This window comes from Schistocerca cancellata, chromosome 3 (genome assembly GCF_023864275.1).
Source record: "Schistocerca cancellata isolate TAMUIC-IGC-003103 chromosome 3, iqSchCanc2.1, whole genome shotgun sequence".
Lineage (NCBI taxonomy): Eukaryota > Metazoa > Arthropoda > Insecta > Orthoptera > Acrididae > Schistocerca > Schistocerca cancellata.
The window spans coordinates 587,482,614-587,770,971 of NC_064628.1; positions in this window are offsets into that span (position 1 = coordinate 587,482,614).

A 288,358-nucleotide genomic window follows, 5' to 3' on the forward strand; every position below is an offset into this window, starting at 1 on the left:
AGCATTTCCACCCGGAATTTGCGAGTGTAAGTCGGACCTTCCTTGATCCGCCTTGGTGGGACGTGTCGTCGAATTTCCTCTTACCTGTGCGCGGTGCAACTCTCGTAAATGTCGTCCCGTGCAGATTCTTCACTGGCGCATTGGATGTCTATGTCGGTGGAAGGTAATTATCTGAAATTGCTGGCCGGCCAGAGTGACCGAGCGGTTCTAGGCGCTACAGTCTGGAACCGCTCGACCGCTACGGTCGCAGGTTCGAATCCTGCCTCGGGCATGGATGTGTGTGATGTCCTTAGGTTAGTTAGGTTTAAGTAGTTCTAAGTTCTAGGGGACTGATGACCACAGCAGTTAAGTCTCATAGTGCTCAGAGCCATTTTAACCATTTTTGTGAAATTGCTGTCGATCAACTTTGGGGTATCTATTTACTCGAAATTAACATTCAGAATGCCGTAATATCACTTTTATTCCTATAACATCAATAATGAAACACTCATGTCACAAACTACTCGTAACCGAGAGCATGGCTACCATCGAACAAGACAGGAAGAGCTCGTAACGCCGACTGCCGACTTTGGCGCGCAGTCCGTATCTCTTACTAGTTTGGTCACAGTTCGTGCATTTCCGATCAAGTTCGTACTTACTAAGATATGCATTTGTTAATGAACGGGTGTGAATTTTAACGAGGCAAAATTATGATAAATAGTTTTAAACATCCAGAGGCTCCTCCTAGTTTCATGTTGACGTAAATCACTTTAATTATCAAATATAAATAAACAAAATCGTTGACTTTGGCGCCAAGATGGCGGTACTTCCCGTCATGTATATTTCCCAGGCTGACGCTTGTTGCTACGGTCCAGCGCCGAGCTACACCCCACTACGCGCGACATATGGTCGCTTCGTCACCTAGCCAGCCAGCGAGGGAAATGCTCTCCGACTCATGGCCGGCTACGGACTACAGCACTTCCTAACTATCGTGAATAATCAATAAGAGACAATAATTTATTAAAACTGGTAAAAATGTCTTCCTCACGTAAGAGGCACCTTACACAATGCACATGAGGAAGGAGTACAGTGTCACAATAACATTGACTGGTGGCTGTTCAGTGTTCGAAGATTTGGAGGTCAGTACGCCCCAGTGGCCGTTGCAAAAAAAACCTCAAGGAGGGGGCGCTAAATAATCTTGAGCTACCTTTACTTTTACCGTAATAAAAAATAATCAAGTCACATGCAATGTTTAAGGAAGTTTTATTTAAACTGATTATACACATATACAAGACAATGCCATCTTACGATATAAAAAAGTTACATTTGTGGTTCTCTTCCTTAAATGATGAATTCTATGCGCCTATTCGTCCTGGAAAATTTGTTAATTACATCGCCAATAGGACAATCATTGTCAGGGTGAGTGTTCAACAGAGCTAAGCCATTAAGTCGATCCTCCTTCATTGTCGACCTCAGCCATGTCTTTGTACGCCGCAATGTTGAAAAACCTCTTTCTACTGTAGCAATAGATGCAGGTAGACAAGCAAATATTTTGAACAGCGTGTGCAATGTAGGATAGTCAAATCTAGAACAAACAGACAACGCTTGCATAACAGAATCACGATCATTAAGGGCGTTTATGCTCGTTTTCTTGTGTTGAAGAATCTCACACATCAAAATACAATGACGTGGACGCTCGTGGTACCGTAGGGAAGTACAACTACTCAATAACTCCCTACATCTATATCTACATGGTTACTCTGCAGTTCACACTTAAGTGCCTGGCAGAGGGTTCGTCGAACCATTTTCATACTACTTCTCTACCATTCCACTCTCGAATGGCGCGTGGATAAAAGGAACAGCTAAATCTTTCCAGTCGAGCTCTGATTTCTCTTATTTTATTATGATGATCATTTCTCCCTTCGTATGTGGGTGTCAAAAAAATATTTTCGCGTTCGGAAGAGAAAGTTGGTGATTGAAATTTCGTAAATAGATCTCGCCGCGAAGAAAACCGCCTTTGTTTCAGTGACTGCCATTTTGACTGCCACCCCAACTAGCGTATCATATCAGTGACACTCTCACACCTATTGCGCGATAACACGAAAAGGTCTGCCCTTCTTTGCACTTTCGATGTCTTCCGTCAATCCTACCTGGTAAGGATCCCACACCGCGCAGCAATATTCCAGCGGAGGACGGAAAGTGTAATGTAGGCTGTCTCTTTAGTCGGTTTGTCGCATCTTCCAAGTGCTCTGCCAACAAAGCGCCTTCCCCACAATATCATCTATGTGGTCTTTCCAATTTAAGTTGCTCGTAATTGTAATTCCTAGGTATTTAGTCGAACTGACAGCCCTTAGATTTGTGCGATTTATCGTATACCCAAAATTTATCGGATTTCTTTTAGTACCCATGTGGATGACCTAGCATTTTTCTTTGTTTAGTGCCAATTGCCACTTTTCGCACCATACAGAAATTCTCTCTAGAACATTTTGTAATTGGAATTGATCGTCTGATGATTTGACTAGACGGTAAATTACAACATTAGATTATCACCTACATCATTTATGTAAATCAGGAACAGCAGAAGGCCTATGACACTACCTTGCGGAACGTCAGATATCACTTCTGTTCTAAGCGATGATTTACCGTCTATCACTACGAACTGTGACCTCTCTGAAAGGAAATCACGAATCCAGTCACACAACTGAGACGATACTCGATACGCACGCAATTTCATTAATAGTCGCTTGTGAGGAACGGTATCAAAAGCCTTCTGGAAATCGAGTCAGTTGAATCGCCTGACGAAAGAAAAGAACGAATAGCATGCGGACTGACTGGCGGGAGCGACGCGGGTGGCAATGTGGGTACGCACATGCAACATTACACCTCCCAACACTGCAGCACCTGGACCACCAAAACAATCAAGTTCGATAATGCAACAGCTGGGAACACGTAATGCACCAAGCAAGTTCCCAACCGTACTACAAGGGTTGCCCAGAAAGTGATGCACTACATTTTTTCTTCAATAAATCTTTATTGAACATAATGAAAATTGCAGACACGAAAGAATGGTGTTTTACCTAAACACCCTACTTTCCCAAGCAATGTCCACCCCGTTCTATGGCTTTCCTCCAGCGCGAAACAAGGGTGTGTATGCCCTGTCGGTACCAATCCTTGTCCTGGTGGCGGAGTGAATCACCTCCTCATCGTCCTCAAAATGTCTTAATGGAGACTAAGAACATCAGCTCGCTGCAGCATATCAGGTGTGACAGCCGTGGAAGGTCTCCCCGACTGCTGCGATTTGCGAAACTCCGCGGAACCGCCTTCTGATGACCTCACCCGCCGTGACCAGCGTCGAACCATAGTTCTGTCGACAGAGATGCTCCATAGACTTTGCACAAGCTTTTGTGTGTATTCCCCGCAGTTTCTTTCTCTGCAGTGACAAATTCAATGACGGCACGTTTCTTGTAACGCACATTATCTACAGACACTATTTTGAAACTGTCCTGCAGCTACGCTATCTGTCGGAAGTGACGGAAACTTGGTGCGCTAACTCAGGAGACTTCAAGCAATACGAGGTGCATTCAAGTTCTAAGGCCTCCAACTCTTTTTTCTCTGGACTGGAAAGAGATAGAAACATGCGCATTGTTTTAAAATGAGGCCGCGTTCATTGTCAATACGTCCCAGAGATGGCAGCACCGTACGGCAGATGGAATTTTACCGCCAGCGGCGAGAATGAGAACTGTTTTAAATACTTAAAATGGCGACAGTTTCCTTACTTGAACAGCGTGCAATCATTCGTTTTCTGAATTTGCGTGGTGTGAAACCAATTGAAATTCATCAACAATTGAAGGAGACATGTGGTGATGGAGTTATGGATGTGTCGAAAGTGCGTTCGTGGGTGTGACAGTTTAATGAAGGCAGAACATCGTGTGACAACAAACCGAAACAACCTCAGGCTCGCACAAGCCGGTCTGACGACATGATCGAGAAAGTGGAGAGAATTGTTTTGGGGGATCGCCGAATGACTGTTGAACAGATCGCCTCCAGAGTTGGCATTTCTGTGGGTTCTGTGCACACAATCCTGCATGACGACCTGAAAATGCGAAAACTGTCACCCAGGTGGGTGCCACGAATGCTGACGGACGACCACATGGCTGCCCGTGTGGCATGTTCCCAAGCAATGTTGACGCGCAACGACAGCATGAATATGACTTTCTTTTCGTCGGTTGTGACAATGGATGAGACGTGGATGCCATTTTTCAATCCAGAAACAAAGCGCCAGTCAGCCCAATGGAAGCACACAGATTCACCGCCACCAAAAAAATTTCGGGTAACCGCCAGTGCTGAAAAAATGATGGTGTCCATGTTCTAGGACAGCGAGGGCGTAATCCTTACCCATTGCGTTCCAAAGGGCACTACGGTAACAGGTGCATCCTACGAAAATGTTTTGAAGAACAAATTCCTTCCCGCACTGCAACAAAAACGTCCGGGAAGGGCTGTTTCACCAAGACAACGCACCCGCACATCGAGCTAACGTTACGCAACAGTTTCTTCGTGACAACAACTTTGAAGTGATTCCTCATGCTCCCTACTCACCTGATCTGGCTCCTAGTGACTTTTGGCTTTTTCCAACAATGAATGACACTCTCCGTGGCCACACATTCACCAGCCGTGCTGCTGTTGCCTCAGCGATTTTCCAGTGGTCAAAACAGACTCCTAAAGAAGCCTTCGCCGCTGCCATGGAATCATGGCGTCAGCGTTGTGAAAAATGTGTACGTCTGCAGGGCGATTACGTCGAGAAGTAACGCCAGTTTCATCGATTTCGAGTGAGTAGTTAATTAGAAAAAAATCGGAGGCCTTAGAACTTGAATGCACCTCGTACAAACGCAACCTTCCGCATTCGTAGCATTGTTTTCGGCTGAAAAAAAAATGCGGTGCATTACTTTCTGGGCAACCCTCTTGTATTATAGCAGTCCTCTCCATGTATAGCCCAAATTTCATCGACAATTCCATCCTGAAGTTCTGCACTCTAGTGTATTTTATTTCTTTGTGAACCACTCTTAAGCAAAATGAAAATAATGTATTAGGATGCTCGTGACAGCTGTTAGAGCAAGCTGAATTATAGACATGTATCTGCAATGATAAGTAGCTTCCACTCAAGATAGTGTAATTCTCAGTTAAAGTATTCAAGCTATCATACTGAGAATGGAACGACAGCGTTAAATCTGTTATAAGGAAGGCGGAAAGAAGACTTGGTTTCTGCGAAAGTGTGGTGCCTCTGTGGAGCAAATAAACAAGCTTTTGCTGCCGATTCTGTGCTCCAGCATTTGGAGTCCCCGCCAAGTAGGCATGGCAGTAGGCGCTGAACGAAGGGACGTACTGCTAGGATCGTAACGGGTCAGTGTTTTCAAATTTAAGAGAACTAGTATGCGAGAAGTAGTGTGCGACAATTAAGAGAACTTGTGTTTGAAGACGTCGACCATTTCACTGCCAGTGAAGGAATCATGAGAATAAGAGCGATTTAAAAAATTTATATATAACGCGCAAATAAATACGTCGTCAAATATACCATGATCTGATATGGGATTTCTACACTTAGGAGGATAAAGAGATGTTCTGAATAAAATCAGCATTCATACAAATATTTTTTTGTACAACATATATTTATTAATGAATTTACAAGTTATTGTACATAATAATATTACCACAAAAAATTAACATTTGGATGTGTAACACAGAAATATTTTCTGATGCTGTATATGGGATTTCTTCCATTATATGAATGATAGCACAACACTTAGGCCGTTTTTTTATTTTCATCTCGAACATATTCCTGGGATGCTCTGAATATTTCAGCCTTAACCGACCAATGCTGCTGACTCGGCAGCGCAGACAGTAGCACCGACAACTGCGTACCCATCACTGGACTCGAGGTTGTTTTTCTTGTCCCTCAATCAATGGACTGTTCTGGGACAAAATAAGGCTAAAATACTAAATTTAAGTAATTGGCGTGATTCACTATGCTGAGAGGACATGCTGAAAGTGAATATTAAACATATAAAAAATTATGAAACCAGTGTCACGGGAAACTCGAAAAAAATTGTCACTGTATTATTGTTATAAACACAATTATTTATTAGATATTAGGGTATTACAGCATGTTCTAAACAGTCTAGTCCAAAACTGATAAAAATTGAAACATGTGACACTGTGAGAGCAAGCTGTCTTCAAGCAGATGCTACCACCTACTGGGAACATGCAGAAACAAAAAAAAAAAAAACACACGGAAAACACGTGTAGTAAAGTATATGATGCACTCAGGTGCAACTTGTTTAGTCTGTTCCCTGAACTAGAAAAAAAAAGTAAATAAATAAACAACCTTGCTTGTACGAGAGGGTGCTGAAAAGTAGTGCCTTCGATTTTTGTGAGAAAATTCTTACAGCTTTTGAAATTAAAAGAAACTTTATTATTCATTTTACATCCTTATTCTTTATGTCTGCATATTTGCAGCCTCTGTTGCGAGAGAACTCCGAGTTGTGGGGTGTAACACGGCGGTACGTAATGCAACTACGCTTGCATTTGAAAAACAGTACACTTTAATTAAATTTTAAATTTGAAGAGTTCATCTACACATGGAGCACCATCTCCTTCAGCTTGACAATGACAGACCATTAACGCGCGCTGCAACAGTCCGACGTCTTGGGTTCACTGTCATCAATCATTCTCAATACAATCCCGATTAGGCTCCGGCGGGTTTTCTTGTTTCCAAAACTGAAAGAACGCCTTTGAGGACTTCACTTGGATTGTGACGAAGTGGTGCAAGCAGTGATGGTTGGTGCAAGCAGTGATGGTGACGTGGATCCGTCAACAAAGTCAAACATTCTAAAGTGACGGTATCAAGAACCTGGTCTCTCGTTGTGAGAAATATATGCGTCGCCAGGATGGCCAAGTTGAGAAATAAATACGAAGACATAAAGAATAACGATGTAGAATGTTAATAACTTTTGTTTTATTTAAAAATATTTAAGAGTTTTCTCATAAATTCGAAGGTTATTACTTTTCAGCACGTCTTCGTAGCATATAAGCTACAAAAGGACGGAGGAAGTTACGGTAAAATTTTAAAAAGATGCTACGTAAGAACTGAGGAAGTTGTACACTACTGGCCTTTAAAATTGCTACACCACGATGAAGTCGTGCTACAAACGCGAAATTTAACTGACAGGAAGAAGATGCAAATGATTAGCTTTTCAGAGCATTCACACAAGGTTGGCGCCGGTGGCGACACCTACAACGTGCTGACATGAGGAAAGTTTCCAACCGATTTCTCATACACAAACAGCAGTTGACCGGCGTTGCCTGATGAAACGTTGTTGTGATGCCTCGTTTAAGGAGGAGAAATGCGCACCATCACGTTTCCGACTTTGATAAAGGTCGGATTGTAGCCTATCGCGATTGCGGTTTATCGTATCGCGACATTGCTGCTCGTGTTGGTCGAGATCCAATGACTGTTAGCAGAATATGGAATCGGCGGGTTCAGGAGGGTAATACGGAATGCCGTGCTGGATCCCAACGGCCTCGTATCACTAGCAGTCGAGATAACAGGTATCTTATCCGCATTGCTGTAACGGATCGTACAGCCACGTCTCGATCCCTGAGTCAACAGATGGGGACGTTTGCAAGACTACAACCATCTGCACGAAGAGTTCGATGACGTTTGCAGCAGCATGGACTATCAGCTCGGAGACGATGGTTGCGGTTACCCTCGACGCTGCATCACAGACAGGAGCGCCTGCTATGGTGTACCAACGACGTACCTGGGTGCACGGATGGCAAAACGTCATTTTTTGGGATGAATCCAGGTTCTGTTTACAGCATCATGATGGTCGCATCCGTGTTTGGCGACATCGCGGTGAACGCACATTGGAAGCGTGTATTCGTCATCGCCATACTGGCGTATCACCCGGCGTGATGGTATGGGGTGCCATTGGTTACGCGTATCGGTCACATCTTGTTCGCATTGACGTCACTTTGAACAGTGGACGTTACATTTCAGATGTGTTACTACTCGTGACTCTACCCTTCACTCGATCCCTGCGAAACCCTACATTTCAGCAGGATAATGCTCGACCGCATGTTGCAGGTCCTGAACGGGCCTTTCTGGATACAGAAAATGTTCGACTGCTGCCCTGGCCAGCACATTCTCCAGATCTCTCACCAATGAAAACTTCCGGTCAATGGTGGCCGAGCAACTGGCTCGTCACAATACGCCAGTCACTACTCTTGATGAACTGTGGTATCGTATTGTAGCTGCATGGGCAGCTGTACCTGTACACGCCATCCAAGCTCTGTTTGACTCGATGCCCAGGCGTATCAAGGCCCTTATTACGGCCAGAGGTGGTTGTTCTGGGTACTGATTTCTCAGGAACTATGCACCCAAATTGCGTGGAAATGTAATCACATCTCAGTTCTAGCACAACATATTTGTCGAATGAATACCCGTTTATCAACTGCATTTCTTCTTGGTATAGCTTTTTTAATGGCCAGTAGTGTATTAACATTTAGGGTACAACATCATAAAAGTAAGCTGGAAGACACATGTTAACACTAACCCTTTTGTCGACTCGTCCTTCTATCTTTTCCCTCTACAGCAACATTAGTTTGGACCAGTTGCTATATGCTTCTTCGTATCCAGACCGCTGGATGAATTCATCTTCAATGTACGTCTTACACTTGTCCATCGTATAGCTGGCACTTTCTATTATGTAAGCTGTTGAGTGCCGTATGATCGACCTCGCCGCTGCGTTCTTTGTTTATAAATGTCTCAGTTTTTCACGTGGAATAAATTAACATTTATTACGTCACATGATGTTTCATCCAACTTTGACGTCCCTTGCCCATGCAGCTGTCATTTTCAGAGGTGTGACTACAGTTTACATGTATTGTCATGATTCAGCCATCCACAATCACCGTTGCGACGTATTGCGGGCAAGATGGCAGCAGTAACTTCAGATGGCCATTCTGGTTGAGTTAGCTTGTCTTCTCTAATTATTTACCCGCTACATGAACTCGTACACTGGCTAGGCCGTTGTTCATTTCCTTGTTCTGTCCTTCGTAAATAATATACAGTATAAATCTATATACGGTATCTTGACACATAGTGTTAGTACTGGCACAGTGCCAGTCATAACCTTAATCATTATGCGACAGTGGTGTTTAATTGAAAATTTTATAGTACGTGAATATGCGAGGTGCCATGGCTAGCAGTGTATTTAACACTAAATTCTTCTCGAATCTTCATATGGAAATGATGCTCTAAGCCACCCCTTTTCTAACTCCTACTTTTGCTGTTGCACATGGATTAAGAAGAAACGCGAACTGACTGTAATCGACCCTGCAAGTGGCAAGAAAAGAGTTTGGCACCTGCAATAATTTAATTTGATAGACATTAATTAAATAAAGGAAAGTTTCAGTAACGTAGTGAGAAATGAAAGGGTTGCTCTACCGATTAACAGAATGAAAGTTCTGCCCAAAATAACAATTTGATTTATTATGACTTAACTCAAAATCATCAACAAAACACATGAAACATTTACAATACATCAAAATGGTTCAAATTGGATACTCAAATAAATACTGTGAAGGTGAAGTTGTCCATAAACTAGATTGTGACATTTATGACGAAGTGGTATGTGGAGCCAATCCCTTGCAACTCAAATCTTAAGAGAAACACACAACCAACCCAACATTAATTGCTGCTACAGTAGTGAGAACTCAGACAATGAACACCCAAGACAGAACAAAGTTAGAAAAAGACGAACAGGCGCGCGTCTGCTGAGCTCTGATTATCACAGTGCAAATTCCCTAATCTGCCAGTGCTGCGGACATACATTACCAAGCTGTCTTCTTAACTGCAAGGACACTATCTGGCGTACTGGAAGCGATGGCTGGTTGCTTCGACGTCCCATCATGGTGATGATATTGTCGCGAGTATAGCCCGAAACAAATTGTCCCGGTCTGTTTGTTCCAGACTAAAGACTTCCTATCAATACAAATGCGCCTCTGAGGGAGACGAAGAAGGCTCGCCACACAATCACTGACGGTACAGTGATTGATTTTAACAAGCGAAGTCACACAGTAACTCCAATACAGTCAACTTTAGCCAAAACTGCCCAAGACAGACAACATAGGCCGCTTGTCCGCAGAACGCTCAATTGCCAACTGTACTCAGAAAGTTACGTTGAAGTCGAAACTTCAGCAACTTCGTTAAACAGTTACAATCAAATAAAAGTATATTAGACAGCCAACGGAAGGCAGGCTGTCCAGAGCAGCGAGAGCTCAGTCTTGTAACCTACTCCGACCGAAAGGCGAGAGCCGACTCCCACAAGAGCCCCCGTAAAAACCGAACACAGAACATTCCCGCCCCCACGACAGTGGCCATGGTTAAACGTTTCAATCAGAAACTCGAAAACCGGAGGAAAATTCCACTCTATTGCCGAAGCACTACCATTCCACCAATGGAGATTCTTGGCGCCAATTTCTGCGCCGATTTTGCTACGTCACGAAGCTATGCCCTGAGTAAGCCAATCACAGTTACGATTTTGCAGAAAATGGGGGAACTGCCTGGGAACACAAGTCATTCCCACGCCTCGCTGGTAGCCCGCCAGAAAGTGTTTTCGCTAAGTTTCTGCGAAGTAACGGAATCTCTAGCCCAGCCGCTTCTTCAGGCCCCTGCGGGCGTGTCTTTTGACAATGTCGGCGTCTGGAAAGCATTCACTCGACTCCCTCACACCCGTCAGCTTAACCCTTTCAAGATCAGCAGAGCCCGCCTGTCACCGGACCACCCGGGTGACGAGAGACGCTGCGTGGGAAGTCCGCGTGTGAAGGAATAACGACTTTTCACTGCATGCAATTAGAGAGGAAGATCGAATTACTCAGACTAAGATAGAAATATGAGAGGGGGCTTCTGCCACCTCTCAAATATTCGTAGGACAGGTGGTTCAGTGAGTGAGTGTTATCTGTAAGGAGAATGGGCAGTGGACGTGCAGCGCTAAATGTCAGTTCTGTAGGTATGTCAGGAATGAATCTTTGGCTCTGCGGAGGAGTGTGTGCTGCTATGAAGTTCCGTAGAAAATTAATCCCATGTGCTGGACCGGGAAATGAACATCAGAACTAGCCTTTTATAGTCAGTGCACTCATCGTCAATGCTATCCGACAGCTTGACTACTGCCGTTACCTCGCCTTCTGCTTACCAGCAAGTACTTTTCAAGAAAGAGTAATAGGAAGTTCCACTACTGTCAGGTCTCCAACACACGGAAAAGAGTCGTTGAGTTCTTACATAATACATTAATCGAAGAGTTGTACCCAAAGTCAGGTTTCATCAAATCAAAGCAGATACTTGTGGAGTTCAACTGGCGGGCGAATTTGCAGGGTACAACATCTTTGCGACCCAGAACTGGGAGTGTTGTTCGCAGCAACAAATTCAGTAGGAGGGATTGATACTTGCCATTTGCGGGCAAGTGCTGTGCCGACTGAGCTACCCAACCACGACTCGCCCTCAGAATTTTACTTCCACCATTACATCTCTTGCCTTACAAACATTACAGAAATTCCCCTGACACCTTGTGGGACTAGCACTCCTGGAAGAAACGGTATTGCAGGGACATGGCTTAGTCTTGAATGGTTAGAAGTAGAGCTGTGGGGACGACCCGTGATAGGATAGCCGAGTCGGTAGTGCAGCAGCCTGCTAAAGGCAAAGTTCCCAAGTTCGAGAACCAGTCCAGCAAACAATTTTTGTACGCCGGGAAGTTTCAAATCAGCACACACTCAGCTGCAGAGTGAAAATAAATTCTGAAACTTACAGTAACCTTTATGAAGAACAGTTACGGAATCTCGTTGTATGACTTTAAAGTGGTCAAATTTTCGATCAGAAGAAATGAAGACCAATCTAATAATCAGCATGATTCGTGATAAGGAAACAGTCATAATGAAAAAGTGGTAACTTCGTTTATGGTCCCTCTAAAAATATCTGATCCTCTCATATCAATATACTTATTTCTTTTTTTATCGTAAATACACGGAAATTTAATTGAGGAGTTGAAATGGAAAACATTCGAAATGCCAGATCTCACAAAGACCGATCTTGTCATTTAGATTTTTACTCTTCATTTACAGGAACTGTTTTTGTAGGGTAGCCGATGTGATGAAATAGCACACTAGTTGCGCAAAAAATTGTTTTTAACGCAACTGGTATGCCGTTTCTTCACATTGGATATCTTGTTACTCCATTCACACCGTCAGCCCACATTACAATCGGACTTCTTCTTTGTGCCATCTATACTTACTTTGAAACGTCCTCTTGACGAATTATGAATGACTGTGCTGGTTAACTTTTACTTTATTTGATTTTCAAACAGCTGAGCAAAACTCAACGCTCTCAAACAGTTTTCTCTTTACTTACTCTGATCATGATTTAACTGACACACAATATTTTTAGCGCAACTCAATCTGACTTTCAATAATCCCTACAAAAGAATGGCCCTGACTAACAATAACCTATACCTTTCATAAATCACTTACCTCACAAAAATCTTCGTTTCTCAAACCACTGCAATACAGCGAGCGCCAATACTGCCAACTTAATAAAAGATTCTAACTACTGAAGGCACTAATTACTGATAGGCATAGTTAGCAAATGAAAGATTTTGATAGAGAACAAACAATGTATTTACCTTAATAATGTTGAAAAGTCATCATATATATCTATCAATTCATGACAACCATCTTTAAAAATTTCCATTTTCTGGCGGACACACGTCCAGATCTTCCGTTTATAGCAACCACTCTCTTTCTCCACAACCAGCACTGCTGGCGGCTCACCTGCAACTGCCCAACGTTACGTGCTGTTCACATCGAACTGCCCAACACTACAGTAGCGAATATTCCAACATTGAGTTCAACCAGCCACAGACTGCACACAGCGCAGTCTGATTTTCATAGAGAGCGCTACGTGGCGTTACCAACATAAAAACCTAAACAGCCTACTTAAAACTTCACATAATCAAAGAGAAACAATGAACGTGATGAAAGCTCAAAAAGAAGTAAGTCCCCTTCGCACAGTGAAATTAAAATTATGTTCAACTACAATTTCAAAAGAATAACTTCAAACATCTATCGAAAACTGCGAATAAAAATATCGACGCCTTACATTGCCGTTTCGATATAGATATATCGGTGACAAAAGTATCGCCGATATATTTTTGGGAAAAAAACGATGTATAGAAATATTGTTACATCGACATTTTATCAACAGCCCTAATTCAGACACATCATTGAAGATGTGCCCAGCAAGGTTCAAGCCGTCGGAAAGGGGAATGGTCGAGACACCCAATATTAATGTCCACTGTTAAGTGTCTGGATACTTTGGTCAGATAGTGGATATGAAAAGTGGTTGGTTCTCGTATTTCTTCTAGTAATACCAAGTTGTTGCAGCCTGGAAGTACGAATCTATTATCTCTATGTTCTTCTAATTAAGCCTACGAAACTGGTGACATCGTATAGTTGGGTTATAAGACGACAGAAGCGATGAGGAAGCTCGCTGGTTCGCAGCTCGTGGTCGTGCGGTAGCGTTCTCGCTTCCCGCGCCCGGGTTCCTGGGTTCGATTCCCGGCGGGGTCAGGGATTTTCTCTGCCTCGTGATGACTGGGTGTTGTGTTATGTCCTTAGGTTAGTTAGGTTTAAGTAGTTCTAAGTTCTAGGGGACTGATGACTATAGATGTTAAGTCCCATAGTGCTCAGAGCCATTTGAACCATTTTTTTTTTTTAAGCTCGCTGGGGGACCGCACGGCTACTCCGCGGCGTCGGCTGACCTGGCCGCCGTTTGGATCTCTGGCCCTCTGGCTGTGGGGAGTCGGTCCGAGGAAGCCGGGCGTCTTCTCGCAGCCGGCTGGCAGCGGCGCTATGCAAATCCCGGAAGGGCGCGCGCCCTTTGTCTCGGCCCTTTCCGCCTGACCCCGAAAAACCTGTCACAAAGAGAGAGGTGGCGCGCTGCCTCATTACGCATGCGCGCGTGCATTATGCCCGGCTCCCCGTCACGGCGCGCCCTTATTATGCGTAATATTTTTAATGTGGAGATTTGCATAGCATTGTCTCTGGCCAGGTAGACGGCGCATTGTCGCGCAGGGCCATGCAGATGAGGCGCAGTAATTCTAGCCTGCGACTGCCACTGGCCGGAGACACAGGGGTGGCGGCGGCAGCGTACAGGCGTGTAGGGGAGGCCCAGTTAAAAGCACGCGGCACGCATCGTCACGCACGCTCTCCGCAGTGTCGCCACGGAGCCGCTTGTGGGTAGCCTGTTTCTACTTACTGACGAAACTCGGAGAAAGACAGGACGATTCATCCTTTTCACAAGATCGTATCTCCAACAGGAATGAAGGTAGAAACTTGGGATTTACTATTAACTTACGCTTGAATTACAAAATTTTTCTTTTCAGGAAAACTATGCGACTTCACGACGGTATACATGGTGGTCAGGACCATCTCGAAAAGCTTGTAAGGGCGTTCCAGGATAGGTTGTGCTGAGAAATAATTGTTAAGAATAAAGGTGTGGTACGTTGCGCCGTTTCTGAGTTAATTCGCGTTGAAGTTTATCAATCATGCCGTTGCGCCCGCAAATTTCAGTGGCCCGCCAGAGACTGTGTCGCCAAATGTATTTTCGTTTGGTTTCATAAAACCGAACAAGAGAGCGATAAAAAAAAAACTTGGACAGTAGTAGCGATCGAACCCAAGCCAGACGCTGAGCCGTCTGATGCGCTATCACCTATCCTTCGAGAACAACTGACATTAATTGTATCTGGCGGGCCGCTTGAATTTGTGTGTACAGCAGCCTGGTTGCGTAAGTTCAATGCTAATAACTCGGAAACGGCGTAACGTACGGAATTTTCTTCTAACAAATATTTCTCACGTAAACTTAGGCTTCCGCGGCCATTGTCACAGTCAAGCAATACACCCTGAGGGAGGCGCCTTGCAACAGTCGCCGAAACGTCAGAATTTTATAGTTGACAATGCGGCCCCAAACCCAGAAGAATTTTATTGACTGAAATATTTCTCACCCTTAAAGCTTTTCAGGCTGTTACGGACCACCCTGTATATTTTACATGCATTCATATACAAAAAGGTTCAGCTACCTAGGAAGCACTGTATCAGTGTCTATTGTAGAATTTTGGAAGACGTTTTATGCTCGCATATTATGACATTTCTCGAGACTGTAAATCTTCTCTGTAGTTTTCAACGTGAGTTATCAAAAGGACCCAGAAACGCAGAATGTAGTAGTTATAGGTACCTAGGTATATGCCATGTACGTCTACTTCCGGAAGGTGCTCGATACAATTCTGCTCTGCCGCCTAATGAACAAAGAACGAGCGTATGGAATATTATACCTAGTGTGTGAATGGACTGAAGAGTCCTTCACAGGACAGCATATCATTCTCAACGTAGAGAATGGAGTGATCGCATGGCATTTATTGGCCGGGATATCCCCTTCGGGGTTCGGCCGCCGTATTGCAAGTCTCTTTAGTTGAAGCCACTTCGGCGACTTGCGTGTCAATGGTGATGATGAAGGAAACACAACACACAGTTCCCTGCCGGGAATCGAACCCGGGCCCCCTTACGTGGTAGACGGTAACGCAATCGCTGCGCTACGGAGTCGGACTCTCAACGTAGAGAGGTCTTCAGACGTGAAGTAACTCCGGGAGTGCCCCAGGCTAGGGTTATACGACCATTACTTTCACGAGGCATTTTCGCGGATAATGCTGTCCCTTACAGAGAATCACAACGCTAGAAAATTACAGCGAAATGCTGAAAAGAGCTGCAGAGGATCGACGCTTGGTGCTGGGACGATTCACCCTCAACATAAATAAATGTAACCGTATTGCGAATACATACTTCTACATAGAAAGAACCTTTGTTACATGATTAAGCGATTGCAGAACAATCACTGGGAGCAGTTACTTAGTTACATTATCTACGAATATGTTTATGGAGTGACTGAAAGCGTAACGACAAAATAAAACTATTGCACTTAAGGCGGATGCATGTCTGAGACGGAAGAATCGTGAGGATATGTACTTTAAAAACAAAAGAAGTAGCTTACAAAACACTCGTTCGAACAGTGGTTGAATACTGCTCGTCAGTGTGGAATCTGTACCAGATAGGATTGATATAGGGGATAGAGTAGATCCAAAGAAGATAAGCACGTTTCGTTACAGAAAGAGTCACGGAAATGCTCAACCAACTCCAGAGGCAGATGCTGCGAGAGAGGCGTTCTGCATCATGTTGTAGTTTACTATTAAAATTCCGAGAGCAAACGTTCCCAGAAGAGTCAACTAATATATTCCTTTCTCCGACATATATCTCACTTAAAGAGATCATGTAAAATACAGAGATTCGACACCACACGGAAGCTTGCCAACGATAGGTGTTGCCGCGAACCTCCCGCAACTGGAATAGTAAAAATGGAAAGTTGAAAATGGCTCTGAACACTATGCGTCTGAACTTCTGAGATCATCAGTCGCCTAGAACTTAGAACTAATTGAACCTAACTAACCTAAGGACATCACACACATCCATGCCCGAGGCAGGAATCAAACCTGCGACCGTAGCGGTCGCTCGGTTCCAGACTGTAGCGCCTAGAACCGCACGGCCACTCAGGCCGGCTGGAAAGTTGAAGTGGTATACAAAGTAGACATTCTGCTGCTTGGCTCTGAGTACTATGGGACTTAACTTCGGAGGTCATCAGTCCCCTAGAACCTAGAACTACTTAAACCTAACTAACCTAAGGACATCACACACATCCACGCTCGGGGCAGGATTCGAACCTGCGACCGTAGCGGTCGCGCGGTTCCAGACTGAAGCGCCTAGAACCGCTCGGCCACTCGGTCCGGCTGCTGCTTGCAGTACGCTGCGTCAGACATACAGCTTGCAACGCACAAGGAACACACAGCACGTGGTCAGAGGACCTGTCATTCGTCAGCACCATCTACTGTAGAAACGATGCATTTCCGGACACGTGTTCATATGTTCATAGGATCTTTCTTCCTCCATTTCCAGTCAAGAATCCGTCCCTGGTGTTCGTCGTTTTATTAATGTTCAGCTTGTGTATATGTGTAGTATCTGTTCTGTCAGACTCGTTCGACAGCACATACACCATTTTGTGACACAGCGGCCGTATATACTCGCACAGGTACGATTTTAAGAGAAAAGAAATTCAACGGTGAAAAGTGAAAATTTGTGCGGGACTGGGACTCGAACCCTGACATACCGTTTTACTTGATCGGTAGCCTTAACCGCCTCGCCCATCCGGAGACATTTCCCGTCCGACAAAAATTCTCAACTTGTTACGCGCTAACAGCGTCCACTGTCCACTAACTCCGTTGCTCGTAGCTTTTAGCTGAGTCCCGCAAGAGTCCAGAGTTACCGTGAGCCGTCTGTGCTCATATGTGTGTGTGTGGTGTCTGGAAGGTAGGAAATTCGGGTTCCAGTCCCGGTCGGCTACAAATTTTCACTCTCTCTCTCTCTCTCCACCTCGTCTTTCCCTTCCGTTTGTCTATGTCTTCCTTCCCCTTCTCTAGGTCCACTTCCTCCCCACCCCTCTCTTTCCATCCTCTTTCTCTCTCTCTCTCTCTCTCTCTGTGCGGCTGATCCCGGCGGAGGTTCGAGTCCTCCCTCGGGCATGGGTGTGTGTGTTTGTCCTTAGGATAATTTAGGTTAAGTAGTGTGTAAGCTTAGGGACTGATGACCTTAGCAGTTAAGTCCCATAAGATTTCACATACATTTGAACATTGTTCTCTCTCTCACACACTTTGAGCCTTGTTTATTGTTACTGCCAACGGAACTTTGACGGGTAATTGAAATTGCTTAAAATGAATGTGTTGGCTTCAAATGGCTCTGAGCACTATGCGACTTAACTTCTGAGGTCATCAGTCGCTTAGAACTAATTAAACCTAACTAACCTAAGGACATCACACACACCCATGCCCGAGGCAGGATTCGAACCTGCGACCGTAGCGGTCGCTCGGCCCCAAACTGTAGCGCCTAGAACCGCACAGCCACTCGGGCCGGCAAAATGAATGTGTAAATCTGTAATTATCGTTGGTATACAGGGTACGAGAAAGATCTCTGCACCAGTTGGATCTGTCAGGACAGTAGCTTCAGTGACAGTATTTCGCATAGTTATAACCTGTGAATGGGTAGGATTACAGAGTTAGGAATAAATAGAACTTTCCTGTTACAACCGACGGCGATGAAGAAAACAAAACAGCATATTGTTGTGTAAACAATTTTTATGTAAAATTATATGTAAACAAAAACGATATAACGGTTTAAATGCCCTGCTATCTTACTTAAAAGTGACTGCGAGAAAGAAAACTAAATGACACATTTCACAGCTCAGCATACCGCTTTTTCCAGTTGGTTTTAACAGAAAACGTGTGCATTGTTGTTTAAAGAAGTATAGCCAATGTCTGTCTGAATGTTTTGTGAAAATTTTGAAGTAAATCGGTGAAGGAGTTTTCGAGGTCTGTGGTAAAGTCTTTATATAGGGTGATTCAGCTGCCCATACCTATGGTTTTCATGCAACCTACAACACCTTCAAATATAATAAGCAAGATTTCCATATAACCTCCCCCCACCACACGCAAACTATTAGTCCTACAGAAAAATGAACATTACACTTTCATAGGAAATTTTGTATAGTTAAATTTTGTACTGGGATAAGTTTTCGGTAAGTGACGTTGTTTTCGAATTATTCAAGAGAAACGTACAGAAGTGACCCTCAAACTCGTGTTCTTGAATAACTCAAAAACAATGGCCTCCAGCGAAAGCATATCGCGGTACAAAATTAAGTTACATTAAATTTCCTACAGTAAGTCCTGTTTTTTTTTCTGTAGAACTAATAGTTTATGAGCAGAGAAGGAGAGAATGTGAAAGTCTCGTGCGTAGTTTTTGATGTTGCGGGACGCATAAAATCGATAGAAACGAGCAGCTGTATTACCGTGCATAGAGTGCAGATGTGAATATTTCTGTGTTTGATTTTCATATTTCTAATTTTTTAAACACTACAGGTGACAGCAAAATTTTATTTGTTGTTCTTTTATTACGAGTCTGTGAGGCAAGTTATGAAATGTCTTCCCTCGTAGAATTTACTGTACGTAAGGCTGAATAAGGAGAATGTAGTGTATGGAAGACAGGAGGGTAGTCACTGCTGGGTTCTTGTGACTCATTAAGTTGACAGGTAAATGACCTAGTGATAAATGGCTGTGCTCAGCTTTGTGGAGAAGGTCTTCTGGTTTGATACGGCCTGCCACAAATTCCTCTCTTGTGACAACCTCTTCATTTCAGAATAGTAACAACTGAAATGAAGGTGGTCTGATGAACCCTCTGCGAGGCACTGATTTATGGATTGCGGGGCAGGTATGTAAATGTAGATACATGCTACGTCCTCAGTTATTTGTTGAATGTATTCCAGCCTCTGTCTTCCCCTATAGTATTTACGCTCTTCAGTTCCTTTAAGTACCATGAAAGTCATTCCCTGGTGTCTTAACAGATGACCTGTCATCCTGTTCCTTGATCCTCTTAGTATTTTCAGCATGTTACTTTCTTCGTCTGTGGAGAACCACTTCATTCCTTATATTATCGATTCATCTAATTTGCAACGTTATTCTGTAGCACCGCATCTCAAATGCTTCGATTCTCTTTTGTTCTGGTTTTTCCACTGTCCTCCACTCACTGACATAAATGTTGTGCTCCAAACGTCAGTTCTCAGAAGTTTCCTCTGAAATGATAACTAAAGAGAACTTCACAGGCCAAAATCGGTAAAAAGGCATTTTATTCGATGCCCTATTTCGACAGAGCTATGCTGTCGTCATCGGATCTTATATTTAAAAAATTTACATCATGTTGTCCATCAGTGTTACAAGTTGCTTCGTACTGCATATGCACTTCCCACTACCATAAAGTTCACTATAGATTGGCATGTCAAATGTGAAACTATTCCGTACAAACATAAACATACCTATAGTGCGCCGATTTTTGTAATCATCACATTCTACAGTTTACTTACCTTCAGTCCATTTCCAAATATCTTGGAACACTGTTTCAAATCTGCTGGAAAACAGCACATTAAACACATATATCAAAATTGAAAAAAAAGACTTCAATGAAATTAGCAAAGCTTACAAAAGGTTCACATTAATAGTGAAGTATTTAGAATTATATGCAGAGGCATCAGTCTGTGGCTTTCTAAGCCGCCTTCTTCAGTCTGACAGTGGAGCCGGCCCGGATGGCCGAGCGGTTCTAGTTGCTACTGTCTGGAACCGCGCGACCGCTACGGTCGCAGGTTCGAATCCTGCCTCGGGCATGGGTGTGTGTGATGTCCTTAGGTTAGTTAGGTTTAAGAAGTTCTAAGTTCTAGGGGACTCATTACCTCAGAAGTTAAGTCCCATAGTGCTCAGAGCCATTTGAACCATTTTTTCTTACAGTGGAAAAATTAGTAAACATTAAAGACAAAATTTGAGAATTTGAAAACTGAAAAACACGGTATTGATAGAATGGAAACACATTAAAGAATCTCCACTTAGTTTATGCATTCAGCGGCACGTCTTTTCCCTGAAAACTTTACACACAGGGAGATACCAGAAGGCTGGTACCAGGAAGGCCGCACACACGCGAGCCTTTCATCGCCTGTGAGCTGCCATTTCGCCTTTCTCGCAGGCCGCTTGGTAAGGGGTGTGCTGCGTAATAGCGCCGATGAGGCAGCACGCTGTTCGGCGGACCAGCTGATCGATGCCATCCGCTGCGGCGCGCTACAAGGCGTCCACTGATAGCACGAAGCTTCCCTTTCCACTCCTCTCTTTCAGGGCTGCCCGAACCTCCGAACGCTGTCATAGGCAATCGCTGCGCCCTGCCCGGTTGCCTCCGCTACCACGGGTGAATGCTGCGCCCTCTCGTCCTCAGCTCGCCTCGTGTAATGGAAGCAATAAGCAAGGCGCGCCGTCATCTCCTCCTAGCAAAAATGGTTCAAATGGCTCTCAGCACTATGGGACTTAACATATATGGTCATCAGTCCCCTAGAACTTAGAACTACTTAAACCTAACTAACCTAAGGACATCACACAACACCTCAGGTTAGTTAGGTTTAAGTAGTTCTAAGTTCTAGGGGACTGATGACCTCAGAAGTCAAGTCCCATAATGCTTAGAGCCATTTGAACCATTTGAACCAGAAATTAAAGACCACCTTTGACGACTGCAATTCTATAGTGATGAAGCGGCAAAATCAGAAGTGACTTTGTGGTTCTGTCAACAAAGTCAAACATTCTACAGTGAAGTTGTCAACAAACTGGTCTGTCATTGGGAGAAATGCGTTCGTCACCAGGGTGGTTATGTTGAGAAATAAATACGTAGACATGACGAATAAAGATGTAGGATGTTAATAATGTTTATTTTATTTAAAAAGCTTTAAGAGAATTCACACAAAAATTCGGGGGCATTACATTTCAGCGCACCTCCCATAGAGCTAATAAGTGTTGCAAGTGCTGAACATACACCTTTCTTACCACTACATCACTATGCTTTATTGCAACAGTCTAAATAAGTTGCTGCGTACAATAATATGTCCTATCGTGTATACACATACTACACTTCTTTTCTGTATTCAGTGACAAAGTTAAAATAAATGCACAGCATCATCTTTAAAAAGGCTTATACAACCCTAAATACAATAGTACTATACCTTCGTGACAGTCTAACGTAGTTGGAGTCTAATTCTGATACTCAACACATAATTGTCTCCTCAATTGTTACATGTTTTTCTTTATCAGAGAATCTCATATAACCCTCAGCTTGTACAGGTCAGGTCTGATCCCTTCCTGATGTATCAAGTGTCTTGAGAACGGTATCTCTCACTGCCCAACTTCAAATCATTAAGTGTATAGACTGAAGCGGAGAGTGAAAATATGTACCCAGACCGGGAATCGAACCCAGGTCTCCTGCTTCCTAGGCAGGTGCGTTAATCGCTAAGCCACCGGTTTTTTTTTATCTCATTTTGTTATATATTGTTCGTTGAATTTGTCCGTGGCCGACGTCCGGTGACACCCGTTCAGGTTGTTCGTTGATCTGTTCACTCAGTTTTTTTTTATTACAGAAGGTAGCGAACCCTCTGAACGAACACGCTGAGCTACCGTCCCTGCGTTGGCACAACACTTCACACAACCGCACGGATTACCCTGGCACACCTCCCCCCTCGATCCAAATTCTCGCTGCCGTCCCAACCTGCTTCAAATTCCCCCTTACACACGAACAGAACTGCCGAGGCTGTCCATGTTCTGGAATAGCACCTCAGCAACGAACGTAAATGGAGGATCCAGCCTGAAACACTGGTGCAGGTACTTATACAAGTGAAATGAAACGGTTTCAGAGACTTTATTGATCTCATACAGATATGATTTTTATGTCTCATATGTGTATGAGACCAGTAAAGTCTCCGAAATTGTGTCACTTCAAATATTTGAAATTATGTATTGTAGCTGAGAGTGCACACTTTTCAACTTCCCCGCATCTCACTAGCTATCGAAATATCGACCACATATACCTTAATGCCACTGAGATGTTCAGTTACTTTCTATGGATTTTATGCATCTCGCAACATCTTGAAAAACCACGCGCGAGATTTTCACATTCTCTCTCGTCGGATGACTTTGAAGTGTGACGTCCTGATCTCTAAATTGTTTTCGAACGACACCTACCCCTTTAAACGTGTAAACCACTGAAAATCACGTTCACGACTTAAATTACTATCATCAAAAGCATTTTTCATGGACTCAGATGTGTAGCCGTTTTACCTAATAAAACGTGAAGTCTAATTACTGCTCGTTGCTCCATTGTTATTTGTGATGTGACACCGTCGACATGCTACGATCACACGTTCACTACGTAACACTGCCTGCTCACTACTGACTGGCTGAATGCATACGTGCTGCTTACAGTTGTTAATTCAAGCTGGCCGTCCTCTATGTCCGAGCGGTTCTAGGCGCTTCAGTCCTTAACCGCGCTGCTGCAACGGTCGCAGGTTCGAATCCTGCCTCGGCATGGATGTGTGTGATGTCCTTATGTTAGTTAGGTTTAAGTAGTTCTAAGTCTAGGGGACTGATGACCTCAGATGTTAAGTCCCATAGTGCTTAGAGCCATTTGAATTCAAGCTGCTACCGTAGTTACAGCGCTGACGTCGCTTATAGTCCAGGAGTAAAATCAGTCTCGAAAATTTCTGACGTACAGGTGTACATAGCTATTGGTGTCACATAATATGCTTTCGTTATCAAAAGAATGTGAGTAGATGTATTTTCTTACCAGGGTTTAAACCAGCCCACTTGGAGCTCCAAGCTGAGAATTTCTAGACAGAGTTATCATAATTATAAGGGACAGTCTAATGGAAACGAGACAGATGGGAAAAAGTAAGTAAAGTGCTTAGTATTTCAAAAGTAATAGTCATATTTGTTACTACATATACTGCAGTAGACTGTAATGTAGACTGGCAATGGCAGGAAAGCGTTTCTGAAGAAGAGAAATTTGTTAACATCGAGTATAGATTTAAGTGTCAGGACGTCATTTCTGAAAGTATTTGTATGGAGTGTAGCCATGTATGGAAGTGAAACATGGACGGTAAATAGTTTGGACAAGAAGAGAATAGAAGCTTTTGAAATGTGGTGCTACAGAAGAATGCTGAAGATTAGATGGGTAGATCACATAACTAATGAGGAAGTATTGAATAGGATTGGGGAGAAGAGAAGTTTGTGGCACAACTTGACCAGAAGAAGGGATCGGTTGGTAGGACATGTTCTGAGGCATCAAGGGATCACCAATTTAGTATTGGAGGGCAGCGTGGAGGGTAAAAATCATAGGGGGAGACCAAGAGATGAATACACTAAGCAGATTCAGAAGGATGTAGGTTGCAGTAGGTACTGGGAGATGAAGAAGCTTGCACAGGATAGAGTAGCATGGAGAGCTGCATCAAACCAGTCTCAGGACTGAAGACCACAACAACAACAACATACTGCAGTATGACACAAGACGATAACGCCCTCATAGAAAAATGTTTGTGGTTGCCTACGGAACCTCGATTATACCCAGGCGTGGACCTCTTCGTCCGAAGGAAATCAACGGCCAAGAATGTCTTCCTTGAGGGCTACAAAAATATGGAAATTGGATGGCGAGAGCTGGGGAATGTATGGAGGATGTATAGGGCTTCCCAGCTAAACTCCACAGTGAAATCTAAATAACAGGCACGCCATCTCCAGGAATGTCATGATCAATTTTTCTTTGACTGCAAGAGCCCGCTGCTCATTGACTTTCTCGAACATGACACCACAATTAACGCACAGCGGTACGTAGACACTTTGCAAAAGTTGGAGCGCGCCATCGGGTCCCAACAGGAATGTTGACAGACAGCACATTCTGATGCATGATAATGCCCGCTCACATGCTGCCAAAGTTGTTTCGACTGCGCTGCGGAAGTTTCGCTGGGAATCCTTTACACAGCCTCCATACGGTCCCGATCCCTCCCGTTGCGAATTTCAAATTTTTGGAGCCCTGAAGAAAGACATTTGTCCTGGTCGTCGATTTGCTTCGAGCGAAGAGGCGAACGCCTGGATACTGTCATGGTAGCTTAGGAAACCGCAAACATTTTTCCATGAAAGCATTGTGATAAATGTGTTAACAGTTACGGCGATTACTTTTAAAATAATAAACAGTTTACTTACCTTTTTCCCTCTCTCTCGTTTTCGTTTGAATTCCACTTATGGTAGCGAAAACAGCCCACACCTACGAGGGTCACTCCAAAAGAAATGCACAGTATTTTTTGTAAAAATACAGTCTTCATTCTGCATGTGTGAAAGTTTTACAGTGTGTAAATACATTCTTCCCGCTTGTTTTCAAACTTAGCTCAACCTGTTCCCGTGAGTGGCGCCGTCACAGCATGTCTTCAAGATGGCTGCTACACTTGACGTTCGCCATAAGCAACGGTCTGTCATAGAATTCCTGTACTGTGAAAACGAGACAGTGAGAAACATCCCCAAAAGGTTGAAGAAGGCGTATGGAGATGCTGCTGTCGATCGCAGTACAGTTAGTCAGTGGACAAGCAGGTTACGTAATGAAAGCGGGCACGGCAATATTGAGGATTGTCCTCGGAGCGGCAGCCCTCGTACTGCACACACGCCAGACAATGCGCAGAGAGTTAACGAATTGGTGATTGCTGACAGACGCATCACAGTGAACGAATTGTCACGCTACGTTGGGATAGGGGAAGGAAGTGTTTGAGAATACTGGAAGTGTTGGCGTTAAGAAAGGTTTGTGCCAGGTGGGTTCCCAGTGGATCACAAAGAAACAAGAAAAACGGTAGGCAGCGAACTTTTGGAACATTACGAGAATGGTGGAGATGAATTTCCTGGAAGAATTGTGACAGGTGATGAAACATGGCTCCATCATTTTTCACCAGAGACGAAGAGGCAATCAATGGAGTGGCATCATGAAAATAAACCCAAGAAAAAAAATTCTAAACCACACCTTCTGCTGGAAAAGTTATGGCTACGGTGTTTTTCAATTCCGAAGGACTCTTGCTTGTGGACATCATGCCAAGTGGAACCACCATAAATGCTGATGCATATGTGACGACACTGAAGAAACTTCAAGCTCGACTGAGTCGTGTTCGACCACATCGGCAAAAGCAGGATGTTTTGCTGTTGCACGACAATGCACGGCCACATGTCAGTCAAAAAATCATGGAAGCAATCACAAAACTCGGATGGACAACACTGAAACACACGCCTTACAGTCCTGACCTGGCTCCATGTGACTATCATCTCTTTGGGAAACTGAAAGACTCTCTTCGTGAAACAAGGTTTGACGATGATGACTCCCTTGTGCACGCTGCCAAACAGTGGCTCCAACTGGTTGGTCCAGAATTTTACTGTGCGGGTATACAGGCGCTGGTTCCAAGGTGGCGTAAGGCAGTTGAGAGGGATGGAAATTATGTGGAGAAATGAAAATATTGTTCCTAAAGGATGTATCTACACACTGTAAAACTTTCAAACATATAGAATAAAAGACAGATTTAAAAAAAAAATAGTGTGCATTTGTCTTGGAGTGACCCTCGTAATAGATTTTTAAAAGTCTTCCTTGCCAAGAGCCCAAGGAACGCGAAGCAGTGTATGAAGGAGGGTGGGAAGACGTGGGGAAAGGGGAGGGGGGTGCTGGTGCTCCAAATATTATATCGCTTGTGTTGGAAAATTGTGGAGGGGAGGGGTGGCACTAAACGAATGTGTCGGTTGTGTAGAAAGAATGTTCACGTACAGACCCTGACTATCGTCGTAATCATGAAAACACTTGTTGTTTCTGTTTTAAGGACACATAATTTCAGCTCACGTTTAACTGCTAGTAAATGCTTGTGCTGTTTCATTTACATTAAAAAAAAAGTTATAGAGGGGAACATCCCACGCAATGAAAGTAAAATTCTTTGACCACTATGGCTTAATCTGGCTTTAGGTACGTTTCCCACGACGAGGTAATCAGTAATGGCGAAAAATGGGGATCTTTTTTATCTCGTTATTGATAGCTGCCATAATTTTCCACCCTCTACGTACGTGGCTGTGACAGCGACCCGGGCGAGAGCTGGTGGAGACGGCAGCTGATGGGCCCAGCGCCTGCGCTAACTGGCAGCAGGCGCTCTCAAAAGGAGTCCATCAACCCCACAAAGGGCGTTCCATCTCGCCGGCGGGGCCCCCGGCTCAGCCCAGGGCAGCAGTGTGAGGACGATGGACAGCCCTGCCGGCGCCGACACGTCTACCAACACTTCCGTAGCGCACAGCACCGCTCTTCTCATTATCGACTTCCCCTGTCATTTGAAACGTATCAAGTATTGCGCGCCAGTATTCATGTGGTGTATTCATGGAGCGCAGTGCCTATGTATCAGGCTGTAACAACTTTACTGGTACCCCCCTTTTTTACTTTTCTGTGCTTTTCTTTTTTCAGTTGCCCAAGTGGGCAGGCAGACACGTATATTTCAACACCAGGAATGATAGGAAATAAGCAAACTTACATGTATATGGTGTAACGGCTCTAAGTCTAGATATTTATAAATGTGGTATCTTGATATGTACATATATCAGTGTGTTAGTTGTTTTTTTCTTTACGTCGATCAGTCTTCGTATAAACACGTAGCAACCTTTACGATTTGATGTTTTCTGCATCGTCGTAACTGCACCACCACGCCTATCAGCATAGGGTAATCGTAATTCGTTCACATGTCCACATTTCAGCACCTGACTTGCTCCCCAAGAGAAAATAAGTATTAATGGCTTGCTGTAGCCACACATACTTGGAGGTTCTAACCAATTTGAAAATATACGACTTGCAGTAGCTATAATTATTTGTCTGCAGTGCCGTTATTACTAATGTAATGTTGTTCAATATACCATACTCAGTCACCAATAGGTATATCTGCACTTATACCCATCACACCCTGTATAATACACCGAAGTGCCAAAGAAACTGGTATGGCATGCGTATTCAAATACGCATATATGTAAACAGTCAAAATACGGCGCTGCGGTCGGCAACGACGATATAACACAAGTGTCTGGTTCAGTTGTTAGATCGGTTACCGCTGCTGCAATGGCAGGTTATCAAGATTTAAGTGAGTTTGAACGTGGTATTATAGTTGGCACACGAGTGACGGGACACAGCATCTCAGAGGTAGCGACGATGTGGGGATTTTTCCGTACGATCATTTCGACCATTTCACGAGTGTGCCGTGAATATTAGGAATCCGGTAAAACTTCAAATTTCCGATATGGCTGCGGCCGGAAAAAGATCCTGCAATGACGGGATCAACGACGACTGAAGAGAATCGTTCAACGTGACAGATGTGAACCCTTTCGCATTTTTCTGCAGATTTCAATGCTGGGACATCGACAAGTGTCAGCGCGCGAGCCATTCAGCGAAACATCATCGATATGGGCTGTCGGAACTGGAGGCCCACTCGTGTACCCTTGTTGTATCGAGCAGATAGACGTGTACGGGTATGGAGACAACATTATGAATCCATGGATCCCGCATGGCAGCAGGGGACTGTTCAGGATGATGGAGGCTCTGTAAAGGTTTGGGGAGAGTGCGGTTGGAGTGATACGGGGCCCCTGATACGGCTCTGACAGGTGACCCGTACATAGGCATCCTGTCTGATCACCCGCATTCCGACGCACTTGGGCAATTCGAGCAGGACAATGCGACACCCTACATGTCCAGAATTGCTACACAGTGGCTCCAGGAACACTCTTCTGTATTTAAAAACTTCCGCTCGACACCAAACTCCCGAGACATGAACATTATTTGAGCATAGCTGGGATGCCTTGCAACGTGCTGTTCAGAAGAGATCTCAGCCCCCTCGTACTCCTACGGATTTATGGACTGGCCTGCAGGTTTCATGGTATCAACTCCCTCCAGCACTACTTCAGACATTAGTCGAGTCCATGCCACGTCGTGTTGTGGCACTTCTGCGTGCTCGCGGGGAACATACACGATATTAGGCAGGTGGCTCTTCGGTGTACATTGCGAATTGCTCATTATCAAATATGAAGTTGATTTGAAGGTACACATAGCGTGAAATTTAGGATGAAAGATACAGGAACGTCATGCCATGATGATTCAGCTGTATACCAGAGTTCATCAGCTGGTTAAGTGATTGCCTATGAGTCTCCCAATGATCAAATGTTTTCATTGGATGGGAGAACTGGTGAACACTCTGGGAAGAGCAACAGTCTAAGACCCTCTTTACCGAGGTGCCTCACAAAGTCAATGGCAAAATTACCTCTTGCCTTCACTTGCTGAAATATAACGTCATGAACACTTCAAATACAGGGCACAAACACTGGCCTTAAAAAGTCATAAATGTAACGCTGCTGACTAAATTTTCAGCTATGGGTAGCACAAGTTATCGTCTCGTGCACCCAATGGCACCCCATATCTCACGCCAGCTTCTGGGTTCTTATGACGATGACAGATGTAGTATGGCAACGTTCGTTCCCCTTGGAGCCTCCAAACACAAATACATCCACTATGAGGCTGTTCTCAGTACTGGGACTTTCAGATGACTTTTTGCCACTCCTGTGTCACGTGTTGTCGTTGAGCGCACCACTGTCGTGCGAACCTCTCAGTGCTGGTGCGTCAAGGGAAGCTGCAACAATGGTCTCTTTGCATACAGGTGAAAAGTAGTGGTCCAGGCGACGTTGCGCTGTCTTGCTACGAACAGGTTCATTATTTTTCTGACTCAAGCTTCGTAATGTGATCGTCTGGCTGTACGATTCTACACAGGTGAGCGAGGACTACTTCCTCTCTGGCGTCAGTAGTGTGGGCCCATTGAGATCCTGAATGGAGTTGAGTTTGTCCCTCTGAAGCCATCGATTCCATGTTCGCATGACAGTCATGGAATTCTGACCAACGCGAGAAGGAATATCACTGAATGAGCAATTCGTAATTTTCATAGACCAGGGCATTGGTACATGTTTCCGTTTCTTACACGAGCCATACCAAGATCTTCTCATAAACAAACATAATTCAAAGGCGACTGCCGGCCGGGGTGGCCGAGCGGTTCTAGGCGCTACAGTCTGGAACGGCGCGACCGCTACGGTCGTAGGTTCGAATCCCACTTCGGGCATGGATGTGTGTGATGTCCTTATGTTAGTTAGGTTTAAGTAGTTCTAAGTTCTAGGGGACTGATGACCTCAGAAGTTAAGTCCCATAGTGCTCAGAGCCATTTGAACCATCAAAGGTGACTTCTAAATCAGAAACGACATTTGTATACCTCCTTTGCATACAGGATCTAGATGAATGAGAGTTTAAGGAGACCAAAGTGCGAAGGAGATCACCATCATTATCACGCTCTTCTTCACTCCCCGCTCTCCGCGGTCCCCCTCCCCACAAAAAAAAAAAAAAAAAAAAAAAACGTTGTGTGCCTACATATAGAGTAAATTCTGTGTAGAAATGTGAGAAGGTCTTCTAAGTGTTTGCGAATCGTGTATCTGAGGCGGAACATGGAATCCAGCCCGGTATTCACCTATTGTGTCATAGGAAACCACTAAGAACCACATCCAGCCTGTCCAACACACTGATTCTTCGTCCATTCGATACGCGGGTGCTGTACCTTCCTGTTCTGCAACCGATCGCGTTAACACACATAACTTGACCCGGCGGGTTGTAGATGGTGTTACTCCTACCTGATTTGTACCGTTCCTATGAAAACCTACAAATATACATATGTTTGCTTGTAGTATACTTCATACAAGCTTGATACTTACTGTATGCCATGTTCATGGTGTTTTAATTTTAATGAACCTCATTCCTCTTCAGTTTGTTCCCAGGGAACGAGGAATGAGGCAATGCGAGTTTATATCGATCCCATCAGATCGACTTTCGCAGGCAATACTCACATCGACATATCTTCGCAGCAAGATTCCCGGTTCGACTCCCGGTCCGGCACACGGTTTTAACCTGCCACCAACTGAATAGTGCCTTGACTGAGACGTGGATGCCAAACAGTTGATATTAAATTGATGCTAAACAATTGATATTAGATTTCGAACCGGAGTCCACATTTCAGTCAAGAATATCATACCTATAGTTCACTATATTGGCCCAATGAGATTGATTTCCACTGGACTTCAAGGGATCGTTACGAATCATCTTCATCTGCATCATAAACCACAAGCCACCTAACGGAGTGTGGCCGAGGTTACTTCTGCTGTCTGTAGCTGATGTCCCATACTGTGTTCCGCTCGCAATTGGCGCGTGGGAAGAATGATTTTGATGAGCCTCTGTATTGGCTGTAATTTCTCAAATTTTATCTTCGTAGTCGTTACAAGAGATGTATGTGGGACGAAGTAGTATGTTTTCCGAGTCTTCCCGAAAAGTGCTGTCTTGGCATTTCAATATCAAACCTCTCCGTGTTGCACAACGCGTCTCCAGTAACGCCTGCCGAATGGAGTTTGTTAATTACCTCAGTAACGAGACGCGCCTCACTTCATAGGGGCTTCTCTATCTTTTCTACCACTCTAACCTGATGAGGATGCCCTATCGACAAATAATACTCAAGAAACGGTGGATCAAGTGCATTATAAGCCTCTTTCTTCGTGGATGAGTTGCTTTTCCTTCCAATTCTTCTTATGAATCTCTGTCTGGCACCTGCTTTTCCTTCTGTTTCTTTTACGTGCTCATTCCACTTAAAGTCGCTCTGCATAATTACTCATGATATTTTACGGTCGATACTGTTTCCAGCAGTTTCTCCACAACAGTGTAGCTGTATAGAAGGGCTTTCTTTTCCAGTGTATGCATGATATGTTACATTTATTTTCGTTCAAAGTCAACTGCCAGAGCATTTACTACTCATCAGTCTTCTGTATGTCTTTCTGCAAATTGATCCACATCAAAAATGGCTCTGAGCACTATGGAACTTAACATCTATGGTCATCAGTCCCCTAGAACTTAGAACTACTTAAACCTAACTAACCTAAGGACATCACACACATCCATGCCCGAGGCAGGATTCGAACCTGCGACCGTAGCAGTCGTGCGGCTCCGGACTGAGCGCCTAGAACCGCTAGACCACCGCGGCCGGCCCTGATCCGCATCATAGTCGATAAGCTGTGTATTTGTCCCTAAACGGCAGTGTGGGACGGATTCAGATGCTTTCCTGAAGTCTAGGAACACGGTGTCAACCTGAATGCCGTTGTCTACAGCTCTAAGGATCTCGCGGAGGAACAGAGAGAGATGAGTTACGCAAAATCTCTGTTTCCGGAATCCATTTTGATTTTTACTGAGGAGATTTTCTGTCTCCAAGTAATTCGTATTTCTTGAGAATAAAACACAATTCTGCAACAAATTGACGTTGGCAATATAGGTCTATAATTGCATTCATCTGTTCCGCGGTCCTTGAAAAGGGGAATGGTCTGTGCTTCTTTCCAGTCGCTAGGAACCCATCGTTGGTCCAGCGATCTACGGTAAACTGCTGCTAGACCAGAGGGTGATGGCGCCATCAAATGGTAATGTGTATACACTAGACGAATAACGAACATTATGTTATGTCAGTGACACCAGTAGCGAAATGGGAAATACGGTTTGTGAGGGAACCGTCCGCCTTACAAAAAGTCGCACTATACTGTCAGTATTATGTAACTAGCTAAGGTAGTACAGTTTATTAACGGCAAAATCAAAATTTATACTGGATGTGTTTGACAACGGTCGTATGATAAATTATTCACTCAGGCGGGAACTGAGAATCCAGGAAAACTGCCTTACAAATGTTTCAAAGGGTCAACATCCATTTTCTCGAGAAAATGTATTCGTACAAACGTATCAAAAAGTATTTAGATTATAACACGTAGTACTTGCCTATTTCACCGACTGCGCCTTATTTCATTTCAAACTGATAATCACCGTCGAAAAAATTGTATTTTTCTATCTGAATAGAATGGATAATTTCATTAAAAAAATTCTCGTCTATTTATACGCAGTACAGGATTTTCCTTTGTTTCACTTTCAGATGTTTGATCGTTTTTGTGAGAGATCATAGGTAGGAAAATTATCAAGTTCACAGCCTCCGCAATGTGTCAGAAAAATGGCAAATAATAAAACAAAACAAATGAGTGACTACAAGGGCGTGCTGAAAGATGATGCGTCTACATTTTTTCTGTGAAAACTGTTAATGCTTTTGAAGTAAAACTAAGATCTTGATTGTTCGTGTCTACATATTTGCTGCCCTCTATAGCTAGAGGGCTCCGAACAGTGGGGTGTAACTTGGCGGAGTGTATAGTAACTACGTCGGAGCGTGAAGAATAGCGTGCTGTAAACGAATTTCGAAGTCGAAGAGTTCCTTCTCCAGCATGACAATGCCAGACCATACACGAGCGCTGAGACATCTGCAACAATGCGTCATCTTGGATTCACTGTCACTGATTATCCTTCATACAGTTCTGACTTGGCTCCATCCGATTTTCATCTGTTTTCGAAACTTAAAGGACATATTCGAGCACTTCATTTCGATAGTGATGAAACGGTGCAACCAGAGGGAAGGTTGTGGTTTCGACAACAAAGTCAAACATTCTATAGTGACGGTATCGACAAACTGGTCTCTCGTTGGAAGAAATATATTCATCGCCAGGGAGACTATGTTGAGAAATAAATTTGCAGACATGAAGAATAAAGATATAGAATATTAATAACGTTCGTTTTACTAAAAACGTCTTAACAGTTTTCACATTAAAAATTCGGAAACATTACTTTTCAGCATTCCCTCGTATAACGCGAGTGAGCGCAGCGAGAATAGGTGAACGTTCTGTGTTAACGGACGACGTCAACGTTCCCTGGCAGCGTCAAATCACCGTCGCTGGCGTTACGTCCGCTTCGTTCTGTTGACGGCCTGTGCAAATGCCGCAGTTGGAAATGCATTGTGGGCTCTTTGGAAGTTTCCGTTCCGTTCGGTGATGTCTGGTCTGAATCGACGTTTAGAGAGATGGCGAAGCAGTCGTCAATCCGAACCTCGTGCTTATTTGCACAGAATCGCTGAATTTAGTTTGGAGTCCTATTGTTATCTTTTTTCAAGGTTCCGCTAACCGTGAAATTTTTATATTTCCTACAATGAGTAACCTATACCGTACATTCATTCACTTACAGGAAATATAACATATCATGGATAAGACGCCTGACAGTATATCTTGAAGTATATTGGTTCCGTGAATAGCAGTGCTGAGGTTAACCGGTTAACGTTTTGGACCAGTATTGCATTGCTGAGATGGCTATCTGATGTCTGACAGGTATCTGCGACTGTCACGAGCGCGTGCAGAATGCAGTGTCGTATTTGTGTTGCCGATGACGTCACGAGAGACAGAAGGGAAACGGCGAAAACCGGTACTGACAAGCAGCATACCTGTACCTCTCTCCAGCAGTACCAAGGAAGCCGTCAACGGCTAACCGTCCGACAAACGAGTCTCACCGTCTTTACTACACATTGTGTAGAGTTTCAGAACTTTACCCAGGACACTCACACGACGGCTAGTGACCCGGAACTGTACACCTATAGTGACGGATCATCACCGCAGTGAGTCTACTATTGGCTACTTATTGTTGTAGACCCCTTCTTTGCCTCTCGACGTCTACATCCACATACCGTGAAGCGCATATGAGAGGTTACCGCGTATTAGGGTTTCTACCCGCTCCATTCGCATACTGAGTGCTCAAATATATCTGTGTGTGCTGTAATCAGCCTTAACCTTTCGTAGCAGTCCTACAGGGACAATACGTTGGAGGCCGTTGTATATTCCTAGATCCCTCATTTAATAACGGTTGTTGAAAGCTTGTAAGCAAGATTTCAAGGGATAGGTGACGTCTATCTTCATCCGACCGCTAATTCAGCCTACTCAGCGTTTCCGCGACACTCACCCGAGGATCAAACAATCCAGCGCCCACTCGAGCTGCTCTTCTTAGTGTACGTGCAATGTCGCCTGTTACTCGTACTTAGTATGGCTCCGTCACACTTGGGCAGTATTCTGGAATGTTTCGCGTGATAGCTCCGTAAGGAAACTCCTTTGTAGACTGCTTAGTGTTTTCCCAGTATCCTACCAATGAACTGAGTCTGTGACCTTTTTCTTCCCTACGAATGAACCTGTATCGTCATTCTGTTTCATGTCCACCACTATCTGTTACACCAAAGTAACAGGTACGTTGGCTGGCTCTTGTGGCGACTTATTGGTATTGCAGGCTTAGGCAGAATTATGTTACTACCTTTTTGCTTTTTGTGAACCACACCAGCGTATTAAAAAAAAACTGAGGATGAATGACCAGGTGGGGATTCCAACCGCCACCGTCCCAAAAATGAGTCCATTGTGTTACACACCGCGCTGCTAATATCTGCGATATCAGTGTTCGAACCAATAAGAACGGCTCATACTGTAACTGGAAAACGCGGATAAAAAGCAATAAGCTTGGCTTTAGCAATTTTTAAAACATATTTCTTAACATAATTATTACATACATTAATTTTTCTAAAATTTATTTTAAACATTGAGGTTATTATCGATAGTATTTTTTCGCTATAGATATTTTTGATCTGCCATGTTTTGTAGTAACTATTCTTTGATTTTTTTCTACTCTAAGAGCAGTCGTATTTGCAGAACACATAGAGTTCCGCCTTTTTAGACAAGGCTCAAAATCATTATTATGTTACTGTCCTTTGTTTCACAGAACGCGCAAAAGAAGAATAAGAATTTTGTTGTTTGCAGTACTTGTTGGAATCCGATCTAAAAATTTTTTACTTCATCGCGCTGTTTTGTATTTTTAAAATTTCCCTGTTAAGAAAGGCAAAACACAGTCATTTTTACTCTTTGTGGGCATAGAGAGTGACAAGCCTTCCTTTTCTACTTGGTATCATAATAAACAGAACATTTAAAGCGAGATGATATATGTGTTCGTTGTCTACAGAAAATAATAAATATATAAAGTGAATATAGTGTGGTCTACAGTCTGGTGCAGGGTTTCGAAGCATTTTGGGAGTCTACGTGTACATTTGCAATATTTGAAGTGAAGTTTAAAAGCTATCACTGCGTCTCTCAACAATTTTTCAGCCTGCGTTGCACAGTTTACTACCCTGTAAGTCGAGGATTGTAAAAATATTTGCGACTTTTGCCAGTCGAGCACGAATGTGTTAGTCGACAACGATCAAAATATTCAACAACGATTAAATGGGGATGCCCATTTCTCTAGGACACGATCCATACTTAAGTGAAATGCTTTTATTTGTCAATAAAAAAATCGTCATAGACTTCAAATGCAAATTTTTGCACGGAATTTCCACATACAGAGATTTAGAGGTCTGTTAAAAAATTCAAGGACTTTGTTCAAAGAATTTTTTTACGCTTCCTTTTTACGTATTGCGCATGGTCTCCTCCGAAATACCCTCCTCCACGACTGATAGACGGCAAACAAAGCCGTTTCCGCTTCCGAAAGCAGTCTTACTATGCCTCGTGCTGGATCGCGCGAACCGCCGGCAGCGAATTTTCTTTTATCTCATCTATTGTTTTCGTCCTTTCAACGGGGTTTTCAACTTTGGAAATAAAAAAAAAATGTTCGCTGGGGCCAGGTCTGGAGAATACGGAGGATATTTTTGTGCACCAACAGGGATGAATGTGCGGGTGCGTTATCGTGTTGCAAGAGCCATGAATTGTCTCGCCACATTTCAGATGGTTTCCTTCTCACATTTTCTCACAGCCGTCGCATCACGTTCTGATAGTACCATCGATGAACAATTGCTGATAAACTAATCCTCCACCATTGTCAAAGAAAACTATCAGCATGGCTTTGACATTTGACCTGACCTGACGAGCTTTTTTTTCCCGAACCATTGTGAAGATTGAAGCATCATACGAGAACGCTACCGCATGATCATAATCCAGCTAAAATGTTACATTCTTCTGCGCTTTCTCGGAAAGTCAGTATTCGATTGGCGTGCACGATTTCGTTGACATTAATGACAAGAGCGTCGTCCGTAGACGTCAAAGGGCGTCATGAACGATTTTCATCTTCTGCTTACGTCCGGCCACTTTTAAACCGTGTGAACCATTCGTAACACCGATTGCGGCTTATGTACTCATCACCGCAGGCTCCCTGCATCATTTGGTGTGTCTCTGTAAAGGTTTTCTTGAGTTACCACAAAATTTAATGCAGACATGTTACTCCTCTAACTCTGCCATCTCGAAATTCGCGAACTGTGCGACACAACGTACTACTCGATACAGCACTGAACAGTAACTAAAAGACATACAAAAAATTAAACTTCTGGCAGTTACACATTAAACACAGGCGAGCGCAGAGATGCCAACTCCATCTCGCTAAAACCAAAGCGACAAAAATATGGTTACAAGTTAGTCACTGAAGCTATCCACCATTGTATGGCCGTGCGCGTTTCACCCATACTTCTTAAGTGCGCTCATAATGGTAAAATTTGTTGTAGTATTTGTTATCGAAGCTTCACAATTAATGAATGATGTTTTATTCTCAGCAGTGAATAAAAAAATTCAATATCGAAAGCAGGTATCATGGTCTTCGGGCACGATGTCTCGCACATTTAAATCCATTGCGTACTTCCCCTTCTCCTTCCCCCTTCAGCCCACTCCCCCATCCATGACGTCTAACAGTTTTCTCGGCCACAGGAGAGGGCCATCAACTTTCCCTCATTTCTAATACTGCAATTCATACCATTCAGGAAAATCTTTTCGTGTGCGTCGGTCATGACGTAAATTTATTTCAAATACAAATAAATCCAACATTAACCACTCCCACTCGAGTAAATTACAGCGCTAAGCATCATCTCGCCCGTAGCCCCCATTGCATCGGTGGATCAGTGACCGATGGCATGTGGTTCATGAGGATTTCTCGCTTGTTTGATTCATGATATATGTAGAGGTTAGCAGCCGATTTGAGAATTCCGTATTTGCGCACAATTTTTGACCACTGCGGGCTGTCATCGTACATGACTAGCTTCATGCATCTGCGAATATACGTATGCAATCTTTTAAAGATGAATGACCATGTAAAACTACTCGAAGGTAAAGCAGAGGCCTGACATATTCGTTGGTAGAATGCTCAGGAACTGTAAACCACCCACAAAGCCGTTGTTCGAGAAATACTTCATTATTACTCTTCAATCTGCGTTCCGTACCAGATACGATTGATAGTGGGAATATAGAAGGTCCAAAGAAGAGCAGCACGTTTCGTTACAGGTGCAGTCCGTAAACAGGAAAGCGCTATGGTGATGATCATCCAACTCCAGTGGCAGAATTTACAAGAGAGGCGTTCTGCGTCACGGTGTTGTCTACTGTCCAAATTCCGAGAGCGTACGTTACTAGAAGAGTCGAGCAGTAAATTGTTTCTTCCCGTCTGTAACTCGTGAAAGGACCGACTGTAAGATTAGAGCGACTGGAGCTCACATGGATATTAACCGACAATCGTTCATCCAGTAGACCTTTAGCGACTGTATCAACAAAAATGGGGGGAGGGGGACGACGACATAGGTACACAAAAGGTGCTCTCTGCCACTCACAGCAAGGCGGCGTGTCAGATACCGATGTAGGTCCTTAGCAAGAAGGTTGGGTCAATGGTGTTGATGTTGTAATATATAATCGTTCAGTCGATTGGATACTCGTGGACGTACCACTGAATCGATCATTTCTTCATGTGCGGTATTACAGCCGTCATATTGTTAAAATGACTGTCGTGGTGCCACGTCGGCTGATGCTTGCTTTCTTACATTGCGTGAGATTAATCAAGCAGTTAATGCCATATCATCGTCTCACAATAGCGGTCGGATACATGCACCAAACCAGATACTTCCCGTACCGTTAAATGATTTGATCAACTTATACTACAGAGCTTTTTTTTATTAAATATGGACTTATAGTCCGGGGTGATAAGTTACAATACAGCATCACCGGTCTATTGCGGTCTAACTGTGTTGGTGAGCCAGTAGTTATCCACTGTGCAGTGACTGCGTCACTGCAATTCACTTTGGAGGTGTGGCGGTAGGACTTGTAGTCCCGTACCACCCTCTGACGGTGATAGTACTACATGAATCAGGCAGAATTTATTGCCTAACATTCATAGATCACTATATATATGCTCATTTTCAGTTTATGACTGCGAGAGAGAGAGAGAGAGAGAGAGAGAGAGAGAGAGAGAGAGAGAGAAAGAGAGAGCATATACAGTGTCTATTAGCTAGATACTTACTGTACCGTCAATTGATGTAAACAACCTTTACTACAGACCTCTTCATAGATAGTATATGTGCTCATTTCCAGTTTATAACTGTGAGAGAGAGCATATACAGTGTCTACTGCCGAATGAATATGGCGATAGAGTGAACGATGTCCATTTCTACAGGGTGAGTCAGAAGAAAAGGTACGTCTTTGAGGGGTGATAGCGATTCTTATTAGAAAACTTATCGACATATGTACTATTCCGAATGGTTTCCTAGATAGAAAACACTTGATATCGCTTTTTTACGTCTTTCTTGAATAATTCGAAAATCACACGCTCCAGCGAAAACGTGTCGCAGTACAAAATAGAACTACATCAAATTTCCTACGAAAGAGGCCCAGTCAATATTTTCTGTACGACTAACAGTACGCGCGAAGAGAACGCGAGAGCCGGCCGAAGTGGCCGATCGGTTCTAGGCGCTGCAGTCTGGAACCGCGCGACCGCTACGGTCGCAGGTTTGAATCCTGCCCCGGGCCTGGATGTGTGTGATGTCCTTAGGTTAGTTAGGTTTAACTAATTCCAACTTCTAGGGGACTGATGATCTCAGATGTTAAGTCCCATAGTGCTCAGGGACATTTGAACCATTTTGAGAACGCGAGAATGTTGCAAATCTCGCGCGTCGCGCATACACTTTTAGGCTAGTTTAATGTAGTTTTCCGACTTGACGGACCACAAGTGTTCTATATCAAACAGTTCATCTTGACTTCGTCTACACTAATGTGGTTGGTTGTAAACAATGACAATGTTTGAATAGTACAGGAAGTAAACAGCGATTCACATTAAGTGTTTTCTGTCTCGGAAACCATTCGGAATAGAGCATCGGTGCATATGAAGCTTTCGTTTAGAACAAAACATATACCTTTCCTCCGGACTCACCCTGTATATTGCCCAATAATGCAAAACGTAATGAAGTAAACAACTGCTTATTAAGCAACAGCCGAATTGGAACCATGACAATGTCCTGTATACCAAGAACTGTTTAATTACTAGGCTGACCCCAGTGATACCGTATGTAGCTTTTAAATTAGATGGCTACCGCTTGACTTTGGGAGACATCATCCGTGACATTCGTTCCCAATAAAGTGACAGTGCGACATCCAGCCAGAGAACAAGCGTCAGCTCCAAACACATATTTATCAGGTGCGGAGCACAGAAAGCGGGATTAGTGGCAGATACAAACAAGCTGACTTTGAAAAGAAACGAGGTAGAATGTTGCAAAAGGAGGATCTGTTGGGATAAATGATTGTACTCGCGGACGGAGCAGCATAATATGGGCTTAGCGTAAATGTGCAGTTATGGCACAGCCGTGCACGTTTGTGAAAAATGGCGGTTAGTTATTAGTCTGAGGTGATCCTCGAGGACCTTCCCCAGTGTGTAGGAACGGCGGCCGGCGTACATTTCGCAGCCGAGCAGAAGCCGGCGCCGGCAGCTGTGGCGGTACGTGTATGCAGATGAGGGGCGCCGCTGCCTCACGAGGGGCTTTTTGTCTTACCCGGGTCTCGGGCTACCGTTAGGCGGGCCGCGGGACCGCACGTGAGCACTGCTCCGTGGGAAGAGGCCTCCCTCGCTACGTCACGCCAAGCAGCTAGACACCTGCGCTTAGTTGCGCTGCGACGCCGCCTTGTGCACTGTGCTTCGCTTTTAACCCTCGGAATACCAAGGAGGAGGGGTGGGGGGTACTTTATGGCTCCCACCTTCTGAAAAACTTGTAAATTAGTCAGTTACTTAATATTATAAAAGTTATATATATATATAATCCAATTATATATATATATATATATATATATATATTTGCGTTAAATTGCGTTAAATTGCGTTAAAACGCGACGACTACTTACGGTAAGCTCCAGAATGATTTTGGAGAGGAGGGTATGTCAAGAGCTCAATGGTGCTCAAAGGGATCACCCAGACCAAAAAAAGCTCGCATGTCAAAGTCAAAAGTGGAATGCATGCTTGTGTGCTTCTTTGATTCCAAGGGAATTGTTCATAAAGAGTGGGTGCCTCCTGGACAAACAGTTAACCAATATTAATACAAAGAAATTTTCGAAAGACTTCGTGAAAGAGTTCTTCGTGCCCATGCCACCATTGCTGATAATTGGATTCTGCATCACGATAATGCGCCGTCCCATACTACTCTGTCAGTACACCTTATTCACCAGATATCGCTCTGTGCGACTTTTTTCTGTTTCCAAGAGTCAAAAAGGCGGTCAAGGGACACCATTCTCAAACAACACAAGATGTCCAAAAAGCTGTGACGAGAGTCTTGGAGGATATTAAAGATGATTTCCAGAAATGTTACCATCAATAGCAGAAGCGCTGGAAAAAGTGTGTGCAATCAGAAGGGAAATACTCTGAAGGAGACAACACTATACTCGAATAAAACGGTGAGCAACATTTTTTTTATCACATCAGTCTCATTACTTTATTGTCCCACCTTGTATACATCCACACACACACAAAAAAAAGTGTTGCATCACGTCGGTTCCTAGAGTTCCGGAACCTGTACAGAAAATTGGAATAGAGATCTACATAAACATTATTTCCGCCCTTTTTATTGCTCATGAAAACCCCACATTGCATGTTGCACCACCATACAGTGAGACCTTCAGAGGTGGTGGTCCAGATTGCTGTACACACCGGTACCTGTAATACCCAGTAGCACGTCTTCTTGCATTAATGCTTGCCTGTATTCGTCTTGGCATACTGTCCACAAGTTCATCAAGGCACTGTTAGTCCACATTGTCCCACTCCTCAACGGCGATTCGGCGTAGATGCCTCAAAGTGGTTGGTGGGTCACGTCTTCCATAAACAGCCCTTTTCAATCTATCCCAGGCATGTTCAATAGGATTCATGTCCGGAGGACATGCTGGCCACTCTAGTCGAGCGATGTCGTTATCCTGAAGGAAGTCATTCACAAGATGTGCACGTAGGGGGCGCGAATTGTCGTCCATGAAGACAAATGCCTCGCCAATATGCTGCCGATATGGTTGCACCAACAGTCGCAGGATGGCATTCACGTATTGCACAGCCGTTACGGCGCCTTCCTTGACCACCAGCGGCGTTCGTCGGTCCCACATAATGCCACCCCAAAACAACAGGGAACCTCCACCTGCTCATGCATGGTTGTTTACATCTTTGGGCGGGTTTAGTGATATCTCTCAACAGTCAAAGGGACTGTGTCTGTGATACAATATCCACAGGCAACGTCTGTCTGCAGGAGTTCTGGGAACTAGGGTGATGCAAAACTCTTTTGATGTGTGTATATATACCAGATTACAAGTATGTTTTAAATTTTTTATGTTAAACTTAACCCAAGCATTCGCTGGACAGTGTGTCTAAGGCGTTCAGCCTGACCGGGTTGCCTCCAAACACGTCTCCGGCAATTGTCTGGTTGAAGGCATATGCGACACTCATCTGTGAAGAGAACGTGATGCCAGTCCTGAGCGGTCCATTCGGCATGTCGTTGGGCCCATCTGTACCGCGCTGCATGGTGTCGTGGTTGGAAAGATGGACCTCGCCATGGACGTCGGGTGCGAAGTTGCGCATCATGCAGCCTATTGCTCACAGTTTGAGTCGTAACACGACATCCTGTGGCTGCACGAAAAGCATTATTCAACATGGTGGAGTTGCTGCCAAGGTTCCTCCAAGCCATAATCCGTAGGTAGCGGTCATCCACTGCTGTAGTAGCCCTTGGGCAGCCTGAGCGAGGCATGTCATCGACAGTTCCTGTCTCTCTGTATCTCCTCCATGTCCGAACAACATCGCTTCGGTTCACTTCGAGACGCCTGGACACTTCCCTTGAGAGCCCTTCCTGGAACAATGCAACAGTGTGGACGCGATCGAACCACGATATTGACCATCTAGGCATGGTTGGATTAGAGACAACACGAGCCGTGTACCTCCTTCCTGGTGGAATGACTGGAACTGATCGGCTGCCGGACTCCCTCCGTCTAATGGATTCTGCTCATGCATGGTTGTTTACATCTTTGGGCGGGTTTAGTGATATCTCTCAACAGTCAAAGGGACTGTGTCTGTGATACAATATCCACAGGCAACGTCTGTCTGCAGGAGTTCTGGGAACTAGGGTGATGCAAAACTTTCTTGATGTGTGTATATATACCAGATTACAAGTATGTTTTAAATTTTTTATGTTAAACTTAACCCAAAATTTCAAGTCTCAGTAGCAGACGTCACTTCCCCACTTCACACACCCTTCTCTCCAAAGTGCACCACGAAAGCTCGATAATATTGAGATCTGGTGGCCGTAATGGCCCTCGTGCTAAAAAACCAGTCCTGGAGGATGTGAGCTGTGTGGACAGGGGCTCTGTCGTCTTGGAACTCAGCTTCATCACTAGGGAACAAACATGGTTCCATGGCCTTGACCTGATCAGCCAAATTGTCACATAATCCTTGGAAGTAATGAGACTTTGCAGAGTAAACATGGGGCCCTTGGAATACCACGATACGACTGCCCAAATCATCACCCAACACCCGTCATGTTTCACTCTTGCAACGTTAACTCTGTCAGAAGCTGGACACTGTGTGAAATAAGAGTCATCCGATCAAATTTCTTCCATTGCTCTACAGTCCAGTTCTTATGCTCTCGCCTCCAAGTTACCCTGTCACTGGGCCGGCCGCGGTGGTCTAGCGGTTCTGGCGCTGCAGTCCGGAACCGCGGGACTGCTACGATCGCAGGTTCGAATCCTGCCGGGTGTGTGTGATGTCCTTAGGTTAGTTAGGTTTAAGTAGTTCTAAGTTCTAGGGGACTTATGACCTAAGATGTTGAGTCCCATAGTGCTCAGAGCCATTTGAACCATTTACCCTGTCACTGGAATGTTCACGACTAATGAGTGGTTCTGGAATTCCATCTTACTGCAATTCCTTGCTAACGGAGCCCACTTCGTGTTGTTTAGGTACCGACAGGTTCGCGTATGCGACATTCAGTTCTGCCACTGTCGTCCACTAAATTTTCGTCACAATCATCTTCAATGACCGTCTCTCGCGACCACCCAACATGCACTTTCATCAAGTTTGTGACCTGGCGTTTGTTCCACTTTCCGTGTATACGGCATAAATCTTCTATATGGTGCCTCTTGAAACACCAGACACTTCGCCTCCGTGGGTTAAGGAAGCTCACACCATACGAGCACCAACGAACTGCCCAAGTTGCAAACCACTTTCCTACAACACAACGCAATCACAACTACGCAGAACTCTGTTCGGAACACGACTGATACTCGAAACTTATTCAGGACATTTGCACAGGTGCTGATCGTGGATTAAATACAACAGCGCCAATTGCAGGGTTGGCTAGCGTCCTCATTTACGCTCAAGCACGTATTTCTCGCAGTGCGGAAGAGATCTGTAGGTCATCTGCGGGTTTGGTTGTTTTGTGAGCTCAGGAATGTTCGTGGTAGACTCGACGAACACTAGACGCAAACTTCGCCGCAATGTGGAGAATTTCGGCGAATTGGCGCTTATGGAGTTGAGGAAGCCAAACTCACTAACTAATGACTTTACTTTGGTGGGGGGCCTCAGTCATATAAAACTTTTTGAAAGATATACCCGCTATTTTACTGTACAATAGGTTTTATTATACGTTGTAGATTTCAGCCTTCGGTCATTTTTAAGAGTTACAAGTATCATTAGACTTGAGTAGAACACAAGCCATCGTCAATATCTGTATCTTCGGTAACATACACCAATTCTGTCAAAAGTAATAGGCTAATTTACTGGCGATTAGCATGACTAATTCACTTTGTGTTGTTGTTGTGGTCTTCAGTCTGAAGACGGATTTGCTACTGCTCCCCACGATACTTATCCTGTGCACGCCTCTTCGTCTCCGAGTAGCTACTGCAACCGACATCCGTCTGATCTGCTTACTGCATTCATCTCTTGCTCTCCCTCTACGATTTTTACCGCCCACGTCTCCCTACAGTACTAAATTGGTGATCCCTTGGTATCTCAGAATGTGTCCTACTAACCCATCCCTTCTTTTGGTCAGGTTGTACCACAAATTTCTCTTCTCCCCAATTCTATTCAGTATCTCCTCATTAGTTACGTGATCTACCCATCTAATCTTCAGCATTCTTGTGTAACACCACATTTCAAAAGCTTCTATTCTCATCTTGTCGAAACTGTTTACAGTCCATGTTTCACTTCCATACTTGGCTACACTTCATAAAATACTTTCAGAAAGGACTTCCTAAAATTTAAATGTATACGCAACGTTAACAAATTTCTCTTCTTCTGAAACACGTTTCTTGCCATTGCCAGTCAGCGTTTTATATCCTCTCTACTTCGACCATCATCAGTTATTTTGCTTCTCAAATAGTAAATCTCATTTACTACTTTAAGTGTCTCATTTCCTAATCTAATTCCCTCAGCATACCATGATTTAATCTCACTACATACTATTTTGCTTTTGTTGATGTTCATCTTATGTCCCACTCCGTTCAACTGCTCTTCCAAGTCCATTGCTGTCTCTGCCGAAATTGCATGTCATCGGCAAATGTCAAAGTTTTTATTTCTTCTCACTGGACTTTAATTCCTACTCCAAATTTTTCTTTTATTTCCTTTACCGTTTGCTCAATATACAGATTGTATAACATCGGGGATAGGCTACAACCCTGCCTCACTCCCTTCTCGACCACTGCTTCCCTTTCGTGCCCCTCGATTCTTATAACTGCCCTCTGGTTTCTGTACAAATTGTAAATAGCCTTAGCTTCCCTGTATTGTACCCCTTCCACCTTTAGAATTTGAAAGAGATTATTCTAGCGACACTGTCAAAAACTTTCTCAGCGTCTACAAATGCTATAAACGTAGGCTTGCCTTTCCTTAACCTATCTTCAGTGAGAAGTCGTGGGGTCAGTATTGCCTACATTTCTCGGGAATCCAAACTGATTTTCCCGGAAGTCGTCTTCTACGAGTTTTTCCATTCTTCTGCAAATGATTCGTTTTCGTATGATGCAGCTGTGACTTATTAATTTGATTGTTCGGTAATTTTCAAACCTGTCAGCGTCTGCTTTCCCTGGACTCGGATTATTATATTCTTCTTGAATTCACTTGATATGGTTGTGGAATAAAACACACTACTCGCCTTTAAAATTGTTACACCACGAAGATGACGTGATGCAGACGCGAAATTTAAACGACAGGAAGAAGATGCTGTGATATGCAAATGATTAGCTTTTCAGAGCATTCACACACGGTTGACGCCCAACCGATTTCTCATACACAAACAGCAATTGACTGGCGTTGCCTGGTGAAACGTAGTTGTGATGCCTCTTGTAAGGAGGAGAAATGTGTACCACCACGTTTCCGTCTTTGATAAAAGTCGGATTGTAGCCTATCGCGATTGCGGTTTATCGTATTGCGACATTGCTGCTCGCGTTGGTCGAGATCTAATGACTGTTAGCAGAATATGCAATCGCTGGGTTCAGGAGGGTAATAAAGAACGCCGTCCAGGATCCCAACGGCCTCGTATCAATAGCAGTCGAGATAACAGGCATCTTATCCGAATGGCTGTAACGGATCGTGCAACCACGTCTCGATCCCTGAGTCAACAGATACGGACGTTTGCAAGACAACAACCATCTGCACGAACAGTTCGACGACGTTTGTAGGAGCATGGGCTATGAGCTCGGAGACCATGGCTGCGGCTACGCTTGATGCTGCATCACAGACAGGAGCGGCTGCCATGGTGTACTGAACTACGAACCTGGGTGCACGAATGGCAAAACCGTCATTTTTCGGATGAATCCAGGTTCTGTTTACAGCATCATGATGGTCACATCGACGTTTGGTGACATCGCGGTGAACGCACATTGGAAGCGATTATTCGTCATCGTCATACTGGCGTATCACTCGGCTTGATGGTACGGGGTGCCATTGGTTACACGTCTCGGTGACCACTTGTTCGCACTGACGGCACTTTGAACAGTGGACGTTAGATTCCAGATGTGTTACGACCCGTGGCTCTACCCTTCATTCGATCCCTGCGAAACCCTAGATTTCAGCAGGATAATGCACGACCGCATGTTGCAGGTCCTGTACGGGTCTTTCTGGACACAGAAAATGATCGACTGCTGCCCTGGCCAGCATATTCTCCAGATCTCTTACCAATCGAAAACGTCTGGTCAATGGTGGCCGAGCAACTAGCTCGTCACAATACGCCAGTCACTACTGCTGCATTGGCAGCTGTACCTGTATACGCCATCCAAGCTCTGTTTGACCCAATGCCCAGGCGTATCAAGGCCGTTATTACGGTCAGTGCTGGTTGTTCTGGGTACTTATTTCTCAGGATGTATGCACCCATATTGCGTGAAAATGTAATCACATGTCAGTTCTAGTAAAATATATTTTTGTCCAATGAATACCCGTTTATCATCTGCATTTCTTCTTGTTGTAGCAATTTTAGTGGCCAGTAGTGGTAGATAACCAAATCACCGGTTTAAACTACACTGCTTCTAAGCAGTCACAGTGAAATAAATTCTCCAGAAATTGTTTCGATCATTCTTGTCCCACCCTGTAAGCTGACAGAGAATAAATGAAGAGAAGAATATGGAAAAAAATGACAGTATGGTGGCATATTTCTAGATGGATCCTTACGGCGTTTTTTTGAGCAGGTGCATGGTTCCGAGGTAGTGTAGCGCAGACGAAGAGCAAAGTGTGGGAAAGAAGTGAAGCCAGCAGGCAGCGGCTGTCGGACCGGCAGGGTACGCCGGCGCCCCACCCCACCTGGTCCCGGCGCCGCTGCCGCCGCCGAAATGTATGCCGTCCGTTGGCAGCTCGCAAATAACGAATGCAGCGGCGCCGCTTCTAATTGTATGCAAAGAGCGTCCGTGACGGACACGATTTGGAGGGGCCTCTTCAATATTTTCAGCCCCGACGCGCTGCCTACAAAGGGCCGCGTATTTATATTATTATAGACAAGGGCCGGGACTGGGGGGGTCGTGCCGGGGTGTGCGCGGCGCGGCTCCTCCTCCTTGGGCCCGTATGCAGATGCAGATGCGGAGGAACATGGCGGCGGCCGGCCGCGGTTCGCGCCCCGCGCCAGTCGACGGCTGCGTGCCGCCTGCCGCCGAGTCTCGAGTCTGCCTCCGGCTGTCCTACAGTGTCGAGTGCATCGGCGAGTCTCCGTTGCCACTTCTACTGTGTCAAGTGCCATCGGTCCAGTGACACACTCCGGAGCAGGAGAGCACCGCGTTCCGTGAGGCAATGCGGGACTGATCGGGGATCCGGTGGATACGCTCGCGTAACCTGATCACAGTGGCAGGCTGCAGTGCGACGCCTGTCATCAGACATACGATAGTCTAGTGTACAAGGTGAGTCACCGGAGCTGTTAACCTCGCACGTACGGTATACCACAACTAACAGTGACAACTGGCATGAGTGCAAGTTACTATTCATCTGCATCTGCCAAAGGTTGCGTTTCATTGGCAGGACACTTAGAAGATGCAACAAGTCCACTAAAGAGACAGCTTACACTACACTCGTTCGTCCTCTGTTAGAATAATGCTGCGAGGTGTAGGATCCTTACCAGGAGGGATTGACGGAGGACATCGAAAGGGTGCAAAAAAGGGCAGCTCGTTTTGTATTATCACGTAATAGGGGAGAGAGTGTGGCAGATGTGATACGCGAGTTGGGATGGAAGTCATTAAAGCAAAGACGTTTTTCGTCGCGGCGAGATCTATTTACGAAATTTCAGTCACCAACTTTCTCTTCCGAATGCGAAAATATTTTGTTGGGCCCAACCTACAAAGGTAGGAATGATCATCAAAATAAAATAAGAGAAATCAGAGCTCGAACAGAAAGGTTTAGGTGTTCGTTTCTCCCGCGCGCTGTTCGGGAGTGGAATGGTAGAGAGATAGTATGATTGTGGTTCGATGAACCCTCTGCCAAGCACTTAAATTTCAATTGCAGAGTAATCATGTAGATGTAGATCTACTCCGCATATCACACTTAAATGCCTGGTAGAGGGTTCATCGAATCACCCTCACATTATTATTCCACGAACACCTATATCTTTCCGTGCGAAGCCGGCCAGTGTGGCCGAGTGGTTCTAGGCGTTACAGTCTGGAACCGCGCGGCCGCTACGGTCGCAGGTTCTAATCCTGCCTCAGGCATGAATGTGTGTGATGTCCTTAGGTTAGTTAGGTTCAACTAGTTCTACGTTCTGGGGGACTGATGACCTCAGAAGTTAAGTCCCATAGTGCTCAGAGGCATTTCCATGCGAGCTCCGATTTCCATTATTTTATTATGGTAATCTTTTCTCCCTATGTAGGTCGGCGTCAACTAAATACTTTCGCATTCGGACGAAAAAGTTGGAGATTAAAATTTTGTGAGTACATCCCGCCACAAGAAGAAACGCCTTTGTTTTAATGATGTCCACCCGAAATCCTATATCATGTCCCTTACACTTCCTCGCCTATTTCTCGATAATACAAAACGTGCTACCATACCTTGAAATTTCTCGATGTAGTCCGTTAATCGTATCTGGCAAGGATTTGCGTTTTATTGGCAGGATATTTAGAAAATTTGACAGACCTACTAAGGAGACTGCCTATACTACGCTTGTCCGTCCTCTTTTAGAATAATGCTGCGCGGTGTGGGGTCCTTACCAGATAGGACTGACGGAGTTAATAGAAAAAGTTCAAAGAAAGGCAGCACGTTTTGTATTATCGCGAAATATGGGAGGGACTGTCACAGAAATGATACGGGATATCATTAAAAGAAAGGCGTTTTTCGTTGCGACGGAATCTTCTCACGAAATTCCAATCACCAACTTTCTCCTCCGAATGAGAAAATATTTTGTTGACACCGACCTACATAGGGAGGAACGATTACCAAGATAAATAAGGGAAACCAGAGCTCCTACGGAAAGATATAGTTGTTCATTCTTTCCGCGCTCTATACGAGATTGGAATAATAGTGAATTGTGAAGGTGGTTCGATGAACCCTCTGCCAGGCACTTAAATGTGATTTGCAGAGTATCCATGTAGATGTAGATCTCACAAGGAGCAGCAGTCGCCAAAAGAGGACGGGCAGTCTCTTTATTAGATCTGTTGCATCTTCTAAGTATTCTGCCAGTAAAACTCAGTCTTTGGTTCGTCTTGCCCATAACATTTTATATGTTCTCTTTGCAATTTAAGTCATTCATAATTGTAATTCCCAGGTATTTAGTTGAATTTACAGTCTTTAGATTTGATTGACCCACAGTGTAACCGAAGTTTAACGGATTCCTTGTAGCACTCATGTCGATGACCTTACACTTTTTGTTATTTAGCATCAACTGGCAATTTTCGCATCATTCAGATATCATATATAAATCGTTTGCAAGTGGAGCTGATAGGAAATAAATTTCCTGACGTAGTCTGCGATCGTGTGGATTTTTTTGTGAATAAAACAGTCTAGATCGCTTAGTACATTTCTTTGCTTATAGCGTCGTTTTGGATACTGCCACCAACACGTCGAAACTGGAAACCTGTCAGACAACATTCAGCGTCAGTTGCAGTAAAAGCGTCCACTTAGCCACCTGACACTGAACGTTGTTTTACGAGTTTTAGGTACTTATCTCATTGCGGCAGTAGCCGAAACGTCATTATAAATAAAGAAATACCTTAAACAACCTGAACAGCTATTTTCGCACAAAAAGGATGAAATAATGTGTTAATAGAAGCAAATTAGCAGTTCGTGAGATAATTTCTAACATGCGATTACGAGCCCGGACTGACTTTAGCATGAAGTATTGTCCTAGTTAGTTCAAATATTTGTTTTGGAAACAGATGTCCATATTTACGTCGTTTTAATTTTATTTACTTATCTTTCGTTATTTGTGACTAATTTTGGGGTCGCACCCTCATTTGGGAGCAATGATTGCTCCCGTCATCGCTCAAGCTGCCAGCCAAGAATCCATCATCGTCACTAAGCATAACAAAACCGATGATTATTTGAAGTATAGGGCTGCGACCTCGAAACTAGTTGCAAGAACGAAAGGTACACAAATAAAATAAAAGCAGAGAGGCTATGGAAAGCTTTATCAGCTAGTGCTCTGCCAGAAAAATTGTCTGAGCAAAATAACAGGTAAGATAATGTAAAATGGAGTACGAATGTTTAAAATAATTATCATTTATTCCTTAGTCTCATGCACATTTTCAGCAACATGATATGTTTCGATCACTCTAGGTTATCCTCTGATCCATGTAGCTCTGTCAGCAACCCGTCTTCCCTATTCAGAATCTCATAACAGAGTACTATACGAGTCGGTTTACTGACGAAACTACACATATCTGAAAATGATCCACAGTGTAATCAGAACATGTAATCTAATCAAAAATGTGCAGCTTAGACTGAAGAATAAATGATAATAATTTAAAATATCATTATAGTTGCTGGTTCCCTGGAGGCGAATACGTCTGCTATAGTAGTACTTTTCGGTTAAATTTCCACCTAATTGGGATAAAATTCCACTCATGCGGTGAATGTATCTTGGGGCACCGGTACGTCTTGCTGTTAATGAGGACAACATCCAACGCGCCGATATAGCCCAAGATGGAAAGGTGGAGCAGGCCTTCTACCTTGCCCTCCACAGTCACCTGACCTCAGTTCTCTGGATTTTTCTGTCTGGGGTGCACAGCTCTCCCGTTGGTAACTTTGAAGAGATGGAGCAGAGAATCGTTCAGTACTGTCAAGGTTTACGAGATGATCCAACGGTGTTTGAAAGAATTCGTAACTCGTTTTAAAAATGAGTGCGGTGTTGGATACAAATGTGAGGATGACACGTAGAACATGTCCTGTAACAGGCGCTAAAGAACGGATAATTGTAACATGCAACGTTCTGTAGTAGTATTGTATCTGTTGCTAAGGAAGTCCGTGGGTGACATTTCTGAGCAGTTACAGGGGAAGTTACTTCCTTAATCGCTTAACTTGTTGTATCGATTTCGATACATAGTGGCCATTTTCAGAGCTGATTAAAACGTACGAATCCTTATATTAAGCTAATGTAAATAAGCCGAAGTGTCATCGTCAGGTGATGCAAACAGAATGGTCTAGTTTACATAATACTATTAGTTCTGCTGGACGATGCCTAGCTTATTTCTTTTATATCTGTTGCCAGTGCCAGTTGGACTAATTTACACTGCGATAATTCGTATGTTCTAATGACACCTGAAGATGGCCGCTATGAACTGAAATGTATCGAATACTTGTGTGATCATCGAATGGCATTAAAGAAACAAATTCTGTGCTTCCTTGGTCGCAGTCTTTATTTGCGACGGTGTGGCACTTGTTAAAAAGAGATTCGGGAAGTAATCTAAAAGTTTCCATTTTAAATACATTAATGTTTCATACTGAGGTCCGTGGTGGTTCGTAACCACATATTCGTAGCTACCTCGTAAACAGGTCGTTTGCAGAGTCATCACTTCTGTTATCCTTATCAGCTTTCGGTCTTAACCATGATGCACCCGTATTTCCGGAGTAGCTGAAGTCATCGAAACAAGGTATTCGACAACTACGCAAAAGGATGGGTGACTTGTGGCGTGGTCAACGTTTGTAAGATTTTAGCCATCTCGGTAGAGAAGCAACTAAAATTTTTTTCGTTGCTATTATGCATGTTTTTGCAAAAATAGGTGGGACCTGTGGTGAATCTGATGGCCTAAACCGCTAGCGCTGCCGGCCGCGGTGGTCTAGCGGGACTGCTACGGTCGCAGGTTCGAATCCTGCCTCGGGCATGGATGTGTGCGATGTCCTTAGGTTAGTTAGGTTTAAGTAGTTCTAAGTTCTAGGGGACTGATGACCTAAGATGTTGAGTCCCATAGTGCTCAGAGCCATTTGAACCATTTTTTGAACCGCTAGCGCTGTGTCATTGGGTCCTGCTTTGCCACGTAAACTTCGGTTAACGGAGCGCAGACTGTGGTGTTTCCGCAGCCTTAGCCTTTACATTCACCACATTTTCCACTCTGTTATACCAGATTTTCACTCCATATCAGAACGAGCGACACATTACCGTACTCCCTTTGCCATGAATCCAGGTTTGATGGAAAAATAAGTCTCCATCGCCGCTTTCTTATTAAGCTACGAGGTCTGTCTACATTTTGGTAGATAACATAAATGTTGCACGTACGAATCAAGCAATGAAATGCAAAATGTGCGTACAATAATATTTACGAAACCATGTTTCGGTGTATTCACGGCTGAAGAAATATAAGAAGACGTTTATAGTTTAGGTAGTTCACCCAGAGCGTAGAGTTGTAGGAACTTAGGTCCAGCAGCGTTAGCACCGCGCTACTTTATTAATGTCTAGTTTGTGCAATCTGGCGGTATCAGAGAATAATTAATGGAGTCCATCTATAGAAAGTTGTACCTTAGCTTTTAAGCTATTATGCATGCCTCGGGCATGGATGTGCGTGATGTCCTTAGGTTAGTTAGGTTTAAGTAGTTCAAATTTCTAGGGGACTGATGACCTCAGAAGTTAAGTCCCACAGTGCTCAGACCAATTTGAACCATTTTTTTTTCATTAACCATGGAAGCCGGCTTACATAAGCTAGGGTATACGTTGCGTCTCCATCGTCACCAGTGGCAACTAACTTAATTTGGTTTCCTATAAAAGTGATTTATGCTACTGATTTCCTCCGTAATTTATGACTCGATCGTTACTTAGTCTTTCAACGTTACTGGTTCCCGTCACCTCATTTACGGTCACCAAAGATGCACGTAACAGCGGACAGGACTGTTACTTTACTCTGACATCCCAGCGCTTGTATTTGTTTGGTTTTTCTTTACTAATGGGCTCTCTACATCGTAACCGGCAGAAGCCAGGAGTCTTCGGACAAATAATGTCTGCGTGATTCGTGTTTTGACAACATTCGTGGATAAGCAGTGTAGTGGCGAAGAACCAGCTTTAGGGCAATTGTGCACATTGTTCTGTGTCTTTCTTTAGAGCTGTATTTAAGAATCGTAAGGGAAAAGCCGTTTCACCTTACAACAAATATTTAAGTGTTCAGTAACCAGCCGGCCGGAGTGGCCGAGCGGTTCTAGGCGCTACAGTCTGGAACCGCGTGACCGCTACGGTCGCAGGTCGCAGGTCCTGCCTCGAGCATGGATGTGCGTGATGTCCTTAGGTTGGTTACGTTTAAGTAGTGCTAAGTTCTAGGGGACTGATGACCTCAGAAGCTAAGTCCCATAGTGCTCAGAGTCATTTGAACCATTTTTTTTTCATTAACCATGGAAGCCGGCGTACATCGATTGTTGCTCCGAGGAAGAACTAAACGCTGTTTCCAACACAGCACGAAGCAAATGCTGCTTATTTACTTCCCTTTCCTCAGCCTCACATGGAGCAAAGGTAATTCCTTCTGTTTTCTGTTTCCCTCTGTGGTAGGACTAACGGAATACTGACCTAATTGTAGGATATTGTCTCCCCCCTCCACCCCCCCCCCCCTCCCACTGTCTCTCGACCATGTTCGTCGCATCTCGTGTAGCTGTGATGTTATGGTTTCTGTAGTTTCATCTTTACTCTAAGTGTATAACTTAACATTGTTGACGCAGCCATCTCTGCATGTGGCTGTCTTTTAATTCTATCGTTTCATTCGATATGAAACAAGTAGCTTTGACAAGAGGCAGCCGGCATTATATTTTGTCCATCTTACACTTAGCAGTTTTATCGTCCCGCACTGTTTTTTCAAACTCTCAAACTCTTTATTTGGTGCAGAAAGGCCCTCCTGTCGGAATTCATACTTTTTTGGAGTAGAGAACAGTGGGTGCCACTGTTAAGCAACGTATGAAGTGACATTGTGAGCGTAGATTAACTGAAAATACTCCGTAACATATATCTTGTGTTGTTCCATATTGTAAACTTTTGTTGCAAGAGATTATAATAACTATTTGTGATTTTCTGTTGCTTTAGAATTTAACTTTTGGTATTTTCTTATACCACGATGTTCCCGTGTCCATACTGCTTCGGAAACGCGCTTTTCATTGTTGCTGGTCCGGAATGTGTGTCCTTATCTCATTCTGTCATGAGTTTGTTGCATGCATTGTTGATACTTATGGCCTAATATTCGCTTCCTTTTATTAAGCAGTTGAATTATTTTCGTTATCTTCAACTTGCGTGCTTTATTTTACCGTATTCACCCGTTTGGCGTACACATACTGTTTAAAACCATGCAATTTTAGTGATGATGCTTACTTATTCGACCAACAATTTACATTCCATAATAAGGAGAAAAATTTGTGCTAACGCCCCGTGGTCGTAAGCGGTACAACCTCATAGATACGTTAAAGTCCGAGTCAAGGAGTGGGCAGCTACGAAATGGGTTGCTTATTTTTACGTAATTTTCTGGGCCTAACGACTCGTCATCGTAAGCAGTACAATCTGATAGATACGTTACAGTACGAGTCAAGAAGTAGGCAATTACGAAATGGATTGCTTACTTTTACGCAATTTTCTGCACGAGATGTCAGCATCGAATTACAAGTTGTGACTATATCCTTATACCCCAGGTTTTTATACTGTCGCACTGATGGCCGGTTAGAACTCATGTGTGGTTAATATATCCCCTTAGATACCATTGTCGTTCTGCAATGATGAAGAGAAGCTCGCGCCTGCATGTTCCTTTCTGTGAACTTAAAATCATCTGGTCTCCATTTGTATCTTGTACCCTTGTTTGCAAAGTCGCTTTCGTGCGGAACCATTACGGCCAACGATAACGCCGCGCTCGGCAAGAACTTGGTATTATACGAGACCAGTTCTCTTCCCTCCTAGTAATACTTACAAAACAGTTACATCTATCTCTTTGGTCGTGTCTGTTTTCTGTCCCGAAAATTGATGGAATTAAGGAGGCACTGATTACTTAGTTTCCCTCTCCCATTCCAGTTACCGCGTTCAACTCCAAAACGATTGTCGTCTTTAACGGCGGCCAGAGCAGAAGAAAAAAGAAAAGAAAAAGGTACGAAACCGATTAGGAAATCCAATTCGGTAGCACTCGTTCGCCGGAAATTGCGTTAAGAAGTTGCAAATTACGTGTAAGAAGTTTTAATTTCGTATTTTGTGCTGGTGCAGTGGCGAGAAGCTACCGGAGTTGTAACTTGCCTGTGGGAGGAGAGAGGAACGTCTATTTCAGATGCGTAATTCTCGCGCCCGGTTCAGCTGACGTCAGTGCGTGATCAGCGGCCGCTGTTTTGCGTTGCTATGGCGACCGGCGCGTTCTTCCGGAAAAAGTAAATTCACCCTCTCTCTCCATTGAAGCAGAGGAAAGACAGGTGAAATCAGCGCGGTTCGTCGCACCGTACACATCAACACACGATTTTATTTCATTATTAGTTTATGGGATCCTTTTGAGCCCACAGAAGCACAATTTGTCGTAATTACACTAACAGTTACATTTATGAGTTTCATCATTGGATGAACTGCACGTAACAGAAGAATTCTGCCTGCAGATTCCTCTCTGAAGTCTTTTTACTGTCAGGCGAGTATTAAATCGGAACCATGTGGTTGGCCTGTGTGTCAGTTATTACAAGACTGAAGAGTCTGGATCGATCCCTGCTAAACCCCAGGAAATTTTTCTGGCCCTTAACGTTCCATCATTGAAAACGAAACCATTTCATAACAGATGATTGCTACAGTAAGCGCGTTTGTTCATTGTACCGAACATTAATGCAGAATTAACATATAGATACTTCTGTCATGCTGCTTTTCTACATGACGTGACAGCAGCTCCAGTAACGTTCTTTGAAGTATATTAGTATAGATAGTATAGACTAGATACATTGTGTCCACAGCAGCAGTGTTATCGGCTAGCCTTCTGATGACATGCGTGTACCCCCCCCCCCCCCCCAAAAAAAATAATTCATCTATCATTATCATCGTCATCTACCCCCCCCCCCCCCCTCCCTCCGACCACAAAACACATTTCTTCCTCCAACTTCTATTTCTTCCACTTTAATAATCACATATCATCTTTGCTTTTCCATTATCTACTCCTTTTAGATGATGTACACTGGCTTACTGCTATTGATACTCTATAGTTTCTCTTTCAGTAGAAATGCAGCTGCGTGTGTATATTTGTGCCTGCTTGTGTGTATTGCGTGCGCGTGTACGTTTGGCGAGGATGTGGATGCAAATTTCGAAACAAACGTACCTTATTTACCGACGATAACAATTATAAACTGTAAACCGTTCGTCGTTAATGTGTAAGGAGTTGGGCAGAGATTTTTGTGAGGTTATGAGTTATATAAATGCATTAATAGATACTTAAAGTACAAATTTATGAACAGGAAAAACGGGAAAGGTTTAGGATTTTTTTGTCACTTGTGGTTTCGACGATGGCACTGTATTCTGAACACATCAATAGCCTCGAAACTATTCGTAAATTGTCGATCTAAAAATGTCTCGAGTAGCAGACCCTCTTTCTTGTTCCCAATTTCTGTCATACTTACGTAGCATAAAACACGCAGTCAAGCCATTAAACTATGAGAACAGTTTCACACTATAGATATGTCTGTAGCAGACGTATTTAAACAGAATCTTCGTAATGAAGATACAATCGATACGTAAACACCGCACAATCTGTAACTACCAGACAAATCTGCAGCACTAGCAGATGAATAATCGTTTTCTAGGTTTCTGTAATGAGACGTGTTCTTTATTTGAAGTATTTAATAGTGCATTTGTAACTTCCCAAAGATATGAGCCCCAGATTTCCACATTAAGATTAGAGCGGATCATGCATATTATTTTTCAAGTCAATGCCCCTTTTTCTCAACACATACTAACGTGCAGGGATGAATGAAGTATCTATGGAATGGTTTTTTTAACCGGCTTCTGTCATTGAGCTAAATTTACTATCTGTGGAAAATTTAAACGTAAAAGAGACTCTGAACTGTCAGAGGCGAAAGGGCATCATGAACGCCCAGCTTGATTTTTCTAAAAGACTATATTTTTCGAAACGACAAACACATCTGTCGCTGTCCTTTCGAATCACAATTCAAGGGGACAGCTACTGCTACAGCCAAGCGTGTTTACTCTAACTGAACATGTTTGTCGAGTTAAAGTAATAGGCAAATGTAAATGTTGTGTGACTAGGGCCTCCCGTCGGATAGATCGTTCGCCAGGTGCAAGTCTTTCGATTTGACGCCATTTCGGCGACTTGCGCGTCGATGGGGATGAAATGATGATGATTAGGACAACACAACACCCAGTCCGTGAGCGGAGAAATTCTCTGAGCGAGCCAGGAATCGAACCCGGGCCCGTAGGATTGACACCCTGTCGCACTGACCACTCAGCTACTGGGGGCGGACCAGTTATAGGTTATGTGACCCTACTGACAGTCGTACAAGAAGGGACAAACATTCCGAATGCAAAATACATTTTTGGACACATGAAACTGTATATACCTGGATGTATCATAAATTCTTGATTATCATTTCACGTCGTTTTGTTCATTGGACAATTGCAAATTTGTGGTAAGGGCTAATGGGACTAAACTGCTGAAGTCATCGGTTCGTAAGCCTACACACTACTTAATCTAACTTAAACTAACTTACGCTAAAGACAACACAAACACCCATGCCCGAGGGAGGACTCGAATCTCCGACGGGAGACCCTGTAAGTAGGCTGTTTATATTTTCTTATTGGCAACGTTACATAGCGCTCTGTATGAAAATCACTAGCTGTGCTGTCTGTGGCTAGTTTGCATTGTTGTCTGCCATTGTAGTGTTGGGCAGCGCCAGCTGAATGTGAACAGCGCGTAACGTTGCGCAGTTGGAGGTGAGCCGCCAGCAGTGGTGGATGTGAGGAGAGAGATGGCGGAAGTTTTGAAATTGAACTGCTATATATATTATGATTATTAAGGTAAATACAGTGTTTTTTCTCTATTAATATCTTTCATTTGCCAACTATCCCTATCAGTAGTTAGTGCCTTCTGTAGTTTGAATATTTTATTTAGCTGGCAGTAGTGGCGCTCGCTGTATTGCAGTAGTTCCAGTAACGGAGATTTTTGTGAGGTAAGTGATATGTGAAAGGTATAGTTTAATGTTAGTCAGGGCCATTCTTTTGTAGGGATTTTTGAAAGTCAGATTGCGTTGCGCTACATAATATTGTATGTCAGGTTAAGCACAGTCGTGTACAATTGTTCTAAGGGGACGTTTCAACCCGCACGGACCGTCATAAGGTGCCTCAGATCGCGTGGTTACCCCGCGCGGCGTTCTGTTCACTTTTAAAGACGTTTTCTCTTCGTTCCCACAACTACACTCATCCCAACGATTACACTTATTCCAAACACTATCATTATTTGAAGCTATGAAAGCGCAGAAGTTTAGCATGGGTCGCCTGGTCTCTTATAATAGAAAGTTGCCAGTCCTGAAGCGAACAGTTTCTTTGAAAATGAAGAACGTTATATTTCAGCCGCCAAGAGTTAATGATAAATAATTCTTTCTTCACACTCTGTTTCGAACTTCAGGTGTCTTACAGCTGGTAACAGATTATGAGCCAATATTAAACCTGTGACGTCACATAACATAAAAGCCATCCAGCGTTAAGTGTTTATCACCGTCCACCCTTTCACGTGGAGGCACTGCTGATACCTGTTACAGACTGGTTTGATGCAGCTCGCCTGAGAGAGTCTCCCCGTCTCTGTGTTGACCACATCCATTCGGCCCTGCATACTGCAGGCAAGCCTTGGTCTCCCTTTGCAGTCTGCACCCCTCCCTCTACTTCCCTCCATTATCAAACTGACGACGCGTTGATGCCTCAGGATGCGTCCTACCAACTTTTCCTGCTTTTTGCTCAAGTTGTGCCATAAATTTATTTTTTCACCAATTCCATTTAACACCTGTGCATTAGCTAGCACCACATTTCAAAAGTTTCTATCCTCTTCTTGTCTGAACTACTCTTCCTCCACGTTTAACTTCTGTACAAGGTTGCACTGCAGACTTAGTACCTTGCAATAACCCGCCTACTCGTACTAAACCTGGAGTAACGTCTTAGTTTAGCCAGTGGTTCCTTTGATGGTGGTATAGGGGGCGTACAGTATAATTGGACATGCTTTCCCATCCGAATTTTGCAATAATTAAGCTAGTCCGTCCTTGAACTCATTTACTGACCGCCGCTTAAGAATTCTTCCTACCTGTTACGTGGAGATGCTCTCGTAGTTTTAGGACCATTTACAGAGTTGTAGCACCGCCGTCGGATTCTGAAAGACAATACTACTGTCTATGTTTTCTGAAATGACGTGGGAAGAAGATTTTTTTGTGCAAATAATTTTTATACAGGATGCCATTAGTGTACGTTTATTTGAGATACACCCTAAAGTGAACTAGTTCAAACTGTTTATAAACTAACTATTAACGGTGCAAGAGCGTGATCTACCACGTTACTAAAGCGAGAGGCATCCTATCAAAGACTGCCGAGTATGGTGCACAGTCTGTGACTTGAGCGTACAATCGGTACAGTTCATATAAAATAGTAAGTCTTCGGTTATGCCAAAGTTATTCATTTATTTATCATTATTATCGTTTCATGGCTTTGTAATATTACTAAAAGATAGTATTTATAACCCATAGACTCCTCCTAATGTCTGAGTGGCAGAAGGAAACTTTTGTCAGCAAATATTTGTTAATAACGGTCACTTGATTAAAGCCAGAATATATTTACTTTCCTACGTAGTCTTTGGTGACGTCACGAGCGATTTCTACATCGGCACCTCATTCCACTGGCTCTGAAAACGCGAGATGGCCAACCGCCTCTGCTAGCCAGCGCGGGAACCTGCCGCTCGCTCCTTGCTCCCTATGTAATGCAGCGCTAGTACAGTCACTTCACTTAAGTGAGATAGCAAAACTAGACATAAAGTAAAATGCGATCTCATCTCCGAATAAGGGGTATCTTAGAACCTTCAGAAACGGCTTCCTAAAATTTAAAATCGTTAGACGTTTACAAATTTCTCATTTTCAGAAATGCTCTTCTAGCTGTTGCTATTCTGTATTTTACATCATCTCCACTTTGACCAACAACACTTACTTTGCTGCCCAAATAATGAAACCCATCTACAAATTTCTAGTTTCTGATTTCGTAATCTAATCACCATCATCAGACTGAATTCGTTGGAAACAGATGCAGCAGCTCGATTTTTATTTTCAAACACCATCGCTGGCTTCACCCACCAATTCCATTGTCAGTTGAGTATAAGCCTAGCGCCATGCGGGTATACAGAGTGTATCTGCATACTTGCAAGACGCTAGGCTCGTAAACATTTGAAAATGGCCTTGGTGGCTGAAGCTGGCCGTGGCGTCTGATAACAAAAATGCATATAACAATTTTTGATGCCATAGCGGAGCGACAGCGATTGTGTGTAACAGTATAACAGAAACAGTCAGTCGAGATCGAAACAATTAAGTATTTATTAATTCCGGTAACCGGTTTCAGTCCAAGCGCCCATTTTCCAGTACAGAAACTCCTTGGTGATGCATCGAACCGGTTCACAGAGCTGCTGTACATGCCGAAAAGTTAGTCGAATGGTACTTTTTGGTACGCACAGCTGATCTGTGAACCGACTACATAAGTCGTCAAGAAACTTGTGTCCAAGTAGTAGCTTTTTGGTATGCACAGCAGATCCGTGAACTGGTTTCACACATCATCAAGGAGCTTGTGTTCTTCAAATAGTCGCTTGGACTTCGTACTTTTTGGTACGCACAATAGATCCATGAACTAGATCCGCACGTCATTAAGGAGCTTGCGTTCTTTAAATAGTCGATAAGACTTGATACTTTTTGACACGCAGAGCGGATTCATGAACTGGGTCCACGCTTCATCGGGGGGCTTGTGTTCTTTAGATAGTCGCTTAGGCTTGGTACTTTTTGGTGTGCACAGCAGTTTTGTGAACCAGCTCCACACATCATCAAGCAGGTTCTGGTTTGACGTCGACGCTTAGATTGAAACTGGTTATCGAAATTACACTACTGGCCATTGAAATTGCTACACCAAGAAGATATGCAGGTGATAAACGGGTGTTCGTTGGACAAATATAGTATACTAGAACTGACATGTGATTACATTTTCACGCAATTTGGGTACATAGATCCTGAGAAATCAGTACCCAGAACAACCACCTCTGACCGTAATAACGGCCTTGATAAGCCTAGGCATTGAGTCAAACAGAGCTTGGATGGCGTGTACAGGTACAGCTGCCAATGCAGCTTCAACACGATATCACAGTTTATCAAGAGTAGTGACTGGCGTATTGTGACGAGCCAGTTGCTCGACCACCATTGACCAGACGTTTTCAATTGGTGAGAGATCTGGAGAATGTGGTGGCCAGGGCAGCAATCGAACATTTTGTGTATCCAGAAAGGCCCGTACAGGACCTGCAACATCCGGTCTTGCATTATCCTGCTGAAATGTAGGGTTTCGCAGGGATGGAATGAAAGGTAGAGCCACGGGTCGCAACACGTCTGAAATGTATCGTCCACTGTTCGTCGTCGAACTGTTCGTGCAGATGGTTGTTGTCTTGCAAACGTCCCCATCTGTTGACTCAGGGATCGAGACGTGGCTGCACGATCCGTTACGGCCATGCGGATAAGATGCCTGTCATCTCGACTGCTAGTGATACGAGGCCGTTAGGATCCAGCACGGCGTTCCGTATTACCCTACTGAACCCACCGATTCCATATTCTGCTAACAGTTATTGGATCTAGACCAACGCGAGCAGCAATGCCGCGATACAATAAACCGCAATCGCGATAGGCTACAATCCGACCTTCATCAAAGTCGGAATCGTGATGGTACACATTTATCCTCCTTACACGAAGCATCACAACAACGTTTCACCAGGCAACGCCGGTCAACTGCTGTTTGTGTATGAGAAATCGGTTGGGAACTTTCCTCATGCCAGCACGTTGTAGGTGTCGCCACCGGCGTCAACCTTGTGTGTATTCTCTGAGAAGCTGAAACATCCTGGCAGATCAAAACTGTATGCCGGACCGAGAGTCGAACTCGGGACCTTTGCCTTTCGCGGGCAAGTGCGGGCAAGTGCTCTACGAACTGAGCTACCCAAACACGACTCACGTCCCGTGGCTTAGCCACAACCTAGGGGATGTATACAGAATGAGATTTTCACTCTGCAGCGGAGTGTGCGCTGATATGAAGGTTCGCAGGAGAGCTTCTGTAAAGTTTGGAAGGCAGGAGGGGAGGTACTGGCGGAAGTAAAGCTGTGAGGACGAGGCGTGAGTCGTGCTTGGGTAGCTCAGCTGGTAGATCATTTGTCCGCGAAAGGTAAAGGTTGGTTCAAATGGCTCTGAGCACTATGGGACTCAACATCTTAGGTCATCAGTCCCCTAGAACTTAGAACTACTTAAACCTAACTAACCTAAGGACATAACACACACACCCATGCCCGAGGCAGGATTCGAACCTGCGACCGTAGCAGTCCCGCGGTTCCAGACTGCAGCGCCAGAACCGTACGGCCACCGCGGCCGGCTAGGTAAAGGTCCCGAGTTCGAATCTCGGTCCGGCACACAGTTTTAATCTGCCAGGAAGTTTCATATCAGCGCACACTCCGCTGCAGAGTGAAAATCGCATTCTGGCTCTGAGAAGCTAATCATTTGCATATCATAGCATGTTCTTCCTGTCGGTCTGTAGCACGTCATGTTCGTGGTGTAGCAATTTTAATGGCCAGTAGTGTAATAAATAAATAACTGATGAGATCTGGACTTCTCTTAAAAAAAAAATTGAATCTGGTGCCGTTATTTGTTTCCATATAACTAGTACTGTCACGGTCCCTGAATCATCATGTCCAACATGCTTGATAAAAAATTGATATAAGTCTGATGTATTCCATTACCCCTCTTTTACTTCAGTTGATTTTTAGCTTGGCTTAAGAAACGGAATAAAAGGAAACTGCAACATTATCCTGTAAGGAGGTATCGGAGTCCTTTGTGCTGAAGCACTCTGAAAATATCTCGTAACACCATCGACAATTTTCTCGATTCGCACTAGGCATCGTTAAACAAGACTCTGCTAGAGGATTCGGTATGAGTCCTATCGAATGTGTCGATCCTAGTCAGCTTTTCTGGGGAGTGGAGTTCCAGTTAACTGTTTTCGAACAGCCACGCGGGATTAGCCGAGCGGTCTAAGGCGCTGCAGTCATGGACAGTGCGGCTGGTGCCGGCGGAGGTTCGAGTCCTCCCTCGGGCATGGGTGTGTGTGAATGTCCTTAGGATTATTTAGGTTAAGTAGTGTGTAAGCTTAGGGGCTGATGACCTTAGCAGTTGAGTCCCATAAGATTTCACACACATTGTTTTGTTTTCGAACGTAAGAGCAGTGCGTGGCGCAGCGCGACTTGTTTAGGCCGAGCAGTGGAGCAGCGTGGAGAGCGCCCTCGCCTCCCTGCTCGCTGCCTGTGCAGACGTCTCAGGAGACGCGCGGCTGGCAGGTGTGTATCGAGCGAATCCGCCGCGAGCCGGTGTGATTGATTCCGGCGCTACACAGAAAGCGAGGGGCGGCATTGTTCGCGACGCGGCCGCCGCCGCCGCCCCCGCCTCCAGCTTCCATCCGCCCCCGTCGCCTCCCATATTGATTCCGGGAGCCGCGACGCGGCGCCCGCCCGCCATCAATCGCGAAATGCGCTCCTCGGCCAATGGCGGCTGCGAGGCCAGGCGAGTCGACTCGGCGGCTGCAGACTTCTGCGAGCGGCCGCCGTCCACAGCTGGGGCCGCCGCCGCCGCCGCCACCGCCGCGATGTCGGACGCCGCTGCCACTGCAACACACACACAGACGGCGGGCTCTCAGCTCTCGGCTTCTAAGTGTCTTCTGTGGGACGTACCGGACGAGCAACGAAACACAACTGGAATGTGGACATGGAGGCTTGCACAAAATAATCTCACCCGACAGAATAGTATGGTTCAAATGGCTCTAAGTACTATGGGACTTAACATCTGAGGTCATCAGTCCCCTAGAACTTAGAACTACTTAAACCTAACTAACCTAAGGACATCACACACAGGCGCAGTGGTTAGCACACTGAACCCGCATTCGGGAGGAAGTCGGTTCAATCCCGCGTCCGGCCATCCTGATTTAGGTTTTCCGTGATTTCCCTAAATCGCTCCAGGCAAATGCCGGGATGGTTCCTTTGAAAGGGTACGGCCGACTTCCTTCCCCGTCCTTTCCTACTCCGATGTGACCGATGACCTCGCTGTTTGGTCTCTTCCCCCAAACAACCCAACCCAAGCCATCACACACATCCATGCCCGAGGCAGGATTCGAACCTGCGACCGTAGCGGTCGCGCGGTTCCGGACTGAAGCGCCTAGGACCACTCGGCCAAACCACCCGGCGACAGAGTAGTAGTGAATCTCTAAAATCCTCCTGCTTTTTTCAGAGCTGTAGTTGCTGTAGAACTGGTACCAGGTGCTCATGTGATCGTCCACCACTGGCGCAATTCGTGGCAGTGAAATGGTGTGCAGATATCTATGTAATGCCACTAAATGTTACGAGTGGCGGACACGCCAGTGTCAGAGGAGGCGTAGGGAGTATTTTGCTGTCGGAAGAGAAGCATAACAGCCGACTGGGTCGGTCAAGAGAGCCCAGTGACATTGAATACAACTGGATATCACTTGAGTAACAAATCCGACAGGGACATTTCAACTCTTCTAAAAGTGCCCAAATGTTGGTGATGTGACCGTGATGTGGAAACATGAAGGAACAACAGCAGATAAACGAAGACTTGGCGGGACCTCATGAGCTGGACAGAGACCGTCGAGCATTACGAAGGGTACTTATAAAAAAAATCGCATGAAATCAATAGAAGGTATCACTCGTGACCTCCAGCAGTTGACTGGTACAATCAGTGTGTGTAGAGAGTTAAAAGGAACGAGGTAGTATAGTCAAGCAGTTTCTCGTGAGCCACACGTTTCTGTGGTCAATGCTAAGCGCTTGAGCTGGTGTGATGAGCGACCGTAAACGAGTGATGAATCACAATGTATCCTGTGACGTCCGCAGCTCGTGGTCGTGCGGTAGCGTTCTCGCTTCCCACGCCCGGGTTCCCGGGTTCGATTCCCGGCGGGGTCAGGGATTTTCTCTGCCTTGTGATGACTGGGTGTTGTGTGCTGTCCTTCGGTTAGTTAGGTTTAACTAGTTCTAAGTTCTAGGGGACTGATGACCATAGATGTTAAGTCCCATAGTGCTCAGAGCCATTTGAACCATTTTTATCCTATAACAACCCGTTGGAAGGATTTTGTGGATTCCTAAAGAACATTATCTGCCATTATGTGCTATGCCAGCAGTGAAGTACGGTGTAAGCGTCTTTATGTATGGATGAGTTTTACGTGATTACGGTGCGGTCCCCCTGCAGCGCTTATGAAAGCGGTAAACGCGGAGCGGCGGGACAGCACATTGTACTGCGAACAGTAGACGAACAGACCTGAGACGGTGATTCTTTGTATCAGCACGACAGTAAGGTAGCATCTGTGAGGCGATGGTTTCTGCGTAATAACATCCCCAAAATGGACCGAGCTGCCCGGAAGGCCTATTTGAAGCCATTGGAACACATTTAAAATGAGTTATAATGTCAACTTCGTTTCAGATCCCATCGTCCAACACCACTACCTTCCCTGATTTCGCCTCGTGAGAAAGAATGGACTGCAATTGATTCACATACATTCAGATGCCTCGTTGAAAGTGTGCCCAGCAGAGTTTAGGCATCGTAAAGGTGAACGCTGGACACGCCCCATATTAATGTCCACTAATAACGGTCCGATCAGATAGCGCATGGCCGGCCGTTGTGGCCGAGCGGTTCTAGGCGCTTCAGGATGGAACTGCGCTGCAGCTACGGTCGCAGGTTCGAATCCTGCCTCGGGCAAGGATGTATGTGCTGTCCTTAGGATAGTTAGGTTTAAATAGTTCTAAGTCTAGGGGACTGATGACCTCAGATGTTAAGTCCAATAGTGCTCAGAGCTATGTGAACCATTTTTGAGATAGTGCATGTGCTAGTGGGTTGTATGGATTCAGCACAGTAGGAAGGCTCGATGTGAAAATGTGACAGAACGGCGGATAACAGCTGTCGTGTCTGGACGAACTGCTTGGCTGATTCAGTGGTGTATCAACACGGACTGTCCAGCGCTTCTATAAGAAATCGTCTACCACTCGCTGCAATATAACAGCAGTGGTCGTAAAAATACCCTAAGTAGTATCACGCCTTTTCGTCATAATTGCTTTGAAACTGGACAAAAATTACTGTTGGCAACGAATGCAGCTCCATCTCAAGCCGTTTCCGAGAGAAAATTGCGGGAGCAGCTGCTTGCAGTGAACATTTGGGGTCAGGTACCTCACAAAAGGCCATTGCTCGCACCGACACATGAAGGTGCACGTCTGCCATGTGCTAAATTACACGGAAACTAGAGAGTAGATGAAAGTCTGAGTATAGCGTAATACGCCGCAGTTTTGTCTCGATTACAAATTCTGCAAGGCGTCGATCGCATCGGCGGCGCAATCACGTTCATCACACACAGTGGCTGGGGGGGGGGGGGGGGGGGTTGTACACCGGGCTGAAATGTGCCTGCGATGTTTCGAGGGTATATTTCATTCCATGGCTTGGGTTCTCAGTTTCACGTTACCGTGCACGTGAAACAGCATGTTCATTTCAATATTCTCGGTGACCATGTGTTGTCTTTACATCTACATCTTAATGATGAATCTGTTGCGGAGACTCCCATCTTCCCAGATGACAGCAGGAGTCCTCACTGGGTTACACGGATACGTTCAGATGGTTCAAATGGCTCTGAGCACTATGGGACTTAACATCCGAGGTCATCAGTCCCCTAGAACTTAGAACTACTCAAACCTAACTAACCTAAGGACATCACACACATCCATGCCCGAGGCAGGATTCGAACCTGTGACCGTAGCGGTCTCGCGGTTCCAAACTGACGCGCCTAGAACCGCACGGCCACAGCGGCCGGCAGTATGCTCTGAAAATGCTACTTGTAACACAATAACAAATGATAAATCGCCGTTTGTACACATTCGGGATATTCCCAATACAGTGCACATTAATGACTGTGTATCTAAATTAACAATAAAATGTTCATTTGTATGTCCGCTAAGAAATGTTTAAAATGCTGCGGACAGAGAATCGAATGTCTGCGCAGTTCTATAAGTACCATCCAGATAGAACATGACAACAGTGTATAACAACCAGGTTTGGGTATTACAGCCACACCTATAGACCATTATTAAGTTCAGAAACGGTGGTGATATCTCTGGTACAATTGTTTTCAGGCCTCTGTTGTTTTAATGAAAGCCCTGATATGACTGTTTTTAGTCCTCTGTTGTTTTGATGAACGCCTTGGTATAAACGTCTTATTTCATGAATTGTTCTATGACTTACCTGTGACGTACTGTAACTTATCCTATTCACGTCTGGGAGCGTATTCAGCTGACACTACGTCTGTGATCGTGCTTGTGTTTTGGCGTACCGTCATGTACTTGATGACAACGGATTTGTTTTACACACACGGTATTGTACAGCTCCCGCCAATCTCAAAAACTTCATGATAACTAAATGGCGACATCGACCGTATATTAGGATTTATTTTTATTTTTGGAATTTATTTCGCTGGACCGGTACCGGACCTCATTTCCATCTTCAGTTGCACACTGCAAGAGGCTAGTCAGAATGTTAGACTATATGTACGAGTAGTTACATAGCAAGTTTACATCATCTTGATACGACATATGTCTTTTCCTTAATATATTCATAGAACTCTGTCCTTACGTTAACTAATTTATTTTAAGGTTATTATTATATGTGTTTGTCTCTACATAAGAAAGTTTAGAAACATATATTTTTGGTGTAGTACAAATTACTTTTAACCCTTCAGTCATTTTAACTACTCTCGTCTCATCATATTTCAATAGGGGCTCTAAAGAACTCAGCCTCGAGAACACGAACAATCCTACCATCATCATCATCATCGTCATCATCATCCACAACAAAAACAACAACAACAACAGAATATCAGCCTCTTCCATCTACGTGGGTAAATATTGGTATCTTGTTCTCGGTTCCCTCCCAGATAAGCATCATAGAGCTGTTACCTGGAATTCAAACTGAACAGTCAGCCAATCGCATTTACGCCCCAGAAAGACAGAGACAAGAGTATGACGTAATGTAACTTACAAGTGGAGCACGGTGACGCACTAAACACCTAGCGGCTCTTAAATCGTACAGTGGGTTTACAAACATTCATAGTGTAATGAGTGTGAATCAGTACCACCTAAAAAAATGTCTCATCTTTCGATTAAAATGATTTAGTTTTCGTAAAGAAATATTTTTATGTCCTCTTGCCAACAGTTTGTTTCTTTTGGTATTGTACCCTTACATTTGAATCCCTTTTAGAGCATTATTTATCTTAGAATTCCTATGATAACACTGCGCTCTACTCCCGTTCCACAAAAACTGTAAAGTTTTGCTGAGTTAGTATTCTCTTATGGTCACAGCACTATCGTGTTTTCTGCCACGGATCCGGTAGTTCACTCTCGGTACCCTCCATATAATGTCCCTTTTAGATTTGTGCAAAACAGTCCAACTCAGTTTTAACATCCTGGTATTACGTTCCATTAACTTCATACTTCTTCCGGAGAAAGTAAATGCACTCTCTCACTCCACTGCAGCAGAGGAAACATAGGTGAAATCAGCGATTCGTCCTATCGTACATATCAAAAAACGATTTTATTTCATTATTAGTTTATGGAAGCCTTTTGAGCCCACAGAAGCACAATTTGTCGGAATTACACTAGTAGTTACAATTATGAGTTTCATCATTGGATGAACTGCACATAACATAAGAATATTAAAGCTTGCAGATTCCTCTCTAAAGTCTTGATACTGTCAGGCGAATATTAAATCGTAACCATGTGGTAGGTATGTGCGTCAATTATTACAAAACTGAAGAGTCTGGATCGATCTCTCGTAAACCCCAGGAAATTTTTGTGTCCCTTAAAGCTCTCTCGTTGAAAAACAAACCATTTCACAACAGATGATTGCTACAGTAAACGCGTTCGTTCATTGTATCGAACATTAATGCAGAATTAACATATAGATACTTCTGGCATGCTGCTATTCTACATGACGTGACAGCGGAAGTAGTGGTAGCTCCAGTAACGTTTTTTGAAGTATATTAGTATAGATATTATAGACTAGATACATTGTGTCCACAGCAGCAGTGTTATCGGCTAGCCTTCTGATGACATGCGTGTACCAAAAAAAAAAAAAAAAAAATTCATCTATCATTATCATCGTCATCAACCCCCCACCCCCTCCACCCACACCACACATTTCTTCCTCCAACTTCTATTTCTTCCACTTTAATAATCGCCTATCATCTTTGCTCTTCCATTATCTACTCCTTTTAGATGATGTACAGTGGCTTACTGCTATTGATACTCTATAGTTTCTCTTCCAGTAGAAATGCAGTTGCGTGTGTACATTCGTGCCTGTTTGTGTTTCATGCGTGCGCGTGTACGTCTGGCGAGGATGTGGATGCAAATTTAGAAACAAATGTTCCTTATTTACCGACGATAACAATTATAAACTGTAAAACGTTCGTCATTAATGTGTAATGAGTTGGGCAGAGATTTTTGTGAGGTTATGAGTTACATAAATGCATTAATTGGTACTTAAAGTACTAATTTATGAACAGGAAAAACGGGTAAGGTTTAGGATTTTTTTGTCACTTGTGGTTTCGACGATGTCATTGTATTCTGAAAACATCACTAGCCTCGCAACTATTCGTAAATTGTCGATCTAAAAATTTCTGCATTAGCAGTCCCTCTTTCTTGTTCCCAGTTTCTGTTATACTCACGTAACATAAACCACGCAGTCAGGCCATTAATCTATGAGGACAGTTTCACACTATAGATATGTCTGTGGCAGACATATTTAAACAGAATCTTCATAATGAAGGTACAATCGATACGTAAACACCGCACGTTCTGTAACTACCAGAAAAATCTGCAGTACTAGCAGATGAATAATCGTTTTCTAGGTTTTTGTAATTAGACGTGTTCTTTATTTGAAGTATTTAATAGTGCATTTATAACTTCCAATGATATGAGCCCCAGATTTCCACATTAAAATTATAGCGGATCGAGCATATTATTTTTCAAGTCAATACCACTTTTTCTCAAAAATGGCGCTGAGCACTATGGGACTTAACTTCTGAGGTCATCAGTCACCTAGAACTTAGAACTACTTAAACCTAACTAACCTAAGGACATCATACACATCCATGCCCGAGGCAGGATTCGAACCTGCGGCCGTAGCGGTCCTGCGGTTCCAGACTGTAGCGCCTAGAACCGCACGGCCACCCCGGTCGGCGTGACTGATGACCTCAGATGTTAAGTCCCATAGTGCTCAGAGCCATCTGAACCATTTTGCACCTCGGCAACTGCCTGATGTGATCTATATGTATGGCGTGTATGACTGCTATGCGGAACTGGGAGGCACGGGTTTGATTTTCCGCACTACCACGGTCCTATTTTGGTGGGAGGACTGGAGAGGGCTGCACTTAGCCTCGTGATGACGACTGAGGAGCTACTTGAGCGATTAGTGGCGGCTTCAAGGTCTGACAGGCTGGAAACGGCCGGGAGAGCTGTATGCTGACCCCGTGCCACTCCCTGCCGCATCCTAATGACGTCACTGGCAGGTATGACACGGCGGCCGGTTGTTAATGAATGGCAGGACCCGTCGACGGAGATTTAGTTTTATGTTTGAATGTTCTAATGGTGATTTGAATGTTTGTCCTCTGTAATCTGAAGCCAGTGTCTTAACCACTGTGATGGAGCACAGACAGATGAACCACAAAATGTGCCAAGTGGTCTCACAAGTCAAAGATACTACACCATTTCCTTTTAAAGGGCTTATCTGCTTATGAGTAACTCCAGTAGAATCCTCCAACCTTTTTTTAAATTGTAAACCCCATGTAATATTCCTGACTGTTTCGTCACACAATACGAGAAATGGAGGTCTAAAGCTCACCCGCCAGGGTAACAGAGAGCGCTAATGTGCTGCTTCCTGGACTCGGGTAGGCGCGCCGGCCCCAGATCGAAACCGTCCGGCCAGCCTGGATGTGGTTTTTAAGCGGTTTTCCTCATCCCGCTAGGTGAACACCGCGCTGGTCCCCACGATCCGCCTCAGTTACACGACTCGCAGACAGCTGCACACGTTCGCACTATTCCATGAATTACACTCGACGCAGACAGCTGGGGTACACTAATTCCGCCCGGAGGGGGTACGGGATGGCGGCAGGAAAGGCATCTGGCCACCCCTTAAAAATTAACCTCGCCAAATCCGTTCTAACCATGCCGACCCTGCGTAACCGCGGGACAAGGCACTAGCAAAAGAAGAAGAGAGGAGGTCTAAAGCTCCCATAGAATTTTTGTCTTTTCTTTCCCACACAGGGAAGAGTGACTAACCACTGACAGTTCGTTGCGCTACAACCAGCTTAACTTCCGCAAAGGTAGACTTGTGATCTATAGGGCTATGTTATGGAAAAAGCTCCTTTGCAATGCAAACTGTGTTCTACAGTACCTATCGAGAAATTATTTCGTAAGCAGTAAACGCACCACATCTAAAATTTTCCTTCCATTATGACCGATTATGCAGGGTGGTCTGAAACATGGCTGAGAAGACCGTAAGGGTGATGAAGGAGAGGTTGTGCTGGGAAATAATTGTTAAGAAAAAAATTCAATATTTTGCGCTGATTCCGTGTTAATTTGCATAGAAGTTGGCCAGTGAGGCCGTTGTACTCTCAGATTCAAGCGGCTGTTGAACTTGTTCTCGTTGCGTAGATGACAGCGCGCGGAACTTCTCATCCCTTGCCTCAGGTTCGAAACATATTACCGTTGCACGTCCAATTTTTGTATCGCTGTCATGTTCAGTTTTAGGAAACCAAACTAAGAACACGACTGGCGACACCGTCTCTGGCGAGCAGCTTGAATTTGCGCGCAACGGCCTGATTAGCTAACTTCAGTGTTATGAACTCGGAAACGACCGTATGTATCGAATTTCTTCTTAACAATTGTTTCTCAGCACAACCTACCCTGCAACTCCTATACAAGTTTTCCAGTCTGTTTCTGATCACACTGTGTAGCTATGTTATTCAAAGTTCAAATGGCTCTGAGAACTATGGGACTTAACATCTTAGGTCAACAGTCTCCTAGAACTTAGAACTACTTAAACCTAACTAACCTAAGGACATCACACACATCCATGCCCGATGTAGGATTCGAACCTGCGACCGTAGCAGCCGCGCGGTTCCGGACTCAAGCGCCTAGAACCGCTCGGCCACCACGGCCGGCAGCTATGTTATTACTGTAATGTTAACATAAAGAATCCTGTTGCAGCTTAGGAATATCTGTAGATTCCGCGCTGAAGATAATCTTGTTTTAATAGTTTATTATGTCGGTTTCCGTGAGAGTCCGCCGGTTGAGATTCTGCGGAATTTCTGTTTCACTCTCTTACCAGAGAGCTGTGGTAATTCGGACTGCCCTTCTTCATACAGGGTGTTCGTTTTAACTCGGAACAACCAAATATCTCGAAAAATACGCACCTCACGAAAAAATGTTTCAGATGAAAAATTAATATTTTTAAGGGGGACACCTGTCTGGGCTGCCCACCCACTAATTAGGCCCATCACATTGGTTCAGAATGTTCAAATGTGTGTGCATTCCTAAGGGACTAAAATGCGGAGGTCATCAGTCCCTAGACTTACACACAACTTACACTAACTTATGCTAAGAACAACACACACACCCATGCCCGAGGGTGGACGCAAACCTCCGGCGGGAGGGGCCACGCAATACGTGACATGGCGCCTCTAACCGCACGGCCACTGAGCGCGGCATCACATTGGTAAATGGGTTCTTTTAAACAGTTGGTATTATTGTTTCAAATTTAATTTAGTTTTGCAAACTTGATTGTATAGTAAAACTCTTACGTTTAAACATTTACAAGTCCGACAAGTCAACTACATGTAAAGTAACGTAGTTTTCTGTTCCCTTCGGGGTGGGTTTTGGCGAGTGCCTCCATCACCAGGATGCTTGATTTCCGTGTCCTCTCTCGAATCTGATGTCGGTGTGTTCTTCCGTTCAACCGCCGTGGCTCTCGCGCCGATTAAAGCGGCATCTACCACGAATGGATAAGCCCTAGGTCTTTTTTTTGCTTAGAATTCGAGCCTGCTCTGAATAAGGGGAGGTTCCAATCTGAAAAACATGGTGAGGCCGTTGTACTCTCAGATTCAAGCGGCTGTTGAACTTGTTCTCGTTGCGTAGATGACAGCGCACGGAACGTCTCATCCTTTGCCTCAGGTTCGAAACATATTACCGTTGCATGTCCAATTTTTGTATCGCTCTCATGTTCAGTTTTAGGAAACCAAACTAAGAACACGTCTGGCGACACCGTCTCTGGGGCGGCGAGGGGGGGTGGGGGTACGGGGGGGGAAAATGGCTCTGAGCACTATTGGACTCAACTGCTGTGGTCATAAGTCCCCTAGAACTTAGAACTACTTAAACCTAACTAACCTAAGGACAGCACACAACACCCAGCCATCACGAGGCAGAGAAAATCCCTGACCCCGCCGGGAATCGAACCCGGGAACCCGGGCGTGGGAAGCGAGAACGCTACCGCACGACCACGAGATGCGGGCCGGGGGGGGGGGGGAGACTCTTTTAAGAGGTGACCAGTTTTAGCACAGACAGATGTTCCCTTTAGAAATACTAATTTTCATCTCGGTCATTTTTTTCATATGATCCGAATTTTTTGAGATATTTAGTTGTTTCAAATTAAAACAAACATCCTATATAGACTAAATGACTCTTCATTTTAATTCGGCTTCCGGAACCACACACTTGATCTGTATTTCAGTATATGCTCTAAAAATGTGCTATAAGCACAGATGTAAATGAAATGCTGTCTTTCAATACACTACTAATGAATCTAAGCCTGTCATCTGCATTAACTAAAGTCGGTTCCATATAGTCTTTCCACTTTATATACTCACGCATTGTTACTATGACGCCTTTATACGTCATCCTTTTATCCATTTATGACTCAGTAATCTCATTCCGTTAGTATCATCACCAGTCCGAAGGTTGGTTTGCCGCACCTCTCCACATAACCTATGTCAAGCCTCTTCATCTCCGCCATAACTACTTCATCCTATTTCCACTTGAACTTACTTACTGTAGTCATTCTTTGGTCTTCGTCTGCAAATTTAATCCTGAACACATCCCTCCATTACCATATGACGACTCCTTAATGCCTCAAGGCGTGTCCTTTAAAGCGATTCCTTGCTTTAGACGTGCCATAAATTTCTTTTTTTCTGCCTAGTTCAACTGAGTACTTCCTCTTTAACTATCCGATGTACGCACCTAATCTACAGTATCATTATGCAGCACCACTTTTCAAAATATATATTAGTTTTGTCCGCCGCTCGTGGTCTCGCGGTAGCGTTCTAACTTCCCGAGCACGGGGTGCCGGGTTCCATTCCCGGCGGGGTCAGGGATTTTCATCTGCCCCGAAATGACTGAGTGTTGTTGTGTCGTCTTCATCATCATTCATCCCCATTACGATCGCAGGAAGGCAACGGCAAACCACCTCCACTAGGACCTTGCCTAGTACGGCGGTGCGGGTCTCCCGCATCGTTCCCCTACGCTCTGTCAAGAAGCATGGGACTTCATTTCCATATTCTTCTTGTCTGTATTCCTTGCCGTCTACGTTTCATTTCCGTACAAGGGTACACTCCAGACAAATACCTTAAGAAAAGACTTCGCTTAGCATTAAAATTTTTATTCGATGTTAACATATTTCCAACTTTCAGAAACTCTTTTTTTGGTATTGCCAGTTTGGCTTTTATACCCTCTCTATATCGGGCATATCATTTATTTCGCTGCCCGAATAGCAGAAATCGTCAACTCATTTCGTATACTAATTCCCTCGTCATCGACGATAAACCATTACCCGTGTTTTTCTTTTCTGATATACATCTTCTAACTTTTTTTCAAGACACAATCCACATTCAAGTATTCTTGAAAGTCCTCTGTCATCTCTGACAGGACTACAGTGTCATCGACAAACGCCAGAGTTTTAATTTTTCTCCCTGAACTTTAATTCCCATACCGATGTTTTTCTTGGTTTCCTTGAGTGTGTGGTCACTGTGCCGATTGAATAATGTGAGGGATAGGTTACTACCCTTCCTAACTCTCTTTTCAGCTATTGCTCCTCTTTAATGCCCTTCGAATTTTCTAACTGCAGTCTGATCTCCATGCAACTCATAGTTAACTTTTCGCCCTGCATTTCATCATTAATACCTTCATAAGTTCCAAGAGAGTGTATTCTTAATGTGTAAAAACAGATATAAGCCCTACATGTGTATGTGTATACAATGAGGAGACAAAAGTCATGGGATTGTTATATACACATATACAATTGGCGGTAGGTCGTATACACAAGGTGCATTGGCGGAGCTGGCTTTTTTACTCAGGTGACTCTTGCAAAAAGGTTTCCGAAGTGATTACGGCCACACGGCGGAAATTGACAGACTCTGAACGCGGAATGGTAGTTGGAGCTAGACGCACTCCGTTTCGGAAATCGGTAGGGAATTCAATAGTCCGAAATCCATAGTATCAAGAGTGTGCCGAGAGTACCAAATCTCGGACATTACCAATCGTCACCGATAACGCAGTGGCCGACGGCCTTCACTTAACGACCGAAAGCAGCGACGTTCACGTAGAGTTGTTATTGCTAACAGACAAACAACACTGCGAGAAATAGCCGCAGAAATCAATGTGGGACGTACGACTAACGTATCCGTTAGGACAGTGGGGGAGAAATTTGGTGTTAACGGGCTACGGCAGCAGACGACCGACGCGAATGACTTTGCCAACAACACGACATCGCCTTCAATGTCTCTCCTGGGCTTGTTGGACTCTAGACGACTGCAAAACCGCGGGCTTGTCAGGTAAGTTCCGATTTCACTTGGTAAGAGCTGATAGTGCGGTTAGAGTGTGACGCAGGCCCCACGAAGCCATGGACCCAAGTTGTCAACAAGGCACTGTGCAAGCTGCTGGCGGCTCCATGAGCTGTTGTGGGTTGTGTTTACATGGAATAGACTGGGTACTTTGGCGCAACTGAACCGATCATTGATTGGAAATGGTTATGTTCTGACACCTGAAGACAATTTTCAGCCATTCATGGGCTTCATTCCCAGACAACGATGGTATTTTTATGTGTGACAATGCGCTATGTCACCGGGCCACATTTGTTAGCGATTAGTTTAAAGAAAATTATGGACGAATGATTTGGCTACCCGCATAAAAAAAACACACTCCGTCCGAACAGGCCATGAAGGACCAACGGTGCCGACCGGCCGCCGTGACATCCTCAGCCCACAGGCGTCATTGGGTGCGGATGTGGAGGGGCATGAGGCCAACACACCGCCCTCCCGGCCGTATGTCAGTTTACGAGACCGGAGCCGCTACTTCTCAATCAAGTAGCTCCTCAGTTTGCCTCACAACGGCTGAGTGCACCCCGCTGCCAACAGCGCTCGGCAGACCGGATGGTCACCCATCCAAGTGCTAGCCCAGCCCAACAGGGCTTAACTTCGGTGATGCGACGGGAACCGGTGTTACTACTGCGGCAAGGCCGTTGGCTTGGCTACCCACATATCCCCATATGAATCCCATCGAGCATTTATGGGACACAATCGAGAGGTCAGTTTGTGCCCAAAATCCTGCACTGACAAGACTTCCGCAACTGTGTGCCGAGAGTACCAAATTTCGGACATTACCACTCGTCACCGATAACGCAGTGGCCGACGGCCTTCACTTAACGACCGAAAGCAGCGACGTTCACGTAGAGTTGTTATTGCTGGTGGTATTTCTGCATGGGACCACTAACGACTTGTTGAGTCCATGCTGCGAAGTGTTGCTGCATACGCCGAGAAAAAGGAGGCATTAAGAAGTATCCCATGACTTTTGTTGCTCCAGCGTATTCCAGCACAGATATGTTAAGCCTTCAAAACTTTCAACCAACGTTGATAAAGTCATAACTTTGTAGCAGCAGACAGTTACAGTGGGCGTAAGATACCCCAATTTGTGTGGATGGTGGTGGAGAGGTGTTGACATGCAAAGCTTAAATGTGGAACACGTGTTGCCATTATGAACGAAGATTGTCTTATGCAATGTACGTCTGGGAGACATGAGTAACCAGACAACGCCGGCCGGGGTGGCCGAGCGGTTCTAGACGCTACAGTCTGGAACCGCGCAACCGCTACGGTCGCAGGTTCGAATCCTGCCACGGGCATGGATGTGTGTGTGATGTCCTTAGGTTAGTTAGGTTTAAGTAGTTCTGATGACCTCAGAAATTAAGTCCCATAATGCTCAGAGCCATTTTTTTTTCAACCAGACAACGTTGGGTAAATAGGTAGTGGTGAAATAAAGGCCAGTACAGCTTTGTGTTTCTTGCAGAACACGACTTGTCAACTCTGCTCACTCTAGAGGCAGTTGGGAATTCTCGGACGCCTTAGTGACAGTAGCTGGAACGCGGCGCGCTTCTGAGAGAAGGCCGCAGCCTCCGTGAAGGCGAGGGAGCCGGGAGAGGAAGAAGTGTAGCGACTTTTGTGCTGGCAGGTGCCGCAGCCTTCGCCGTATTGATCGGCGCACCCGGGCCGCCTCGCCTGGCACAAAGAGCGCTCGGCCGGGCAGCCTCAAGGATGGAGCCGCCGCCGCCGCCGCCGCCGCCGCCGCCGCGTCTCATTCTTCTCCCCTCCCTCCTCCCCCCCTCTCGTGTGTACGACACGTGCGGCGCGACGCCGGCGGGCAGCTTTAGTTTCCCTAAGGCAACAGCTGTCTCACCTGTCACCACAAGGAGTAAGGATTCGTTCTCAAGTTACGAAAGACAGCTACAGTTAATACGTATGAGAGACATTAAACATCTTATTCTCAGAAGCTTTCGAATGACGTAAAAAAGTACACCTCTGAAAAAAAAGATCGCTACACCAAAAAAATAAATAATTTAGAGTAATGAAATTTCAGGAATTGGGGAACTCGGGGCGGAACGGGATACTTGATGTTTAACAATGTGTATAAAATAAGGGAACACAAGGAAACACTTCTTAAAGTTATAAAAAAACACCTTGTAGTGTAACCTAATGTACCTTATTTTAAAATCTCTTAAAACAAAACATTTTGCACTTTTTACAATTTTTCAAAGAAATTCTTGCATAATTCCCGTTCCGCCCCACCCACGGGGCAGAATGGGATAAGGCTATTTTTTGTTAAATTATTGCATAAACGTTGAATTTGAATTGCGAATATCGTATTAAATTATGACAAAATGTTGTATAAAAGGCATTTCAGACTAAGGAATGTGTAATTTAAACAATTAAAAAGTCATTCTTCAAAATAAGAAAATATTTTAATGTCATTCTGAAAAATGTACAATGCTTCATAACTGCCAAACCACTAACTACTAGTCCTTTCGACGATAGTCGCAAATCAGTATTTCCTCTTCATCTCCACTGTCTATGCCAGCACATGAATTGTGTGCCCGCTTGAAACACCTCTGGCATGCGACCCAGTCTTCATTAGAAAAGGAGTATAAGTCCCCACAGTAGAGACACTCAGCACCCTCTCTGTCTGATTCTCTCTTCTCCATCATCTTCTTCCTTTCCTTTTTCTTAAGGTCTTTGATGTCCTTTGTTTTGGTTTTCTTTGGGTATACAGTTTGATATTTTTACCTTAAGCTGCATTGCACCTGACGTCTCTGTCCTGACATTTTTCATATTTGTGCACCCTCCTCCTTTCTGTAGGCCTACTTTACGTGCGACAGCATTCTGCAGTTCCTTTTTATAACGAGAATCTGTTAATACGACGATTTTTCCTTTTCGTCTTGTAGTCCGTCGAGTATTTTGACAGATTACTGGGATTGGAATGACAGCCTCGAGCGATATTTGGAAAGCTCAGTTGTTCGGCGAACATAGCTGGTTGGGAGAGTTAAGGTGTGAAACTGCTACTTTGTTGAATCCCATTGCTCGAGCACCAGAAGTATTTTCTGGCTTGCTAATAGACAGTGTAGGTTGCCTCGTAATAAATCCTTTAACCCAGTCGAGTCCAGCTACACAAGTTTGTTTGTCAAATCTGTGTGGTAAGCCGTTTCTTTCGGCTAGTTGATAGGCTAGGGATCTGAGATCTTTCACTGTTAGACCAAAAAGTCTGCATTCCATTGACTCGAGATATGTTACCAGCTCATGTTCTTGTTCTGCAGTGAACACCTTTTTAATTTCCCATCTGATTGGTCAATTATGTAGTCAGGATTATTCGTAGCTTTACGCACTTATCTTTCCAATGTTGATTTCGGTACGTTGAACTGCTTAGATGATTTTAAAAATCTCATGTGGTAACATGAACTGGCTGAAACTGCCATTTCCATCGCTTTTACGTCCCACTGCTGTCTATCAGTCTTTTTCATGTACGTTAGCTCCATCTGGAACAGCAAGGGGGAAAGAAAAAAGAATACAGTTTGCTTTCTATTTGCATCAAAATATGACGGGGCAGAACCGGACACTATCCCATTCTGCCCCGTCCCGTTCCGCCCCAAGAGCACTTTTGAGGTTAACAACTTTTATGGAGTGTAATAACTGACGTATTTAAACGCATTCAATAATTGAAGTATAACAAATGCCATGCACGTTAAGGGAATGTGTCATTTTCGGGTATACAATTAACAATTAACAGCTTACCTGGCGTTGAAATTCACCAAACGTTAGAACAACGCGAGCAGTAACGTGATGGACAACAATTCACTTAGATCTCGCACTTCAAACTAAATAAAAATGGCTGCCCTAACTTCTCGTCCATTCGGAGAAATAGTTACATGCCTATACAACAGGTTGCAGCACTGTGTAGTCTAGAAAATAGCAATTTCCCATTGTGCCCCGCTATTCCGTTCTGCCCCGAATTCCCCTACATTTGTCTGGGTGACGTATTTAAGGGGAGGTTTACTATCTTTTGATTCTAAACATCGATTTTTTTAAATTGCATTTTTGGACCCATAAAAGTGATTAGAAACTACCTCTGAAACGGTTTTCCCGAATACGGAACGGAAATGTTTGTTATTCGCGGTTGAACAAAAAAAATGCACCTCCCGGAAATCGGCCTTTTTCACGCACCAGTTTTTTTCTTTCGGAGGACGAGTTATTGTACCGGTGCTTGGGAGAAAACACTCAAAATTCAAATGAAAGTTTGAAAGCGTGTGTTTGGAAGTTTCCCCCAAGCATTTGCATTCTGGTGGAGATTGCGACTTTCCTGGCAGTGAGCAGCTTCAACGAAGGGTATTCAGCAATTCTGAAGACCATGACAACGATGGACCTGACCCTGGGACTCTATTCGACGCAGTTCGCCAAGCATTCAGACGACCACCGGATTCAAGCAGCCGAAAACCGCTTGTCACCTGCCGTACGAGCGGCTCTGGAGCAGCACAGGATGGCCCAGATCGATCAGAACGCCCTCTATCAGGAAGAGGAAGGAGTAGTTTATGGACCCGGAATAGCAAGGAACGTACGTTGCATAATATTGCATTTATATGTAGTCAAAACTTCAAACGCGTTTTTCTCGAAATAGCGTTTTTTTATCGCGCGGTATGGCATGATTCTTTGTTTCCGACGAAGCTAACTAAATTGCCTAGGAGTTGTACAACTTTTATTCTGATAATCAACTATATATATTTCTACTTGGTCGACGAAGTCGAAAAATCGATGAAAAAACCCTTTTTTTTTTCAAATGGCCGCCTTTTGTTCCCTATGGTCCAAATAACTTAAGCGAGGTACAACTCCTAAAGAATCTTATATACTTCGCTAACGTCGACTCAATTTTGATTTCAGACGAGCCGGCTGACCTGTGATATACCGCGCGTGGAGGTCTACACCGAAATTTTGTTTCGTTCCGACGGCACTTCCACCTTTGCTCTTCGACATTTCCGGTCGAAAAAACATCAGTTTGTAGAGGAAATATCAATAAACATTGTGACCAAATTTGACAATGGTATCTATAATAAATCCCGAGAAAAAATTTCAGAACATGCTTCTTTTGGGCCAAAGATAGTAAACCTCTCCTTAAGTGATGAACATTGCAAGGACAAAGGTTAATGTAAGTGCGAGGTAAGCCATCCCAAATATGAAATGCTGGTACGTACTGTAACTAACCTGTGTAATCGCCAGAATATTGAATGCGTGCATGCAAACGTGCATGTATTGTGTTATACAGGTGTCCGGATGTCAGTTTGTGGGACAGAGTTTCATGTATGTTGCACTTGGACGGTCAATACAGGGGACGGTTAATGATGTTGGTGGATGACGCTGAAGTTGTGGCCAATATGTGCTCGTCTGGACACAAGTCTGGTGTTCTAGCAGGCCAAAGTAACATGTGGACTCTCTGTAGAGCATGTTGGGTTACAACAGCGGTATGTGGGCGAGCGTTATCGTCTTGGAAAACACCTCCCCCCCCCCTTCCCCCGGGAATGCTGTTTTCGAATGGCAGCACAACAGGTCGAATCACCAGACTGACGCACAGATTAGCATTGAGGGTGTGTGGCGTAACCGGGAGAGTGCTTCGCAGAACACAGCTCCAGGTGTAGGTACAGTGTGTCTAGCATGCGGACAGGCTGAGCTCTCGCTTGATCCCGCGGAAGTTGTAAATGATGGCGACTTGCGTCAATGGAATGAACGCTACAGGGTGTCTCGCTCGGAGCTGCCCTTGAAGTAATCGATTTGTAACAGGTCGTTGTGTTACTGTGGGCCGGACGGAGTGGCCGAGCGGTTCTAGGCCCTACAGTCTGGAACCGCGTGACCGCTAAGGTCGCAGGTTCGAATCCTGCCCAGGGCCTGGATGTGTGTGATGTCCTTAGGTTAGTTAGGTTTAAGTAGTTCTAAGTTCTAGGGGACTGATGACCTCCGATGTTAAGTCCCATAGTGCTCAGAGCCATTTTTTTTGCAGGCAATCGTGTACAGTGGCTACGTTACTGCCAGGTCTTTGTTCAATATCGCAGAAGGAACACCCACCGTAGCCCTATTACACAACCTCGTTCAAACTCAATGAGGTGTTGACAATGGCGTCTTTTTCGCGTCAAACGGATTCTTGACTGACTCCAGATCACCACGTCCAGTCTCAAAGATAAGTAACGTTCATGACCGTTACAGCGTGTATTTAAAGCAAATCTGTTTTGCATCCCCACAGTGGCGTTACTAGCACTACTCTTATGCGAGTCGTGCGAAATCTGAACAGGCATCGGCTTTCAAATGTAGAAACGCAGAAACCAACTTATGTTTATGTGGCATAACTCCTTGGAGCCGGCAGAAGTGGAGGAGCGGTTCTACGCGCTTCAGTCTGGAACCGTGTGACCGCTACGGTCGCACGTTCGAATCCTGCCTGGGGCATGGATGTGTGTGATATCCTTAGGTTAGTTAGGTTTAATTAGTTCTAAGTTCTAGGGGACTGATGACCTCAGACGTTAAGTTGAAGTGGAATGATCATATAAAATTAATTGTTGGTAAGTCGGGTACCAGGTTGAGATTCATTGGGAGAGTCCTTAGAAAATATAGTCCATCAACAAAGGAGGTGGCTTACAAAACACTCGTTCGACCTATACTTGAGTATTGCTCATCAGTGTGGGATCCGTACCAGATCGGGTTGACGGAGGAGATAGAGAAGATCCAAAGAAGAGCGGCGCGTTGCGTCACAGGGTTATTTGGTAACCGTGATAGCGTTACGGAGATGTTTAACAAACTCAAGTGGCAGACTCTGCAAGAGAGGCGCTCTGCATCGCGGTGTAGCTTGCTGTCCAGGTTTCGAGAGGGTGCGTCTCTGGATGAGGTATCGAATATATTGGTTCCCCCTACTTATACCTCCCGAGGAGATCACGAATGTAAAATTAGAGAGATTAGAGCGCGCACGGAGGCTTTCAGACAGTCGTTCTTCCCGCGAACCATACGCGACTGGAACAGGAAAGGGAGGTAATGACAGTGGCACGTAAAGTGCCCTCCGCCACACACCGTTGGGTGGCTTGCGGAGTATAATTGTAGATGTAGATGTAAGTCCTATAGTGCTCTCAGAGCCACCTGATTTTTCCTTCTTCGTGTCGCAATTTTTTTTCCGTCAGTGTATATCGTTCAGGAGTATTCGGGTAAAACATGCATCAAGGTCCGGTATACTAAATCTATTATGATACAGGCGGTATTTCTGGTTTTATTGCACGGCTTCAGATCTTCGTTTTCGATGTAGGCAACAATTAAAATCATGCGCCATCTATTGGCTTTTTTATGCGTTACAGTGACAGGCCACCCCTCAGAAGGAATTGAGTGCCTGTGTTCCTGTGTTTTACAGTGAGATACACAGATAGCAGTTGTCATTTGTGGGCTAGGTATTCAGTCAGTCACATGCAAAACGACATCTTAATGGAGAGCAATATGCAAGTGCTATCTTTTTCATCCAAAAGGGACTGACTTACAGCCGTGTTGCGGCAGATGCCAATATCTCTCTCTGTCTCATCCACAGGTTACGGACACGCTAGTGGGAGACAGGTCAGTAAACAATCCTCGTTGGACAAGGACGCTAACGCGTTAAAAACCCACGGAAGACTGATGTCTGTCCATCTAAGCGCCGCGGCGTCGCGTGGATATCTTCAGAGCAGTGAAAGACGATCGCAGAAGGGCCCGTGGAGCCGCTGTGTCCGATCAGACTGTAATGAACAGGTTACAAGAAACTACCTTACGACCCAGAACGTCTTGTTCGAATACCCCGCTTGTCATCTTGCAGCTCATCTTCAGTTCTGCCGTTCCCATGTCAGCTAGCACCTTTGTCAGTGGCGGAACGTGTCACTCATGGACGAGTCCAGATATCCTCTGACGTAAGATGATGGCAGTGTTCGCGAGCGGAGACCCGTGTGAGCGATACCTGCCAAATATTGTCCAGGAAATCTGCAGATTCGGCCAAGGTTCTGCGATGTTGCGGGGAGGCTTCAATGTTGGCAGCCATACGGATCTTGTCGCTGTCAGTGATAGCCTTATCGCCAGGCAGACATGGAGTAGATATTGTTGGATAATGTGATGCCTGCTGCATACGGTGGTGGCCTTGAATTGCTTCTAATGCCAAGTCCCATGTAGCGGGAATCGACAGGGATGTCTTGCGAAGCCTGAACGTTGAGGAGATGGAATGGCCGGCGGTGAGTCCCGACCTAAACCCCATCGTGCATATCTCTGACATGCTTCACAGATGTGTTCAGTGTCGCACTGTTCCACCATAGACACTCTAAGAACCTCGTAGGCTCTCAATGAATAAAGGAAACGGATACCACAATGGGTGACCGCCATAGACTTATACGGAGTGTGCCACAACAGGTATCAGGCAATAATAAACGCTCACGGAGAGCATACGCGTTATTAAACCTCTCAAAGTCCAGTGAGAAACACCCATGATGACGGCATGAATGACTGTTTCCACTTTGTTTTCGACAGATGTCAGGCATTTTAGATCTTTACACGTAAACGATCGAGGATATAATCAAGTTTTGTTGTGTACTGGTTGGCGCACGAAATGTGTTACGAATTGTTTCTTTCACAATTTACGACGCACATTAGATATCCCGCTGGGACCTCTACAGCAGTACCAGCAGAGCTTGGAAAAACAAATGAGTTACGAAATGATGTGTAATTCACGATACTGCCGCTAGGAGACTAGTAAGCAGTAATGGCTGACAATGGAAGACTGACGACACAGCAACGATCGGAAATTGTGTTACTTTTTCATGAAACGAAAAGCCTTTTTGTGACTTAGAGGCGTTTTCAACAACAGTTTAACACACGATGGGTCCCTTGCAAGAAGACCATCCACAGGTTGTACGATAAATTTGTACAGGAAGGAACAGTACTGGAAGCGAAGCGACCTCAGCGTAAGCCTGTTTGTTCGCCGGAGAATACTGAAGCGGTACGAGTTGCTGTACAGAGAGGTCCCGGGAAATCGTGTACAAAGGCAGCAGTGAAACTGGGAATATCCAGACGCTCCGTTCAACGCATTCTTAAAAGTGACCTCCATATGAACCCATACAAGATGACCTGTGCACAGAAGTTCGCCGAAGAACACAAGCAGCAGAGACTACTGTTTGCTCAGTGGGCGGAGGATAGGGAAGAAACTCTCAACAACGTTTGGTTTTCAGGCGAGGCGCATTTTCATTTAGACGGTGTGGTTAACAAACAAAATGTACGCTATTGGGCCACTGAAAACCCACAAGTGCTTCATGAACGACAACATTATGATCCGAGGATTACAGCGTGGGCAGCAATTTCCAGTCACGGACTTATTGGACCCTTTTTCTTTGAAGGTGAACAGGGAGCGTTATTTGAGCATGCTTCGCAATGCCTTCATTCCACAGCTTCTTGCTACTGCCTTGCCCTTCAACACGCAGTGGTTCACGCAAGATGGAGCAAGGCCACATACTGCATTATGTTGGAGTTTTTACACGAGTAATTCGACATGCGGATCATTTCACTCAGGTTTCCAGGTCGCTTCAATGACGGACAAAATTGTCCCCCCAATAGTCCAGACCTCAATCCATGGGACTTTTTTCTTTGGGGGGTACCTAAAGGAAGAAATTGTCCCGAAACATCCACGTGATTTAATGGAGCTCAGAAGACTTATTCCTCAAGCTTGCAGTGAAATTACGGAATACATGTGCCGTAGGATAATGACTAACTTCAGTGTTCATTTGAAGGAAGTTAGGAAGCGAAATGGTGGACATATTGAGCATGTGCTGAGTTAGAATAAATCTCCATGGACGGCTCTTCATTGTAGTATATGTTCCTTTCAGGTTGTATTGACAATAAAGTTTATATTCAAAAACAAAATGGTAACACATTTCGTGCGCCACCCTGTATTTAATTTGTGAAAGATAGAGGTATAATTTGGTAACACCAGTTCTCAATCACTACTCAGTGGGGTATGACAGACGCCCAAAACCACTTTCCTCTAATACTTTTGAGCAATGTCTTTTTGCATCAACGTCGACTGGCGAGAGATTATTTCACGGGGAAGCACTTTTGGTAGAGACAAGTTCTTCGCTGACGTTTCCTGGCGTCGCTAGTCGACTTTTTATTGAATTCACCGGTCCTGTGACGAACATATTTAACCGAACTAGCAGGGTCTTCTAACGAGGTGTACTGCATACTACCAATCCCAGTAAATTGATAGTGTGATTTTCAATTAGAAAATCTTAGGAATGAGTGTGTCTAACGATGAACGACATTTTAGAAGCGAATCGTCAACTTTAATTTTGCTCGACTTACCTACTTTTACGGACGCCTCCGTAGGTGAATGGAAAGCGTGGTTGGCTGTCATGTCGAGGACCCGGATTCAATTCCCGGTAATGCCAGTGAGTTTTCCTTGATGAGGGACTGGTACGGGATGCACTCTGCCCCACGAGGCCAACTGAGGAGCTACTCGACCGGTCAGTAGCGATTCCAAGATCAAGAAACCCGACAACGACCGCGAGAGCGCTGTGCTGGCCACACGTCCTCCATTCCCATCCAAATGACGCCGTTGGAGAGGACGACATGGCGGGCGTATACGCCTGATTGGCCCGTCTGGGACCAAAATGCGGAACTTTACCTTCTTTTATCTTCTTTCACGCGGAGCAGATGACAGGATTATAGGCAACACACATAACACACACACGACGCGGAGTGCCTACGTCCTGACGCCTCTCAGGGTTCAAAATGGTTCAAATGGCTCTGAGCACTATGGGACTCAACATCTGAGGTCATCAGTCCCCTAGAACTTAGAACTACTTAAACCTAACTAACCTAAGGACATCACACACATCCATGCCCGAGGCAGGATTCGAACCTGCGACCGTAGCGGTCTCGCGGTTCCAAACTGACGCGCCTAGAACCGCTTGGTCACACCGGCCGGCGACGCCTCTCAGGGCACAGCTATATTAAATGATCATGAAGTCCCGTACTCCATAACGGACCGTAGGTGACGATGCGGGAGACCCGCACAGCTGTACTAGGCAAGGTCCTAATGGAAGTGGTTTGCCATTGCCTTCCTCCGACCGTAATGGGGACGAACGATGACGATGAAGACAACACAACAATACCCAGTCATCTCGAGGCAGGTGAAAATCCCTGACCCCGCCGGGAATCGAACCCGGGACCCCGGGCTCGAGAAGCAAGAACGCGACCGCGAGACCACGAGCTGCGGACGCTATATTAAAAAGACGCCTTGAATTGCGGGGTAGAATCATAGAACATTTTGTCTCTAACAGAAGTCCTTGTCCACATATTTTAGACGAATAGGGCATCCCGCCTAAACCTGACGTCTGCAGAAACTATTTTTATTGCCGTGTGACAAGAAAATAGGCCAGACCAAGACCCTTGGGTTCCAAAAGTCTTACCCGCTTACGCACTCTGCTCTGCGCAGAGAGTGGAGTAAACTTCCTTCCGGCAAGCCATTCAAACGGCTGCAACGACAGCCAAAAAATCCCCACACCCGATATACTTCTACTCCATAATCTCTTGCCAGATTTACGAAATATTTTCAACATTTCGCGGCCCTGTCAGCAACTGTATAAATATTAAGAAAGAGTTATTTGACGGAATTTGTCTCATACAGAGCCACTATTCTGGCACAGAAGATATCTTTATACGTGTTACGAAAATGCCAGTGACTGTTGTATAAGGGGCAGTTAAATGAAAAACAGACAGATGGAAAAATAGTAGCCGGCCGTTGTGGGCGAGCGGTTCTAGGTGCTTTAGTCTGGAACCGCCCGACTGCTACGGTCGCAGGTTCGAATCCTGCCTCGGGCATGGATGTGTGTGATGTCATTATGTTAGTTAGTAAGTGGTTCTAAGTTCTAGGCGACTGATGACCTCAAATGTTAAGTTCCATGGTGCTCAGAGCCATTTCAATCATTTTGAAAAATATTAAGTCAACTATTTATTATTTCAAAAGTACTCGCCATAGCTGTTAATGCATTTATCCTACTGTGAGACAGGACGGTTCAATGCCTTTACGGGAAAATGCTGCGGTTGTTACGGAACTATGATTCCAACCAGGTGTGCACTTCTTCGACCGAAGCAAATCGACAGCCACAGATGTCTCTCTTTATCGCTCAAAAAATTTGGAAATCGTTACTACATGGAGGATGTGTAATGGCTTTCCTGTGAAACTTCTGCAGCGTAGCCGAAACAACTTAGGCAACATGCGGGCTGCCATTTTTGTTGATGGACTGTTTACTCTGCAGAAGTTTCGCTGGGAAGCCATTACACATCCTCCATACAGTCAAAATCTCTCCCTACGCTCCTTCAGTATTTCGAAAAGAGACATTCGCGACCGCCTGTTTGCTTCGGACGACGATGTACACGGCTGGGTGCAATCAGAGTTTCGTAGGCAACCGCCAACATTATTTAAAAAATGTTCAAATGTGTGTGAAATCTTCTGGGACTTAACTGCTAAGGTCATCAGTCCCTAAGCTTACACACAACTTAACCTAAATTATCCTAAGGACAAACACACACACCCATGCCCGAGGGAGGACTCGAACCTCCGCCGGGACCTGCCGCCCAGTCCATGACTGCAGCGCCTAAGACCGCTCGGCTAATCCCGCGCGGCCAACATTATTTCATGAAGGCATTAACCGATAGATGTACCAACACGAAAGGTGAATACTTATTGAAATAATGGACAGTTTACTTACAATTTTACCATGTCTGGTCTTCATTTGATTGCCCCTTATTCATTCTAAGACAAAAACAATCTTTAAAATTTCTGAAAAAACTGGATAAAAAGTGTCGTGTGACTAGGGCCTCTCGTCGGGTAGACGTCTTTCGATTTGACGCCACGTCGGCGACTTGCGCGCCGATGGGTATGAAATGATGATGATTAGGACAACAGAACACCCAGTCCCTGAGCGGAGAAAATCTGCGATCCAGCCGGGAATCGAAACCGGGCCCTTAGGATTGACATTCTGTCGCGCTTACCACTCAGCTACCGGGGGCGGACGAAGAATTGGATGATATATTTCAGAAAAAGGGTTTCACAAGTCAATAAGTCGCTGGTACACCTCTGGGCCTTATGCAAGCATTTATTCGGCTTGACATTGGTTGACAGATTTGTTGGATATTCTCCGGAGGGGTATCATCCCAAATTCTGTCCAATTGGTGAATTAGAGCGTGAAAATCTCCAAATAGTTGAAGAGCCCTGCCCGTAATGTCCAAACGTTCTCAGTTTGGGAGAGGTCTGGCGACCTTGGTGGCCAAGGTAAGGTTTGGAAAGCCCAAAGACAAGCAACAGAAACTCTCATCATATGTGGGTCGGTACGATCTTGCTGAAATGTAAGCCCAGTATGGCATGCCATGAAGGGCAACGGAACGGGGCTTAGAATATCGTTGGCGTACCGCTGTACTGTGAGGGTGGCGCGGATGAGTGGTAATGGCATCTCAGACCGTCGCTCCTGTTTGACGGGTCGTATGGCGGGCAACAGTCAGGTTGGTTTCCCACCGCTGTCTGTGGCGTCTCCAGACACGCCTTTGCTGGTTATCGGGGCTCAGTTCGAACTGGGCCTCATCACTGAAGACAGTTGTGCTCCAGTCAATGAGATTCCGGACCGAACGTGCGCGACACCAAGGAAAACGGGCTTCTTGGTGTACAGAGCTCAGCCCCGTTTCTGTGGGCCGCCTCTTAATGGTGCCTGTGGTGACTGAAGCACCAGTTGCATGTCGGATTAATGATGACGAATTGATGAGGAATCCAGGGCTATGTGTGACTCTCTGACGATTGGTCGTTCCTCGTTTCTCTAGGTCGACCACTTCCTTACTGACGAAGTGTTCCATGTGATTCACCCATCCCTGTCAGCACCGCACCTACTCAAATGTTGAGCGATTGTCGATTACTCCAACCAGCTTCTTTTTGCCCAATCACACTCATTCTTTCAAATGTTGAGATGTACGTATATTGTTCACGTGCCTGTCTACGAGACACAGTTACTGTCCAGTTGAGTACACGGAATGAAATTCGCAAAGATTTTATGCCTCGGTATCAACACGTCCCCTGCTTACTGCAATTGCCTCTTGTGCGGTGAATCCGCGCTGCTGCGTCACACACTGATTCAAAGTTTACAATTTTGAATTTTCCGGCGATACCTGTACGAATATCAGTTTGTGACCAGTTTTTCTTTCTTAGAGTGTATCTTTTAGAATATCTCACTCACGTGATGTTCGGTAGCAGACAGATAGGCCTTTGGAAACAACATTTATTTGAATCATTTTCTCGTCACAGCCATAGCTCTTCCATACGTTGTAGCCTTAAGCTATAAGCATTCAAGACGCTCCTGAACGTCTTCCTATGTTATCTCACTGGAAGCGTGCAAGGGATAAGTTCCTGCAGTGGTGCTATTCATGTGTGTCCTCGGTGGCCCAGATGGACAGAGCGTCTGCCATGTAAGCAAGAGATCCCGGGTTCGAGTCCTGGTCGGGGCACACATTTTCAGCTGTCCCCATCGAGGTATATCAACAACACCTGTCGGCAGCTGAGGGTTCCAATTGATAATCATTTATGTCATCTGTATATCCACCTTAATTAGGTTATCCACCTGATCTTTTATTATCTCTTAGAATCAAACAAAGGACTCCCTCGGTTCAGCTGCCGTCCACCTGTCATCCCGAGGAACCTCCCTGTGCACCCGAAGTCGCTAGAGCGCTCGAATGCGGTGGCGCTCGTCTCGACGGCACACCAGATCGAATGCTTGTGGTCGATAGAGTCTACTCTGCCAGTGTTTGACCGGAAAGGTGAAGGGCGATGACGCAAAGTTCCTGATCGCCAGTCTTTGCGCCAATGTACTAGATTAAATTCCAAACATCTTCGTAATGTCTCATGAAATGAGGGCGTGTGACACTTTGATAGTGATCCGACCGCCGGTTGGGGACATTAAGCTCTTCGGCCCCAAATGTGCATTTCGAGAGCAGTATACTATGTGCCGGCACCTGCTTTAATCCTCTCCCTTGCCTCATCATCATTCTCATAAAAGCTAAAAACTAAACTCCGTCCTAACAGGCCATGAAGGCCCAACGGTTCAGACCGGCCGCCTACAGGCGTCAATGGATGCGGATATGGAGGGGCATTTGGGCAGCACACCGCCATCCGGGGCATTTGGGCAGCACACCGCCATCCCGGCCATATGTCAGTTTCCGAGACCGGAGCCGCTACTTCTCAATCAAGTAGCTCCTCAGTTTGCCTCACAAGGGCTGAGAGCACCCCGCTTGCCAATAGCGCTCGGCAGACCGGATGGTCATCCATCCAAGTGCTAGCCCAGCCGGACAGCACTTAACTTCGGTAATCTGACGGGAACCGGTGTTACCACTGCGGAAAGGCCATTGGCCATCATTCTCATACAACACAAAAAAATTACAGGCAACGATTACACTCAACCACACTCCGATAATACACATACGACACAACTCTCTCATATCTACAAAGAAATAGGCCAGTGTGGGCGGGGGAAGAACACGCTTTCCGCCCAGCTACTGAACCCACCACGTCGAGTTTCCTTGTCAACAACGCCACACGATTTTGACATTTATACCATTTCGTTATCGTTACAGTAATATTTACGTATTCCATTTCATTTTGTTCTCTGCTTGTTGTGATCTTCTCATTACTTCTTTACTTTTTTCTTTGTTTCTGTATTTTTTTCACCTTGCAAGATTATGGCCTTTTGGCTCTCTCTTACAAGTAACCACAAATACTTACTGAGCCACGAGAAATGCATTATAGGGACAACAGAAAAAATAACAACAAAAACTAATAATAATAATAGGTCTACAACTTCTCTTCGCCGCACTGCAATACATGGTAGTATTGGCATATATAGTGCAGGTGGCGTCATACAATAAGCTGAGGCGTTTGGAAACAGAGCGCCACCACAATGCTCGTCCATTTGCTATTGCGTCATAAAGTCATTCTCAGCTGAATATGTCGACTTACGAGGCTAATTCTCGTCATTTGCGGGAATTTTAATTTTATGCATTAACATGAAGAAGCTGCGGCTGACGTAAGACCTGTCACGAGGCACCTGTTAGTGAAAATGGTTTAAACGCTTCAGGAACTAAGATTTTGACGTCGAAGACCGGCTTGGCGGTGGAAGAGAGATTTTCGAAGCTACTGAAACCGACGGGAACACTCACAGGAGATCGTTATCAAAAGCAACTGATGCATTTCAGCCGAGACTTGAAAGACAAACGGCCAAGATATAGCGACAGACTTGAAAAGCTGATTTTTCATCATGAGAATACTAGGCCCCGTGTCGCAGAATCCCTCAAAACATACTTGGAAACGTTGCAATGGCAAGTCCTACCCCATCCACCGTATTCTCTAGATATTCCTCCCACTGACTATCACCTTTTTCGATCAATGGCACAATGTTTGACAGACCATCACTTCCGGTCTCATGAACAACAATATATATAAATGACCTAGTAGATAGTGTCGGAAGTTCCATGCGGCTTTTCGCGGATAATGCTGTAGTGTACAGAGTAGTTGCAGCATTAGAAAATTGTAGCGAAATGCAGGAAGATCTGCAGCGGATAGGCACTTGGTGCAGGGAGTGGCAACTGACCCTTAACATAGACAAATGTAATGTATTGAGAATACATAGAAAGAAGGATCCTTTATTGTATGATTATATGATAGCGGAACAAACACTGGTAGCAGTTACTTCTGTAAAATATCTGGGAGTATGCGTGCGGAACGATTTGAAGTGGAATGATCATATGAAATTAATTGTTGGTAAGGCGGGTACCAGGTTGAGATTCATTGGGAGAGTCCTTAGAAAATGTAGTCCATCAACAAAGGAGGTGGCTTACAAAACACTCGTTCGACCTATACTTGAGTATTGCTCATCAGTGTGGGATCCGTACCAGATCGGGTTGACGGAGGAGATAGAGAAGATCCAAAGAAGGGCGGCGCGTTTCGTCACAGGGTTAATTGGTAACCGTGATAGCGTTACGGAGATGTTTAACAAACTCAAGTGGCAGACTCTGCAAGAGAGGCGCTCTGCATCGCGGTGTAGCTTGCTCGCCAGGTTTCGAGAGGGTGCGTTTCTGGATGAGGTATCGAATATATTGCTTCCCCCTACTTATACCTCCCGAGGAGATCACGAATGTAAAATTAGAGAGATTAGAGCGCGCACAGAGGCTTTCAGACAGTCGTTCTTCCCGCGAACCATACACGACTGGAACAGGAAAGGGAGATAATGACAGTGGCACGTAAAGTGCCCTCCGCCACACACCGTTGGGTGGCTTGCGGAGTATAAATGTAGATGTAGATGTAGAAGTGGATCGATACATGGATCTCCTCAAAAGGCGCCCAATTCTTCCGTCGGAAGTTTCGCATACTGCCCGATAGATGGGGGAAAGAAGTGGTCAGCGATGGCCAATACTTCGAATCGTGCATGTTTTGTAAGATTTTCACAATGAAGCCTCGAGATTCGATAAAAATCGAGGGAGCAAAGTTGTAGAAATAATAATAACAATAATAATAATAAACATATACCGTACAGTTAAAAGGAAGTGACGCTTGATCAAGGTCCGCGTCAATTTCCATTTTTAACCAGACATAACGTCTGAGAAAGTAAAGATAATAATAATATTTCAGGCTTATTCATTGGGTTAAGTAATTTCATCATTACATCTTGTCGAGTGTGGGCAGTAAAATCAAGAAGAAATGGGAAACAGCACTACAGAAGGTATCAAAGTGGAGACTTGGTTGACTGGTTAGAGGAAGCAAGGGAAATAATACGGCAAGGTCAGAAAATGAGAAGGAACGAAGACAACAGAAAAATGTAGGAATAAGGAATCGTGGATTGTGTTGATCATTTTAACAGGGTGTGGGATATGGCACTCAATGTATCGACAACTCACCGACCGCTTCGTCCCTGAGAGCTGGAAAACACCGAAGAGATGAAAATTTCGTGGAATAACGACAGGTATGAAATAAAGAAGAAAAAAAAAAGAAAGAAAAGCAGAAGGAAGGACGTAGCGAGCGGAGAAAGCCGAAGTCAGCTGTAAACAGTGATGCGGCACCAACAATACATCACATACTTGTACATGTGAGTAACACGGCGTGATATCTCCGCATCACGATAGACAAACGTCTTGTGCGCCGTCGACACATTCAAAGTCGGCTGACCTCTCAGAATGCTGTTGAAACACTTCAGTCCTGCCAGCTCAGGTCGGTCTGAGTCTGTACAAGGCGATGCTGATTCTCCTCGTGCTCAAGTAAGCTGCATACTCAGGTATTACAACGAGTGCGGAACGATATGCTCTATGACGCTTTACGTTTCGAGGCAACGGCTACCGCAGCCAAAAGATTATGTACCTCACTCTATGTGGGCTTGCTGAAAAGTAATGCCTACGAATTTCTTACTGAAACCTTGTAGCTTTTATTCTTCTTCTTCTTTCGCGTACGCCATAGTCCCGCAGCGATAGCAGGGTCGGCGTGGTTACAACGTATTTGGCATTGTTAGTGTTAGGGATGGCCGGATGCCCTTCCTGCCGCCACCCCGTACCCCCCAGGACGGAATCAGTGTACCCCAATTGTCTGCGTCGAGTGTAATTCGTGAAACAGTGCGGGCGTGTTTTCAAATGTCTGCGACGCGTGTAACTGAGGTGGAACGTAGGGACCAGCCCGGTATTCACCTAGCGGGATGTGGAAAACCGCCTAAAAACAACATCCAGGCTGGCCGGCACACCGGCCCTCGTCGTTAATCCGCCGGGAGGATTTGATCCGGGGCCGACGCGCCTACCCTGAGTCCAGGAACCAGCGCGTTAGCGAGCTCGGCTACCCTGGCGGGTTCTACACTTTTACTCTTCCTGTGTACATATTTTAGCCCTCTGCTGCTAGAGGACTTCGAATAGTAGCGCGTAACATGGAAGTGTGTAACGTAACTACGTCTGTGCGTGAGAAACGTCCCAGAATTCGAAGAGTTCGTCCACACATAGAGCAACAGAGCACTCTCTCTTTCAGCATAACAATGCCAGACTACACACGAGCGCTGCGACCGCTGCAACAATGCAACGCCTTGAGTTCAGTGTCATCGATCATCCTCCATACAGCCCTGACTTGATTCTATTCGATTTTCATCAGTTTCCACAACATAAAGAACACCTTCGGGAACTTCACTTTATAGTGCTGAAGTGATGCAAATGGAGGTGAAGTTGTGGCTCCGTCAATGGATTCAGACTCGTTACATTGACGGTATTAACAAACTGCTCTCTCGTTGGGAGAAAAGTGTTCGTCGCCAGAGTGCCCATGTTCAGAAATAAAACTGTAGATGTGAGGAATAAAGAGTAGAATGTCAATAACGTTTGTATCATTTAAAACATTTTTAATAGCCTTCACACAAAAAATTCGGTAGCATAACTTTTTAACACGCCCTCCTACTATCCCTCTTCGTGCCATCTTGACATTGCTGATAATGTCCGTAATGCATCTGCGTAAGGGATAGTGGCTGAATGTGGTGGTTAACAAACTGCGATCACTAAATGAGACAATACGACTGTGTCGCAGCTCTTCCCGGCCAGTTGGACGTAATGAAGCTTGCTTAGCACATCTTCGGCATGGGAACAGGCCTCTGACGCATGGCTTATCAGCGAAAATCATCACATAAATGTCCACGCCCGGTAGCTGAATCGTCAGCGTGACGGATTGTCAATCCTCTGGGCCTGGGTTCGATTCCCGGCTGGGTGGGGGAATTTTCTCCGCCCAGGGACTGGGTGTTGTGCTGTGCTCATCATCATCCTATCATCCTCATCGACTGCAGGTCGCCGAAGTGGTGTCAAAGTGAAAGACCGGCACCAGGCGAACGGCCTGCCCGACGGGGGGCCCTAGCCATACGATTAAATAAATAAATAATTAGTAAATAAGTCACATAAATGGTGTATAAGAACTGTGATATAAACGGTGTTGAGTGCCCTGCACAATCAAACAAAGCAATCAAAATCAAACTATTAGAACCACACAGTGAAGATTCAGTGACAATGTGAAAGCCAAACATCCACAACACACATAATGGTGTGTGGCGCTAGATACTCTGAGTAGAGCTGTCACTTCCTCCCTTGCCAGTAACAGTCGTGGATCGTGTACGGAAAGAACGATTGTTGGTATCCCTCTGTGTGATATTGAATCGCTCTAATTGTATGTCGTTTTCTTGGTGGGAGGGGCGGGGGTGGCGAGATTCGATGAGGCAGCAATATATTGCTTCTCTTCAAGGAAAGGCTCTCAGAATTTCAACGATGAATCGCACAATGACGTACACTGTCTCTCTTGTAGCGTCTGCCACTGAAGTACGTTAAACATCTCCGTGACGCTTTCACATTTACTAAAAAACTTGTAACAAAACGTACTGCTCTTCTTTGGATCTTGCACATTGCCTATATTAATCTTATCTGGTAACGGTCTCAGACTCACGAACAACACTCTAGCACCGGTACTGTAAGCTCTTTCCTTCTACTCTACCTGAGAATTCTGCCAATGATTCTCTGTCCGGTCCCCGCCTTACCTGCGATTAGTATTAGAATTAGTTTAGTTAGTTACGTGTTCCTTTGATCAGTAGCACGGAAAACCGTTATGATGTGGAACGTGTCAAATGCACAAGAAATGCGCACAGGAAAGAAGGTTTTTTTTACCATTATACTGTAATACCTAAATATTTCTATTATCTATCCCATTCCCTTAAATGGCACAAAATGCATATATTATATCTCCAGATTTATTTACTCATATTCAAGAATTCATCTATGGTATAGAAGGAGTTGTCAAGCAGGTATGATTTCAATTTGTTTTTGAGACTGTTATTGCTGTCTGTCAGACATTTTATTTCATCTGGTAATTTATCAAAAAGTCTTATATGTTCGTTCCACTTTAAATCACTAGTTTCGCATAAGTATTCAATGTACGTGACTGCTTCGAGTGATTGTTTGGCAATTATGTGATCATACAAAAACGGGGATATCCGCCGAAGTGGTGTCAAAGTGAAAGACCGGCACCCGGAAAACGGTCTGCTCAACGGGGGGCCCTAGCCATACGGTAAATATGTTACATTTGCTTATGTTGTTAGTCAACTGTCAATATTTGTACCAAGCGCCAACCTTTGCAGTTATTCTTGTATTTTGCTACAATCCTCTAGCGCTGCAGCTTCTCTGTTTGTGACAGCACCATCAGCGAACAGTCTACAGTAATGGTCCTATAACACTCACTTGGGTTACGTCCGAGATCACTGTCTGTACTTCATTAAGAATATCATGCTGTTTTCCTTTTTCTAGGAACTTTCAACTAAGTAACTCAGCTGGCTTGATATTCAGTACACTCGTATTTTGTTCAGTAGGCGAAATGCCGGACATTGTTGGGAACATTCCGCAAGTCAATTAAGAGAGTGTTTCATCCTGGGCCCCAGTATCTGCTGCCTTTAAGGTCTCGTGAATGGAAGGGAATCAGCCATGTCGTTAACAACACAAGCATTCAATACGGAGGGCCCCCTATGTGTACAAGCTAACAATGCATCACAGTTTAACTGAAGTGCATGCTGCAGGCACATAGGAGGGGCGTTTGAAAAGTGTGTGCAAAAATAAAAACTACTTACGTGTTTAGGGGAAACCTTTTTTATTTTTCGACATAGTCTCCTCTTAGACTTACACAATTCGTCCAACGCTTTTCTAATTTGTTGATCCCTTCCGAATAATAGGAATTGTTCAAGACTGCAAAATAGCTATTAGTTGCTGCAATCATCTCCTCATTTGAATAAAATCTTTGTCCCACCAGCCATTTCTTCAAATTGGGGAACAAATAGTAGTCCGAGGGAGACAAGTCTGGAGAATAAGGGGGATGTGAAACGAGTTGGAATCCTAATTCCATTAATTTGGCGACCACAACTGCTGAGGTGTGTGATGGTGCATTGTCGTGCTGGAAAAGGACTTTTTTGTGGTTCAATCGCCGGCGTTTTTCTTACAGCTCGGTTTTCAAACCGTCCAATAACGATGAATAATATACACCTGTAACAATTTTACACTTTTCCAGATAGTCGATGAGGATTATACCTTGTGAATCACAAAAGAATGTCGCCTTAAGCTTACTGGCCGAAGGAATGGTCTTCGCCTTTTTTGGTGCAGATTCTCCCTTGCTAACTCATTGTTTAGATTGTTGTTTGGTCTCAGGAGTATACTAAAGTGTCCATGTTTCACCCACAGTGACAAAACGTCGCTTAAAGTCCTGCGGGTTCTTCCTGAACAGGTGCAAACCATCCTTGCAACTCTTCACACGATTCCGTTTTTGGTCAAGCTTGAGAAATCGGGGAACCCTTCTTGCGGATAGCTTTCTCATGTCCAAATATTTATGCAAAATATTATGTACCCATTCATTCGAGATGCCCACAGCACTAGCAATCTCACGCACCTTAACTCTTCTGTCATCCATCACCATATCATGGATTTTATCAATGATTTCTGGAGTCGTAACCTCCACAAGCCGTCCAGAACGTTCAGCATCACTTGTGTAAACTGTTCTTATCGAAGGTGCTGAGTCGCCCTACTGTTTATCAAGCTTCTCTTTAGTCTCCTGAGGCGTTTCGCCTTTCATAAAGTAATGTTTAATCACCACACGAAATTCTTTTTCGTCTATTTATTGACAATCACGCGACTTCCCTGATTCACACAAAGAAATAGACCAATATGACTGAAACTTGGTGTGAGTTCTTTCCAAAGTTGCTACTAACTAAACATGACCTCGATACGCGCCAGAGGTGCCATCTCTCCGACTTTGCACGGACTTTTGAAACGCCCCTCGTAAAAGGCTGTAGCGCGCAGCAACCGGAAGGAGACCACTGGATCTGTCGTCAAAACACTGTGCGCAAAATGGAATGTCAGTCCAGTGAAAAAATTGTAAACACACTATCAGCTCTTTATTATTCTACTAGTCGAAGGCTGTTTAGTACGACACAGAAGAATGCCCGTAGTGAGGGTTTTGTTTGTGCCTTCAGCAGGCGATTCGCACGAGAGAGGGGGCGGCGTGCCCGCGGTCCCTCCCCTGTGTGGGCGCCACCCACCCCACGGCACCCCACAGGCCACCCTAACGCACTCACGCACAAAATGGCCGCCCGCCCACCCTGCGTAGCCTCCCCCGCGTGCGTGGCGTGACGGGGGAGGCGCTCGCGAAATGGCAAGGCTGGGCCACTCCCACCGCCATTCGTTAGGGGGACATCGCCGGCACCCCACACCACACCAGCATGCGTTGTCTCTTACCGTCGTCACTGCCGTTCCACCAAACTCCTGTCGCGGATGCCACTAGCAGAAGACAAGTTGTCCAAGGTGTATAATAATTAATAAATTGCACTTGGGTAGCTAAGTCGGTAGAGCACTTGCCCGCGAAAGACAAAGGACCTGAGTTCGAGTCTCGGTCGGGCGCACAGTTTTAATCTGCCAGGAAGTTTCATATCAGAACACACTCAGCTTCAGGGCGAAAATTTCATTCTGGGAACACTAATGCTCTCTGCTGTCCATTCTACCTGCTACAGAGAACCGCAATTCTAATCATTATTTACCAGCCGATTGTGTGTATGTGTACGAAGTTATATTGTATCCGACCAGGTCTTCTGTTTGCTTCACTTTTTGTGTCAGGGAGGGTCAATTTGAAATGTAAATTTTCGATTTGGTCCCCAGCCAGTTGGGCTCAATTTCACAGAAACACACATTCTCTCCATCATTCGGTAACAAATAACACTGAATGTGTAGTTACGGGTAACAGGCTATCGATTCATTTCGGCAGACATTCTCTCAACAAAACTAAACGAACGAGGGTGCTTTCGGGTTCTGCGGCGGGTAATCTCTTGATTGCTTGGGATGTTCCCCAAGCTCAAAGTTGGGGAACGTGGTACATGCGTCGTGAGGTACCATAACAATCTGCTGATGATGGAAAACGACATCTAAAGCGCCAATGTGATCCGAGATAGAATAGTCGAGCAGGATTTGTACTTTGGCCTGCAAGATAACCTGATCTCAATCCTCTAGAATTTTCTGTCTTTTGTCATCTCAAAAGTGAAACGCACATCACTTCCATTGATACAATTAAAGAACAGAGGCAGTGATTTGTTTAGTCTTGCCAAGTTTTACGAGATGATCCAGGGGTGTTCGGAGGACTTGATAACTCATTGCAGACGAGACTGCAGTACTGCATCCAAGTAGACGACACGTGCAGCACCACCCCTCGCTCATATCTGATGTGTCATAGACACACGAAAAGAAGACGATGTTTTCGGAAGACTGTAATGCAGCTCTGTTTACACACAACAAAGCACGCTGAGAGGGTCGTTCGATGTCATTGAATTCGCCCCAAACGTGTTTTATGTGAGCTACACTACTTACTGTCCTCACTATCCTCGCGCAACTTAGCATTTGCTATATGCTAACGATATGGAAGTCGCACGGGTAAATTTTTAACCTCCTCTATTTCTTCTCGTTACTTGTCGTCGTGTACGTCTGTTACGTACATTTTTTGGGTGGTTGATGTGGCGTGTGACGTCATACGAACACAGACAGAAAAGAACGACTTTTTTTTGTTCTTTTTTTTAAAGGTGGGTTTTGGTGTCGGGCAGCTCTGCAGTGTAGCCCCAGACCTAGGTTAGGTTGGAGCGTAGCCCTTAGGTTGTGACTTTGCGAAGCCAATGAATGTGAATACGAAATATTAGTTGTGGTGAATACAGATTTCCTTGAGTTATTTATACCCACCATTTTGATGACGTTATGGGGAAGTGCAGGCCGGTGGTATTAGTGGGTTCAATACTTCACCGTCCATTCATTTCACTTTAGACCATCCTTAACTTCTGTAAATAATCTCAGGAGAATACCAGGATATTACTGACGGTGATTTAAAATCCATATATTCCCCTGTAACAGCGTGTGTAGTTCCCCGTCTGTTGACTGCTAGCTGTCACCGTAATGATATAAACGACTCAGTCATGTACTATAAGGAAATCTGTGTTAGAAATAAGACAGAAGTCCTATCAGTTTTGATTTTATACAAGAAATGGTAATGTGCAAGTGAACAGATGTTTGTTAAATGTGTGTGTTGTCTCAGCTGTCTATCGAACGAGCTGATACGCAAAACCAAATAACCAGAGAGGCTTACGACAGTTGGCTAACGGCTCAGACTTTTGCAGGAACGCCGGTAAACATATGCTTATTATGTTCCGTAGTTTGTTTAACTGTCATAAAATTCGAAGGCTTCTGCAGATTACCCTAATAAGCCAACAATGGCGCCGAAATACTTGAAGCATGCTTTGACTGTTCTGCAGATGCCCTATATTTGGCAAGTATTATTCATTTATCCTCGCTGAAGCCGATTTTCTGCTCTGATATCATTTCTTATATTATCATTATGTGTATTACCGTTGAGATTTAATAGAAACCCATTAACTCCACAACCGACTAAAATGGTAACTTCCCTAATTTTCTCTTGACACCTACGACTGCTCTGAAACGTAAGGAACTACTTCCCTAAAACGGAAACATCTGGAGAAACAGAAATATAAAGTCAGTAGTATGAGATGGGAAAGGGGAGAGGAGGACCTATCAGGCTATGTCACCAATATGGCGGCCATTTCGGAAGCCTCCATCTTGGTTCCAATTCGTAATTTTCAAATAGAAACGGGATCGTAGGACTATCACAGAGCTAGGGAATTACACGAGAAAAGCAATGGCGTTTGATTTGAACATTCATTCTCGAGTTTGGTTGCACTTTGTACAGAGCAAGGTAAATGCTGGAAATTACACACAAAGGCTGCAAGGTGTGTTCCGCGTGTTGTCCAGCACGTTGTAAGGGTGTTGTTATCCGCGTAACTCATTCCGCGTGGACTTCAGCCAACATGGGCACAGGAACATAAGCATCAAAATTCCGCTCCCTGAGGAGTACAAGGTTCCTGGCCTTCATCGCGTAAGCAGTTATCTTCACATATTCCTACAAACAGAAATCTAATGGATAAAAACCCGGAGAACGTGGGCCGGCCGCTGTGAGCGAGCGGTTCCAGGCGCTTCAGTCCGGAACCGCGCTGCTGCTATTGTCGCACGTTCGAATCCTGCCTCGGGCATGGACGTGTGTGATGTCCTTATGTTAGTTAGGTTTACGTAGTTCTAAGTCTAGGGGACTGATGACCTCAGATGTTAAGCCCCATAGTGCTCAGAGCCATTTGAACCATTTTGAACCGGAGAAGGTGGTGACCAGGCCGCTGGACCTCAACGACCTATCCATCTCCGAGGAAATTGGATATCGAGGTACGCTCGAACAGCTAGCTCACATGAAATGGAGTACTATGGCGCTGAAAAAAAGTTGGAACTGTTCCGTCTTTTTCACACCAGCCTTTATATGTGATCACCGGTATTTAACTTGTTCTATACAGAATGCGACATAACTCGAAAACGAAAAAGCTATGCTCAAATGAACAGCACAATCTTTTTTTTTTGTTTAATTCTCTATACGTTTGTTATGTCACAGGACCTCATTTCCACTGGAAAATCACAAGTTGATCCAACTCCCTCTCCCATATTCTGTTACTTGACTTCAAACTTCTATTTCTTTAGAAGGGTAGCCTTACAAACAGACAAATTTATACATAGGCATGACTGGGGTGTCATCCTGGCCAGTGGCAAGTACGTCGAGAGCAAGTAGTCAAGGTATAAGACCATGTGTTACGAGCCTTTCGAAGAACGGCACAAGCTAAGACGTGCCTGAACGGCTGCACAGGGCCGAAAACAAAGAAAGAGTCGAGCAGAAACTAAAAAAGAGTCAGAACCCTTGCGTAATGAACATTTCGCAGGCGTATCCATAATTCACCTGTCAAATTCATTTCGAGGTACTTAAAAATTCATATGTGATTTAAACCATTAAAGAAATTTCCGAGAGAAGAACACCTTAGCTACAGTGAACCCTAACCTACTAAGGAACAGAAATCTTAAAACAAAAATCTCCTGCCGTTATTTTGTGTGTGCGTAACAATTTACTCAGGATGGCGGCAACCATTAAAAATTGTTCAAGTTTTATACGGGCGTAGTCGTGGTCTTGGGAAGCGTAGAGATACAGTGAAAACTACTATTCCGATGCTTGGGACTGCGCCAGTGAAGGAAACCTCCGTGGGAAAGAGGACACGGGCAGTTGCAATGTCTCAGCAGCTAGGCTTCAGACCCTTGGCTTCTGACGCAGTTGACAATGGCGTTATTTACCATAGTCGGAAGACTATCAGAGTGTGGTGGCATCGCCGGCCGGAGTGGCCGTGCGGTTCTAGGCGCTACAGTCTGGAGCCGAGCGACCGCTCCGGTCGCAGGTTCGAATCCTGCCTCGGGAATGGATGTGTGTGCTGTCCTTAGGTTAGTTAGGTTTAATTAGTTCTAAGTTCTAGGCGACTGATGACCTCAGAAGTTAAGTCGCATAGTGCTCAGAGCCATTTGAACCATTTGTGGTGGCATCTAAGCATAAAAAGGTCTGGTCGACGTCACGTCCAGTCCATTCTGTCTGAAATTCGAGACAGACTGGCAGCTGCAGTCACCTTCACCATTCGCGAACGCATCTTGCATCCTACATCTACGTGATTACTCTGCTATTCACAACAAAGTGCCTGGCGGAGGGTTCAATGAACCACCTTCAAGCTGTCTCTCTACCGTTCCACTCTCGAAAGCCACGCGGGAAAAATGAGCACTTAAATTTTTCTGTGCGGGCCTTGTTTCTCTTATTTTATCGTGATCATCATTTCTCCCTAGGGAGGTGGGTGTCAACAGAGTGTTTTCGCAATCGGAGGAGAAAACTGGTGATTGAAATTTCATAAGATTCCGTCGCAACGAAAAACGCCTTTGTTTTAATGATTGCCACTCCAATTCACGTATCATGCCTGCGACACTATCTCCTTTATTTCGCGATAATACAGAATGAGCTGCCCTTCTTTGACTTTTTCGATGTCATCCGTTAGTCCCACCTGATGCGGATCTCACACCGCACAGCAATACTCCAGAATAGGGCGGACAAGCGTGGTTAAGCAGTCTCTTTAGTAGCCCTATTGCACTTTCTAAGTGTTCTGCCAATGAATCGCAGTCTTTGGTTTGCTCTACCCACAATATTATCTATGTGATCGTTCCAATTTAGGTTATTTGTAAATGTAATGCCTAAGTATTTAGTCGAATTTACAGCCTTCAGATTTGTGTGACTTATCACGTAAATGAAATTTAGCTGATTTCTTTTAGTACTCATGTGAATAACTTCAAACTTTTCGTTATTTAGGGTCAATTGCCACTTTTCGTACCATGCAGATATCTTATCTAAATCATTTTGCAAGTCGTTTTGATCATCTGATGACCTTACAAGACGATAAATGACAGCATCATCTGCAAAAAAATCCAAGACGGCTACTCAGATTGTCTCCTATGTCGTTAATGTAGATCAGGAACAATAGAGGGCCTATAACACTTCCTTGGGGAACGCCGGATATTACTTCTGTTTTACTCGATCACTTTCCGTCTATTACTACGATCTGTGAACTTTCTGACAGGAAATCACGAATCCAGTCGCACACTGAGGCGATACTGCGTAGGCACGCAGTTTGGTTAGAAGACGCTTGTGAGGAACGGTGTCGAAAGCCTTCTTGGTGTAGGCATTTACCGCCTTGTCGTAACAGCGGTTTAGCTGTTTATTGCTTTGAACACAGCAACGTCGCTCGACATCGGTCGCCGTTTCGTTCACTTAGTGAACGTGAGTCTCTCGCACTTCGACTACAGACCAAAGGTGCTAACTATATGGAGTGATTCACCCAACCCCCTCCACCCGTCCCCTCGTCCCAGCTGACAACCTTGGTCTGTTTTCTAAAGGTTCAGCACTCGTGGTCTTAGCTGTGTGTGTTCAGCTTTGATTCAATACATGTTCTATGTCTCGTTTGCCTCCATTTAACATCGGTGAGGGCTGCCTCATGTCCGATCCTCATTTCAGAAAATATATCTCTACTTTTATTACTTCTTAATTTCTTTTTATTAGTGTCCCGATATCTTACCACCTTTTGGAATTGTCCGAGTATCTCTCGGTCATCGTACAGTCCACAATCGGTATGCCAATCTGGCAAAACCACCTTGAGCATTGAGACAGTCATTCCACCGACGCACCAGGCTGAAGATACCCGTTCGGTAAAACAGCGTGTCCTGCTGCATGAGAAGTCCGTAACTGCCTGCTGAACACCCTCGTCCAACAGGAATCGTCGACTCTTCAAGGCCTTTTTTAAGGGAACGAAGGCTTGATACTCGCATGGGGACAGACCAGATCTATAGAGCGGACGCTAGAATATCTCTCACTCCAGTTGGCGTAACTTCTGCGTTACGACACTTGCAAGTCGGGAGGAAAATGCATCACCTGTTGGAGAACCATTTCACAAAGGTGCGTTTCGACAGATATGCTGCCCCATACACAATCTTCATTCTCCGATGGATGTCTACTAATGTTTACCCTTCTGCAACAAAGAAAAGAATTACACAGACGCTGGTCCTGTTCGGACGCATTTGGTAATAACGTCGCCACAGTTCACGTTTGCGCATTTACCGCACGCACGTCGAAAAGGCAGGAAGCCATCCAATACCCGTTCTGCATGCCGGTGCTTACATACCTGCATGGGAGTCCCGCTGTAAATCTTGTTGTGTACATGAAAACGACAGAGAAGGCATTGACACGTATAGCTGGCTGTTTGTTCTTCGCCATACTCGAACTTGCTGTCCTCTGATATGAAGGCCATGACTTGAGCGATGACTTTTCCCTGCAGATAGCAATTCTTTTTCTGTTTAACGGACCTCCAAACACAGTCTTCGTCGTGATCAGCTAGAAGATGTTCTCAGGGCTCCGTCTAGTCTTGATGCTTAGATTTCCACAATGAAAATCTTCCTTCATCTGGTGTTACTTTCAAATGTGTTTAAGTCTGGAGGGTAGTTTTCCTTCATTTCAGCCTAGGGTGACAATTTTGACGACCAAAATTCGGTGAGCTTCAACGTCGTTCCTGATCAGCAGAAACGTCTGGACGAATACTCAGAGGTGCAATGCCAGCAAGGCAGAACGAGGGCTATTTGGTAAGTAAGGTTCGATCGGACGCGAAATGGAAACCGCTGTGAAAATAAAAAAAAAAATGTTTCATTTGAAACAGTTAGCTACAACTTCCAGCTACTACTCCACATAGTCGACGGTCCGACTTAGACATCTGTCGCAGTGTTGCACCAACTTTCCAATACCGTCGTCTTAGAAGGCACTCACCTGTGCCAGTTCTCTACGCTGTCTACAGCTCGTTGTCTATGCCAGAATGTTGTCCTCGTAGACAGCGGTTCAATTGGGCTGATGTGAAAATCAGGGGGGAGCCAGTTACAGGCTGTATGGTTGGCGATCAAACACTTTCCATCGAAAACGCTGCGGGATCATCTACATTGTCACTAATATGATACGGGAGTTGGGATGGCAGTCTCTGAAACAAAGGCGGTCTTCTTTGCGGCGAGATCTATTTAAGAAATTTCAATCACCAACTTCCTCTTCCGAATGCGAAAACATTTTCTTGACACTCACCTAGAGAGAGTTTATTATCCAAATAAAATAAGAGAAATCAGAGCTAGAACGGAGAGATTTAGGTGTTCTTTTTTCCCACGCGCCATTCGAAAGTGGAATCGTAGAGAAGTAGTATGTAAATGCTTCGATGAACCCTCTGTCAAGCACTTGAGTGCGAGTTGCAGAGTAACCATGTGGATCTAGATCTAGATGTAGATTGCAGCAGCCGCTGTGACCGAGCGGTTCTAGGCGCTTCTGTCGGGAACCGCGCTGCTGCTACGGTCGCAGGTTCGAATCCTGCTTCGGGCATGGGTGTGTATAATGCCCTTAGGATAGTTAGTTTTAAGTAGTTCTAAGTCTAGGGGACTGATGACCTCAGATGTTAAGCCCCGTAGTGCTCAGAGCCAGCCATCTACATTGCCCCTGCAGAGTGCGGCCAAGAATTGTCATGAAGTAGGAAACACATTATAGGTACATTGTGTGGTTTGCATGACATCAGACGAAATCTCTCACGAAACCCTCATAGTAGACGGGAGAAACCATTTTCAAGACATCTTTACTTGCTCACTGTGCGCCCAGAACTGTAAAGAGCGATTGACGGGCATACTAGAGACACTGCCCAAGTTCATCGGATTTTCATTATGGTTTCCATTTCGCTACCGATTGGACCGTACTGTCCGAACAGCTCTCGTATATCTTTGCAACAGAGGTGGGTTTTATGCAATGATGATTGACCTATAAGCTTCGTTCAAGGCAGGATCCACAGTCTTGGCGTGGGATACTGGATAGGAAATCGATTTAGAATGTTAAAATCTATGTCACCCACAAACTGGGTCAAGTTCTATCCATTTATGCTGCCTGGGACTGTGAGAGCTGAGGAACATAGCTGGGTGTGATAGCGCAAAGGATTGCGACATAAGTGCGCTTCATCGTAACCAAATCGCGTATCAACAAAGCAAAGACCACTGTCTCTGAGATCGTGCAGCCACCGGGCTTTCAACATGGCACGTTATGACGGATGTACCGTGAATGCCTCGATACAGCGAAAACCGCTGCCAGAGTAGTAGTCGAGGAGATAATCACTTGCCAGTTCGATGTTGGGTAGTACCAAATGGTGAGCAGTCATAACATCCAAAATGGCTCTGAGCACTATGGGACTTAACTTCTGAGGTCATCAGTCCCCTAGAACTTAGAACTACTTAAACCTAACTAACCTAAGGACATCACACACAGCCATGCCCGAGGCAGGATTCGAACCTGCGACCGTATCGGTCGCGCGGTTCCAGACTGTAGCGCCTAGAACCGCTCGGCCACTCCGGCCGGCATAACATCCAAACCTACCTCGTTAATATTGGGTGTAGTAGCCACAATCCTAGACGAATTTATCGAAGTTCATTGTTAGTTGCCATTTCATGCAAAAATCGGCTATGCTCTCCAATTTTTTCTGCTGTTCGTTACAGTGTCGTAACAGCCTGGTTTATATGGCGGCGATATCGATAGTATTTTGCACCTATGTGCTGTCCACAAATTCGACATCTACACGATTACTCTGTAGTTCACACATACATGTTCGGCAGAACGTTCATAGAACCACTTCCAGACAGTTTCTATACTTATTTGCTTCTCTCTCGGGTTCTTCGGCTGATTGATTGACGATTTTTCCTATGTTTCTCCAGCACGAGTAGCTAACATTCTTAATGCTTCACTCTACAATGCTTGTGGCGGACTGGAGAGTGAAGTTGTGACGATGTCAGCCTCTCGTGGTGACGAAACGTCGTAAAAATCATCAAACAAACGTCTGCCGAAGAACCCGAGACAAGTCGAAAGGAAATTTATCAGCAATCGAACACGAAAGTCTTAACAATAATGCAATTTCTCTACTTAGGAAGAAGACCTCCTAAATCTTTCCGTGCGAAGTCTGGTTTCTCTTATATCATCTCGATGACCATTACTCCGTAAGCAGATTAGAAACAGCAAGGTAGGTTGCTATTCGGTGGAGGAAGTTGGTGATTGTAGTTTAACGAAAAGTTCTCGCCGGAACGAAAAACGTCTTTGTTTTGATGGCTGTCACCCCAGGTCACTTAACTAGTCTCTGACACAATCTGCTACACTTCTTTGAAGTTTCTCGATGTCCTCCGTCAACCCTACTTCGTAAGAATCCCATCCCGCGCTGCAATACTCGAGACGAGGACGGGGAAGCGTAGTGTTGGCTGTCTCTTTAGTAGATCTGATTACGACGTCCAACTATTTTGGTTCGCACTCTCCACAGTTAAGTTGATCGTCACCATAACCCTGGCCAGTTGCTGTTTATTAGTTTTTACTTGACAACCTTCAAATTTAGATGATTTGTAGTGAAAGCGAAATATAAGGGAACTGCTTTTAGGAATCAATTTGGGGACATTACACATTTTATTGCTCAGGTCAGTTTCCACTTTTCATGCCATCAGTTTGTAATTCGATTTGATCTTCTTATAACTGTATTGGGCGGAAAACACACTAAGAGGGGCGATCAGATTGTCTTCTAAATCATTTATTTAGTTTAAGAACAGCAGAGAGCTTTGGGGAACCTCAGATACACCTTCGGTTTCATTAAATGACAGAACGGACGGTGATCCTCCTTGCAGAAAATTATGAATCCATTTGCACAGCCGAAACGGTGCTCCATAGCAACGCAATATCATTGGAAGCCGCGTGTGAGGAATGTTGGCAAAAGCCTTTTCGAAATCTAGAACTATGGAGTTAACATGAGGTCCTCTGTGGATAGCACTCATTACTTCGAGCGAAAAAAGAGCGAGACTTTTTGAATGCGTGTTGACTAATTATATGTCAATAGATCGTTTTTTGCAGGTATTTGATACTGCTGGAACACATTGTAACCTAGAAATAATTCAAACGCCAAGAGTGCTTAAATACTGTTTACTGGATAACCGGTTTCAACACACTAAAGGTGCCATCATCGGATCTGAGTGTAGATTAACATTTATAAACCATTTGGATGAATGTTAATCTACATTCAGATCCGATGATGGCACCTTTAGTGTGTTGAAACCGGTTATCCAGTAAACAGTATCTAAGCGATCTTGGCGTTTGAATTATTTCTACATCAGAGTGATCGCCCCACTACGCACTATGTGTTCACTGCAGAACATTGTAACCTGTCTGATGAAAACTATCCGGACACACCTGTGCAGTGCAGAACTGACCACTAGATGTCACGCGAGGTGGACCAGCCAGTATAAGAGGAGGCTGGAAGTATTGTGTTGTGTGTCGAAAACAGAAACAACGGAATGGGTCGCTCAGGAGAGCTCGGTGACTTTGAACGTGGACTAGTCATTGGATGTCACCTGAGTAACAAATTACATTTCAATCATTCTAAAGCTTCCCAAATAGTCTGTTGATGACGTGATTGTGAAGTGGAACCGCCAGGGAACAACCACAGATAAACAGACAGGCAGACGGACAACAACATTCGACCATTGCGAAGGGTTGTTGTTTAAGATCACAGGAAATCGTGGAAGGTGTCACTCATAAATACAATAGCGCTACCGGAAGGCCAGCTAACACTATTACAGTGGACAAGTAGGTAACAAGAATTGGGTGCAATGGTCGAACTGCACTTCCGAAGCCACACTTTTCCGCAGTCAGTGCTAACCGACGCTTGAGATGGTGTGAAGAGCTACGCCATTGGACAGTGGATGACTTGATATGTGTGATTTGATGTGATGAATAGCACTATATGTGTAGCAATCAGACGGGAAGGTTCGGGTTTCTCGAATACCTGGAGAACCTTACTTGCCATCATGTGTGTTGCCAACAGTGAAGTTCGGAGGAAATGCTGTTACGGTAGCGAGTGTTCTTCGTGGTTGTCCTATGGCCCCCTTATTGCCTTTAAGAAAACGCTAAATGCCGAAAGATATGAGGACATTTTACAACCCTGTGTATTTCGTACAGTAGAGGCACAGTTCGGAGACGGTGATTATTTGTATGAGCATGAGAATGTTCTCCGTCATCTATGAGCCAATGGTTTCTGGACAATAACATTCTTGAAATAGACAGACCTGTCGCTAGCCGCTTTGGCCGAGCGGTTCTAGGCGCTTCAGTCTGGAACCGCGCGACCGCTACAGTCGCAGGTTCGAATCCTGCCTCGGGCATGGATGTGTGTGCTATCCTTAGGTTAGTTAGATTTAAGTGGTTCTAAGTGCTAGGGGACTGATGACCTCAACTGTTAAGTCCCATAGGGCTCAGAGCGACTTGAACCATTTGAACTCGCCTCTGACATCAGCACCGACATTGGACTGTTGATGACTCGAAACATGTTGCCTGGTCGTAAGAGTCTCGTTTCAAATTGCATCGAATGGATGGACGAGTAGAGGTATGGAGGCAACCTCATAAACCCATACACCCAGCACGTCACCAGGGAACGTTTCAACTTGGTGGAGACTATCTAATGGTATGGAGCGTAGGCAATTGGAGTGATATTGGATCCTTCATACGTCTAGATACGACTCTCAAAGGTGACACATACGTAAACGTCCAGTTTGATCACCTTCATCCATGCATGTATATTGTGCATTCCGACGGGCTTGGGCAATTTCGGGAGGACAATGCGAAACCCAACCGTCCAAAACTGCTACAGAGTGGCTCCAGGGACACTCTTCTGAGTTTAAACAGATCTGCTGACCACCAAGCTCCCCAGACATGAAACGTATTGGGTGCTGTACCCAATGGAACACCTTTGGGATGACATAGAACGTTGACTTCGTTTCAGACCACACCGTCCAGCGTCACAATATTTTCTGATTTCGACTCTTGAGGAAGTATTGGCTGCCGTTCGTCCACAGACATTCTTACTCCTTACTGAAAATGTGACCAGCAGAGTTCAAGCTGTCATAAAGGCGAAGCATGGTCACATTAATGTCCATAAATAGGTGAGACGCTTCTGATGAGATAATGCAGGTTCCAAATGCCTATTACACTACTGGCCATTAAAATTGCTACACGAAGAAGAAATGCAGATGATAAATGGGTATTCATTGGACAAATATTTTATACTAGAACTGACATGTGATTAAATTTTCACGCAATTTGGGTGCATAGACCCTGAGAAATCAGTACCCAGAAAGACCACCTCTGGCCGTAATAACGGCCTTGATACACCTGGGCATTGAGCCAAACGGAGGTTGGATGGCGTGTACACGTACAGCTGTCCATTCAGCTTCAACACAAGATCACAGTTCATCAAGAGTAGTGACTGGCGTATTGTGACGAGCCAGTTGCTCGGCCACCATTGTCCAGACGTTTTCAGTTGGTAAGACATCTGGAGAATGTGCTGGCCAGGGCAGCAGTCGAACATTTTCTGTATTCAGAAAGGCCGGTACAGGACCTGCAACATGCGGTCGTGCATTATCCTGATGAAATGTAGGGTTTCACATGGATCGAATGAAGGGTAGAGCCACGGGTGAGTAACACATCTGAAATGTAACGTCCACTGTTCAAAGCGCCGTCAATGCGAACAAGAGGTGACGGATACGCGTAACCAATGGGACCCCATATCATCACGCCGGGTGATACTCCAGTATGGCGATGACGAATACACGCTTGCAGTGTGCGTTCACCGCGATGTCGCCAGACACAGATGCGACCATCATGATACTGTAAACAGAACCTGGATTCATCCGAAAAAAATGACGTTTTGCCATTCGTGCACCCAGGTTCGTCGTTGAGTACAGCATCGCAGGCACTCCTGTCTGTGATGCAGCGTCAAGGGTAACCGCAGCCATGATCTCCGAGCTGATAGTCCATGCTGCTGCAAACGTCGTCGAACTGTTCGTGCAGATGGTTGTTGTCTTGCAAAGGTCCCCATCTGTTGACTCAGGTATCGAGACGTGGCTGCACGATCCGTTACAACCATGCGGATAAGATGCCTGTCATCTTGACTGCTAGTGATACGAGGCCGTTGGGATCCAGCACGGCGTTGCGTATTACCCTCCTGAACCCACCGATTCCATATTCTGCCAACAGTTATTGGATCTCGACCAACTCGAGCAGCAATGCCGCGATACGATAAACAGCAATCGCGATAGGCGACAATCCGACCTTTATCAAAGTCGGAAAGGAGATGGTACGCATTTCTCCTCGTTACACGAGGCATCACAACAACGTTTCACCAGGCAACGCCGGTCAACTGCTGTTTGTGGCCGGCCGGGGTGGCCGAGCGGTTCTAGGCGCTACAGTCTGGAACCGCGCGACCTCTACGTTCGCAGGTTCGAATCCTGCCTCGGGCATGAGTATGTGTGATGTCTTTAGGTTAGCTAGGTTTTAGTAGTTCTAAGTTCTAGGGGACTGATGACCCCAGAAGTTGAGTCCCATAGTGCTCAGAGCCATTTGAATTTTGATGTTTGTGTATGAAAAATCGGTTGGAAACTTTCCTCATGCCAGCACGTTGTAGGTGTCGCCACCGGCGCCAAACTTGTGTGATTGCTCTGAAAAGCTAATCATTTGCATATCACAGCATCTTCTTCCTGTCGTTTAAATTTCGCGTCTGTAGCACATCTTCGTGGTGGAGCTATTTTAATGGCCCGTAGTGTACAATCCAAAGTACAGGGAAAGGGCGGAAATGATACAGGTACGCAGTGTGTACCCTCTACCACCGCCGGGAGGACGACGGTTCAATCCCGCGTCCGGCCATCCTGTTTTAGGTTTTCCATGATTTCCCTAAATCACTCCAGGCAAATGGCTGGGTGGTTCCTCTGAAAGGGCACGGCCGACTTCCTTCCCCATCCTTTCGTAATCCGATGAGACCGATGACCACGCTGTCTGGTCTCCTTCCCCAAACCAACCAGCCAATCTACCACCGCACGATGCAGCACGTTACGGAATCGTGATGCAGACGTAACAGTGGTGCTCTGGAGGAGTGGGTGACGGGCAGGGGGAGGGGTGGGGGGAGCGCGGTGCAGCCACGGCGCCCGGCCCTGGCTGTGGGCGCCGAGGTCGGCGCGTATCGACTGTGCCCGCGCCGCCGGCAGCATCCCATTTGGCGTCTTTCAGCGCGCGCCGTAATATTTCGCCGCGGGATCAGAAAGTGCAGGCGGCCGCCTCCGCCGCCGCCCGCCCCCGCTCGCTAACCGCATCAGCAGCGAAATACATTTCTCCGCCCCCACCCCGCCCCGCTTCAGCCCCTCTATCTTGATATAATTTGGGCTCCAGTAAGCAGCGGCACAGGGCGACCAGCAAGTACCGCCTCGCTCGCAAATATCGACGTTTGCCTTGCCTCCGGAATGGCTCTCCGATGCAGCTCCCGCGCGTCTCTTCTGGGCCCGCACCGGCTCGGAGAGGTTACGTCTTGTAGCTGGTGGGCGCAAAGTACAGAAAAAAATTCGCTGCGTATTTGCTTATTCGGATATTTTATCATGCTGCTGAACAAACTCCTTAAGGCCCATTGTAAAGATTAATGAAACCGTAAAACAATGTTTTACACATGAAATTTGACATTTTCAAATTAGAGCAAGCGATCTATAAGGAGCGATCAAAAAGTTACCGTTTGAGAGCACTGCTGCAGCATATGCAAAGTAGCACGACTCCGATGAAGCACCGATTAATAAGCAAGGGATCAGTACAGCATTGGTGTCTTTCAGACGAGCATAAGGTAAATGCGGAAACGTGAACTACGACGATGTTATAACCAGATGCGTCTAAACAGGATCATCGTGCTGTTATTTGTTTCTGTGCAGAAGGACAAACACCTGCAGACATTCATCGGAGAGTGAAAAATATGTTTGGGACAGCATGACTGTCGAAAACCACTCTTGTGAAATGGTACGCCAAGTTCGCACGTCCCCGTATCGCAAATTTCGTAACACAGAAGTTACGCCAGCTCAAGTGGAAAACATTCGAGCACCCACTTTATAGTCCTGATCTGTCTCCGTGCGATTATCACGCGTTCCCGTCCCTAAAAAAGGCCGTGATGGGTCGACGATTCATGTCGGGCGAGGATGTGCAAAAAATGGCTCTGAGCACTATGGGACTTAACATCTGAGGTCATCAGTCCCCTAGACTTAGAACTACTTAAACCTAACTAACCTAAGGACATCAAACACATCCATGCCCGAGGCAGGAGTCGAACCTGCAACCGTAGCAGTCACGCGGTTCCGGACTGAAGCGCCTAGAACCGCTCGGTCACATCGGCCGGCTGAGGATGTGCAGTACGGAGTTACGAACTTTTTCATGCACCACGACACGGTGTTTTATCAAACGGGTATCTCCAACCTGGGCCGATTGACTCGAAGCTCATGGCGATTTTACCTGACTAACGTACAGATTTTAGACTGTGCAGCCCTCGAACAGAAACTTTGTGTTCGCTCCTTATATTTTGGATAATATCTATTTTTATTCACAGTTGTCTTGATCATATTTTGAGGATTCATGACAGCTGACTGGTTTCGACTCTAATGAGTCATCGTCAGAGCCAGGATGTTGTTACGAAAGAAACGCATCAAGTCGTCAAAGTAAACTCACAGTGCTAGCTTATAATCATCGGTAACCATGATGAGCTCTTGATAGCGACTTGATGCGTTACTTTCGCGGTGGCCGGCCGGAGTGGCCGTGCGGTTCTAGGCGTACAGTCTGGAACCCAGCGACAGCTACGGTCGCAGGTTCGAGTCCTGCCTCGGGCATGGATGTGTGTGGTGTCCTTAGGTTAGTTATGTTTAATTAGTTCTAAGTTCTAGGCTACTAATGACCTCAGAATTTAAGTCTTATAGTGCTCAGAGCCATTTGAACCATTTTTGTTACTTTCGCAACAGTATCCTGATTCTGAAGATGACTCATTAGACTGAAACAAGTCCACTGTGAAATAACCACAAAATGCGGTCAAGACAATTTTGAACAAAAAAGGTTTGTCCATGGAAATTCAGAATTTAACTTATTACAATCAGCGCTCTTAAAACAGAAAAGTGTGTAGTGCAATGCGATTATACCACTATCATTCACTTTGGCAGAATGTTTCTCGCCACACATTTTGAGTTTTACTTCGAACTTAACGGCAAATAATTGCACTGCTGCACTCTCTATCAGTAATTTATAGGTACGTATTTAGTGTCGTGCCTGTGAATCGTTCATTACTTACAGATATCAAGCACTCTACAATACTACTTGCATCACTTACAATAATGCATCAGTTACGCAATCCTGTTTTGAGCTAGAAAGATCTGTTACTGAAGTAAATAGTTAACACTGTCTTGTCGATAACTCAACGTCATTGACGATAGGGATAATTTCTTACTCAAATGAAGATAGCAAATAGCCACTTTATTTACTGCATTTATCTTAACTTACAAGAGTCGTTGTCTTTTTCGAACACGAAAGGTCTATCGTCAGCGAGAGGTTTACGATCGGCAGCGTGACTTCTATATTCTGTTGTTCGACGATGGAATATGGATTCGGAGAGAGGTATAACGGATAACTTGGCATTTGACTATAGCAGCACGAAGCTGTCGATAGGAAACATCACACCACAGTCAACATGTGAATATAGAAGACATATTACGAAACTGACGCTAGCTCCTGATTATGAAACTTTGATGTTCGAAACTCGTAACGACTCTGTTGCGTTAAAGTAAACACAGTAAATTTTTAGCGTGTTGCTCTCTTAGTTTCGGCAAGAGCTAAAGCAGTTACGAGCATACAATGACGGTCTTACAGCTAAGGCACAAAAAAGCGTAACTGTTAATCGCAATTCTAAGTTTCACTAAGCAAACTTGCGTCACAATACTGGATCTGCTTACGTGTATCGTACGCAGCGCAGCGGAAGGCCTTTGGAGGCGGCGAAGTGCGCAGACGTGGCCAGGGCGAGGGGCGCCGGCCGCGTTGAGGTTATGTCGGCGGAGGCGGCCGCCGCCGCTGCTCCCCGGCGCCTCCGACTTGCCGCCGCGGCCGCCGGACGCGGAGTGGCGCTGATTGCTCATTAAGCCGCGCACGCGCACATTAAATTAATTAGCGGCGCCGCTCAACAGGTGGCTCTGCCGCCTCCGCGCTCCGCGCCGCATCAACACTTGTTAAACTCGAGCGCGCCGCCCTAATGCAATTTAGGCTCGCCGGCAGGCATCCCAGTCCCAACGCTAATTTTTGCTGCACAAAGCGCTCTTTCTTCTCTCTTCCTTTTTTTTCTTTTTTAAGCGGGGACTACGTCACCCCCTTTCTTTCCTTGCTTTTTCCTCCCTTTACATTTTGACCACTTTCTACGCGCTTGTAGGGCGACACAAATCTCTCTCTCTCTCTCTCTCTCTCTCTCTCTGTGTGTGAATGTGTGTGTGTGTGGATGGAGAACTATCCTGGGAAACTTACGTTGTTGAATGGAACAGCCAGCCTAATTGGCATATAATTTTTAACTAACGATAAACATAACTGTGAAAAACGTGTTGACGTGAAATGGCCAAGCAATAGTGAAAACAATATTGACAAGTAATATAGCCAAAATCCCGTCGTTTACAACAGTAATAAGAGTCTTATTTAGATCAGATACGTTTTGCACTATTTTACAGAATTTTCAGTCGTCGCTGAACGACATGATTTTTCTTACAAATCACTTTGCCAAAATCGCAAACAGTTATCATTTTTTAAATAACTATTACTACATAACGTCAAATTCATATTATCCCACTTTTTGTCTAAAGTTCTTCTACACATAATTGTTTGTTTTTCATACGCTGTACCTCTATGAATCAATCTGTATGTTGAGCAAGCAGTAAAGGAAGCAAAAGAAAAATTCGGAGTAGGTATTAAAATCCATGGAGAAGAAATAAAAACTTTGAGGTTTGCCAATGACATTGTAATTCTGTCAGAGACAGCAAAGGACTTTGAAGAGCAGTTGAACGGAATGGACAGTGTCTTGAAAGGAGGATATAAGATGAGCATCAACAAAAGCAAAACGAGGATAATGGAATGTAGTCGAATTAAGTCGGGTGATGCTGAGGGTAGATTAGGAAATGAGTCAATTAAAGTAGTAAAAGATTTTTGCTATTTGGGGAGCAAAATAACTGATGATGGCCGAAGTAGAGAGGATACAAAATGTAGACTGGCAATGGCAAGGAAAGCGTTCCTGAAGAAGAGAAATTTGTTAACATCGAGTATAGATTTAAGTGTCAGAAAGTCTTTCCTGAAAGTAATTTTATGGAGTGAAGCTATGTATGGAAGTGAAACATGGGCGATAAATAGTTTGGTCAAGAAGAGAATAGAAGCTTTCGAAATGTGGTGCTACAGAAGAATGCTAAAGATTAGATGGGTAGAGCACATAACTAATGAGGAGGTATTGAATAGAATTGGGGAGAAGAGAAATTTGTGGCACAACTTGACTAGAAGAAGGGATCGGTTGGTAGGACATGTTCTGAGGCGTCGAGGGATCACCGATTTGGTATTGGAGGGCAGCGTGGAGGGTAAAAATCGTAGAGAGAAAGCAAGAGATGAGTACACTAAGCAGATTCAGAAGGGTGTAGGATGCAGTAGGTACTGGGAGATGAAGAAGCTTGCACAGGATAGAGTAGCATGGAGACCTGCATCAAACCAGTCTCTGGACTGAAGACTACAACAACAACAAACCTCTATGAAGCGAAATATCTTTTCTTCTTCATGTTGTAGAGCCACTTACAGCTCGTGTACTTTTTTTTTACGTTGAGGAATACGACCTTCTTCTTCGTGAGTCTGGCAGCTTCTGCTATTCCCCTACGTGTGTGTTTATATTTTGCGTCTGGTGTGTGAGCGCGCGCGTTTGTGTGTGTGTGTGTGTGTGTGTGTGTGTGTGTGTGCACTGTCGTTACCCGACGAAGGTCGTAACATGTTTAGTCGGAAGGCCACGCTCAGATCAAACGTGACGTAGGATTTCAGGTCATCCGTTTCTTGGTAAGCGAGTGGCTGCGTGCACGAGTGAGACGGCAAGTTAAAACTGAGAATTTTCTTGTCCCGGTGGTTGCAGACAGTACAAAATGACTTGGATGTTTGGCTAAGAGGATAGATACGACGGTTGGAACTGAAATAGCGGCAACTATTTATTCCCCACCGATAGAAAAGAGTTACATGTTTGCACCTGTTACAGACCTTCAAAGTAGTCACCAGCGTTGTGTAGAACCCGTTGCCAGCGATGTGGAAGGCGAAGTACACGGTTAGCAGGGGCTGTTCTGTTGATGGTGCGAATGGAGCTGTCTACTGCCTGTCAAATCTTTGGAACAGTTCTGACGTAAAGGCCATGAAGTGCTTCCTTCATCTTCGGAATCAAATGAAAGTCACAAGACCTTAACTCCGAGGTGTATGGTGGATGGTACAGTACTTCCCAGTCCCATGAACCGTACAGAGCAGCCACAGCTTGCGCTGTATGCTCCCGTTCATTGTCGTACAAAATGATGGATGGGTTGCGCAAAAAGTATCGCCACTTCTTTCGCAAAGTTGGTCCCAGGTGATTCTGTAAAACCAAACAATAATACTGTGCACTGACGGTCTGCCGTAAAGAAATGTAATGTGTCAGGGTAACACCATCACAGTCGTACACGAGAATCACCATAACTTTCACCATTCTGGAATTCTGACGGACTTTCGACTTTCGCGGCGACCCATAACGACGCCATTCGTTGGACTGGCGCTTCAGTTTTGGCTTCGTGGCATTCGCTTCATAACTGTTCCAGAGATTCTGCAGGCATCGTAGGATTGTGATAAGAAAATGATACTCTGCGTTGGCTTAACGGTCTGCATTTTATTGCTTCTTCACCCGTGAACATGCAGAAGAGGGCAGACACTAGTTTGTACCTTATAATGGTTCAAATGACTCTAAGCACTATGGGACTTAACAGCTAAGGTCATCAGTCCCCTAGACTTAGAACTCCTTAAACCTAACTAACCTAAGGACAGCACACACATCCATGCCCGAGGCAGGATTCGAACCTGCGACCGTAGCAGCAGCGCGGTTCCAGACTGAAGCGCCTAGAACGGCTCGGCCACAGCGGCCGGCTTGTAACTTTAGTAAGTGTAGAATATAAACGAGACGTACTAGATTCTCCAATAAATTACCGGAAGAAATGGCCACTCCGGCCTGTAACTTTGTTAATATTTAAGTATACAGAGTAATGTAAGATACTGCAGACCACGAAGCAAGGAACTGTCAGATTCTCGTTCGTGTTTAGTGTTGTTACCAGGCCTGGTAGGGTATATAACGGGCGTGAACAGTGTCAACTGTTGAAAGAACTCTATGAAGAACACGGAAATGCTGCGACCTACTCGTGTGAGACAACGTCATCGACACAAGACGGGGTTTGAAAGGGGTCTCAATGTGGATCTCCATTTGGCCAACATTTGGAACTATGCAGGATCAAGATTTGTGGAGCCTTTGCAGATAACAGTGGCATGGGAACGTGAGGGCAGGTCTACTCGCCGTCAAAGTTCCGATCGACCATGTCTGACGACAACAATGGAAGATGATTAGGTTTTGCACCAGACACATCGTAACCCTTCACATCTAAGCTTACTATCCAAGAACAAACAGCTGAGTTGGTGCGACATTCTATGTCACCCTTCACCACAGGTCTGTATGCGCCCCCGGTAGCTGAGTGGTGATGCCAGCACGGTAGCTCAGCGTGTTCAGTGAGAGGGCTATCTGGGCTCCGTAATAAAAAACTGAGTCAGCGGATCAACACGGAACTCGAACGGGTGTCATGGGACAATCGCGCCGAACAAATGCAATGAACAATATCGAACAAAAATATGGTCAGCGCGACGGACTGTCAATCCTAAGGGCCCGGGTTCGATTCCCGGCTGGGTCGGAGATTTTTCTCTGATCAGGGACGGGATTTTGTGTTATCCTAATCATCATCATTTCATTCGCATCGACGCACAATTCGCCGAAGTGACGTCAACTCGAAAGACTTGCACCCGGCGAACGGGCTACCCGACGGGAGGCCCTAGCCACACGACATTTACTTTTATTTACCACCGGTCGGAGACTAGCAGAAGCCGACTGGAGAATTACCGTTCCATGCGTAGGCAGTCGTCAACGACACAACACAAATGGCCGCGGTTCGAGTCGTGCTGCGACTGGGAAGCGTTGACTGCCGATGAATGGGGCGAAGCTGCATTCAGCGACGAATTTCCGCCCTGCACTGTCCTGGATGACTATCGTCGGCGAATACGGCGGCGACCTGGGGAGGTCCCGTTCTTTGAGTGTTTTGGAGACACACGGTGGTGTCACTCCTGGCTTCATGGAATGGGAAGCCATAGGGTGTTACTTTAGGTGACGGCTGGTAGTAACTGAGCGAACTCTGACAGCACAACGGTACGTCAAGTACATTCTGTATTCCGAAGTGTTATTTCTCTTGCAAAAGTATCGTGGTGCTAATTTTCATCAGAACCGTGCTCATCCATACACTGCATGTGTCTCTACGAACTGTAAACGTGTGAGGTACTCGTGCGAACAGTCAGCTTCCGAGGTATGTTCCCGGTAGACCAGCTCAGTCCAAGTGAGGTGGTGCAGAGGTTACCACTAAAGACTCGTATTCAGGAGGTCGGCTTTCAAAGCCCGCTCTGGACATCAATATTTAGGTCTTCTGTGACCTAAATTATTTAAGGCAAATGCAGGGACGGTTCCTTTCTAAAGCGGACGCTCTCTTCACTTCCCAATCCTTCTGTAATACATGGTTTTCACAATGTTTTGACGATTTCAAATTTTAATAACGCGCGAAAAACAAGATACAGCGACTATGGCGCCGTCTATTAGTAATACTCAGTGTCAGGTTTCATACCAGGTACAGGTCAGTAAACATATAACACTGGTCGAAGCAACGTCGTGCGTTCGCGGTGGAGTGCTGTTTTCGCTACAGTGAATCTTGTCGTGCGCGTTCAACATGTCTTCGTAAGAGTTTCAAGATTCAGTCCGCTCCCCTTAGCTGGGTGGTCAGCCCGGTAGAATGCCACGCCAAGGGGCCCGGGTTCGATTCCTGGCTGACGCAGGAGATTTTCTCCGCTCAGGGACTGGGTGTTCTGTTGTCCTCATCATCATTTCATCCCCATCTCCGACGCGGAAGTCGTCCAATGTGGCGTCGAATAAGCACTTGCCCTCGGCGGCCGAACTTCCCCGAATGGGGGACTCGCGGCACACAATGCTGTATGCTCATTTCCATTTTCCAAGATTCAGCCGCCTTATCCAATTCCTGCTCGTTGACCAATATTTAATTGGGTGAGAAACTTCCGTACAACTGCCAGTGCATCGAATTCAAAGTCACCGGCTCTGGGAAAACAGTCCCTGCTCCCGAGAACAACGAACATGTACGTAGCAGTTTACAGGCGAGCCCTCGTCGTTCATTACGAACACGTTCCAAAAGGACGGCGCTAATGCCACACGTCCAACAAGACCTTGCAAGTTCTCCGTGAAGCGTTTGGCAACGGCATAATTTCGAAATGCGCTTGTGTCGAATGGCCGCCTGCTCTCCTAATTTAACCGTGCCAGACTCATACCCACGGGGTTATTTAAAGACGAGAGTGTACTCAGACCGGCCGACAAGCTTGCAACAGTTAAAAGATCGAATTCACGATGAAATTTCCAGAGTGCCTCCTGCGGTTACTAAAGATCTGTTGAAAAGTCATCGAGTAAAATAGAAGTGATTTCTGCCGTTCCTCAAGGCAGTGTTATAGCACCTGTGCTGTTCCTTATCTATCTAAACGATTTGAGGGACAATCTGAGCATCCACCTTAAGTTGTTTGCAGATGAGGCTGTCGTTTATCGACTAATAAAGTCATCAGAAGATATAAACAAATTGTAAAACGATTCAGGAAAGATATCTGAATGGTGTGAAAAATTGGCAGTTGACCCTAAATAACGAAAAGTGTGAGGTCATCCACATCAATGCTAAAAGGAATTCGTTAAACTTCGGTTACGCGATAAATCAGTCTAATCTAAAAGCCGTAAACTCAAGGAAGGAACGCACAGAAAATGTTGTGGGGAATGCTAACCAAAGACTGCGTTTTATTGACAGCAGATCTACCAAGGAGACTGCCTACACTACGCTTGTCCGTCCTCTTAGAATACTGCTGCGCGTTGTGGGATCCTTACCAGATAGGACTGACGGAGGACATTGAAAAAGTTCAAAGAAGGGCACCACGTTTTGTATTATCACGAAATATGGGAGAGAGTGTCACAGAGATGATACAGGATTTGGGCTGGACATCACTAAAAGAAAGGCGTTCTTCGTTGAGACGGAATCTTCTCACGAAATTCCAATCACCAACTTTCTCCTCCGAATGCGAAAATATTTTGTTGACACCGACCTGCATAGGGAGAAACAATAAAATAAGGGAAATCAGAGCTCGTACTGAAAGATATAGGTGTTCGTTCTTTCCGCGCGCTATACGATAATGGAATAATAGAGAATTTTGAACGTGGTTCGATGAGTCCTCTGCCAGGCACTTAAATGTGATTTGCAGAGTACCCATGTAGATATAGATTTAGAAAAACTGGGCGAAACGCCTTGAGTATTGTGTAGCCGCGAATGTTCGTCACTTGTCAGATGCAGAATCTCGTAAGTAAACTTGAATAAATCTTGTGCCTTGTATAAAATGTTCACGTTCGTTCCACCATTGGTTAGTATGTTATTCAAGTTTAAGATCGTCGAAACACACCGTATGAGTTCGTGCTCGGTCTCCAATGACCTAGCTGTGGACGGGACGTTTAGCTCTGATCTTCCTTCCTTCCTTCGGATTGCAACTGCGTCCCAATGCTATCCAGGACCAGCTGCAATATTTGTGGCCTGCTTGCCTCCGAAGAGGACACAACTGCTTTATGACTCCCTTCCCAACCTAATCAGTGCATTCATCAAGCCCAGAGATGGGGGGTGGGTGCAACGTCGTACTGACAAGTGGGCTTATACTGCCTAGTTCTTCATAAATTTGATTCCAGTTTGTAAGCACTGAAATAACATCTCATACCCTCTCAACCTGTTAAGTTTATTTCTCTTCTTTACTACTTGTTGTTGTTTCTTTTTTTCACAGGTGGTGGTTTAAAGAGATATGAACATTTACTGTGACGAAGGACTGGAATTCGACAGCAGAAAAAGGAATAGGAGAAAAATAATACGAGAACATCGACTACGAGAAGGATTTGTCGGAGCACTGAAAGGCCAAGTTGGAAACAATGCCCCAAGAATAAACAACATTCCCACAGAATTACTAAGACTCTTGGGAGAACATTAAGTGATAAAACTATTACATCCTTTATACAAGATAAGGAAGACAAGGGAAAACCGTCAGACTTGAAGAAGAATATAATTATTCCAGTTCCGACGAAGGCAGGCGATGACATGGGTAAGTTTTAGCGTAAGTTCAATAACTTATGGTTGCAAAATTTTGACGCTAATTACTTAGAGGTATTGACCGTAGGAGCGGATCGATTAATAAGCGATATCCCGAGGCATCAAGGAATTGTCAGTTCGGTTATTAATAGAAGCGTATCTAGTATTTCACTATAGTAATCAGGTTCAAATAAATGTAGGTTACAACAGTTATGCACGGATGAAGAAGCTTGCACAGGTCACTAAAGCTAACTTGGAAAGCTGCACCAAACCTTTCTTCGGACTGAAATCCACAACAACAGCGGTATCCTTCAGTTCGTTCGAGAGTGAAACATAGGACTCCCCGCCAATAGTTCTGACATTTTAGACTTAAGACTGTAAGCATCACTCAATTAGATTCCGACAATGCGAAAGTCACTTTCGTCCTTGAGTTTTTCACACCAGTGTAGTCTCAGCTATTTTCTGTGGGATAAATATCGAAATATTTAGCGAGCCAGACGAGATGCAGTAGGGTGCTAGACTGTTCCTAAAACTAAAAATTGACGGGTACAGCGTCGTAGAGACGGCTGTCATGATTTTGGAAGACGATAGTGGACGCAGGTCACTCATTATGAAGATTTAGAAGAAAACGGCGCGAATGTTTACCGAGAATGTTGAAATATACATCCTGATTCATGTTCATGGAAACCTGAATGAGTGGACCCAAAGTATCGTTCAAAAAACAGCCCCAAAACACAGCAGAACCACCTCCATCCTGACCTGCACACTCTACCACTACATCTACGCCTACATGACTACACTCTTGTTCATACTTAAGTACCTTCCAGAGTGTTGATTAAACCACTTTCAAGCTATTTCTCTTGAAAAGCGCTCGAGAAAAACGAACACTTAATTCTTTGCGTACGAGCACTGATTTCTCTTATTTTATTACGATAATCATTTCTCCTCATGTATGTTCCCTTCAAGGAAATATTAACGTATTCGGGGAAGAAAGTTACTGACTGAAATTTCATGAAAATATCTCGCCGCATCGAATAACGCCTTTGTTTTAATGACTGCCACCCCAGCTCGCGTATCATATCTATGACTTTCTCCTATTTCACGATAAAACAAAACGAGCTGCCCTCCTTTGAATTTTTTCAATATCTTCCGTCAATATTATCTGGTAAGGATGCAACATGGCACGGCAGTTCTCTAACAGAGGACGGAGAAGCATAGTGTAGGTAGTTTCTTTACTCCATTTGTTGCATCTTCTAAGAATTCTGCCAATAAAACGCAATCTTTGGTTGGCCTTCCCCACAGCATCACCTACGTGATCGATCCAGTTTAATTTGTTCGTAATTGTAATTTCTAAGTATTTGACAACCTTGAGTTTTGTGATATATCGTGTAACCGAAATTTAACGGATTGCTTTTAGTAATCATGTGGACGATCTCACGCTTTTAGTTATATAGGGTCAGTTGCCACTTTTCGCACAGATCGTTCGGATCTTTCGTCGAGCAGGCGTTTATAAATAATAGTTAAGGATGAAGCTATTATGTCAACATACAAATATTTTGTCTAAATCACTTTGCAATTGGTTTTGATGCTCTGATGACTTTACTAGACAGTAAATGACAGCATCACCTGCAAAAAATCTAAGAATACTCCTCAGATTGTCTCCTATATTATTTATACAGATTAGAAACATCAGAGGGCCTGCAACTCTTTCTTGACGAATGCCAGATAACACCTGAGTTTTACACCATGATTTTCCGTCAGTTACTATGAACTGCGTCCTTTCTGACAGAAAAATACACGAATCCAGTCGCACAACCAAGAATACACTCCATAGGCACACAGTTTGATAAGAAACCGTTTGTGAGGAACGGTATCAAAAGCCATCTAGAAATATATAAGCCCCGGTCGGCAACAATCTTTGCTTCTTGAGGGTAAAGCGTTACTTGTGTTGCGCAGGAACGATATTTTCTGAATCCATTTTTAATATGTGTCAATATCGTTTTCTTAGAGCTAGTTCATAATGTTGGAACACAATCTATGTTCCAAACTCCTACTGCAAATCGTCGACAGCGACAACTGTCTGTAATTCAGCGTACCACTCCTATTTCTTTTCTTGAGTGTTGGTGGTACCCGTGCAACTTTCCAGTCTTTAGGTGCGAATCTTTCGTCTAGCGAGCGTTTATACATGATAGTTGAGTACGGTTCTATCACGTGCCGCGCGGGATTAGCCGAGCGGTCTCAGGCGCTGCAGTCGTGGACTGTGCGGCTGGTCCCGGCGGAGGTTCGAGTCCTCCCTCGGGCATGGGTGTGTGTGTTTGTCGTTAGGATAATGTAGGTTAAGTAGTGTGTAAGCTTAGGGACTGATGACGTTAGCAGTTAAGTCCCATAAGATTTCACACACATTTCAACATTTTTTTTAACAGCTATTACGTCAACATACCATGAAAGGAACCTAACTGGTATACAATTTGGACTGTAAGACTTGCCTTATTAAGAGATCTGTGTTGCTTCGCTATACCGAGGATATCTACTTCTAAGTTACTCTTGTTGCTATCTGTTTTTGATTCAAATTCTGGAATAATTACTTCGTCTAGTGGAGGAATTTTGGAAAAGCTCATTTAGTAACCCAACTTTTGCGGCACTGTCACCGGTAACATTACCATCGGTAACGTGTAGTTAAAGTATTGGTTGTGTCCTGCGACTCCACACACTTCGGGTTAAGCGCCTCACTGATACTTCTGTACACTCGACGTCACGCATCATTTGAAAAGAGATAAAACTGGGGTTGGGTTGTTTCGGGGGGAAGAGACCAAACTGCGAGATCATCGGTCTCATCGGATTAGGTAAGGAAGTCGGCCGTGCCCTTTCAAAGGAACCATCCCGGCATTTGCCTGGAGCTATTTAGGGAAATCACGGAAAACCTAAATCAGGATGGCCGGACGCGGGACTGAACCGTCGTCCTCCCGAATGCGATTCGAGCGGGGCTTGTCGGAAAATACATACATCCAGTCAGCTACTGTCTAGTTTCTGTGTTGAAGACGTGCGCCGGCTGCCGTGGTCTAGCGGTTCTGGCGCTGCAGTCCGGAACCGCGGGACTGCTACGGTCGCAGGTTCGAATCCTGCCTCGGGCATGGGTGTGTGTGATGTCCTTAGGTTAGTTAGGTTTAAGTAGTTCTAAGTTCTAGGGGACTTATGACCTAAGATGTTAAGTCCCACAGTGCTCAGAGCCATTTGAACCATTTGAAGACGTGCAGCTTCATGTGCCGCTGTGGGCAGTGGCCTTTTGAGGGGTACCCAACTCCAGATATCCGTCGCACGCAATTCTTTTCCCAAAGTTCGCTCGATAACTGGTTGAAATTGGCCTTCATTCACTGACCTCAGCAATTCCTGTAGGATTTGAAACCGACTGACGTTGGCAAGATGGGGCACAAGTCTGCGTTTTATGTCAATTAGGATCTTTGTAGACCCTTTGGACAGTCAACGTTGATAAGCCGACAAATCGGACAACTTCATTCACAGATTAATAATGTGCACTCTGAAAAACACGGTCCGGCAAAAGGCCTCCCGTATTTCAAAAGGTAGTGACAAACAAATGAAGATACAGAGGAAATACTTTTATTTGTGAACTCTAAGTATTGTGCCATTTTTCATTCGCTGGATTTAAAAATTATGTCAGGTAAATCGCGTCCTCAGTTGTTGACATATTGACGAAGCCTTCTCTGGAAGTTCTCCATAGTTCTTCGAGCGGTTCTAGGCGCTTCAGTCCGAAACCGCGCTGCTGCTACGGCCGCAGGTTCGAATCTTGCCTCGGGCATGGATGTGTGTGTGATGTCCTTAGGTTAGTTAGGTTTAAGTAGTTCTAAGTCTAGGGGACATGACCTCAGATGTTAAGTCCCATAGTCCTCAGAACCATGTGAACCTTTTTTTTTTTCTTCGAGTCATTTGCGGTGGAATAGCAGCCACTTCTGGGTTTGCCTCCTCAAGTACGGGCAGGGTTCCGGGGTGATGTTTGTACTCTTAAGTCTTTATGTATCCGCAAGGGAAAAAGAACCGCAAGGTGCTAAATCGGGTGGCCTTGGGGGCAAGCTGACGTCTCCTCGCGAACATAGAAGACGTCCAGGAAACAACTTTCTCAAAATTTATAAAGAATGCCAATCAGTGTGCGCTGTGACACCGTCTTGTTGGAACCAGACTGCTTAGTCTTAATGGTCCCAAACAATCTGCTTTGACTTACGTCGGAGGAAGATCTCTATCGTGTGTCAGCAGCGATTTGAATGAATCATAAACGTTACACCATCTTCTTCGAAAAACTATGGATCCCAACAGCAAATTCAACAACGGCGCAGCAAATTGTCATACGATGGCTGTGAAGTGGTCGATGGTGAAGTTCCTGAGAGTTTGCTGCTTCCCAGTAGAGGAAATTTTATCTATTTACAGTATCTGACACATGGAAGTGAGCCTCAAAAGAATAAATCGAAATGGCGCTTGGGGGACTGTTCTGAAGTATTTCCTCACAAACAGCTTCGCGAGTTTCAAAATTCTTGCGTAACCAACAGTTTCTGTGGGTACATGTGAAGATCTCTGTGCAGGATTATTCTTAAACTCCTATCAGACAGTCCCAGGGCAGCTGAATTTTTAAGTGCTGAACACTTTGGAGATTGCTGGGCGGACTCTCTTACACGTTTTCCAGTTTCGTTACTGTTCGAGATCGATCAGTAGATTTTCTTAACAGTGCAGATCCTGATGCTCTAAATTTTGATATCCAAACTTTCTATAGTTTTTCTATCACGAGCAGAATCATGCCGGCCTAGTTCGAACCGAATGCGAACTGTTTGCAGAGTAGTAATCACACAATCACCATCATAAGTACATTTCTCCACAACAAACGACGATGCTTACCACGCCACGCCATTGCGCCTGCTGAAAATGGCACGTCAACCACTACAGACACCGAGCGGGGTGGCGCAGTGGTTAGACACTGGACTCGCATTCGGGAGGACGACGGTTCAATCCCGCGTCCGGCCATCCTGATTTAGGTTTTCCGTGATTTCCCTAAATCACTTCAGGCAAATGCCGGGATGGTTCCTCTGAAAGGGCACGGCCGGCTTCCTACCCAATCCTTCCCTAATCCGATGAGACCGATGACCACGCTGTCTGGTCTTCTTCCCCAAACCAACCAACCAACCACTACAGATTGATGTATCCTCCTCATCGGCATCCTCGCCAAAACTCACACAGCAGCCTCTCCAAATACGGGAGATGTTTTTGCCGGTTCCTGTACAATAACTCCTTTCTGTCTTTCTGTCATGTCTCCTCGTCGACTCATCTCACTGCTGTGTTTCGACGCAACAGACTGAGACACACACACACACACACACACACACACACACACACACACACACACACACACACATCACACAGCACCACACTTCACTGCCTTGATCATTAGTGATTTTAAGCGGGATGATCAAGATTTTGACCAATGTTTACTTGCCAGGTGTCGTAGTTTTTTGGCGTCATTCAAATGGTTGAAATGTTTCAAATGGCTCTGAGCACTGTGGGTCTTAACATCTGAGATCATCAGTCCCCTAGAACTTAGAACTACTTAAACCTAACTAACCTAAGGACATTACACACATCCATACCCGAGGCATGATTCGAACCTGCGACCGTAGCAGTCGCGTGGTTCCAGACTGAAGCGCCTAGAACCGCTCGGCCACAGCGGCCGGCCCTTTGTCCTCATTCTTCCCCGCACTGTGAAAGAGGGAGAACTTTTAAGAAGTCTTTCATATGTAGGCGCAAAAGCTAAACAAGTTTCCACAGTACAGCTGTCGCTCCTCCACGAAAGTCGTTTCCAGCACCGTTGCAACGCTTACATAAGCAGCGTGTACGGCATGAGACAGCCGACAGCATTAACATGAAAGCGTTCCCACAGCTCGAGACGCGGGACAAATTCTCAGCGTCCCCAACACTCCGCCCCACACTTTCCCCCTTTCTTTTTTTGCACCCGAGGACTGAGGACCGCGCCGTCATATTAATAAGCACGAATCGTGTGTTTGCAGACGGCTCGCTTATCTGGGCACCCATCACGGCGAAATCCTTGTCGGGCCGGCCGTGCGCGAGATATATTGGCGGCATTCTCGCAGGCCGTGAATTACTGCGCGCTTAGCATACGCACAATGCTGCCAGGTACCGCTCGCGGATCTGCGCCCTCCACGCCTGGCGGGCCAGCTCTTCGAAATCCACCGCCGGAGACACGGCTCAAGAGCGCGTACATTTGGATGCACGTGCACGACTTCCACGTTCGCGCGCATATAAACTGCTTAAAGAACTGGAGTTCAGCTCCGCCTGTAGTGTAAACAGCTATTTATTTTTATACCCGAACTAGTTTCAGCATATTTGTACCATCGTCAGTCGTGGATAATATTCAGGTCTCATTCCTTAGAATCTTAGCTTCCACAGGACCTTTCTCGCGTTATTATGACCTAGTAGATAGTGTCGGAAGTTCCATGCGGCTTTTCACGGATCATGTTGTAATATACAGAGAAGTTGCAGCATTATAAAATTGCAGCGAAATGCAGGAAGATCTGCAGCGGATAGGCACTTGGTGCAGGGAGTGGCAACTGACCCTTAACATAGACAGATGTAATGTATTGCGAATACATAGAAAGAAGGATCCTTTGTTGTACGATTATATGATAGCGGAGCAAACACTGGTAGCAGTTACTTCTGTAAAATATCTGGGAGTATGCATACGGAACGATTTGAAGTGGAATGATCATATAAAATTAATGGTTAGTAAGGAGGGTGCCAGGTTGAGATTCATTGGGAGAGTCCTTAGAAAATGTAGTCCATCAAAAAAGGAGGTGTCTTACAAAACACTCGTTCGATCTACACTTGAGTATTGCTCATCAGTGTGGGATCCGTACCAGGTCGGGTTGACAGAGTAGATAGAGAAGACCCAAAGAAATGCGGCGCGTTTCGTCACAGGGTTATTTGGTAAGAGTGATAGCGTTACGGAGATGTTTAGCAAACTCAAGTGGCAGACTCTGCAAGAGAGGCGGTCTGCATCGCGGTGTAGCTTCCTGTCCAGGTATCGAGAGGGTGCGTTTCTGGATGAGGTATCGAATATATTACTTCCCCCTACTTATACCTCCCGAGGATATCACGAATGTAAAATTAGAGAGATTCGAGCCAGCACGGAGGCTTTCTGGCAGTCGTTCTTCCCGCGAACCATACAGGACTGGAACAGGAAATGGAGGTAATGACAGTGGCACGTAAAGTGCCCTCCGCCACACACCGTTGGGTGGCTTGCGGAGTATAAATATAGATGTACATTATGCAGCATTATTCAATAGGTGACTTTCGAATAGCGATTTTCGGTCTTGGAAGTAATCCTGATCTACTGTAAGCTTTGAAATGTCAAGTACAACAAGGTTAATAAAAACAATGCGCTAGAAGTTCAGCAAAAAACACACTATCTGATGAAAAGCATCCGGACACTCGTATGTAACGCGAAATTCACCACTAGATGTCATGAGTGGCGGACCGGCAAGTATAAAATCAGGTGCGGAGTATTGTTTTGTCAGTAGAGAAGAAGTGTTATCAGAATAGGCCAGCCAGGAGAACTAGAGTGACTTCTATCGTGGACTATTCATTTTATGTAACCTGAGTAACAAATGCTTCAGGGTTATTTACACCATTCTAAAGCGTCCCAAGTCACTGGTGCTGATACGAGCGTGAAGCGGAAAGGTGAAGGAACAACTCAGCCAAACCAAGACCAGATGGACCTCGTGTACTGACAGGCATTAACTACCGAGCCGGCCGCGGTGGCCGAGCGGTTCTAGGCGTTTCAGTCCCGAACCGCGCGACTGCTACGGTCTCAGGTTCGAATCGTGCCTCGGGCATGGATGTGTGTGATGTCCTTAGGTTAGTTAGGTTTAAGTAGTTCCGAAAAAACGGGATACAGTGGTCGAGTAGCTTCTCATAAGGGACACACTTCTGCATTCAATGTAAGGCGACGTTTGAGGCGGTGTAAGCAACTTGGAATGAATTGTTTGGACTGATGAATCACGCAGTAAACGTCGCTGTCCGATGGAAGGTTCTGGGTTTGGCGAATGCCTGGAGTACATTACGTGGCATCACATTTAGTGTGGACAGGGAAGTACAAAGGAGTTGGTATTATGGTATGGGAGTATTTTTCGCGGAAATAGTGTGGTCCCGTTATTGTGCTTAAGAAAACACTAAACGCAGAGTGATATAAACACATCTTACAGTATTGTGCACTACGTACAGTATAGGAACAATTCGGAGACGATGGTTGGATTAGCACGATAGCGCAGCCTGCCATGAAGCAGCATCTTTGTGGCAATGGGCTGCGGACAAGAACATTCATGAAATGATCTAGTCTACCCGGAGTGATGACGTAAACTCAATGGAACAATTTTGGGGTGAGCTACAACGCCAACTTTGTCACGTGATGTCCAACATCACTACCTTCTCTGGATTCCCTCTTCAGGAAGAATTGACTGCCAACACTCCACAGACATGCAGACTCCTCACTGAAAGTATCCCCAGCAGTTCCAACCACCATAAAGGGTAAGGGTTGACATCCCGCTGGCGGGGGTGGCCGAGCGGTTCTAGGCGCTACAGTCTGGAACCGCGCGACCGCTACGGTCGCAGGTTCGAATCCTGCCTTGGGCATGGATGTGTGTGATGTCTTTAGGTTAGTTAGGTTTAAGTAGTTCTAAGTTCTAGGGGACTGGTGAGCTCAGATGTTAAGTCCCATAGTACTCAGGGCCATTTGAACCATTTTTGACATCCCTTATTTGTGTCCATTACTACAACTCGGGACACTTTTATCGGGTATTGCACTACACTGTTTATGTCTACATGCGGTTGGATGCAATGAAACGAAGCACCTGCACATTTTTCCGTGCGTGCACGTGACTTGCTGAATGCAACATATCCCCGCGTTAGATCGGAAGGGGAGGTCAAATTGCATGGCCACCTTGCACCCCTGACATGCCACCTCTGGATATTTTTTGTTTTCTTTTTTTTCGTTTGTGCGATGCCTGATGTACTTGCTAGAGTTAGACAGAATTCTCGACAAATATATTAGACCCGAAATGAATTTAGTCGTCGCATTTCTCGAGCTGAAAGTAGTGGTCGCAATTTAAACACATTACACAATGTGCAACACCAACCTCGCTGAACTTAGGTGCGTGTGCGTCACCTGCCCTTGTAGCTTATGACATTCCAAAGCTTTCACTGGGTTCCAAGACAGAAAGTACATCCAAAAAAGCAACTACGGGGTTTCCCACAAAGTTATTCAGGAACTCCGCAGCTCGCTTTATGAATCATTGGCGATGTCGTGTGGGGACTTACCTATGGATGTTTATTTTCCACAAAGTGTGTTAACACTACGTGGAGTACATACAATGGGGTGACAAACGTTGTGAGATACATCCAAATGCCGTGTCGGATCTCCTTATGCACGGCGCGGTGCAACAATTCGACGTAGCGTGGACTCAACAAGCCGTTGGAAGACCGCTGCAGGAATATTGACCCATGCTGCCACCTTAGCCGTCCATAATTGCGAAAATGATTGCCTGTGTATGATTTTGTGCACGAGCTAACTTCTCGATTACGTCCCATAAATGTTCAATAAGATTTATGTCGGGTGATTTGAGTAACCAAACCATTCATTCTAACAGTTCAGAATGTTCTTGAAACCAATCGCGAATGGCCCGGTGGCATGACGTACTGTCTTCCATAAAATGTCCGTCGTTGTTAGGGAACATGAAGTCCACCGATGGCTGCAAATGATTTCCAATTTCCCGAACACACCCATCTCCAGTCAATGATCGGTACACTTGGGCCAAGGGACGCAGTCTAGCCCATGTAAACACAGCCCACATCATTATGGAGCCACCAAGAGCTTGACAGTGCATTGTTGACAACTTGGGTCCATGGATTCGTAGGATCAGCGCCTTACTCGAATCCGACCTTCAGCTAATACCAACTGAAATCAGGACGCATCTGGCCAGGCCATAGTTTTCCAGTCCTCTACGGTCCAGACGATATTGTCACGAGCTCAGGAGAGGCGCTGCAGACGATGTCGAGCTGTTAGCATAGGTTCTCGCCTCAGTCGTCTGCTGCTATAACCGATTAACGCCATATTTCACCCCGCTGTCCGAATGGAAACGTTCGTCGTACGTCTGCGGCTGTTTTACGAAGTGTTGCTTGTCTGTTAGCACTGACAACTCTACACAAAAGCCGCTGCGGTCATTCGGAGAAGAACGTCGGCCACTGCGCTGTCCGTGGTGAGAGGTACTCCCTGAAGTGTGGTATTATCGGGACACCCTTCACACTGTAGATCTCGGAATACTAAATTACCTTACGATTTCCGAAAGGGAATGTCTCATGCGTCTAGCTGCAGCTACCATTCCGCGTTCAAAATGTGTTAATTTCCGACGTACGGCCATAGTCACGTTGGAAACCTTTTCACATGTATCACCCTAGAACAAATGACAACTCCGGGAATACACTGCCTTTTATACCTTGTGTACGCGATACTACCGTCATCTGTATATGTGTACATCGCTATCCCATGACTTTCGTCACCGCAGTGTTTTTCAGTTACACTAACGCAAGAAACGCACTGTGTACTACAGTGCTAGAGAGGAAATCGATTCGTAGTCATCCTGCACGACAGCTTCCTGTACAGATCTCCTACGGGAGCGGAGAAAATAACTTCACTGAAGTACGGAGGGTCAACGCAGTTTTGAGAAATACCGTGTAGTTCCTTCTAGCGACACTCACAGCCCGCTGGTGGAGAGTTTTAGTGTGTTATTCATGACGCACTCTCACACTGAGGTGCAAAAATTTCCGACTACACGGTTTGTTTCCGATACTTTTTCTCCTTTCACCTGAATAGATTTTCGAGAGAGTGCGACGCATGTTCAGTCGAGATGAATCAAGGAAATGAGAAATGCTACCCATTATTCCCGTGTTGCGAATACAGAATGGTTCAAATGGCTCTGACCACTATGGGACTTAATTTCTGAGGTCATCAGTCCCCTAGACCTTAGAACCACTTAAACCTAACTAACCTAAGGACATCACACACATCCATGCACGATGCAGGATTCGAACCTGCGACCGTAGCGGTCGCGCGGTTCCAGACTGAAGCGCCTAGAACCGCTTGGCCACCCTGGCTGGCGCGAATACAGAAGCAGGGATCGAACGACAGAGCTTACCACATGCGGTGGGTGGAGCCGCGATGACGGATAATTGCATAATTGCACGGTATGACTGCAATGCGGCAACCAACGTGGTTGCTGTTTCCATCGCAAAACATGCTGAAGAAACCAGCCGGTCTTAGTGTAAGGCGATGGAAGACACTTGCGTATCAAAATGGTGGTATTGTCCACTCTGTTATTATGTGCGAAATGAAGGTACCTAGGGGTTGGAAAATGACTCTCCATACAGCTTGGAAACTCAGATCCCGCAATGACGTGCGCATCTGCAGTTAGCAAATAGGTTTCCGTAGCCACTGTGACAGGGGGTGGAGGAACAACAGTTGTTGCAGCCTCCGCCCACCGAAGGAGCGCTTTCTTTTGGCTCTTAAGTAGAACCCTTGTTTGGGTGCCAGTAGGCATATTTTGAACGAAGGAATGTCTCCATCATGGCTTGGCTTCGACTTAAATATTAAACGTAACGGTCTCAGAAATTTACATAATTTCGCGCTCTTGTGCTCCTTGTAAACTAATTAAATGGTGAATGAAGAAATTACTTTGCCCTGTCCAATCGATAATCCTACATGCAGGCGAGTCATGCAGGTATCCGTTGTATGCAATTGCATTAACTGATTGATTTAGTTTTATGAATTTTTAATTAATGATCTGTTCCGTCTGAAATTACTATAAATGACCTCGAAATTTTGCAGACAACCCGAAACTGCAATTGAAATTACTAAGTTAATTTTATTTGCCTCTTTTTCTTCGTGGTAGGAATTGGTCTCCAAGTTGTCCTTGCCGCGCCTTGAAAAAAATCTCTGTGTTACATCACGTCCAGGGTTTCACATCAATCACTGGCGTTTACAAAAAATTTTCCAGGTAGGGAGTGGGCAAAACTCTTAACTTTACATTTTTTTATAAAACATAATGTACTGTACAGCAGTTGATAAACCCATAATATTGTCTTAGTTTGATCTGCCATGTAATGGTACAATTGGCTATAGATATGACTTCTAGAACTGTGCGAGACCTCCGTAATGAATAAAAGCTCTGTGCTCCAGATTTTAGACAGCAGGAGTGCTCTCGTGGTTATCGCACGCACGCTGACTGCAAATCTGTACTCTAATCTGGTGATTCAACCTGTTGTGCTGCCATTCATGAAGAGCATTTCAGGGGGGTTTTCCAACAGGATAACGCTCGCCTACATATCGCTGTTGGAGCCCAACATGCGCTAAAGAGTGTCGACATGTTACCTTCGCGTGATTGATCACCATATCTGTTTCCAATTGAACACGTTTGGGATATCATCGAACTACAATGTCATCCACAACCAGTATTATTCGTCCCTGTATTGACCGAAGAGGTGTAATAGGCTTGGAACTCTGTCCCACAAACTGACATTTGATACCTGTACGACAGAATGCGTGCACGTTTGCATGCCTCCATTTAACAGTTTGGCGGTTACACCGGTTATTAATGTACCAGCATTTCATATTTACAATGGCTTTTCTGGCACCTGTGATCTTGCAATGGTAACCACTTAAAAATTTTACCAGACACAGAAATACTTTTGTAATACTCTTTTATTTTATTTATTTACTCGTCAAGTTCCGTGGGACCAAACCGAGGAGCAAATCTCAAAGGTCATGGAACGTGTCAGTACGTGAAATTACAACATTAACGTAATAACAGATAAAAATAAATGTTAATGAACCTTAAAAAAGTCAGTCCATCAGTTTAAGTAAACGCTATCAGCAATACATTAAAAATCAGCTTAATTTTCCAAGGAACTCCTCGACAGAATAGAAGAAGTGACCCATGAGGAAACTCTTCAGTTTCGATCTGAAAGCGCGTGGAATACTGCTAAGGTTTTTGAATTCGAGTGGCAGCTTATTGAAAATGGATGCAACAGTATACTGCACACCTTTTTGCACAAGAATTAAGGAAGTCCGATCCAAATGCAGGTTTGATTTCTGCCGAGTATTAACCGAGTGGAAGCTGCTTTTTCTTGGGAATAAACTTATATTGCTAACAAGAGACGACAATAAGGAATATACATATTGAGAGGTCAATGCCAAAATACCCAGACTCGTGAACAGAGGTCGACAAAAGGTTCGTGAACTAACACCACTTATTGCCCGAACCGCCGGTTTCCGAGCCAAAAATATTCTTTTAGAATGAGAAGAGATACCCCAAAATATAATACCATACTACAATAGCGAATGAAAATAAGCAAAGTAGATTAATTTTCGTGTCGAACGATCACTCACTTCTGATACCGTTCGAATAGTAAAAATGGCAGTAGTAAGTCTGTGAACAATATCCTGAACGTGGGCTTTCCGCGACAGCTTGCTATCTATCTGAACACCTAGAAATTTGAACTGTCTAGTTTCACTAATAATATGCCCATTCTGTGAAATTAAAACGTCAGGTTTTGTTGAATTGTGTGTTAGAAACTGTGATTTAGCGTTAGTTTATTTTCTACAAACCATGAACTGAGGTCATGTACTGCACCATTTGAAACCGAGCCAATGTTGCACATAACATCCTTTACTACCAAGCTAGTGTTCATCAGCAAACAGAAATATTTTAGAGTTACCTGTAATACAAGAGGGCATATCATTTATATAAATAAGGAACAGGAGCGGCCCCAACACTGATCCCTGGGGCACCCCCCCACTTGACAGTACCGCACTCAGATCCCACATCACAGCTGTTATCACCATTGTGAATAATTACCGTTTGCTGCCTGTTGCTAAAGTAAGAGGTGAACCAATTGTGAGCTACTCCCCGTATTCCGTAATGGTCCAAATTCTGGAGTAATACTTTTGTGATCAACGCAATCAAATGCCTTAGTTAAATCAAAAAATATGCCAAGCGTTCGAAACCTTTTGTTTAACCCATCCAGTACCTCACAGAGAGAAGAGAATGTAGCGTTTTCAGTTGTTAAACGACTTCTAAAGCCGAACTGTACATTTGATAGCAAATCGTGTAATATAAAATGATCAATTATACTTACATACATAGCCTTTTCAATAACTTTTGCAAATACTGATGGCATAGAAATAGGTCTAAAATTATCTACATTATCCCTTTCTCCCTTTTTTAAAAAACTGGCTTTACTACTGAACTATTTTAGTTGTTCAGGAAACTGACCATTCCTACAGGAAAAATTACAAATATGGCTAAACACAGGGCTAACATGTGGAGCACAGTACTTTAATATTCTGATAGACACTCCATCATAACCATGAGAGTCCTTAGTCTTCAGTGATTTAATTATTGACTCAATCTTCCTCTTGTCTGTATCACAGAGCAGTATTTCAGACATCAATCTCGGAAAGGCATTTGCTAAGAAAGTTATATGATTTCCTGTAGAAACTAAATTTTTATTTAATTCACCAGCAATGCTCAGAAAATGATTGTTAAATGCTGTACATATATCTGATTTATCAGTAACAAAAATATTTTTACTGCGAACTAACTTTATATCGTCGACCTTGTGCTGCTGACCAGACACTTCCTTCACAACTGACCATACGGTTTTAATTTTATCCTGTGAATTAGCTATTCTATTCGCATACCACATACTCTTTGCCTTCCTGATAACATTTTTAAGCATCTTACAATATTGTTTGTAATGGGCTACTGTAGCTTGATTGTGACTACTTCTAACATTTTGATATAATCCCCGCTTTGTTCTACATGATATCCTTATCCCACTAGTCAGCCACCAGGGCTACCCATTAGTGCTAGTACCCCATTTAGAATGTTCTAATGGAAAGCAACTCCAAAGAGCACGAGAAATGTGTTAAGGAAAGCATTGTATTTATCATCTATGTTATCGGCACTACAAACATCCTGCCACTCTTGTTCCCTGACTAGGTTTAAAAAACTCTCTATTGCCGTTGGATTAACTTTCCTACATAGTTTGTAATTAAATATGACATTGGTTTGAGTACAGAAGGCTTTTAGTGTTAAAATTTGTACATCATGGTCTGAAAGGCCATTCACGCTTTTACTAACAGAATGCCCATCTAGTAATGAAGAATGAATAAAAATGTTGTCTTTGGCTGTGCTACTGTTCCCCTGCACCCTAGTTGGAAAAAACACAATTTGCATCAGATCATATGAATTTAAGAGATCTACCAACATCCTTTTTCTTGCACCATCATATACAAAATTAAACTGAAGTCACCACATATAACTAGATTTTGGTACTTCCTACAAAGTGAATCAAGAACCTTCTCTAGCTTGAGCAGAAATGCTCTGAAGTCTGAGTTAAACAACAAGAATTAGAAGTTTAGTTTCACTAAATTCAACTACCGCTGCACAACATTCAAATATCTGCTCAGTGCAGTGTTGTGATACGTCTATGGACTCAAATGGAATACTGGTTTTTACGTACATAGCCATTCCCCCACCCCACAAGGAACTCTTTGAGAAACAGCCAGCTAATCTGTAGCCTGGTAAAGGAATCCTCTGAATTGTCAGATTATTTAAGTGGTGCTCTGATATACCAACAATTTCATAGTCTACATCTATAAGCAGTTCACTAACTTTATCTCTAATACCTCTTATATTTTGATGAAATATGTTAATTCCTTCTCTACTTGGGAACATGACATCCTCGGAAGGTGAGCCCTTAGTTAGAGGGACTTCCTTTAAGCAGGTATACCTATCAGCTGACTTCACTCTAAAAAAGGTGCACCTCTAACACCAAATACTACAGGAATTTTCCATGACTGACACCACCACCACCACCACCACCACCACCACCACCACCCACTACACTGTCACCTATAAGCTTAGCCAGCATCCCCTTCCCATGCCTAGTGAAACCCAATCTACTGATAGACTCAACTGGCACCACTGAGATGTGGCCCATGCCCTCTGCCATCAGCGCCCTCCCCCCAGCCCCACGTTAACGCGCCTAACAGCCGCATTAACGTGAGGTCGATCATGATGCTGAAACAGTTGCACGAAGTGTACATTAGTGCCACCAGTTTGAGTAGCTATCTTTACCAGGTCACCAGCTACATCATATTCTCCATCTCTCAACACTGTTCCCTGCTCCACCCACTATCATTACCTGATCCTCCTTCGTAAAATTCTTACATAACTCCCCTATGCTGTCAGTCACCTGAGCCAACCTTGCACTAGGCTTCACAATGCTGGTGACCTGGTACTCACTCCCCAACACCTCCTGCAACTGCTGGCCCACACCTCTACCATGAGAACTACCTAGTAGCAGAACCTTCTTCTTTCTGCTAGACTTTGCGACTAACCTAGGCCTCCTAATTGCTGAGGACTGCTGCATGTTCCCGACATCTACAGCTACAACTGTGACAGTTGGTCACATCCATTGCATGTACGCAAAGTAAAACTGTCTGAATACCTCCTCTTCCCAGCAGCCTTCCTGCCAACTGACAGTTCCCATTCTGCACCACCCTTCACCCTCCTCAACCTATCTAGTTCCTCCGTTGCGCATTGTAACTGCACCTGAAGGGCACAGCTCTTACGCTCCTGCTCCTCTATCAACTTATTTCTACTACAGATTCTGCATTCCCAGGAGAGGATCTCACTAAAATGACCACTGGCTTCCCCACTGCATTCCCCCCAATGAAAATACTTTGAACAAATCCCACACCGAAACCCCCTACTCACAAACATACGACGGAGCCCTCACTTCTCACTCTTGGTAAAATTTTACAGTTACTAATAAAACTATACGTCTACGTTACCAAAGTTTAGTTACACCAGTAGATTTATTTAAGAAGTAACAATAATGGTCTAGAAAGTCTCTGCGTATTAAGAAAGCAACTACTCGTATTAATACTACTACACCACAGCTAATACTAATACCAACAAAATTTCACAAAATTACTAGCTAAAACCAAAAAATTCAAACCGCCACTGGAACACTAAGCGAAGATAGAACACTGAAAATTTTACTGAAATATTTCACTAGCAACAATAATAAACGCCTGTTGAAAACTAAAGCACGAAATTTACTAAACGACTTCGACGCATAGAAAACTTTAAAACACACAGGGAGCGAACGATTACAAAAGTTTATTAGTCGTTATTTCGCCACAAACGGTGCGCAACACGGCTGAAAACTATTAAATTTAATAACTGTATTACAGAGCACAAATAAGTTTGTCAGTACTTAGCTTTATAACCGCTACAGCTCCAGTGCACGCCGCAAAATGTAAACACACTACTGACTGTACACACTCGTTCGATGTACATAATAATGTACATAATGTTCGATGTACATAATAATAATATTATCTTTCATACTTAATTTGTATTTTTTTCTATTGATTTTGTTTTTGAATGTTTTTAGTCCTACCCGTCCCTTTCAGCATCAGTCAAAACATTATGAACTTAATTTGCATGTGACCAGAACCGGCATTTTCTGAGGGACTCGCAGTATCATTTGGATGCAATGAAATGTTACCTGTATTGCTAGCTGTCAACGTAACATAAATTTACGCGAAACTTACTTTGATTCATATGGTATGTCGTATTTCTGACACAGGCCTTTTCTGACACCATGGCAATGACGTCACAAGCAAACCGCTGCTGCACCCTCAGCTGAAGAGAGCGCCTTTTGCCAGTACCGCTTGTTGGGCGGTTGCTGTGGTGAGGGTCTTGGCAAACGCTTTAGGAGACGACAGGCGTACATATGTTTCCAAAATTGTACTGCATTGTTTTTGCCTCGGGTGTAGGTGGTAACACTGACTGGCGGAGGCAAAGAGATGTTTCAGGGCATCGATCTCATGTTGCTGTTTACGTTCAGAACAGTAATAAACCATGACTGTTCAAATTTTTTGCTTACCCTTTATAAAGGATCAAACATGTACACACACACACACACACGCACGCACACGCACACACACACACACACACACACACACAATATTGCGCTGGATTGTAAACCACGTTGTATTACGCTTTTTCATGTGCGGTAACGTGTCTGATACGGTAACTCACACTGACGTAAAGAAATTGTTGCAAGTCATCGCCCCAAGTAAGCATTGTACATCTGCATCACACTCCGCAAGCCACCTAATGGTGTGTAGCGGAAGGTACTTTCGGCACCATTATCTGATCCCTCCAACCCTGTTCCAATCGCGAATAATGCGTGGGAAGAATGACTGTCGGTAAGCCTCTGTATTGGCTCTAATATCTCGAATTTTCGCCTCGTGGTCAATACGAGAGGTGTATGTGGGAGGAAGTAATATGTTGTCCGACTCCTCCTAAAAAGTGCTGTCCCGAAATTTCAATAGTAAATCCCTCCCTAGTGCACAACGTCTCTCTTGTAACGTCTGCCAGTGCAGTTTGCTTAGCGTCTTCGTAACGCTCTTTCGCCAGCTAAACGACCCCGTGACGAAACGCGCCGCTCTTCGTTGGATCTTCTCTATCTTCTCTATCATCTCTACCTGATAGGGATCCCACATAGATGAACAATACTCAAGAATCGGACGAACAAGTGCCTTATAAGCCACTTCCTTCGTGGATGAGTTACATTTCCTTGACATTCTCGCGATGAATCTGAGTCTGGTGTCTGCTTTTCCCACTATCTGTTTTATATAGTCATTCCACTTAAGGTCGCTCTGGATAGTTACGCCAAGATATTTTACGGCAGACGCTAAGTCCAGCTGTTTGTCATCAATAGTGTAGCTGTATAGTAGTGAATTTCTTTTCCTACGTATGAGCAATATATTACAATTATTGCAGGTCGCCGGCCGGAGTGGCCGAGCGGTTCTAGGCGCTACAGTCTGGAACCGCGCGACCGCTACGGTCGCAGGTGCGAATCCTGCCTCGGGCATGGATGTGTGTGATGTCCTTAGGTTAGTTAGGTTTAAGTTGTTCTAAGTTCTAGGGGACTGATGACCTCAGATGTTACGTCCCATAGTGCTCAGAGCCATTTGAACCTTTTTATTTTTTATTTTTTAAGTGGTACCGAATCGAATCGGGTAGGAAAGAAATGTGTGGTACAACTTGACTAAAACTAGAGATAGGTTGACCTCCTGGCGTCAAACAATAGTTGATTTGGTTCAAAAATGGTTCAAATGGCTCTGAGCACTATGGGGCTTAACATCTGAGGTCATCAGTCCCCTAGAACTTAGTACTACTTAAACCTAACTAACCTAAGGACATCACACACATCCAAGCCCGAGGCAGGATTCGAACCTGCGACCGTAGCGGTCGCGTGGTTCCAGACTGAAGCGCCTAGGACCGCTCGACCACACCGGCCGGCTTGTTGATTTGGTAATGGAGAGAGTGTGGTAGGTAAACATATTACGGGAGTCGAACCGAAGCTAGATTCAAACCTAGACATAGGTTGACTCCTAGCGTCAAAGAATTATTGTGTATTGGGTTATGGAGAGAAGTGTGGTAGGTAAACATAGTACGGGGGATTAACCGACGCTAGATTCAAATGGATCACGGTTTACCAAAATTGTGGAGAGATGAGATTTGCACAGGACCAACCAGCGTGCAGAGCTGCACGGAATCAGCAAACAACTAAAACAGGAAAAAGCTATCCCGCTTTATGCGTTTGTAGTAATTTGTAATGAAATAGCAAAGGTAGGTGTGTTAAGTCTTTTCTAATTGGCGCAGGATGAAAGGTGAAAACACCAGTAATATAAAAGGCATAATAAACCGCACAGTGGTCGCTAATGACTGACAGAAATGTAATTGCTAACGGGAGATATTATCCAATTAGCTGATGATGGATGCTGCTGATAATGGGTTGTCACGATCGACTGGAAGAAACGGTGTTTGCAGCGTTGGGCAGATTATGCTGGCCGCTTGCAGGCGGACGTAAGCTGCGCGTTCAGCGCACGTGATTCCGGCCACGATGTGGCTCGCTTTGCAGCCGATTGTGCCTCTGCGGCGAAACGTTGGTCTAATCCACAATTCAATTAAACTGAGCGCCAACTTGCGGCCGCGCTGTTGGCACAACTTGGCCGGGGCGAGTCGCAGCAGCTGGCAGTGGCACGGGGGCGGCTTGGGGAAGGCGGTGGCGGTGGGGGCGGTGGGGGCGAGGTACGAGGGCAGGCGGCTGGTAGCCCGGGCTCTCAGAGGCCGACAGCCGGTGACTGTAAGCGGTACACCTGCTGCACATAGTAACACCAGCCCAACACCAAGCGAGTGTCCGAAGTATGAGGTGTGGACAAAAAGTAGTGGGAATTTTGCACACAATTTCGCGTGTTGTATTAGCCCGATTCGCGCGATGTTTTGTTGTTGTGTTGGTAAAACGGTCCGTAAATATCTATACATAGTTAGCCATTTCGGATATTTACTTTATTGTTAGCTCTCAAAAAAGTTACGATAATTTGTCGATATCGGCGATTATTTATTTTGTTTTAAATGGATCAGAAAAATGTTTAAAAATGGTTTTAAAAACGCAGTACAGGAAAGTTTTAGAAACGTTAAATATACACTACTGGCCATTAAAATTGCTACACCAAGAAGAAATGCAGATGATAAACGGGTATTCATTGGACAAATATATTATACTAGAACTGACATGTGATTACATTTTCACGCAATTTGGGTCCATAGATCCTGAGAAATCAGTACCCATAAAAACCACCTCTGGCCGTAATAACGGCCTTGATACGCCTGGGCATTGAGTCAAACAGAACTTGGAGGGCGTGTACTGGTACAGCTGCCCTTGCAGCTTCAACACGATACCACAGTTCATCACGAGTAGTGACTAGCGTATTGTGACGAGCCAGTTGCTCGGCCACCATTCTATACTCAGAAAGGTCCGTACACGACGTACAACATGCGGTCGTGCATTATCCTGCTGAAATGTAGGGTTTCGCAGGGATGGAATGAAGGCTAGAGCCACCGGTCGTAACATATCTGAAATGTAACGTCCACTGTTCATAGTGCCGTCAGTGCGAACAAGAGGTGACCGAGACATGTAACCAATGGCACCTCATACCATCACGCCGGGTAATACGCCAGTATGGCGATGACGAATACACGCATCCAATGTGCGTTCACCGCGATGTCGCCAGACACGGATGCGACCATCATGATGCTGTAAACAGCACGGCGTTCCGTATTACCCTCCTGAACCCACCGATTCCATATTCTGCTAAACAGTCATAGGGTATCGATCAACGCGAGCAGCAATGTCGCGAGACGATAAACCGCAATCACAATAGGCTACAATCCGACCTTTATCAAAGTCGGAAACGTGATGGTACGCATTTCTCCTCCTTACACGACGAATCACACAACGTTTCACCAGGTAACGCCGGTCAACTGCTGTTTGTGTATGGGAAATCGGTTGGAAACTTTCCTCATGTCAGCACGTTGTAGGTGTCGCCACCGGCGCCACCCTTGTGTGAATGCTCTGAAAAGCTAATCATTTCCATATCACTGCATCTTCGTCCTGTCGGTTAAATTTCGCGTCTGTAGAACGTCATCTTCGTGGTGTAGTAATTTTAATGGCCAGTAGTGCAGCTTTTGCTGAGCCTGCTAAGAGTGAAACTAGGGTTTTCGAGTGCTATAAGTGTTTCGAATAAGGCCGTGAAGACGTTTAAAATGAACACCATGGATGCTCCAGTACAGAATCTACCGAAAAATATACGGTGAAAAACTGAAGGTAGTAATCATTCAATGATCGCCGAATCACAGTCAGAGAAGTCGCTGATGGTGTCGGTATATCTATTGGCTCATGTCCATAGCCGGCCTGAAGGACGGGCAAGAAGGTGGACTCACCACACCGTCCTGCAACGTGGGTTGTTGTTGTAATCGACATCTTCGATCCGAAGACTAGTTTCATTCAACTCTCCAGGTAAGTCCGTCGTCTGGAAGTCTATTCTGCGAAGGCCTCTTCATCTCTGCTTCACTGCTGCAGCGTACATCCATCTGAACTTGCTTTTTGCATTCCATCGTTGGTCTTCCTCAACGATTTTTCCCACGAACGTACCACTTCAAATGTGCGGCTGGTCCCGGCGGTGGTTCGAGTCCTCCCTCGGGCATGAGTGTGTGTGTGTCCTTAGGATAATTTAGGTTAAGTAGTGGGTAAGCTTAGGGACTGATGACCTTAGCAGTTAAGTCACATAAGAGTTCACACACATTTGAACATTTTTGAACCACTTCAAAACTGACGATTTCTTGATGCCTTAGGATGCGTCCTATCAACTGATCCCTTCTTTTAGTAAAGTTTTGCCACTAATTGCTTCTTTCCAGCAATTTCTTTTAATATCATTTCATTAGTTATTCGATCAACTGATCGAATCTTGCAAGCTGCGTTTTTTTAGTCATCAGTCTTCTAACTGGTTTGATGCGGCCGTCAGGAATTCCTCTCCTGTACCAACCTCTTCATCTCAGAGCAACCCTTGCAATCTAAGTCCTCAATTATATGCTGAATGTATTGCAATCCCTGTCTTCCTCTTCAGTTTTTATCCTCTACAACTCCCTCTAAAACAGTGGTGGAAGTTATTCCCTGACGTCTTATCGTATGTCTTACCATCCTGTCCCTTCTTCTTGTCAGCGTTTTGCATATATTCCTTTCGTCACTGACTCTGCAGAGAACATCCTCATTCTTACCTTATCAGTCTACTTGATTTTTAACATTCTTCTTTAGCACCATATCTCTAATGCTTTGATGCTCTTATGTTCTGGTTTTCCCACATTCCATATTTCACTAGCATACTATGTTGTGCTTCAAACGTACATTCTCGGAAAGTTCTTCCTCAAATTAAGGCCTATGTTTGATACTAGTAGACCTCTCTTGGCCAGGAACGCCCTTTATGCCAGTGCTAGTCTGCTTTTTATGACCTCCTGGCTACGTCCGTCATTGGTTCAAAAAATGGCTCTGAGCACTATGGGACTTAACTTCTGAGGTCATCAGTCCCCTAGAACTTAGAACTACTTAAACCTAACTAACCTAAGGACATCACACACCACCATGCCCGAGGTAAGATTCGAACCTGCGACCGTAGCGTCGCGCGGTTCCAGACTGTAGCGCCTAGAACCGCTCGGCCACCGCGGCCGGCCGTCATTGGTGATTTTGCTGCCTAGGTAGCAGATTTCCTTAATATCATCTACTCATTGCTACCGACTTCTTATTCATTATAGAATTCTCACCTATGACCGTAATGTTCACAAACCGCAGATTTAACATTGCAAGTACAACGAATCAATCTAGGCTTTAGGAAGCACCACATAACTTGGGTTTACGTGATTGTCAGACTGTTCGCGGTAAATTACGCAGCGTCCCTAGTGCGGCGGTGGTTTAGGCGCTGTTTTGCAGTTGTGACGGATGTAAATATTTACAGAACTTTACCAAAATACAGCTCACAACATACCAGTACAACATACAATCTTAATGTAACGGATCGTGCAAGCCAGTTGACATGGTTGCTCAGTAATGTGTCCAAATGTGAAGATGAAGTCTACGTCAGTGATAGGCCGTGAAGATTTGTTCAGGTTTTATGCCAGTCAGCATTAAAAATAGTAGCCAATAAAATAATGCAAAAAGTCCATTAACACGATTAGCTGTATAGATTGTTATGGGTATAAGTGCAGATATTGTGATCATTGGTACCTTAATATATACCTACTTCAGTTTGTTAGTTGTTTTTTCCCCCTGTATCTAACAGTCTTCCTGCACGCACGTCACATAATTTACTACCCGATGTTTTCTGCCTGTCAGTATACCTTGATAAGCAAAACAGTAGGAACACTGTCCCGCGACGTTGGACACCGCCTGGTGCCTTTGCGGTCACGTGGCGTGGTAACGAAAGTGTGGAAGCTGAGCACACACGGACGGAGATCACCCTAGCGAAGATATGGGCCGCAAGTGGGGAAATCCGTAGAGATAAGCGACTTTGACAAAGGACAGGTTATTATTGCGCAGAGTCTCTGAACGAGCGTCTCGGAAACGGCGAAGCTGCTACTGTCGTGAGCATCTACATAAAAAGTAGAAGGACAGTGAAAGTTACCACTAGGCGCTAAATGGTTGGACGCCCACGGCTCTTCACTAAACGTGGGTTTCGGAAGCTTGTATGCTCCGTAAAGTGGGACAGATGGTGATCTGTGGCATGTCTGTCGAAAGAGCACAATGCTGGTGCACGCACAAGTGTTTCGGAGCACACCGTTCATCGTACATTTTGAACGTGCAGCTCCGCAGCAGACCACACCTACGTGTTCACGTGTCGACCCAACGACATCGTCAGTTACGACTGCAGTGGGCTCGGAACCATCAGGATTCAACCGTGGATCAATGGAAATATGTCGGCTCTTCGGGTGAATCACGGTTTTGCTACACTAGGTCGATGTTCGTTTTCAGAAACGTCGTCATCGAGGTGGACGTCGGTTCGAACGCGCAGCGCGCCACGGACGCAGGCTGGTGAGCGCAGTATTACGCTATGGGAGACATCCTCCTGCGCCTGCATGGCAACTGTGGTAGTAATCGCAGTCACACTGACAGCAGCGAACCACCTGCGTCCGTTCATGCTTGATGTCTTCCCCGAAGGCGATGTCATCTTTCAGCAGTATAACTGTCCGTGTCTCGGAGCCAGAACCGCGCTACAGAGGTTTGAGGAGCATTACAGTGAACTCACGTTGATGTCTCGGCCACCAAATTCGCCTGATGTCAATCCTATGGAACCCATCTGGGTCGCTATCGGTCGCCATCGCAAATCAGCGGCGCATTATTTATTCGAATTACATGACCTGTGCGTAGACAGCTAATGCCACATACCCTCACAAATCTACCAACAAACTGTAGAATCCCTGACGCGCAGAGTCAGTGTTCCAAAGACGGACAAAACAGCTATTAAGCAGATGGTCATAATGTTCTAGTTCATCAATGTAGCCTAACCGTTTTGCGTCCACGCGTTCACACTTCAACATCTGACCTCTTGTCCAGAGGAAAGTAAACATTAATGGTTTGCTTTTGTCACATGTATTTGGATGTGCTAACCAACCTAAAAACATATTATTCCTAATAATTATAATTATTAGTCTAAAAATGAAGTAATTCCGCTGTAGTATTTTTCAGTACACTGTGCTCAGTCGCCAATAAAAATATCTGCATTAATACTCCTAACGCCCTGTATAATTTTGTAAACAAAAAAAGTTATTCAGAAGGCATCTAAGGTGAATAGCATTCTTTTATAAGTTTATTTTATTTTACACTTTGAGAAGCATTAGTAGCATTTTTTGTTGATTATTTTTGTTTGTTCAAAATGATTTCTTCCATGGATATGCTAGTGATACGAGGCCGTTGGGATCCAGCACGGCGTTCCGTATTACCCTCCTGAACCCACGGATTCCATATTCTGCTAACAGGCAACGCCGGTCAACTGCTGTTTGTGTCATATTCACGTGATACCTCCTAATATCTTGTCAGATCTCCTTTTACCCGGCGGCAGCAACTCGCTGGGGAATGGCCTCAACAAGTCGTTGGAAATTCCTGCAAAAACATTGAGCCAAGCTGCCTCTATAGCCTTCCATAATTGCGAAAGTGTTGCAGGATTTTGTGGACCCGTTGACTTCTCGATTATGTCTCATAAGTGTTCGATGGTTGGCCAAATCATTTACTCGAACTGTCCAGCAGAATGTTTTACAAACCAATCGTAAACAATTGGGGCCCTATGACATAGCATATTGTCATGCATTGGGTACATGAAGTCCATAGATGGCTGCAAATGGTTTCCAAGTAGCCGAATGTAATCATTACCAGTCAACAGCCAACACCTTTACAGAGCCACCACCAGCTTGCTCGGTGCCTTATTGACAACCTGGGTCCGTGACCTCGTGGGGTCTGCGCCACGCTCGAGCCCTACCATCAGCTCTTACCAACCGTAATCAGTACTCATCTGGCCCGGCTACGGTTTTCCACTCTCTAGGGTCCAACGGCTATTGTCAAGAGCCCAGCAGAGGCGCTGCTGGCGATGCCGTGCTGTTAGAGAAGGCGCTCGCGTCGGTCGTCCGTTGCCAAAGCCCACTAACGCCAAATTTCCCACACTGTCCCGACTACATTCGTCGTACGTCCCACAGTGATTTCTGCAGTTATTTCGGGCAGTGTTGCTTGTTTACTAGCACTGAAAGCTCTACACAAGCGCCATTGCTCTCAGTCATTAAGTTAAGGCCACTGTGGTGTCCGTGGTGAGAGGTAATGCCTCATATGTGATATTCTCGGAACAGTCTTGACACCGCGGATCTCGGAATATTAAATTTCCTAACAATTTCTGAAATGGAATGTCCTATTCTTATAGCTCCACCTACCATTCCGGGTTCAAAGTCTGTTAACTCCCTTTTTGCGGCTGTCATCACTACGGAAACCTTTTCACATGAATCATCTAAGTACGTATGACAGCTCCGCCAAGTATTGCCCTAGTATTCCTTGTGTAAGCGATACTACCGCCATCTGTATATATGCATACCGATATCCCACCTCAGTGTATGTGTACATGTGTATGTTGAATAAAGAAGAACAGTGTGGTAGCGTTTAGAGTTTAACGTCTCGTCGACGTCGAGATCATTAGAAACACAGCACAATAAGCCAGGACTGAGAGAAGCTGGGAAGGAAATCGGTCGTGACCTTTTCTTTAAACTTCCCTGCTTTTGCGTCAGGCGATTTGGGAAAATAACGGAAAACTTAGTTTTGGATCGATGGACAAGAATTTGCTCCTTCATAGTGCGGAATGCGAGGCCAGGGGCCACGTAGTTCGGTGCTGACATAAAGGGTTTATATACTCAGTTGCTAAGAATGCTGGTTAGTAATACATTGCTCTCACTGCAAATTTTCGAAGGAACTGCTTTGTTATTGGTCAATAGGGCCTTACTAACTGATTTCCTTACTGGGGAACGATTTTGAAGCCGTAGCATGAACAAAGACGATCCTGACGCTAAGCTGATCAGAACATATGTCACTGAACTGAGGATTAAATGCTTAATAGCACCATCACTATCTAAAATACGTGATCTCTGATACAAAGTAAATAGGGTTAAGCGTTGCGTACCCAGCGATTTACAGTAAAACTACCATATAAAATTTATAGTAGAAAAAGCAAGTGTTTAGAATGTGATACATTGTAAGAATTCACGGGAAATTTAGTCCACCCAAAAAGGAGATAGCTTAAAAAACCCTCGTTGGACAGACAACTTGAGTATTGGATCCCTAGCAGATAGTATTGGTGGAGGAAATAGATAAGATCCAAAAAAGAGCAGCTCATTTTATTTAGCAGGCGCGAAAACGGCTCGAAGTTAGTTCCCGGCTCTACTTTTCGCAGATTGAAATAAACATATTGGTTCTTCCTGAAGATATCTCAGAAAAAGACGATAGAGGCAAATTCAGAGCGGTTCTAACTCACACAGAGGCCTATCAATAATATTTCCTGTTGCGCACCATTCGTGAGTGGTAATGGGTAAGGTGTGTTTGGGTGGTGAAGAGGGGAGGGGGGGAAGGGGGGGGGGCCGATATTGACAGTGGTAGAGGGAAGGGCCCAGACTGGACACTCATGTTGTTTTTAGTTTAAAAAAGTAGAAAGTAGTAAAAAATTTGTTTTATAAGCATTTAATATTTTAGTTTTAATATTATGCTGCATTTACATCTGCTCTCAGAAAATACTCGTATAGTTAAAATTTATAATGAAAAAAAAATTCAAAAGCCTTGCAGTTAGCATGTTAGAATAATAGTTGCCAAAATCGAACCACTTCTAAAAATGATCAGAGAGCACTAAATAAAATTGGAAAATGGTATTAAATCAGAGTTAACACAATCTAGTTTCAAATTAGACTTAATAAACACCTTTCCGAAGATTATAGAATTCGTCTATGTTTTCCTTTGCTGAACTCAAGGGCCGTGATATACAATGTTCCTATAAGCTTCCTTTCTGACAGTTTCGTTTTGTGGCGTTTAAGAAAAATACTAACCCATTTTTCCCAGAAATTTCATATTTGAAAGGACATTTAGTGCCACTTTTCACTGCCAATGTCTCCGCCATTTTTCACTATAAGCCAGCCCAAAGAAGAAACTTCTATAGCAAGATAATACTAAACCAGCTCATCTTCAAGATCTTTACCCAAAACTGTAGGTCTGCCATTTTTTTTTTTTTTTTGCTGCTTGCACAAGTGTACCGTACTTCATGTTGGACAACCTCATTAGTGTCGTTTTTGGAGCAATGAACTGTTTACTGACTTTCTTCCTATTCATCTTGCTCTTCTGAACTGTGCCAATAGCTTCAGTCATTTTAGAGGGCTTCCACTGTCTTTGAACAACCTTCCTCATTATCCTCTTGGAATCTGAAAGAGAATTGGAAGAGAATAAGAAGGTGTACAAATTACAGACCGACTTCAAAGATGTAAAAATAAGGGGTTAGGTTCAAGAAATGAAGAGGGGGGGAGGGACATCGTTTACGAAACTATAGCCTGTATTTTGCTAACTCTATACATTTTAACCAAACATGTAAATGAAACGGTTTAGTTATAAACATTAACCATAAACCTTACTCTTCAATAATGCACATAGGCTGAAAGGCTTACCCGCCAGTATCTAGGAGAAACAGCAAAAAGTTTAGCACAATGTAAAAAGTTTTCCCGTTGTCAACAAGCGAAGGGAGAGCTTTCTGCGTTCCGCTACAGAGCAGTAAAAATCTTAAGTATTTTATTTGCACTTTGTCCCACTAGAGTTCAGGAGAATGAAGAGCCAAGACGAGCGGAAGGAGTCCAGTTTAGCGTACTTTCCTCTCTACGAAAAGCCCTCCAGCACATACCGTAATGTACTGGCCGACTGCAGGTGTAGAGGAGGTAAACATGAATGCCAGCACGGCAGGGAGAATTTGGACGCCACAATCGAACTTTTAGATTCGTGCATAAGTTCGTATCGTTTTTCCATAAGATTAATAAACACAGCAGATACGCATAACAGAGACTTTAGTCAGAAATAATACGAGTCACTGCAAAAGATATGCACACTATTTTTGTAAAAATACCATTTTCATTCTGCATGTGTGAAAGTTTTACAGTGTGTAGGTACATCCTTCCCGCTTGTTTTGAAACAGTTCAACCTGTTTCCGTGAGTGGTGCCGTCACAGCTTGTCTTCAAGATGGTTGCTACACTTGACGTTCATCAGAAGCAACGTGCTGTCATAGAACTCCTGTGCTGTGAAAACGAGACAGTGGGGAAACATCCACAAGAGGTTGGAAAAGGTGTATGGAGATGCTGCTGTCGATCGCAGTACAGTTAGTCGGTGGGCAAGCAGGTTACGTGATGAAAGCGGGCACGGCAATATTGAGGATTGTCCTCGCAGCGGCAGCCCTCGTACTGCACACACTCCCGACAATGTGCAGAGAGGTAACGAATGGGTGACTGCTGACAGACGCATCACAGTGAACGAATTGTCACGCTACGTTGGGATAGGGGAAGAAAGTGTCTGCAGAATACTGAAAGTGTTGGTGTTAAAAAAGGTTTGTGCCAGGTGGGTTCCCACGATGTTGACAGTGGCGATCACAAAACTCGGATGGACAACACTGAAACACCCGCCTTACAGTTCTGACCTGGCTCCATGTGACTATCATCTCTTTGGGAAAGTGAAAGACTCTCTTCGTGGAACAAGGTTTGAAGATGATGACTCCCTTGTGCACGCTGCCAAACAGTGGTACCAACAGGTTGGTCCAGAATTCTACCGTGCGGGTGTACAGGCGCTGGTTCCAAGATGGCGTAAGGCAGTTGAGAGAGATGGAAATTATGTGGAGAAATGAAAATATTGTTCCTAAAGGATGTATCTACCCACTGTAAAACTTTCACACATGTAGAATAAAAGATGGATTTAAGAAAAAAGTGTGCATTTCTTTTGGAGTGACCCTCGTACATTCTCCTTCGCCGTTTCCAACAGTCTGCCACTGCTGCGGTAAGGTTTCGATTCCACGACTGTAGAAATTACTTGGTTTTGAGGCGAAGAACTCATCGAGACACTTTCGGACCGCATTTCCATCCGGACAGAAAGTTCCTTGGAGATTATTCGGTGGAGAGCGGAATAGGCGCCGATCTGAGGGCGCAACATCAGATGAATAAGGTGGATGAGGGATGACTTCTCAACCCAGCTCCTGTATAGTGTTTGTGTTAGTCCGCCAGAACATGGGCGGGAGTTACCGTGGAGTAGCATCGCTTCACAAAGTCTTCCTGGTCGTTGTTCTTGGACTGCGTCTGCGAGACGTCTCAGCTGTTGACAACAAATGTCAGCAGTAATGGTAACACCTCAGGGAAACATTTGGTAGTACGCTACACCGTCGCCGTTCCACCTGACACATAACATTCTTTCGTGGATGCGCGCAAGCCTTTGTATGGGGATCTGCTGCTTTGTTGGGTATCAACCATTCCTTTCTTTATCCTAAGTCTGCATAAAAAGACACCATTTCTCATCAAGAGTAATGGAATGGTTGGTGTTCTTCACGAGCCAATTCATGAGAGCAAGCAGAGATGCACATGTGGCCACCCACTGACTTTAATTCTGGCTTAGACCCAGACCTCCAGATATCAGACACTCCGATCGGAATTAAACGTTGTGTGTAGGTAGAGTTCTATGCGGTTTCGTCCAATAGAACATGCGCAGACGTTAATTAAAGGTAACATCAGAACTACAGAGCACAGGAAAGGTACACTACTTGCCATTAAAATTGCTACACCACGAAGATGACGTGCTACAGACGCAAAATTTAACCGACAGGAAGAAGATGCTGTGATATGCAAATAATTAGCTTTTCACAGCATTCACACAAGGTTGGCGCCGGTGGCGACAACTGCAACGTGCTGACATGAGGAAAGTTTCCAACCGATTTCCCATACACAAACAGCAGTTGACCGGCGTTGCCTGGTGAAACGTTGTTGTGATGCCTCGTGTAAGGAGGAGAAATGCGTACCATCACGTTTCCGACTTAGATAAAAGTCGGATTGTAGCCTATCGTGATTGCGGTTTATCGAATCGCGACATTGCTGCTCGCGTTGGTCGACATCCAATGACTGTTAGTAGAATATGTAATCGGTGGGTTCAAGAGGGTAATACGGAACGCCGTGCTGGATCCCAACGGCCTCGTATCACTAGCAGTCGAGATGACAGGCATCTTATCCGCACGGTTGTAACGGATCGTGCAGCCACGTCTCGATCCCTGAGTTAACAGATGCGGACGTTTGCAAGGCAACAGCCATCTGCACGAACAGTTCGACGACGTTTGCAGCAGCATGGACTATCAGTTCGGAGACCATGGCTGCGGTTACTCTTGACGCTGCATCACAGACAGGAGCGCCTGCGATTGTGTACTCAACGACGAACATGGGTGCACGAATGGCAAAACGTCATTTTTTCGGATGAATCCAGGTTCTGTTTACAGCATCATGATGGTCGCATCCTTGTTTGGCGACATCACGGTGATCGGATATTGGAATCGTGTATTCGTCATCGCCATAGTGGCGTATCACCCGGCGTGATGGTATGGGGAGCCGTTGGTTACATGTCTCGGTCAACTCTTGTTCGCATTGACTTCACTTTGAACAGTGGACGTTAAATTTCAGATGTGTTACGACCCGTGGCTCTACCCTTCATTCTATCCCTGTGAAACTCTACATTTCAGCAGGATAATGCACGACCGCATGTTACAGGTCCTGTACGGGCCTTTCTGGATAAAGAAAATGTTCGACTGCTGCCCTGGCCAGAACATTCTCCAGATCTCTCACCAATTGAAAACGTCTCGTCAATGGTGGACGAGCAACTGGCTCGTCACAATAAGCTAGTGACTACTCTTGATGACCTGTGGTATTGTGTTGAAGCTGCATGGGCAGCTGTACCTGTACACGCCATCCAAGCTCTGTTTGAATTAATGCCCAGGCGTATCAAGGCCGTTATTACGGTCAGAGGTGGTTGTTCTGGGTACTGATTTCTCAGAATCTATGCACCCAAATTGCGTGAAAATGTAATCACATGTCAGTTCTAGTACAATATATTTGTCCAATGAATACCCGTTTATCATCTGCATTTCTTCTTGGTGTAGCAATTTTAATGGCCAGTAATGTATATCTGGGAGTGATACTTTCTAGATATCGCTTGGGGGACTTCATAGAGCGTGACGTTGTCATACCGTAGATCGTTCGATGAAATCCCTTCTGATAACAATATGTTTTAACTATTTACGCGTTAAACTCTTATATGGAAGAACTTTTCCTGACGTGTAAAAGCGTTTTTAAGAGTTTGTAGCAATGTTCTTTTGGCAGTCTGCTTTCGCTTCGCTAATTGAAAGCAGCAAACTTTTAGAGTACATTTGTATAGATATGTGTGCTGTCCTGATGGACATATGCGACAGAACAGACACCACTCGTGATGATGCAGCTAGTACATTTGTAGTTTCACAGAATAAACGTAAACAATCGGAACAGTAGAATAAAGATATAATTGCATCATTTGCGCGGAAGTATTAATAATCCCATATAACACTTTCACACACATTATAGTAAAAACATTGTCATGATTGGGGTATGAACCCATGAACCTTGGTACTACGACCTAACGCTCTGCCAACTTCGCCGCGGAAGCTATACGTATTTGTTACTTACAGTTATGCTTTCCCTGTTCTCCATAGTTATGGCGTTGCTTTTAATTAACGTTTACGCCCGTTCTGCTGGACCAGAGCACATAGTGCGAACAAAATCGGAGTTTTGGTTGATACTCTATCGACATACAACGTTTGGTACTGATCCCAGTGTCTAACATCTCGAGGTTTGGGTGTTAGAGCATGCTTTCACCACATTTTCCAGTTCTAGAGTACACGGACATGAATCATTGTGGATTAATGCGTTTAAACGATCTTCGTTAAACCCCAAAGGTCTTCCTGAACGGGGAGAGTCACTAACGTCAAAACGATCCTCTTTAGAAGGAGAAAGCCATTTTCTTGCCGTGCTCTGTCCAATGGCATTATCCCCATATACAGCGCAAATGTTTCTCGCTGCCTCCACTGCTGTCGTCCCTCTATTGAACTCAAACAGCCGGCCGCTGTGGCCGAGTGGCTCTAGGCACTTCAGTTCAGAACCAGGCGGCTGCTACGGTCGCAGGTTCGAGTCCTGTCTCGGGCATGGAAGTGTGTGATGTCTTTAGGTTTAAGTAGTTCTAAGTCTAGGGGACTGATGACCTCAGATGTTAAGTCCCATAATGCTTAGAGTCATTTGAACCTAACAGAACGATATGTCGGAAATGTTCCGATTCCTCCATTTGGCACTCCATTTTCTAGCGTTCACAGCTCCACTAACTATCTCCAAATGACAAAATGACAACTCATATAGCAAGAGGGAACAAAGGGACAATCGATAAATAACCCATAGCAACGGGAATACCAACATGTAAAAAAAATCGCTTCGAACTTACGCACCAGCATAATTTATTGCAGGAATGCTGAACATGGCTAATGTGGAGAGTTATTCTTCATCTTCTAGAGATAGGTAGTGCAAGAACGGGATTTGTAGCGTTGGTCATTAATTTGCTGACAAATCGTTCAGCGAAAGGTGCTCCGTAAACGTGCAGAAACGCGTCAGAACGGGGCGGACAGAAAGAAGTCCTTGAGCAAGCCGGCATGGAAATTTAAATAATGGCGAGGCAAGGCGAGGCGACATCAAACGGAGCCCGCCAGCTGTTTAATCTGGGCTGGCTGCAGCCTTTGTGGCGGCGAGAGCCTCTGCTGCTTCTGCGACTGCGCCGGGCTCCGCCGGCTGTCCCCCTGCACGCGCGCCACACACAGTGGCGCAGGAGGCGTCGCGCGTGGTCTCTGCTCGCAGGCAGCTTTCCACTCCAGCAATGCGCCGCGCGGCAGGTAACCTGCGATTGCTACGTATCGAGGAATGCTCGTTGTCGATTACTGACAAAAGGACCGCGAGTGTGACTAAAGCTATACAAATCTTCGGCAGAAGAGCAACACGTGTGCGTTGGGGTCCACAGAAATTTGTCCAAGAGGGGACAAGATTCCAAACGTGCCGTTGTTGAGAGAGCTCATTAACTGACTTTGAAACGCGTCGTACCTTGAAAAATAAATTTGGTAGCAAGTACACAAAGGAGAAAGTATCTTACACGATTAGTGGTTATCCAATCTCTTTCAATGTTGATTACTGTTATGCCAATAGGTAGGCAAATTTCATTTGAATATCTAAAGTACATATTTTTATATAATTAGTATGAATTTCTGTGTATGAAATCTTCTGAAACGACCGTCAATTGTCCGCAGCTCGTGGTCGTGCGGTAGCGTTCTCGCTTCCCGCATTCCCGGCGGGGTCAGGGATTTTTTTTCTGCCTCGTGATGACAGGGTGTTCTGTGCTGTCCTTAGGTTAGTTAGGTTTAAGTAGTTTTAAGCTCTAGGGGACTGATGACCATAGATGTTAAGTCCCATAGTGCTCTGAGAGCCATTTGAACCAACCGTCAATTTGGTCGTTAGTGTGCCTTCCTTGTGCTGTCCTTAACCAGCTACATTAAGGGACAGTTCCAACACCCAGCACACTACAAATATGGCTTCAGTATTACTGCCCAATACCAGTCCACAATTCCTACAAGAACAATCCCCTCGGCTCAACAATAGGTTTGCATTTCACTCATGAAGGCAAGCTGAGACATTATTCAGTTTTACACGGTAGAGAGATTGTAGTACAGTATGAAGAGTGCAGTACTGTAGGTATATTCACGTATACTTCTATGGACCCAAATGCAGGAGAAACACAACTACCAATTTCTGGGCTGAAGAGAGGGAAAAAAGGTGAGATTCCAAGGTTTAAAAGGTATTAGAACCTTCTGAAATTATACGATTCTTAAAAAACGCAACCCAGCGCGACACGCGCGCCTCCCGTAGTTCCGAGGCGCCACCGTCGCGCCTCTGATCTGAAATAGCACCGCCAGGTGGGCAGTTCTGTCCACTTCCACTAACATCCTGTCGGAGTAACCTAGTTGTGCTGCCAACTCGCCTGAAGAGCCCGCATCAACCGTTGAGAGTGTAGAACCTCTTCCGTCTCCAGCTAACTGTGCCTGCGCGCCAACGCTATCAAAACTAATTCAACAAGTGTCTACGAACTTGTGTTTCCTTGTGACTGTAGAGAAGTCACGGTACGGCCATTCTGAACTTGTATCAAATCGTGGCTCATTTAATATTCGCACAAACAAAGTTGACACTCGGTGCAGTGACTGATGGGAGCGACTGTAAATGGGAAATGCCTTAACGAGACGCTCCCATCAGCCATTGCACCGAAGTCAACTTTGTCTGCGCGTATGTGGCTGATTCCTGAACAGCAAATCTGCGTGTGCGCTTTCATAGCTACAGCCGAGTCGGGGGAGGAAAGATCGGGTATTGTTTCGGCAGTGTCCTGCAATGGTTCACATCCACCAAGATTGCAAAACAACGCCGGAACCAACGCCACGACAAGAAAACGATACAATTTTTAGTGAACAGCTAAACAATGCATTTTTAACTAAAGCAATAGTGTTTCCCCTAGCATACGGCAATGCTAAATCTTCGTCTTGAGTAGAGTCAGAGACAATCATTTCTAGAAGTAGGGACAATTATGTAAATAATAAAGAATATAACACAGATTCCAGGAGGAGGCATATACTCGTTACTTAGATAGTGAAGCTTTTATTTATTTTTCTGCTAACCTTTCAAGTTGAGAGAATATGATGACGAAACGACAATAAAGAAAAAATGTTGCTGGTATAACCGTGCTCTCGAATGCGCCATTTCACGTGTGTTCTTTTACATGAACATATTTTTCTCTTCTGCTTACTGACGAACGGTCACCATGGCTGTATTACCATAAATGACAACAACCGAGGCTGCAAAAGCTGAATTCATTTTCACATTAAAATAATTCCACAACGAATCTCCACGCCATTGTTTTCACGTAGGCCTTTATAGAGAGACATGGCAGTTCTACCGCACGGCCACCGGCCCCTGCAGTGGTAAAGCAAGGAAGGAAGATTAGAGTTACAGTAGTCCAAAAGAAAAACGTCTTTTGCATGTTGCACATTAAGTTTTTTTTATTTATCTTGTGCACCCAGACGCGTTTTGCCTTGGTTGCAAGTCATCTTTCGTAGGTGTTAGATCAGCGTCTGATTCATTATATCGGAGCCAAACAGCTTTCTCTCGCGTGGCAAACTGGTTGAAAGTTGCCAGTTTTCTTTTGGTCACTGTTTTAAGAATACAGCACTTTAACTGCTATTTTCACAGACACCCAATGAAGATGGCTTGTAACTAAGGCGTAACGCGTCTGGGTACACAAGATAAATAAAAAACTTAATGGGCAATATATAAAAGGCGTTTACAACTACTGTAATTTGTAGACAGCTGCTGTGAAAATGGCTGAACGTCCGATCGACAGCACCGTCATCAGAGACGGAGCACAAGCTCGGGATTGTGAAAGAATGGGGGAAGGCAATCGGATGCGCCCTATCCAAAGAAAATATCCCGGCATTTCCGTCGAGGGAGTTAAAAAAAAAAAACTTTAGGAAACTGTAGTCTGGATGGCCGGAAGGGAATCTGAACCGTCGTCTTTCAGACTGCGAGTCCAGTGTTGTAACGACTGCACCACTTGGCTCGCCGGCAAGGCACGACGATATAGACTCTCCCGCCACACGGCAGTAGCTGTGTTCTGGCCATTTTTCATTTGTTTATTGGTTTTCTGTATGTGGCCATACAGTCATACAGTCATTTCAGCAGTGGAATGTCACTTATGACGGTACGAATGTAAGGACAACACAACGTCCAGTCCCCGAGCGGAGACAATCTCCGACTAGGCCCGGAATCTAACCGGGGGCCCTTCAGTTAGTAATCAGCCATAGCCCGGTTAAAACGACTCTCTAACGCTGCGGGTTAACAAAAAAGCCGGAAATTTTTCGTAAGGCGAAAACCGCAGCGTGCCAAAATAAGTGGAGGTACATCGAGTCTAGTGGAATACTCGATTTGCCGCGCGGAGTGGGCGCGTGGTTTTGGGCGTCGTGTCACTGACTGCGAGGCCCCTCCCGCCGGAGGTTCGAGTCCTCCCTCGGGCATGGGTGTGTGTGTTGTTCTTAGCATAGGTTAGTTTAAGTAGTGTGTAAGTCTAGGGACCGATGACCTAAGCAGTTTGGTCCCTTACGAACTCACACACATGTATGTGAATACTCGTTACTCAGATTCGCAACGGCACCAAGGGCGTCCATAACCAGTAGAAAGAGAGGGGGAGGAGGTACGCACCCCATCTCCCCCAAACTCTCAGCGCAAGGAAAAAACGTCTAATGTAGTCAGGTGTTTTTGTTTCAAGTAAATGATTTAAAAGTCGACATTAGGCCGGATTTTAACAAGATCGGAATTGATAACTTTTTTATGGCTACCTACAGGTTGCCATTCGTCTTCAAAAATATGAAAAATAGTCCCTTTCCTCTCCCCCCCCCCTTTGGCAACTTTCATAGTAGAGCCACAGTCCTTCAACAACACTACACGTGTGCCGGAGTTGCTTGTGTCTCTCTGGAACGACAGACTGCAGCGTAAATGCTCGGGGCGATTCGGATATCCGTAGAAAATTGACTTTGTAGATAAATGCCTGTGCCATGCGGTTATCGGCACATACACCCACGGGAATCAGCAGTACCAATTTCTTTGCGGTTAAAATGATAGTATCAATTATGAAACTTTCCCTTTGAATGCAAAGAATGACAGAGCTGGAAAAACACTTACGTAATTTCATTTTCAAACAGCTGAGCAAAACTCAACGTAATCACACAGGTTTCTCTTTACTTATTCTGATCATCACTAAACTGACACACAATATTTTAGCGCAACGCAATCTGACTTTCAACAATCCCTACAAAAGAATGGCCCTGAATAACTATAACCTATACCTTCCATGAATCACTTACCTCACAAAAACCTTCGTTACTCGAACTACTACAATACAGCGAGCGCCAATACCGCCAGCTAAATAAAAGATTCTAACTACCGAAGGCACTAACTACTGATAGACATAGTTAGCAAAAGAAAGATTTTGATAGAGAAGAAACAATGTATTTCCCTTAATAGTGTTCAAAAGTCATAATATATATATCATTTCGTGACATCCAGTCTTACAAATGTCCTTTGTTTGACGGACTCACGTCCAGATCGTCCGCTCGTAGTAACCTCTCAAAACTCTGCCATCTCTCTCCCCACATCCACCACTGCTGGCGGCTCACCTCCAATTGCCCAACGCTACACTCTGTTCACATCCAACTGCCCAGCACTACACAATGAGTCCAACCAGCCACAGACTGCACACAGCGCAGTTACCGATTTTCATACAGAGCACTACGTGGCGTTACCAACATAAAAACCTAAACAGCCTACTTACACAATTAATATTGATTTGCTTCTATTTTCCGGAAACAAGCGACCGATCATAATGATAATTACTGTTTTATTGTAACTCATATTGGACTGAATTCTGCTATCATGGTTTCAATGTAGAGTGTCGCGGAGAGCACAGATCGTTGTTGGAGTCTGCAGGATCTAAAGATGGCACCACGACGATCTTTTTCGTTTTCCCCACAACAATACCTACATCCTGCTTCCGCTCTTAAGAGCCGCCTTACGTCAGCCTTAACAGAGGTCACTTACGTAATTACGAAAGCTGCCACAAATCCACATGAAGGCCATCCTAGACCACTGCATCCATTGCAATATTCACTTCACGGCCTGTCTCCTTTTCGTGTATCGCATGTCTCATGTTCGGTATAAAATCAGCGATTATATCGACGTTTCTCTCCAACATATTTACGAGTAAGCAGTGCAACGCTTATTACATTGGGCAGTGTTGAACTTTAAAATAATTTGAGGTTGTGGTGAATTAATGTGCTTTCGATAAACTGACTGCATGATACATTCAAAATATGTGCATTCATACCATATGCAAAATGTAATGAAAGAACATAGCACAACTTCATTTGACTTATCAGTTCTGAGGAAATATTTTCCCGAAAAGATCACAAAATACGTTTCGTTAATTACGACAGGAAGTTACAAGCTAAGGAATGCATCAATAATATGACAGATTATACTATATTAAAATGTGTTCATTATCGGTCCCTACATTTCAAGTGTATGGACTGAAAATTAGGAGACAGGTTTAAGTAGACGAAAATTCAGGCCAGATGCAAGTTTAGCGTCAGACTTCCAGCGAATACAATGGGTAGAAGTGGTTTACAATATCTCATTATACATAGATGAAGATGTGGAAAAAAATGACTTGCGGAGGCAGATGCGAGTAAGTGCATTTGGGGGCGAGGATAGCATTTTTCTTCTCCGAGCAGGTATCTATGGATAGAAAACAGTGGCAAGGTCAGGTAGCAGAGTCAGTTTTCTCATTCATAGAAACGTTGGGCAATACCGACTGCACGATTTATCATAGAAAATAGATTGAAAAAATACAAACGTACAATTATAGACTAAAAAAAGCTTTCTTTTCTGGCTTATCATCTGTATAATATGTGGTATATAATTTCAAGTCTGTTAAACGTGCCTGGTGTATCATCACAGACTCAATCGTATTTGTCTTCAGTCTTTAAGGTGGATTTCAGTATGTCTAACAGCTTTTGTGGAACGACAAATCTTATGGATCCTTGGTCATCATAACGTGCGTGGATGTGCTGTATTTGAGACATTGTACTAGACTGGATCTGTGGTCAAATCTTCATGTGGTCAATGTGATTTTCCCAGAGAACTCTAGGTGAATGCTTGGGGTGATCCTCTTAAGGAGGTGTAAATCATACTCCTTTTACCACTATTTCTATGCCAGTGTTATAGTTCTCAGACCTCACTGTCGAGGTAACCCTTGACTCAAAGCGGCCTTCTTAATTCTCTGGTAGCGTTGTCAAAGGAAATTTTTACAAAAATTATGGTGCGTTTCTTAGCATTAGTGATTAATGTATACAGCAGTGTGACGGATATAAGTTCAGATATTTTTGCGTGTGGTACCTTAATATGTACCCACATCTCTGTGTCGAGCAATCTTCTCGCAAACGCGTCACTAGTCACACGTCACAGATGTTTTCTGTATGGTCCTAACTGCCCACTAAGTGGACTACACCTGTATTTTATATCCATGAGTCCAGACGTCAACATGTGACAATAAAGAGGAACTAAGCGTTGATGGCTTAGTCCTGCCGCATGTACTTGGAAGTACTACCCTACCTAAAAACATACGAGTTGTAATAGCTATAATAATTAGTCTACAAATGTGAATATGTACACTACTGGCCATTAAAATTGCTACACCAAGAAAAAATGCAGATGATAAACGGGTATTCATGGGACAGATATATTATGCTATAACTGACATGTGATTACATTTTTACGCAAATTGGGCGCAAAGATCCTGAGAAATCAGTACCCAGAACAACCACCTCTAGCCGTACTAACGGCCTTGATACGCCTGGGCGTTGAGTCAAACAGAGCTTGGATGGCGTGTACAGGTACATCTGCCCATGCAGCTTCAACACGATACCACAGTTCATCAAGAGTAGTCACTGGCGTATTGTGACGAACCAGTTGCTCGGCCATCATTGACCAGACGTTTTCAATTGGTGAGAGATCTGGAGAATGTGCTGACCAGGGCAGCAGTCGAACATTTTCTGTATCCAGAAAGGCCCGTACACGACCTGCAACATGCGGTCGTGCATTATCCTGCTGAAATGTAGGGTTTGGCAGGGATCGAATGAAGTGTAGAGCCACGGGTCGTTACACATATGAAATGTAACGTCCACTGTTCAAAGTGCCGTCAATGCGAACAAGAGGTGACCGAGACGTGTAACCAGTGGCACCCCATACCATCACGCCGGGGGATACGCCAGTATGGCGATGACGAATACACGCTTCCGATGTGCGTTCACCGCTATGTCGCCAAACACGGATGTGACCATCATGATGCTGTAAACAGAAGCTGGATTCATCCGAAAAAATGATTTTTGCCATTCGTGCACCCAGGGTCGTCGTTGAATACACTATCGCAGGCGCACCTTTCTGTGATGCAGCGTCAAAGGTAACGGCAGCCATGGTCTCCGTGCTGATAGTCGATGCTGCTGCAAACGTAGTCGAACTGTTCGTGCAGATGGTTGTTGTCTTGCAAACGTCCCCATCTGTTGACTCAGGTATCGAGACGTGGCTGCACTATCCGTTATAGCCATGCGGATAAGATGCCTATCATCTCAAGTGCTAGTGATACGAAGCCGTTGGGATCCAGCACGGCGTTCCGTATTACCCCCCTGAACCCACCGATTCCATATTCTGCTAACAGTCATTGGATCTCAACCAACGCGAGCAGCAATGCCGCGATACGATAAACCGCAATCGCGATAGGCTACGATCGGACCTTTATCAAAGTCGGAAAAGTGATGGTACGCATTTTTCCTCCTTACACGAGGCATCACAACAACGTTTCACCAGGCAAAGCCGGTCAACTGCTGTTTGTGTATGAGAAATCGGTTGGAAACTTTCGTCATGTCAGCACGTTGTCGGTGTCGCCACCGACTCCAATCTTGTGTGAATGCTCTGAAAAGCTAATAATCTGCATATCACAGCATCTTCTTGCTGTCGGTTAAATTTCGCGTCTGTAGCACGTCATCTTCGTGATGTAGCAATTTTAATGGCCAGTATTGTATGCAATCTTGTCCAGTACACCTTTCTCAGTAGGCAATAGAAACAACTGCACTCACTCTCGTTACACTGTAACTGGGTACTTAGTACTGGTAATAAATGCGTGGATTTAGAGAGGAAAGTTACTGGTGATCTTCTGTGTTGTATGGTCGTGGTCCATAAAACTGTATTGTTCCTGATGTTTCGTCCAGAGCTGCGCTGGACACCTTCGAAGGTGCTCCTGGTTTCCCTGAGTCTTGCCGACAGTCGACCAAACAACTCGGAAGATTCACCAGCACCGAAGGTAACAGGTCGTGCAAGCCTTCATTCCATGAACCAAAGAGGAAAGATCACGACGGGAGGGTTGAACAGCTTGTGATAATTATGGACGTTGCTAATTCGTAGAACACACGTTACCTGAAGCATATTTTGCATTATTTTACATGCACTTAGCATTTAAATACTTGTGCTCGTTCGGACATAAGCCCTGCTGACATCCATTCGCACATCTCTGCCTGCAGGTCCAGTGAGGACGACCACTGCCCCCTAGAGGATGTGAACTTCATCCAGGATGCGGTGCTGAAGGAATTGCGCCTCAAGTTCGTCCCGGTGAAGCCGCAACTCGCCTGCCTGGAGGAGTGCGACCACTGAACCACTGGAAGTCTGCCGGCACCATCACACTTTGCGTTTAGTTTCCTAATAGACTAACGCTGCTCATCAACATACGGAGTTTCTATTGTGCTTAAATTCATACAAAATTTACTGTCAAAAGATTGATTTTAGACATTTGGTGAATGGACTTCTGTAACGCTGAATCGCAATGAAAGCATTCTTTTGTGAAAAGAAAATTAGTGTTGAGACTGAATACATTCTTTAATTTTACTGAAAACTACACTCCTGGAAATTGAAATAAAAACACCGTGAATTCATTGTCCCAGGGAGGGGAAACTTTATTGACACATTCCTGGGGTCAGATACATCACATGATCACACTGACAGAACCACAGGCACATAGACACAGGCAACAGAGCATGCACAATGTCGGCACTAGTACAGTGTATATCCACCTTTCGCAGCAATGCAGGCTGCTATTCTCCCATGGAGACGATCGTAGAGATGCTGGATGTACTCCTGTGGAACGGCTTGCCATGCCATTTCCACCTGGCGCCTCAGTTGGACCAGCGTTCGTGCTGGACGTGCAGACCGCGTGAGACGACGCTTCATCCAGTCCCAAACATGCTCAATGGGGGACAGATACGGAGATCTTGCTGGCCAGGGTAGTTGACTTACACCTTCTAGAGCACGTTGGGTGGCACGGGATACATGCGGACGTGCATTGTCCTGTTGAAACAGCAAGTTCCCTTGCCGGTCTAGGAATGGTAGAACGATGGGTTCGATGACGGTTTGGATGTACCGTGCACTATTCAGTGTCCCCTCGACGATCACCAGTGGTGTACGGCCAGTGTAGGAGATCGCTCCCCACACCATGATGCCGGGTGTTGGCCCTGTGTGCCTCGGTCGTATGCAGTCCTGATTGTGGCGCTCACCTGCACGGCGCCAAACACGCATACGACCATCATTGGCACCAAGGCAGAAGCGACTCTCATCGCTGAAGACGACACGTCTCCATTCGTCCCTCCATTCACGCCTGTCGCGACACCACTGGAGGCGGGCTGCACGATGGTGGGGCGTGAGCGAAAGACGGCCTAACGGTGTGCGGGACCGTAGCCCAGCTTCATGGAGACGGTTGCGAATGGTCCTCGCCGATACCCCAGGAGCAACAGTGTCCCTAATTTGCTGGGAAGTGGCGGTGCGGTCCCCTACGGCACTGCGTAGGATCCTACGGTCTTGGCGTGCATCCGTGCGTCGCTGCGGTCCGGTCCCAGGTCGACGGGCACGTGCACCTTCCGCCGACCACTGGCGACAACATCGATGTACTGTGGAGACCTCACGCCCCACGTGTTGAGCAATTCGGCGGTACGTCCACCCGGCCTCCCGCATGCCCACTATACGCCCTCGCTCAAAGTCCGTCAACTGCACATACGGTTCACGTCCACGCTGTCGCGGCATGCTACCAGTGTTAAAGACTGCGATGGAGCTCCGTATGCCACGGCAAACTGGCTGACACTGACGGCGGCGATGCACAAATGCTACGCAGCTAGCGCCATTCGACGGCCAACACCGCGGTTCCTGGTGTGTCCGCTGTGCCGTGCGTGTGATCATCGCTTGTACAGCCCTCTCGCAGTGTCCGGAGCAAGTATGGTGGGTCTGACACACCGGTGTCAATGTGTTCTTTTTTCCATTTTCAGGAGTGTATTACTGACGACAGCCGTATTCTTCTTAAAGCTAACGCGTCTTTATATTCAGACTGAACACTAAATAACCAAAAATCATTAAATTGTAACCCTCTTCTTCGGACAGTGTGGGAAGCAGGCGTCAACCGTACTTTTTTAGTCTGTACTCCCGCTGCTAAATGCAGACACAAAATAGTAGATTGATTTGTAACCTACCGGTAAACTCATATAGATTCTAGGCGCCACAGATTTTATACTCTGCACTCCTTTTATGACGCTGTGTAACAGTGTACCGCTGGCAGAAAAATTCTCCTTAGGTGTAGTAAATAAATTGCTACTTTAAACAAGGAGAATTGTTTTGAGCAGCACTAAGCAGGAAGGGAAACAGTCTAAGCAAATACTTTCCTTTACTAATAGATATAGCACACTATAGGTAAGTATACGCTGTGAGGCTTAATTCCAGTAGAAAGTTTATTTTGGAGCAGTCGATGATGACTCCAAGGAATTGTACTTAGGTCATGGAAATTCATCACGCAGCTAGTGAAAAACAACATTCGTAATACAGGTTTGTGATTATGGACTGCGCAAAAGAAGTAAAGGCACGTTTTTTAGGAACCCCGTCATTTTACTTCATTGCGAAGCAGAAGTTTGAAATTTGGGCCAAAGGTACGTACAACCTTCATCTGTAACGGTCCAAAAGCGCGCCGCCGCCTTGCGACGTCAACCTAGGGTTCGACGACGCTCCGAAGAGCAAGGTGCCGACACATGCGAAAAAAGACCAGAGCTGAGAAGTTCACGTAATGCTTAAGGTGAGTTAGTGATAACACATTGGCAACGCGACTATAGACGAGTCACAGGATGGGAATGTATTCGCCCCCCGTCTCCCCCCCCCTCTCTTACCCACATCTCATCTCTACTCTTGACGCTTCTGCGATAGACTTCAGAACTGCCGCTTTCTTCTTACGGGTGGATGAGGAAAACATTTCAGTCACGCCACCGCTCAGAGCTGACACGAAAAGGCCTCAGGAGGTGGCATAAATGTCGTGAATGAAACCACTCCTTCCCTTAGGGCGTTCGTTTAACGGACATTTCGCAGTCAAAAATGATGGTGACAGTGCGATGAATAACAGAACGACGTTCTCTACAAATTTTGAGATAGCTGACACTCCTCAGACGATTCATACTTTCCCTAAGGTCATCGTAGCGCTGCGGCCTCTCTGAACATGATCTGACCGCTTTGAAATGTAGCATCACTACAATTTTTGCTCTGGTATACAAGGTGGAACTATTCGACGAAATTTTAACATGATCCGAAGTAGCAAAGAGCATTTACACTTTCTAAGCCGTTGTGTTTCACATTCTCTTGTGGTGTGGGTGCAAAAAATGGTTCAAATGGCTCTGAGCACTATGGGACTTAACAGCTGAGGTCATCAGTCCCCTAGAACTTAGACCTACTTACACCTAACTAACCTAAGGACGTCACACACATCCATGCCCGAGGCAGGATTCGAACCTGCGACCGTAGCGGTCGCGCGGTTCCAGACTGAAGCGCCTAGAACCGCTCGGCCACTCCGGCCGGCTGTGGTGTGGGTACTGGAAGTTGGAACATTAACACATGTGTAACTAAAACGACAAAGGGTCCTTCTAAGATCCCAAGTTCAGTAACAACCTCGATGCTAGATGCGTATCTTTATTGAGCACTTTACAAATGTGCCTGTACATAGGCAACCATTGACTGACTCCTAGGTGCCTGTGGGTAGGCAACCTTTATCTGAGTCGCGCTACACTGCATCACTAGCGCCTGCTTGTGGGGATGTGGAATCATTCCCCGAGGGAATCGGTGGTTTCGCTGACGCTCTTTATGCCACCTCATGAAGCCTTTGTGTGTCTATTTAGTATGTGTGAAACGTTAACCCCACCTAGCTATACAAGAACTGTATGATTTCTAGGCTGAGCATCACGATTCTTACCGCCATCGTAGAAGTGCAAGAGAAAGTCGGTGCAGGATTATTCCATCCTCTGGGAAAAATTGATTCTTTTGAGTGGGAAAGAGCTCACTTGTTTACCAAAAGTGCAATTTACATGTGGAGTTCAGTTCTTGAAACAACATTAAAAGTACGCTGAAGCCTAGGTAGACTGATTTAGTTTGTGCGTGTCTCGTGTAAACGCTTGCCCTCCTGTGAAAGAGAAAATTCAAGGTACATTGTTGATACTGTGTTATGGTGTTCTGATTTATAAACTGAGTCCCTGCAACCCACATGGAACTGATTTTTTTTCTTTTACATACTGTATTCTTGTTTCCTTGCAGTGAAGTGTCTTTGGATTCTGATCTTCACTCTCTTCTTAAATTCATGCTTGGCCGTTGTCCGCTGGCATTGTTCAGTTATAAATTGTGCAGCAGTATTAATTAATAAATTCTGTTTAATTAAACTGAATATTTATTAATATTGTGCTCTAGCACCTTATCGCTCCCATCACAACCTAGCTCGCTCCGGCACACATTCTAAAGTGCGCTTTGTCTGTTTTGTTTTACAATGACAGAAAAAAATCGCATTACCAAGAAGGAGTTGTGCGACATAAACGGAAGTTGGAAGACGTGTTTCTACATCCAAAAGATGTCAGATTTCGCGCCAGTCGCATAGGAGTGACGCAAATCAGGTTTGCTTTAAGTACTTTGAGACTGGACGTGGTAATTTGATGTTAATCAAGAATTCCATTACGAAAACCTCACTGAATTTGAACGAGGTCCTGTAATACGGCTACGAGAAGCTGGATGTTGGCACTACCAAGAGGAACATCATTGTGCTAGGTGTACGGCTCTGGTGCATCGTACCGCATCTGCAGCAGCAATACGAGCAGCAGTTGGCACTGTGGTGAACTGTTCGACAGCTCCGAACCAGACACCCTGTAGCGTGCGTTCCACTGGTCCCAAGCCATCTGCGACTTCAGTGGTGTCAAGCACCCTGTGTTGGTTAGATGGATGCCAGTTAAGGACCTGCACACAATCTGTCTGTACGCTAGACACACTGGACTTACACCTGGGGTTATACTCTGGGATGCGCTTTCATAAGACACGAAGAGACTCCCGTGGTTGTCTCACGCACCCCGAATGCAAAATTGTACGTTAATCTGGTGATTCGACACCTTGTGCTGCTATTGACGAACAACATTCGAGGAGGTATTTTCCAACAGGATAATTGTCGCCCACATAGCACTATTGTAACGCACCGTGTCGACATGTTACCTTGGCCTGCTCGATCACCAGATCTCTCTCCAATCGAGCACATATTGAACATCAACGGACGACAACTTCAGCGTCATCCATTCATTACTCTACATTAAGTATTTTTTTGTTTTGCTATTTTGTTTCTTTTGTCAGTGTGTTTCTGCGCCTATTGTCTCGCGACTTGACGCCAACTGCGATATCAGCATTTGGTCACTGTCTCCGTTCAAGGAAAAAAAAAAAATTCCCGGCAGTCCACGAGTTGGAAGGCAGTGGTGCTGGGGGCGGACTGAGGCGCTTGGCGCACTCTGTCGGAATTAGTGGCGGAAGAGCGTACAAAGGCGATTCTGCGAGCAGAGTTGGGCGCGCTATGCCTATTGATCACGGCCGTTGCGGGCGGCGCTCTGCTCTGCGGAAGGAAGCGAGGGCCATCTGCGAAGATAAACACGCCGCGCCTTACTTATTCATTCGGACGCAAATCCCTGCCCGGCCTCTTCCCGCCTCTGCGCTTCGGATTTAGCAGATGCATCGGGCAGCACCGTGGAGCCCCGTCCTTACATCGCTTCTTAATACTTTATTTACTTTTACATGCGTACTCGTCAATAGCTACTGTTCGCTGTGAAATCTCAAGGTAAGTGAAGGAACAACTGCGGTTGTTTACAATTGTCTAACAGATGTTACTTTCTAACAGATTCAAAATGTATGACGAAACGGGAGGCTGTAGAGGTTGGTCATACTGGCAGCGGCACTTCCGGCAAAGGCGAACTTTCAGGGTCTAGTACCAATCTGGCACACAGCTTTAAGCTGTCCGTGAGACCTGGTACCAAGGAAGGTAGGATTGGGCTACGATTGTGGACGGGGCCGTAATGAGTTACTGTTGGTTAGTTTATTTTTCAATCACGTACACTTTATTTGGAAACATAAACAAATAAAAGGTGACAATAAATGAAGAAGTGTTCTACGGCTGAAGGCCTTAACGACAACAAATCCGAAACTATTTCTCAGCTCAAGGCACCCAGTAGTGATAATTTAAAAACTGTTTCACGGCTGAAGTCCTGAATAGCAATCTTAAGAACCAGTTAAAACTACTTCAACCTGCAATTACAGTTATTAAAATATTTTTAAAAGAACAGTCATCAAAATCTCACTGCTAGAATACAACTGTCTAATTAAAATTTTAAGACAAGTAACATGCACGGCTGAAGGCCTTAATGACAACAAATTCAAACAATTTCTCAGCTGAAGGCCCCAATAGTAATAAATTAAAAACTGTTTCACGACTGAAGAGCTGAATAGCGATCTTTTAAAAACCAGTTAACTTCTTCAACCCGCAATTACAGTTATTAAAATATTTTTAAAAGAACAATCATCAAAATCTCACTGCTAGAATAGTATTTTCTAATTTAAATTTTAAGACAAGTAACACACACGGCTGAAGGCCTTATTGACAACAAATTCAACTATTTCTCCGCTGAAGGCCACAATAGTAATAATTTAAAAACTGTTTCACCGCTGAAGGCCTGAATAGCAATCTTTTAAGAACCAGTTAAACATTTTCAGACTTGAAATTACAGTTATAAAATTTTTAAAAAAGGCAATTATCAAATCTCACCAAACCATGAAGAAGGGAGGGGGGGGGGGGGGGGTAGGGCGCAGACGTTGCTCCAAGGATCGACCTGGGAAAGTCCCTCAAAACTTCGGAAGCGATGAGGCAGGCAGCCAAGAGTTGCATTCACTTCACGAGATGGTAACTCAGACTAGTGGCAGTTTAAACGCATGACCAATAATCATTTGCCGAATCTACCTAACGTCCGATGACCAATGCAACGATGGAATAACACACTCAAGCCGGTACCGGCGGTCAGCACTACGTCTTCAGACTCCAGTGGTTAGAGCATTCGGAAGCAGAAAGGAACCACTACTACCAGAGTAGGAAAAAAAAATAAAGAAAAATGCACCATCCGGCCCACAAGTCAAGGAAGCTGTCGAACCACACGCCTTACCGGACAGCAGCGACAAGGCGAGGAACAGTACACTGCGTAACATGCACTAAGCTCCAGGGCAGGGAAAATGTTCAAATGAGTGTGAAATATTATGGGACTTAACTGCTAAGGTCATCAGTCCCTAAGCTTACACACTACCTAACCTAAATTATCCTAAGGACAAACACACACACACATACCCGAGAAAGGACTCGAACCTCCGCCGGGGTCAGCCGCACAGTCCATGACTGCAGGGCAGGTAACTGGGGCGTTAGCGGCCACTAGGCAGGAAAAATACCACTAATTGAACTTCACAAATAATAAAATATAGAATGCAACAATTAATAATAAGGAGTGGAGGAAGGGTAATTAGGTTCGCCTTCCCCAAACGCTCGACTCGCTGCTCTTCGTCTCGGCGACACTGCGAGCAACAACACGCAGTCAAATGGCGAGATCTCACAATGGTGGAGGTTTCACTACTTGAATTAAGGCCCACTCAACTTAAACTTCCTGGGTCCGGTTGACAACGAGGTTGTACCCCTCGCGACTACAGCCCTTCCATCCGGCAGTTCATGCGAGCCCCCAGTGGTTCCGACGTGTTCTCGCGCTGCGTGGACCTGGCTGCTCGTCCGTTCCCAATCGAACTGCCGACTCACACCACACGGAAACACCACAACGTCGCCCCAATGATAGTACCACCGTTACTAGATATCGATAACCGCCGTTGCTGCCACTAGCGGACAGACAACGCTTGCAAACGGAGTGGCGCCAATGAACGCAAGAAGAAGACGACAACCGTAACTATACCAACTAAACGACGCCAACCTAGCAACGACACCAACGCGAGCCGCAGCACAGCTAAGTCTGCAGGTTTCACGACAGCGCTACTTGGCTGCAGAGTGAAAGAGTTATTCTCTTATAAGCGATACCGTTAGTACTTTTAAAGCAAACTGAAATGTCTACGTTACGTGTTGTGATATACACTGACAGGAAGAATCCCAGCACCAAGAAATAATTAATGTAGAGTAATGAAATTTCGGGAATACATTTGTCTAGGTAACATATGTAAGTGATCAATATTGCAAGATTATAGGTTAACGTAAGCACGAGATAAGCCATTTGAAGTGTGAAATGCTGGCACATTAATACAGGGAGTAACCGCCAGAATGTTGAAGGCAAGCATGCAAACGCGCAAGCATTTTTTCGTACAGGTGACAGATGTCAGTTTTTGGGAGGGGACTCCATGTCTATTGCATTTGGTCGATCATTACAGGGACGGTTAATGCTGTTTGTTGATGACAATGGAGTTGTCGTCAGATGATGTCCCATACTTGAACGATTGGAGACATGTCTGGTGATCGAGTACGTCAGGGCAACATGTCGAAAGACTGCAGAGCATGTTGGGATACGACAGCGGTTTGTATTGGAAAACACCCCATGGAATGCTGCTCATGAATAGCAGCAGAACAGGTCCAGTCACCAGATTGCCGTGTAAACTTGCAATCAGGGTGCGTGGTCATACGAAATCGCACACCAGACAATAGCTCCAGGTGTAGATCCAGTGTGTCTAGCACGCAGACAGGTTGCTTGCAGGAGCTGACCAGGTCTCCTCTTGACCAACACACGACCATCACTGGCACCTACAGAGAACCGGCTTTCATCAGAAAACACAACAGACCTCTACTCCGCCATCCAATGAGCTCTCGCTTGACACCACTACAGTCGCAAATGATGGTGGTTTGGAGTCAGTGAAATGCACGGGGCAGTTGTTCTTGAAGTACCTGTTTGTAACAGTTCGTTGTGTCACTGTGGTGCCATCTGATGCTCCAATTGCTGCTGCAGACGCCGTTACGATGCGTCATAGAGCCATAGCGTTACGTTGCCGTCCGCAGCGCGGTCTTCTTGCAACCGTGCAGTCTCGCGAGTACCACCGCTGCCAGCAGTCATGTACAGTGGCTACGTTCCTGCCAAGTCTTTGTGCAATATCGTGGAGGGAACATCCAGCTATTCCTAGCCCTACTACATGCTCTCCTTCAAACTCTGATCTTCGCCGTTTTAAAGGCGTTCTTGGCTAACATCAACCCACTCCCGCTACCCAGTGTGGTTTCTCTGCCGATGACCTACTCCTTCACCTCACTCATCTCCTCTCCGAACAGCTCAGCTCCTGTCGATCCGCCATCTTCCTCTCCCGCGACCTTGAGCGTGCTTACGACCGTGTATGGCACTCTGGTCTCCTCTTCAAGCTCCAAACCTTCGCCCTTCCTATCAACTACGTCCGTCTGATCGGGTCCTTTCTTTCCCAACATCCTTCCTATGTCACCATCCATAACACGGATTCCTACACCTTCTACCCCTCCGCCGGTGTGCCCCAAGGTTCCGTTCTCTCCCCTCTTCTCTACCTTCTGTATACGGCGTCCACCTTCTCCAGTACGCCGATGACGCCGCCTTCCTTGCCCTCGCCCCCGCCCTGCAACGCTCCCAACACCTTCTCCAATCCCATCTTGATCGGTTCACCACTTGGTGCAACCAGTATTTGCTCAAGGTCAATCTTTCCAAGACCCAGGCGATCATTGTAGGCAAAACCACCCCTTCCTTTCGTCTCCTCGACTACTATATCACCATTTATGGCCGTCCTACCACCATCACCATTGACCGTCGCCTCTCCTGGACCCCCCCATCTCTGCACAATCTAAGCCAAGGCACACTCCTGACTCCTTCTCCTCAAGCTCCTTTCTGGCCGCACATGGGGTCTGGACCCCTCCACCATCCTCCACACCTATAAATCCCTCAACCGCCTTATCCTCTGCTACACCCACCCTGCCTGGATGTCCGCCCCTCCTACCTTTTACAAATCCCTGCAAAACCTAGAACGCCATGCGCTCCGCCTCGCCTATCACATCCGTCTCCCCTCCCCCATGTGGATCCTGTATGACCTCATTTCGTTCCCGCACCTCCTCCTTTTCCTCGAATAGATATAAATCCTCTACACCTCCCGTAAACTTGATCCCCCTCACCCACTTGTCTCTCCCATCCTCTCCCACGCCCGTCCGCTGCCACCCCTGTATTCCCACGTCCCACCTGCTCTCCATCTGCCCACTCTTCATACCCTCGCCCAAGGTGGCTTCCATCAACTCCCCCTCCCTGATGATGCCCTCATCCCTCCATCTACCCCTCCTACCGACTTTGATCCTGCCCTTCCACCCCCTGTGTTTTTTCCAAAGGGCACCCTCTTTCCCTTCTCTCCGTCCTCCCTTCCTCCCTCCCTCCTCCCCCCGGGCTTCCCCTACCCCCCTACCTTCTTTCCTCCCCCCTCCCATCTCCTCTGCCACTGGCGTTTACACCCTCCTCTCTCCCTCCTCCTCCACCGTTTCCCAGTTTGGCAGGTCCCCGGACTCGTACACGTACAGTAAACATTCGAGCGCCAGAGATCATCGCCTAGTGTTTGTGTGTGCCTTCGTGTTCGTGTTACAGTGTTTCATCATTTGTGCTCCATCGTTCGCGTGTGTCATTTCTGTCATCTCTGTACGTGTCCACGTTTCTGAAAGTTTTTTATTCTGGACACTGTGCCCGTGAACGGCTCCATGTATTTTAATTTTGTAAGTCTACTGTTGTTTATCCGCCATGTCTGCTACTTGATGTCTCCCTATGTATCGCTTGTCCTATCTGTGGCCGAAGAGCGGCGTAGTATGCCGCTGCCCGCCTACCTGTATCAGATGTGAAATCAACAATAAAGAAAAAAAAGAAAAAAAAACATCAACTAACTACGTCCAATTTCAAAATTAACTAAAGCTCACTACTGTTACAGCACGTTTTTAAAGAAAACCCGATTGACATCCTCATGATGGCACCACTAGCGCCTCTCTTATGCGACTGGGGCAAAGTCTGAATAGACGTCATCTTTCAGATGCACTGTAGAAACAGCCAACCAACTTTTGTTTATCTAGCATAACTCCTTCTTCTGTTGGGATCTTTTTTTTTCTTTCTGTGGATATATATCCACCTAATTGCAGCTTGCTGCTCTCAATCAACATGTCAAGTACCGTTCGGCAATCAGTTATAGTCACCATTCAGTATAAGAAATGGACCGAGGCAAGGAGATACAATGGCGCCACTACTATTCAATCTAGCCTTGAGAGAAGTAAACCGTGACAATGATCGAACCAAAGAAATGGAGATATGGGAGCAGACACAGTTCTGGCATTTATTGACGATTTTCTGATTCTTGGTGACACGCTGGAACAAATATCCACTGACAGAGCCTGCATTCTCCATAATGCGAAGAAAATTGGGCTGCTGGCGAATGATGATGAAACCAAATATCTCGTTTTATCACGTCGTCCATCTTTCCTCTCTGCCATTGTTAATAACATGCATCGCTTAGAACGAGTTCGGAATTCAAGTACCTGGGAACCATACTGGCTAATAAAAATGAAGTGGCGAAATAAATGCTCAACGAATAATAAATGCTAATCATTTGTTCTGTTGTCCGGAAAGTTTATTCAAATCACGAGTGATATCTCAGAAGAACAAAATCCAGCTGTACATGACACTAATACAACCGGTACTTTACATGGCTTTGAAGCCTCGCCGACATCAGCTATAACAGAAGAAGCAACCTGTGCCTCTGAGAAGAACGTACTTCGAAAGACCTATGGACCCATCTACAATACCATAGAGGGCAAATGGGAATGAAGAACGCAAGAAGACCTGCACTAGCAGTTATGAAAGCCACATTGGCCGAATATTAGAGAAAAAGAGGCTACAGTGTCCACAATCTTCGAGCCGATAGATTCCCTCCCAAACCCAGTCCTCCTTTCTCAACCTGCTGGTAAACGCTCAGGAGACGTCCAAGGACGCGATGAATGGATCGAGTATTAAGAATCCTTAAATACCTGGAGCCGACAGCGGTGGGAGATGAAGCTGGAGACCGGCAACGATGGACTACCATCTGCAGTAGATATACCCCCTATTGTGACTGACTTCCTTTTTCATTATGCGTTTTGTAATGAGTACATTCGTATTTTTGAGAGTGTTTTTTTTTCGATTTGTAGTGCGGTTATTTCTTTTGTTCTTCTACTGTAGGCCTTTAAGTCCGTTAATGGAGTAAATGATGATGATTATGATGATGATGATGATAGGATATGAAATGGAACGGTTACATAACACAGTCATAGGTAAAGCAGAAGGAGATATCGGCTCGTTGGTAGCACGCTAAGGAAATACGGACAGTCTAAAAGGGAGATTGCTTGCAAAACACTCGTGAGACCATTCCTGGAATATTTGCTCAAGTGTGTGGTACCATACAAAATAGAATAAACAGGGAATAATGAATGTAAGCAAAGAAAGGCAATACGAATGGCCACAGGTGTGTTTGGCCCATGGGAGAGCGTCACGGAGATGCTGAACAAACTGCATTGGCGGGCGCTCGAAGATAGACCCATGCTATCCCGAGAAAGAAATAACAAAATATCAAGAACCAGCGTTAAATGGTAAATCTAGGAATACATAACAGCCCACTACGTACGTGTTACCCTGTACTGCGTACGTGTTATCCGCGTTTTTAATCAGTCTAAGGTTAATTGAAAAATCGCGTCCTGCGGACGAAGATACCTTTGTAAAGCATAACCGCAAATTTCGCGTAATTTAAGTTGGTTCTCATGTAATATAACACTTTCGGCCATTACAGAAATTTGCTGCCAATTAACTGCCTCTTTCCATACCAATCATTTTATTTGTATTTACTTTTTATCAACTTTCTTGCTATGGTTCAAGTTATCATATTTGGTTTGTCTATCAGAAATTATTCTCAATTCTACTAACAAGTACTGGAAGTCAGAGACATCTCTTATTCATCTAAGCAGGATACGTTTCGTGGCAGATAGCTTTCTTGAACTAGCACAGCTCATCCTAGTATCAGTGCACCACTCATATTAACTTTTATTAAGAAAAACGTTTTGAAGCAACTGAGTTGTTTCAGCCGAAGTACGAGGTCAAAATTCTGATAACTAGCTTTCTAAAACACTTTTAATTAATTAAAGCATTGATGAAGACGCAGTTATAACTCTCGCAATACTTTTCAAATTCTTATTCTTTGATTAATTTAAATCATTTGATACACTAAACAAAGAAATTCTGTCAGACATATGTTTTGGCGTTTTTCTGGTGACTTTTGTCTATACCCGATTTTAGACTTTTCAGCCACCTTTCAGTCCAGTTCTATCAAGGTAACATAAACACGATTTCGATGCGAACAGAACCGGCAGTTTGTGAGGCATTTCAAATGTCATTTATATGCACTGAATTATCCATAAAACAGGCGATCAGCTTAACTTAAAATTACATGCAACTTAATTTGATACATAAGACACATCGTAATATTGACCTAGGACACCTCTGACGCAACGGAGATGGCGTTAAGGCCACCGAATTAAAGAAGCAGCTGTGGAGAGTTTTGGCGCGATATGGACGGCTGAAGCAAGCAGATGCTTTGACAGATAAAGCTGCTGATATATTTTTTTAGACGACGCTGCACTGTTTTTGCCTATTGCGAAGGTGGAAACACTGATGCAGCGAGATAGCTGAGTGCATCTCACGTGTTCTACTGTTTACGCCTGGAAGCCAAATAAACGAACATTCCACAAACTTTTGGTTCATTGTTTGTAAAATTAAAAAGACTCTAATAAAAAAATAGATCTATAGACCAACAAACCTATGCAAGCAGCGAGGTCATCGTATGTATACCTACACAAGTTGTGAATTTGGAATTTTACATTATTAGTGACTGCAAGTATTAATGCTGTTTCAAAGAAACATTTGCAAGATCTCAGTTTGCAGGATGTCCTTTGTAGAACTGGGGAAACTAATAGTTTTTTGCTAGTAGTACTACTACTACGGAGGCGCTGGAGAGTACTGTTGTTACAGTTGTATTGTTTTATTTCAGCATTGGACTGTTTGTGTTGTGAAACCATAGCTGAAGTGATCAGACACATCTACATTGTATATGAGCGATCAGTGGTATGAAAGTGGGTGGACCAACGTCCACTAACAGGATAAACAATGAGAGACGTAAGGAACGGGTTTAGACATCGCTTTCGTGAGGCTTCCACCTCGTAAAGCAACCCTGCTTCACAGGAAGCAACATGCAACATGCTTTTGTATAGGTCAGTATGAAAGACTGGTTGCGCGCGTAAAACCGCCCCAACTAGATTGACCATCACGAAGGCCGGACCTTGCCATGCCAGATAATTCACTATGTGGAATAAAAATGTCCCTTGCGGCTCAACGTCACTTTAAGACCAGCAAAGAACTAAGCACAAGTTTTGAGGGATCTTTCGAAACGCAACTGAGATGCTCGTTAAAATGAGCCTCTCGAGACATACTTTTTATAAGTAAATACTTCATTACGTAATATACTTCGTAATGTTTTGAATTAGGGAGGAGGAGCCTAAAGACGTCATTAATTATGTTTCAGGGTGCTCAACGAATGGTTACCTAAATGTCTAATTGGGCCGAACAGAATCTTTCCAAATTTGAAGATTTCTTACACGAACACTTTATTTGCCAAAATCGCAATTATTGTTTGCATAGTGATGACAAATTTCGGCAAATTTGAATTGTCATTCTAAAATCACATTAGTACAATCGGTAGCGTCTACAACGACCATTATAGGTAGGCATTTTGTCATAATCGATAATAATGTTACTTAGTTTATTGATAGTGCATCATAAGATACCGTCACGCAGTACTGCGGCAAATACAAAACTTGAGCACACGGAAAACCCGGAGCGGTATATTTAATAAGGATTTTTTGCACCCAGAGGTGTCCAATTGATGTAAAGCGGTGTGACAAGAGGGGTAACTACCACATGCAACCTTGGAGTACCAGTCCAAAGGAAAACAGCAAAATGTATCATTATGTGGACCAGGAAAACTAGCCAACAGGCTATTATCCTATCAGCTCATGAAGTCCTTCCAGTTTAATCTAGGTCGGAGATTTCTGTAGAACGTGACAGGTGGCGATTTGTGTCAGATATGACGTCAGAATACAATGGTGCTGCAGGACAAGTTTTTCGGAACGCACCGTTCAGTGCACATTTTTGGACACAGGGTTCCTACCAGGCAACTCCTACGGCTGGAAATCAATGAAAGACTCGAAACCTTCCGATCAGTCTCTCGTCAGTTTGGGTCGTGTTGAAACAGCAGACAGAAAAAAATCGAAAAGCTCAGGTCACTCCTCTTTACAAAAAAAGTCAAATGGTTGTTAAGAAATACAAACGAATATCACTGACGTCCCACGGATGCTACAGCATAAGAGATCGAGCTGGAGTGCATCCGTACTGAAAGAATCGATCTTTGGTCGTCGCACCTGATATACGGGCTGACTGTTACGGTCCTGTGGCTCAGAAACGACGAGCTGGTCTGCCGCTCGCATGATACTGTCACGATAACGAAAGGACATTGGTTGAAGGATGGTCAACACGAGTAGGCGACAATGAGTTGGACGTCCACGCTCTGCGCAACATGGAGGTCGGAGGTTGCTGTAGAACGTGATAGGTGGCGATTTGTGTCAGATACGACGACAGAGAATATTTGCTGCTGTAGGCATAAGTATTTCGGAACACACCGTTTAAAGCACAGTTTTGGACACGGGGCTCCTTCCAGGCATCTCCTACGGTGTTCCCCTGTTGACCAAACGACATTGTCAATTGTGGCTGCAGTGGACACGGGATCATCAAAACTGGACCGTGGATTAGTGGAAGCTTGTCGCCTGGTTGGATGAATCACGCTTATTGTTACACTAGGTCGGTGGTCATGTGTCGATACGCTGTCATCCATGCAAATGACTGCTCGAAACGTGCACCGCGCCACGCACGCAGGCTGTTGGGGGCAGTAGATACAATGGGGAACATTCACCTGTGATAGCAGTCGAAGGTACCACCAAGCACAATGTAACATTACCGTAGTCCATGCGTGATATCTTCCCCATTGGCGATGACATTTGCAGCAGGATAGCGGTCGTTCATAATCGTGCTACAGTAGTTTTAGGGGTTTTACAGTCAACTCATTTTGATGTCTTAGCCAGGAAAAGTCATGTGATCTGAACCACATGGATCACATCTAGGACCCTATCGGGCGGTAGCCACGCGCCCACGTATCACTGGCCCGAAGTTTACGAGAATTGCATGAACTTGTGCCACATATCACATAACTTTAGAAACTAACCAAGGACTTGCCGAATATATTCCATTCATAATCTCTGCTTTTTTGCATTCTAAAGGTGGACGAACACGCTATTAAGCAAATGGTGATATCATTTTGACTCGTCATAATACACTACTGGCCATTAAAATTGCTACACCAAGAAGAAATGCAGATGATAAACGGTATTCTTTGGACAAATATATTATAGTAGAACTGACATGTGATTATATTTTCACGCAAGTTGGGTGCATAGATCCTGAGATATCACTACCCAGAACAACCACCTCTGGCCGTGATAACGGCCTTGATATGCCTGGGCGTTGAGTCAAACAAAGCTTGGATGGCGTGTACGGGTACAGCTGCCCATGCTGTTTCAACACGATACCACAGTTCATCAAGAGTAGTGACTGTCATATTGTGACGACTCAGTTGCTCGGCCACCATTGACCAGACGTTCTCAGTTGGTGAGAGATCTGGAGAATGTACTGGCCAGGGCAGCAGTCGAAAATTTTCTGTGTCCGGAAAGGCCTGTACAGGACCTGCAACACATGGTCGTGCATTATCCTGCTGAAATGTAGGCTTTCGCAGGGATCGAATGAAGGGTACAGCCACGGGTCGTAACAAATCTGAAGTATAACGTCCACTGTTCAAAATGCCGTCAATGCGAACAAGAGCTGACCGAGACGTGTAACCAATGGCATCCCATACCATCACACCGGGTGATACGCCAGTATGGCGATGACGAATACTCGCTTTCAATGTGGGGTCACCGCAATGTCGCCAAACACGAATGCGACCATCATGATGCTGTAAACAGAACCTGGATTCATCCGAAAAAATGATGTTTTGCCATTCGGGCACCCAGGTTCGTCGTTGAGTATACCGTCGCATGTGATCCTGTCTGTGATGCAGCGTCAAGGGTAACCGCAGCCATGGTCTCCGAGCTGATAGTCCATGCTGCTGCAAATGTCGTCGAACTGTTCGTGCAGATGGTTGTTGTCTTCCAAACGTCCCCATCTGTTGACTCAGGGATTGAGACATGGCTGCACGATCCGTTACAGCCATGCGGATAAGATGCCCGTCATCTCGACTGCTAGTGATTCGAGGCCGTTGGGATCCAGCACGACGTTCCGTATTACCCTCCTGAACCCACCGATTCCATATCCTGCTAACAGTCATTGGATGTCGCCCAACGCGAGCAGCAATGTCGCGATACGATAACCGCAATCGCGATAGGCTACAATCCGACCTTTATCAAAGCCGGAAACGTGACGGTACGCATTTCTCCTCCTTACACGAGGCATCACAACAACGTTTCACCAGGCAACGCCGGTCAAGTGCTGTTTGTGTATGAGAAATCGGTTGCAAACTTTCCTCATGTCAGCAGGTTGTAGGTATCGCCACCGGCGCCAATCTTGTGTGGATGCTCTGAAAAGCTTATCTTTTGCGTATCACAACATCTTATTCCTGTCGGTTAAATTTCGCGTCTGTAGCACGTCATCTTCGTGATGTAGCAATTTTAATGGCCAGTAGTGTAGACTTCCGGAAGGCGTTTCACACTGTACTACATCGTCGACTTCTAACGAAGATACGATTACCTTCACAAATACACTCCTGGAAATTGAAATAAGAACACCGTGAATTCATTGTCCTAGGATGGGGAAACTTTATTGACACATTCCTGGGGTCAGATACATCACATGATCACACTGACAGAACCACAGGCACATAGACACAGGCAACAGAGCATGCACAATGTCGGCACTAGTACAGTGTATATCCACCTTTCGCAGCAATGCAAGCTGCTATTCTCCCATGGAGACGATCGCAGAGATGCTGGATGTAGTCCTGTGGAACGGCTTGCCATGCCATTTCCACCTGGCGCCTCAGTTGGACCAGCGTTCGTGCTGGACGTGCAGACCGCGTGAGACGACGCTTCATCCAGTCCCAAACATGCTCAATGGGGGACAGATCCGGAGATCTTGCTGGCCAGGGTAGTTGACTTACACCTTCTAGAGCACGTTGGGTGGCACGGGATACATGCGGACGTGCATTGTCCTGTTGGAACAGCAAGTTTCCTTGCCGGTCTAGGAATGGTAGAACGATGGGTTCCATGACGGTTTGGATGTACCGTGCACTATTCAGTGTCCCCTCGACGATCACCAGTGGTGTACGGCCAGTGTAGGAGATCGCTCCCCACACCATGATGCCGGGTGTTGGCCCCTTTGTGCCTCGGTCGTATGCAGTCCTGATGGTGGCGCTCACCTGCACGGCGCCAAACACGCATACGACCATCATTGGCACCAAGGCAGAAGCGACTCTCATCGCTGAAGACGACACGTCTCCATTCGTCCCTCCATTCACGCCTGTCGCGACACCACTGGAGGCGGGCTGCACGATGTTGGGGCGTAAGCGGAAGACGGCCTAACGGTGTGCGGGACCGTAGCCCAGCTTCATGGAGACGGTTGCGAATGGTCCTCGCCGATACCCCAGGAGCAACAGTGTCCCTAATTTGCTGGGAAGTGGCGGTGCGGTTCCCTACGGCACTGCGTAGGATCCTACGGTCTTGGCGTGCATCCGTGCGTCGCTGCGGTCCGGTCCCAGGTCGACGGGCACGTGCACCTTCCGCCGACCACTGGCGACAACATCGATGTACTGTGGAGACCTCACGCCCCACGTGTTGAGCAATTCGGCGGTACGTCCACCCGGCCTCCCGCATGCCCACTATACGCCCTCGCTCAAAGTCCGTCAACTGCACATACGGTTCACGTCCACGCTTTCGCGGCATGCTACCAGTGTTAAAGACTGCGATGGAGCTCCGTATGCCATGGCAAACTGGCTGACACTTATAAAGGCACATTTGCATGCCGAGCGTGAGTTTCCTCGGAACGCGAAATATTAATTAAATAAATAATCAGTGACAAATAAATAAAGCCTGTGGCACATAACTGCAGCGCTGTGTCGCTGATAAAACAAAAGCACAATTACGTTACTCTTATGTTTGATTAAGAAATGAGAGAGCTCTGGTAGAAGTGGTGCGAGAAGCACGTATTTTATTCTATTGTCTGGCACACCGCCATATTTCATGTTATTGAAGAATACTGCGAGTTGCAACCAGACTAGGCACTCGATTCTGTAAAGAATTTATATTTATAAAAGTAAGTAGGATTATGAACTGTAGGCTTATTCATTGAATATATCTGATTTAACTAACTGTGTAATTTTTTATGTTTAGTAGACAATCACCTCTGTACGACGTATTGGCATGGCTGGCAAATTATTGAAATATTGAGATTTGGATTATGAGTCCGCACCTACCGCAGCAGTCTTTGGAAACGATTTATTTACGAAGTCCGATTATTTCAGTTTTATTTCACGGTCAACTACGAGTAACATTGCCTTTATGAGAAAGCCATTGTCAAGCGTCTGATACCGAATAATTAAACGTCCACGTTCCAGATAAGCAAATATTTATTACAATCACAATCACCATCATACAGATAGAATAATTAATATTTAAATAATATTTTTTACTTTATTTATTTTATATTGGCGACTGCGTGTCGGACTTGTTATTTTGTCATTTGTTACATTGTTCTCTTTGTTTCATGTGAAAAATCAACTTTCTGGACCTGGACGTGAATGTATGAGAGATAACAAAAAATCTGAAGATATTTTCCAATTCTAAAATTTTGCGGAAGACGCAATGAAACTTCCAGCAAAATAAGGTAAGACGCAGCATCTTTGCATTAGCAGGCTTGACCAGACGTATAATTCAGTGTATTAGCTTTTCAGTAGATTCTGTAGTGTTTCTTTCGTGCATAACAGTTTTCAGTGATAAATTTCATTCTCAGTACTTTTCCTTAAACAATAACGTATGCAACAATACCAATACATGAGAGTACAATATGGCCGACTTCTGTACGATACGTAGTAACATGGACAGCAGCCATTACCAATAATCTCAAATTCAGTTTATATTTTTAAATTAACAGACAGCCATTGTTGCTACGAGCGATTCATGCTCAACTGCATTTTATTTTAAAATCAGTGTCAAATATTTTCTTGAAACATATATCACGTGTGGCATGGTAATAACTAGAAATCAATACGCAAAAATGGAACAGCAAAGACGTACTATTCAGACGCAATCCGACTCGGACGAGAGACAAATGTTAGAAAATGACTTTACGACAGCAACCGGTAGTGACGATTTATCAAACATTGACGCAAGTGTTGACGGAAATTTTGGCAATAGGCCGTCCACTACAAAAATTTCAAAGTCTCAGTCAGAGCCCATGTTGATGCATGACGTCACGTCTAATGACGCGACGGGGGCACAGACCTTGCAAACAGTAAACATTGCCGACATGTTACAAATGCTAATGAAACAGAACGCCGAAAACATGGCAACCTTACAGACACAAAATGACGCAATTAAATCTGACCTCATAGCACTCAAGACAGGTAATGACACTTTATGTAAACGTGTGGAACTTATAGACGCCACACTGACCAAACAGATGACTGAACTCAGTACTAAATTTTCCCAGCTTAATACGAGACAAGAAAAGACTACAACTGACGTAGCACTTTTACAGACACAAGTAAAAAACCTTAATGTCACGTGTGAAGTTCTTACTGAACAAATTCAAACATATCCTTCAGTACATGACAACCTTGAAAAACGAATTACTGACGTACAGAATAAATTTGACAATGTTGAACAACACCTGACTGACATCTTACAATCTGATGCCACAGCTCATTTTCAAAATATTAATAAAGTATTTCATGATTGGGTAGTGAACAGAGACAAACATTTTGATAGATGCTTACGTGAAAATTTACCAACAATTGTGCACGACTCCGTAGCGCAATACATTACTAATAACAAACAGCTGATCAGTGACGCAGTACAATCCGTCACTGCACCCATGAGACAATTCACCGATCGACCACAGTCTGAATGTAACGAAAATATCAGTCAAAATGCACAGTTCAGGAACCAATATACATTCGAGTATGACACACACATACCGCACACGACAAACACACAAGAACAGAACACACCACGACTACAACACATACCACGATGTGCAAACACAAACACAAGCTATTATCATGGTAAACCACAGCAACATTATCGTAATTACTCGCCAGCTGAACATACCAGTAATTACAGTGGAATAAATCCATATCACAATACGAAGGAAGAAGAAAGCTTAATGAAACACAGGCAATTTCAGATTTTTATCCCAGAAAAACGAACCATTCATCCGGTGATTTTTCTTAAATCTTTTAGTAACGCATTTCCACGCACTTGGAGTGACCGGAAAAAGATTTCATATATTGTCGGTTACATCCAAGGCGATGCAGCTGTCTGGGCATACAGTCAAGCTGACGTATGTACCACGTACAGTGAGTTTGAGCGTGCTTTTCTGAACAAATTCTGGTCGCAATCCGTCCAGGAGCGACTCAGAAGACAAATTTTAGAACCTGAAACTTTTAACAGTAAAAATGGCAACTTACGCAGATATTTTGAAAAATACTTGAACATGGGACACTTTTTAGACGAACCAGTCGCAACGCGTGACATACTCCGTGCGTTGAAGGCCAAATTGCCTTTCAACATTAAAGAAAAACTCCTACATATCCCGGATGACGATTCAGATTATTTTTTAACAGCCTTAGATTCGGTTGACACGTTACTTGAAGATCAGCGCTTCGCGCGGCAAAACAGCAGCCACAATGTTTACACTAGTGGTATGCAAAACATGCAGGCTTGCCAACTCAATTCTGGCGCGCCCACAGTTGGATACGCGGTACAGCAAAAACAGCAAACTCACATGCCGTTTCAATACGAAAATCAAAATCAACACGCGTATTCCAATACAAACAATAGTTACAACAGTAATAACACTTCATGCGGCAATCCATACAAAAGGCACCGCGGTAATAACTACAACGGTAACAACGGATACAAAGCCAACAACAAAAACACAAACAGAAATAGAAATACTAATAACTACGAGCCAAGACAGCATCAAGGTTGGACTCGTAACGATCAGTACTTCCATTCAAACTCTGCTTTACCACAGCAGCCACCAGGACAAAATTGGAGCATACCTTACGACCGACAGGTAAGTTATAATGCGCAACAGCAACAACAACCGCAAAAGTTTGGAGATCATAATAGGCAATATCCGAATGTGAATATAATAGAAATGACACCTGATACACAACCTCAATCTGTGTCAGTACCTAGTACAAATGCTAATCCGACAAACTAGAAACAGTCACTTCTATGCCCCAGGTCGTGGCTGAAGAATTCTTGCGGGGCGACTGCAATGTTAATCAGTTATTTGACACCACACTTGAACAACAGAATAATGATATGCCGAATAATTCTAAACAAAAATTACCTGTTTTATTTATAAGATACAACTACAATAACAATATATCAGATGAACTTTTACAAGACAGTACACAATGTCGTTCAAACACAAATGAAATTGTTTTAGCATCTACTACTGGTGTAGTAGGTGGGATTCCAACTACTATTATCCTAGATACAGGTGCAGCTGTGAGCGTTTTGTCTTTTAATCTCTATAAAAAGATGTGTGAATTGGAACCTGTGCCTGAGTTTCCTGCCCAAAACTGTAAAATAACTACTGCACTAGGTAATAAGTCATGTAGGGTTACGAAGCAAGTTTTTGTAAACATTAAAATAGGTAATGGAACCGTACAATGGCCATTCCTGGTTGTACAAAACCTTGTGACAAATTGCATATTAGGAATAGATATTATGAGCGAGAAGGACTCTATTATAGACTTCTCCAAAGGTAAATGTATTTTAAATGATAAAGGCAGTGTAATTATTATTGATTTGGACAGGAGAACTCTAAAGCATGACAAACACTGTACAGGGTACAAGGTTCAGTTAGTACTTGACAATGACATTCAAGATATGCAAACACACTCATCTGACACAGAGCTAATGGACTTGAAAACATTGCTTGATCATAAGATAAGTGAAGCTACAGCTCTCAGTGTACATGATCGTATAAAACTACAGGAAGTGTTATCCAAATATTTACAAGTTTTTACCAAACGATTAGGTGTTATCAACATGTATGTATACAAGATTGAAGTTAAGCCTCACAAGATATTCTACCACAAGACATATAACGTACCGTTATCTCAACGACCTGCTGTGTGGCAAGAATTAAAACAAATGTTAGACTGGAAGGTCATTGAACCATCCACCTAACCTTATTGTAGTCCTCTACTTGTTGTCAAAAAATCAAATGGAAGCATTAGGTTAGTGTTAGACGCACGAGCAATTAATGAAATAATTTTACCGGTTCACACAAAACCCGAAAATTTGGAAGAGCAATTACAGAAATTTCTAGATGCAAAATATTTTTCCACAATAGATCTCGCTAATTCGTTTTGGCAGGTGGGTATCACTCCTGATTCACGGAAATATACTGCATTTATGTTCGGGGGGCGAACCTATCAGTTTTGTGTTCTACCTTTCGGACTGAATGTCAGCTCTGGGGTATTCATTACAGCCCTGGATACCGTGCTTGGCGATGATTTAGTTGAGACAGTCACACACTATGTAGATGATATACTGATAGCTACACAGTGTTGGAAGGAACACGTTGACACACTTCAAGAATTTTAGAAAAATACGCACACCGAGATCTTAGAGCATTTCATGCTGAATAATGTCAAAGTCATACCCATCAAAATATTGCTAAGCAACTCGAAAAACTCTGTTGTTACAACACAGATAATAAGTAGTGTAGAAATTTTCATTTCAGCGGTTCCAGAGTCGCAGTTGAAGGCAGAAGAACTCTTCTTTCAGCGCGCGCCACCACCTGGAAGACGGAATATCAAAATAAAATTTATGATTACGTAGCAGTGAATGATATATTAATTTTTCACGGAACATTTGTTATTGTAGGTACCACTGACTTGGTATGACACCTGACGAACCGACAGACGTCATCTATGAAGCGATCTTTTACTTTGAGAAATAGATTAGACGCACATCTCTCAACACGAAAAGCATCTATCAGTAGTCAAGGCCACACAGACACTCTACACACACGCACAAAACGCGAGGAATCGAACATTTTCTCTCTCTTACTATTTTGAATATTTATTGAGTAGTGAAAACGCCTGGTCTTGCCTACTGATGTAATGAATGTTGTGTCTAACCTATCTTAATTTCAGATGACATCACGTGACACAATGTAATAACCTATAGCTATGTAATGATGATGCAAACATGTTTATGTGCAACTGTATTATGTTTATGCTAAGAAAATATGTGACGTGTGTATGTATAATTACTTATTTTTTTAACTGATGTATCATGTAACTGTTACTATGTAAAAATTTGAACAAAACGAGTGCCAAAAAGACATTGCATAGTGAACCTCTGTTCACGGACATTAACGAACATTACTAACTCTGCAACTACGCAGAAACCTATGTGAAAGAAACGGTTAATGCCATTCATTATGCAGCGTATCTATGTAAACGCGATGAATGATTTCTTTGATTAATAACTACGAACATTTAGGTGAGCTATATTCAGCAAAAAACTGAAAATGTGAAGGGCATAATTCGTGCATCGTCTAGTGACATTACTACAGTACCTAACTTCAAGATGTTAACTGGATTAAATGGACACAAAGTGCCTGTCCAGAAAACAACACGACGGGTGGAAGAATTTTGGTTGGAACTTCAGGGACTGAAATGTTCTCGAAATGTGACGGACACTCTTACCTGGACTGTCCAAGGATCGACGCCAGCTATGTGCCGTCCGAGGTTCTGCAACCAAGCTTCCACGGAATGTAAAAAAAAAAAAAAAAAACGAACTGCACGTGGACCAATTACTCGACGGGTCACGTCTGATCTGTAATGAGCAATGCCTTTAGTCACAACGAACTGCATCACAACGACTATAATGGAAATGGGAAATGGACACGCTTATGTATTAATCACGTTCTTATACAACGATGTTACTGTGATCAAAAAAACTTAACCACGACGATACTAACCTGTAAAAAAAAAATTATTGTGCAGCAGATGAATATGAACTGTAATAACGACACGATGTGTATAGGTCAACGCACCTGAAACATACGGACATTTTTCTTTGAAGTAATTCAAAACAATACTATGTAACTAAGAACATTCAACAATCTAAGTTGTATTGTGTTATAACAAATATTGTAAATTTAAAACTAAGTTACCTGTCATAGAATGTAGTCTTCATATGTAATCTTGGTTGAATATTTTCTTTGTGCAACGACTGAGAAACGCGCGCACACGAACAATATGAACTGCAATACTGTGCCGCGTGATCTCACTGTACGATATAACGGCAGTGCCGGAGTCACACAGACGCTTCTGCGCATGCGCGCACTCTATCTGCCAACATAAGAACTTTTACGGCGCACCCGCGTCATTCAAATTTTGTATATAATGTGTATAATGTAAGTCATGTAAATAGTTGTAGATAACTTAGATTTTCTTGTGCCTTTAGGTGAATTGCTCGCCTGCAGGTGTGTCCTTTCGCCTCGCAATTCAGGGGGCAATATAAAGGCACATTTGCATGCCGAGCGTGAGTTTCCTCGGAAACGCGAAATATTAATTAAATAAATAATCAGTGACAAATAAATAAAGCCTATGGCACACAACTGCAGCGCTGTGTCGCTGATAAAACAAAAGCACAATTACGTTACTCTTATGTTTGATTAAGAAATGAGAGAGCTCTGGTAGAAGTGGTGCGAGAAGCACGTATTTTATTCTATTGTCTGGCACACCGCCATATTTCATGTTATTGAAGAATACTGCGACTTGCAACCAGACTAGGCACTCGATTCTGTAAAGAATTTATATTTATAAAAGTAAGTAGGATTATGAACTGTAGGCTTATTCATTGAATATATCTGATTTAACTAACTGTGTAATTTTTTATGTTTAGTAGACAATCACCTCTGTACGACGTATTGGCATGGCTGGCAAATTATTGAAATATTGAGATTTGGATTATGAGTCCGCACCTACCGCAGCAGTCTTTGGAAACGATTTATTTACGAAGTCCGATTATTTCAGTTTTATTTCACGGTCAACTACGAGTAACATTGCCTTTATGAGAAAGCCATTGTCAAGCGTCTGATACCGAATAATTAAACGTCCACGTTCCAGATAAGCAAATATTTATTACAATCACAATCACCATCATACAGATAGAATAATTAATATTTAAATAATATTTTTTATTTTATTTATTTTATACACTGACGGCGGCGGTGCACAAATGCTGCGCAGCTAGCGCCATTCGACGGCCAACACCGCGGTTCCTGGTGTGTCCGCTGTGCCGTGCGTGTGATCATTGCTTGTACAGTCCTCTCGCAGTGTCCGGAGCAAGTATGGTGCGTCTGACACACCGGTGTCAATGTGTTCTTTTTTCCATTTCCAGGAGTGTATATGATTGGCGTGTTGAATAATTGGCTGAAAGAAACTACTCGATGGTGAGTGTTCTATAGAGTCTAAAGTGAGAATCGAGTGTGACCCACGGATACGCTTGGAAGTGTCTTAATCATTGCACAATCTCGATACCTCACCAGCTCCTCATATTTGCTTCGGACGATATTTATTTTTAAGAATGTCTGGAGAAACAGACATTGGTGACGATCTTACAGCTGTAATAAATTCATGAAATTTATTTGCAGTTGTGGAATCTTTCTGACATTAGCTGCATTAGGTATAATGATATTACCTAATGGTGACACATGAAAATTTTTTGTAGACCGGGAGGCGAACCCGAATTTTCCGCTTGTCGCAAGCGGTCTCTTGGACACTTCGGCTTTCCAAACACTCTTCCAAGATCAACGCAAGCTTCCATATGTCATACAGTTTACAGCTCCATAGCTCCCAACTTTACCTGAATTCCCGCCATAGATTTCAAGGTGACAGACGTATTCAACGTAAGTATTACGATAGACATTTAGCCTGACAAGGCTTATAATACTTATTTTTAACAGTGCCTCAACAAACAGAAGCTGGTGAGGATCTTAAGTTGTGAGTGACAAGATCGTAGACAGTATGATATATGGAGGTTTGGTCCTCTCCTGGAAGTGTGCTTTGACAGTCAAAGTGGCCGGCCGTTGTGGCCGAGTGGTTCTAGGCCCTTCAGTCCGGAACCGCGCTGCTATTACGGTCGCAGGTCGAATCCTGCCTTGGGCATGGATGTGTGTGCTGTCCTTAGGTTAGTTAAGTTTAAGTAGTTCTAAGTCTAGGGGACTGATGACCTCAGATGTTCAATCCCATAGTGCTCAGAGTCATTTGATAGCCGAAGCGGTTAAGCCAATGGCTCGCGACAATTGGGAAACCCGGACTCGAGTCCCAGCCCAGTACAAATTTCCTTGTGTCACCAAAGGGTAACGATATCTTCATACCTAACGCACCTAATGCCAGAAAGATTCCATAATTGCGAATAAATTACGTCTAATGGGTTGGGTTGGGTTGTTTGGGGAAGGAGACCACACAGCGAGGTCATCGGTCTCACCAGATTAGGGAAGGACGGGGAAGGAAGTCGGCCGTGCCCTTTGAAAGGAACCATCCCGGCATTTGCCTGGAGCGATTTAGGGAAATCACGGAAAACCTAAATCAGGATGGCCGGACGCGGGATTGAACCGTCGTCCTCCCGAATGCGAGTCCAGTGTCTAACCACTGCGCCACCTCGCTCGGTGGTTACGTCTAATGATATTGCTGCTGACGAGAAATGTTTGCCCAAGAATACACTGAATTACTAACTTCTGTAGGGAGTGGCGTTAGAGACAAATGAGAATAATAGTATCTAATGACCAAAACTAATCACAGTATCATTTAAATATAGAAACAAAGGAATCTTGAAACACCTATATGGGAAAGTACGATGTTTAAAGACCACTTTACAGTAATCACAACGGAAAACAACTGTCATTTCAGTAGAACGCAATTGCTTTTAATATAGTGTAAACTGAAATAAATTTTATATTACGTTTTTGATTCAGTGATTCCTACTAAAAATACAAACATGAAATCACAAAAGTTTTTTCTCTCCTAAATGTCTGTCTAAAGATTTGAGAGAATTATTCTCAGTGGAACTGTTTAGAGCTGATGCTGTAGAGTAAAGAGAAGTGCTGTAATAAAAAATGAACATTCATCCCCCCCCCCCTTTCCTAAATGGTTCAAGGATGGCACCAGCTTCAATATTCCCATCAAGAGACACACTGTTATTCTCTTCTTCCACAAACACTGTAGAAAAATATAGGATTTATAGCCTGACCAAACAAAGTGTATTTCTAACCGAACTTCTGTTCATGTCTTAGCTACATGAAACACAACATGACCGAGGCGAATTTGAGACTGTAAGAGGCTACGCCTAGGTCCGATTCCCATTCCTCTCAACATACGAAGAGATCCGTTTGTAAACACAATAACTCTGCAAACGCGCACCCTTAATTTGGTCTGGCTTTAACCTAGGCTATTGCGAAACATCTGACTGAACTTTTTCTCAGCAGTATTTAATTTTTATACTCCTGGTCGAAACACCATGCCACATAATTTGAGCATGGATGCTGAAACAGTTGCTAATATTCTGTAATAAAGCACAATGTGACTCTCTCCTGTAGAAATACCACCCTACAAAAGAAAACGAATTCCAACTTCCAAATTAATTCCAAATGTTGATAAGTTCTGGAGGTCGAACGTCCGCAAAAGCTCTAGAGATTAGTGTGAACTTGGATCTTAGACTTATCATGGAAGCTAATCATATCTCCATTCTTCGTATCTCTAAGCGCAAGAGACGCCTCTTGGATGCACCTGGAGTATAGGAAAACTAAGAAACGTTTTACATCTAGCGTTATGTGTTGCCCTCTTTCCGATAACGAAACTGTCAGCATGCGACCCGAAATGGTAACGAGTATTAGTACACACACCACGAACAAGTAATCAGTTTGAGGGACACAGCAAAGCGTTGCTCCCTTGTTGCGCTGGTTGCCTGCGATGTCGCTACAGTCATCTACGCTCTCTAAGCGGGGCGAGGTCCACTGAACAGCAAGGTGAATGCGCTCGCTTTCCATTCACCGTGCAATGTAAAAGAGGATTTGAGCAAACAAAAATTGGAAATGTAATTACTTTCATTTACATTATGAATGAAAAAACGCAACACTAGTGTAATGTTCTACACTACTAATATTTACTTCACCAAGCGGTTTTCGGCTGTTTCGTCATTATCAGGTACAAAGATATTTATCTTTGTACGATCCTGTCGCTGTCGATTTCTGATAACGACAGGTAGACTTTTCTCTTGTTTACCTGAGGCATTACAGACTTTCTACAAACCACCAACGCTGAAATGCAGTTCCAGAATCAGAGACTTTTACCTTATCTTTACTTACACACAGATGGTAGATGGCATTGCAGTGACATTGAAATGCTAATCTGTTGCGTAGGTCTGTATACGGTCCAATCACACTGTAAGCGCCGCCTGTGTTCGACGTCAATGTCAACAACCACCCACAGACGATAGGGGCGGTGCTAGCAATGGACGGTATATAAGGTGTGTCGGAGGCACGCTAAAACACCACAGTCGTTGTCGTAACACGGAAGTGGCCAAGGGTGGAAGAATCTCTGAAATGGCTAAGTTTGTTAGCTGTTCGCATGCCGCCACGGATAAGGTGCACCGTACAACATGGCGCTATCCGAAGTCGGCTCCCATGGAACTGTGGTACACTACAGGTTATGGATGACAGGGGTGAACGGCGGCTGTGGAAATGTGTACGGGCGAAAAGACGTGCAACTGTTGAGCGACGGGCTGCCTAGATGAAACAATGAGCTAACAACAGTGACACCTCAACGATCGTTCAAGTTACGTTGCACATAATTACCGGTCAATTTCACTGACTTCGATTTGTTGTAGAATCATGGGACATATTTTGTGTTCAGACATAATGACTTTTCCAGACTCTGAGAAGCTCATCTGCAGAAACCAGCACGGTTTTAGAAAACAGCGGTCCTGCGAGACACAGCTGGCCCTCTTTGTGCATGATATACAACTGCCTCTAGATACCGCCTCCCAGGCTGATGCCATATTTCTCGACTTTCGAAAGACGTTACTCTCATTCGCACTGTCGCTTGCTCCAAAAAGTGCGCGCTTACGGTCTACCCTATATGCGGTTGGATAGAAGGTTTGCTAACAGAAAGGGAGCAGTATGTTGTCCTGAATGGGGTGACTTCAACAGAAACAAGCGTAACTTCAGGTGTGCCCCAGGGCAGCGTAATAGGTCCGCTGCTTCTTACGATTTACATAAACGATCTGGTTGTTGGTATTGACAGCGGCATTAGACTGTTTGCCGATTATGCTGTAGTCCACAGGAAAGCAGTATCACACGAAAGTTGTGAACAAATCAATGATGATTTGAAGGAAATAAATGCGTGATATAATGACTGGCAGTTATCTCTCAATATTAGTAAGTCTAACCTACAGCGTATAACAAGGCGAAAAACCCTATTGATGTTGTTGTTGTTGTGATCTTCAGTCCTGAGACTGGTTTGATGCAGCTCTCCATGCTACTCTATCCTGTGCAAGCTTCTTCATCTCCCAGTACATACTGCAACCTACATCCTTCTGAATCTGCTTAGTGTATTCATCTCTTGGTCTCATACGATTTTTACCCTCCACGCTGCCCTCCAATACTAAATTGGTGACCCCTTGATGCCTCAACACATGTCCTACCACGGTCTTCTAGTCAAGTTGTGCCACAAACATCTCTTCTCCCCATTCCTATTCAATACTTCCTCATTAGTTATGAGATCTACCCATCTAATCTTCAGCATTCTTCTGTAGCACCACATTTCAAAAGCTTCTATTCTCTTCTTGTCCAAACTATTTACCGTCCATGTTTCACTTCCATACATGGCTACACTCCATACAAATACTTTCAGAAATGACTTCCTGACACTCAAATCTATACTCGATATTAACAAATTTCTCTTCTTCAAAAACGCTTTCCTTGCCATTGCCAGTTTACATTTTATATCCTCTCTACTTCGACCATCATCAGTTATTTTGCTCCCCAAATAGCAAAAGGCCTTTACTACTTTAAGTGTCTCATTTCCTAATCTATTTCCCTCAGCATCACCCGAGTTAACTCGACTACATTCCATTATCCTCGTTTTCCATTCAACTGCTCTTCCAAGTCATTTGCTGTCTCTGACATAATTACAATGTCATCGGCCAACCTCAAAGTTTTTATTTGCTCTCCATGGATTTTAATACCTACTCCGAATTTTTCTTTTGTTTCCTTCACTGCTTGCTTAATATACAAATTGAATAACATCAGGGAGAGACTACAAACCTGTCTCACTCCCTTCCCAACCACTGCTTCCCTTTCACGTCCCTCGACTCTTAAAACTGCCATCTGGTTTCTGTACAAATTGTAAATAGCCTTTCGCTCCCTGTATTTTACCCCTGCCACCTTCAGAATTTGAAAGAGCATATTCCATCCTTACATTTGTCCTCTAGCCATCTCTGCTTAGCCATTTTGCACTTCCTGTCGATCTCATTTTTGAGACGTTTGTATTCCTTTTTGCCTGCTTCATTTACTGCATTTTTATATTTTCTCCTTTCATCAATTAAATTCAATATATCTTCTGTTACCAAAGGATTTCTAACAGCCCTCGTCTTTTTACCTACTTGATCCTCTGCTGCCTTCACTACTTCATCCCTCAAAGCTACCCATTGTTCTTCTACTGTATTTCTTTCCCCCATTCCTGTCAATTGTTCCCTTATGCTCTCCCTGAAACTCTGTCCAACCTCTGGTTCTTTCAGTTTATCCAGGTCCCATCTCCTTAAATTCCCACCTTTTTGCAGTTTCTTCAGTTTTAATCTACAGGTCATAACCAATAGATTGTGGTCATAGTCCACATCTGCCCCTGGAAATATCTTACAATTTAAAACCTGGTTCCTAAATCTCTGTCTTACCATTATATAATCTATCTGATACCTTTTAGTATCTCCAGGGTTCTTCCATGTATACAACCTTCTTTTATGATTCTTGAACCAAGTGTTAGCTATGATTAAGTTGTGCTCTGTGCAAAATTCTACCAGGTGGCTTCCTCTTTCATTTCTTACCCCCAATCCATATTCACCTACTACGTTTCCTTCTCTCCCTTTTCCTACTACCGAATTCCAGTCACCCATGACTATTAAATTTTCGTCTCCCTTCACAATCTGAATAATTTCTTTTATTTCATCATACATTTCTTCAATTTCTTCGTCATCTGCAGAGCTAATTGGCATATAAACTTGTACTACTGTAGTAGTCATGGGCTTCGTATCTATCTTGGCCACAATAATGCGTTCACTATGCTGTTTGTAGTAGCTTACCCGCATTCCTATTTTCCAATTCATTATTAAACCTACTCCTGCATTACCCCTATTTGACTTTGTGTTTATAACCCTGTAGTCACCTGACCAGAAGTCTTGTTCCTCCTGCCACCGAACTTCACTAATTGCCACTATATCTTACTTTAACCTATCCATTTCCCTTTTTAAATTTTCTAACCTACCTGCCCGATTAAGGGATCTGACATTCCACGCTCCGATCCGTAGAACTCCAGTTTTCTTTCTCCTGATAACGACGTCCTCTTGAGTAGTCCCCGCCCGGAGATCCGAATGGGGGACTATTTTACCTCCGGAATAGTTTACCCAAGAGCACACCATCATCATTTAACCATACAGTAAAGCTGCATGCCCTCGGGAAAAATTACGACCGTAGTTTCCCCGTGCTTTCAGCCGTTCGCAGTACCAGCACAGCAAGGCCGTTTTGGTTAGTGTTACAAGGCCAGATCAGTCAATCATCCAGACTGTTGCCCTTGGAACTACTGAAAAGGCTGCTGCCCTCTTCAGGAACCACACCTTTGTCTGGCCTCTCATCAGATACCCCTCCATTGTGGTTGCACCTACGGTACGGCTATCTGTATCGCTGAGGCACGCAAACCTCCCCACCAGCGGCAAGGTCCATGGTTCATAGGGGGGGACCCTATTGATATACGAGTACAAAATAAATTCCCAGTCTTTGGAAGCGGTAACATCCGTCAAGTATCTGGGTGTGGCTATTCGAAATGATCTCAAATGGAATGATCAGATCACACAAGTAACGGGCAAAGCAAACTCTAGATTGCGGGTTATTGGGTGAGTCCTGAAGCGATGCTGTCCTTCAACAAAGGAAATTGCTTACAATACGTTAGTTCGTCCGGTATTAGACTATTGTTCGTCTGTATGGGACCCTTACCAGTTGGGTCTGATTCAAGAGATTGAGAAGGTCCAAAGAGGAGCGGCAAGATTCTTGACTGGTACATTTAGCCATCGCGAGAGCATTATATATCTCATAGAAAGTTTGAAGTGGGACATACTTGCAGATAGACGACGTGCTAAACGGAAGGGGCTGCTCACTAAATTCCGAAATCCGCTCTTTGCCGAGGATGTATATATTATTACCACCAACTTTCGAATCTCGCAATGATCACCACTCAAAGACAAGGGAAATTAGAGCTCGCACTGAGGCGTTCAGACAGTCGTTTCTCCCTCGCGCGATCCGCGAGTGGAACAGAAGGGGGAGAGGTGCGAATTGTTCCCTCCGCCACACACTGCTTGGTGGCTAGCGGAGTAGATATGTAGATGTAAGGGCCATTCCAGCAGGCCTCTGGTTCATACACCCATGCTGACTGCCGTTCATCGGCGACGAAGGCTGAAATTTGTACCCCAGTACCGAAACTGGATGTCCACTGAGTGGTGACAGGTGTTCTTTTCAGGTAAATAAATCCTTGTGTTCCACTCGACAGATGGTCCTTGGTGTTTACGCCGTGAAACGTCTGAAGGCAAACACCTGGCAATGAGGAGAGAGCATTATGGTCTAGGGAACGTTTTCATGTGATTCCCTGGGTGGTCTCGTTGTTCTGGAAGGAGGAATGGAACAACATAAGTAAGCATCTATCCTTGAGGACCTTGTCCATCCCTGCATTCAGTTAGTTTTTCCTCGGCACGGTGGCATCTACGAGCAGGACAAAGTCTCAAGGTTCATAGTGTACGTGCGTGGTTCCAAGAGCACCAGGAAGAAATCACCTTACTCTCTTGGCCACCAAACTCCACGGATTTAAACTCAATCGAGAATCTGTGGGACCATCTCGATCAGCCTGTTCGCGCCATGGATGCTCAAAACCTAGCGTCGCTGGCCACGGCATGGCAGCCAGCGTGGCTCCAAGTCCCTGTCGGTATCTTCCAGAATCTCATTAACTGTCTCCATACACGTCTCGCAGAGATCGTCGCTGCAAAACGCGGTTATCCGGCTTCTGACAGGTAATCACGTTAATGTGACTAGACAATGATTAACCCAGATGTTTATTCCAAGGTATTGTATAATATTAACTACGCTGAAGCGCCATAGAAACTGGTAAAGGCATGGGTATTCAAAGACAGAAAACATAAACAAGCAGAATACGGCTCCGCGGTCGGCAACATCTATATACGACAACAAGTGTCTGGCGCAGTTGTTAGATCGGCTACTGCTGCTACAATTATCAAGATTTAAGTGAGTTTGGACGTGGTGTTACAGTCGGCGCACGAGCGATGGTAGGCCGGCCAGAGTGGCCGAGCGGCTCTAGGGGCTACAGTCTGGAAACGCGCGACCGCTACGATCGCAAGTTCGAATCCTGCCCCGGGCATGGATGTGTGCGATGTCCTTAGGTTAGTTAGGTCTAAGTAGTTTAGAACTACTTAAACCTGACGACTTCAGAAGTTAAGTCCCATATGCTCAGAGCCATTTGAACCTTTTTTTTTTTTTTTCTTCCCGGGCGATGGGACACAGCATCTCCGAGGTAGCGATGAAGTGGGGATTTTCCCGTACGACCATTCCACGAGTGTACCGTGAATATCAGGAATCCGGTTAAACATCAAAAAATGGTTCAAATGGTCATCACGAGGCAGAGAAAATCCCTGACCCCGCCGGGAATCGAACCCGGTAACCCGGGGGCGGGAAGCGAGAACGCTACCGCACGACCACGAGCTGCGGACGGTTAAACATCAAATCTCCGACGTTGCTGCGGCCAGAAAAAGATCCTGCAAGAACATGACCAACGACAACTCAAGAGAATCGTTTAACGCTACAGAAGTGCAACCATTCCGCAAATTGCTGCAGATTTCAATGCTGGGCCACAAAAAAAGTGTCAGCGTGCGAACCCTTGATCGAAACATCATCGACATGGGCTTTAGGGCCGAAGGCCTACTCGTGTACCCTTGATGACTGCTCGACATAGAGGTTTACTCCTCGCCTGGACCCGTCAATACCGACCTGTCGTGTTGATGACTAAAACATGTTGCCTCTTCGGACGAGTCTCGTTTTAAATTGTATCAAGCGAATGGACGTGTACGATTATGGAGACACCTCATGATTCCATGTACCCTGCATGTCAGCAGGGGACTGTTCAAGCTGGTGAAGGCTCTGTAATGATGTGGGGCGTGTACCCTGATACGTCTAGATACGACTCTGTCAGGTGACACGTAAGCAAGCATCCTGTCTGGTCACGTGCATCCATTCCTCTCCATTGTGCATTCCGACGGACTTGGGCAATTCCATCACGACAATGCGACACCCCTCACGTCCAGAACTGCTACAGAGGGGCTCCAGGAATACTCTTCTGAGTTTAAACACTTCCGCTGGCCACCAAATTCCACAGACATGAACATTATTGAGCATCCTGTTCAGAAGAGATCTCCACCTCCTCGTACTGTTACGGATTTATGGACAGCCCTGTAGGATTAATCGTGTCAGTTCCCTGCAGCACTACTTCAGACATTAGTCGAGTCCACGCCACATCATGTTGCGGCACTTCTGCGTGCTCTAGGGGGCCCTATGCGATATTAGGCAGATGTACCAGTTTCTTTAGCTCATGAGCGTATATAAGAGAGTCTTCTTGAAATTTGTATCAGGTATGTGTGGAATAGTCAGAGGATCTTACAGAGTTAAGTAATAATTTAACAGGGTGTGGGTGTAATCGTAATTTGTTTTTGTGATCTTTGAGCATATATTTCATTTTATAATCAATAGTAATTGCTGTTACTTTGGAAAATCTCGCTGCTTTGCATTTGTGCATCTGCTTTAGGCGTACGAGGTGCATTCAAGTTCTAAGGCCTCCGATTTTTTTTCTAATTAACTACTCACCCGAAATCGATGAAACTGGCGTTACTTCTCGACGTAATCGCCCTGAGGACGTACACAATTTTCACAACGCTGACGCCATGATTCCATGGCAGCGGCGAAGGCTTCTTTAGGAGTCTGTTTTGACCACTGGAAAATCGCTGAGGCAATAGCAGCACGGCTGGAGAATGTGCGGCCACGGAGAGTGTCTTTCGTTGTTGGAAAAAGCCAAAAGTCACTAGGAGCCAGGTCAGGTGAGTAGGGAGCATGAGGAATCACTTCAAAGTTGTTATCACGAAGAAACTGTTGCGTAACGTTAGCTCGATGTGCGGGTGCGTTGTCTTGGTGAAACAGCACACGCGCAGCCCTTCCCGGACGTTTTTGTTGCAGTGCAGGAAGGAATTTGTTCTTCAAAACATTTTCGTAGGATGCACCTGTTACCGTAGTGCCCTTTGGAACGCAATGGGTAAGGATTACGCTCTCGCTGTCCCAGAACATGGACACCATCATTTTTTCAGCTCTGGCGGTTACCCGAAATTTTTTTGGTGGCGGTGAATCTGTGTGCTTCCATTGAGCTGACTGGCGCTTTGTTTCTGGATTGAAAAATGCCATCCACGTCTGATCCATTGTCACAACCGACGAAAAGAAAGTCCCATTCATGCTGTCGTTGCGCGTCAACATTGCTTGGGAACATGCCACACGGGCAGCCATGTGGTCGTCCGTCAGCATTCGTGGCACCCACCTGGATGACACTTTTCGCATTTTCAGGTCGTCATGCAGGATTGTGTGCACAGAGCCCACAGAAATGCCAACTCTGGAGGCGATCTGTTCAACAGTCATTCGGCGATCCCCCAAAACAATTCTCTCCACTTTCTCGATCATGTCGTCAGACCGGCTTGTGCGAGCCCGAGGTTGTTTCGGTTTGTTGTCACACGATGTTCTGTCTTCATTAAACTGTCGCACCCACGAACGCACTTTCGACACATCCATAACTCCATCACCACATGTCTCCTTCAACTGTCGATAAATTTCAATTGGTTTCACACCACGCAAATTCAGAAAACGAGTGATTGCACGCTGTTCAAGTAAGGAAAACGTCGCCATTTTAAGTATTTAAAACAGTTCTCATTCTCGCCGCTGGCGGTAAAATTCCATCTGCCGTACGGTGCTGCCATCTCTGGGACGTATTGACAATGAACGCAGCCTCATTTTAAAACAATGCGCATGTTTCTATCTCTTTCCAGTCCGGAGAAAAAAAATCGGAGGCCTTAGAACTTGAAAGCACCTCGTACAAACCATGGAATGATAGGGCGCCACCCACCATGGATTGCGCAGCACTTGTGCTTCTTGCAAGTGCGTCTTTATGGTGCTCGCGAGGGCCAGAGACAAATTGAAGTCTGTGGATGAGTGCGAAAGAGAGTTTTTCGCTCTTCGAGAACTACGGGATATTAAGTCAGAACAGCCACTGTCACGTGAACGCTGCCACGCCGATGCTGACTTTGACGGGTATGGTCAAACAGCGAGGCTAACAGTGAAGAATCAGCGAGAGGCGAGCACAAGTTTGACGCGTAGACGCGGTGTGGGGAGCAAGTACCGCAGTGTGCTGCGAATCCTTGGTGGATGAAAGGTGAACTTCCGTTTCTAACTGCTTTAAATGGAGCTATGTCACTCTGGGCTCAAAGGGGACTCATTGATTGTGGTTCAGCTTAATAGCGATCGTCCGCGGAAGTTTATTCTTTAACTGATATACTAAATGTACTGTTTATGTCTTGGTATGACCTTGCGGAATTACATGTTAATGTCTGTTTTGCTAACGTATCAGTGTTTGGATTTAAATACATGTACAGTGAATATTGACCTGCAGGCACACGTACTGTGACTTTCGAGATTTAGTGTGAGCAGGCCAACATGGCCGCGTTTTCTATCAAAGATTTATCATTTAGCAGTCAGATGTGTGGAGTTCATGAACGAGCCAGTTACTTGCAATTTCATGTACAATAAATTGTCACAAGGATACCTCTGATGATAAATATATAACTGCTTTCCGATGATGTGGTGTGTGTATTTACACTTGTATCTTTTGTTATAGTTCTGAGCTGTCAATCTTGAGAACTAAGTTAAGGTGGCAAAGCTCCTTTGTGGACCAATAGATTTTGTACCAATTCCGGTTTCTGAATATGTCGTGCCCGTCAGGCGCTGGCGTTCTAAACAACCTGCCGTTAAACAATCTGTCTTTCCCGGTTGTTAACACTTTGCTAATATGAGAAGCGATTTTAACCTAAAAACTTTATGTTGAGGTCATGTGATTTTAATGTTGCACTAAAAACTGCTGTGAGACTTTTGCAATGTTTTGGTCGTATTTAAACTGTCAAGTCTTGTGGAGTTTAGTAAAACTTGGCCGGGTTTGGTTTAAGTAACTTAGGACATTGGCTGTGCTCTTTTCATCTTGAATATTACGCAGAGTGGCATATCAAGTAAATTCAAATAATTCAGAATCTCGTGATGTTCGCTTTTGCTTGTTCTAAATTTTCATTGGCAATTTGCGGCATTCGAGTCGTTTAATTAGATGAACTATCCTTCACTGTAAACATGTATGGCCGCCGTCCGATTTATGTTGCTTAAGTAACTAGTGTTTCTTTTTTGGTTGTTAATAAGTTCTTACGAGTCTCTGGGCTGTTCAAAACTCTGTTTGATAACTTAATCAATGTGTAAAAGCAGTTTGAATTGCACTTTCGTAACTCAGTTTTTATTTTTTTGTAAAATTATAAAAGCCAGTGGCTGTTGCTGTCCTGCATATTTTAATTATAAAATTTCAGTTCATATTGTTTGACTCATTGCTTCAAATGTTTCAAATGGCTCTAAACACATCAGTCCCCTAGAACTCAGAACTACTTAAACCTGACTAACCTAAGGACATTACACACACCCATTGCCGAGGCAGGTTTCGAACCTGCGACCGTAGCAGCCGCGTGGTTCCGGACTGAGGCGCCTAGAACCGCTCGACCACAGCGGCCGGCGCGGCTCATTGCTCAAAGTACCAACATGTCTTGTATATGGAATTGTTGTTTCTAAATAAAATCGTTCAAGGTTATTTGAAGAGTTCGGCCCAGTGGCTTACTACACGCGGATGCTTGTATCTACCTATATATACCTCAGAAAAGGTAAAACATTTCAAAGTCGTACTGTAAAGTTATCTTCTAGACTGCAAAAGGAAAAGTCTCTCCATTAAGCTTGTAACAGAGCGATTTTGTCAAACACATAACGTACGTTGCGAGGCCACAGCCTCAGTCCAGACCAGTCCCCACCACAAAGGAAGAGAGAATAATAAAATTAATCCTTTAATTCTAACCACAGATTCCAACTTCCAATAAAATTCCGAGTGAAATGATACGAAACTTAGACCGGTCAGTTAATTAAATGATTTGTCAATATTAATTACGCATTTAATCCTACTAAACAAATTTTTCCTGGTCAATATACACTACGGAGGTATTGTCTACGCAGATCATCGGCTGGGGGGAGGGGGGACAGGGGCGACGAGGAGGATAATTTTGGCTTTCCGCGTTTATATAATATAGAAAACGCCCACGATGGCGAAATGTAGCTTGGTTTCTTGGCCATTATTTCGAATCGTCGTTGAAGCCACGCCGTGACATACAAAGTCTCCCGCGTTCTGGGAATCCGCGCCTGTTCAGGCCACCCAACTTGAAGGCAGAAACTTAGCCGCTCCAGTCGGCCAGAACAGCAGGGACGTTATACTTCCAACTAGTGTTAGGTTGGTTACAATGGCCTTTCCGCATACTGCGGAGGTCCACTGTAGTTTATCGGCTAAATCTTTCAAGTGTGTAAATTCCTAAGGGACCAAACTGCTGAGGTCATCGGTCCCTAGACTTACACACTACTTAAACTAACTTATGCTAAGAACAACACACACACCCAAGCTTGAGGGAGGACTCGAACCTCCGGCAATCCGTGACATGGCGCCACAAACCGCGCGGCACCTCCGCGCGGCGCCCAAGGTTCATCGTGCTGCAGTTACCGCTATTTTGTGGCAAGTTGTCGTCTACCATTACCTTCGAAGCTGTCTTGTGTTAGCCATCTGCGAGCTGCTCTTGGTGTTTAGGATTACGAAGAACTCCGCAGTTACTGTGGCTGCGACGGTGCTGCCGCCACGTAGGCACTGCAAGATAAAGGCGCTGCAAGTCACGTAGAATGAGAGGCTCTGCTGTACGGCCCTTGACACTGAGACCGCATTCTTGACTCATGGCTGGTTTCTTTCGTCATAGTGATTCACGTTAATTCTTCTCCGTGCTCTCTCTGGAGACTGCTGGAGACTGGTCTTTATTCTGAAGACGTTATTGTTCGTGTGACCTTTAGTTATTTTGATTTGCCCTACAGCAAGTACACTGCTCGCCAAGCGGCTGCATTATTGTGAGTTACATTTTAGGAAACTTGTTGCAGTCGGCCGCTGTGGCCCGGCTGTTCTAGGCGTTTCAGTCCGGAACCGCGCTGCTGCTACGATCGCAGGTTCGAATCCTGCCTTGGGTATGGATGTCTGTGATGTCCTTAGGTTAGTTAGGTTTAAGTAGTTCTAAGTTCTAGGGGACTGATGACATCAGATGTTAAGTCCCTAATTGCTTAGAGCCATTTGAACCATTTTTGAAACTTGTTGCAGGGCTACCTCTCATTTACGTGTCCATTTATAAACAGATGCATTGCTGTACTATATTGACTTTCACTGGCCTGTAGCTTCCCTTTCTGTTGATATATTCTTTAGTAGGCGAAGAAACACTTGATGTAAGAAAATAGTCCGACGCCTGGGACAGATGATCTGCAGGTAAGTGATTTGCTAGGGAACAATAATAGTTAGTACATATCCGAAGGCCGTATCTTCCATCTCTTCCATCTGTATTAACTCAGGGGAGACGACAGAAACTCCAGCCACAGCTACAGCTATACACCCAACAAACACGCTACAAGTTGATGTGACACTTTCGCCCTAGAGATAATGTGTGATACGCTACAGAAGATCTCAGATTATTAAATCAGCTTATTACAATCTCTTTGCAGATATTCATGGTTACTCTATTAAATCTGCACGTTACAGTCTTTTTAAAAAAAGTCGATGGTTATTCCGTGAGTTGTTACATTTTCTGATGCGAACATAGTGGTGATGCTACAGGGAAACTGGTGTTTCAGATCACTTAGTTTGTTACACAAAGTTACTTGTTGTGTTCGGTACGGAAGAGCCGGGTCACTTAGTAAACATCAACATCTATATCTACATCTACTTGGATTCTCTGCAGATCACACTTAAAATGCCTGGCAGAAGCTTCATGGAATCACCTTCACAATAATTCTCTATTTTTCCATACTCGAACAGCACATGGAAGGAACGAACACCTACATCTTCCCGTGTAAGTTCTGATTTCCCTTATTTTATTATGACGGTCGTTCCTCTCTATGTAGATCGGTATCAACGAAATATTTTCTGTTCGGGGGAAAAGTTGGTGAATGAAATTTCGTGAGAAGATACCACCGCAACGAAAAACACCTTGCTTTTAAATGATATGCATCTCAACTCCAGTATCATGTCCGTGACACTCTCTCCCCTATTTCTCAGGTGTTGCATCTTCTAAGTGTTCTGCCAATACGATGCAGTCTTTGGTTCGCCTTTCCCACAACATTTTTCTGTGTGTTCTTTCCAATTTCAGCTGTTAGCAATTGTAATTCCTAGGTATTTAGTTGAATTTACACCTTTTAGATTTGACTGATTTATCATTCAACCGAAGTTTATGGGATTCCTTTTAGCACACTTGTGGATGACCTCACACGTTTCATTACTTAGGGTTAATTGCCAATTTTCGCACCATACAGATATCTTTCCTAAATCGTTTTGCAATTTGTTTTGATCTTCTATCGATGTCACTAAACGATAAACGACAGTATCTAAAAACAACCAAAGACGGCTGCTCATATTGTCTCCTAAATCGGTTATAAAAAATATGAAAAAGCAGTGGGCGTGTAATACTCCCTTAGAGAATGCAAGAAATTACGTCTGTTTTACTCGATGACCTTGCGTCAGTTACTACGAACAACGACCTCTCTGACAGGAAATCACGAATCTAGTCGCATAACTAAGACTATAGTCCACAAGCACGCGATTTGATTACAAGCCCTTTGTGAGTGACTGTGTCATAATCCTTTTGGAAATCTGGAAATACGGAACCAATTTGAAATTCCTTGTCGATAGCGCTCAGCACTTCGCGTGAGTAAAGAGTTAGTTGTATTTCATAAGAACGATGTTTTCTAAATCCGTGTTTTGACTATGTGTCAATAGACTGTTCTCTTCGAGGTAATTCATAATGTTCGAACATAATGTATATCCCAAAATTTTCCGAAATATCGACATTGATGATATGGACCTGTAATTTAGAGGATTACTCTTATCGCCTTTGTTGGTGTGACCTGTGCAACTTTCCAGTCATTGCCTACGGATCTTGCACATGGTTGTTAAGCATAGAACTACTGCATCAACATACTCTGAAAGCAACCGAATTGCGGTATTCATTGCGGTATTTGCCTTAGCGATTTAGGAAAACCACGGAAAACCTAAAACTGAATGGCCGGACACGGACTTGACTCCCGACTCTCCCGAATACGAGTCCAGTCCCATAACCAGTGCACTACCACGCTTCGTCTCTGACAAGGGAACCTCCCCATCGCACCCCCCTCAGATTTAGTTATAAGTTGGCACAGTGGATAGGCCTTGTAAAACTGAACAGAAATCAATTGAGAAAACAGGAAGAAGTTGTGTGGAACTGTGAAAAAATAAGCAAAATATACAAACTGAGTAGTCCATGGGCAAGATAGGCAACATCATGGATCGTGTGAACTCAGCAGCGCCGTGGTCCCGTGGTAGCGTCAGCAGCTGCAGAACGAGAGGTCCTTGGTTCAAATCTTCTCTCGAGTGAAAAGTTTACTTTCTTTATTTTCGCACAGTTATTATCTGTCCGTTCGTTCATTGACGTCTCTGTTCACTGTAATAAGTTTAGTGTCTGTGTTTTGCGACCGCATCGCAAAACCGTGGGATTAGTAGACGAAAGGACGGTCCTCTCCAATGGGAACCGAAAACTTTTGATCGCAAGGTCATAGGTCAACCGATTCCTCCACAGGAAAACACATCTGATATATTCTATACGACACATGACAGGAATATGTTGTCGACCCACCTAACTTGTACACTTGGCGAATGTGTAAAATGATTCTTCTACCTTGCCCGATTTAGGTTTTCTTGTGGATGTGATAATCACTCCCAAAAAAGGGATGAAAACATAAGAGTTTGTCACATAAACTGAAAATAATAAATTAAAGTTTTTACTCGATGGAAGATTTGAACCAAGGACCTCTCGTTCCGCAGCTGCTCACGTTACCACGGGACCGCGGCGCTCCTGAGCTCAGTGTCCTTAATGTTGCCTATTTTGCCCATGGACTATTCAGTTTGTATATTTTGCTTATTTTTTCATAGTTCCACACAACTTCTTCCTGTTTTCTCGATTGATCTGTGTTCAGTTTTTCAAGGCCTATCCACTGTGCCAACTTATAACTAAATCTGAGGGGGGTGCGATGGGGAGGTTCCCTTGTGAGTACTGCGGCACATTGGGTCGTGCGCTGTATTAACTGTCTCTCTCTCTCTCTCTCTCTCTCTCTCTCTCTCTCTCTCGCCTTAGTCACATTACGATATATAAACAAACAACTGTGATACGTCTCTACTCTACATTAAAGATACACCGAGTGCTTAATAATTTGATGGTATGACCTAGCTCATGAGCATCGTGTCCTCATAGCAACCGCCTCATGGAAGAAACTACTAATGACAATGGGTAAGATGCATGAGAATCTCCTTTAGATGCTTTCGCGGAAGAAGATAAGAAGGTGCGACAACGCTGTAGTTGGCAAGTCCCACAGGCAGTGTGGTCACCTCACCCTGCTCCAGTGTTAACGGGACAGGAAGAGCAAACGGCGCATTATATTTTAAAGGCGCGGAGCGGCAGCAGCACGTACGTGCCCTGAAAGAAGGAGACGCCGGCGTATCGAGCGGGCGGGACCGGGAGCTGCAATCTGCGGGGTTTTTGCGGGGGAGGCGGCAGGCGCAGGCACTGTGCGAGTCGTTACGGCGTGATGGATGAGTCGCCGGCTGAGATAGCGGCGGCGCGGGAGCAGCCCCGGCAGCGGCTGAGCCGCCACCCGACAAAGGGGGCGTTTCACAGCGGCCGCCTATCATCAGGTCAAAGCGCGCTCTTCACTTACGGCGGCGCGACCAAAATATGGCTCAAATCAGCACCATGTTTTCACGTTTAACTCCAATACTTCGAGAATTGCCTTTTTACGCTTTATTTGCTTGTTATTATGACCACTCTCCCTTCCACCTGTTTTCCTCCCCGGCGTCATTAAGGGATCGTAAAGTGGAATTATCCTTTCAGTATTGATTACGGCGTAGGACATATCCAAGTTTGGGCTTGTTATTGCAGTATTCGGTCAGAGGACTGGTTTGATGCAGTTGTCTAAATCAATCTGTTCCGCGCAAGGCTCTTCATCTTGTAAGCTTTCCATATACTCTGTGCCATTGAAAAAATCTCAACTTTTCTGTACTGGGACAAAGATAAATGAGCGCGCTGGACGAGTAGTGAATAAGGTCCTTGACTGCGGAATGTAACCTTTAGTGCGCTTGGTCGCCAGTCAGTTGTCTAGCGATGGGGCATTCTTGTTTCAGGCACAGCAGCCAGCAGTTGAGTTTGTTGAGAAGGTGATTTGATATATGTGTTTGTGAGAGAGAAATTATCTGAAATCATTATGGAGGCGAAAACTTGCTTCTAAACGTATGTTATTGCTTCTATTGTCCGCCCCCGGTAGCTGAGTGGTCGCCGGCACGGTAGCCCAGCGTGTTCGGTCAGGGAGCTGGTTGGCCTCTGTAATAAAAACAACTGAGTTGAAGGATCAACAAACGAACTTAAACGGGTGTCATGTGACGTCCGGAACGACCAACCACAACGATTAAAACAAAAAAAATAGTGGTCAGCGTGACAGAATGTCAATCCTAAGGGCCTGGGTTCGATTCCACGCTGGTCAGAGATTTTCTCCGCTCAGGGACTGGGTGTTGCGTTATCCGAAACATCAACATTTCATCCCCATCGACGCGCAAGTCGCCGAAGTTGCGTCAAATCGAAAGAGTTGCACCCGGCGAACCGTCTACCCGACGGGAGGCCCTCCTCAAACGACATTTATTTGTTATTTTATTGCTTCTATTTGATGGAGAAGTCTTTTTGGAGGAATTCTTCAAGGTAACCAATGCTTGCAGAACTACTAACTGAAGGAAATTTTTACCTCTCAGATAGCTAATTAATTTATAGTAAGTGTTAATTTGCTGTCTTTGTTTTCATTGTATCACAAATAATACAACTGATTGGAACGTCTGTAATTGTTGTACTGACAGAATTTCGCAATTGTTAGGGACTTGTTATGTTGTACAGGCTTTTTAGACAATAATCAGAGTTCAATTTTTCAAGAACAACTTTCTTTTAAGTATAGCCCTCCTTCGTCATTTTCAGTAAAGTTTTGAATATTTTGTCGTGTGTGCATTGCACCTTATGTCACATGGAGCCAAACAGCAGATTGTTTCTGAAAAAAAAAAAGAAAAACAAACTTCGTAGAAAGTAGCTTGTTTTTTTATTTCGTTTTATTTTATAGCCACTTCATTTGCTCATTTCTATATGATTTGGAGAACATCAGTACACCACACTCAAAAGAACATGCTGAGCATCAGGTAAGTTACTTTTACACTGAAGAGCCAAAGACACTGGTACACCTGACTAATATCGTATGGGGACTCCGCGAGTTCGCAGAAGATCTGCAGCACGACGTGGCATGGACTCAACTAATATCTCAAGTAGTGCTGGAGGGAAGTGACACCATGAATCCAGCAGGACTGTCCATAAATCCGTAAGAGTACGAGAGTGCTGAGATCTTTTCTAAACAGCACGTTACAAAGTATCCCAAATTTGTTCAATAATGTTCATGCCTGGGGAGTCTGGTGGCCAGTGGAAGTGTTTAAACGCAGAAGAGTGTCCCTGGAGCCACTCTACAGCAATTCTCGACGTATGGGGTGTCGCATTGTCCTGCTGTAATTGCCCAGAATGCACAATGAACATGAATGGATGCAGGTTATCAGACAATACGCTTACTTACGAATGACCAGTCAGAGTCATATCTAGACGTATCAGGGGTTCCATATCACTCCAACTGCATACGGCCCACACCATTAGAGAGCGTCCACCTGTTTGAACAGTCACCTGCTGACATGCAGGGTCCATGGACTCTTGAGGTTATCTCCATAACCATACACGTCCATCCGCTCGATACAATTCGAAACGTTAATCGACCCTTGAGGCAATATGTTTCCAGCCATCAACAGTCCAATGTCAGTGTTGACGGGCCCAAGCGAGGCGTCAAGCTTTGTGTCGTACAGTCATCAAGGATAGACGAGTGGATCTTCGGCTCCGAAAGCCCATATCGATGATGTTTCGTTGAATGGTTCGCACGCTAACACTTGTTGATGGCATTGAAATCTGCAGAAATTTGCGGAAGGGTTGCACTTCTGTATGGGAATACCCCACTTCATCGCTACCACGGAGATGCTGTGTCCCATCGCTCTTACGCCGACTATAACACCACGTTCAAACTCACGTAAATCTTGATAACCTGCCATTGTAGCAGGAGAAACCGATGTAATAACTGCGCCGGACTATTGTTGTCTTATACGAGGTGCATTCAAGTTCTAAGGCCTCCGATTTTTTTTATAATTAACTAGTCACCCGAAATCGATAAAACTGGAGTTACTTCTCGACGTAATCGCCCTGCAGACGTACATATTTTTCACAACGCTGACGCCATGATTCCATGGCAGCGGCGAAGGCTTCTTTAGGAGTCTGTTTTGACCACTGGAAAATCGCAGAGGCAATAGCAGCACAGCTGGTGAATGTGCGGCCACGGAGAGTGTCTTTCGTTGTTGGAAAAAGCCAAAAGTCACTAGCAGCCAGGTCAGGTGAGTAGGGAGCATTAGGTATCACTTCAAAGTTGTTATCACGAAGAAACTGTTGCGTAACGTTAGCTCGATGTGCGGGTGCGTTGTCTTGGTGAAACAGCAAACTCGCAGCCCTTCCCGGACGTTTTTGTTGCAGTGCAGGAAGGAATTTGTTCTTCAAAACATTTTCGTAGGATGCACCTGTTACCGTAGTGCCCTTTGGAACGCAATGGGTACGGATTACGGCCTCGCTGTCCCAGAACATGGACACCATCATTTTTTCAGCACTGGCGGTTACCCGAAATTTTTTTGGTGGCGGTGAATCTGTGTGCTTCCGTTGAGCTGACTGGCGCTTTGTTTCTGGATTGAAAAATGGCATCCACGTCTCATCCATTGTCACAACCGACGAAAAGAAAGTCCCATTCATGCTGTCGTTGCGCGTCAACATTGCTTGGCAACATGCCACACGGGCAGCCATGTGGTCGTCCGTCAGCATTCGTGGCACCCATCTGGATGACACTTTTCGCATTTTCAGGTCGTCATGCAGGATTGTGTGCACAGAACCCACAGAAATGCCAACTCTGGAGGCGATCTGTTCTAGTCATTCGGCGATCCCCCAAAACAATTCTCTCCACTTTCTCGATCATGTCGTCAGACCGGCTTGTGCGAGCCCGAGGTTGTTTCGGTTTGTTGTCACACGATGGTCTGCCTTCATTAAACTGTCGCACCCACAAACGCACTTTCGACACATCCATAACTCCATCACCACATGTCTCCTTCAACTGTTGATGAATTTCAATTGGTTTCACACCACGCAAATTCAGAAAACGAATGATTGCACGCTGTTCAAGTAAGGATAACATCGCCATTTTAAGTATTTAAAACAGTTCTCATTCTCGCCGCTGGCGGTAAAATTCCATGTGCCGTACGGTGCTGCCATCTCTGGGACGTATTGACAATGAACGCGGCCTCATTTTAAAACAATGCGCATGTTTCTATCTCTTTCCAGTCCGGAGAAAAAAAATCGGAGGCCTTAGAACTTGAATGCACTTCGTATAGGCGTTGCCGACCGCAGCGCCGTATTCTGTCTGCTTACATATGCATTTGAATATGCATGCCTGTACCTGTTTGATTGGCGCTTTAGTGTATTTGAGGGCAGATCTCACGTTGCATTCTTATGAGGAAACAGTTGGTAGTCACAATTATCAGGTAATGTGCTAATCCAGGAGATTAATTTACAGTGAACAGTGTAGCTAATGTCAAACAGTTATTTTTCTTCCGAGTTGACCAGTATTTTAATTTTGCGGGCATTTCAAGTCAGAAATTGCACTTCATGTCAGGTAATTTTCATAACGCAGTTAAATAGTTTTTACTAAGTACACAATAGCTGGCATTTTATTAGATTAGTTTTCATTATTTTATACTGAGGATTCCACAAATTTTAAAGTTTTGTTTCACGACAACGTTCACATTCGCAACACAGAGCCAAGCAACTTATATTTGAACCCACTTATTGTGGTTATACCTTGGTCTCCCGCCCTCACATACACAACCACTCTTGCCTCCATCACCAAACTGAGAATTCAGCAATTCCTCCTACCTGTCAAGCCAGCCCATTTTTTAGCCAAGTTGTACCATAAATTTATTTTCTTCTCCCAAATTCGTTTCAGTACCTTTCAATTAGTGTCTCGACCTATCCATCTAATCATCAACATTCATCTGTAGGACCGCATTTCAAACTTTTAGGTCTTAATTGTTCATCTTTCATCTTCCACTTCCGTATAAGGCTACCGTCGAGACAAATACATTCATAAAGATTTCCCTGCATATATGTATATTTATATTCTTTGTTAACAGGTTCTGTTCCACAAAACCACTCCTTTGCTACTGTAGCACACGCAGGAAATGGCAAGTCTTGTGAGTTCGAAACATAAATGGAAAGTTACGAGACAGGTCACCTAGGTACAACAACAGACAGACCTTGGAGGGAGTTACATAGAATAAGGTTTAAATATAAGCGTGATATAACTGCAGATAAGGAGCTAGCGAAGGGAGGGGTTAAGGTAGTCAGTCTTCGTAAGGGGCACCAATACCTCTTCAAGAACCCATAGCAGGCCTGAGACATGGTCCAATGGCAGACCCCTCCCTTTCATCCATTCGGCCTCCTGAGGATAGTGCACAATTGGAGCCAATGAGATGGTGGGGGCCTCCGACAACACGCTATGTCAGGGATTTGCGGGCACGAAGGTGAAACCCGAATAAAACTCGGAAGTAGGACACTCGAAGAGGACTGTTGCAGTCAGAGCAGGAAGTTGGCAGTGGTATCAGCAGCCGAAGAGAGTAACTGGGCAGGGCTAAGCTGAGTTATGAGCAGTAGTTGCAGCGCAGCTGATGGCATCAGAGTCGTTTAGCTAGAGACTTCAGTGTTTTGTGTCGTCAACCATGACTCATTTAATATGTTTCACTTTGACACTGTCTGTGTAAAGACTTGGTCTTTCCGTGGGCACAATTCTTTTGGAGTGAATACATTGATGAGCCAAAGCCGCGAGGTTGTATGCTGTCTGGGGGTGCTGAGGGATCGTGGCGGCCTAAGAGGAGTATATGAGCGGAACAGAGCTGAACTGGAAATCATTCTAGGGACAATAAGAGGCGCAAGAGGGGAAATCTGCCGATTTAAGCGATTTCGACAAAAGCCAGATCGTTGTGGCCCATAGCATGGGAGCGAACATCTAGGAAACGGCGAAGCTGGTCGGCTGCTCGGATGCTGCTGTTGCGAGCATCTGTGGAAAGTGGCTGAAGAATGCTGAAACCACAAGCAGGCGACAAGAAGTTAGACGTCCATATCTCATCACAGAACATAGGGATCGGGGGCTTGCCTTCTCTCTAAAGCAGGATAGGTGGTGACCTGTGGCAGGTTTGACGACAGGGTACAGTGCTGTCGCAGGCACAAGTGTTTTGAAGCGCACTGTTCTGCGTACAGGGCTGAACATGGTGTTCCTATGTATTCCCATGTCGACCCAACAACATCGTTAGTCATGATTATATGCGGGGAGCCATCTGTGGGTCTGATCACTACATAGTTTTAGCAAAGTTGACATACCCATTTAGGAGAAAACCATCAACAAATGGCTGACCCACACAAATCATGAGAATTAGAGCAGGTAAGGTATAAGCTCTTTCTCCTGAAGCAGTTTAGCATCAAGGATTTATGTCAACGTAAATTAGAAAATGAACTAAAAGCGATTCCAGGAGATGATATGAAAATACTAAAAAAGCACTTACAAAAATTTCTCTAGAGATACTAGGGGCTGAGAGTAAGAGTCTAGGTAAACGGGATCCTCCATGGATGTCTGATGGCCTGAAGATGTTGATTAGGGAAAAGAAAAATCTCTACAAAAAATGGTTATCAACTAAATCACTACAGGACAGGCAAAACTACCAGAAAATAAATTACAAATTAGGAAACGGAATTAAATTAAAGTACAAGATGTGGGAACAGAATTGTAGAGGCTCAGAAACAACAGAAGTGTGGACGACAATTACCAGCATGAAGAAAACACAAGTAAACAAAGCAGTAGACAACCTTCTTCCCTTAAAAGAATGAAAAAACCATTATGCAGACCTTTTGACGGAAGATAGGCCATATTACACGCAATGGAATGAAGAGAAGATGGACGTAACTGATCGAAATATAAACATTACAACAGAGGAAGTGAATTGAGCATTAATTAAAATGAAGAATGGCCGATCAACTGGTCCTTTTGAATTATTGAAGCCTGGAGGAAGATATCTGAAGAAACGAATAACCTGCCTGATGACACCTGTTGTAAAAGGATTGAAATTCCCTCAGAATGGAGAAAGTCATATATGGTTTCTATTTTCAAGAAAGGGAATAGAAAAGACACAAGCTGCTATAGAGGCATTAGCGTCAATTCTACAATTAGTCGTTTATTTGGCAAGATAATGTCTGAAAAAATTAGACAAAATGTTGGCCACCATATTGGGGAGACCAGAGCGGGTTTAGGCAGAACAGATCATGTACAGATAAGCTATTTATTTTACAACAACTAATGGAGAAATTTATAGCAGTAGGGAAGGAGCTACACACTGCCTTTGTAGATTTAGCAAAAGCTTACGATACATTCCCTAGATCTAAGCTGTGGGAAGCTATGAAAGATATAGGTACGGATGATCACCTCTTACACATTGTTATTGAACTGTAGAGAGATTATGTGCTACATATTAAACGAGGTTCAAAGTTATCAGAACCTTTAATGTCACTAAAGGTTTGTGACAAGGTTGCAGTATGTCAGCCATCTTGTTCAATTTATATGTAGAAGTGGCTCTCCGAAATTGGAAGAACAGCTGCACAGGAATGGGAATCACTCTCAACAATGTACAGATATTTTCGTTAAGTTTTGCTGACGATCAAGCTGTTATAGCACAAGATGATTATGACCTTGAATTCATGGTACGGCGGGTATATCAGGATACGACAGATGGGGACTACAAATAAGACTAACAAAAACAGAGTATCTGGTGATCAATAGTGATACTAAATTTGAAGTAGACATCGATGACAAAGCAGTTACGAGACAGGTAGAGAAATTTAAATATCTCGGAGCACATATTGATAAAAATGGATTGGGCCATACATAAGTACAATATAGAATACATCAAAGCCGAAAAGTGTTAGCGCGTATGAATTCTTTTTGGTCAGATAAGAATATTTCCAAGAGCAATAAGAAAAGAGTAGGTGAGATACTGGTTGAATCAGTGCTACGCTATGGATCAGAACTATGGATATTAAATGCGGGTCTCAAAAGAAGACTAATAGCTGTGGAAATGTATTTTTTGCGTAGGAGTGCCAGAATATCAAGAATCGAAAGAAAAACTAATGATGAAGTAATGAGGGCAAATGATACAGTGATGGATCGAATAAAAAGAAAAACCTTAAAATGGTACGGACATATGACGAGAATGCCAGATCATCGGTGGCCAAAGAAGGTTTATGAATGGAAACCACCAGGCAGACGTAAGGGCGGAAGACCACGACATTCTTGGACAGAGCACATAAGCGCAGTAATGGAACATCGCAGCATCGACAAGGAAGATGCGCTGGATAAAGAGGCTTGGCGGAGGATAACAGGAATACAACAAGATGTTGTTATTAATTCATCTTTGTATTGATTAATCCTTTAATAATACACTACTGGCCATTAAAATTGCTACACCACGAAGATGACGTGCTACAGACGCGAAATTTAACCGACGGGAAAAAGATGCTGTGATATGCAAATAATTAGCTTTTCAGAGCATTCACACAAGGTTGGCGCCGGTGGCGACACCTACAACATGCTGACGATGAAAGTTTCCAGCCGATTTCTCATACACAAGCAGCAGTTGACCGGCGTTGCCTGGTGAAACGTTGTTGTGATGCCTCGTGTAAGGAGGAGAAATGCGTACCATCACGTTTCCGACTTTGATAGAGGTCGGATTGTAGCCTATCGCGATTGCAGTTTATCGTATCACGACAGTGCTGCTCGCGTTGGTCGAGTTCCAATGACTGTTAGCAGAATATGGAATCGGCGGGTTCAGGAGCGTAATAAGGAACGCCGTGCTGGATCTCAACGGCCTCGTATCACTAGCAGTCGTGATGACGGGCATCTTATCCGTATGGCTGTAACGGATCGTGCAGCCACGTCTCGATCCCTGAGTCAACAGATGGGGACGTTTGCAAGATAACAACCATCAGCACGAACAGTTCGACGACGTTTGCAGCAGCATAGGCTGTCAGCTCGGAGACCATGGCTGCGGTTACCCTTGACGTTGCACCACAGACAGGAGCGCCTGCGATGGTGTACTCAACGACGAACGTGGGTGCACGAATGGCAAAACGTCATTTTTTTGGATGAATCCAGGTTCTGTTTACAGCATCATAATGGTCGCATCGGTGTTTGGCGACATCGCGGTCAACGCACATTGGAAGTGTGTATTCGTCATCGCCATACTGGCGTATGACCCGTCGTGATGGTATGGGGTGCCATTGGTTACACGTCTCGGTCACCTCTTGTTCGCATTGACGGCACTTTGAACAGTGGACGTTAGATTGGAGATGTATTACGAACCGTGGCTCTACCTTTCATTCGATCCCAACGAAACCCTACATTTCAGCAGGATACTGAACGACCGCATGTTGCACGTCCTGTACGGGCCTTTCTGGATACATAAAATGTTCGACTACTGCCCTGGCCAGCACATTCTTCAGATCTCTCACCAACTGAAAACGTCTGATCGATGGTGGCAAAGCAACTAGCTCGTGACAATACGCCAGTCACTACTCTTGATGAACTGTGGTATCGTGTTGAAGCTGCATGGGCAGCTGTACCTGTACACGCCATCCAAGCTCTGTTTGACTCAAAGCCCAGGCGTATAAAGGCCGTTATTACGGCCAGAGGTGGTTGTTCTGGGAAATGATTTCTCAGGATCTATGCACCCAAATTGTGTGAAAATGAAATCACATGTCAGTTCTAGTATAATATATTTGTCCAAAGAATACCCTTTATCATCTGCATTTCTTCTTGGTGTAGCAATTTTAATGGCCAGTACTGTTGTAATAATTATGGTTACAGTGGGCAAGGGGTCATCGAGACCGGACCGCAGATCGATGGAATCGAATCCACAGGCCCGATGAATCCCGTTTATTATTAAACCAAGTCAGTGTTTGCGTCCAGGTATGCCGTTATCCGGGCGAACGGCTCCTCGAAACATGCAGCGCTCCACGGAAGCAGGCCGGTGGGAGCAGTATTATATTATGGGGGACATTCACCTGGGCTTCCACGAGACCTGCGGTGGTAACTGAAGGCACCATTACAGTTGTGGACTACGTGAAGATTATTAGAGACCACCTGTAACCCCTTATACCTGATGTCTTCCTCAACAGCGATGGCAGGATAACTGCCCTTGTCACAAGGCCAGAATCGTGCTGCAATGATTTGAGGAGCATGATTAGCGAACTCTCGTTGATGTCTTGGCCATCAAATTCGGCTTATCTGATAGCGATGAAACACAGCTAGGACGCTTCCGAGTGCCAGCTCCGCGCCCAAAAACCAACTTCCCGTAAATTACGGGAAGTGTATGACTTGTACGTAGGCATCTCGCGCACAAACATCTGGAAACCTATCAAGTACTTGTTGGATCCGTAGCACACAGAATCACTGTTCAACTGCGTTCCAGAAGTGGACTAATACGCTTTTAACTAGTTGGTCGTAATGTTTTGGCCCATCATTGTACATCAGGAGTCGATACTGTTTTCTGAATAAAGTCAGAAGCCGTAAAGCACTCGTAGTCTTTGTGGACAACATATTTAGGTCAAGATTCTCTCTCACTGAAGCCAACCGACTATTTCCCTTCTACCCGAACTCTGGCACCCAATCCCAAGCAAAACTCTCGCATTGCCGTTTAATAAAAACAACACGAGTTTACGGAGTATCGGAGCAGACCTGCGATTGGATTCAAGACTATCTTGCAGATAGAACTCAACACGTCGCTCTTAACGGAACTAAATCGACAACTGGTAATGTCTGGAGTACCACAGGGAAGTGTGATAGGACCGTTGCTGTTTACAATATACATAAATGATCTAGTAAAAAGCATCGGATGCTCTGTAAGGCTATTCGCAGATTATGCAGTTGTTTATACCAAAGTAGCAATGCCAAAAAATAGTAAGAATTTGCAGAACAACCTGTAGAGCATTGATGAGAGGTGCAGACTCTGGCAGTTGACCCTGAACGTAAATAAATGCAGCTTATTGTGCATACACGGGAAAAGAAATCCACTACTGAACATCTACACTGTTGATGACAAACAGCTGGAGACAGCGTCTGCCGTAAAATGTCCAGGCGTAACCGTCCAGAGCGACCTAAAGTGGAATGACCATATAAAACAGACAGTTGGTAAAGCTGACACCAGACTCAGATTCATTGGAAGAATCTTAAGGAAATGTAATTCATTCACGAAGGAAGTGACTTATAAGGTGCTTGTTCGTCCGATTCTTGAGTATTGTTCATCTATCTGGGATATCTATCAGGTAGGACTGAGAGGATATAGAGAAGATCCAAAGAAGAGCGGCGCGCTTCGTCACGGGATCGTTTAGCTGGCAAGAGAGCGTTACGGAGGTGCTAAACAAACTCCACTGGCAGACGTTACAAGAGAGGCGTTGTGCATCACGGAGAGATTTACTATTGAAATTTCGGGACAGCACTTTTCAGGAGGAGTCGGAGAACACATTACTTCCCTCCCACATACATCTCACATATTGACCACGAGGAGAAAATTCGAGAAATTAGAGCCAATACAGAGAGTCACCGACAATCGTTCTTCCCACGCACTATTAGCGAGTGGAACAGGGTTGGAGGGATCAGATAGTGATACTGAAAGTACCCTTCGCCACAGACCATAGGTGGCTTGCGGAGTAAGATGTAGATGTAGATTTCGGACGCGACACTACAGCAACTTTCTACTTCCTTTCTACTTCGGCCACGATCAGTAATTTTGCTGTAGAAATATCAAAATTTTTTGTGTCTCATTTCATAATCTAATTCCCTCAGCAATGCCTTATTCAGTTCGACACCATTCCATTACTTTAAGACACTACCTATCCCTTTCAACGGCTCTTCCAAGTCCCTCGCCTTGTCTGAAAGAATTTCAGTGTCACCAGCCAACCTAAAAGTTTTGACTTTCTTCTCCCTCTACGTTAATTGCCTAAAGCTTTCTCTATATAAAGAAGTGCTATACGCTTTGATTTGCCTTTCTTCAGCCTGTCTTCTAAGCAGTAGAGTGAGGCATTGGCGGATTTAAAGGGGAGGAGAGGGCGGGAAGAGGACAGAGGCACATGCCCACCCTCCCCCCGCCATCACGACTAGGTTAGCATAAAACATAAAACATTGCTTGTCAGAAAATTGTATTCACGACCCATGCATTTTTCACGTTTGTACTTGCAGCTATGCCCGGTAGATGGTTGTAGATGGCACTGCAATTCCTATCCGTTATAATTTAAACAGGCAAGGTTGGCAGTCTGTTACTTGTGGAATGAACATGACGAGACGTGATCACTTCAGCAATTGTTTGTAAGCATACATTATCGTGTTTGCTTCCCGCTGCACGTTATACAAGAGGCAATATGAGTGGGCCTAAACGACAAAAGACACTTCACTTTCTTTTTTAACTTAAAAGGTGAAAGTGAAATTAATGTAGGAGAAGGGGCATCACTTCCAGCGATTGTGGATTCAGTTTCTACCAGCAATTGCTCCGTATGTAATGTGAGTGGTTTATGTGATGACGAGACTGTTTTGGATTAATATGATACCGGTCATTTGGTGAACAGAAGTCGAAATCTGACGGACGAGGAAATATTTAAATGATTAAAGTGCATTTGGGTACCCCCTACCAAATTTTGCTTTCCGCAAGTTGCAGAAGGTAATAAGATGCGACCGATCCAGATAAAATGGCTAGCTGAAAATGTTTGGCTGGCCTATAGCAGTAAGTCAAGAGGCGGATTTTGTAAAGCTTGCGTTCTCTTCGGTAGGGCGAAAGAGGCAACAATGCTGTAAAATTAGGGAGACTAGTGAATGAACCAATGAAAATGTATAACAATGCAACTAAAATTACACATAGTCAAAGTACATAGCCACCGAGAGAAAGGGTATCATGAGAAAAAGAGTTGCCTGGCAGAACTTTCTGAATCTAAGGGAGAGAAGTTTGGACGAAAACAGAAAAAACTAATCCCAATTATAAAGACAATAATTTTATGTGAAACCCAGAATATAGTCTTGAGCGGGCACAGAAATTATGGGTTATTGATTGGTGAAGGCAGTCAGGAGATAGACAGTGAACTATCGGAATTTACTTCAAAGGGAGACTTCCGTGCTTCACTGAAATTTTGTGTGGACGCAGGGGATGAAATATTAATACAACACATGCAGCCGATCTCAAAAAATGCCAGTTATATCAGTAAGACGACACAAATTGTTTTAATAGATTGCTGAGCTGATGTTATTACTGGAAAAAATGGTTGAATTTATAATGGAATCCAAATTTTTCACCGTAATAGCACATGAGACTGCATATGTAAGCATCTCTGAACAATTATATCTATGCATACGTTTCTTTGATGTGGAGAGTAGTGTCGTAAGAGAAGAATTTCTGAAATTCATTGCTGTTTCTGACCTGTCGCGTCAAAACTTAGGAAACACCATTCTGCAGGAGATTAAAGCAAATGATATTATTGTAGCTTATTGTGGAGGAGAATCCTGTGACGGAGCAGCGGATGTGAGTGGTAAATTTAAAGGCGTTCAAGCATTTATATCACAAAAACAGCCATTAGCAATTTACAGTCTCTGTGCTAGTCACAGGCTCCATCTTGCACAAAGCAAAGCCCGTGCTCTAAGCAGTGTACAAAATGCTATGGGTATAACTGGTTCAATAGCGAACTTCGGCAGGGAATCTGTTCAACGAAGACGCTTACTAGAGGAAGAAGTACAGTCATCTCTACCAGCAGAAAAGATTCACTCAACAAAGGATCACTCAACAAAGGACCTGTTTGAAACACGTTGAGTAGAGAGCCATGGCAACGTCCTGCATTTTCGGGACGTCGTTCCTATCCTAACAAATGCGCTGCAGAACTATGTAACATTCACAGTGGAAGCAGTGCTGCAACGAGTGCATTCTCCTTACTTTATGCTGTGTGTTCGTCATAATTTAATGTAGGTTTATGTGTACTTGGCCAACGGTCTTAAAGCAACTGTAACACCGGTTCCCGTCAGATCACCGAAGTTAGGAGCTGTCGGGCTTGACTGGCACTTGGATCGGTCACAGTCCGTTTCTGCCGAGTGCTGTTGGCAAGCGGGGTGCTCTCAGCCCTTTTGCGGCCAATTGAGGAACTACACTCCTGGAAATGGAAAAAAGAACACATTGACACCGGTGTGTCAGACCCACCATACTTGCTCCGGACACTGCGAGAGGGCTGTACAAGCAATGATCACACGCACGGCACAGCGGACACACCAGGAACCGCGGTGTTGGCCGTCGAATGGCGCTAGCTGCGCAGCATTTGTGCACCGCCGCCGTCAGTGTCAGCCAGTTTGCCGTGGCATACGGAGCTCCATCGCAGTCTTTAACACTGGTAGCATGCCGCGACAGCGTGGACGTGAACCGTATGTGCAGTTGACGGACTTTGAGCGAGGGCGTATAGTGGGCATGCGGGAGGCCGGGTGGACGTACCGCCGAATTGCTCAACACGTGGGGCGTGAGGTCTCCACAGTACATCGATGTTGTCGCCAGTGGTCGGCGGAAGGTGCACGTGCCCGTCGACCTGGGACCGGACCGCAGCGACGCACGGATGCACGCCAAGACCGTAGGATCCTACGCAGTGCCGTAGGGGACCGCACCGCCACTTCCCAGCAAATTAGGGACACTGTTGCTCCTGGGGTATCGGCGAGGACCATTCGCAACCGTCTCCATGAAGCTGGGCTACGGTCCCGCACACCGTTAGGCCGTCTTCCGCTCACGCCCCAACATCGTGCAGCCCGCCTCCAGTGGTGTCGCGACAGGCGTGAATGGAGGGACGAATGGAGACGTGTCGTCTTCAGCGATGAGAGTCGCTTCTGCCTTGGTGCCAATGATGGTCGTATGCGTGTTTGGCGCCGTGCAGGTGAGCGCCACAATCAGGACTGCATACGACCGAGGCACACAGGGCCAACACCCGGCATCATGGTGTGGGGAGCGATCTCCTATACTGCCGTACACCACTGGTGATCGTCGAGGGGACACTGAATAGTGCACGGTACATCCAAACCGTCATCGAACCCATCGTTCTACCATTCCTAGACCGGCAAGGGAACTTGCTGTTCCAACAGGACAATGCACGTCCGCATGTATCCCGTGCCACCCAACGTGCTCTAGAAGGTGTAAGTCAACTACCCTGGCCAGCAAGATCTCCGGATCTGTCCCCCATTGAGCATGTTTGGGACTGGATGAAGCGTCGTCTCACGCGGTCTGCACGTCCAGCACGAAAGCTGGTCCAACTGAGGCGCCAGGTGGAAATGGCATGGCAAGCCGTTCCACAGGACTACATCCAGCATCTCTACGATCGTCTCCATGGGAGAATAGCAGCCTGCATTACTGCGAAAGGTGGATATACACTGTACTAGTGCCGACATTGTGCATGCTCTGTTGCCTGTGTCTATGTGCCTGTGGTTCTGTCGGTGTGATCATCTGATGTATCTGACCCCAGGAATGTGTCAATAAAGTTTCCCCTTCCTGGGACAATGAATTCACGGTGTTCTTATTTCAATTTCCAGGAGTGTATTTGACTCAGAAGTCACGAAAACTGACACCGGCCGGGAGAGTAGTGTGCTAACCACATGCAACTCCGTATCCGAATCTGATGACTCCTAAGGGTAAGGATGACACGGCGGCCGATCGGTACCGTTGGGCCTTCAAGGCTTGTTCGGACGATGTTTTTTTTTTATGTGTGGTTACCAGAGTGCTCGGGGTAACATTGCCGCGTGCCTGACAGCAAAAAGACAAGGAAATCGATCAATTCCAAGCAATGCCACTGGTGGAAGCGGGGTGCGACAGCTCCAAAGAACTTCGTCAGGGCACTATCTTACACCTACATCCTGGCCTTAAGGGGCTCCGGAATGCCCTATACTTGCAATGTTAAAATAACGCTTATAAATTACATCTTTCCTCACAAAGTATTTGAGGTAGGAAGTTGAACTTTTTACAGATTATTTATTGGAATATGGGCTACAACTTAACACAGGGATTTTACAAAATTTTAGTTCAGTTATTAAAGATTTTTTTTCAATTGTAATGAAAATTCACAACATTTTTTTTGCAATTTTTTTATTTATATATTCAAAAATACACAGTTTTTTGGAAAAAGGCTGTGTTAAATTATGCAGAAGGTACTGTGTAACATTTACTGAAAGTTTGAAACAAATATGTTTGGAAGATCCTTAGAAAACATGTAATTAGTATGAGAAAATAATGATTTGGTAAAATCACGCAGCCAAGGAATTCATGGAAGATGATGCTTGTAAGCATTCAAAACGTCCGGTTTCTTCAGTATTTAAGTCATTTCTACAAGGTAACTTGTATAAATGGAAAACGATCGTCACGTTGTTGAAAGACCTATCAAGGAATTCGTATGAAATAATTTAATGAACCACGTATGTGTAGTTCCTCCATTCTCTTAATGCGCATGTAACAAGAAAATCCCCAAGAAGTTACCTTCGCATGTAAGACACAATTGCTGTCGATCACCAAGGACGTCAAGCAGGGCAAAAGATGACTTCTCCGTTTTAGAAACTCTCGACAACATATGGTATCAGCAGCAGACGAGCTGCACACACAACTTATTAACACCTCAGAATGTCACTCCCTGACTACTAAAGCTGTACACACGATCGGGTTTCGAACACCGACGTTTTCTGCTAAACTGCAGTCCCTAACCGACTGAGCATCAAGGAACGCCTCAATGACAGCGCAGACAAAAAGGTTTATTCAGCGTATTCTCAGCCGTGTAGTTAAGACTCATTCCTTAACCCAACGTACGATACCAGATTGTTTGTCGAGTAATTGCTGTCTCGACACGTGATACATATTGTATGAATTCCTAGGCTTGTTGGCTCTTGCACAATTTATCTCGATGTAGCGGCGGTACATTATGTTTAAATCAGTATTGGTGATCACTGGTGACGACACACTGAGAACGGACAACAGCCACCTAAAGTTCGTTATTAACTTTTTTTACAAGGGAACAATTTCAATAACATGTCAAAACAATAAAAAACCTCGTTTAATAAAGTCTAAATTAAAATACGGTACCAGTTCTTTTTTCAGCTCTCGGTCAATTGAAAGTCTCTGTAATGCAGCAAACGTTATTTGTAACACGATGTTTTAATCATACATGTAATGAAAGTATAATTAGTTCACTAGGAACGACAGCAATTAATACTCCAATTTTGCGCACCGCATTCAGCAAAGTGTTCGCTTCATACAGAGCAGTCGTTTTTACGGGAACCTATAGAGCAGTCTCTTTTACGATAACCTTTAATATTCCTGTTCATTAATGTAGGACTTCTATATGTAATGATATTTACCTTTTTTCTCTAACATATTTATCTATAGAAATGATTGATTTTTGCAAAACAGAGCTTAGAGGAGCTTTTGCTGTTGCTGACGTTGTGAGGAATTAACTCTGAGCGTGTGTCTCACCACTGTATTCCATGTGGCTTGAGCCATAGGTGTTCCTCCTTGGAAAGTTGTACGTCTTTGCTACGAAGAAAGGAATCTTTCGCTCGATGATTATACAAATTTGAATCACTGTAATGTAAACACAGAAAGCAAAACACAATTTTTTTATCATTTATATTATGAACAGTCCTTATACACTCCTGGAAATTGAAATAAGAACACCGTGAATTCATTGTCCCAGGAAGGGGAAACTTTATTGACACATTCCTGGGGTCAGATACATCACATGATCACAGTGACAGAACCACAGGCACATAGACACAGGCAACAGAGCATGCACAATGTCGGCACTAGTACAGTGTATATCCACCTTTCGCAGCAATGCAGGCTGCTATTCTCCCATGGAGACGATCGTAGAGATGCTGGATGTAGTCCTGTGGAACGGCTTGCCATGCCATTTCCACCTGGCGCCTCAGTTGGACCAGCGTTCGTGCTGGACGTGCAGACCGCGTGAGACGACGTTTCATCCAGTCCCAAACATGCTCAATGGGGGACAGATCCGGAGATCTTGCTGGCCAGGGTAGTTGACTTACACCTTCTAGAGCACGTTGGGTGGCACGGGATACATGCGGACGTGCATTGTCCTGTTGGAACAACAAGTTCCCTTGCCGGTCTAGGAATGGTAGAACGATAGGTTCGATGACGGTTTGGATGTACCGTGCACTATTCAGTGTCCCCTCGACGATCACCAGTGGTGTACGGCCAGTGTAGGAGATCGCTCCCCACACCATGATGCCGGGTGTTGGCCCTGTGTGCCTCGGTCGTATGCAGTCCTGATTGTGGCGCTCACCTGCACGGCGCCAAACACGCATACGACCATCATTGGCACCAAGGCAGAAGCGACTCTCATCGCTGAAGACGACACGTCTCCATTCGTCCCTCCATTCACGCCTGTCGCGACACCACTGGAGGCGGGCTGCACGATGTTGGGGCGTGAGCGGAAGACGGCCTAACGGTGTGCGGGACCGTAGCCCAGCTTCATGGAGACGGTTGCGAATGGTCCTCGCCGATACCCCAGGAGCAACAGTGTCCCTAATTTGCTGGGAAGTGGCGGTGCGGTCCCCTACGGCACTGCGTAGGATCCTACGGTCTTGGCGTGCATCCGTGCGTCGCTGCGGTCCGGTCCCAGGTCGACGGGCACGTGCACCTTCCGCCGACCACTGGCGACAAAATCGATGTACTGTGGAGACCTCACGCCCCACGTGTTGAGCAATTCGGCGGTACGTCCACCCGGCCTCCCGCATGCCCACTATACGCCCTCGCTCAAAGTCCGTCAACTGCACATACGGTTCACGTCCACGCTGTCGCGGCATGCTACCAGTGTTAAAGACTGCGATGGAGCTCCGTATGCCACGGCAAACTGGCTGATACTGACGGCGGCGGTGCACAAATGCTGCGCAGCTAGCGCCATTCGACGGCCAAACCGCGGTTCCTGGTGTGTCCGCTGTGCCGTGCGTGTGATCATTGCTTGTACAGCCCTCTCGCAGTGTCCGGAGCAAGTATGGTGGGTCTGACACACCGGTGTCAATGTGTTCTTTTTTCCATTTCCAGGAGTGTACATGAAGAAATGTGGGCTTACGTGGAAGGAAAAAGTTATTAGATTATACAGTAAGAGTCAGAAAGGACTCGAATGCATCAACTGAACTGTACTGCACATCTTCGAAGCTATTTAGGTTACTGACAATATTATTAAGTAGAAGGTTATGTGACCATGTACCCAAACTTTCTGAAACAACAAAATTTCTAAAATACTTTCAGAGATATTATTTTAAGAAGGCGATGATTCATGGCTTGTAAGAACAGTTGCAAAATCATGGTTGCACGCAGCTATGTTAATCAGTTTATCAGTCAATCGGTTTCAGTCATTATCAGATGTCTTCGGGTGTATACATATAGCAAAAGACGAAAATAAGGTACAATAAGTCGTTACAGAAAAAGATAGATCTAGTACTCAACATCTATAGTCTAATGAGAAACTGTATAATGTGAAATCGTATCAAATGTGAGACAGCTCAGAATCTTTATCAGTCATCATGGCGCAAGCTACTTCTCCATTTCACTATTACTGAGGCGCTATATAGCGCGCAGCATTTCTGTAGCGTAGCACTTTACAAAACGGATGTAACACGTAATCCTCAGCAGTGAATACACCGTCAAAGACTGGCAGGAGGAGATACTACACAGAACGAAAGAGCGCTCTACAATTTTAAATCGCAGGTACTACTCGACCTATGATACCTTCATACCATTGTTTCAATGGCAAAATAAAGAGGAGAAGTGTGAAACATTAAGTGATGATCAGTTTTGCGTATGACCTACGGTACAATGTAAGTCTGTATAGAATAAAATGTTAAATAAACGTAACCACGCCATCCAAACAACCAGTTAACAACATTTTGTAAACAACTTACAAAGCATACCGTATCTTACATCGTCGTACATATACGCAAGAGGAGTAAGTGGAAACAAGAATACATTATATCAGCATAGTGGTTCATCCCATTTTGTCAACATCCTAAAAATACTTTTCATACAACCTATGGTTATAGCAGACTCCAACATTTTATAGAATAAAATGTTCAGGGAAATTCAACACATCATCTTGAGAATGTATAATATTTTAATTTTTTTTAACTTTTTAATTGACTATCTAGTAAGTTACACCTGCCCACCCACTTTTCACAAGATATCTCTTGTGATCTTTTCAGTCGTTAACCGCAAATACTCCTACACACGTGTACACTTAAATATTTGCCCTACACATGGCTGAAACACAAAAAATAAATTAAAATAAAAAAATCATTGTCCCTGCAGGTAAGGATGAAACATGAAAAAGGCTAGGTACAGAGTAAACCTGATGTAGATTACTAATGTAAGTAAATATGTAATGCAAGTATAACATGAGCAAAATAAAACTAGCCCAGGAAATATTTCATGCAACTTACCACAGGCAACCCAACTTACCTAAGTGCACAAATTGTGAGCTGGGTTGCCTACATTAAGGTGCATCAAGTATTTCTTGGGCTAGTTTTATTTTGCTCAGCCTGTAGAATTCAGGATAAAAGATGGTCCTACATTTGAGAATTAAGGTAGTAAAAATTACATATGGTACGATACGTGAGAAAGACAAAAAGTCCAAACTTTAATAGAACCCTTCATCAGTAGATGTTTAACACAAGAAACTTGACTAAGGATGCTTGTATTGATATCTGGCACGTGGGAACCAATTTACTGATGCTCTATTGCAGCACAAGCAAGACCATTTCGTTGTGGTATGAAATTCGCATTCTTTAATTTCCATGTGAAGGTACATCGTACAGGCTGGCAAATTACTGGTTTGGGTTCGCAAACATTATTTTCTGCAAGGATACTGTGTATATTTTTTTAATATATATCCGATGTAGGAGCCTCTTACATCCTTGTTTATTCAAGGCATGCTGCTACGGGATGGTTGGTCCGCAACTGTTCAGTACTGAGGAAATTGGACAATTTTTTATACATACAAGAGCATTTATCATGATCGTTCTAAAACGTTCTCAATGGTAAAAGTGTCGACTTCCCCCTTGTATTTATTGTACAAATGTCACTGCGATAGAGCAGCTCATCCGTAAGCAAAAATTGATGAGCATTTTAGTTTTTGAAGCTTTGGTTCATTTAGAAGGAATTTTTGTTAGGCGTTATTAACGGTTAAAGGTATATGTATAGAAATGTATAGAAACTGGTAGTGGTTAATAGAGTTTCTCCTCCTCCCGTGACTGGAGACATTTCCTCTCAATTATACATACTAAGTTGAATGGTTGTGTAACTTACTCGCAGGTTTAGCGGTTTCCTGTCCTTGCTGATACGATAGTAAACCGTTCTTTGGTGAGTGGGCAACGCGCTCGAAAATCATTCGTGGTGCATTGCAAGTCAAGTGAGCGGATATGCTCAATTCTGAGTGGGCGAGTCTGCTACACGAACACAGATTATCGAAGTTACTCAGCTTTGCGTAGTTTACAATTCAGCCACCCACTAGCCTCTTTCGACAGAATCTGTGGGTTCGCTACACTACACTACATAGGTGAAGGGCTTGGTAAATAAAGTTTCACAAGTTACGAATGCAATTCTGTGTATTCTGAAAGTGTTCGATATTATTCACTCCAGGAACGTCTTGTACACAGAGTGATTGAGCTGACCCTACATGTGGGTTTTATGCAAGCCACAACACCTTCAAAAACCATGAGCGAGATTTTAATCTTCTCTTACATGCTACGCACAAACTATTAATCCGACTGAAAAAAATTAACAGGACCTTTTTGTAGGAAATTTAATGTAGTTAAATTGTGTAATACGTTTCCACTAGAAGCCGTAATCCTCGAATTATTCAAGGAAAAACGTACACAAGTATTCTTCAAACGCGTTTTTCTTGAATAAGTCGAAAACAGTGGCCTCCAGCAAAACCGCGCCCAGAACAAAATTTACCTACATTAAATTTCTTACAACAAAGTCCTATTAATTTTATTAGAGTTATCAGTCTCGGATGTTCAGCAGTAGTTATGCGAGATTCCAGTCGTAATTATCGATATTGTTGTTTCATTTACGAAGCGGTTGCGCACATACGTTTTTTACTGTTTGCTTATAGTCCGAAAACACTTCAAAGCTCATGACACTGTTGGCAATATTTCGTTCATGACTACCATTTTCACCTGTAATGAACCACTCTCAATCGGTCAGCTCTGACTAAAGAGCGCTTTTCTAAAATAAGGCACACATGTTCATACAACGAACACGTCAGTATACTACCTTGCAGTTGTTAATATCAGTGTGGTGCATGAATACCGCGGGCGTCTACCCACATGATAAATACTGCATGCGCGCACTCATTCTGGCTTAGGCTGCTGTCGCGTGGTAGGCCACGAAGCTAAATGCGCTGCGACAAAGCCCAGCTGCAGTCACCCGTGCGGACCAGTAGCTTCAGACGCTCAAAGATAATGCTTCGCTGCATCGACAGTGAGCTTATAACATGATCTATTTTAAGATGAGCATGTGGAGAACGATGACAGCAGCGTCCAACAAAATCGAAGACAGTGACATACAGGGTGTTACAAAAAGGTACGGCCAAACTATCAGGAAACATTCCTCACACACAAATAAAGAAAAGATGTTATGTGGACATGTGTCCGGAAACGCTTAATTTCCATGTTAGAGCTCATTTTAGTTTCGTCAGTATGTACTGTACTTCCTCGATTCACCGCCATGATTTCATACGGGATACTCTACCTGTGCTGCTAGAACATGTGACTTTACAAGTACGACACAACATGTGGTTCATGCACGATGGAGCTCCTGCACATTTCAGTCGAAGTGTTCGTACGCTTCTCAACAACAGATTCGGTGACCGATGGATTAGTAGAGGCGGACCAATTCCATGGCCTCCACGATCTCCTGATCTCAACCCTCTTGACTTTCATTTATGGGGGCATTTGAAAGCTCTTGTCTACGCAACCCCGGTACCAAATGTAGAGACTCTTCGTGCTCGTATTGTGGACGGCTGTGATACAATACGCCAATCTCCAAGGCTGCATCAGCGCATCAGGGATTCCATGCGACGGAGGGTGGATGCATGTATCCTCGCTAACGGAGGACATTTTGAACATTTCCTGTAACAAAGTGTTTGAAGTCACGCCGGTACGTTCTGTTGCTGTGTGTTTCCATTCCATGATTAATGTGATTTGAAGAGAAGGAATAAAATGCGCTCTAACTTGGACAGTAAGCGTTTCCGGACACATGTCCACATAACATGTTTTCTTTCTTTGTGTGTGAGGAATGTTTCCTGAAAGTTTGGCCGTACCTTTTTGTAACACCCTGTATATGGGAAACTGGCGAAAAATCCTAAGAAATCTCGGTATTACATAAATCAGTGAACTGATCAAAGTCCACTATCGATCGGTCATTTATCATACTGACACCTAAAGGGGGAACGGAAAAGAAGAGGTTGAAATGCTGCGTTCTCCCTCTGAAATGGTTGCAGTGGAGAAAATCGTACTGTAATCCTTCTCTTCAACCGCTTCATGAGTGTTAAATGACGTAGGCCTACACCGGCAAAAGTGACAGCGGAGTTCAACATCATTCAGCCAGTAGAAGGAAGAAAAGAAGTGAAACGATTAAAATTCCGTCAACGATGAGGTCACCAGAAAAGAATCTCAAGCAGTTTAGTGCAATAACGACTGAAAACTATTTAGGGAAAACACGGCAAACCCACGTCTAAATCGCCGGGCGGGATTTGAATCCTTGCTTTATCTGATGTAAGTGTACTGCCTCGACCATGGAACATGTATGTCGGCTAGTAGAAGAAAGGCTTCTGGCAGCGGTGTGCGGTATGTCGCTGGAGCTGCGAATCAAAATGATAAAGGCGCGTTGTATTGCCGGTTTGAGGAGGGGTTCCCGTGGGCAGATGCTTGTAACTAAAGGGCTGTATCACAGACGTCATTTTCTTGTAGAACTGCGGTATTTTATGTTCAAGTATTACGACTTTCTTGAAGACCGAAAATCACTTCTGTAGCGATCGACATAGATTTCGCAAGCAACTGTTGTAAAAAAAAGAGAAAAAAAAGGTTCAAATGGCCTTAAGCACTATGGAAATTTACATCTGAGGTCATCAGTCCCCTAGAACTTAGAACTACTTAAACGTAACTAACCTAAGGACATCACATACATACATGCCCGAGGCAGGATTCGAACCTGCGACCGTAGCAGTAGTGCGGTTCCGGACTGAAGCGCCTAGAACCGCTCGGCCACTGTGGCCGGTAGAAAAACTCAACTCGTTCTGTTCGTCAATAAGATGCAGAAGACAACAAATAACAGCGTGGCACCGCACTGATGCTAATTTCCTTTAAGGCGTTAGGAATGTTTCCGTACAGTCGGCTAGTGAGCTAAATGCGACCTTACGAAATATTGGACTAGCTCTGTTGTTGGTTTGAAGGTTTTCGAGCAGTTAGAACTCTTTACCCCAATATAATAGGACAGTAATCGCCAAATGCGTGAGTGGCTTTTGCCGCACGACCGTTACTGTACAAGATTTACGGGTAAATCGCTAGTAATAAAATTGTAGCGAAGTGCTGATGGCCTGCCCAAGGATCAACATTAGGTGCAGGGAGTAGCGTCTGGTCACTGACACGTAAAGAGGTGGAAAAGGCCTTATTCTGCCATTATTCCACTGATCAATGACCAGGAAGAGTACGAACTGTATGATGGGTTGAAAGTCGTTCGCTAAAATGTCAGCTTCCAAGCTATTCATACTTACGCGAGCTCTTATTCGCAAGCATATTATAATGAAGTTCTGTATCCTAGCTACCGCTATGGTCGCAGGTTCGAATCCTGCCTCGGGCATGGATGTGTGTGATGTCCTTAGGTTAGTTAGGTTTAAGTAGTTCTAAGTTCAAGGGAATGATGACCTCAGGTGTTAAGTCCCGTAGTGCTCAGAGGAATATGAACATCTGAACCATCCATCACGCTACTGGTTGTGGGGCTGGCTTAAGAGCGAAGTCTACAAGTGCAACGTGGGTTCGGAGGAGGAACTTCTCGCTCGTATTTCACACGCGGGTTCTCGAGTAAAGGAGCGCATAAATGAGGTCAGGTAAGCAACATAACAGCTGACTTTTTGAACACGCTCTGTGACGAAACGTACACAATTAAACAAAACATTAGATCACAATGTTTCATTCATTATAACCCGCATTTGTTCTGTTCGTCATTGTTTCATTAGCTTCCTCGGAAACTGTTAAGAACAGAACATACGTCCCTATGACGTTTTTTGTTCAGAATCAATAATACTTTCGCCCGACGGAGTCCGTAACTTCCCTCCTAACTCCACCGGTGTTATTGAGCGTTATGTCGGAAGCCGTTATGGTTACAAGTTATCTATGTAGCAGCTTCCAGGGGCAACAAAAATTTGATTTTTCAACATTCCGCGTAATTATTGACCGAATTGAAAAATTTAAATTGCTGACATAATCTAAGATATATAATCCTATGTTGAAAGTTTATCACAATAAGACAAGTATTACAGTTAGAAACTGTGTGTTCGTCCTGAGGCAGCGTAATTGACGGCGCGTAAATAGAAGGGCTTCATTCATTCAATATTTGAGAATGAGACAACATAGCGACTTACAACAAAGACCGTAATTTCAAACCTTTTCTAAACTTTTGCTGGCTTACATGCTTAATTTGAAATGTTTAGCGCTTCAACTCTCTTGTAAATTAATCAGATACTCGGAACTGTTTCATATATGGTAGGGTGTTCGATTCTTGCAGACAGGCGACATGCGGCCGAAGCAGACAGTGGCTCAAAATGGTTCAAATGGCTCTGAGCTCTATGGGACTTAACTTCTGACGTCATCAGTCCCTTAGAACTTAGAACAACGTAAACCTAACTAAATTAAGAACATCACACACTGTGAGCGTGTGGGTGCTATTCTGTCTTTCTGCGCAATGGATTAATCTCAGATGTACCCTTTACCCTGTGGCTCCTGCAAGAAGCAATTTCCACCCCCACACTACTACAGAAGTGAGACAGACGCTCCTAACGTTCTAAAGAGAAATGCCCGAAAAACTTTCAGCAATAAATATCGTCTGGAGTCGTCCGTTGTAAGGAAATGACACAAAAATTCACGAAATTTCTTATGTAACTAGTGGGATACTCGGATACTGGAGTAGTGTTAGTGTAAAAAAACATGAAACTAAAGAAAATTATTATTTATTTTGTAAAAATTCTGAGAAACCACAATGGCAATTTTAGTTATGAACTGAACACGTTATTTCCGGGTGCTTTTCGGAATGTGAAGTTACCTCTCAAGGATAGGATTCGCTAATGACATTTCTATACAAAGTTTAAGATTGTTACTGACTTGGCAGAATGGCTGAGAGCCACGCCTACTCAACTTGAATAATTATCCGTTAGAATGTTGCTAGGTACGGTCGAGGCTGTCGTGTGTGAAATGCAGTGAAGTGTACTGTTGTGGAGGAAATATGGGGCTTGCAAGAGCTGTAGCGCACAATACCGTAAGTTGCAATGACTGCTGTCTGCGCCGCTCGCTGCTGACAGATAAGATAACTCTCGTTCTATCTGGATTGACCTTCGCCAATCAAACTCTCCCTACGCCTTGATGAAGTCAAGGATTCCTATTCGCCCCTAGTCTAACTATTAGCGTGGTACACCTGTCAGATAACCAGTCCACCGCGATGCCACTCAAAAATTCGCTCGCAGGCGTTTAACTATTACTCTGTCCGTTCACATCGCACAATAAGTGTGGTGGCCAATACAGTGAACAACGCTTAATCGCAAGGACTCAATTATAGAGTCGCACTCCGATTCGCTCTCGACAGAGGTGCTCTCCCAGTGAAGTACTGAGGAGAGACTTGTTCCTCGCTCTTTGACTACACGTACGAGCACGCACGCTCTCGTTACGTGTTCTCGCTCCAAGAGCGACAACGGAACGGCCCCTCTCCACGCCAGACGTGAAGGGGTATATCTTTCGGTCTCTTCCATTACTCCTTCAGCTCAAGGCGTCAGAAATATCGTCTGCCAATCAGCATTGCTCTTCTAAAACGGGAAAATGACGTTTCGTTTAAGGCGACCAATCCGGAAATCTGTAGCATTGGCGTTTGGCGTTTGCTGTCTCCCTGTGAAAATCTCTGAAACTGCGTGCTATATTTGTAAAGATGCGTAGGTTGGGCGCTGCCACACAATGTAGCGGAATTTGCTTTTAAGAGTCGTTCCCCCTTTCACTCGGGCACACGCTGTCCGCTCCACGGGCGGCCGCGGGCCGACGTAGATAGCTCCCTGTGAAAACCTCTGAAGGGACTGGCGTTGTGGCGTGCGGTGTTTGCCTCTCCCAAACTAAAAGCTTTTGTGACCGTCGTGTCTCGAATGTGTGTGTGTACAGCAGCCTCGAGTATTTCAACCACGGTGCGCACTTGCGATTTATTAGTTATTTTCATATCGTTTACATGAATTCATACAACATTGACTTTATCTTATCGAGTTTGGGTTCGAATGAAGCGTCTTGATGTGCGGAATATGATTGTGAGGTCTGAATATGTAAGCAATGAAGATCAGGAGACCACGACGACTTACAACATATCCATGCCCGAGGCAGGATTCGAACCTGCCACCGTAGCGGTCGCGCGGTTCCAGACTGTAGCGCCTAGAACCGCTCGGCCACCCCGGCCGGCAGCTGACAGTGTCCCCCACAAGAGCGGCGCCTTCCTTATCTGTGCAGCGCAGATAAACAATCGGGGGCTTACTGGTTGAAAGCCCAATCACAGGTAGTAGTGGAGCATGTCTCTCAAACACTACAAGGGCGACTCCTGCTGTTTACACATGGGCCATGTGGGCGGCGTGCAGAATAGAGTGCTGCAATGCTCAATATTTGACCGGTCACTGCTCGCCTGTTGACGGGAGGACTGAGCCACACGTGTCGGATAACCGAGCATGACCGGTCACCGCTGACGTCTCACGTCGCCTCGCTCCGGCTCTCTGCACTGCACTGTATAAGTCCAACGCCTCTCTCTCTCTCTCTCTCTCTCTCTCCCTCTCCCCCATAACTTGTCACACTTTACACTTGTTTGCAACAGAAATAAAATTATAGTTATTGTTGATCAGCAGTAAATCACTAACGCGTTCCGGATTTAATCGGGTGTGGCGATTTGTTAGTAACATGCCGGCCTTATTAAAGCATCTTTCACTAGATGCGCTTGTTGCTGGGATACATAAAATACGTCTTGCAACTGCTACCAGGCTTGGCAGATCTATTTCCTGTCTGCTACACCACTTTAAGATGTCATCATCGTCTCCGGGGTGCATTAAAATGTAGAGATCTACTTCATCTTCTGCAGATGATCTGTTGTTCCTCCATTCCTTGAAACGATCTCTCTTTCTGGGTGGTGATGACACAGTACTTGAAGGATCTATGATAATAAACAAAAGAGAGAAGTAATACAGAACTGATGTGGAAATCATCGAAACGTTGCCGTAAAAACGAGGTGTTTTACTTTAGTGAAATATTATAAGAATTATAACATTCCCGTTTCTCTATAATACACTATGCACTAACCATGCAAAAACGATTATTTTAATGATTGCATGTTGCACCTGCGTAAGTAGCACACATTTGTCGCATATTGCTAAGAATTTCCTGCTTTTCATTTATTTCAAGCATATTAAATTCACGGAAAGACGACCAAAGAAACGTAGCAATTTTATGTCTGGAAGTGATCACAATCTTCTCACAAGCGCAAGTCAAGGCTCGATTTTTAATCCTTTGTACCTCATGTTAAAAAGTACATATCAGTTAGTACACATCAATTACGCTAGTTAATTATAAATCTATCGCGTATCATAATGAAACGCCGGCCGCGGTGGTCTAGCGGTTCTGGCGCTGCAGTCCGGAACCGCGGGACTGCTACGGTCGCAGGTTCGAATCCTGCCTCGGGCATGGGTGTGTGTGATGTCCTTAGGTTAGTTAGGTTTAAGTAGTTCTAAGTTCTAGGGGACTTATGACCTAAGATGTTGAGTCCCATAGTGCTCAGAGCCATTTGAACCATTTTTTCATAATGAAACAGTGCTTTTAACTACAGTAATTACTCATCTGACAGTCAGTGTCATTGACACTGCAAATTTGTAGCAGTTTGTGAAACCAAAGATGAACAATCTGGATTGTCGGTTCTTTTTCGTCTTCTAATTCATCTATGGCCTCTTTAAATGGTCTCAGAAAATGCGCAATTTTTCCTTCAAGCTCATTATCATATCCTCGCAATCTGTAAGCGGAGTCCTTTTCCGTCAACAAAGCAGCAACTTCGTTATACTGAGTGTGTAAGGATTCCAGCAATTCCAGCATAGTGCACAAGCTGTTCCAGCGTGTGCAGACCTCTTGTTTCAACGATGATTTCAAAGACGAGCAGAGGCCACTTTTCTTAATGTACCTTAAAATGCATTTTGCAGTATTTATTGTTGATGCGATGTTCGGGACATGATTTAACAAGACGTTATCTTCATCGAAAGTATGGCTAAGTGCTGTGTTTATACAATGAGCAGCAGAAGGAATCCTTTCGTGATTTTCCAAAGCCTTTATTACATTGGCACTCTGGTCAGAGAAAAACAAAACTGTGTAAATGGCCGGCGAAATGTCCCAATCAGCCATCCTCTCTTCAATTTCTTTCATAATATTTACTCCCGTCTTCTTAACGTCAGTTCTTGCAACTGTGTCTCTTTAACTGAGTGGTTCCCGACTGGAAACACAAGAATGTGGAGCAGTTTATGCACGATACGTACCCAGTAGACGCACTGTTTTCGTCTACAACCAACAGAAATGTACTCCATACTTGGCTTTTTAGACCTTCCCGTTTTTTCAATGTGTAAACATTGGTTTCAATCTTACGTCTTACTGCACTGGCTTCCTCGCGCTGCATGATTACAGAGAGAGCACAACATAAACCAGAAGCCCGTACTGGCTGCACTCTCACACGGATAATGACACGTGTAATGTGTTACAGTGTGCGATTTGCAGGGGGGGATGGGGGGGGATTCCCCCCCCCCCCCTCTGCATCAGACCATCCCCTCCTCTGGTTTTAGTTTATGCTTCCCAACCTGGGATGTTTATTTTCCACGCACTGTAGTAAAACTTTACATATAATTTAAATTTGTGGAGCCGAACACTGAAAGTTTTTAATAAGTCTTACTATTAATACTATTAATATGTTTCAGTTTTCTATCATCAGAGTAAGTACAGCTTTTCACAAATGCGCCTCTACTTTTCGAATTCCCCTTGTATACCTGTATGTAGATGATTTTGTAAATAAGCTTTACCTATAATGTACTTTTAAAGATATAACAAGGGATGGCTTTTCTGATAGTGCATACGCGTGAATAGTGAGTTTCGGCATTAACATCTATATTTTAGAAATACCTGTTTAACCATGCGTAACGCCACAGTCCAAGCTAGTAACATATATAATTCTACTAACTCCCTAAGACATCCCCCCCCCCCCCCCACTGGTAAAAGCTCAAATCGCACCCTGATGTGTTAGAAATTACGTACTACGTACTGGGGCACGGCTTCTATGCTCGGTCACAGGAACTAGTGCGGACAGCCTATCCAGTTAGGGTGTGCTCGCCCCATCTCGTATTTTGTGCTCGCTTACTCGGTCATGCAGGACTCTAGTGCAGAACACTGGAGGTTGGCAGCTGGTGGCGGGGTCGGCGGCCCGGGACGGCCACCGACTCAGGAAGCGCTGCCGGCGGCTGGACGGCTCGTTGCGATTCGCGGCGGCGGCGGCGGCGGCGGAGCAGCTCGCGGCTGATAGCCGGGCTGGACGCGCGGACCACACAGGCGGCCGGCGGCGTGCCCGCACGCGACGCCCCGCTGCGCAGATACGGAGGGCGCCTCACCGCGCAGAACGTGAGGATAGCCGGCCACACGCCGCGCCCACCTACACTGCACGGCGTTCTTGCTGCACACGTTATCAGGGTACGACGGTTCGGGTCAAGGAAGACAGGCTCTGCGAGAGCGAGTATCACGAGCTAACACTGTAAACGTTGCCCGGGGTTTTTTCAGCTCAGAGTAGCACTTGCAACCTATGTCCTCCATCATTAGTCGAATATATTCCACTCTACCGGGTGATCAAAAAGCCAGTATAAATTTGAAAACTTAATAAACTACGGAATAATGTAGATAGAGGGGTAAAAATTGACACACATGCTCGGAATGACATGGGGTTTTATTAGAAAAAAAAAAAAACAAAGTTCACAAAATGTCCGACAGATGGCGCTGGACAGCAAAACGTCAGTGACTGCGCATGCCAATCGTGTATAAAAGGAGCTGTAACGAGAGAGAGAATCCCCCCACCTCCTCCTTTTCCTTGAAAGGATACGGATCCTGTACACCCCCCGCAAACTCGATCCTCCTCACCCGCTAGTCTCACCCATCCTCTCCCACCCCCGCCCGCTGCCGCGCCTGTATTCCCACGTCCCACCCGGTCTCCATCTCTCCACCCTCCTTACCCTCTCCCAAGGTGGTTTCCGCCAGCTCCCCCTCCCTGATGATGTCCTCCTCGCCTCCATCTACCCCTCCTATCAACGTTGATCCTCACTCCCCCACTTCCTGTGTCCTTTCCTTTAGGCACCCTCCCTCCCTTCTCTTCCCTTCCTTTCTTTTTCCTTTTCCCCCATCCCCTTCCTCCTCCCCTCTTCCCCCGGCCTTCCCCTCCCCCTTCCTCCCTCCCCCTCTTTCCCCTGCCCATGGCATCTCTGCTCTCCCCTCTCCCTCTCCCTCTCCCACTCCCCTTCCTCCTCCTCTCTTGGCAGGTCCCCGGACTCGCACACGCTCAGTGAACATTCGCGCGCCGTAGATCATCGCCATCAGTGTCTCGTGTGTGTGCCTTCGTTTTGTGTTTAACGTTCTTTCGCCGTCACGCCACCACTGTTCACGTGTGCCGTCGCCGTCATCCATGTTATGTGCGCCGTGTCAACAGGTTTTAATGTTTTTTCTTGTCCAGCGTGAACGGCTTCATGTGTCTTGTTTTTGTGTCTACAGTTTTTACCCGCCATTTTTATTGTATTACCTGTCACTACTTTCTGTCATTTATTGTCCCACTCGCGGCTGAAGAGCAGCGTACTATGCTGCTGACGGCCCACCTTTGTTCAACGTGTTTAAAATAACAATAAAGAAAAAAAAGAGAGAGAGAGAGAATCAGATGCGCCAGCAGTCGCAGCATGTTGACGCTACCTGAAAAGGCGCTTTTAGTGAAGCTGTATTATCAGAATGGGGAATGTGCTAGTTCAGCGTTACGATCCTATCGCCTTAGGAAGGGGATTCGAACGGGTAAAGGTCCGTTGACAAATGCAGCTGTGGCGAGAATGATTTCGAAGTTCGAAGCCACGGGATGTTTAGACGATAGACTCCGTAGTGGCCGACGGAGCACAAGGCGTAATGCTGCTGAGACAGTTCAGGAAGAAATGGACACTGTGGCGGGTTCCTCTATGCACGGGAAAGTCAGCGCTCGTGCAGTCGCACGTCGCACCGGCATTCCTTACACTACTGTTTGGTTGGCACTTAGGCGTACCCTCCGATGCTATCCGTACAAAATACATCGGCATCATGAACTGTTATCTGGCGATTTAGTGAAGCGGAGGGGCCGGCCGCGGTGGCCGTGCGGTTGTGGCGCTGCAGTCCGGAACCGCGAGGTTGCTACGGTCGCAGGTTCGAATCCTGCCTCGGACATGGGTGTGTGTGATGTCCTTAGGTTAGTTAGGTTTAAGTAGTTCTAAGTTCTAGGGGACTTATGACCTAAGATGTTGAGTCCCATAGTGCTCAGCGCCATTTGAACCATTTTTGAAGCGGAGGGTATTTGCGGTGTGGGCGTTTCAAAAGATGGTGGAAGATGATTGGTTGAGTAACGTGTTGTGGATCCACGAAACTCATTTCACGCTCCTACGGTCTGTCAACGCCCACAACTGCGGAGTTTGGGCTACCGAAAATCCTAGAACTGTCGTGGAAACTCCACTGCACGACGAGAAAGTCACGGAATGGGTTGGATTTACCCATCTACCGTTATCGGGTCTTTTTTCTTCGAGGAAATGCGTGATTCTGGTTTTTTAATCGCATCATTCCCAGCCTGGCTGATAAACACGTGCTGGAACGTACGATCTTTATGCAGGATGGCGCTCCATCCCATATTGCTAGACGCGTGAAAGATCTCTTGCGCATGTCGTTTGGTGATGATCGTGTGCTCAGCCGCCAATTTCGTCATCCTTGGCCTCCCAGGTCCCCACTCCTCAGTTCGTACGATTATTGGTTTCGGGGTTACCTGAAGTCGCAAGTGTATCGTGATCGACTGACATCTCTACGGATGCTCAAAGACAACATCCGACGCCAGTGTCTCACCATAACTCCGGACGTGCTTTACAGTGCTGTCCACAACATTACTCCTCGACTACAGCTATTGTTGAGGAATGATGGTGGACATATTGAGCATTTCCTGTAAAGAACATCATCTTTGCTTTATCTTACTTCGTTATGCTAATTATTGCTATTCTGATCAGATGAAGCGCCATCTGTCGGACATTTTTTCAACTTTTGTTATTTTTTTTTTGTTCTAATAAAACCCCATGTCATTCTAAGCACGTGTGTCAATTTTTACCTCTCTGTCTACATTATTCCGTGATTTATTCAGTTTTCAAATTTATACTGACTTTTTGATCATCCGGTATGTCTTCCCTCTACAGCTCCCTGCGGTACCATGGAAGTTATTGACTCTGAGCACTATGGGACTTAACTTCTGAAGTCATCAGTGCCCTTGAACTTAGAACTACTAACCTAAGGACATAACACACATCCATGCCCGAGGCAGGACTCGAACCTGCGACCGTAGCGGTCGCGCGGTTCCTGACTGTAGCGCCTAGAACCGCTCGCCCACTCCGGCCGGCATGGAAGCTATTCCGTGACGTCTTAACAGATGTGCTACAATCCTGACCCTTTTCCTTGTCAGTGTTTTCCATTCATTCAGAACGAGATTTTCACTCTGCAGAAGAGTGTGCGCCGATATGAAACTTCCTGGCAGATTAAAACTGTGTGCCGGACCGAGACTCGAACTCGGGACCTTTGTCTTTCGCGGGCAAGTGCCCTACCAACTGAGATACCCAAGCATTGAGCGTAAATAGGCATAAAGATCCATAAATGTATGAATAGACGATTGCAGAAAAATCGCTTGAAGCAGTGATGTCAGTTAACTATCTGGGAGTATGCTTACGGAGAAATTTAGAGCAGCATGACGACGGATAATCATAGGTAAATCAGATGCCAGACTGAGATTCAATAGAAGAATATTCAGGAAGTGTTGTCAACTCACGAAGGAAGCAGCTTGTAAAATCCTCGTTGGGCCAATACTTGAGTGCTGCTGTCAGTCTGGAATCCGAACCCCATAGGATTGATAGAGGGAATAGACGAGATACAAGGAACTGCAAAGCGATTCCCCACAGCTTCATTTAGCAAGCATGAAAGCGTCACGGTAGTATTTGTGGTGTCACTGCCAGACACAACGCTTGCTAGGTGGTAGCCTTTAAATCGGCCGCGGTCCGTTAGAATACGTCGGACTCGCGTGTCGCCACTATCAATGACTGCAGACCGAGCGCCGCCACACGGCAAGTCTAGAGAGACCTCCTAGTACTCGCCCCAGTTGGACAGCACAGTTGAGCGCGCGATGCCGATGAGTGCGGACAACGGAACGCGCGCGTCCGAGCCAGCCGGCGGGGTCGCGCCGGGGCCGGCTGCTGGCCGGTCGGTGGGGCCTGCCCCGCCGGCCGTCCCGGCGGCCGCTCCCAACAGGACGGATACAACGGCGACGACCCCTGCAACGACAACGGATTCTGACAGGCAACATAATGAGGACGGGACCACGACGAGCGATACGCGAATGCAGTGCGGAGGACAACATACGTCAAACCCTTCTGACGAGAGACATCAGCTAACACAGAACGATCGGCAACAACGGGAACTGAGACGTGAAATACAACACATGATTCTGCAAAGTCAGCAAGTATACGACAACCGCACTAGTACATTTCCTCCTTCACAGCATGAAGACCAAGTAGACGACGTGGAACAATTTTCTCCACCAGACGATGACGACAACGAAATGGAGGGAGTCTCCTCTGAAGAAATTTGGACCATGCAGCCCACCGACGGAGAGGGCGATTTTACACTAGTTCGCCAAAGAAAACGACTCAACGCTTCTCCTAAGCAGAACAACTCTCGGAAGCGACAACGTCCAGAAGAACTGAAAACTTCCAACCGTTATGCGGCTATTGCGGCGGAAGATACTACAGATGCTCCAGAACGTATGGACCAGACGAGTGATGTCAATCTCGAAGCAGATAAAGAGGGGACAGATGGCTCTGGCCGGAACTTACGCAAAGTCCCGCCCGTTACTATTTACCATACCAAGAACTACATGGAACTCAACAAGGCGCTGAAAGCGAATATTGACGGCAGTCTTAAGGCCATCTACCAACGAGACAGGATCAAATATCACTTTGACTCCTATGAAGATCAACGGCGGGCTATCAATTTCTTTGTGTCGAATGACATCCACTTTTTTACACATCAGGCCGCAGAGGACAAGGACCTCAAAGTGGTTGTCAAACGTCTACCTGCCGAAGTTACGGAGGAAGAACTGAAAGACGCACTGATAGAGAAGGGTTTCCCTGTCATCAACGTCCACCAGTTTAAAAATCGAGACGACAAGACGAAGGAATTACGACCTCAAGATGCTTACTGTTTCACGTTGCCAGCCCAAAAGGAAAACTACAAGATTTACGACATCAAATACCTTCTATATAATAAAGTCGTTATCGAAACCTACAACAGACAAGAAGGACCTGTTCAATGTCGCCACTGCCAGCGATTCGAACATACAGCTAATTATTGCAGTTTGCCTGCTCGCTGCGTTCGATGTGGAGGGCAACACCGATCTTCAGCATGTACTCATCCCCGAGGGGCTCCGCCGAAATGTGCTAACTGTGAAAAGGACCATCCTGCCACGTGGCGTGGCTGCCAGAAGTACTAGGAACTTCTCAGCAAATACACACAACGGTCTTCCCCGCAGCCCTCTCAACGGAGGACTCGTGTAATAGGGAACTCCAACCTGACGCCACACCCTCCGCCCCACCGTCAGCAAACGCCACAAGAACAGCCGGCGGCGACACGGCAGCCAGTAACACAGCCTCCTCCTGAAGCACTTCCACCTCGACAGCACCACCAGCATTATTCATACGCCCACGCAGCATCACCACGCCGACCGGAACCGGAAACCTACGTCTCACCAGCTCATTTGATGCAATCTATAGCTCCAGCGCTCTCTGATGTCGCGAAACTTCTCACCGCCGTGCAGCAACAACTTGTGGGGATACTTTCTTTAATCGAAAGTGTATTGAAGGCCTTTGGAACACCTTAAGATGGATCGTCCTGGGACCACGAGAAACCTGAAAATCTGTATATGGAACGCCAACGGAATGAAACACAAGAAAACAGAATTCACTGAATTTTTACAACGTCACAAAATCGACATCGCACTTGTATCGGAGACGCACCTTCGTCCAACAACTGAGCTCAGATTTCGTAACATGTACGTCTATAGAACGGACAGACAAGGCCAACGAGGTGGAGGGACCGCAGTTCTGCTTAAAAGGGAACTGCGGCACCATCATGAAACACTACCACACCTCCAACATCTGGAGGCAACAGCAGTAACGGTTCGATCGGCGACAGGCAACATCACTTTCATTGCGGCGTACAACAGCCCCGGAAAAAACCTGGAGCCAGACGACCTACGGAGTATCTTCACCAATTTTGACAAAATCTTCCTAGGAGGTGACCTCAATAGCAAGCACGTCGCGTGGAATTCCCGGCGTACGAACCCTCGTGGACGAACTTTGATTGCCATGGAAGAAGAACTGGGCATCACAGTCCATGGCCGACGAGAGCCCACACGGATTCCTTACGTCGATCGGCAAGAAGCAGACGTCCTAGATATTGCTGTCATCAAAAATATTGAGACGAACCTCCAACTCCGCACCGTCGACAATCTTTCGTCTGACCACCGACCCCTTATCAGTATAATGGAAAACGCAACGGCCAACCTTCCGCCCCCAACCTCACAAACTCTGAACTGGGGTCAATTTCGGACATATCTTGACAACAATATCTGCCCGACGCAGGACATTTCAACACCGGAAGCCATCGACATCGCGGTACAAACTTTGACGCAGAAGATAAAGGTAGCCAAACGGAGGGGAACTACTCACACGGTCTACTCTGTAGTAGCTTTCGACGAGTTCCCGCCTCTACTCCAAGAACTGAAGACACAGAGAAACAGGAGCAGGCGACGTTGGCTCCGCTATAGAAACCCGATCGATCGACGAGAAACACACGTCTTAACACGAGAACTGCACAGGAGAGTGGCCGAGTGGCGACAGCAGGTCTGGGAAGATAAGATGGATGCATTCTTGCTTCGAACCAAGAACGAATGGCAGGTAGTCAAGAACATACGACACCAGCGGCCACCTAAACGAGCCATCAGAGGACCAGATGGCCTCCTCTATGACGAACTCGCCCAGGCAGAGCTGTATGCTACGACTTACCAAGAACAGATGTCTACACCAGCGACCCCTGTGAACGACGTCCGCCTGCAAGAACAGGAAGCCGCCGTTACAGCAGCATGGACTGCTCTTCGTGCTGCGCCTGTGCAGAGCCGCCCACAACTCACCACACCAGCAGAGATCCGTAAAATTATCCGGAAGACTCGGAATAATGCGCCGGGCAACGACTCCATAAGCAACACCGATTTGAAACTGTTGCCCAGGAAGCCAACTATGCTCCTTACCCGAATTCTCAACAGCTGCCTTCTGCAGGGATATTTTCCTACGGCATGGAAGACGGCTCGAGTAGTTCCAATACCCAAGCCAGGTAAAGACCCAGCAGAACCCAACAGTTACGGGCCAATTAGCCTCTTGCCGACCCTTGGCAAGGTGCTTGAGAGAGTGCTGTTGCAGAGGCTTCATGACACGCTTACAGCGCATGATGTTATACGACCCGAACAATTCGGTTTCAAGGACAAGTTATCTGCCGAACTTCAACTTCTACGGATCACCGAACGGATACAAGAAGGATACAACAAGCAGCACTTCACGATTGGTGTCTTCCTTGACATCGAAAAAGGTGTGGCGGCCCAACCTTATCGTCAAACTGCATCGCACTACCCCTATTACGGATTGTTACATTAGACTCATAGACAGCTTTCTGCAGGACAGGAAACTGTATGTCCGAGTCGACGATAAAAACTCCGAAATGAAACTGATCTCCGCAGGAATTCCGCAGGGCTCTGTCATTTCGCCTCTACTTTTCAACTTATATATAAATGACATCCCAACAGTGCCCCTTGTTACGGCGAGTTTTTATGCGGACGATACGGCCTTTCTGACAACTGGACGACACTTGGACCAGCTAATCGCTAGGATGCAACGGCAACTTGCTATAATGGAACGCTGGGCGCTGCAAAATAAGATAACGATCAACCCGACGAAGACGGCAGCAGTTCTGTTCACACGGAGGAAACCAATTCTGAACGACAGACTCCAAATAGCTGACCAATTTATCACATGGTCACCGGGAGTGAAGTATCTCGGTGTCTACCTTGACAAAAAATTACTCTTTACGCAGCATATTGACGACAAGAAGACGGCAGCCCAGAAGATGGCCAGGTCGTTGATTCCGTTCCTGAAGAGTAAGGATCTCAACCCTAAGACTAAACTCCAATTGTATAAGGCAACGGTGGAACCCACAATGTTGTATGGCTCCACCTCGTGGGGCACTACGTGCGTCTCCAACTACAACAAACTCCAAGCGCTGCAAAACATTTGCTATCGATGGATCACAGGAGCTCCATGGTGGACAAGAAACGTCGACATCCGCACCGCACTCCACGAGACCTCTATACAAGAGAAGGTCCATGACAAGGCTCTACGAGTTTTTGACAAGATCGATGCCCTTAGGGACGAAGTTCGACAATTACAATCGGTAGGAACGGTAAACCCTGCAAGATGGCACAAGTATCGCGTACCGAAGTCAACAACGTTTCACCCCCCATAGGCAATCTGTCATAACACTAGGAAGCAGTCACACATAACAGCCTTGACACATTTCACCCTCCACAGGAGATAGACATCACCAAAGACAGCAGGCTAAAGGGCCCATTGCGTGCCCAAGCCTAACTGAATGCGTAATAAATGAAGTGTTTTCCTTTTATCCTTACAGCCCATCCTAGAAGAATAAGTCATCAAGGATGATCTCTTCAGTCCACACAACACAAAAAAAAAGTTGTACAGCTGACTTTGCTAGCGATGGTTCACTGTCTACACACGCTCCCATTTGCAGAGACGACAATTTAGCATAGCCTTCAGCTACGTCATTTGCTACGACCTAGCAAGGTGCCATATTCAGTTACTATAATTACTTCAAGCATGCATTCTGAACAGATAACATTGTGACTGATGTACCGTCAAGAGCGACGTTCATCATTAATGGATTAAAGTTAAGTATCAAACTAATTATGTCCGCTTTCTGAATTCTCATTCCTTGTCATGTTCCAGACCTCACGTCAGTATAGTTCTTCCCTCTTCACGCCAGCCTGCGTGAACTAAAACGCGTGCATTTCGGTCTACACTCGTAACACGGTGTTGGATCTTCTGCTAACACAAAAGTATTCATCTAACTTCAGTGACATACGTTAGAAGTGAGAGGCGTTGTGCGTCACAGTATCGTTTACTTTTAAAATTCCGAGAGGGGAGGTTCGTAGAAGTGCCAGTTAATGCAGCTCGCAACAAGATCTCGAATGGAAGATTAGAGAGATACGAGCTCATACGGGGAGTTACCAAGAATCGTCCTTATGGTACACCATCCACTGCTGGAAAGCGAGGGAAGTGAAGTGGTACATGAAGTATCCTCTGCCACGCACTGTACAGTGGCTTACAGACTATAAGTACATAGGAGACAGGAATGCCACTAAGTTACCCGCTCTGAAACAAAATTTTTCTTCCTGATAACTAACTGGTTACTACAGAGTTGTTAGGGCTTGGACCTCCGTCATCGGAGCGTCAGTTGTAAGAAAAGCTGCTCATAACCGCGATTACGATCGATGCTGAAGCGAACACCAAAAGTGTATAAAGCCGCCAACAGGCCAAAGATTCGTTTCATAATTGCATAGTCACATTTTAGATTGTACATACACGAGAGAGAAGAAGAAGTTTTGATAACCAGGATAAATCCGCGATCGAACCTCCAAACTTTGGACTGCTTCTCTAACATTTATCAGCAGAGCTATAACGCAATGGAAAGTGCTTCTCAAAATCTTGCTATCCAATTGGTACGTGGTACCCGCATCAGGCTATCTGTCGCAGGAGGTAGGGCCAAAGGGAGATTGAACATCATTTAACAGAACACTCTAAGTAATGTTTATCAAACATGTGTTGAAAAATATCTGCAGTTGCACTGACTACTAAGAAATAAAATATTCTACAATCACAAAACCGTACCAGACTGATTAATAGCAAACAGATTAAACACAATAATAAAAAGTGTAAAAGTACAACAAAATAGGTACAAATTTGTCCTGAAAGAAACTTTAAGATTTAGAATCCAAAATAGAAATACGCTCCACAAACACATACCACATAAGAAAATTACTATACGGCTGGATAGCGAAGGTGCGCAAGTCACGTTAAAAGAAACAGCCATACAAAATTGGTGTTAAATATTGCGTCCTAAACGATACAAGTATCTCCTGAGAACCTTCATGAAATTAACACATCTTAAATCTTCTGCATCTACATCTACATTTATACTCCGCAAGCCACCCAACGGTGTGTGGCGGAGGGCACTTTACGTGACACTGTCATTACCTCCCTTTCCTGTTCCAGTCACGTATGGTTCGCGGGAAGAACGACTGCCGGAAAGCCTCCGTACGCGCTCGAATCTCTCTAATTCTACATTCGTGATCTCCTCGGGAGGTATAAGTAGGGGAAAGCAACATATTCGATAGCTCATACAGAAACGGACGCTCTCGAAACCTGGACAGCAAGCTACACCGCGATGCAGAGCGCCTCTCTTGCAGAGTCTGCCACTTGAGTTTGCTAAACATCTCCGTAACGCTATCACGCTTACCAAATAACCCTCTGACGAAACGCGCCGCTCTTCTTTGGATCTTCTCTATCTCCTCTGTCAACCAGACCTGGTACAGATCCCACACTGATGAGCAATACTCAAGTATAGGTCGAACGAGTGTTTTGTAAGCCACCTCCTTTGTTGATGGACTACATTTACTAAGGACTCTCCCAATGAATCTGAGCCTGGCACCCGCCTTACCAACAGTTAATTTTATATGATCATTCCACTTCAAATCGTTCCGTACGCATACTCCCAGATATTTTATAGAAGTAACTGCTACCAGTGTTTTTTCCGCTATCATATAATCGTACAATAAAGGATCCTTCTTTCTATGTATTCGCAATACATTACATTTGTCTATGTTAAGGGTCAGTTGCCACTCCCTGCACCAAGTGCCTATACGCTGCAGATATTCCTGCATTTCGCTGCAATTTTCTAATCCTGCAACTTCTCTATATACTACAGCATCATCCGCGAAAAGCCGCACGGAACTTCCGACACTATCAACTAAGTCATTTATATATATTGTGAAAAGCAACGGTCCCATAACACTCCCCTATGGCACGCCAGAGGTTACTTTAACGTCTGTAGACGTCTCTCCATTGAGAACAACCTGCTGTGTTCTGTTTGCTAAAAACTCTTCAATCCAGTCACACAGCTGGTCTGATATTCCGTAGGCTCTTACTTTGTTTATCAGGCGACAGTGCGGAACTGTATCGAAAGCCTTCCGGAAGTCAAGGAAAATGGCATCTACCTGGGAGCCTGTATCTAATCTTTTCTGGGTCTCATGAACAAATAAAGCGAGTTGGGTCTCACACGATCGCTGTTTCCGGAATCCAGTTTTCATTCCTACTGAGTAGATTCTGGGTTTCCAGAAATGACATGATACGCGAGCCAGTGTTTGGCCAGTTCAAAAACTAACAATGCATACAAGGTGTAAGATCAATAACCATTCACTTGGCCTAGCCACACCTGCATGAACAAAGTTAAGTAAATAAATCTAGTAATTACTCAACTGGTAAATTAGCCGGTTAACACTTCAACAATTTAGATGAAACAGAAGTAACAAACAGATCAAAAAGAGAACTGCAGCAAGTATGCAGTGCTAAGACACAAATAAATACACCGACGTGTTACACAACCACGTCTTGGCAAGGCGTAGTGGACTCGGAGTGATTAAGTGGTGGAGGACCACCTTCAACGTGGCTGCTACGGTCGCAGGTTCGAATCCTGCCTCGGGCATGAATGTGTGATGTCCTTAGGTTAGTTAAGTTTAAATATTTGTAAGTCTAGCGGACTGATGACCTCAGATATTAATTCCCATAGTGCTCACAGCCATTTGAACCATTTTTGACAACCTGCACCCGGTTGGCCGTTCGGTCGGACGCGGACATGGCTCCGCTTTCGAAGGCTGTGCCTGATCTATCAGCCACGCAGATTTCAACCAAGTCTCACCAAAAGAAACACAAATGGTAGCCTAATTAACAGAGAAACGCAGAATTTAGCAGAGGAATTGTGCCAGGCCTTTACTACAGTCCGAATGCCGCCGCACGAGTGTCAACACTACAGCAACAAGGAAGCAAGTAAATAAGGAGTCAAATCAACGATACTTGTTCAAAAATGTTCAGCTGTGTGTGAAATCTTAAGGCATTTAACTGCTAATGTCATCAGTCCCTAAGCGTACACACTACTTAACCTAAATTATCCTAAGGACAAACACACACACCCATGCCCGAGGGAGGACTCGAAACTCCGCCGGGAACGATACTTGTGAGTCAGCCTAAAGCGAAACACAGTTACCGAGCAGAAAGTTCGACTAACAACCAAAATTGTACCAAACTCGCGCCACGTGGGCGAGCGGTAAACAAGTAACCACCACGCGGAGCGGTGCACTAAACACCAAGCAACGCGTTCGGTCGGCTAACGAACCCATGACTAACAGCAAGTAGAACATAACCTTTTGAACAACACCGCAGCCACGTATAAGACAGTAGTACAAACGCAAAATGAAGTCCTTAGTGAGAGAGACTTAATTATTAATATTAAGATGCCCCGCCCTTACGAACAGTAAAAATAAAAAAGAAAGAAAAACTTCAAACTTGATAGTGTAAAGACCCACTGAGACAACAGAAGAAATTGCGCGGTGCAGTAATAGTACATGCAGTAATTTAAATGTGCGCCGTAACAAATCCGATGCCGGCCAGAGTGGCCGAGCGGTTCTAGGCGCTTCAGTCTGGAACCGCGCGACTGCTACGGTCGCAGGTTCGAATCCTGCCTCGTGCATGGATGTGTGTGATGTCGTTAGGTTAGTTAGGTTTAAGTAGTTCTAAGTTCTAGGGGACTGATGACCTGAGATGTTAAGTCCCATAGTGCTCAGAGCCATTTGAACCATTTTTGAACCAATGTTGTCACAATAAAATGAAGAACACTCGTAAGTTAGGGGAACAGGCTGGAAGACACTTTCGTTTGAGAAAGATATGTGGAAGTACGTTTCTCCCTAGCAGCAGGCAAAATTCAGCTATACAACCCAAAAACTGAAACTGAACTTCACCCGAACAGGCCGTGGAGGCCCAATAGTACCGACCGGCCGCCGCGTAATCCTCACCCCACAGGCGCCGCTGGATATACAACCCAAAAAAGACTGGAAAAAAATCTTCGCTACATTTCCCTGAGGTAATTCTGTGGAATCACAACTAATAAGTCTTCAGATACCCTGTGTGCCGATTGTGTTCCGGCCGCGAGTTTTAAGGTCGATATTGGTCTCACCCCGGATACTGGGGCGCCTACTTGGCGGCGAGTGTCCCTCTGGCGACGAGGAGAGGAGGGTTGGAGAGTTCCGAGCGACAAGGACAGAACGGCAGAGTGTTGGGGTCCGGATGGTCCGAATTGTGGTTCACATGGCTCTGAGCACTATGGGACTTAACTTCTGAGGTCATTAGTTCCCTAGAACTTAGAGCTAGTTAAACCTAACTAACCTAAGGACATCACACACATCCATGCCCGAGGCAGGATTCGAACCTGCGACCGTAGCGGTCTCGCGGTTCCAGACTGCAGCGCCTAGAACCGCACGGCCACTTCGGCCGGCTTCCGAATTGTGCATTAATAATTTTGGCACTTGTAAGAAGAACGAAGGGAGATCTCCGAGAAGTAAAGAAAGTTTTGTTTGCAAAATACTGCAATAAAACAAACCCTGTCCTTTCCTTGTATTATTCCGCTATATGTTTGTGTACCCTTGTGTATTTATGTTCTTCCTGTATTTATATGTTTATCTGATAAGACTTATGTTGTAGAATTTTTCTAATACTCAGCTACATGAACTATGATGAGGAATACTGTTATCCTCAAATTTAATTGGCAATAATAATATGTTATTTACCTTCTAAATATGCTTAGACATTATTTATTCTGTTTTATTTTAATGCTCATGTGTGAAGTTGACGTTTTAAAAGTTATTCTGATCTTTTATGTATTTACTTATGTCATAATTCCTGTAACACTGATGTATATGTTATTTCTACTCTTTTGTAAAGCCTGTATTACTACAATTGTTATCTGTATTGTTATGTTCTTTAATGATGTATTTTGTACCATTATTATTGTATTCTTATGTTATAAAATTGTAATTGACACCAGTTCATCAAATTAAGTAACTTGTAAGTTACATTTCACTGCACCGAGCGAGGTGGCGCAGTGGTTAGCACACTGGATTGGCATTCGGGAGGACGACGGTTCAATCCCGTCTCCGGCCATCCTGATTTAGGTTTTCCGTGATTTCCCTAAATCGCTTCAGGCAAATGCCAGGATGGTTCCTTTGAAAGGGCACGGCCGATTTCCTTCCTCATCCTTCTCTCACCCGAGCTTGCGCTCCGTCTCTAATGACCTCGTTGTCGACGGGACGTTAAACCCTAATATCCTCCTCCTCCTCATTTCACTGCACACATTTCTGTTGGTCATAGTATATGGACAATATGTGAGAAGTAGTGACTGATAGTGTTTGCACGTGTGTTAATAATTCAGCAAGGAACTGGTTAACAGCATTGCTGGTTCTAAGGACAATTAGAAAAAAAAACTTTGCGAGTGCACAAGTGGTGGTTTATGGACTTGCTATATTATCCGCAAGACTCTTCAATGGGGATTGTGCACCTGCACAGTCAAACAGATGGCTGCTGGCCATCTCTACAAGGACTACAGTGGGTCTGCATCTTTGATGACCCGCCAATACCACAATCTCTACCAGGACTACAGTGGGTCTGCACCTCTGGTGGCCCACCAATACCGTAGTCTCTACAAGGACTACAGTGGGTCTACACCTTTGATGACTCACCAATACCATTATTTCTACAAGGACTGCAGTGGGTCTGCATCTCTGGTGGCACACTAATACCGTAATCTCTACCAGGACTACAGTGGGTCTACTCTGTGATGACCTACCTACCTGCATGTCGACAGTCAGCACTGTCTTTCCGTTGGAAGGACAACACTACTTCTTCAACACTGCATGGAAATCCACTACTTCCGTGTGCATTTTCTTTTACTGCTCAGACTTTGAGAAAAACACTGCAATTTTACTGTGATGAATGATCAGGACTGTCTTCATGGACTGTGAGAAAATTTTAGCTTTTGACCAACATTCTATCAATAAGTGTGTGCATTTTATATCTTTGTTATTGTAATTATGAAAAAGTTTTTCAAATCATTATTGGCCACTGTTCAAAACAATTTGTAAAATTTTTTGTGGGGAGCATGGGGGCTATGTAAGTAGGCTGTTTATGTTTTCTTATTGGCAACGTTACGTAGCGCTCTGGTTTGCATTGTTGTCAGCCATTGTAGTGTTGGGCTGTTGGCTGTTAACAGCGCGTAGCGTTGTGCAGTTGGAGGTGAGCCGCCAGCAGTGGTGGATGTGGGGAGAGAGATGGCGGAGTTTTGAAATTTGTAAGACTGGATGTCATGAACTGCTATATATATTATGACTATTAAGGTAAATACATTGTTTGTTCTCTATTAAAATCTTTCATTTGCTAACTATCCCTATCAGTAGTTATTGCCTTCAGTAGTTTGAATCTTTTATTTAGCTGGCAGTAGTGGCGCTGTATTGCAGTAGTTCGAGTAATGAAGATTTTTGTGAGGTAAGTGATTTGTGAAAGGTATAGTCAGGGCCATTCTTTTGTAGGGATTACTGAAAGTCAGATTGCGTTGCGCTAAAAAATATTGTGTGTCAGTTTAAGCATAGTCTTGTATAATTTTTCAAAGGGGACGTTTCACACTCTGTGGTAATGAACTGAGGGTGAAACCGAGACGCTTGGGAATTCAACGCTGCTGCGGAACGATAAGCCGTGGGCTCTGCAATTGTACGGACGTAGTTTACGGCGAGCTACGGCAGATAAACAAGACAGCGTCGGCACAACCTGAACACGCTGTGCTGTAGCATGTTCGCCCACAATAAGGATGTCGTGATATTGGAGAAGAAAGCAGTGGAATACGGTACGTGTATTAACCTTCAGCGGCTTCTGCGGTGTTTGAGAATTTATTACCCGATTAATAAAAGGAATAGTTATTTAACCAGCCTTTCTATGAAGTGTTTTAAGACCTTTTTAAAGTGAACTATTATTAATAAATTACGTAAATCAGTAATGTTGTGTAAGCAGTTATTGAAGGCACTCATCTCCGTTAGCCAATCAACCATGACCAGTTGGAAACGGTCATTGATGAAACATTAGGGGACTAGAGGCTATTTGTTAAGTTGTGGCAACGCTAATCCTGTTGCTTGTTGTTCTTATTGGAGTGTCTAGTCGCCCTTAAATTAAAAACTGTCCGCAGCTCATGGTCTTGCGGTAGCATTCTCGCTTCCCGCGCACGAGGTCCCGGGTTAGGTTCCCGCCGGGTCAGAGATTTTCCCTGCCTCGAGATGACTGGGTGTTGTGTCGTCTTCCTCATCATCATTCACCCCCATTACGATCGGAGGAAGGCAATGGAAAACCACTTCCGCTAGGACCTTGCCTAGTCAGCGGTGCGGGTCTCCAGCATCGTCCCCTACGCTCCCCAGAGTATGAGACCTCATCATCATCAAATAAAAAACTAATTCCGAACACCTGATGGGTGTTTAAATCATATATCCCCGCGATGTAATACCAAAGACATCGGTGTCATGCGTTATTTCAATCGCTCTTTCCGAGACTGAATGGCCACGTTGCCGTAGCCTTTAGTGCAGTGACAGCTCGAGTTGGTCCACTGACAGCGATCGACCCACAGACGCCAGAGCTGACAACTCGCTGCCGGCTACCTGGCCAACGGCGCGCGCTCCACCTGTGACTCTGCGGCGGAAGAATCGCGGCGCGGTGCTGCGCGGCGCAGCATCTGGGCCTATCAACTTGAATCGCGGCCGCTATTGATCCCACACACAAAGGTTACGACCGACACACCTATGGCGGTGGGCCCGGCATCCGCCGCCCAGTACCTGACCACATTTCACATGCATTATGGGTCGCGCGCGCTCCCTTCGTGTACAGATGTACCTACAAATTACAATACATCGATATAAGGAAAGTAATATGCATCAATAATATAGTATGGGGTGTTCAAAAAGTCTCTCCGCAGTACCGTATGATTGTTCGCCTGCCTGGGCTACTTCCCTTGAAGTGGACTCTCCCAACATTCCACTGTTTCGTTTATCTCAGCCAGCGTCAGTAGTGTTGTTGGTGTGTGTCGTTACGTGTTGACGGGAACGTTTAAGTTTAGTTCCTTTGTTCGTTTGTTTCGTTTTTGTCACTGTTAAAATGCTAACCATTGAAGAACGTGTTTTCTCCGCCTCGTGATGACTGGGTGTTGTGTGCTGTCCTTAGGTTAGTTAGGTTTAAGTAGTTCTAAGTTCTAGGGGACTGATGACCATCGATGTTAAGTCGCATAGTGCTCAGAGCCATTTGAACCATTTTTTGAAGAACGTGTGTTTTTCCTCGAACAAGTGTTCAAAGCTGGTGGTAAATACATAATTTCAGTTTGTCAAACATTTAATTCAGTTTTCCCGGAGACAACACTTCCACATCACGATACTGTGCGAGAATTGATTAACAAATTTCGAAGTACGGGTTCAGTGACAGATGCACCGAGAAGTGGTCGTCCTAGGGTTTTGTCTGGGATAAGCTACTCGATATTTCCGATAAAATGTCCACGAGTCCGAACAAGTCAGTAGGAAAGCTCGTCCAGGAAATTGGTGTTAGTGTCGGAGTTGACAGTCATGCAAGAACGTAAAAATACTGATCATGGATAGAGACTGCATTATTGTCAAGGGTTCAAAAATTTCGATCAACAAAATGGAAGGGATATTCTTAATGAAAATTTCTCACAGATGAGGCGTGGTTTAATTTATCCGGGTACATCAACTCGCAAAATTCTCGTATGTGGAGTACTGCAAATCCATTGTGTATTTATGAGGAACCACTTCATTTTGTGAAAATAGGAGTTTGGATTGCAATTTCTAGACGTCGGACTGTGGGTCCCATATTTTTCAACGAAACAATAAAAGCACAACGATACTGCAGTGATATTCTGCACCCATTCATAGGAGAACTTGTGTTACGTGAAATACTGAACGGTTATTTTCAACAAGATGGTGCAATCGCGCATACAGCTCGCGTTTCAATGTCACTGCTTCCTGATGTTTTTGGTGATCCCATAGTTTCACAGGGACTTTGGCCTCCACCATCGCCTGACCTAACACCAGCTGACTTTTTCTTTTGGGGTGCAGCGAAGGTAACTGTCTATACAAAACGTCCAAAATCCATCGATGAATTGAAAACTGCAATATCCACTTTCACTGCTTCTGTTCCAGAAGAAATGTTACAGCTTGTGTTTGGAAACATGATTAGACGAATTGAATTGTGTATTTAACAACAGGGGGGACACTTTCAACATTTAATGTGAAAATTTGTAAGTAAAACTGCATATTCGATAAATTAATAACTTGTATTTCACTGAGTTTCTTTTCGGTATATTCACTGCGGCATACAGCAAGCCGTGGCTAACAATCATACGGCACTGCGGACAGACTTTTTGAGCACCCCGTATAATATAATAAAAAAGGGTGTTTCGAACTTCCCTTTGCCATCATGTAGCTACTAACATAGCTTTGACACTTATAAATGAACATAGCTTGGGTGTGCAATGCCTTAGTACGAATGCTTATACAGGGCGATTTTTTTCCACCGTGTACAAACTCTAGGGAATAATCGATGAGAGGATACGGAACAGAAAAGGTGTAATGAACTTATGTCCATAAATCCATGATTACCATGCTAGATATTATCTGTTCAATCATACTTTGTTACAGAGACTGCGGTCTAATACCCGCTGTACCATGCAGGCACAGTTATAGTATGAGTGGTTTCCTCCCAAAGGAAGCACCTTCTCCTGCCATATAATTGGTATTGTTGTGTCCGATTTACATCTCTTCCTGACTCACCTTCTAGTGGACGTGGTACAGAGTTGTACACAATGGTTCCGTATTCGAATCGAGAGGTTGCCGACATGGTGTTTACTTACGGAAAGGCAAATGGCAGTAGGCGGCGAGCAGCAAGGTTGTATCAGGAGACCTATCCCCGCCGACAACATCCACAGCATTCAATGTTTGCACAGTGTTTCGCCGTTTGTCTGAGATAGGGTCGTTTCAGGAAGCATGAAATCATGAAGGACGAACCCGAAATGTTCGGACACCAGACTTGGAGGAAAATGTGATTAACGCTGTGGAAGGCGACCACCGTGTCAGTACCAGGCAGCTGCCCCGTCAGTACAGGGTAAAAAAAATGGTTCAAATGGCTCTGAGCACTATGGGACTCAACTTCTGAGGTCATTAGTCCCCGAGAACTTAGAACTAGTTAAACCTAACTAAACTAAGGACATCACAAACATCCATGCCCGAGGCAGGATTTGAACCTGCGACCGTAGCGGTCTTGCGGTTCCAGACTGCAGCGCCTTTAACCGCACGGCCACTTCGGCCGGCAGTACAGGGTAAGAAAGCGACCATGTGGGACATTATCCATGACAATTGTTATTACCCTTATCACTTTCATCGTGTGCAGGGCTGTCTAGCGACAGACTTTCCAAATCGGGAGCGGTTTTTCCACTGGTTTCTTCACTAGGCGACCACGATTCCGGGATTTGTGTCATCCATCCTACTCACAGATGAGACCACTTTACGCGGAGTGGTATCTTAAAACTTTCATAACAGTCATCTGTTGGATAGTATGCAGAACCCTCATGGTACGGTGACAGCGCATCATCAGCATCGGAGCAGTCGCAATGAGTGGTCCGGAATAACTGACTATCGTAAAACGGGACCAGTCTTCTTCCCACGACAACTGGCTGTCGTATTTAGGGACCAGTCTTCCTTCCACCTCGTCAAATAGGCGTTTCTTGCGGGTAACTTTGCCTCCCATGCTGGAAGAAGCGCCACTGATGATTCGAAGGGTTATGTGGCCGCTACTTGATTGTGCTCCAGACCACTTCGGCATTAATGTTCGGACGCATCTCAATCGCGTCTTCTCTGGTCGATGGATCGAACGAGGGGGTCCGGTTGCATGGCCTGTTCGTTCACCCGATCTCATCCCGTGCAATTTCTGGTTACGGAACCATTCCAGATGTGGAAACACGGGAGCAGCGTATGCATGTTGCCTTTGACACTGTTCGGATGTGAACGTGTGAGACAGAACATGCTTGCACACATCCGTTGAGCCACATGGGAACCATTTTCAACATATACTATAACTGTGACTGCATTGTGCAGTGCTAATTAGAGAGCGATCCCAGCAACAATGAATGACTGAATAAATTCTCTCTAGCATGGAAACCATGCATTTCCGGACATAAGTTCGTTAGACCTTTTTTGTTCCGTATCCTCTCGTCGATCAATCCCTAGTTTTTGTACACGGTGAAAAAAATCGCCCTGTATATATGAGGGGCGTTCAATAAGTAATGCCACTCACTGGTTTTATTCAGGATTCCAATACACCATATTATTCCCCACTGTTTTGGCTACAAAAACCTATTTTTCAACACAGTCTCCGTTCAATGCGACGGCTTTACGCCATCTTGCTGGAAGAGCCTATATGTCCGCATGGTACCACTCTACTAGTCGCCCGTCGGATCCAACGTCTTGCTGCATCAATTACCTCCCCACATCCACGTAGTGTTTCCCGCGAAATGCATTCTTCATTGCAGCACACAGATGGAAGACGAAAGGTGGTTTGTTAAAGGATGGGGCCCCTCCACGCCCACACCGACGTGGTGACCAAACCAAAAGTTTTACTGACACCTCCGTATAACATGTTAGTTTTCGAATCAAGAGTCACAGGATGCTGGCTGTGATGTTGTCCATGCGTCTGGGTAGGATTACTCATTGACACGGTCCATCAGGATGCAGAAAGTGGACGAAAGCGATGTAAGGGTAGCGGTTTTTTAGGGCAGAGGAAAAAAAGTGCCAAGGCGAGTACCACGGGAAAAAAACTCTGCGACAATAGGATGCGTAGTAAGTGCACTAGCGGCTTACTAGCTTCGACAGTGCATGCAAGGTGAGGTTATGTTAGTGCGAGGTATCGTGCATTGTTACCTTTGTCGTTGCGGGTGTTCGTTGTAGGGCCTGCTACAGCGGCTGCGTCCCTGTTACAGTCCGGGGTCGTCATACATTAGTGGGTGATCTGCCATAGATCAGCTCACAGTGCAGGGGTTGTGTTTGGCTGGTTTGCGTGTTGTGTACAGTACGGCTTCCCTGCGATTGCCTGTTCTTCGGCGTGTCGGGCATCTGGGGTTGCCAGTAGTAGCTGTGTTGCAGGGGCTCGCCAGTTAGCGTGCTATGGGCCATAGATGTTTAGTTCCTTGCTAATAGTGTCTTTAGTCTCTTATGTTTCCATCCATGGTTGTGATCGTAGTTCCCCAGAGAGAGAATAAACGGGTTACGCGAGTGTCTCGTGTTTCTGTACAGTCGTGTGGAGAGTTTTTGGAATACCTGCAAGAGGGTATCTAGCCGACATTCCCGGCGAAGATCTGCGGTGCATTGCTTATGATTCTGAGTATTTTGTTCTGTATGAGCTGCAGACGGCGCAGGCGTTTGGGCGTAGCGTATCCCCAGACGGGAGCAGCATACCTCATCAGAGGCCTAACAAGTGTGGTGTACATGGACCTGGACTCCCTCCTATTCATTGTGCTACGCCTGTTAAGCATCGGATAGAGTTGTTTGAGCCTCGCGTTTGCTTTGTTGGTCATGTGTTGAATGTGGTCCCCCCAGAGTAGTTTCCCGTCCAGCCAGACACCCAGGTATATGACCTTCTCACGGAAACGTATTGGGCGTGAATGTAGTGTTATTGGGTTGCAGTGGTGATGTTTGCGCAGTAGTTTCGGTCTTCTAGTGAACATAACGGCTTCGCACTTGTCGACGTTTACTCTAACACACCATTTCACTAACCAAGGCTCTGCCGCTCTGAGTGTAGTAATGTTAGACGACTTCCAATCTTACACGAGGATGGCAGTGTCATCCGCGTAGATTTCCACCATCGTGTTGAGTGTTTGCCCTCCACAGCGGTGTTGAAACTCCTGTCCGTGAGATATCAGTGTATGAGAGGTACGAGCCCGTCGTGGAACCCTGCGTCGCTGAGTTTGCGTATGAGGCCGTTGTGCCACAGACGGCCGACGGCCTTTTCGAAGTTCGGGAACACTGCCCCAGTTGCTTTGTGTTGTATCCTTGGGTTATGTATTCAACGACGCGGAGGAGTTGTTGTGTTGTCGAGAGGTGATTCCTGAAGGCGAACTGCTCCGGCCTCAGAGTGTCGTTTGTAATGCAGTGGCTAGTGAGTCGTTTTAGTATTACCTTCTCAACGATCTTGCTGAGCGCGCTCAGCAGACTGCTGGAGTGGAGTGGGACCACTCCATGGATTGCGGTTTTGTTTCCAGTTCAAGTTGATGAACCGGTTTCATAGCGTGTATGGATGTTCGACAAGAAATTGTTACGATCAGCCTCTTAACGTGCAAGTAATTGCTCTGAGATGGTGTTTCGTTGCTCTTTATGGTCTTATGTTATGTGGCGAGGAACACAGCGGGCACACACCTTTGAATACCCCCATTGGTGGATGAGTGTGTGAGCATCACCAACAGAGGCAACCAGCCGTGCAGCGAGATGTTTGATTGTGATCCATCCATCATTTCGAAAGAGAATGTCTGCACATTTCAACATGGCAGGGATCACAGCTTTTGTGCGACCGGCCACCACGCGGCAGATTGGACAAGTTTGAGCGATCTTGTTTCGATGATGACAGACGCCTCACCCAACGATTCGCCGTGCTTTTGTTCACTGCTAGGTTCCCTTAGACATTCTGAAAGCGCCTATGAACATCTGCGATGCTCTGGTTTTCTACCAAAACAAACTCAGCACCTCCATTACAGACGCCATTTTGAAGGCTAAGTGTAGCATCTCCAAAGATCGCAGCTTCATGAAACTAGGAATATTCCACGATGCTCCACTAGAAATTTGGCATTTTTTCAACCCAGATCGGCCGAGGAAAAAAAGAGTTACATTATTTGTTGAACACCTCTCGTAAACTGATACCAATATGCAATGACCAACCTGCAATGAGGGAAAAATGACATGTCTCCCAGAGAAGTAAGAGAGGTACCTGGGTAGATGGCACATTGTGCTAGGTCAGCTCGTCGTAACCAATTCCAGCCAATCATATGCCCCCCCCCCCTCCCAACACACACACACTGCATGCTTTAGCCATCACTTTTTAATATTTGCTAAATCATGGTATTGTCTTAGTCAAACCTGTGTGCATCGCAGCCTACCATTTCTCTCTTGCATCCTGTGGCATGAAACTGCCATTTCACGGCACGTTTCAATCCCCACTTGCACTGCAGCGCGCGTGAGTGTGACATAGGTGCTCAAACGTGCCGTAAAACGATAAGCCTTCATGGTAAACTTTACATGTCAGTAGTTTACTGCATCATAAGCAGCAGCCGGCCGCTGTGGCCGTGCGGTTCTAAGCGCTTCAGTTTGGAACCGCGTGACCACTACGGTCGCAGGTTCGAATCCTGCCTTGGCCATGGATGTGTGTGATGTCCTTAGGTTAGTTAGGTTTAACAAGTTCTAAGTTCTCGGGGACTGATGACCTGAGATGTTAAGTCCCATAGTGCTCAGAGCCATTTGAACCATAAGCAGCACTAAGGTCCATGTAGGCACCGGCTCATGGCGCTGACTCCGCTCTCTGTGGTCCAGAGACAGGTATGGCCATACCATTTACTTTTTTGTGCATTATCCTAAGTAACAAAGAAGACTAGTGGTGTGGCACCTTACCTAAAGGTGCTTAATATGAGCTAATATTGTCGAATAGATTACGGTACTATTTATCAGAACTTAAAAACTTTGGTAATGTCTTCGTTAGACCAGAAGTGGTTCTTTTGCCCTCTTTCTCTTCCATTGCTCCGAGGACAGGGAAAGTGCAGTGAGTGGAAGATCTGATAAATGAGCTGGCAGAATAGACAAATTTTATGTCTTAAATGTGTAAAATCGTTGAATGGGCAACACATAGTTGGACGACATTGTCAAGCACTGGGATAATTAACGAGCCCCGGGGTTTTACTGATCGCAGGATTTTGGTGGATCTTCAGCAAGACGCCGTAGGTAGTACTAGCAGTGGTCGTTGGTCGTTTCTCCTGCCCATGTACCATCTCTAAGGTATAGGCGAAACTGCCTGACTTATACTTGTTTAGATTCTGAGCTGTACCGGTCGTTCTTGTGTACCATGATGGTTATGTGGATATGAAATGTGCGGTTCATTCCCATGTATGTTCGCATCGTACGTCGGTAACATTCAATACGCAGGAAATGGTTATGGCGGTTTACCTACTCTGATTACCAGTTCCTTTAATAAGTGAAACCTAAGAAAATATGTTCTTTCCGTGTAACTTTGCTGCTGTGAAACAAGTCCTGTATTCTTACATTGGTTACTCGAGGAATGGAAATGAGCGTTTGGCGTCACTGGCCGGGAGGCCCCTTGCGAGGTAGGTCCGGCCGCCTTGGTGCAGATCTTATTACATTCGATGCCACACTGGACGACTGCGCGCCGGATGGGGATGAAATGATGATGAAGACAGCACAACACCCAGTCCCTGAGTGGAGAAGATCCCCGACCCAGCCGGGAATCGAACCCGGGCCCGTAGGACGGTAATCCGTCACGCTGACCACATAGCTACCGGGGCGCACGTTACTCGAGGATACTCATGAGGATGTGGGTGAACGAGAAGGGCCACACCACGATTGGAACATCGGGAAGGGTGAAAATGTAATCTAATAACTGAAACGTATTAACCACATTATGTATATTTTATGTAAGCAATAGGTAATTTGCACCGAAGTCAGATAAAAGACTGCACTAATTTGGCTCTGAGCACTATGGGACTTAACATCTGATTTGATTACCAAGCATCTAATTTGATTACTATGCATCACAAATTAACAAAGGTATCAATCAAGAACAGGTTACAAAATGAATATCTTCGGATATTTGAGAAGATAGTAAGCGCTTGAAACGAGCTAGCCGTCCGGGGTGGCCGAGCGGTTCTAGGCGCTACAGTCTGGAACCGCGAGACCGCTACGGTCGCAGGTTCGAATCCTGCCTAGGGCATGGATTTGCGTGATGTCCTTACATTAGTTAGGTTTAAATAGTTCTAAGTGACTGATGACCTCAGATTTTAAGTCCCATAGTGCTCAGAGCCATTTTTTGAAACGAACTAGACAGTCAAAAGGAGAGAACTGCACGCAAAGAAAAGTGTCATGAACATGCCGATGTGCTACTTAGGTCGTAGGCGGTAGCTTGTCACCGTGTACAGAATGCGGGTCCCCCATGGATCTTCCGGTGACGTAAATTATGAAAGTCATTTTAATCTTCACGAACAACAAATATCAAGACATATCTTACATGTTGTTACAACTGCTTTGTTGCGACTTTGCCGTCGGTGTCGAACTCTTGCCAACATGACATCTCTCACGAGGATCAAGACGTCAACGCAGACTACACGGGGCGAGCTTTACGTCTTGGCTACTCTAGAAGACTGACAAAAATTATGGTGAGTGTCCTGCTGGGTCCTATTTAAAGACTTGACCCAGGATAATGCCATCGTTGCCACTGTTTTCTGTTTCCCACTTTTACAAGTGCGTTTGGAGAAAAGGTGCGATCAAAAAGTTTCCGTTTTAGGGCGTTGCTTCAGCGTGTATGTATGCAAAAGGTCAACTCCGATGCTGGTATATAAGCACCGAAATGTAGGCAAGGTATTAGTGTGGCATTTGTGTCTTTCCCACGTGCGCGCGGCAAATGATGAAACGTGAACTATGGCGTCGTAATTACCAAACGCGTCAAAACAGGACTAGGACTTTTCTTGGTTGCCGAAGGCGAAACGCAGGTAGACATCCATCAGAGAATGAAGAATGTGTATGAGGCAGCACGTCTGTCGACAACTGCCATTGTGGAATGGTGCAGCAAGTTCCATGCTGGTCGCGATTCGACAGAGGACGCTGGCCATTCCGGGGGAGGTCAGAAGTTACGCCAATTCCACTGGGAGACACACGAGTACTCACCCTATAGTCGTAATCTCTCCCCATGCATTTATCAATCATTCGGTCCCTTGATTTGCCTTGAAGGGTCAACGATGCCTGTCAGACGAGGATGTCCAGCCGGTAATTATGGTCTTCTTCACGCAGCAGGGTACGGTGTTTCACCACATGGATGTTTTCAGCGTAGTTCCTTGGTGGGATGGTTGCCTCTGCACTCACAGTGATTTTGTCTTATTGGTGTATAGCCTTCGACCGGAAGCTTTCTCGATCCGACCCTTATACGAAACATGGTAATTTCCCATTAGGTGAGTGGCATTAACAGTCAATTACACTACTGGCCATTAAAACTGCTACACCAAGAAGAAATGCAGATGATAAACGAGTATTCATTTGACAAATATATTATACTAGAATTGACATGTGATTACATTTTCACGCAATTTGGGTGCATAGATCCTGAGAAATCAGTACCCAGAACAACCATCTCTGGCCGTAATAACGGCCTTGATACGCCTGGACATCGAGTCAAACAGAGCTTGGATGGCGTGTACAGGTACAGCTGCCCATGCAGCTTCAACACGATACCACAGTTCATCAAGAGTAGTGACGCGTATTGTGACGAGCCAGTTGCTCGGCCACCATTGACCAGATGTTTCCAATTGGTGAGAGATCTAGAGAATGTGCTGGCCAGGACAGCAGTCGAACATTTTCTGTATCCAGAAAGGCCCGTACAGGACTTGCAACATGCGGTCGTGCAGTATCCTGCTGAAATGTAGGATTTTGCGGGGATCGAATGAAAGGTAGAGCCACGGGTCGTAACACAACTCAAATGTAACGTCCACTGTTCAAAGTGAAGTCAATGCGAACAAGAGGTGAGCAAGACGTGTAACCAATGGCACCCCATACCATCACGCCGGGTGATACGTCAGTATGGCGATGACGAATACTCGCTTCCAATGTGCATTCACCGTGATGTCAACAAACATGGATGCGACCAGCATGATAATGAAAACAGAACCTGGATTCATCCGAAAAAAAGACGTTTGGCCATTTGTGCACCCAGGTCGTCGTTGAGTACACCATCGCAGACGCTTCTGTATGTGATGCAGGGTGAAGGGTAACCGCAGCCATGGTCTTAGAGCTGATAGTCCATGCTGCTGCTGTAAGATGGCAAGAACTATGCCTCTTAAATGAAGTCATTAAAGATCACCAAACTCACGTTGAGCGAACAGTAGGGCTGAACAAAAATGACTGACAAGGCACAACGCATCTTGTAGAGGGTATAGTGTGGACATATTGGAATAATTAATGGTTTTAAAGTAATTCACGCGACATGAAAACTTTGTGTAACACGTCGATTTACTGGAGGCTATTTTATCCCAGGGAAGTATTCAGAGTTGACCTAGGCCGGGTAGCATTGCGCGGCTGGGGAGCGGTGACGTGAAGCGACAATAGGCAGCTTAGGGCGGCTCAATCTCTGAGAAAGTGGTAACGGGGCGCTGCCTCCAGCTGCCTTCAGATGAGTGACAGTGAGTGGGTGGTTGACCCCATGCTGGTGTACCGGGAAGCAGACAGAGGACTTGTATGCCTGTTGATAAATGTCCGTCGTCCCGTTTTCAGTGAAACATGCGAAAAAGCCGCGCAAAGCTGCGGTGGAGTGGTCAATGATGATAGCAGCTTCACGCTGTATTCACGGTCCATAGAGTCTGAAGTAAATCAGGTGAAGAGTGACACAATGAAATACGCCGGCCTCCGATGGGAACATAGGACCAAGGAATTTGAAGTACACTCCTGGGAGTCAGAATTCCGGAAAAAGTGGTGTTTTGTGCAGTCGCTAACCTTGATGGGTGGCCTGGGAGCAGCTAAATAGCAGAAGTTGAGAGGAAGGGAAATTTTGTGGGAACTTGTTCACTTTCCAGAGCAGGCATTGGTCCGCACTGGGAAACGACGTATAATTAACGCGACTTGCGCCGCAATTGACGTAAGTGATTTTGCTGGAGGGGAAACCGAGGCCAAGAGTGGACTGGCAGAAGTCTCTGTAGAGGTCTTGCGTTCCCAGCTTGCCTAGAGTGCGGACGTGGCGTTCTTTACTCAGCTTGCTTGAGAGAGAGTGAGCATCTCTGCAGTTTAGGACTTAGCAAACGGAAAGATTGAGCTTGGACATAGAAAGTTTTGGTTCAGCTATGTACTGAGCAAGATAGCTAGGAGTGAATAGACGGGCGCAGCCTTGCAGCACCACGAGGCCAGCCGACGTCCTCACAACGACGACGCCCCGCCACGCTGAATTCGGTGATATTGCACCCGCTCCGGCTTGAATTAGGCCACTGATTAATTTGTTGGATTACGTCGGCAAAGTTTCCACGAAGGTTTCGTGGGCCGTGTATTGGGGAATTCTTCTCGCACTTCGCATTACGCCTGGATCAGTCGATAGGAATTAATTTTGATTTATCGCGCTTTACTCCACATAACCGCAATTTATTACCACTGCCTGTTAGGAGAGTCATGTAATGTGATGATTGAAGGTCGGGAGTTAAAATAAATTTGTGCTAATCGACTGCATCTGTTTTCAATCAACTAGTTGAAATCCCAAGTCACTTACTTAATTAATTTTATGTTCAACATTTGCATCTGGTGTTCAATAGGTGAATATAACATCAATGTGCACCCCTTTTTAATTAAAAGTGATAAATTCTGAATCAATTAATGTCAACACTGCCATTGCAGTTTAATCAGGAGTCACAGGGCCTTATTACTTTCTTTGCGTTATGCGATATTGCGGCACTTTTACACTCTCTGCTGATCTGTTAGTCATTTAGCTGGTGTGAACACACGCCAAAACCAGATAAGTCACAGGTGGGGTGTTACACTGCAAACGTCGTCGAACTGTTAGTGCAGATGGTTGTTGTCTTGCAAACGTCCCCATCTATTGACTCAGAGATCGAGACGTGGCTGCACGATCCGTTACAGCCATGCGGATAAGATGCCTGTCATCTCGACTGCTAGTGATACGAGGCCGTTGGGATCCAGAACGGCGTTAAGTATTACCCTCCTGAACCCACCGATTCCATATCCTGCTAACAGTCATTGGATCTCGACCAACGCGAGCAGCAATGTCGCGATACGATAAACCGCAATCGCGATAGGCTACAATCCGACCTTTATCAAAATCGGAAACGTGATGGTACGCATTTCTCTTCCTTACACGAGGCATCACAACAACGTTTCACCAGGCAACGCCGGTCAACTGCTGTTTGTGTATGAGAAATCGGTTGGAAACTTTCCTCATGTCAGCACGTTGTAGGTATCGCCACCGGCGCCAACCTTGTGTGAATACTTTTAAAAGCAAATCATTTGCATATCACAGTATCTTTTTCCTGTCGGTTAAATTTCGCGTCTGTAGCACGTCATCTTCGTGCCGTAGCAGTTTTAATGGTCATTAGTGTACCGTCACACAGAGATATTCATGAGCGCATAGACCATCCGCTTCCGTCCCTAACGAATAACGCTATCTAATTTGTATCTCATTTTCGTCGTGGGAATATGTTACAAATAGTAATGTGAACTTAATCATCTGTTAATTAGCAACTTTTTCGCTAATCAACATATTTTTTTTCAAGTTGGCCTGTTTTTCGGCCGTTCGAGAACAGAATGGATGATGATGATGATGTTTGGTTTGTGGGGCGCTCAACTGCGTGGTTATCAGCGCCCGTACAATTTCCCAATCTTTGCTCAGTCCAAGTTCGCCACTTTCCTGGATGATGATGAAATGATGAGGACAACACAAACACCCAGTCATCTCGAGGCAGGTGAAAATCCCTGACCCCGCCGGGAATCGAACCCGGGACCCCGTACTCGGGAAGCGAGAACGCTACCACGAGACCACGAGCGGCGGACCCACAGAATGGATGTACCGTAGTAAGTGCGGTCATAGACCTCTTCCTTTAGACAAGTGATCAGTGTGTTTCAGGTGTTTAGTTTATGTGCGACTAACTTCCAACATTACATAAAACTTTGTACATGGCTGGAGCAACAACCATAGAATGAAACCTTATTGTAGAAATAGTAGACAGCCAGTCAGTTGCATATTAGAAGGTTTTTCGAAACCCCTTTACCATGGTTTCACCGTTGATGAAAACGTCTTCTCCAGAATGAAATACAGACAACTGATGCAGTTTGCATCAAAATCCTATGAGACTAGCAGCCATTCGGATGCACTTTAATAACATTCTTGTATCTTGACCACTCTTTTTCCTATTTCCAAAATCACGTTACCCGTTTCGACATTCCGTCATTTTCAGAGGCTATAAAATACACCACAAAACTGGTATCAGAACATATGAAAATAGGCTACATTTCACTATTGATTAAATGCATAGTGTAATGACTGGAAATGGATTTCTAGCTCACAAGTCATGTAAAATGTATCTAATGCAAAATTTTATACGACTGAAATAACAGTGGTAAGCTAGAAAGCCATATTCTACCCATTACACTATGCCTTTAGTCAATGAAGAAATATACGTTTTTTCATATATTTTGATATATGTTTTGTGTTTATTTTATAGCGTCCGAAAATGGTGGAATGTCGAAATGTGTAAAGTTATGTTTAAAATAATAAAATGTTATTAAAATAGACAACTGGATTACCTGTTGTGGCAGAGGTAAGTTAAAAAATAGCTGAAAGGCGTCAGTCAAATAGAAAATTTCTTCTCCATAATAAATTAAAACACGCACAACATCGTTGATGTTATATGGCGTTTCCTCGCCAAAGTACAGCTAGAGAAATTTGCTATTTAACTGACGCCTTTCGGCTATATTTTAACGTATTTTTGTCACAACACATAATACAGTTTCCTATTTTTCCTGCTGAAGATGATGTTTGAAACCATGGTAGAGGGATTTTGATAAACTTTCCAATTTGAAGCTGATTACTATTACTATTGCAGTTGTTTACTATTTATACAAGAAGATAATATTACTTTCTTAGATTCTTTCAAGATAAGGGTGCCGGCCGGAGTGGCCGTGCGGTTGTAGACGCTACAGGTTCGAATCCTGCCTCGGGCATGGATGTGTGTGATGTTCTTAGGTTAGTTAGATTTAATTAGTTCTAAGTTCTAGGCGACTGATGACCTCAGAAGTTAAGTCGCATAGTGCTCAGAGCCATTTGAACCATTTGAGCCATGATAAGGGCGGTAGAATTCCGAGTGAATACTGTCCGTACTACGTTTAACAGTCTAACTAGTGTACAGTCTGATATTCTCTCTTAAGCGTCGATGTATTGTGTGCATAAGTAACTATTTTGTGGGACGGAGTGGAAGCCTCCTCAGAGATAATTCTGACTTTCTTTTTGACGTCGTAGATGGAAGATTTTCCTCAAGGGTCCCGTAATGTGAGTGTTTGTTTCCTTTGAATTTCAGTTACGTCACATCCATTTCACTGAATTCTAGCAGTGTATGTTTAAGAACCTTGGGCAATAGAAGGGGGTGGATGGGGTGGGGAGGGGGTAGGGGAGTGGGGACCCTGCAGTAGCTATAAGACCGGTCGCCTTTCGGGGCCTTAAAACTGCCTATAAAACCGGTCGCCGGCCCGGCACCTAACATAGCTCATAAAACCGTATTTTCTTCTCGCATAAAGTTCTCTGTGCGTAGTACCAGGCAGCAATAGCTTGTCATGCGAACTCATCAAAATATAACGACGCGGATTTATTGTCCGGCTTCTATACTGAAACTTGACGATCGCTCACCACTACACACTAGTTTCGCTATTCTTAGCGCGAAACGGGACGTCTTACACCTCAGCCAGCATAGCAGAATAAGCTGCTTGAAATAACGTTTGGACGAGAGCTCGTTCGGATCTTCAACTTACGACTCATTCTATGACGTCGTTGTATTTCTCATGTCACTGCCGTACTGGTGTTCACAGCGTAATTTTATTTTATTAACAAATAAAATTTCTTGTTCACACTTAATAGCTCGAAATTCCGCAGTCGCTGATATTTAATGCCTGTAATGTTGTAGTTCGTAACAAATTATTTGCATTCCATTGGCATGAGATATAAGATTGTAAATTTTCGTTTGCAGAATTTAGCCAGCTACTGGTCTTCGCGCCCGTCCGGCTAGCCGCGCGGTCTAACGCGCTGCTTCCCGATCGGGAAGGCGTGCCGGTCCCCGGCACGAATCCGCCCGGCGGATTAGTGTCGAGGTCCGGTGTGTCGACCAGCCTGTGGATTGGTTTTGAGGCGGTTTTCCATCTGCCTTGGCGAATGCTGGCTGGTTCCCCTTATTCCGCCTCAGTTACACTATGTCAGCGATTGCTGCGCCAAAACTGTCTGCACATATGCGTACACTATAATTGTTCTTTTTGTATTCCGGCTGGGAGGCGGCGCGTGGGTAGTAACGGGAAAAGGTAGTAATGCAAGTCGGCACTGCAAGAACGTGGTTTACTGGTGCAAAAACAAGGTGATAAACGATTACATAACTTTGTACATAGGTGCGATGCTGAAGCGAAATGTCCTGGATGGCTGCACCTGATCAAACTGGGAGAAGCAGTTGCGTAGCTCGTAGACCTCGACAGCACCGGCTAGAGGGTGCTGTCGTCGGCGTCTCTTGTAGTGCCAACCTAGCAGAGCGGACCTACGTTGTGGCGTCGTAGCTATCGATACCACAACTCTACCACACAAACATTTGAGGTTACACTCGTCTGGTATGAGAGGTTGGGGTTGACCGCACAGTAACCCTGGGTTCGGTGTGGGCGGCGGCGAGGTGGTGGACTGCTGTAGCCTGTTGTGGAGATATGAACACTGAGGGATATGGCGGGGACGAAGCCTCTCCGTCGTTTCTAGGTCCCCGGTTCGATACACAATACACAATGGTCTTCGCAGATTTTGCTCGAATACGATTTTCAGAGTCGATTAGAATTCCTAACACGAGGTCACATTGAATGATATGGTGGGGCAATGAAAGTCTACAGTCCTAATTATTGGAACATCGCTCGAAATACAAGTAGCAAAGAAACAAAAAGGAAAATTATTTTTCAGTATGCTGTCGACGTCGTATTCATTCGCTCAGATGGAGAAGGCTATGGAAAGTATTCGACCGTGGACTTCTTGCAGAAAGCATTAGAGAATTCTCGTGTAACTAACGGAAAGCATGGGAACTATTAGGACATAATGTCTTTGATTTGTATGCCGCTCTTCTGAATAGACTAAAATCACTAAGACATTGCTCTAGTCGGTATGAGCGTGTTGATCTCGGCCTCCCGAGGTCTCGTTGGATCGTTATAGAAGAATAAGAAGGCGGTTCGCTTTCGAAGAACGACACGTGAGACCTGAACTGGAGAGTCACTTCTCTCGTTAATATACACTACCTGGCGGAAAAGAGGAAGAAGCACCCAGAAGGCATCGTCAGGTGCCAATGTAACTCCGTACACGCACAACTATTGGCGGTCTTGTAAATGATTTAAAGTTTCAGTAGACAGGTGGAATGGCTACCTGAATTCATTAGTATTGTTCATGTTTAGCGTTATTACCAGGCCTGGTAGGATCATAAGAGCCATGAACACATCAGATATTGATCTATGAGTGTGATGAACGCGGAGATGCTGCGAGACAGCGTTCTCATCACCTGACAGAGTTTGAAAGGGATCGCATTGTGGGTCTTTATTTGGCCAACTGGTCGAATCGTGTTATATTTAGATTTCTGGGGCATTTGAATGTGACAGTGGCCCAATGTTGGACTGCTTTGGAACGTGCGGGCAGGAATACTCGTCGCCAAGGTTCCGGGATCACAGTACTATGCACAAAGCACAACGTAACTCCTTTACATATGCTCCTGCCATCCAAGAACAAGCAATGGTCTACTTGCAACATTCTGTGTCACCCCGCATCATTGCTCAGAGACTAGAGCAGTGAACTAGATAATTACTGTTCCATGCTTAGGGTGACGTTAACGCTACAAGAAAAACGGCTGCGTTTGAAGTGGTAGCATGACCGGAAAACACAGATTGCTGTGTCGTTGCGTTGTGTTCAGTGATGAATCGCGGTTCTGCATTGCAACGGTTGACCATCGCCGGCGAGTATGGCAGTGACCTGGGGAGAGATCCCATTCTTCCAATGTTTTGGAGAGACACAGCATACTCCTAGCCTAGGGAGCCGTCGGATATGGCTTCAGAACTCAGCTGGTCGCAACTGAGGTGTAACGGCGCGTCACGGTCATTGTGCGTATTCACGTCTCATGCGATAGTATCGTGGTGCCACCTGTCGACAGGACGATACTCGTCTGCATATGGCACATGCTCCTATGAAATGCCTGTGTGATGTTCAGGTACTCCTTGCATGGTCAGCAAGATCCCAAGATCTATCCCTGATAGATTGTGTTTGGGATCGCCTCGGACGTCAGCTCTGTTTCAGAACCTGTATTGAGGACATCAAGGACAAGTTGTAACAGTTCTCATAGTACACTGAAGCGCCAAAGAAACTGGGATAGGCATGCGAATTCAAATACAGAAATATGTAAACAGGCAGAATACGGCGCTGCGGTCGGCAAGGCTACATAAGACAACAAGTGACTGGCATAGTTGTTAGATCTCTTACTGCAGCTACAGTGGCAGGTTAGCTAGATTTAAATCAGTTTGAATGTGGTAATACAGTCGGCGCACGAGCGATGGGACACAGCATCTACGAGGTAGCGATCAAGTGGGAATTTTCCCATACGGCCATTTCACGAGTGTACCGTGAATATCAGGAATCCGGTGAAGCATCGAATCTCCGACACCGCTGCGGACGGAAAAAGATTCTGCAAGAAAGGGACAAACGAGGAATTGCTGTAGGTTTCATTGCTGGCACATCAACAAGTGTCAGCATGGGAAACATTCAACGAAACATCATCGATGTGGGGTTTCGGAGCCGAAGGCCCACTAATGTACCCTTGACGACTCCACGACACAAAGCTTTACGCCTCGCCTGGGCCTGTCAACACCGACATTGGACTGTTGATGACTGGAAACACGTTGCCTGGTCGGACGAGTCTCGTTTAAAATTTTATCGAGCGGATGGACATGTACGGGAGGTATGGAGACAACCTGACGAATCCACGGACTCTGCATGTCAGTAGGGGATTGTTCAAGCTCATGGAGGCTATGTAATGATGTGCGGCAGATGCAGCTGGAGTGATATGGGATCCGTGATACGTCTAGATACGACTGACAAGTGACAGGTACGTAAGCATCCTGTCTGATGACCTGCATCCATTCATGTCCATTGTGCATTGCGACGGACTTGGCCAATTCCAGCAGGACAATGCGACACTCCACAAGTCCAAAATTGCTACAGAGGGGCTCCAGGAACACTCTTCTAAGTTTAAACACTTCCGCTGCCCACAGAACTCTCCTGACATAAGCATTGTTGAGCATATATGGGATGCCTTGCAACGTGCTGTTAAAAACAGATCTCCACTCCCTCGCACTCTTACGGGTTTATGGGCAGCCCTGCAGGATTCATGGTGTCAGTTTTCTCTAGCAGTACTTCAGACATTAGTCGAGTCCATGCCATATCGTGTTGCGACACTTCTGCGTGCTCATTGGGGCCCTACACGATATTAGGCAGATGTACCAGTTTCTTTGGCTCTTCTGCTTATATTGAACTGGAGACCGTGGACTTCTACTTATTCGACTCGTACACTCCAAACACACGACAAATGACAACAAAACAATGTTTCTTCAAATCGTCTTTTTTCGTCCTCCTGTGGTGCGACCATGGAGGGGTGCCACATTGAGGGTTCCTTCGAGCGCCCCCCGCCCCCACCCAGGTTGGCAACACGTTCAGCGCCGCCCACGCGTCTTCCTTGAACACCTTAAAATTATATCTGTACAGAGACAGCCAGTCATTGATTCGTAGGCGCCGGCGTGACACGTATCCCACTCGACACCTCCTAGTTTGCACATGTGGCCAGCAGGCGCAAATTGAGAGACATGTTCAAATGTATGTGAAATCTTATGGGACTTTACTGCTAAGGTCATCAGTCGCTAAGCTTACACACTACTTTACCTAAATTATCCTAAGGACAAACACACACACCCATGCCCGAGGGAGGACTCAAACCTCCGTCGGGACCAGCCGTGACAGACATAGCACCACTCACCTCAGGGTATCAAAATGGTTGCCCGTCATACTGGCGCATAGTAATCTATCATTGGCTGTCTCTGTACACGTACATTTTTAAAGTGCTCAACAAAGATGTGCAGGTGGTACTGAGGGTGTTACCAAAAGCCGGCCGCGGTGGCTGAGTGGTTCTAGGAGCTTCACTCTGGAACAACGCGACTGCTACGGTCGCAGGTTCGAATCCTGCCTCGGGCATGGATGTGTGTGATGTCCTTAGGTTAGTTAGGTTTAAGTAGTTCTAAGTTCTAGGGGACTTATGACCACAGCAGTTGAGTCCCATAGTGCTCAGAGCCATTTGAACCATTTTTGAACTTACCTTTACCTTACATACCATATAAATTTTTTCGCTTGTGTCGACTCCTTACTGACTATAGCGTAGCCGAGCGTGAGAGTGATGTCGCAGAGCGCTATTACCAAGGACGATTGTAGGCACCTTTATGCCAAATTTCAAACTTCTGCGTGGCAATGGAAGCCTTACGGGTTTTCGAAAACGTCATTCTTTAATTGTGTTGCGCGGTGTGCATCTGCATCTACTTCTCGATTCCGCTTCCACCGTACAGTACATTGTGTAACAGATTATCTTTCTCCTGTTTCTGTTCCTTTCGTATTCGGTTCATGGTAACAAAGACTGTCAACAATCTTCTTTGTAAGTCGAATTTAACTAACTTTACTGTTGTGGGCATTACAGGAGATGCGGTGTGTTTTTTTTTTTTTTTTTTCAAGAAGATGAACTAGAATGCCATACCGATACAAAATTCTTTGTTTTTAACGATTTCTTGGCAACGGTAATTCACAGAAAGTCGGGCAGATTATATAGGGAACATATTCAGCAGTTAACGATGAGCAGTTGAATTTAAACGTGGCTGTAATTTCCCTCGACATGCTACATTCGAAGGACGCTCTAAAAAATCGAACATGGATGAAAACATCGAGACAGAACACACCATGAGATCAGTGATCCGTCATTACAAGTCCAGGAAAGCGCTGACGCCATAGGCATATTAAGGTAAAGAAGAATTAAAAATGCAAATGGTGTGTGGAAGTGACGCACTAGTTGAGTGCTCTTGTAAAGCCTATGCGAAGATAAAGCCTTTGCGAAGATCGACAGCGTATCAAGGATTTGGACAAGAGTTACATTAATTTTAATCGCTGGCTTGTTGCTGTTGATGGGACGTCTGTCCGTCACTTTTCACCATAAGAAAAACAACGATGGCAGTGACTGGAAGCCGGTGATCATCCTGAAAAAAAAAAATCATTTCCCGGAAAATGATGATTAATGTTTTCAGAGACACAAAAACGATCGTTCTTACTAATCATCTTGCAAACGGTGAAATGTGGTCTGGCGAATACTACTGGAGCTTTCTAAACTGACTGGATGCTAAAGTGTTGGACTACAAAGGCAATGTTTCACCACATGCTCAGAACGGTATTTTGCTAATGGAAAAACTGAAGGATTTCAAATACGTTTTGCCGAAATATCCGCTTAGTAACTCTATTCTCCGTATTAGAAACTTCTTAATTCCCACTACTTCCCACATCTATCGACCTTTGTGTCTACAGTATGTCTAGAGCCCTATGAAGAAGTAATGGCAGCAGCAAATGAGAATTTTTAAGACCTTAGAAAATCGTACCCTCTCACTGGAAGTACGTTGGATGGCTCCGACTTCATCCACCTGCTAGACAACAACAAGGAAACGCAAGTGCTAATTTTTCGATGGAGTCGCGTTCTTTCACCTACATGTAAGAAATCTGCAGCTTTCCCATAAGTTTACATCTTCGCTGCTTCTGCCCGCGCCATTCCTTACTCAAAATCGGTTCTTGGAATTTTATCGGTTATTAAACAACTCTTTTTCACGAGTTTGCTATTGTAATTTTTTTATAGATTTATACGCTCTCATAGCCTGCTTTCGCCGCCTACCTGCCCTCCATGGAGTACGATCCATGACCCCTGTTAATACGAACCGGAATAAATACCTATAAAGTTGTACATGTGCTCTCTCTCTCTCTCTCTCTCTCTCTCTCTCTCTCTCTCTCTCTCTCTCTCTCTCTCTCTCTAACGTTCAAACACGGGGTGAATCAGCAGCCGCATACCACACCGCTCTTCTGCATGCCTTCCTCTTCATTTGAGTATGTCTAAAACACCCTCACATTATGGTCTAACTCCTCCCGAACAGTCCATGAAGGCCCAACGATACCGACCGGCCGGCGTGTCATCCTCAGCCTACAGGCGTTACTGGATGCGGATATGGAGCAGCATGTGGTCAGCACACCGCTCTCCCGGCCGTATGTCAGTTTCGAGACCGGAACCGCTACTTCTCAATCAAGTAGCTCCTCAGTTTGTCTCACAAGGGCTGAGTGCACTCCGCTTGCCAACAGCGCTGGAAAGACCGGATGGTCACCCATCCAACTGCTAGCCCAGACCGACAGCGCTTAACTTCGGTGATCTGACGGGAACTGGTGTTACCACTGCGGCAAGACATTATGGTCTACTGTTTGTATAACATCTTTCCCCGAATTATGCCATTACTTCACTCTGTAGATTGATAATCTATAGTTGCAATGATGTACGTTTCCTCTAAGCAATTTCTTGAACGGACGACTTGAGATTCTGTTGTCGCCTGCCAACGAGCTGAATTCCACTTTAATCTTACCACTGTTATCCTTCACACTTGACACCGGCCTTGCGGCGGTTGTAATACCAATTCCCATTCGATCACCGAGGTTAAGCGTGGTCGGGCTTGGCTAGCACTTGGATGGGCAACCGTCCGGGTCTGGTTCAAATGGCTCTGAGCACTATGGGACTTAACGTCTGAGGTCATCAGTCCCCTAGAACTTAGAACTACTTAAACCTAACTAACGTAAGGACGTCACACACATCCATGCCCGAGGCAGGATTCGAACCTGCGACCGTAGCGGTCGCACGGCTCCAGACTGAAGCGCCTAGAACCGCACGGCCACACCGGCCGGCCTTCCGGGTCTGCCGAGCGCTGTGTAAAGTGGGCTGCACTCAGCGTTTGTTAGGCCAATTGACGAGTTACTTGCCTGTGAAGTTGTGGCCCTGGTTACAAAAACTCACAGCGGCCTAAAGAGCCAGTGCTGATCACATACCTTTCATATCCGCATCCACTGACACTTATGGGCTGACGATGGAGGTCGTTCGGTACCGTTGGGGCTTCTAGCGCCGGTATTAACATAACACAATGGATCCCGTCAATGAAACAGGAACGAAAATAAATTCGTTTTTGGATAGATTCGATCTTGACCAAACGCGATCTTTTTTTTACCCTGTTAAATAACAGGAAAATTGCTTTTTACTATTTGTGCATATACAAACTTTCGTCTTTAAGAAACGTATCAATAAATCGATAACAGACAAATTGTTTTATGTTGGGCCTTGTCGCCACATGACTACCTGTATTTCCCGTTACAGCTGTTTTTCTTTCACTAGTTATCATCGTAGGGAACTTATCGCAGAAACTTATTTACATTCAAAATTTATGACTGGTAACATTATGGTAAATATTATTTTGTTCCGTGTGGGAGATAGTGCACGCAGCACATACTCGCATGCGCGCGTGCGCGCTCCGCCACGCATGTGTGTGAGTGTGTGTGTGTGTGTGTGTGTGTGTGTGTGTGTGTGTGTTACGACTTTGAGGTAAGTGCGTGTGGTTTTTGTATGGGACTGGTTCGTCTGACAGTCATTCGAGGCAGTAAAAAGAATTCCATTGCAGAGAACTGTTTATTCGTTTATTATTTCCTTTCCTTTAACTGGGTATTTATGTAATTGACAGTTTTACTCAATTATTAGTTTTTGTGAGGGGGGGGGGGGGGGGCTGTTGCTGCGTTTGAGAACTGTTAGGTCGGTGTTCATGTCTCTTGACCATGGTCCATATCGATAAGGTGTTCTGCGAAGGTTGAGTGACAGCTGTTATTTTTTAGTGGTGTTCTGTGTACCCAACACTGAAATTTCTGCTTGTCTGTGCAATATAAATTGAACTGTAACCCTGACATGACAGTTGGAATACACCAGATACTGGTTGTCCTTAGCTTCCTCTATATTGCGTTATCTGTTCCTTAGGCTATTTAAGTCCTTGTTTTGTAGTTATGTTACCTGTCCTGTGAGCTGCTCTGTTGCTGTAAGTGTAAGTGTACAATTTGCATGTTGTTCTGGGTGCTTCTTGTTCATATCTGCGTTCTGAGTGTCAGTGATTATATGTTGGTGGTGATCTGTTTGTTTTTGTGTTCTACGTATTCTTTCCATTTCCATTTTAATTATGTAATTCAGTTCGTCTATAGCGTTTCTGTCACACTCGTTCTCCACAGCTATTTGTTGTATTAACTGCACTTCATTTTTGTAGCTGTTTTTATTGAGTCAGTCTGTGCTCCACGTATTGGAAACCGGCTTGTTTGTGCGTATTCAGGTAGTTTGAGTTTTTGTGTGTGCCTGCGTGAATGGTGGTGACTTTTCTGAATCTGGAAAATGGGTTTTGGTTGATGTGTCTGTGTACCGCGAGATCAAGGCAATTCAGCTTTTTGTCGTGTTCTGTTTGTATTGTTCTTAATGTCGTTTATCTCTATATCGAGAGGGCACATTTCAAATGAATAACGATTTGGTTAATATTTATAGGAAAACAATAGAATATGAATGTCTGAACAAAGAATAGCGTACTGAAATAGCCAAAATACTGCTAAAGTATGAACCAGCTTTTCTTACAAACAAGGAATAGTAAAAGTTACTAGTATCATATGTAAGTAGTGCCCCAGAAGGCATACTACCACACGATGTACGCCATCCCGTGGATAAATAGGGAAGTGTTTAAGTAAGCAGTTCAAGAACTGTTGTAATGAGATACTAGCAAACCATTTTTATTGTCTTGAAGCAGCACACTCTCGGCAGTACTAAGACTGAGGGAGATGTTCATTTAGTCCTAGATGCCTGAGTTACGTATATGAAAATATTGGTTCCAGTAAGATCCAGGTCTGAAATACTAAAAGAACAGGTGCAGAAATTCTGTGATAGGATAGGTATCTGATTTCCTATTGGCAGGTAGCACTTACTGATAGCTTACAGCCAGCCGGTGTGGCCGTGCGGTTCTAGGCGCTTAAGTCTGGAACTGCGCGACCGCTACAGTCGCAGTTTCGAATCCTGCCTCGGGCATGGATGTGTGTGATGTCCTCAGGTTAGTTAGGTTACAGTAGTTCTAAGTTCTAGGGGACTGGTGACCTCGGATGTTAAGTCCCATAGTGCTCAGAGCCATTTGAACCATTTGATAGCTTACAAAATTATACAGCCTTTATATTTCAAGTTGAAGTTATCAGTTGCCTTTCGGGGTAAATGTGAGTTCTGGAGTCTTTTATAACATCTCTAGATGCAGTACTTGGCCCTGAAAAGTAGACTCGGTCACATTGTGTGTAGATGATTTACTGATGGCCAGTCCCACTTGGGAAGAACATTCAAAATTATTAGAAAAGATAATGAAAAAGTTTTTGAACTCAGGAGTATCTGTTAACCCAGAAAAATCTAAATTCGGGAAGGATAATATCAACTTTTTAGGTCACGACACCTCTCCAACTGGTATTGTACCCAAAGTTACTACATAAGAATACCACCCGATTTTGGTCAGTGGAATATCAGGCCGCCTTTGATCAAATCAGGCATTTTTCAGTTTCGTCAAAAATCGTATACCACCCATACACAACCAAATACTTTTGTATAGCCACTGATACATCCTGTTCTGGCCTTGGAGTTGTAAAATATGGTAATAAGACTGTAGTTACTGTTATATGTTTTACGAGTCGTGTACTCACAGAGTTTGAGCGATTTTATTCAGCAACTGAGGAGGAAACACTAGCCTTCATGTGGGCATTAAAAAAATGCAATTATTATGTTTATGGGCAACATGTCAAGGTATACCATGACCATCATTCATTAAGTTTTTTTATTAAGTTGTAAACTACTTCATCCATGACTTTCACGATGGTCACTGTCTTTAGAAGAATAAGTTTTTGAGATTATTCATGTAAACAACAAGGAAAATGTGACTGCCAACTGTACTATCATGTTTACCACAAGGGTTGCTCGAGTTCACAGAGCTTCTTGGTCAAGAGTCAGATTTCAAAGCACTGTTGATGAAAGACGTGACACATACGCAGTATTAGTTAGAGATGTGTCGCAAGATGGAGGCTTTGCAAAATGAAGACCTGAAATGGAAGAAGGTGAAACAACTTCTGCCACCTCATAAATTGTCACGACATTATTAGGTCTACATAATAACGTCTTATTTCATAGGCACACAGGAGATTCGAAATGTTGCAAAAAAGTGGCTCGTCCTATTGGAGAGAGAATTAAATTTTAGTGTTAAGAGAATGAACAAATCTGTTCTGTTTGTAATTGTACATATGCTATTCTGTATAATCTAAGGTTGATGGTTTGCAACGTATATAGTTACCAATGAGTATTCGTTTTCCCCTTTTTTTAGATGATTCTATGTCATAGTACTGTGTTCAGTAAAGGGCCATGAATTGTCTAGTGTATGTTTAATAATACACTCCTGGAAATGGAAAAAAGAACACATTGACACCGGTGTGTCAGACCCACCATACTTGCTCCGGACACTGCGAGAGGGCTGTACAAGCAATGATCACACGCACGGCACAGCGGACACACCAGGAACCGCGGTGTTGGCCGTCGAATGGCGCTAGCTGCGCAGCATTTGTGCACCGCCGCCGTCAGTGTCAGCCAGTTTGCCGTGGCATACGGAGCTCCATCGCAGTCTTTAACACTGGTAGCATGCCGCGACAGCGTGGACGTGAACCGTATGTGCAGTTGACGGACTTTGAGCGAGGGCGTATAGTGGGCATGCGGGAGGCCGGGTGGACGTACCGCCGAATTGCTCAACACGTGGGGCGTGAGGTCTCCACAGTACATCGATGTTGTCGCCAGTGGTCGGCGGAAGGTGCACGTGCCCGTCGACCTGGGACCGGACCGCAGCGACGCACGGATGCACGCCAAGACCGTAGGATCCTACGCAGTGCCGTAGGGGACCGCACCGCCACTTCCCAGCAAATTAGGGACACTGTTGCTCCTGGGGTATCGGCGAGGACCATTCGCAACCGTCTCCATGAAGCTGGGCTACGGTCCCGCACACCGTTAGGCCGTCTTCCGCTCACGCCCCAACATCGTGCAGCCCGCCTCCAGTGGTGTCGCGACAGGCGTGAATGGAGGGACGAATGGAGACGTGTCGTCTTCAGCGATGAGAGTCGCTTCTGCCTTGGTGCCAATGATGGTCGTATGCGTGTTTGGCGCCGTGCAGGTGAGCGCCACAATCAGGACTGCATACGACCGAGGCACACAGGGCCAACACCCGGCATCATGGTGTGGGGAGCGATCTCCTACACTGGCCGTACACCACTGGTGATCGTCGAGGGGACACTGAATAGTGCACGGTACATCCTAACCGTCATCGAACCCATCGTTCTACCATTCCTAGACCGGCAAGGGAACTTGCTGTTCCAACAGGACAATGCACGTCCGCATGTATCCCGTGCCACCCAACGTGCTCTAGAAGGTATAAGTCAACTACCCTGGCCAGCAAGATCTCCGGATCTGTCCCCCATTGAGCATGTTTGGGACTGGATGAAGCGTCGTCTCACGCGGTCTGCACGTCCAGCACGAACGCTGGTCCAACTGAGGCGCCAGGTGGAAATGGCATGGCAAGCCGTTCCACAGGACTACATCCAGCATCTCTACGATCGTCTCCATGGGAGAATAGCAGCCTGCATTGCTGCGAAAGGTGGATATACACTGTACTAGTGCCGACATTGTGCATGCTCTGTTGCCTGTGTCTATGTGCCTGTGCTTCTGTCAGTGTGATCATGTGATGTATCTGACCCCAGGAATGTGTCAATAAAGTTTCCCCTTCCTGGGACAATGAATTCACGGTGTTCTTATTTCAATTTCCAGGAGTGTAGTTATGTTAGACATCCTTTTTCTTGCACTTTCAGATGCATTTCGTTTCATGAACATGGAGCTTTTCTCTGTTGCACGTTCCGTTTGACTTAGGAACGTTCTTGGATTTTAGGTTCCTAGGTGAGACAATGATGTCGTCAATATCAATTAGTGTGTTTAATTAAAAAAAACAATACTTTTATCTGCAAGTGCTAGGCCAAAGTGTTCAATATGTAATTCGACACGGCCATCCAGAAAAGAATTAAGAAAAGATCTGCACTCGAGCGAATTTTGCAAAAGTCATATATGTTAATTAAACCATCTGTAAAGAAAAATTTACGATCCGTGAGGCAAAAAGACACAATTTCAAATTCCATTTGAAGGTCACTAGGCGAATATATACGTGGAAATAAGTGCAAGACGAATGATTCTAAGTAAAAGCAAATGCGAAATAAGCGTTTGTGTGTACCTGAAGTAGGTAAATAAGTGCTCATCTTTACCGAAGCTTATGAAGTAGGACGCTCGGGTCTACTGAAGAAAATGGTTCAAATGACTCTGAGCACTATGGGACTTAACATCTGAGGTCATCAGTCCCATAGAACTTAGAACTACTTAAACCTAACTAACCTAAGGACGTTACACACATCCATGCCCGAGGCAGGATTCGAACCTGCGACCGTAGCGGTCACGCGGATCCAGACTGAAGCGCCTAGAACCGCACGGCCACACCGGCCGGCAGGTCTACTGAAGAACGGGATACAACCCGACGGCTTTGACCAATGAGGTCATAATTTGCCAGAGATCATTTATTACACAGATGTAACAGTTGAGAGGAGTGTTCAGAAACAAAGGAATACAGGAGAGAAAAAATGTGGTAGACATATATCAAGACGAGTAACATTTCGACATTAATGTTAAGGATATCGCTTGTCTGTATCCTAGTACTTCTGTGGAATATAAAGGGAAAAAAGGGATATAAGTAGCGGTAGCATAGAATACCTCACGTCACATACATATGAGTTGTATCTCGAACTTCAGTCGAGCTGTGTAGGTTAACTGCAGTACGGGATACAAATTTAACGCACGTCGATTTCCTCGTTTTCGTTAGCATTCGTACCCTGTTGTTCAGTTGAACTATGTAGGTCAACTGAAGTACGGGATACAAATTTTACATGTGTTTCTTTAGCCTCCGATACCACTAATAGTCTGTTCTTACATAGATAGTAGTACTACCTACGGCGGAAACATCTAAGTACATAATATTTGTATCCCATACTTCAGTTGATCTATGTATATATACTGCTAATGAAAACGAGTAAATCGACGTACGTTACATTGTACCTCACTTGAACTACGCGAAGGCGCAAGAAGACGACACACGTAAGATTTGTATCCCGTACTTCAGTATGGGATATAATTTTTTTTTTCTTTTTGCCTTGGATGCTAATAGTATCGACTGAAAGTTATAGTCTTGCTAGCGACGACAAAAAAAACCAACAGCAGTGAAATTTGTATCCCGTTCTTTAGTTGAGCTATATAGGTCAACTGAAGAGTAGAAAAGTAGTACTAGCGAATGGGAAATAACAACATTCATATCATGCGTATTCTGTACTTCAATTGACCTATGTATGTCAATTGAAAAATTGGATACTAGTGCTACGGAAGAGGAAAAATAGCGCCATACATAACATTTGTATCTTGCTCTCCAGTTGACCTATATAGGTAAATCACATCAATGTTACATATATCGCTCTTTTCGTATAGGTAGTACCAGTAACACGTACTTCAGTTGACCTTT